This window comes from Mauremys mutica, chromosome 9, assembly GCF_020497125.1.
Source record: "Mauremys mutica isolate MM-2020 ecotype Southern chromosome 9, ASM2049712v1, whole genome shotgun sequence".
Taxonomy (NCBI): Eukaryota; Metazoa; Chordata; order Testudines; family Geoemydidae; genus Mauremys; species Mauremys mutica.
Genome location: NC_059080.1, coordinates 93916317 through 94161483, shown reverse-complemented (window position 1 = coordinate 94161483; position 245167 = coordinate 93916317). Strand labels below are relative to the sequence as shown.

Genomic DNA, 245167 nt, shown 5'->3' with positions numbered 1-245167 from the left:
AAATAGCACTGCCTTCTCTCTAAAGTGAATATACTACTAAAGGCATCTCAAAAGTGCTACAGAGCAGACCTTAACTGCTGAAGTGCATCTTTTTGAAACAAAGATCCCTGCACTACAGTAATGATTAGAGCACCTAGTGCTTCACAAGCAAAGTCTGCTTTAAGTGACCATATTATCCCCAGTTTGAGAGGGGCAGTCTGGATTTAGGTAAGCAGAGTCTGTTTCCCTCTTAAACAGCACTACCTTCTGCTGCAATACCAGAAAGGGGAACTGAAGGGGCTTTGCAATCCATGCTATTAGAAGATGAGACCAGAATACCTTTACTAATAAAAGGGACAATCTTTTAAATATCTTGTGTAAACCCTGAGCTTGACTTCCTTTTATATGTAAAGGAATGCAGTTGCTTGTACAAATTGAGACAAAATGGCATTTTACATAGACAGTAGGACATGGTACAAGGGCAGCTGCTGTTCCCAGAAAGGAGGAGTTAAATGTTTGTTTTTCCCCCTGTTGAGTCTTATTTTAAAATAATGCAAGTAGTGGCAGAAAAGTGAACTTATTCTTTGGGAGCTGGATGGAGGTCTTAGCAGGAAATCCTCAGCCATACATAACCCCCCTTAAATGAGGGGGGCAGCTGTCGCATCAAGGAGCAGTCTCTCTTTTATAGGACATACTCTTCTGAAGAACCACACTAACACTTTACTTCCAATAGAAAGAATTCTGAATTTTATTTCCACCACTACCATCGTGGTCATTCACTTAACATCTTCCAACAAAACAAAAACTAAGTGACTGTCATGAAGTATCAGAATTTCCACAAAAGTGGAAACTAAAGCAACCTTGAATTACACAGGTCTCATGCTTTAGAACCGTTTCTATAATAAAAAATCTGGCTCTGAGCCATATACTACTGAAGGAGCCTTTTACTCAAAGTACAAGACGCAAATAAAACGGCACCTTCTGCTACACACCGCTTGTGAATGGGGTCAAGTTTAAAATGAGGACTAGTGCATCATCTAAGTTACCAACTCATCTGCCAAGCTAAATTCAATGAGGTAAAGGGGCAGCATTTCCCCACACAAATTCAACCGGTCTAGAAATGCTCTCAAAGAATAAACTTCTTATAAATACATTTGCAACTCTTCCCCTCACATAATTTCTGTACATCTAACCAGCTGGGCTGCAGCCTCTCTCATAACATCTTTAGCCTACTCAAACATCCACAACAATAAAGAAAATCATGACCCTGAAACACTTCAAATGGAGATAGTTAGCATGCAATATACCCAGCTTCTGAGTGATCGCTTCCTGCTTTTAAAATAAAGTATTGAGTAGGTCTTAAAAAACAAAGTGCATTTCATTAGCCCTTTTTTTGTAAATTAGTGAAAAATCCCAGCAAGTACTCAAGCAACAGTAAAAATGTGTTGCCTTAAGACACCATAGTCACTCGCGTTTGGTTTTAAATCTCACTTTGCAGCATTAAGCCCTTTCATAAAGGATATATAAATATTCTGAAAGGTTTCACCATATAAAATGTTTTAAAAGCCTGTTTGTAAAATACAGGTGAAATTGCACATGGTCTGCATCAGGAAGCACTTTGCTAACATTTATTGACAGTCCCTGGTCTACCACCACCCTTTAAAAGCTGATTGAGATGGAAACATTCACAAAGTTAGAACAGAGGGACCTAGTGGCCAAGATTAAAAAAACAAAAATACATGTCAGCAGCTAAATAATTCAGGAACTTAAGATAGTGCCTAAACAATTGGTCTGGGCAGGAAGGAAGCAATATGGAAAAGCATCCACAGGTAAATGCAATACTGTTTCCCAAATGTATGCAGTCTGAAGAGAAATTCAATTTCTCATGCTCACAGCAGAACATGGCAGGTATTCATCATGATGTGAGAAATATTTGAAGGCTAGGCTAAATCACTTGCCCAGGTGACTAGAATATAGCAAGCACCCAATAAAAACTTTGATACCTTATCTCAAACTGCAAAAAGTCAGCTGAGTGTAGACCAACTGTATAGCAGAAGTCCCCTGTTCGTTGGAGGTAGAGGCTTGCATGCTGCACATGACAGATTCACCTGAACTTTATACACATTAACTTACTTTGGTTTTCAATATTCCTGTTTGATGAACACTGCCATTCCATCACTGCAGCATGCTTGAATTTTTAAAGCTTTCCACAATACTTACAGGGAATCAAGTTTACTTGAAAGCATCATGTATACAAGTAAAAATGGCAGGTCTATCTATAACGGGTCAGCAACCTTTCAGAAGTGGTGTGCCAAGTCTTCATTTATTCACTTTAATTTAAGGTTTCGTGTGCCAGTAATACATTTGAACCTTTTTTAGAAGGTCTCTCTAAGTCTATATATTATATAACTAAACTACTGTTATATGTAAAGTAAACAAGGTTTTCAAAATGTTTAAGAAGCTTCATTTAAAATGCTGATCTTACACTGCCGGCCTGGGGTTCCGTTCACCTAGGCCAGCAGCGGGCTGAGCAGGGCCGGCAGCTGGGACCCCCGCTGGCAAGGGGCAGCCAGGACCCCAAACCAGCAGCAGGCTGAGCCAGGCCGGCAGCCAGGACCCCAGACCAGCAGCGGGCTGAGTGACGCTGCTGGTCTGCGGTTCCGTCTGCTGGCTCCTGCCAGGCAGGGTCCCGGCTGCCGGCCCGGCCCAGCCCGCTGCCAGTCTGGGGTTCTGGCTGCCGGCCCCTTGCCAGTTGGTGTCCCAAATGCCGGCCCCGTTCAGTCTGCTGCTGGTGTGGGGTCCGGGCCCAGCCCACAGAGAGTGGATACCTACCGTCTCCCTGGTTCTGGCCCATTCTCTTCCTCTCTGCACTGAGCACAGGGCTGGGAGTTGGAGAGATACGCCCTGATTCCACCCCTCTTCCACAAGGCCCCGCTCCTGCCTCTTCACCTCCTTCCCGGTCTGAGCAGCGAGGGCGCTGGGGCTCCTCTTCTCCCCTCCCTCGCAAGGGCCATCGGTGGCAGGGAGGGAGGGAGAGGAGGCGGGGCACGATGCAGCACACAGGGGAAGAGGTGGGGCAAGTGGAAGCTTGGCTGCCGGCAAAGCCTGCCATACAGCAGCAGCCGGCAGGACGAAGCTTGCTTCTGCCCCCACCAGAGAGAGCAGTAGGTGGGGAGCAGAGAAGAGCGGGTTTGGCAGCAGGCTGAGCGGGTCCAGTGGCGGCCGCAGCGTGCCATAGGTTGCAGATCCCTGCTCTCTAAACAAACAGAAGTAGGGTAACAGCCCAGCCCAATTGATTTTACCTGAATTCAAATAATCTAAGCACTTTTAGGCTGCTAGAGCTGTTCACCTAATATTTTCATTCATAAAACAAATATGAAAAAGCAGCATCTAGCACCACCAGCTATTTCTAGAGAACTGGGAGACATTAATACTGATGTGAGGGAGAGAAGAAATAATGGATTCTCTCCCTACATAACTCCCAGATCCCAGGAAGGAGGGATTTGCCACTGGTGAATACTAAAACAAAATATAGGGTTTATTTTTTTTATTTTAAGTCTCCAGAAGAATAAATTCAGTATTTGTCAGTAAATATAAATTATCGTTTTGCTCTTGCAAAATTTCTCCTTACCACAGCTTTTAGATACAGTTCATTGCAAAAATGTGAACTGGATGTTACAGTATCTGACAAGTATAATCAAGGTAATTTTAAAAATATAAATCATTTCATGTGACTCCACAGGGGAGCAATGTCTCATTCTATAATTTTGTCCTACAGGCAGTTACCCAAGGAAGCCAGCAATGAAGAGATTGGTCTATTTATTCTGCTGAAGAAAATGCTTTGTAAAAACATCCAGCTCATTTTCAAGGTGAAGGGCTTTGTTTCTGTAAAACAAACAAGAGAAAAGTGATTGATCCACACGTAGCACCAAAACACCCAATACCCCAGGCTTATTTGCATGCATCCAAACTCTCACAAGAGTCTTCAGCCTCTTTACATTTTAGCAATGAAATGCAGGACACAAGAAATCTTACTTAGACCACCTGAACGCAGAAGAGCACTGTAACAAGTGCTCCTGTGCTCTGCCCAGTTGGGGTCTGAGATTCAGAGTCCATCTACAATGCAAGCAAAACCAAACCAAACCAAACCAAACCACAGGCAAACACAGATCTCAAAGCCCAGATCAACTGACTTGGGCTCGCACTAGGGGTAGCAGTGTCGTTTCCCCTCAGGCTGGAGCCCAGTGAGGGGGGAGGAGTCTCAGAGCTCAGACTCTAGCATGAGCCCCGTGACCCTGCATCAGATGACTCAGGCTCTGAGACTTGCTGCAGTGTTGTGGTTTTTTTGCGGTGCAGACATATCCTTAAACCTCAGGCTGCTGGCTAATCTGAGCATGTAACACCTTAGCAAGGGGCTAGTTCCTAAGCATGTCACAACGGCCTGAGGAATCACTGTGCTAGAAGGGACCGTGGATTTCTTGTTGCTGGGAACAAGAAAAAACCCACCGTTCCTTGTAGCTCTGCCTCTCCCAGTTCCTGTCTACATTAGCAAATGTTTCACCATTGCTACCGCCCTCCAGCAGCTCTGCTGGCACCGCTGGGAGCCCTGGGATAGATGGACTGCTGGCAATGCTTTCAGTGCCATTCAATTAGAGAAGCCCATGTAGGGTTACACAACAAAGGGTTAAAAACCCATCTCAATTGTTTACACGAGGGCTCCTGTAGCTAATGCTGGTTGAGATAAACCCCTTTTAACTGACATTTTTAGAAAATGGCCCTAGCAGAGCAAGGGACTCAGCCTGAGGGCAGTGTGCAGCACACAATGGCAAGCCCAGGGTGGAGAGAAAACAGACACAAAGCCGAGTGTTGCCCCATTGGCCGCTAGGTGAGGAGACAACAGGTGCGCTGTCAGCCTGCTGGAAGGGGTTGGAGTCCACTAGCACTGGGAAGGCATCACCAAAAGAGAAAGGGGGGTCCTGCTTGGATGAGCGAGAAGAGGTGGGATGAAATACAGGAGCTGAATTTACCCTACTCCCAGCTAAAAGTATCCCTATGGAGAGAGCTTTGTACCAAAGACCTGCTTAGGAACTTCTGCCCCATCTCCAAGGGAAAAAACGCTGCTCAGGCAGGGAACTGACATGTATTGTTGGAGTTTGATAAAGTATTCTTGAGAAACCCATTTTACTGGGCAGAGAAAAGGAACCAGGCACAGAGGGAGAAGATCAACATGAGGATGGGTGATTTTTTTTTAAGACATTCCCCACATCCCCCAGAGAAAACACAACTGGCTAACATAACTTTAAAAGAACACAACCGCTGCTACCGGTGTACAAGCATAGGTGCAGGAACTAGGGATACGGAGGGATCCATGCCCCTACCCCAGCTGTGGCCCCAGCCTCGGCCCCCTTACCCCTGTCTGGGCCGCCCCAGAGACACGGCCCTGCTCCTGGCTCCAGCTTGGGGGCAGACAGGTGTAAGGGGGGCTGGCTTTCAGCACCCCACTATTAAAAGAGTTTCAGTGCCACTGTGTACGAGACAAGATATATATATATATATATATTACCATGCTTCACTCTGCACCACAGTTTCCAGGCACATGTCAGAATGATCATTAACAGCTGAAAGCAGCAGCAAACACACACATTTATTTTATGATACAGTACCACCATGACTACAGACATGGGGGTGAAATCTTGGTCCCACTGAAGTCAATGGCAAAACTCCCATCGACTTCAGTGGAGCCAGGATTTCAGTTTCTCTCCAGCTGGCTAGTTCAAGATTTCTCTCTCAAGCAACTGGCTGAGTCAATACAAAAGGATCATTACCTTAGATGCTTTGAGTTACTCTGTATTTTCTCTAACTGATCTATTTCTTTGGACAGCCTAGCAATTTCTTCTTCCAGGTTTTTCTGAGTAACGTCGACTTGCTGACACAGTCTAGCAAATGTAGTGGCCATTTCTCTAAAGGAAAACAAGTTTGTAATCACAGTTTACCATACGTTGTGTTACACTACACTTCAGAGTCCATGAGTAGAACAATGCAATAAGAACAGCCACCAACTGCTATACACAATTGCACAAAGAAAGACAGCACGAGGAAGAATGAGCAAAGGGACTCTCTCTTGAAAAAATCAATAGAACAGGGACATGGTGGTGGTGGCATTTTTAGGGTCATGAAAAAATAATACAAAATAGACCTAGTTTTAAATACATGCTGATGTTGCTACTGCCAGCTTCCGACTCCAAAGCTGGAGACTGTTCTCAGAGTAGTGGATTTTTGCTATTAACTTGGGGGTAGATTCACAAAGGGATGTAGGTGTTGCGAAGCCTGACTCCTAGGTGTCCTGCTGCTTAGTGGAATTCTTGGCTCCAAGTTAGGTGCCCAGGCTTCCCAAACAATGCATGAGAAGAGTTAGATGCCTAAGAAAGGGATTCTCAGAATCAAGTTGCTGAGTAGGGAGCCACCTAAATTAGGTAAGAATGAAATGCAGTAGACTGGGTTCGGGTTTAGGCCTAGATTCACAAGGGAATTTGGATGCCTGACAGGCTGAAGGGAGGTGCGTATCTATGCTTGGGATTCTCAGCTGTGATGCCTCTCCTGGAATTGGGCACCTAGGTCAAATCAGCGCTGGGGGTGGGCGCAGGAGGGCAGAAAGAAGGGGGCTCTATATCGGATATCCCAGTGATTACATTTATTTAACTTTTCTCATCACTTCAAACCGTGTTCACCACACTGAACGCTACTTCCACTAACTGAGGCCTGGTCTACACGGGGATGGAGGGGTGGGGTGTCTATGTAAGATACGCAACTTCAGCTACGGGAATAGCGTAGCTGAAGTTGACGTATCTTATTTCGACTTCCCTCCCGTCTTCGCGGCGCGGGATCGACGGCCGCAGCTCCCCCGTCGACTCCGCTACCGTCACTCGCCCTGGTGGAGTTCCGGAGTCGACGGAAGTGTCTTCGGGGATCGATATATCACGTCTAGACGAGACACGATATATCAATCCCCAATAGACTGATCGCTACCCGCCGATCCAGCGGGTAGTCTGGACGTACCATGACTGTTCCTGGTAAATACAGAGTCAGTTCTGCTTGGAACAACAATACCGAACAAACATTTTGATAGATTAAATGAAAAACCAGGACAATTCAAACTGGCTCAGAAGATGTTCCTGGGACAAAACCTCCAGGACTGTCCCAATAGAACGGAGATGTATGGTCACTTGAGGAGTGAGGGAAGCAGTCCTTTCAGAACACTGAATATAGTGAAACTGGTTAAGGTTCTAAAAGCCAAGCCATCATCCTGAGTCTTAAGTGATTCAGTGTTAGTGAAAAGGATGCGACTATGGGTGCCCATTAGAACAGAGCCATACTTTCATATTTATATCGTAAGCTGCTTGGCAAAGAAACTGCCTATAGAGATTGAGAATCATTCTAGATCCTCAGATGGATACAAGTTAGGGGTAAGAATTTCACATTCTGCTGTTTTGCGAAGCAAAGTTATCATCAGGCACAAACTAACTGTACGATTTCAAACAATTATGCTGTAACACCTATATGAGCTGTCTCTTTTGTTATTGTGTAAATCCCCCGTTTATCCAAAAGAAAACAGACCATTTAAAAGGGCATCTTAAACGCCAGACAAAAGGCTTAAATGTTATGGGCCAAGTTCATCCCTGGCATAACTTAATCGACTTCAGCCCGATTTAAATGGAATTACCCTAGGCATGAATCTGTCCCACCATCCTTTTTCCATAAGTGCTTTTTATAGTACAAGTCAAAAAGTCTCTGAATGATGGGAAAAGAAGGGCATTATTTTCATCTCTCAGCAACAGCACGAATATTTTTTGCTGCTAAGTGCTAACGAAAATTGCATAATGTAAGTGCTTAGGCACTAAGGAAGCTTGCTGGCGACTGCTCTTAAACGAGAACTGGACTAGTTTAAAGTCGAGTAAAGAGAGTAAGAATGCGCAAACCAAGGTTAACAAAACTACAGCTCCAGAAAAGTGATGCTTTTTCTGTGAAACAATAGCCATAAAATTCCTTCATTAAAAAAAAGCATTTTGTTAAAAGGGGCTCAATCAACTTAAAAGCCACACTACTCAGAAGTTCCCCTCCCCCCTTGTTCAACCACCACCTAAGGCTACTATAACTGAAAGAATATTTTTTCCCTCCACTTTGTGTATAGTCATTTTCTCTCTCCCCAGTTCAGTAAGAAAGGTAACCGTGGCTGTGTGAGGTCTTTACACTGACAGTGAAGTGCAAAACAGGACTGTAAAAGCATAAAAAATATGAAAGGGGGATTCTTTGCTACAATAGTAATCGACCCAACTTTACCTCATGTTTTGAAATTGAATAGATTTCAAGTTGACCTTTAAATCTTCTTACTTAGGCATCTTTTCAATTCTCTATTGCAACTGTCATTGATAAATACATGCACATAGATTATCCACTGAAATGTATTTCCTGCATTAGTGACTACAATGGTAAGTATAATACTCACTGTTGCACCTGATGGCTGCAATTTGCACTAGTAAAACTGACAATCAACTGCAATTTTTCAGTAGCATAGTTTACAAACTGCTGTTTAAAGGCTCTCTCTTTTGCTTTAGTTGTCCAGGTTAGTCTCTCATAGAGATACAATACTCCATACATGCTTAGGGAAAGACAGATGAGTTTCCAGCCTACAGTTCTCCAAACCTGAAAAAGAAGCATCTTTTCATGACCTGAGCTGAGTTATGTGACAGTAGCTCTATGGAATGTACTTTGTCAGAGTATGGTCATAATTAGAAGAGGATAGAAAAAAGTGTCAACCTCCTGTTTAAGGTTTTTGCTCTCTTTGTACCTTTCTGTCCGACTGGATTAACAAAACATGTTTTTTGCCCAGGTAGCACTGCAGAGCAACACAGCTACATAAGGAGCTAGAGCCTCTTCTGCTTTGTGCATCAGCTGCAGAACTGTTAGCTAGATTCAGATTACAGAATCTTTATTGCTAGTGATAAAGTAAGAGGCAGAAAGCAAAACTCTCAGCAATTCCAAATTCAGCCTGACAAAAAAATCAAATCATTTTATAATTTAGAAACTGAGCACATTTATACGGAATAAATATAGGCTCCAACATGACCCTACTCAGCCAGTTTTCTTATTACATACTTACTACGAGTATTTAATGCATCTTATACCCTTTACTGCAGTGCTATTTAGCCATGAAGATGTAAAGATTTTGCTGCATTAGACAAAAACTATTTATCCTAGATACCCCATCTAGTTTGCAAAGTGGCTCTGATGCCACAGATCTTGCATCCTTTACTCACGTAAGTAAGGGTTGCAGGACTGGAACCATGGTGTACAGTCATATAGGTTAGAGTACAGCATGACTGATTCCTGGAGCCTTTGCCTATGATGAGTAAATTTAAAAAAAACCACAATGGAGACCAAAGAAATTTAATAAACTGATCACTCAGTTTAAGTCTTTTAAATTAACTATTCTGTAGCCATTTACAAAGAAACCCTGGTTAAAGTGATTAGCAAACAATTCTTTACTATGCTAAATACTAATTTTTAGATTTCACCTGTGATTGCAAGGGGCTTATCAAGCACATGAAAGGAAAGTGCACCTATTGTTTAGTATCTGTTTAGTAAGACTAACTTAATGAGACATAGTTCTACTTAAGTCATGAGCTGAATGGAGCTATGCTAATTCATGCCATCTGAGGACAAGGCCCATTGCTAATTAGACTGATTCTAACAAGCAAGCATCAATTCTATGCAGCCGTGATGGCATCCCAAACAGTAAAAAGAGTACATTTGGAATAGTCTCTGCCATGCTTTCCATTTATAGAGGTGGTTGCTAATGCTACTTGCCACTCCTCCAACGATGATGATGCTCATAGATGTCCGCGATGTTAGTGAAGCTAAACTCGTTACCAAAGAAACCATAAGTTCCTCCTGTGATATGTTCTCTGGAGTTACAGCAGGAAGACAGGTGGCAGAGGGGGTGGAAGCTAAAGGACGAGGGATCTAGAAGAGCAGAATAAGGCAAACTGAGTGATAAGCATTATGGAACTCTAGAACAAACTGCTTGGTTTTATTCTTTAGTTTGCTTTCCCATAAGCAGGGTTAAAAATTGAATTTTTTTTTTAAGTGGATAAGATCGTCGGAGATTCAAAAATGCTCTTCATTTGTTTAACCCTGAACTGCAGTAATGGCGCATTAGTTGTTCAGCAAACTGATTAGTAACTTAACAAGAGATGGGCCTTTCCTGAAGAGCTCCTCATCAACCCAGACCGGGGTGGGTCAAGAAGCGAAGAGCTGCCCCAAATTCCTGAAATACAATTAAAGCTTCTAGAATGGACTGTAGTTAATTCTGTTTGATTATCACTCTGCCTCATCAATTCCTATCCACTCTCCACTATTCTAGCAGCCCTATGCCCACCTGGCAGTTCTTTCAACCCTTCAGTCCCCTACAAATGGACCCATCCACCCATGAATTTTTTTTTACTTTGAGGCTAAGGCAAAGTCCTAAGTGGACCCTAGATCCAAATTTCATGCTGACCTCATGATGGGCTGAACCAAAATCCCAGATCTGAACAGCCTCTCAAGCTTTATAAGGGGAGCAGGGAGGGATAGCAGCTACCGCTACATTTATCACAACAGCAGGAAACCATAGTTTCTTTCCACTTGTTAGTGTTGACATTTAAAAACTCCATTGCCCCAACTAGCCAGACAGTCCATAAGGTTGAGGGAAGTAGGACGGGCTTTGCTCCACTTTAATTATACAAAAACTGTAAATAAAGAGGTGACCACAAAGTTAGATACAGAGGTAAAACAAAAATCAGAGTCCCTAAGAACACACAGTAGCTGCAGGAAGTACTAGAAAGATGTTCTGGCTCCATTTCACCCCTGAATATAACCCAGTAATAACAACCCTCACCAAAACAAGTTTCAGACAAAGGGAACATGGTGAGCAGACAACATACCAAGTTGTTAATACACATGTAAATAATGTATAGAAAACATCAGATATCAACCCAATCCATCCTGAAAGACTTGGGAAGCACTCACCTGTGAGGGTGGATCTGCCAGCCCGAGTAGCACTCTATGAGCATTCTTTGGGCCTAGGAAGCGGTTTACAAGGGTGGTCCACCCCAGGGAAAAGCGGAACGTGATATCCTCTTGAAAATCTGAACACAGACTGTGACAGTTCAAATCGTAACTGAGGTCAAACTTCCTGCATGGAATTAGCAACTGAAGCTGATTCTGTACACCAGAAGGTAATAATGGCGTCAGATTTTCTAAAAACAAAGTGGATTAGCAAAATGTAATTATTATGCAAAACTGTACTCCATCTTGGGATGGTCATATGATGCACTAATTCTGAAATTAAAAAAGCAAACACCTAAGCAACAGTATTAACTGAGGCCTATCCTACCAGTTTGTCTACTTAGCAATTTCCATTATAATTAAGAGAGTGCTCAGCCCTTGTACTGCACAGTTTAAACATTGTTTGTCCCATTAGGATCAACTATTGATCATTCCAGAGAAACAAAATGGAAGAAGAAAAAGCCATCCATAAAGGCAGTGGTGACAAAAAGGGAAAAAATGGTCAGAGATTAACTGAACCAATCAGAAAGATCTCTAGCTAGAGTCCTGAAACCAGGACGGGCAAAGGACAGCTTGGCCAATCCCTATAGCCTTGGGTAGAAATAAGGAAGAGGTGACTTCTCAAAATCTCAGGAATAGGTCACTAACGGCTCCATATATTTCCTCAAGACCTGACTGTTTCATTAGCAGGAATCAGTTCAGACTGGGTGGTTGGACAGGCATTTAACAAAATGGAGTACAGAAACAGGCGACCGCACCAAAACGTGAGCTTCAGGATAGAATCCTAGTTGGCACTGAGTGAACTAGGGTAAGGCTTACACTGAAGAAATATCAGGTGTGGCCTACATTTTAACATTGCCACTGTTAATTCAAGTTATTTTACTCAGTTCCCTTCCCTAAGATAGCCATACCGAGGTTAAAAAGACACAGAAAGTGAAGAAAGGTAGCAGGTCTAGCGTCAGTGGGGAAGTCCGGTGTTCTAATCTCAGTTCTACCGCTAACTCAGTGTATCACCTCAGGCAAATAAATCACTTAATCTCTGTTTCACAGCTTCTCCAAATTGGGATAACAATTACTCCTACCCAATCCCCACAAGCCCTGTGGGAAATAACAATTGCATAGCACTTTGGATCTGTAAAGCGTTTTAAGATTATAACTCAGTAAATCCCAATCATAATACGTAATTGTGTAGACAGGAACAAGTAAAAGTAGGAATTTACTTGGATTAAACGTTGTTAGGAGAGGAACTGTTTCTCCATTATTCATGTGTACAGTGCTTAGCATATGAGCCTGTGATCTATGATTGCGACTTCTTGATACTGCCCCAATACAAATAACAACTCTAAGCAGACAATGTCCTTTTGGGGTTGAGCTGGAGTCTGCCCATGGTCAGACTCATATTTGTGTGAAAGTAACATTACTCTGTAGAAATATTACCAATCATTTCTTGCTGTGACTGATGCATTGACTGATTGACTTCAGCGGAGCAACGGTCAGCCAGGTTCTTTCCCAAACCATCTTCTATGTGCTTGTTGAGCTCCTAATGTTTCATGAAGAAAGCATGTACATAAGTTAATATCAACAAGCCAGCTATGTTAGAACAATTTTGAAATATGCTGAACGCAAGAAATCCCTATAATCTTTGAACATATTGTTATCCATGGTGGAGAGGAGAACAACTTGGAGAACGATCATGCACTCAAATTATAAATTCTCATGGTAAACTACCATATATACTCGTTCATAAGCCAAATTTTTTTTGAGTAAAAAAGGAACGCACCAGAGAAGGGGGCCGGCTTAAGAACGGGTATAGAGAGGGAGAGGTGGGACACAGTCCCTGCCCCCCAACAGAGGAAGCAAGGAGAGGCAGCACAGCCAGCAAATCCAGAAGGGAAGAGGCGGGGCCAGAGCATCTCCGTTTCTGGCCACACTTCTCTCCCCTCAGCCTCCGAAGCAGCTGCAGCTCTGGGGCTGGCAGGCTGCGGCTGTGCCACCCGGCCATGCTGCAGCTCCGGCCAGGCCAGAGACATCCTCACCTGGCCTGCCCCAGGTAAGGTGGGAAGGGATGGGATAGAGAGAGAGTTGGGGTCCCAGGCTAGGGGTGAAGTCATGTGGGAAGGGGTTACTCCCCTGTGCCCCAGCTTCTCTCCCCCCGCAAATTTCCCCACCAGTTGCTGTCCTGGCCCATCAGGGTAAGCCGCTGGCAGGCTGGGAGACTTTGTTTACCTAGGTTTACCTCCATGCCTGTGGACGCTCGAGGTAAACAAACTGTCTCGGCCCCCCAGCGGCTTATCCTGATGGCCCGGGAGCCAAAGTTTGCTGACCCCTGAATTCTAGGGTTGGGTTATGAATGGTTCATAAAAATTTTTCCATTTTTACTCATCCATCTTCGGGGGGCGTAGGGGGGGTGGCTTATAAACGAACTGGTGTATGATTGAGTATATACGGTAACTAGAATTTTTAAAAGGGCTGATATCTGTAACATTGCAATCATTAAAAAGGTAGCTGAAAAATAGGTCTCAGTTTTCAGTACAACTGTTTCAGAAAGAATAATGCAGGAGTGGGCAAACTACAGCCCACGGGCCTCATTTGGCCCATCAGACCTTTTAATTCAGCCCTCAAGCTCCATTGCCGTGCTCCTGCCAGGGAGCAGGGTCGCGGGGCTGCCCTGCTCCGCCCGGCGCTCCAGCATGTTCAGGACCTGCGTGACGGGCGTGAGGGCAGACATGTTACTCCAGCTTCACAACCATCAGAGCCTGGAATGTGCAAGTCAACATGCCGGCTACTTGTTGGCTTAGGTGACTCTGATGTTTTCGTAGTGTTAATTTTCCATTGTTAAGGGTGACCAGCTGCACTGTTCACATTAAATCAAAGAGGGTGTGGAAAGGGGGTAAGTTTGGTTTAATTATTGTAATACATTGTTATGATGGTATATTTATAATAGTAAGTAAGGTTTTATGTTTATTTCCACTAAAATGTATCTTTATTAAATAAAGTTTAGTTGAATATCTCTGAATTGTTAAATTCCATGAGCATTCGTGGCCCGCCATACAATTTCCATACCCAAATGTGGCCCTCGGGCCAAAAAGTTTGCCCACTCCTGGCATAATGCCACTATATTACTTTGGAAAGTCAGAATTGTCTTGGTCTGATGGCAACCACCTCACTGGCCTGAACAAAGAGAAACCAATCTCAATAATATTGGTGGAAGTCAAAGCATTAATGCTTTGGGAGCGGTGATGGTAGGTAGAATACTCATTCAATCCTAGAACTGTAGATTACTTGCTCAATAGGAGACTGATTCCGCACCAGTAAAGTCAATGGAAATTTTGACATACACTTTAATGGGAGCATGATCAGGGCCTACGAGTACCAGGCTCACGAGATGATCTCAGAATGTTTGCTCCTTTTAAAAGTTACTGTTAAAGTTGGTAGAAATTCAATCAACCAAAAATGGCTTTTTTGGAAAGTGAAAATTTCCATGAATTATTGACTCCGAAATATTTTGTCAAGTGAATTTTTGACTTTTTTAAATTGAAATTTATATCAAAAGTATTCTCAAAGTGGTTAGCAAAATGTTTCATCTACAAAAACCCAGTAAATATAAATCAAACTAAAAATTTTAGTGACCATTCCGATATAATTTTCAATTAAAAACCTTGAATTCCCTCTCCCCCTCAACGAACTCTAAAATGAAAACAATTCCAAAATCTTTTGCAACTTTCTCCCCATCATGTTTAGTTATTGCAATCTAATTTAACAACAGAAATACACAGATACATTGGATAATAAATCTGCTAAGAAAGAACACTACCTACACAATGCAATATACAGTTACTCTTGGGGGAATTCTGCACCAAAAATTAAAAATTCTGTAAAATTCTGTATCTTTTATTTGTCAAAACAATAATATAATCACACCAGTTTCAATTATTTTGGTAATTTATTTCAAAATACCTATCAGCAAGTATGTCTGTAACAATACAGACAACAAAAAAAGTCTCCCCCCGGAGCAGAGAGTTAAAGAAATCTTTGCGACAACCCACTTCCTGTTTCTCTGTTATGCTTTTGTGGGGTACCTCAATCTGGGTGTGTCACATGTGCCAACTGGGCACATACTGGGGGAAAGCTCTGCTGCTCCCATCTCAGACACCCCCCGCTCCCAGAGCCCAGCCATGGGACACCCTGGCCCAGACACCTGCACCCCCTAGTCCCCAGAGCCCAGCCGGGACACACACACACTCCTAGCACAGACATACACACCCTTACGCTCCCCCCACCCCACCCCAGACAACAACGCTCCCTATCCTCCCAGAGCCCAGTCACAGGGCACCATCCCAGCCCAGACACCTGTACTCCCTACCTCCCCATGGCTGGGCTCTGGGGGGTGCCCCCCACAGCCCAGACACCTGCTCCTAGTTCATAGCTTTTACTATGTTACTTTTAATAATTCATGTACTAACATTATACTCCTCAGGGAATTCTGCACCACTGCACAATGCAAAATTTGCAAGCTGAAGAGCTGGGCTCTGCTGGGTCCAGCAGCCCCTAATGGCAGCCAGTAGTTCTGCAGAACCAATTCGGGGGGGGGGGGGGGGGAGAATTAAATTCTCCACAGAACATTAGTTCTGCGCAAATTCTACATTGTGCAGTGGCACAGAATTCCCCCAAGAGTATACAGTGCGTGAATTATTAAAACTAACATACTAAAAAGTAGAACTAGGAGCCAAGGTGAATGACAAATTATTTTCATCAAACCACTCAGGTACTACTTACACTTTTATACAGCTTCAATACTTGTGAAGAAGGGTGAAAATCAGAATAAAATTCATCAACCAAAACAGAGAGTCGACAAATCTCATCAGTCATCGCAGAAGAAACCTGAAAATGTTAAAATGTAGACATGGCAATAGACGTTTTCAATTAAAACAAAACGAACGAACAAAAAACAGAGTGCAAAGGAGGAAATTATTAAAATGCTCAGTGCAATACTAGATATTTAGGTTAAAAACATTTTGCTCATTCTGATGGTTAATCAAAAAACGCGAAGTTAGCAGCCTGTTGTTAAAATCCTCCTGGAATGTAAAGAGCACCTCATGAATTAGCTAGTTCTGACAGATAAAGGGGGCCACCATCCGCCACCTCCGACCTTATTTTTCCAGACATCTCCATTAAAGAAGATTCCAGAAGTAATTTAAGAATGGCTACTTCTCCTCCTACAGTAACTGCGGTCTTTTGAGGTGCATTATCCACATGTATTCTACTTCTGGTGCACATTCACCCCATTCATGGGAGATCAGAATCTATTTAAATAGTAGTGGCCAATTGGGACATTGCCTTCTGGCACCTGACAGCTGAAGACCAAGGGTGAATCGAGTGAAACCTACCTTCAATTCCTTCACTGAAGCAGAATCTGGTTGATGTAGGATTCCATAGTAGCAGAGAAGGATGGCGGGTTGTGGAATACATGTGGACAACACATCTCAAAGAACTACAGTTATGTCTACGCTAAAAGCTATGTATGTGTGCAGGGGGAAATCACAGCCATGTACTCACGCTAGTACTCTTCCAGCTAGTGTGTATAAATGTAGCAGTGTGGCCGCACTAGCACAGGGAGCACAGCAGCAGAGGCAGGGCTTAGACTTGCTGAGGTTACATAGGGCTGCACAGGTGAACCACCCTCAGTTCCTTCTCTACTGCAAAGTCCCACAGAGGAAACTCCAAAGCAGAGGAGAAAGGATACATTTTGAAGAAGGCAGTTACTTCACAGGATGAGTAACCTTTCCTCCTTCTTCAAGTAGTGACCCTATTGGTGCTCCATTTCAGGGGACTTTGGAGCAGTATCCCCAGGAGGAGGAGGGCGCTTCGGAACAAAGTCCTGAACTGAAGACAGAACTGCACTGCTAACTGCTGCATCAGATCTAGAGGGCTGGACCAAGACAGTGTTTGGAGAAAGTATGTATTGAAGACAATGTGGTAGCTGTGCAGATCTCAATTACTGAAACATCCTTAAGTAGGACCAGCAACATTGATTGTGACCTTGTACAGTGGGCCAATACCCTAGCAGGAAGTTGGGCATTGGCAGCATCATAGCAAGTGAGAAGACACCCTGAAATCCACCTCAGTAGCCTCTGGATAGGAACAGTGGATCTCTTAGATCTGTTCACAATGGAGATAAATAGTCTAAGAGGCTTCCAAAATGGTTTGGTCCTATCTAGATAGAAGGCCAATGTTCATCTGATGTCTAAGGTTGTGTGTCCTGAGTAATGAGGTTGGAGGGTGGAGTGCGGGGAAAGTTAAACGAATAGGACTGGTTCAGATCAAACTCGAATGACACTTTACGTAGGAATTTACAGCGTGGACATAGGGGAAACCTTGTTTTTGAAGAACACTGTAAAAGGAGGATCCACCATCAAGACCCCAATTTCTCCACCTTTTCAAGCCAATATAATGGCTATTAAAAATGCCATCTTCATAGACTGGTTCAGAAAGGAACAGGTCATCATTAGTTCAAATGGGGGTCTTGTGAGACCTCTGAGAACTAGATTAAGATCTTGAACTGAAGTGGTGGCCTTTACTTGAGGGAAAGTTTCCACAGTACTTTAATGAACCTTACTGTTGGAAGGATTCTCAGCATTTTCTCACGTTACAACTAGAGAAAAGAAAGAGACTGTTATCGCAGCCAGATGAACCTTGATCGAGCAACCTGATACAACAGGTTGAACAGGTAATCCAGGATAAGCGAAAATGAGAAAGATTCAGGTGCACATCGCTGGTTCTCTCATCAATAGCTAAATCTTTTGCACTTCTGAGGGTAAGTACTATGGGTAGACTCTTTCCTGCTATATCTCTACAGAAAGGTAAGACTATCCCCATCAAGGACCCATGCCCTGAGGCAGAGAACTTTCAGGTTAGGATGAAACACTTGGCCAGCATCTTGCAAGAGAAGATGAGGGGTACAGAAAACTGATCACTGGACAAGATGATCAAAACAGGTAAGGGTACCATGCCTGTCCCAGTCATGTTTGGACTATTAGGATAATCCTGGCTTTGTCCCACTGGTCTGAGGCATTAAAGTAAACGCGTAATACAGGCCCTTGATCCAAGACAAGAGCAATGCATCCCCCAAGGATGGAGGCCTAAATCCCTTCTTGCACAAAACAGAAAATAGGTCGTGTTTGTGGTGGTGGCAATTAGGTCCACTTCTGGATGTCCCCACATGTGAAATAGGTCATCTAGCATTCATGGGTCAAATTCCCATTCATAATTCTGAGAGCAGTGCCTGTTGAAGACATTGCCCATGGTGTTTTGCATGCCATGAAGGTACACTGCTGAAATGGGAATGCGATGGACTCTGCACCAATTCCATAACTTTATGGGTACACACACAGAGCGATCTTGCTCTGCCTTGCCAGTTGATAAAAAACATGCAGGCTACCTTGTGCATCATGATCTTGATAGACTTCCTTCCAATGAGAGGCAGAAAATGGAGATAATCATTCCTGACTCCCTTTGTTATAACAAACTGATGTAGAGACTAGCCTCGAGGTGATCATCTGCCCTGGATTGTATGAACATCAAGATGTGCCCTGCATCTCAACAGTGATGCATCTGTGATCATTGGTGTCATCTGAAGAAATGAAATGCCGGTGCCAAAGTTGTAGTGCTCTTTCCACCAGCCCAAGGAATCTTTCACCTGGCGGGGAACAGAAACTTGTCTCTCTAAGCTGTCTGCTTGGTCAGTAGACTGTCCTGAGCCTACACCCCTCAAAGCAGCGAAGGTGTAATCTTGCATGATCTGTGATGAAGTGCAAGCCACCACATGACTCAGGAGCTGAAGACAGTTCTCTTCACTGAGGTTTGAGGGCTCATTTGAATTGTTCTGATGAGGTTTGATAAAGTTATGAATCTGTCCATGGGAACATAGACCCTGGCAGTCAGCAAATCCAAGGATTCCCAGATGAAATGTATTTTCTGTGTGGGGATCAGAGAGGACCGCAACAGGGGAGCTGGAGTCCTAACTGTAGAAACAAAGACAGGATCTTCTGGTCAGCTCACAGCACTTCCTCTAAAACCGACCCCTGAATAGCTAATCATTGAGGTCTGGGAATACTACAATGGCCTCCTGATGAAGGTAAGCAGCCAACACCACTAGAACTTTTGAGAATACACTTGAAGTTGAGGATAGTCCAAAAGGAAGCATCCGATATTAGAAGTGGTCTATCAGGAAATGTAAGTATATTCTGTGAGATGCATGTATCGCAATATGGAAATTGCTGAAAACCAATCCTGAGTCTAATGAAGAAATTATCGTTGCCAGAGTCACCACTCTGAATTTGAGACTTTATAAATGTGCTTAGTAGCCTCAGATCTAAAAATCATTCTCATATCTCCATTTTTCTTTGGTACAAGGAAATACCTCGAGTAGAATCCTTCCCCCTTTGTGCCGAGCAGGGACAGGCTGTATAAGCCCTAGACGAAGAAGGAAGTCTATTTCTTGTCTCAGTAGGAGCTCATAAGAAGAGACCCCAAAGAGGGAGGTGGGAAGGGGGAGATATGTAAAGTAGATGGCATAGATTGATGTAAATCTCCAAAACCCATCTGTCTGTAGTAATTTGCTCCCATGAATGTCAAAAATGGGGGAGAGAGTTTCCAAATGCAGGGAGGTGAGCAAACTTTTGCAGCTGGTAGGCTACCAAGTGGGCAGGAGTTGAACCCTCAACCACCTTATCAAAACTGGTGTTTTGATAATGAAGTTACTTGTGTATTTGAATCAGATGAATTTATGGTTCTCTTCCTTGGGAACCCGTGGTTCTTTCTAGGGAGCTCTGTGGGTCTCTGGAACCTAGGAAAACTCTATCGAACAGGATCTCTGAGCAGTGTGCAATCTATTAAAACTTTCTTTTTCTCTCAGGGATGTAAATCTCCAGAGAGGCTCCGAGGTCTTGGAGAGTACAGATGGACTCGTCCATGTTCTTGGAAACCAATTTTAGACTAGAGCTGTCAAACTATTAAAAAAATTATATCATGATTAATCGCAGTTTTAATTGCACTGTTAAACAATAGAATACTCTTTAAATATTTTGGATGTTTTCTACATTTTCAAATAGATCAATTTTCAATTACAACACAGAATACAAAGTGTACAGTGCTCATTTTATAATATATTACAAATATTTGCACTGTAAAAAAGAAAATAGGATTTTTCAATTCACCTCAGACAAGTACTGTAGTGCAATCTCAATAATGAAAATGCAACTTACAAATGTAGATTTTTTCCCCCCACATAACTGCACTCAAAAACAAAACAATGTAAAACTTTCGAGCCTACAAGTCCACTCTGTCCTACTTCTTGTTCAGGCAATCGCTAAAACAAACAAGTTTGTTTATATTTATGGGAGATAATGCTGCTTGCGTCTTATTTACAATGTCACCTGAAAGTGAGAACAGGCGTTCACATGGCACTGTTGTAACTGGGGTTGTAAGGTATTTACGTGCCAGATATGCTAAACATTCGTATATCCCTTCACGCTTCAACCACCATTCCAGACACAGAAGGGTCTCATTGATCAGGAGAGCGACCCTGGTTGGTCCTGCTGACTGGAGGATGGCCAATAACTTGTGTTGCGATTCCTTGGCCTCTTCAAGTGGTATCTGAATGGAGTCTGAAGGAATCGCCACGTTTAATAAGGTCTTGCAACTGCTTAAAATCATCGACCATAGACCGTGGAGGAGACATTACCACTTTGTCTAGTGATGATGAGGAGATGGTAGTTTGAGGAGTAGCCTCCTCATCTGCCCTAGTTTCCTGTTCCTCAAGTGTCTCTTCCTGCTGGGGAGTGATCTGAGGTGTCTCTCCCTATTGTCCCTGCAAACTAGGCTCCAAGTCTTAGAAAACTGCTGTCAGTCAACAGTCTAGGGATCTCAGTATGACCACTGGGGTATCCATAACAGAGGGATAGTGGCATTTAAGGTTGTTCCCACCACTTGTGATTTCTTCCCTGGAGTTCCTCCTTGTCTCTGCAACTAACATAGAAAAGGTTCCTATAAGGATGGGTTAGGAGAGCCCTATGCTGAACAGCTGAAAATGTTGGCGAGTTAGTCTGTACCAGTGATAGATGAGAATCCACTGACTGAGTGAGTTTTGGTACTAAGAGGCACTCGATGCCCATGATCAGCAGAGATTCTGGTTCTTCAGCCACAGATAAGTATTTCAAGTACCTAAATTCTTGAAGTCGTGAATGGAGTGTCAGAACCGACATGATGGTCTCTAGAAATAGATAGTACCAAGGATTTCAATTGCTCTGATGACAAGGGTGATGGAGGTGGATGTTTTGATTTATACAGTACTGGGGGACCTGTCCAGGGGGGGTACTAGTGGTAAAGTTGTTTCTGATGGTACCGGTCTGGAGAAACACCTCTCCTTGCCATCTCTGTCACGCCTGGATGGTAAAGAAGCTCGCTCAGAGCAGCATGTGCTCATAGAAGAGCTTCGAGTCTTCCCAGCCCCGTCAGTGCCGAAGGAAACTGTAGCCTTTACGGTACCAGGCACAGAGATCCATGATTCTGAGACCGTTGACCTAGTGGGAAACCAAGGTCTTTTCGGAGCAAACTTCCTGGGACCTCTGGAGGTCTCTGGAACTATTCACCTTTCTGTGGAGTATTGAGCCGAGGTCGAAGGGACACTAGATCTGCCCAGAGACTGAGGTACAAGGGATTCTCCCAATCTGGCTCTGAAGCAGGGCAAAGAGAGCTTGATCTCCTAATTCTTCCTTGCCCTGGATCTAAGGGCTGAACAGAAGTTACATTTCTGTGGGATGTGTGACTCTCCTAGCCAGCAAAAACACTTGAAATGGCCATTGCTAACTGGGATGGCCTCCCAGCAAGTAAGGCAACGTTGAAACCCAGAGAGCTTGGCGTACCCGCCCAAGGAAGGCAAGTCTCCCCAAAGAGAGAAGAGAGGAACAAAGGCACTCCTCTCACTAGTAAAACTAAACTAACAACTATATTAAGCTAAACTAGTACTTAAGAAAACAATTCTAATTGAATGAGGCACACTCAAGGTGAACATGCTAAGCTGCTCCCGCAGGCCAAGGCAATTGAGAAGGAACTGAAGGCAGTTCAACTGTTCAGATCTATATAGCCTTGGGGGGGTACATGAGGATGTGTGCATGGGCCACATGGGCACTGCTAGTAAAAGTCTCCAATTGAAGGCACATGGGATACATGCACATCTGAACTGGAGCACCCATAGGGACACTATTCAAAAAAAACCAAGGTGAGCCACCAAACTGAATTTAAAGATGGAAAATATTCTCTTCCTTGCTTGGATCTAAGACATTTGCTCTTTGTATGCAACCCACCTTGTTCTCTACTTCCTCAGTAACCTGTTTGATTTTTTTCTTAATATCCTCTGTTAAAATGTTCAGTTGGTTTCGAACAAATTCCAACCTATCTTTCTGGTCCTCTCGCTCTTCCATTGAATGAACTCTAAAGTAGCAGAAAAGAAATCACCATCACTAGCTGTTCTCCCAGAAACATAAGAGTACCAAGAAATGTAATAAATCCAGCATGGATGAATAATTAATACAGGAGGGTTTATTAAGCAGCCAAAAGAATTGGAAGTCATATTGGGCTGACAAAGCTATCAACTGACACAAGCAAATGTCCTACTTGTCAGAATGTAAGTATAATACACATTAAGTTTACAGCTATTTCTTAATGTAACTGATTACAGTTAGCTTTTCATACACGATCGCTGTTACAAAGAGTGCGTTTGGAATTCGGGTACCAATTGTGGTATGTATAATTACTAAAGAAAAAGAAAGGGCGGTAGGGAAAGAATCTTGTTTGTGACACTGGCCCTCTAAGTCTTAACTTATCTCTACAAATTAGTGGAGACAATTCCTCTGACCAGACTGCCCTATTACTGCTCACTGGCACCATTTGATTGCTGCTTAACAATGAAACTGTATTTCTCATCTTGAAGACCAGGAAAAATAAAAACACCCAAACTGCGCCACATATTACTCTCTCAAGTCATCCTGGGCCCATAGCTCAAATGAGGATGGTTTGAAGGCTGAAGTTACATAAGCTGATTCAAATGGTCTAGGGAGGGACAGAGCAGAGTTAGAGAACGAAGCAACGGATTCAAGAGAAGGACTTCAAGAGTGGCATTCTTAGAATTAATCTAAGATCTGACAAAATGCATCAGAGTAGGGATGTAAATGCACAACTCACAGAAGCTGGTGCATTCAGGAAAGGTATGAGATTTAGTGGGGGGATCATGTAGTCCACTGGAGGATACATTATTGAGGAGCACAGGTAGAAAGGAGGTAAACTGGAGAGGTTAGTATACAACAGCACATTAACTGGAGGTAAGAAAAGACCAGGCATCAAGGGTAGTTAGGATAAATTTCTTTACTCAAAGTGCGAAGAGTATGTGACAGTCTCAAAAGCAAAAAAAAACAATACAATTGTGAAAGTATTAGATAAGCAAAAAGAGGAAAGAAATATTACTAGGGGCAAAGGTGAGACAGACCAGATTGCTCACATGAACTCCGTCCATCCAAAGTGATATTTTAATCACCTGGCTGTCACTTTCCCTCACTCTCCCTTGCTCATTCACCCTCTTCCCTTTACAGTACGCTATAGATGAAATGGGCTTCACTATTGCTTCTAAAATGGTGGTTACAACATGAAAGACTCCTTACAGTTCTAAAATGAAGTCTCAAAAAACAAGCTCATACGATCAACTAGCCACCTTCGTAATCCATTAACAATGAAGAAAGCAACATGAACGCAGTGATCCTTGGACACACCTCAAAGCTGTTTTGCTTCTCCTCACCCAGAGCAATTAAACTTGAGGACATGGTGCGAGTGAGCAGTATTAAAACTGAACAGTGAGAGAAATTCTCTATCCACTTCTTGCCAGTAGGGATAAGTGAACTTTGAAGTCTAGACTAGTACAGGGAAATTAATGCAATGTAAATGGTTCTCTCTCTATGATCTGGATATACCAAAAACAAAAGACTCCTACCTTTTTTCTGCTGCTGCCACATTTATGGCGTCCATAATGTTTTTCACAGTATCTATTATCTGTTTAGCTCTGATAGTGTGCTGTTCAAACTTGGTTTTCACGGCTGACTGCGAGATACACTCCTGCGAGGGGCCCAAGCCACAACACATTACTGTAATTCCATTACAACGCTCTCAGGAATTTCAATGTCAGAAAGCACTTGCTGCTATTATCAAACTTAAACCCAAAGAAAAATAAAGAAAGGAGGAAGTGTAACGAAATCGAAGACACAGAACTGAAAATTCAAATGGCTCTATAGCAGCAAGACTGTATCTTCAGTCCACAGTGTCCACAGTAATGTGAATTGTTCTTGTAAATTAGTAGCATAAAAGAAACATCATAAAAGGAAAATCTGATGTACAAGTATGAAGATAAACCTGTTCCTTCCTCAATGGTATTAAGCATCTCAAAAATTTTCCACACTAACAACTCGTAGTGCTCAATGTTTAGCGCTGATTCTTACAGCATTAACTAGTTTGTGGTGGTTTTAACTGTCACATTAACTTTTCTGAAAGTTTCAGGGTTTAACTGTATTTACCCCAACAAGATTTTGCACAATTGCAAACTTAGGTTGATACTGGCACGCCTACCAGCCAAATGTGTTATTTGGCCAACCATATAGGGCATTCCAAAACAAGTATTAACTTAGAAGGCGGAACACCTGGCAAGCATTCTTTAAAATATTTTCACCTCCTGCTGAATATTCATGTGTTAAATCTAGTGGTACAGAATGGTTAGAAATAATAGAGTATAAGGCCAGAAGGACCACTGTGATTATGTAATCTAATCTCCTGCTCTGCACAGGTCACTGAATTTCCTGGAATTAAATTCCTGCTTGAACTAGAGTGCATCTTTTAGAAAAACACTGAATCTTGTTTTAAAAATGATGGAGAATCTATCACAACCCTGGGTAAGTGTTCCAATGGTTAACGACCATCACTGTTAAAAAATTATGCCTTGGTTTCCAGTCTGAATTCATCTAGCTTCAACTTCCAGCCACTTCATCTAGTTCTACTTTGTCAGTTAGACTGAGGAATTCATTATCAAATATTTGTTCCTCACGTAGTTTCTTATAAACTGTGAACAAGTCACTCCATAGCCATCTCTTTGTTAAACTAAACAGGTTGATAGACTGAAGGTCCTCATGAGAAGGCATGTTTTCCAATGCTTTATCATTCTTGTGTCTCTTCTCTGAACCCTCTCCAATTTAGCGACATTCTCCTTGAACTGTGGGCACCAGAACTGGAAACAGTATTCCAGTAGTGGTCACACCAGTGCCAAACACAGACTTAACATAATTTCCCTGCTTTTACTCATTATTACCCTGTTTATATATCCAAGGACCACACTAACGCTTTTGGCCACAGCATCACATTAGAATCATAGAAGATTAGGGTTGGAAGAGACCTCAGGAGGTCATCTAGAACAACCCCCTGCTCAAAGCAGGACCAACACCAACTAAATCATGCCAGCCAGGGCTTTGTCAAGCGAGGCCTTAAAAACCAATAAGGATGGAGATTCCACCACCTCCCTAGGTAACCCAGTCCAGTGCTTCACCACCCTCCTAGTTGAATAGTTTTTCCTAATATGTAACCTAGAGCTCCCCCACTGCAACTCGAGACCACTGCTCCTTGTTCTGTCACCTGCCACCACTGACAACAACTTAGCTCCCTCCTCTTTCGAACCTCCTTTTCAGATAGTTGAAGGCTGCTATCAAATGCCCCCCCATCCTTCTCTTCTCAAGACTAAACAAGACCAGTTTCCTCAGCCTCTCCTCATAAGTCATGTGCCCCAACCCCCTAATCATTTTCACTGCCCACCGCTAGACTCTCTCCAATTTGCCCAATTTGTCGGGGGCCCAAAACTGGATGCAATACTCCAGATGAGACCTCACATCTGGGAGCTCATGTTCAACTGATTATCCATCATGACCTCCCAGTTCTTTTCAGATTCACTGCTTCCCAGCATATAGTCCCCCATTCTGTACACAAGGCCTACGAGCTCGTTCCCAGAGGTCTGACTTTACATTTGGTTGTATTAAAACAGACGTTACTGAAACTCAAACTGAAAGAAGATACAGATGACCAGTTTTGGCAAACTGAATTTATGGCCACATGTAAGACTTTGAAATTAAGCCATTTCATACAGTGCAGACCATCTACTTAACTAACTGGTTTCACACTGTGCTAATGTTTAATTTACAGACTGAGCAAACACCATCAGTATCATACATGTGTTTTAGAAATACAACTAAGAGTTAAAGCATCTAGTTTCCTTTTATCGGATATAGCTAATTATAAAGGAGATTTTTAAAAGATACAACTGGCAGTTAAATGCCTAACTCCCATTGACTTTCAATAGTAGTTGGGCACCTAATTGCCATTTGTGCCTTTGAAAATTTTGCTCTCACCTACCCCTCAATAATAGTTTGTGACAAGATGTAAACAAAACACTAAACAAAAAGAAACAGAATGGGTAAAAGGTTTCCTTTGTTCCTCGATGAAGCAGATCTAGAAATCAGCAATGAAAAGCCAGAGGTTCATAGTTATCAGCACATTGTTAGAGCTAGACTAGACATGTAGGAAAGATGAGAATCTTTCAAATATTAGTAGGTAGTAGATAAAGGGCTTATAGTCGTTCACTACACAATCAGAAAATCCAGTTAAAGCACTAGGAAAAACACAAGCATTAGTTATATGTCTGGAAAGACGAGATCGAGAGAGAGAGGAATAAGTTTGCTTTTAAAGTTTATAAACAATGCATTTATCAAAAGGAAGGTAAAAGCTGCTGTGCTTCCATAATGTAACTCAGAACAGTTACCTCAAACTGCACTTCAAGTACAGCTGTTTAATTTGCCTGTAAGTGCACAGCTCAATACATTTACTGTCCATAACATCAGAGGGGCACTCTGCAATGGAGTATTAATTAAGGATGTGACAGTGTTTATAACTCAAACTCCCCCCTCCCCACCTACTTCATGAAGCAGCATGGTAAACAGTGACCCAAGAATGAGGGGTATCTTTTTGACATAGCACACTAAGTACTGATGCTCTATCATGTCAAAAATATAATTTCAAAGTAATCTATTATAAAAGTCTCAGAGGAAACAATTAAACTCTCTTCCACATTCCATGAGACTGAAAAAACACCCCACCCCACCCCTCCCACAGTTAGCCCACTGAAGGCTCAATGGATTAAAGACCACATCTACTAGCTTTTCTCTTGTCATGGTATGTGTATATATTTTAGGTGTGCACATATTACAAGTGAGGTGGGTAGTGTATAACCTCTAGGTTAAATTAGAGGTATAAAGGCAGTTTTTAAGTATAAGGATAAAATGTAGGTATAAGACAGCAGTTCAAGAATCCTACAGGCCCAAGCCTGTAAGACATTAGCTTAAGCATTTAGCATAAGATAGGCTTATTTAGCATTGGGAAGTTGATCAACAGTGTTCCTAAATCATAAGATGGCATAAGATAATTTTTGCAATAAACAATTCTGCTGAAATTCTGCATAAAATGCTGACAGATAACTGCAAGACATCAGTGGATGCCCCTTTTGGGTATTTTAGGACACGAACACTGATGCTTAACCACAGGATTTCTCCGGTAACTGATTGACAAATATATATAAGGCCCTTCATTTTCGGTTTTTATTTTATTTAATTTTTCCCAGGAATTTATCGGTGTTTATTACTACAACAACCAAAACAGTGAAAAGTTAGTGAAAAACTGTTAATTTTTCTGGGTAAATATGGAGGTTTATTTTGGTGGACAGAAAGACGGGGAAGAAGTATTCAGTAGATTAATGCTTTGATGAATGAAATTCAATGTGGTTTGCTGCAGAACTAAAACAGAACTCAAAACATGACATCTCTGAGTTTAAGAAAACAATAGATCTCTAATCCCCAAATAAAATTTTTCATTTGAATCAACAGTTTGCTGTTGTAGACTTAGAACTATTAGCCTATAAATATTTACATTTAATAATTGGGCCACACCATTTGCACTTGCAGTGCAGACCCTCAACTTAATCTTTTTCTCCTGTTTTGAGTTTTTTTTCAACTTTTGAATACTTCCTTGTGTTCTGAAACGTATTCTGATACAGATTTTTGTTTTCTTCCCATTTTAGTGTATCAGATCCTTAAACCATTATCTGCTAACAACTTGAAATGTGTACGTGGTGGGCATGAAATTCATCAGTACGTTCAATGTGCATGAACTTCAGAGCTTGCGTGTGTGCTTGTTTGTTTATTGTGTGTAACTTCTAGACTAATACATAGCTTTACTTCAAGAGGCAGCTTTGCATATACACAGACTAATGTATTATCGTAATACACATATCTCATGCAATGTATTATATTTTCTTAATAAAACAAGTTATTTTTATATATTTGAATGATACAAAAGTAGGGTGAAAAAAGAATACTTTTAGTAAAATCCAAGATTTTTTCAGTAAAAATCGGTTTAAATTGAAAACATAGGGGCTTACGCATATATGCTAATACATTTGAGATAGATAATTAGTATATTAACCTACAGAATAAGGACACACCAATATTATTAGGGTGAGGAAGTTAGTTACAGGCAAAGGAGGCCAAACATTTATGAATATTCATGGCAGCCACAGCAGAGCTAACCATAGCCTAGACCATTGAGACCCTGACCACTGGAATCATTTGGCATGCCCGAGATAGAATGGGATCCTCATCAATCACCATCTGTCTCCCTTATCTTAGGTCTTTGCAAGGATTGTGTGAGTATGCATATGAAATGACACGGGATGTAAAGTTAATATTGCATTACTGTTACATTCTTGTTTGGATCACAACATTTGTGTTTGCTAACCTTGTTAATAAAACTACTGAAAGCTCAGAACTTTTTTCTTAATTGTGACTGTTGCAAACACGCACATTGGTGTTTCCAATTTAACCATACTTCTAACAACTGTTGGCCTTGTCTTGGAACTGGAACCTGATCAAACTTCAGAGTGTTAATTTGCTAAACTGGGAATTCTTAAATAATCAATACACAGTGACTAGATCAGGCAACAAATGCTGCCTATTATTAAAAATGTCTTATAATGGGAATGTTGGGCTATGTTTTCAACTACTTATAACTATATAAGACTAATTGTTCAGGTTGAATTTTCTCATGCTCGGTGTCTGCCTCAGGCTGAATTTTCTGGGAAAAATTCAGCCAAAACAGTTCACTTATTTCCAAGAATAAGGTCTGAGGAAAATATATTGTTCTGCCCATGCTAAAAAAATCATACCAACTTTTTTTTTTTTTTTAAGACGTTCTAGCATCCCCATGCTTTGGAGTAGGTACTAGATATTTGTCAGTGGGGTGAACTTTGTGTCTGAGACGTGCCTTTCAGCATCCTTGTGAAAATCCCCCCAAATCAGGTAAGTGATAACCCTTTGAAAAAAAACCTGCAGTTCGCACATGCTCATTAAACACTAGCTAGAGCGTCACAGCTGAATTCTCCACAGATTTTGTCTGCATGGAACCGCTTTCCCTGCAATTGCATCTCTGGGTTCTCGTGTGCTGGGGCTAGGCACCAGCCCTGAAAGCAGGGTGACTGTCTTGCATGTGCTCTCAATGCCTCCCCTGCTGAGCCAAGGCAGTGTGGAGAAGAAATCTGTTCTGCATTCAGATCAGGCAGCTAAGAGCTGGATCTAGGGGGCAGGGAGTAGAGTGAGACAAAGAGCCTGGGAGATGGGAGAACTGAACTGGCTGGGTAAAGAAACTGGGACAAAGAACCTGGTAGTCAGTGGGGACAGGGTATGTGGGTGAGTGACTGGAAGCCAGGGGAAGAGATGCAAAGCAGATGACGAGCCATGGGAATGGGGGGCAGGGGGGGGCGGAGAAGAAGGAATGCCTGGGAGTTAATGGGGGAGACTGGGATTGAGAGTCCAGAAGAGGAGACTCGGACTGACTGGGCAAGGAGACTGGATGAAAAGACTGAGGTGCGGAGACTGGGAGTGACTAGGTGAGGAGAATAGGACTGAAACAAGGAATCAGGGATGGGGAAGAGACAGAACAGGGACAGGGTAGAAGGGATCGAGTTTGAGGGGAACATACAGAAGAGTCTGTGCCCACTAGAGTACACAACCCTCCAAAGCCTGGAATGGAATATAAGATTCTCAAGTTTCATTATTCTTCAACAAATATCTATGAAACTGTCACATTCCCATCTAGATGCTGGTCCACAGAGAGGATGACAACCTACTACTGCTATGAGTTACTCACTCCCTTAGCTCACGTAGCACAGGTTTTGCAGTGGGTGTAAAGGTTCCACCCCTGCTTCAATATGGGGGCATCAGTATGATTCCACACGGTGGAATTTATTTTTTCCAAAATATGTTTTTCCAAAAGCAAAGAAATTGCATGCACACGCACACAAACACACAAAACTATGTTAAAAGAACATTAAGGTTACTAAGTTAAGAAATGCCAGTTCCCCAGCTTCCTGGAAGTCCAAATTAGACCTTAGAGACACATGGAACGTGTTAACATTGAATGGCATGGATACAAGACAGCTCTCGTCAAAGAACTCATCTGCTACAAGATTGTAATCACCAGCATCAAAAGCATCACCTGTCACAAAATCATCAAGGTACTGTGGAAGGAGCAACCTGCCTCCTCTCTGGTAGTCCACACTGAACTCAAGGTGTGGCACTTGTTATTAGACAACTTCTAGCACAGATTTTAACCACATGGCACATCGTATCTCCATGCTTGGCTCCGACATCATTATGGATACTTATCCGTTGTTGTGCCCTACATACCAACAGAAGATGCATCACCTATGAAAAATGACGCATTCTATCAACAGCTAGCAGCAAAAATCCAGTCAACTCTGCCACGTGACACGCTACTAGCACTTAGAAATTTTGATGCTGTGACTGGGTGCGATCAAACTGGTATGAAACTGCAAGAGGATCCTTCAGTTCAGGTTTCTCAAATGATATCATCACCCAGCTTTCTGGCATTTTATGCCACTGAGAGCTTATCTGTTATGGATTCTTAGTGGAGGCACCTTATAAACCATCTCTGGGCATACCATGAGAGAAACTGACCACATCCTCATCAGAAATCGCTCCATAATGAAATTTCACTGAGACTTCATTGGTGCTAGAACACCATAAACCTCAGACCATAGACTAGCTGTCACTGCGCTCACTGCATTTTCCAACTCCTCGCAAGCCAGATGTCCACCAACAGTACAACATCTAGTGTCTATCTGAAGATCCTGTTGAGGCTGTGAAATAAACACAGGCTGTCATTGATCACATATGTAACCTCGGTACCTTCTCAGAAGATGTGGAGATCACCTGGAGTAGCAAAGAATCCTGTGGCACCTTATAGACTAACAGACGTTTTGGAGCATGAGCTTTCGTGGGTGAATACCCACTTCGTCATATTCACCCACGAAAGCTCATGCTCCAAAACGTCTGTTAGTCTATAAGGTGCCACAGGATTCTTTGCTGCTTTTACAGACCCAGACTAACACGGCTACCCCTCTGATACTTGACACCTGGAGTAGTATATGTAATGCTAGATCAGATGCTTTCACAGACACAATCAGCTTCAGACGGTTCACAAGAAACCTTGTATTTCTGAAGAGGCCTTTGATATATTATCAAAAAAGGCAGAAGAAGAGGCAAGTAGGGAAATGTCTAAGGATGTAAATGACTGAAAGGCATTTTCTGGGCCACTGAAAAACATGAACGTGACAGCTACAGCTCCCTGGCTGACAAATCAGATGATGGCTTAAAGTACAACAACCTGCATCCTGCCTACAGAGCCATCACACACTTGGCTGGCAGCCATAAATAGCCTTCTAAAATCCTCATCACAAAGTCAGATGCCTCTCCTTCTAAGCCATATTTTGAACCTTGGATCTGCTAATGATTGTCCACAGCTACACAACCTGGTAAACCACATAGCTGCAGACCTGGGGATAAACACTCATCTTCTGTTAATCAGGAAGAAAGAAAGGCCATCCCAAAATTACAGAATGGATAAGCTGCTGGACCTGAGGGTATTCCACCTGGGCTGCTCAGTGAGCATCAACCTGCATAAATTGTTATTAAAAGCATGTGCGTCAGGCAAAGTACCAACAGAATGGAAAGAGCATCATATTGTCCCTGTGCAAGGGCAAAAGATCTCACAGAGCGTGGCAACTACAGGCCAATCTCATTGTTATCAGGCTCTGGAAAGGTTTTCACTTGTTCTGTTTAGTAGGATGCAGCTGCTCCTTAACAGACATCGTAATCCACAGCAATCAGGTTTCACTGTTGGGCAGTCAACAACAGATAAGGTCCTTACCCTCTGGCTGAGCTGCACTGAAAATTTAACTGCCTGTTTCATGTGGCATATAATCGATATCAAAGCAGCTTTTGATTTGGTCAACAGGTCAGCACTTTGACTCACATTGAAAAGAATTGGCATTTCAGATGTTTGTGGACAATACCAAGCTGGGAGGGATTGCAAGTGCTTCGGAGGACAGGATTAAATTCAAAATGATCTGGACAAACTGGAGAAATGGTCTGAAGTAAATAGGATGAAATTCAATAAGAACAAATGCAAAGTACTCCACTTAGGAAGGAACAACCAGCTGCACATATACAAAATGGGAAATGACTGCCTAGGAAGGAGTCCTGCAGAAAGTGATCTATGGGTCAGAGTAGATCAAAGCTAAATATGAGTCAATAGTGTAACACTGCTGCAGAAAAAGCAAACATTCTGGGACAAATTAGCAGGAGTGTTGTAAGTAAGACACAAGAAGTAATTCTTCTGCTCTACTTTGCACTGATTAGGCCTCAACTGGAGTACTGTGTTCAGTTCTGGGCACCATATTTCAGGAAAAATGTGGAGAAACTGGAGAAAGTCCAGAGAACAGCAACAAAAATGATTAAAGGTCTAGAAAACATGACCTATGAGGGAAGACTGAAAAAACTGGGATTGTTTAGTCTGGAGAAGAGAAGACTGAGAGGGGACATAACAGTTTTCAAGAACATAAGAGGTTGTTACAAGGAGGAGGCAGAAAAATTGTTTTCCTTAACTTCTGAGGAGGATAGGACAATAAGCAATGGGCTTAAATTGCAGCAAGGGCGGTTTAGGTTAGACATTAGGAAAAACTTCCTAACTGTCAGGGTGGTTAAACACTGGAATAAATTGCCTAGGGAGGCTGTGGAATCTCCATTGGAGATTTTTAGGAGCAGGTTAGACAAACACCTGTCAGGAATGGTCTAGATATTTAGTCCTGTCATGAGCGTAGGGGACTGGACTAGATGAGCTCTTGAGGTCCCTTCCAGTCCTACGATTAGAGTCCTACAAAATTCACAGCCCATTCTGGTCAATTTCACAGCCATAAAATTTGAAAATTAGTCAATTTCACATTTTCAGATGTGAACATCTGAAATTTCAGGGTATTCTAACTGTGGGTGGGTTGCAAACCTGTTGTGGCAGGGGCTGGCTTGCGGGATTGCCACCCTCACTTCTGTGCTGCCTTCAGAGGTAGGCTCTGAAGGTGGCAGCCACGGAGCTTCCTGCAGACACAGGAGGTTCCTGGAGGTGGGTCTGATCTCCCCCCAAGAGTGGACATGCAGGGGAAGAACAAATCCTGTCCTTCCCCAGCCCAGCCAGTACTAGCAGCTAGGAGCTCCCAGCAGCAGGGGCGGGGGAGGGGGGAAATCAGATTTCAAAGAGGAGGGCTTATTTCATGATCCGTGACACATTTTCATGGCCGTGAAATCAGTAGGGCCCTATCTATGATTCAGTTCTGCTAAATCTGATATGCGATCCTCACACTGATAGTGTGCGCATTGATACACTGCTTTTATCACGTTTCTATACAATCTTAGGTGTACAGCACAGATATACTCTCTCCCCAGCACTATTCTGTTGATCTTATCCACTGGATATTAGGATTTGCTGCTCCACAATTCAGAATCAAGGTTGGTCAAAAAGTGTTCACTGACCAAGAAAATGTTGAAGACACTGCCTTACTTATATACATGTCAGAGAATTTTTAGTCCTGCCCTTCAGGGTCTCCAAGATGCCACCTGCAATATGAGGGTTAAATGTCTCAAAGCAGAAGAACCTTGGAGCTGGGCCACCAAAATCCATGGTGCAGGTGGAGTCCAGTATCATGAAGCACATCTACATAGGCTGCAAAGTTTAAACTGAACATTCTTTGACAAAGAAGTCTTGCCACCTCTACCATGAAGTTCATGTTTTGCTTATGGATGCAAAAATGTCTGTGCCGAAACAAAGTTCAGACTCTATCAAACCTATGTAGTATCTGAATTACTCTATGGGTCAGAAATCTGGACCCTCTTTAAGGGCAGACTAGGAGTGGTTACGGGGATTCCATCTGAGCTATCAGCACCAAATCCTGAGCATAAAGTGGTTTGAATTTGGGCTGTCAATCTCACAGTGATCTGGCCTTCCTTCAATCGCTCATATTAAAAAACAGTGTTGCACACTCTTTGTCCATGTCATCAGGATGGACAAAAACACCCCGGCATACCATGCTATCAAACTCTCTATTGACGGGGAAAGGAGTTTACACCCTGACCTGACGCCGTCCATTCAGTTGCCCTAGAGATTTGCAGGATTGAGACAGACCTGGGAACTTCACTATATGATGCCTGGTGCAACGCCACCATCCCTGGTCACTCTGGCTGGCTCAATGGTCCTCAGTAGACTATGCATGCTTAATGATGTGCAACCTTTAATTCTAGCATTTCCTAACTTCTGCCTACCTTTGCAACCTTAATGTTCTTTTAACATAGTGTGTGTTATATATTAAAATTTTCAAAAGCTCTTAAATGGTTTAGGGGCCTAAGTCCCATTATGAGCCAATAGGACTTAGGCACTTCTGAAAACTTTACTCATATATAGAGAACACAAGCTATGTTGTGGAGTGCATAGGTAGATTCATAGTATTTGCTGAATCTAATTACATCCATATCATTCTAAGCTTATGATGTTACCTGAACACAATGAGGTGCTAACATGCACCATTTAAAATAAGAAGTGATCCTGGTGATCCAACAGATTGAAATCTCTAGGAATGGCATTTTAACGTAAGAATTGTCCAAGTTCAGTAGCACAGATAGATATCGTCATATTGGAACCAGCCAATGGTTCTCTAGTTCAGAATCCTGCTTCTGAAGAGAGCGTCAACCTCGAGAATGGATAGAGCTGAACGGATAAGGTGTATTTCTCTGGGAGCAGCCAGTACACAACAATATTGCTACTGCTAAAAAATGTACAATCAAGGGCTCAAAACTGCTTAGAAGTCACCAGCTTCAGAATAACTTCCTTTTTTCCCCCTACTTTAAATGAAAAAAGGTCTGCCGTCACAAGAGAGTAAGTCTGGAATGTCAAGGTTGAGAGGACAAAATATAGAAAGCAGGGTATATTGGCTCTAAAATATTGAAAGCTTAACTATACTGTTTGCATATTTTCACATCATGTAAGATTTTGGTACAGTAACTGATGAGTAATACCTATTGGTGTCTTTATATATTATAGGTTGTACTGGTGTTAAGTTCTTATATAAAAACAAAAAGCCTGATTCTGCCACCCTTCCTCAGAGTAATACCTATTCAAGGAAGTACACACTACTCAACGTGAGCAAGGATGACTGGGACCCTAAATTAGCTCAAGACTGGCACTGTGTGCATGTATTTACAATATGCAATGAAATGATGCCAAGAAGGGAAAAAAGTCACCTTGGCACCACAACGTTCTGAAAACATACGGTTTTTAAAAGCCCATGACATCTACCTCAAATATTTGCTCAAAACTCTGGAATTCCTGAAATCTTGTCTGAAATCCTTCAGCTAGTGCACCACCTGCAAAGCATAATATAGATTTAAGGTAGATCATAAAATCTCACAGTAAATTACTGTATTTTAACTCCTAAACTAAACTCAGACATTTTATATACACATGAAGGGGAAGTAGGGTTCAATACATACCACTCTCTGGCATCCCTTGGGCCTTCTGCTTTCTAGCACTAAGAACTTCCTTGGCTGAAACAAAAAAGATGCGGTTCTGTGCTTCTGAGAGATCAACAACTTTGAGCTCATCAACTAGGAAGGTCAGACAGCGCTCCATGTGCTGCCTGCGCACCTGTTAGAGGAGGCAGAAAAGCAGATACAAAAAGCCAGTCAAATGGAAAATAAACATTTCTGAGAAAAAAAATCAAAATCTTAGAGCAATAAATAATCCCACTGATCCCAGAAACCCTGAAAAACCCTCATGTAATAAGATGCCCTCTAGTTCTAAAGAGGCAGCAGCTGCTCCTAATTAGCTATTTTGGATTTCCCCTCTTGCCAAGAAGAATTTTTTGAGTACTCAACCAAAAGCTGATGCACTCAGAGGTACTGAAATAAGAATTCCATGTGTAACTTGCATGCACTATATCATACTCTGTGTTTGACTAATAATAACAATATTACCCAAACACAGAGTATGATATAGTGCATGCAAGTTACACGTAGAAATGAGGATTTTAAATAAATAAATAAATAAAAAATCTTGAAAGTCATTTTAAAAAGCCATCATTAAATGAAGGTTTTAGTTTGGTAATTACATTTGAACCAGGTGGCAAAACACTTTTGCATTCTGATCACATATCCTCCCTCCATTTTTTTTTTTTTTTTAAAACAACACTGAACACACTCCATCCCCCGATTTGTTTTATATATTATAATATGCCCATTCCCATAGTATCTAGATATATTTACGTTTGGCAATATTTTCTCCTATAGTTTAAACAAGCCGTTGTTTCTGCTATAGTTATCTGACATTTGTTATTACCAAAGGATGAAAAAGTAACTCACATCTTCCATATATTCAGGCTCTGATGCAGACGCATCCCAGCGATTATTCAGGATGAAGATGTTCGGCTTGGAAAGTCGTTCATTTACTTTGTGAAAAAAGTGCTTTTCCTAAGAATTGAGGAAAGGAAGAAAAAAAAAGAAGAAAGAATAATGCCATCTTTTGAAGATGATGGGGAGGGATAGCTCAGTGGTTTGAGCATTAGCCTGCTAAACCCAAGATTGTGAGTTCAATCCTTGAGAGGGCCACTTAGGGATCTGGGGCAAAAGTCTGCCTGGGCATTGGTCCTGCTTTGAGCAGGGGATTGGGACTAGATGACCTCCTGAGGGCCCTTCCAACCCTGATATTCTTGATTATCAATTTATTACTTTTTTGGTCTAAAAAACACTTTGGTGCTTTCTATTTCTTTAAAATTTAGCACTGTATATTAGTCCAAAGATCATGAATTACATTAAGATGTTACCAACAATAAAATCTAATCCAAGAGTTTCACAAGCTATAAAAAGCAGCACTAATTCTTCTCTGAAAAACAGACATAAGGTAAAACTACTTCATAATTTAAAAAGGTAATGTCTCCCTTATTTGAACTGTCCTTTTACTCTTGCACATCCAGCAAAATTCCGATGCTACATCCAGAACTACTGTTCATATCAAACTATATTCTCCAGTGGAATACAAATAAGCAACACTTTGTTCAGGGGGCATACCGAACCACTGAAAACTTAACTTGAAACTCTTGAATAAGTGTTGAATTTTCCATGGGAAACTGAATATGTGCATGCATCTGAAAACATTTTCAAGTTATCTTGCAAGCCCCTGCTACTTTTCAACAGTCATAATGAATTAATCAAAACCCAGTGACCACCATCAGTTAGCACAGCTGAAGAGTGAAAGATCACCTGGCCATTTTCAGCTTCTCTGGACTTAAACAGAACACTGTCTACACTATTAAGCCGTGTCTATGGCCCCGCAGTTATGTGACTGTCATGCCATAGCATAAATGCTTCCTACTGCAATGGAAAGGATTCTTCATCTCTATATGAACTTCACCAACTTGAGTGATGGTAGCTTGTTTGACAGAAGCATTTCTCTGTCAACCTCGCTGCATCTACACTGGGTGTTAGGCTTACATAGCTCGTAAGCACCGTAGCTATGCCAACCTAGCCCCAGTGTAGACCAGGCCTTAGATAAAACATTTGAAATACTTAAATTGCTATGTTCCAATAAGAAATTGTAAATTTGCAAATAAGGCACTATTACAACAATAAGAACTCCTTCCAACAGAATCCAGTGGCCTCCTATTTCATAGAATCATAGAAGATTAGGGTTGGAAGAGACCTCAGGAGGTCATCTAGTGCAACCCCCTGCTCAAAGCAGGACCAACCCCAAATAAATCATCCCAGCTAGGGCTTTGTCAAGCGAGGCCTTAAAAACCAGTAAGGATGGAGATTTCACCACGTCCCTAGGTAATCCATTCCAGTGCTTCACCACCCTCCTCGTTAAATAGTTTTTCCTAATCAACCTAGACCTCCCCCACTGTAACTTGAAACCACTGCTCTTTGTTCTGTCATCTGCCACCATTGAGAACAGCTGAGCTCCATCCTCTTTGGAACCCCCTTCAGGTAGTTGAAGGTTGCTATCAAATGCCCCCTCATCCTTCTCTCCTCAAGGCTAAATAAGCCCAGTTCCCTCAGCCTCTCCACATAAGTCATGTGCCCCAGCCCCCTAATCATTTTCATTGCCCTCCGCTGGACTCTAATTTGTCCAAATCCTTTCTGTAGTGGGGGGGGGGGGGTAAAACTGGACCCAATACTCCATATGTGGCCTCACCAGTGCTGAATAGAGGGGAATAATCACTTCCTTCCATCTGCTGGCAATGCTCCTACTAATGCAGACCAATATGCCGTTAGCATTCTTGGCAAAAAATGGTACACTGTCAATTTATATCCAGATTTTCATCCACTGTAATCCCCAGGTCCTTTTCTGCAGAACTGCCGCTTAGCCACTTGGGCCCCAGCCTGTAGCAGTGCACGGGATTTTTCTGTCCTAAGTGCAGGACTGCACTTGTCCTTGTTGAACCTCACAAGATTTCTTTTGGCCCAATCCTCCAATTTGTCTAGGTCACTCCAGACCCTATCCCTAGCCTCCAGCATATCTACCTCTCCCCACAGCTTAGTGTCATCTGCAAACTTGCTGAGGGTGCAAATCCATCCCATCATCGAGATCATTAATGAAGATCAAGACCAGCCCCAGGACCGACCCCCTGGAGCACTCGCTTGATACTGGCTGCTAATTAGACATCGAGCCGTTGATCACTACCCGTTGAGCCCAACAATCTAGCCAGCTTTCTATCCACCTTACAGTCAATTCATTCAATCCATACTTCTTTAACTTGCTGGCAAGAATACTGTGGGAGACCGTATCAAAACTTTGCTAAAGTCAAGCTATATCACGTCCACCGCTTTCCCCATATCCACAGAGTCAGTTATCTCATCATAGAAAGCAACTAGGTTGGTCAGGCATGACTTGCCCTATAATTGTATACAGTGAAGATAATGCACACACACAAGGACAGGAATATCATGTAACTTCATTCTCTACTTGAACAGGAGGGTGTGCAAGTGGGGGGCAAAAAAAGTCAGCATTTGCCGAGGCAAGATATTGGATCGCATTAGAACAATCAAAATTTAACAAAGTCTTTCATCTCATTGCACCTGCCACACTAACAAAAATGTAAACAGGACAGGAGATTTTATTCCTAAAGAAGATGGAACATAAACCAAGATTTTATGAAGACTTTGTATTGGGATAAAAATCTCTAGATCACTACTATATATATATATATATATATATAATTTTTTTTAAAATTGCCTCTTCCAACTGAAATAAGATTCCGCTAGTAATTATCTTCAGACCCAATTACCTATGTGCTGCGCTCATTAATAAACAAGGAATTCGGTGTATGGTAACGCAAAGATTACATGACTTTTACACTCTGACAAGTTGTAGGACAATGACCCAATTTTAGGTTTAATATTTTTCTTCTGTACCTGGCTGAAAAAAAATCATTCAGCAACATCATATTAAATAAGCATAAAACTGCTTATTAGCCCAGGATGCTAAAAATCAAACACAAAATTAACAAGAATTTTCCTGCAGATTTACAGCCCACACATGGTTCCGGCATGGTTACAATCCAAGTCTGACCACTAAAAAAATAAGCTATTTTCCTGAATTAATGAGAACACCAAATCAACTTTGGCCTTTGTTACTTCATTACCATTCCCAGGCACACAGGTCCTCATTGTTTCCATATTTCTAAGTGGCAATGGATTCTTGACAAAAATCCAACAACTTTTTTAAACCAACAGAACATTCAAGTTAATGATTTCTAGTCTCCCTCCACACAAAAAGCCAACATGTCCTGCAAGAGGATGGGATAGTGAAGCCACAATTCTACCAAATCCTCTCTCTCTGCTTTAGATGATGTCAGAAGATACCTCTTTTGTCAGAAAAACTCATTTGTAAAGGAGTCTCCATGGCTGGAACTCAAAAAATAGTATGCAGTGTTTTAAGATCAGCTTTTGCTCTCTTCAGATTCCCATTCAGCTATACCAACCTACTGGAATGCTGGGGAAGATTTTCTTTTTGAATTCATTTCTTTATTTTATTAATAGCTGCTAGGGTAGTAATAAGGAGAAGAGAAATCTTACCTTCCTAGCACTGTCCTTCAGAAAGACAGATTAGATAAACTGATGACATGTATTTTTAAGAGAGAAATTTACCCTCTTCAGTGCTGGGAACATACAGAAGAATTGAACAGAGATGCAGATTTACTCCACACCTCTTTCGGTTAGGTTTAGTGTATGGGTGCTGCATGGTGTTGGTGGCCTGTGACATACAGAAGGTCACACTACATGATCTGGTTGTCCCTTCTGTCCTTAAATGCCATGATCTTTTATATCTTCTTTCAATTCTGTGTATAAAATATTTAGTGCAATCTGTTTCCTTGATGATAACACTCTTACTGTTAGTCTTTTTCATCAGAGAATCCTGAGTCTCCTATAAAGTTGGAAAAGTATTACTGCCATTTTATAGATGGGGGAAATGGAGGCAGAAAGCGCAAATGACTTTGCCTAGAGTATGAGCAAATAAGCAATAAAGCTCAGAACATGATGCTGATGCTTTAACCATTATACCACACTGTGCCCTTAGACCCCAATAATCATGGAAAATTCACTGTATAAATTCTAGGAGGAAAGCAGAAGCTCCCACATACCAACAGACCTTGGGAAGTCATCTTACTGGATCCTTGTGCATTTAAGTGAAGACCTAACCATTTTAATTAATAAGAGAATGTCCTACCGTATTCATAAGAGTTGATTCTGAATTAGCAACCAAGACAAAGACATCAGCATCTAAACAAAATTTGTCAATCCAGGTGTCTAGCTCTGTAGTGACATCTGTACCAGGGCTGTTGGAGAAAGACATATTTATCAATATAGAGAAAAATAAAGTTTTTCATTTTTAGAAACTGAACAAGAGGACTGGATGGTTCTGGGGCTTGGTATTGGGATGTGAAACCCTGATGACATGCAGCACAAGCTGGTCATGACAGAAAGTATCAATCATCTGACAGCTGTTCAGTAAGTTATGTAAAACCAGTTGGTTGTCTTCATTCAGTTTCTAACAGACAGATATCCCATCATTAAAGCCACCAACAAATGAAAGACTGTTGCAAATCTCAGCAGAGAAGCCAAGCGATGAATGGGCTAGAAGCATCAATTATTCTTTCATCCCTATGAACAGTCCCTCCAAGGGCAAGTTGAGGTGCACTGGTAAGAGAATATTGAGAGAGTTTTGTAAACACATGGAATCTTTAGAGTTGCCAAAATAGCTTAAAAAAATTAGCATTAATCTCACTTACAAATTTTAAAAAAATTGATTTTTACTCCCACATTCCAGCCAAAATTAAACCCATCTGCCTGACATTTTACAGGTAAATTCCACCCTACCCTTGAGATTATATCTGGTAAGTGTGAAATTATATAAGACATTGTATTTGATGGATGAAAGTTCAAAAAGTAGGTCAATCTTATTTCTTGAACATTTTCTGAACATTATTTTTTGGTTTATCAGAACTACTACATGTATTGGCCAAGAGAAATGGAAAGTTTCTGAACCCTGTCAAGTAATTAAATATGTAAAAAGCCCTACTTAATTTGTAATATTGCAGGATCCTGCAATATTAGGCTTCCACCGCAATTTTCACAGCAGGAGACCACGCTCCCAGCCCCGTGGAAATTGCAGGAAAGTAATAAGGGACCATATTATCACAAATAATATGATCCATTATTACTTTTACATGATTGTCCATGGCTTATCCGCAACTCAGCTGCAATTTTTAGACAATCATCCCGCGATTAAAGTAGGACCTTAATTATTTAGTTATTAGAAGTAGCTTTTGCACACAGAAAGGGCTCTGCAGAGGCCTTAACTTGACCTGATGCAAATGGTCCAGGGAAGGATGAAGAATTGTATGTATGTGTAGGATTCAGGGCTGAGCAATCCATAAGCTCCATGGACCAGCATGGTTTGCAAGTAAAGCAGGTTTCATTAAAAAAATTTGAAAAATTTCTTTACAATTGAAAAAAAATTCCCCCCAAAATTTCTCCCCTGCATAAAATTTATCACATTTTTCAAACAGTTATAGTACTGGTGGAAAATTCCAAAGTTTCAACAACAAAAATTGTTGATACTGTATTTCAGATTTCAACCAAAAAAATAGGGCCTGTTTTTTGCTAAATATTTTTCTACTTTTTCAACCAGCTACACTTCCAAGTTCTGGAATCTCTTTGTAGCTTGCAAATGCCATACTGACTTGTGTGTAAGCATTCCTTCTACTCTGGAGAGAAAAAAAAACAAAACCTAAACAGTTCCCAGGCAAAAACCTTCATTAAACACAAGTTAAGATAGTCAATTTCTAGCAGTTTCTTAAAAAGGAAGAACACTTAAAGCACAATTCTACTGTACAATGTAACTGGAAATAGCATTGTGAAGTTCCTTGTTTGTTATCTCTCAATCATTTCCCATTCAAATTTGTTCAATTTACTAATAAAAAGATTCCCCACCCACCCTCAGAAGCTTTGCAAATTCAATCTGGAATCTGAGAAACAAACTAAATTCTCCTTCTCACGCTTCCTCAACTAGCTACAAGGATTCTGATAGGCAATCATAACCCAAATTACCCCCATGCAACCCTATAGTCTTCAAATTGTGTCTTTAAAGACCACTGTGTACTCCCAGTATGCTCAGTGGGGTTGCACAGGCATCACTGAGGGCATAATACAGAGCTGCCACTTAATTACAATTCCATTGATGATGTGCAAGAAAAACAGAAGCCAGCTCACTCTGCCAACTGGGTTGGCTCTATATTCCTTACATGTGGACAGATCCGGCATTCGAGGAAGAAAATAACAATGCTCCCACTGATTTCAAGGATATAAGATCAGAAGCACAATAATTAGTAGTAGTACTTTTTTTCCCCATGGGTAGTGAGCAATGTGTACTCTGAATACACTCAAGTCTGGCCTGTACTAAAGAGTTAGGTCAACCCAGCTATGTCACTGTGAGGGGTAGGGAGGGCGTGAAAAATCCATACCCCTAAGCAACATAGTTAAACTGACCTAATCCCCAGTGTAGACAGTGCTAGGCTGACAGAAGAATTTTTGCATTGACCTACCTACCACCTCCCAGGCAGGTGGATTACCTATGCCAATGGGAGAACCTGTTACCACTGCAGCTGTGTTGCAGTAGCATTTCAAGTGGAGACAAGTTGTCAGCTGCTGAGTAATAAAGTGCCTTTGGTACAAAATCACTCAGAGCAGAACCACATTGTAGTTTCTATGTGCCACTTAAGAGGTGGGAAAAAAAATAGGTAGCTTATATCCAGGATGGCAGGGAAAACCTTATGTACTCAACATGTTTGTAGAAAAAACAGGCAATACAGTCCAGAATTCTTTGATTCCACAAATAAACCACATAATGTGAATTTAACAGATCCACAGCCACAGATTGGGGACTTCAAAAAAAGTCTTTTTAGGCATTTCTAGAATGCCATCACTGTATTATCTCAGCACTGAAGTCCTTATCAAAAATCTTTTCCACCAAAAGGCCAGATTGTCTATATTTTACAAAAGCATGAGGGGTTCACAGGATGACCAGGCTCCTGGGGGTCAGGGAAAGAGTTACAGTTGGTAGGAGACCGTAACTGTAAAAAACAAAATAATATGGTGATAAAGTATAAGCTTAACTCAGCCAAAAGCTCGAGAAGTTCTGAGCAAAATGATGGGACACACTCTTGTTACAACTGAGACTTGGTCAAAATATGGTGGTTTGATGAGGACAGACCAGAGTGTCTACACAAAGGAACAAACTTCAAGCACTTAAAATTGTTCTCGTTAACTTATGACATATCTAAAGACCACAACATTAAATCAACAATACTAAAACCTAAGTTAAATGTAACACAATTAGTGTGAATCAGATAATGAGGAAGACTCTTTAGATAACTGGTTTAATAAAATAATACTTATACCTGTCCACCAAAACCAAGTCATCTCTCAGGAGAGCACACTTTGCCTTGGGCCAAAAGACATGGACAAGACAGCCAGCTTCCAAGTCTTTATCCATATGAAGCGCATGGGCAAGTTGATTAACAGTCTGTGAAGAATGCAAAACAACAGAAAAAGAAAGATACTTAGGTCTGCAATAACAGCCTTAAAAAAATAAAACTAGAGCCAAGACTTTTTGAAACCTTTTATCAATGGTCTATTCATCTTATAGCTTAAATATTGTGAATCATTTTTTCAATGCCTTCTTTCCATCCAGAGCCTTTAACATCCCTTAGTGTCTAAACAGTCATTTTTCTACACTTTGAGAAAAAGACAGGACTCTCTTTGGAGTGGTGGAATTCCTTATATGGCTAGAGGGTTACCACTGAGTGTTAATGTACTTCTTCAAATGCTAGGAGGCCAGCACACTACCTCTCACTGTATATATAAAGGGTAATTATTTTAAATACATTTAAATACGGATTAAAATGGGCATTCCTGAACCTCATGCCGAACAAATCAGATTGGTTTAAAAACAAACAACAGTTGGTAATAACTGAAGTATAGGAACCCAATGCGAGATTATAATTAGCTCTCCATCATCCTTTAACAGGGGTTTAACAAATCAAAATAAATGTTTAAGTACGCAAAATGTTTAAAAAGTAAACCAGAGGCATACTTTTTTGGAATTTACATTGTATGTTTTTGGAAGAAAATGTGTATTTTTCAAACGTGAGCCTTCCAGAGCTTTGAAAAGAAGTTATAGAACTTACTGGTGGTCCTACATACACAAACCATTAGATAGAGTAAGATACAAATGAGCTGTTTACATGCAAGGCCTAAGAAAGTGCTAAGGACTTAGTTTTAGTTTTATTTTGTTATTTCAGTGCTGGAAGAATGACTTAGCAATACTAAATAAATTTGGTTTATGTTCCCCATACTTAAAAATGGTAAGTGTTAAATATTGCACCTAACAAAATGGTTCTTTAAATACTAGGTTTCCAAGCACCTGCTTCTTAACCACTGAAAAACTATACCTTGACACTCTTCTTTTCATCTGATCCTTCAGTCATGAGATAAGCCTTATCACCATCTGTTCCTTCTACACTGAGAAAGCAATTCGTTGTGTGGCCAATCCCACTAGGAAGGACCTTATCCCACAGCATTGCATTAATGACAGAACTCTTTCCACTGCTTGTTCTAGAGGAAGAGAGAATATAAAAGTATTTAAAGCAGGGCATACAGAAAACCAAACACACCTTTGCTTTAGATTGTATTCTCCCTACTTAATTAGGCTGAGATTCTTCAAGTTGGTCCTCATGGCATACCCTTGTGTCCATAGATTCTAGTACTGGAAGGGACCTCGAGAGGTCATTGAGTCCAGTCCCCTGCCCTCATGGCAGGACCGAATACGGTCTAGACCATCCCTGATAGACATTTATCTAACCTACTCTTAAACATCTCCAGAGATGGAGATTCTACAACCTCCCTAGGCAATTTATTCCAGTGTTTAACCACATACAGAACAACTTGCAGGAATAGGGCCTAAGGCCAGGTCTACACTAAAAAAAAAAAAAAAGAAGTTTCCCCAGTATAGCTATACTGGCAAACCCTCCTAGTGTAGATATGGCTTATACCAACAAAAAAGCCCCTTTGACAGTATTGCGTATACTGGTGTGGCACGCAAAATAAGCTACATTGGCAAAAGCACTTTTATTTTGGTATAACTGAATCTACAGTAGAACTTTCGTCAGAAAAAAAAAGACATCCCTCACCAGTTGTTTCACGTGGCTGGGAGGGACAGGGGAGGAGGGAGAATGCAGTGTGCTCGGGGAAGAGGTGGGGTGGGGATTTGGCGATTTGTCAATAAGGACAAATGCAAAGTGCTACAATTAGGAAGGACCATTCAACTGTACAAATACAAAATGGGAAATGAGTGCCTAGGAAGGAGTACTGCAGAAAAGGATCTAGGGGTTATATTGGATCACAAACTAAATAAGTCAAGAATATAATACTATGGCCAAAAAAGCAATCATCATTTTGGGATGTTATAAGCAAGACATGAAAAGTAATTCTTTCACTCTACTTAGCACTTAGAAGGCCTCAGCTGGAACACTGTACCCAGTTCTAGGCTCCACATTTCAGGAAAGATGTGAACAAACAGGAGAAAGTCCAGAGAAGAGCAATAAAAATGATTAAAGGTCTAGAAAACATGATCTACAAGGAAAGATTGAAAAAACAAAACCAGTTTAACCTGGAGAAGAGAAGAAGGAGGGGGGAACATGATAACAGTCTTCCAGTGTGTTATAAAAAGAGGCAGGTGATAAATTGTTCTCCTTAACCAATAAGGACAGGGCAAGAAGAAATGGGCTTAACTTGCAATAAGGAGATTTAGGTTAGACATCAGGAAAATAAATTCCTAACTGTAAAGGTAGTTAAGCAGTGGAACAAAATTACCTATGGAGGTTGTGGAATCTGTGTTACTTGAGTTAGACAAACAGATGTTAGGGATGATCAAGTTATTAATTAGTCCTGCCTCAGTGCAGGGGACTCACTAGATGACCTATCAATGCTCCTTCCAGTCCTACATTTTTGTGATTGTAATGATTTGTTCCCAATATAAGGTGTTATGCAAAATCCAACAGATAAACACTAAACCTTGAAATAGAAAATTCAATTTATTTTGGTAATTAAGTTCATTACCTGCCAAAAAATGCAACTTTCATGTGTCTCCGTGAAAGCACCTCACCGATATCTGCCAATTTGTTTTTATATGCCTGTATTTTCATCAGTTCTTCTTTAGTTGCTACATATTCAAGTTCTGGGTTCCTGTATGTTGCTATATATAAGAAAAGATTATTAGAAAAGAAATCACGAGACCAATTTATGTTGTAAGGCATTAGCTGTGGATCAACACTATGTTATTTAATATATGCCATCACAGAGCTATCTACAAACTCTGATATTAGTCATTGTCATTTAACAGGTTGAGACAGGCATTAATAAAACACAAAGTTGCTAATTGCATGTCATACACCTGCAGTATATCTGTAGAATTTTAAATCTACTATCTCTTAACTAAAACATAAGAATTTTGGAATTGGAATAAGCCACAGCAACACGCTGGACTAAATTTGCTAAGTCATTGGTATCACTTGTCTCCTGCTTTTTTGACCCCCTTGTCATTCCCTCTCCTTCAGGTGGGGAGGGGGAGAGAGAGAGAGAGGCAGGGGATGAGGAGGAATCAACCTCATTCCATAAACACTATTGATTTTAGAGCAGGGGTCCCGAATGCGGTGCCCGCGGGCGCCATGGCGCCCGGGAGGGCATCTAAATGCGCCCGCGTCCTGGCCAGTGGTCGAGCATCCGCCAAAATGCCACTGAATTTTGGTGGCATTGCCTCTCGCTGACGCCGCTTGCCACCGATAAACTACGTCATTGAGAGGCGTCGCCGCCGAAATGCCGCAGAAATTCGGCGGCATTTTGGCGGATGCTCCACCGCCGCCACGGTACTTCATCTGGCACCCGCCAGACGAAAAGGTTGGGGACCACTGTTTTAGAGCATATCTTCAGTACAGAGTTAACTTGGGTGCTTGGCACTCAGAATAGCCTAGCCCAGTTCTGAGTAGCCACCCTTACTAGGTGCACGCTGGTGCTACATGCACTCCTATGTGTTGCTAGGACTTTTGGGGGCATATCCCATAGTTCTTTGTGCTGCAGCAGGTTGAGCTGTTCAATGATTCTTTCCCAGTGAATTGTGGGAGAACTAGTTACTCTTTCTGGGGATAAGGGGGGAAACTGTTACAGCAGTGGAAGACTATAAGCACTTCAAGTGGTTTGCCATGCATCCTCACTGCCAACTGACTGGATACAATACCGAGTGAAAGCCTCACTTGGGCTTTTCCCTAGAGCCCCAGAACAGCAAGCTATCCTGGACTGAAAGCATCACCAAAGTCTGCTCAGAGGTTCGTAGGTGGGAACAGGTGGGCGGTTAGGGGAAACACTTGAGTAAAAACCCAGATTAACTCTACAGTGATGACATACCCTTATTGTTGGCTAGGACAAGTAGTTTCATTAAAGTCAATGGAAGCCACAGGTGCTTAGCAGTTCTGAAAATCAGCTTTTATTTAGGTGCGTCTTTAGGCATCCAAGTTTGAAAGTGTAGGTTTAAGTGACTTTCCCAAGATTATACAACAAATCAAGCTGAGCAGAGAATAAACTCTAGGTTTCCCAACTCGCTGCACCATACCGCCTCCCCTTGCAATACCTGTATATATCCTAAGACTCTGGCATTGAAGAATATACAATTACAATTAATGTATGTGTTACCATAGTACCCAAAGACCCAATAAGGATCAGGGACCCATTGTGCTAATTTCTATACATGTACAAAGATGCAAGGTCCCTTCCCCAAAGATGAAAACTAACCTTCTACAAAACTTGCTCCTTCAGTGACATAGTCCAGCAGTTGGTTAAAGATAGTAGTAATTGTCTTTTTAGCCAGCACAAAGTGTTTCAGGGGGGAGGCAGTAGTTTCTGCCATTATGCAACTGTAAGAGAAATTATGTACAAATGACTGAAACTCTCTCTAGAAATTACAAGTAGGAAACAACACATCAAGTTCCCTCTCAATGAAAGTAATTGAAACTTAATTTTTAAAAACAAATACACCAACTTCAATGTTAGTTAAAATTGGTTTTACTGTTCTTTAAACTTTCTAATCTAGCAGCAATAGAAATAGCATATTTAGTCAGCTCAACAAATAATTATTTCAGGATGTCGGCTGGAATACGCTTTTTTAAACACGTGTTTTGGTTCCATCCTCAGCGACCAAGTTATTTAGAAACAGGTTTAGCTTGAACTGCATTTAAATATGGTACCTTAACTTTGTTCTGAGGCCTTGTAGCTAGAGCCCTACAAATGAAAGACTCACTATCTCATCACCAAGCCATCTAGCCTCCTAGGTGCATGTACGCCAGAATATCTTGTACCCTTTTCCCTCCAGCAATGTAGCTGCAGGAGCAAAGAGCTGAAAAAAGTCAGGCCACATCTTCAAGACATTTCCCCAGCTCCTTTCTTCCTTATGTTCAAAAATATCAATTCATTCATGAGCCAATAACTGATATTATCTCGCTCTCACCTTGTCTCTTTAATGGGCCAGGGTCAGGCAATTTAAAAACCAATAGTGACATTTTAAGATTAAAAAAAAAGGAGAAAGGTTTTACAAAGCTTCAAACTCACGTTTCTCCTGCTTTGTTATCAGCTATGTAGACTTAAACCTTCCTCTGCGGGGTTTGCTGCTCTGTGCAAAGGGCAGGCCAGCCACTTGATGAAAATGACTAGAAACAGCAGGGTGAGTAACCAGCGTCTCCCGTCTGCCCGTGGAGGGGGAATGCACAGCGGGACAAGCCGGGGCGCGAACACTCCGCTCGCTGCTGGCCCCGAAAGAGGGGCTAGGAGCGAGTCACACCAGGCTACGAGCCCGGGGCAGGGCGCCACGGACGCAGCCGACCCCAGTACCGGGAGAGCGGAAAAAGGTGGGTGACGGGGGGCCGGGCTCCCAAGCCCCCCGACAGGAAAGTGACTGACTGGCTGGGGGGGTGTCCTAAGGCGCAGCCCCCATGGGCTCCCTGGCGGTTCGCGCGGGGCCCGGCGCCTGGACAGAGCCGCTCACTGCCTCGCGGGGGCATGAGGGGAGGTCGCGCTGCCCCGTGTCCCTACCACCTCCTGCTCCCTCAAGCCCACTTACAGCGCCCCAGGTTCCCTCGCTCCCCCGTTACCCAGCAACCGCGGCGGCTGGGGGGCCCGCCGCACCTCCTTCCTCCTCGCCCCGTGCGCGGGGGCGGCGACGGCGGACATCACTTCCGCTTCCTCTGCCCTTAGCGTGCCCCCGCCGTAGGCAAGGGCCGCCATCTTTAACAAGGGCAGCCGTCTGAGGGCGACAGGAAGTGACGCCAAGGCAGTCGCCATCTTTATTGAAGGCAAACAGCCCGCTAGAAAGAGTAATACGTGCGACGAGGCAGCCGCTGTCGTCACTGAGGGCACGTGAAAAAAAACCCCCGGCCAGAACGCTCGGCCTCAGCACCATCTTTACTAAGGGTCACCGCAGGAGATGGAGGCGCCCTTCTTTATTTAAAATGGAGGCTAGTTACCCCACCCCCCCACCTAGCTCCCCCCCCAGGGGAGGAGGTTTTAGACCCATAACACCCCTGCCACCCTCCCACATCCCCACCCATCCCCTGGGCTGTGTCACGCCAGCCTTCTCCCCTGCCACCCTAGCTCTCCCCCAGGGCTGTATTGCCCAGCCAGAATGACAGAGGGTGGTTGTGGGGCTGAAGGGCCCCTGCTCCATCCCTCCCCCAGCCATGGCCCTGCACCCCAAGCCACCCCCTGCTGACCAGATCCAGGATGATCGCTGCATGCTGGACCCAGCAGGCCATGCACATGGCTCCGTTTAGACCACTCAGTCCCACGCAAAAAGACGTGGTCTTTGATTCTAGACCAGTGGTTCTCAAACTTTTTTTTCCATGGACCACTTGAAAATTGCTGAGAGTCTTTGTGGACGATGTATTAATCTTGCAAATGTTATTTGTACCATTAGCTAACTATTGTAAAGTGCTTTGGATAAGAGCGCTATATAAAAAAAATCTTATCTTTTTTCCCTACAAATAAAAGCACACAACTCATTTTAATATCAGTAGTCTTACCTTTCTAATGTGATGGATGTGTCCTCTCTCCCTCGTCACAACAGCCCCCGAGCTGGGGCTGGGAAGGAGAGGGGGTGGTCTCTTCCCCACCACAGCAGCCACAGCCCTGGGGAAAATTGCGTCTTTGTCTGCCTCAGCCCTGCACATCCCAAATTCCTCCCACCACCTCATCTCACCCTACTGCTCCCTTCCACCTACTCCTTATTCCTTCCAAGGCCACCACCTCACCTGACATGTGTGTCTTCTCCAAGGACCAGGCCCCTAATTAGTAGAGCCATGCCTGTGCAGCTCCACTAATTAAGCGGGTGGCCCTTCATTCCCTCACATGCAGCCACCCAGGTACACACCTTAGAGAGAACTATCTGTGGACCACTGTTCTAGACCATCAGTTGTCTGCATCACTGCAATATTGGCAGCCCCACAAGTTCAACACTCATCAGTCAGACTCCAAAAAACACAAAAAGCCCATGTTTGTTTGTTTTTTTAATTGTCATTTTAGGTCTCTCTTGAATTTTTGAACCCTGAGTTTATGTGACAGCATTGCCAATCTTTGCAAATGTATTGAGCCAGGCAATTCTCGCACTCGCTGGCTGCCTGACAGCTCAAAGCTTCCAGCTTCTTCCCAAACATTCTGATTAATTAATCTGCTTCTCTTCCCCACTTCCAAGTCCCTCTGCCAAGCAATTATGTAATCCCCCATTTAAATTCTGCCTCAGCCTCACCTCATGCAGCACCTAGGGTTCTGTCTCCTTGCCCCCCACCCCCAAGGCCTGCAGAAGCATCCTCTTCTCTCCCTTCATAGGCCTTTGGAGTGGGTGCATAACTCCATGGAGTTCTTCATCCTTCCCCACTTCCCAGGCCAGGCACTGCAGAGATGGAGAAGGCAGTAAAGGAGAGAGCAGAGCATGGTGGAAAGAGAGGAGAACATGGCTGCCCCCTGCCCTGGAGATATTGGGTTTCTTCTGCTCCCTCCCCCCTCCATTCCTTTGAGAATGTTGTCAGTTGCTCCCTGTCCCTGCTGCCCTTCCCAAGTATTTCCTTGACTTCCCTAGGACAATGACAAATGGGGACTGGGGAAGACAGCCGGAGGGGACTTCCCACAGGCAGAACTGAACTCCAGGAGAGGGCTGGACCTTCTGGTGTCATCAGATTAGCTCCAGACCCAGAAGAAATCATTTTACTTGAAGAAATTATGGGAGCTGGTAACACTATTCATAGAGTTTAAGGCAAGAAGAGATCACTAATTAGATGACCTAATCTGATCACCTATATATCACAGGCCATTACATTTCACCCAGTTACCACTGTACTGAGACCAATAACTTGTCTGAATAAAGCACATCTTCCAGAAAGGCGTCTGAAGATATCAAGAAGATTACAAAGGGAAATGGTGGATTTGCCATTTGTTTCAATCATTAATCACCTCCTCACTATTAAAAAAGTGTCTAATTTCTAATATAAATGTGTCTGGCTTCAGCTTCCAGCCATTGGTTCTGGTGCTGCTTTTCTCTGCTAGATTAAAGATCCTGGAGATCTTTCTCCCCCTGAAGATACTTATACACTAATCAAGTCACCTCAATCTTCTTTTTGATCAATTAAACTGATTGAGCTCTTTAAATCTCCCACTTATTTTTTCCAGCCTTCAAGTAATTTTTGTGGCTCTTTTCTATTTTGAGCCTCTCCATTTTTTCAACATCCTTTTAAAAATATGGATACCAAAACTGGATGCAGTATTCCACTATCAACCATACCAATGCCATATGCAGAGGTAAAATCTTCCTGCTTATTACTCCCCTGATTTTACATCCAATGATCACATTAGCCCTTTTTGCCACAGCATCTCACTAGCTCATGATAAGATGCTTCCTCCACTATGATCCCTAAATCCTTTTCAGTCCCTGCCTACCAAAATACAGTCCCCCATTCTGTAGGTATGGTCTGCATTCCTTGTTCCTAGAGGTATAAATTTGTATTTGGCTGCATTAAAATGCATTTTGTTTGAATGAGCCCAAATTACTATGCAATCCAAGCAACTGTGTTTATAACAATGTTGTTTGGGGTGGTGGGGTGTTATTTATAATGCAAGACAGCACTCAAAAGCCCACTGGGTGCGTTGAGACCATTGCTTACCACAGGGGTGGGAAAACTATGGCCCGTGGGCCACATCTAGCCTGCGGGACCGTCCTGCCCGGCCCCCGAGCCCCCGGCCCCTCCCCTGCAGCCTCAGCTCACTGTACCACCAGTGCAATGCTCTGGGCAGTGGGGCTGTGAGCTCCTGGGGCAGCGCAGATGCAGAGCCCAGCCTGACCCCATGCTCTGAGCTGTGTGGTGGCGGCGGCAGCAGCATGGCCCGGCTCCAGCCAGACAGCGCGGCTGTAGCACCGCCAGCCACCAGTGCTCCAGGCAGCGCAGTAAGGGGGCAGGAAGCAGGTGGGTTGGATAGAGCGCAGGGGAGCTCGGGGTGGTGGTCAGGGGTGTGGATAGGGGTTGGGGGGGAGCAGGGATCCCAGGGGGGCAGTCAGAAAGGAGCGGGGGTTGGATGGGGTGGCAGTCAGGGGACAGGGAGAAGGAGTGATTGGATGGGGCAGGGGTCTGGGGGTGGGGAGGGAACTGTCAGGGAATGGGGGGGGTGGATGGGGCAGAAGTCCCGGGGGAGGGGGGCAGATAGGAGGTGGGGGCTGGGCCACAACTCCCTCCCCTAACCGGCCCTCCATACAATTTACAAAACCCAATGCAGCCCTCAGGCCAAAAAGTTTGCCCGTCCCTGGCCTACCATATCAACCAATATTGTCTCATTGAGTCCTTGTACTCCCCAGTCTGCCTGTCTGTATCCACTTGTTGTCTCTCGATTAATACTTACGATTGTAAACTCTTTGGGGGCAGGGACCATCTTTTTGTTCTCTTTGTATAGTGCCTAGCACAGTGGGTTACTGGTCCATAACTAGGGCTCCTAGGTGCCATGGTAATACAAATATTTTTTTTCATCATAAAAAGTAAAAGGCAAAATTACTTCATTAAGTGTTTACTTCATGTGGCACAGGATTGCTTACTTCATGTATTTTCAATAACTGACATTTAGCTTTGTTATTTCCTACAATTCTGAGAAGAGGGAAACCTGTATTCAGTAATGTTGGTTAGGAGTGTACGTGTGTGTGTGTGGAGGGGAAATCCTGTGAGATTTCTATATCAGCAAAAGCTATAGTGCAGTCACAGTTACACTGGGATAAAAATCCTTTTCCCAGTATACCTTATTTTGCTCAGGAAAATGGTATAAGCAATACCAGCAAAGCACTCTTTTATCTGTATACACTGCATCTACACTAGGAAGGTTTGCCAGTATAGCTAGAATGTTATAGTAATATCAGCAATCCTTTTCTAATGTAGATTAGGCCTCAGTTTTTATACTCTAGTATTATCATACAACTAATGTAAACAAATTATTTTCAAAAAATTACACCACTGTGCATCTTTCTTAGCATACTGGTTTCATTTGTTCTGTATCTGTCGTGCTAACAATATGACAATCCCTTTAAAGTTGCTATTTTCTACCTTTCAAATGGACTTGTATCAATGACAAACTGTATATCCTAACTAGGCCTCTTCATTCAAGTATCACTGAATTTTGTACTGTTTAGATTTCATTTCACCTACTCCTACTCTCCTAAACTCTCAGTCCTGGAAATCTTACAGAGAGAGCTAAACAGAGCTATAATACAACATGTAAAACAAGCCACCACTTTGGAATTCTACATACTATCAGCACCAGCCATAACCTAATCAAAGTCAGCCATACACATGAATGACAAATACCAAAAACAATTTTCTCAAAGACTCAAGAACACTGACAGGTCTTTACATTCTATACATCATCTCACAGACGGTAACGCAAACAACCAGCACTGAGGGTGTTCATGGAGAACATACACTGTTTACTGCAATATTGCCAACAGGGATGTATTTTATTGAGAGTCTTGTAATAATTAGTGTTTTTCTTAAAGCCTCAGTCCTGGAGTTATGAGCTTTCATTTAAACAAAAAAAATAAAGTCTAGTCCTTATAGCTGAGGAGTTGGAATACATGACTCGTATGTAACCAGAAGGAAGGGGATAAGAATCAGATATGTATTATTTTTAAGCCAATCTCAATTTTGGGGAGCTTTACTGAGGGTTTTTGAATGTTTTGGTTTGGCAATACCATTACTCACAGACACAAACACATCCTAGAGGTTTCACTCTAGTAGACAGGTGACCACATTAAAAGAAAAATCCTAACTGCATTTGGCACTCTGGTTTGCAGTCTCAAAAACACCAAAAACTAACGGGAACTTAATTCTCGTCTCACTCCTAGAGATGGTTTCTCTCAACCAGGGTTGAGGTAAACTGTGGGTAACGAGGACTATCAGTCTCCAGTACCACTAAGCTAGCCGCTTTCATGAGCACTAACGTCACTTAACACACTAAATTTATTCACTTCTGCAAAACTCCACTTCTTAATGCACTTCACATTTGATATATCAAACAGCTCCTTTTCAATCCGTAATTATCTTGTCATAACAAAACAGCTACAGATATATTATTCCCCTTCAGTTAGAAACTAGAATACTTTCCTTAACAGCTGCAAACATACCTACTTAGCCTTTTGATTTCCCTGCAGATTCTAGTCTATTTATCTTACTATCTTCAAAGTGGGTTCTAGTCCACGAAAGCTTATGCCCAAATAAATTTGTTAGTCTCTAAGGTGCCACAAGGACTCCTCGTTGTTTTTGCTAATACAGACTAACACGGCTACCCCTCTGAAACTTATTCTCCCTGCAGCCCAGTAAATCCACTCACTCATTTCTGCTTGCTGAGTCAGCAGGAAGCAACTATCCTAGTTTCTGCCCCTGTTGACCTAATAGCACATCACTTGTTTGTGTTAACTTCCTTTCATCTTCTGAAAAATATTGAGATCAGAGTCAAATCTTTTACCTCTATTTTATTCCCTTGCTTATAAAATTTCCACCTAACAGGAGCTTGGATCTACCTATCTAGTATGCATATGATCCTCATCAGCAGTATCCAAGAGCTTCATGGCCATTAACACCTCTGTGAGGCAGGTAAATTTTATCCCCATTTTACAAATGGGAAACTGATGCACAGAGCAGATCAGGTAACTTGCCAAAGATCATCCAGGAGTCAGGAATTATTGAATCCAGGTCTCCCATGTCCCACTACAGTGCTCCATCCACTAGAGCAGGGGTAGGCAACCTATGGCACATGTGCCAAAGGCAGCACGCGAGCTGATTTTCAGTGGCACTCACACTGCCAGGGTCCTGGCCACTGGGGGCCTCTGCATTTTAATCTAATTTTAAATGAAGCTTTTAAAACATTTTAAAAACCTTATTTACTTTATATAAAGCAATAATTTAGTTATATATTACAGACTTATAGAAAAAGACCTTCTAAAAACGTTAAAATGTATTGCTGGCACGCAAAACCTTAAATTAGAATGAATAAATGAAGACTCAGCACATCACTTCTGAAAGGTTGCCAACACCTGCACTAGACTATCTTTCTTGGGTGATACAATGTTGCTCTGTACAAATGCACCCATTTCTCCCCCATCCCAGCAATCCTATGCACCTCCTCTCTCACACACACACACACACACACCCCTTCCCCCATTCCCTCAAAGGTCCTACATCACAGTGGCTTCTCCTCAAGAGTTTATCAATGCCATTCTTTGGGTCAGTAAGATGAAGTCAAAGAAAGTGACAGGCTTTCTCTCTTCCCAGCTCCACTTCCAAGGATGAAACTGGTTTCCCAAATCTGAACCAGGCAAATTCTTATCTCCACTTTATGCTACTAGCAAGATGAATGGTATCCAAAATACCTCAATAGTCCATAAAAATATCACTTGTACTGAAACGGATTTAAGCAAGCCTATTAAAACATGAAATGGGTTTTCTGTCATACACTAATAAAACCATGTTAATACAATAAAGTCAGCACAGGTCCAATTTATTCTTAACAGAGAGATTGTAGGGGCAAGTTAGGCACCTGATTTTAAAATAAATAAAAAAACACCCAAAAACCCCAGTGTCCTGATTTAAAACCTGTTAAAGAATTTGATACAAAAAATAAAGATCTGTGATCACAGACAAAGCCAATGTTATAAACTACATGGACACCCTGACTATTTACTAATGTCTATCTCTACTCAAGTTACCAAGCACTTTCCTTCTAGGTATGCCAACTCCCTGCCACTAACAGGATATCTGAAAAGAAGTTGCATTCTCAAGCATATTTTGTAATTTATAGTTGAAACAATTGTATATAAGGGGAAATTTATTATGGAGTACGTTTTTTCCAGAGTATCCAATCATAAATGTATAATAGAAATCAATATTATTTTAACAAATTCTGAATGCAAATTTAAGGTATTCAGTGTCTAAATACATGCAAATATACCTTCTGAATAGCTAGCTGGTGTTTGTTTTTTAGGAATGATACCTAGTTAAAGAAAAACTTCTAGAAATATTTATCTCAAATACATGGTCATTCCAGAAATAAGTTCCGTAGGTTGAAGAGAGCCAATTTTGATCTTTTAACTGTATGAATTCAGCACGTAAATCTTGCACAACTTTGTGCAGAACTAGTAACAAGGATCTCATTCTTACCACTGCAAAGACATTTTTTTACACATGGACTGTATTTATACAAACTTACATTGGACAATTTCTTACGTTACAAATTTACAATCAATACAGACAGAAACGTAAAGTCAACCACTTAGTTGCTGGCTCTTTTATCCTTATAGCTTTCACAGTCTAAGCTCTCTCTCCTCTCATGCTACGTCTAAATATTGTTCAGGTCAGAAATATGACTATGGACTTAAAGAATCGGAATGAATTTATAAGGAAGATAACATGAGGATGGCAGTGTATGTTTGTGAAGTTTTCAAAATGACTGTATTTATAAAGTACCATAATAAAGATTTTGATACACACATGGGAGGGGAATTTTAGAATTTCTGGAATTAGAGTACATTCCCTCAACCCTATCAGCAGTGTAAAGCTAACTATAAATCTATGGTTCTGTCTTGCTGTAACTGAAATCAATGGCATACCCCATTTTAATAGGAGCTTAATTAGCGCCACAGTACCTCCAAACAAATCACTCCTTTGGGTATATGCTTAGGTGGATCCCTAAGCAGCTTCCTTTGTCACTATCCCTTAGAATGTGATATAATCTCGATAGGCAACATTTGTCAGCTGCGTGCTTCATAAGTAATAGATAGATGGGATGGCAGAGTGGCAGATAGATGGGAAAGAGACAGGAAAAAAGTGGGAGATCTGTGGCAGTTATGGGGAAAATGTGACACTTGTCAGGGAAAGGGCTAGCTGTGGGTCAGTTCCACAGCTAAAAGCAGGCTAGGACCAAACAGTTGACTGAGAAAGGACAGCACAGTGTGAATGTGGGGCTAGGGCAAGAACACTGGCCAAGAGAGGTGGAGGAAGTGGGAGGGCTTGTCAGTGTAGCAGGAGGAATATATGGTTGGAGGCTTGTTAAGGGAAGGGCTAGATGTATGCTCTAAAAAGTGGCCTCTCTGCAAGCACCCATGTCTTCAGTAGCCCAGTGAACTTGACTGAGGATGAGTATAACCTCCGCTGAGGAGGTTAATGTGAGTTGGGGAATCCAGTTGAGAACAAACAGCCCTGTTTGCTAAAGTATAACAGTAAATTAACTACAGATTTAAAAGAAATTTGTTTTCTCTTCCATTTTTCTTATCCAGAAAGAGCTGCCTTCCTGTTCTTCATGTCAAAACACACATACCACTACATGCTGGCAGACGGAATGACCTTTAAAATGGCTACTCTAACATGGAACTCCTGCCATGTGACTGAACAATCATCTTTTAAATATAATTGTTCCCTGCCCACCCAACCTCTAACGCCAGGAAATACCCAAAAACAAACATACCAGTCATTAAACGTGTTTTGTTGATTAAAAAAAAAAAATCAGTCAACTGGCATTACAATTATCCACTGTAGAATCCCTATTACAACTGTATTTAATATTACCATGACACATTGGAAAATACATTTTAATTCTAATAAATTGACTACAGAAGAAAAAAACATCAAGCTGTCTCATGTATCTGAAGGTGACTTATAAGATCTTTTTCATTTCCAAACCTCATTAAACAATTGGTACACTTATGAGGCAAGTCTGCTGAATGCCTGAAATCCAAATGAGTTTTAAGGTCTTCAATCTGTCCTGTTGAATATTCACAATACTGACACAAATAAATCCCTTCAGATAAATGAGAATTTAAATGCTTGCAATATTCCAACATACCTGAAAAGCCTTTCCCACAGTCATCACAAACATGGGGGAATATTTTGGTGTGTTCAATAGCTACATGTCTGTTGACATTCGTATGCAGCCTACTCCTAAAGCCACACACTTGGCATACAAAGAAGTTTTTGCATTTGTCAAAACTAATTTTGTTTACGAGGCTGTACTGTCCACGCTCCTTGTTGCTATAGCTATCACTTAATTCTATTAATCTACATGCATGCTCATTCACCACATGGCTATGCAAGTCTTCTGGATCATTGGTCTCATGCTCACAAAACTGACACAGATACTGTTCATCACAGCTGTGTTCCTGGAAGTGTAGGTACAGCTCGCTGCTCGAGGAGAACTGCACGTCACACTGCTCACACCAATAAAGATGGTCATTGAAATGAGTATCTGCTATATGCTGACTGAGGTTCTCAAATATCACTGTTTTATAGTCACAGTATTTACAGATGTAGGGATCTTCCTCGTGTATTTTTACATGTTCAATCAGCAGAACTTTGCTGGAGAAACTCTCTTTACATACTCTGCAGACATTGGTATCTGTACATGTCTTATGCTTCAGGATCATATGCTGCTTTAAATCAGAGAAGTACTTGCTATTAAACTCGCACAGCTCACACTTGTATAGGCCACTACTGTTGGCTCTCAGCAAAGGCCACTTCTGCTGAGCAGTGATATTCAAAGCCTGGTTCTTCTCAAAAAGTTTACAGCTTTCAACAGGCATTTCTTCAATGTCTTCGACTTCTAGCTTTTCAGGTGAAACAGTTTGCGTCTCTATATCATGAACTTCTACAGCATTAACTTCTGTAGTCGAAATTTCTATGGTTTGAATATCTATGGGTTTCTCCTCTTCAGTTGGACTGTCACCGAATATAGGAGACTCGCACATGTCTTTATAAATTCCATTATTAGCACTTTTCTCTACAAGAGAAAATAGAAGATACGAGCAACAGTTTTAAAAAAAACAACCCAAAACTAAGTTGCAGATGGATCAATATATTGCTTTTCATCACCTACAGCAGTTCACAAAAGTAAAGCACTAATATTTTCCTCAAGCCACCAAAATCAAATTTCTTTTCAATAAGGAGACCAGCTAAATGAAACACCCGTACACATTTACATCAATCTATAATTTTTCTTCAGGATCAACATTATCTATCATAGTTACATTAAAAGACAACACACACACTTCCCCAACTTCAAAGAAAGTTTTTCAATACCCAAGCATGCATGATTTCTGCAAATATACCTTTACAATTACCTTTCTTTTTTGGGTCTGTAAAGTGCAACCCCATGACATTCGACTGTGCCCCACTCCAATGAGATGTCCCGGCATGCACTGGGCTGCCATCATCATCAGTATCTAGGGTCTGTGCAGGAGCATGGAATCTACCTATGAGGATAAGGGAAGTCTTGTTTTCTTCTCAATATCCCAACGTTCTCTAAAAAGTTCTTTGTAATAACCTCAGATGTGATGGCACTGAGGTCACAATGTAACCCACCAAATTCTACAATCAAAATACCCACCACTACAACACTATGGCCTTCATCTTCTATGTGCACAGGTAGCTAGACATGCAATGCTTTATCCTGATTCTGATGTAAGGCTGCTGAAAGCAAGATAAAGCATGTTGGACTGGGGCCTGGTAATCTCTGTAGGCTGCTTCCTCACATTCAGGAGAAGGACAGCTACAATCAACTCTATGTCAACCCTGATCAAACTATACTCACATTATTTTTGTTTTTTGTCACTCGGATCAGTCCTTAGTGTCCAAAAATAATACAAGTGCACCCAGTGTTAATATTATCCAATAATGAAAAACAGCATAGAGTCCTCTAGGTTTGAAAATTGAATCTTGATTTGCCAGCACAATTCAAAAAAAGAAAACCAGACATTTAAACATTTTAAAATTTCCTAATGTTTAACCTGCATTTACATTTCATGTTTGTTAATCTTAATAGAGTGGATGCTCACTCTTCTCCCCAGTAGGTAAAAACAGCACACCTGGCTTCCAATTAAAGTGCAAAATTAATTGTCCTCCTCTAACAGGGTAACTTTTGTCAGCTGGTAAAAACCATTCTAAAATAGCTGGGTACCAAGGAAGTTGAACTTTTTATACATTTTAAAAAGTGAGTCTACTTCACATTAAAAATAGTCACCTCAACATTCGAGACTGTGCCATATACTGTAGTCTGTATAATCTGGATTGAGTTAAATACCATTAATACATAATTTTACTGAGGTTTTCCTGTACTGTGGTATAAACTGAATTGTTTGCGCTACACTACACAGCTTTCCACTAGATGTCTGATAATGGAGTTTCTAATTATTTATTCCAGAGTTCCATTGTTCTCTCTTTATATGAAATATGTACAAAGACCTATGCAAGAGCTATAAAAATTATTTATGCCCAGATTAAAGTTGACCAATGGATTCAAAAGCTGATAAGTTTCTCTCTCTGTAAACAAGTTTTAGCAGTAAATAGCGATAGCTGATTATGCTGAAAAATCTTTTACAATCCTTAGAGGAAATTTTAAATTTCTAAAGAGGCAGAACAAAAGTTATTCCATAAATGCTTCCAACTGCACAGTCCTTCCTATTCCAATACTTTAATTATAATGCTGGAGAGTGTTAATTTTATTGGAGAGAGAAAGGAAGTGTATCCTTACATTCACTCCATCCCATACTTCAAGGGTAACACTAAGCAGTGGGTCTTTAGAAGCCCAAATCAAATAGTTAAAAGGAAATTTCTGATAAAGTACCCTGTTTCATCTGACACCAATCTTTGTTTACATTATTTTGACACCATTCAACAAATGTTTTAAATTATGAAGTCCGACAGTTGTTGTAAATACCGGGAACTGCCGGGCCTCCAATATTTCTACATTTTTATTAAACCGTTATACCTTATTGAGAAACAGAATTTCAAATAAAATTATTTAATAGCCTTCTGCCAGTCTTGGATAGTGGAAAATTAAATGTACTTACACAATGAAGTTGGGGTTTTTTGGCATTATGTTGCTGCTTTTCTGGACAGAACTTTGATACGCCTAGATAAATGGTTGTCAGAGAGGAGATTAATAATATAATAGGAAGGTAATCTTACCTCTGTTTTCAGAAATTTTTATGTCTGGCTGTTTCATAGAACAGACACTATAGCAGTGGTCAGAAAATATTCCATTGTTGTCTATATATTTGCTTACACCTGAAGAATCTAGACAGAAAAAGAAAAGAAGTGTTTAAACCACAAGTTGATATAGCAACACATCTCTTTAAAATACACGCACATTTACCTCAGTGGTAACATCTTTGTTTTTTAGACAGCATCCAAATTTAAAAGACCATGTATGGCCTGACACTAAAAATATTTAGCATTTATAAAATGATTTACATCTTTAATGTACTGTATAGACATTAATGGTTTTCAAAACCACTCAACATTAGTCTAACTCTGCTCCCACTGAAATCAACAGTAAAACTCCCTCTGACTTTAATGGGAACAGAGATAGACCAACACTTTTGATAATCTCCCCTAAACCTCAAAACACCTATGTTAGTAGTTTTGTCTCCATTTTACAGATGGGGAAACAGAAGTTAAGTAGCTTTCCCAATGCCACAGAGGAAAGGGGGAACAGCAAATGATTAGAGAAACATTAACAATGGCTGGCTTAAATGGAACTGTTTTAAAATTGTTTAACAGTGGAGCACTCAAAGGGGACAGCGTATGTTCACATGAATGTGTTTGAATTTGCTTCTTAGTTTATGAGTCCTTCATAAATTCTTGCATTTTAGTTTTCCAGGAAATGAGAGGTTTATTTCAAGTTACAGTAATTTACACACTGAAGTGTCAACAGTTCAAGCTCTAGACTCACCTGAGTAACGTGAAGGATGTAAAGTCTTCCTTTTCCTCTTTTTAGGATGTTCATTCATTTTGCTTCAGCCTAAATCAATTAAAAATGACAACATCCAAGAACTGGTTACACCTATTTTCTGCTGGTTTGCAATCATGGATCAGTGCTTAAAGATTATTAATCTCAGTACACCAGCAAAGCACAGAACTAGACTCTCCTAAAAAGTAAATTCCTCACTACAAAAATGAAACTAACGTCCAATTCTGTGACACTAATCCGCAAGATAAAACCTCATGTTCTGTCCCTATTTTTTTTTTTGGTTTAAGTTGAATGAGCATGGAGACTGAACTACCCTCTCATCTGTAAAGGTGGATGAATCCAATCAAGGCACAGACACACCAGTACAGCAGAGTGAAGAAGCCTGTACTGCAGCTTCCCAATCTATACCTGGCTCTGAGATCAGAGCAGAGTTTACCATTTTGTGGGTTCAGACACCCAGGTATGACCAGAGGGCTTGGCTTCAGTGAGGCTCCATATGGGTACTGACATCTGCCCATATGGAGCTACCAAAAAGGTGAGGGCCATAGTTTTCTTTTTAGATATATTCACTGGTACTCTTACATGGTGTTGCCTTCTGTAAGTGGCAGTCACGTATATCAACCAAGGGTGACTACATTAAACTTAATGGGTTTCAAAAGTGCCTAAGTGACTTAGGCCACATCTACACTAGTGAGCTTACAGTGGCACAGCTGCGCCACTCCAAGATCGCTCATGTAGCCGCTCTATGCCAATGGAAGAGAGTTCTCTGGTCAACATAATAAAACCACCTCCACGAGCAGCAGTAGCTATGTTGGTGGGAAGCTCTCCTGCTGACATTGCACTGTCCACACTGGTGCTTCTGTTGGTGTAATTTATGTCACTCAGAGGTGGTTTTTTTTCACACATCCCTGAGCGACATAAGTTATACCAACAAGAGTAGTAGTGTAGATAAGCCTGAAGCACTAGGTCCCATTGACTTGTGCTTCTTAATGACAAGGCATTTTTGAAATCCCCAATGTCTCTTAAGTTACCATTTTCTGCCTCCCACCATCCTGAATAGTTTTCTAATATTGTGATGGAAACAACTGCTAAGCACACACAAACACTACACTCTGGTTTCATACCTCATTCCTTGGGATAGAAGAGTAATGGAGTTCACCCCATAAGGAGGGACGATCAGCACTTTGAGTCACTGTCAAGTGGTCGACATGACACAGGAAGTGGTATTTCTAGAGCCAAATCCTGCCATCTTTTGTTGGAGATTACCCCTGAAGTGGGCTTTTTAGGGGAGACTCTGGAGGACTTCTCCCCAAAATGCATAAAATGTTTACATGTTGAAAATACTAGAAAGAGCCCTGGCCCACCCAACTTACTAGAGGTAATCTTCAATATCAGCAAGAGGACTAATAGCTAAGAAATTGATTGCTATACAACATCCAAATGTGGAGAAAGTATCTGCAAGAGAAAAACGTAAGTTATGCAGCTGTAACATTTTAAAATCCTGTAAGCACTGAGTGCAAAATATCAGAGTAAGAAGTATCACAAATACCGACAAAGGCTTCTGGGGAAATCAGAGATCAATTAGAAAGCAATATAAAAAGTTGGGAGTCATACAAGATATGTTTATCAAAGGAACTTATTTCAACTTCTGCAGAAACTTGTTGCCTTTTGCTGCCCCATATTAGCCTATAACAGACAAACAGATGGAGGTGATTCTAGAAATAGCTGTGACACATTGGCCATCAATGAAACACCTTCCTTTGAGGTGAAATCTCAGAATACATCATATTCTGGCTCTTCCTCAGCCTCAACATACATATAAAAGGCCTGACTAAAAATACAATTTTCCCCCTTCTAAGCAGTGACACTAACTGTGGCCTCACCAGTCAGGAGGAAGAGGAGAGCACACAGAAGTAGATTCTGAGAAAAGATGGGGGAAAGAAACAAACAGCTCCTCATATTCTACCCCCAAAAGTTGGGATCAGGAGAGCTAACCGCTCCAGATGTAAATGGGAGGGAACAGGTAGGATACTATAATGAAAACCCACTTCGTGTCAAACTCCACTCTGCTGGCCTGACACAGCCAGCGTCTGCGGGCCCCCAAGGGCCTATTTCCGCAGGGTTCGGGGAAAGGTGGCTGGAGAGGGGAGGACAAGGCTTTTTTGGGGCGTTGGGAGTCTAAGCCTTCACTGGCATTGTGAAGTTGTTACCTGATGAGAGATTTTCCTTGGCGTGACTGTACCGACACGCAGAGCGCTTCGCTAGGAGCCTTTCCCCAGAGCTGCCCGCCACCCTGTGAACACGCACCGGGCACAGCCCCCCCAGCGAGCGGGGATTTTGGGAGGGGACAAGCTTGCCACGGGGCCGCGAGGCTGCGAACGGGACCTGAAAGTCACCGAGGCCGGAGGCTCCCCCTTTCCCAAGTCTGCAGGGGCGCCACGGCCCCAGCCTGGGCCGCCGGGGATGGCGGGCGCGCTGCCCTGTGCGGTTCAGCGGGACCTTCAGCGCAAACTCGGCCTGGCGGGCCGGGAACGGGGCCCCGCGGGGGGGGGGGCAGGGCGGCGTTGGGGCCAGACGCTGAGAAGAGGGGCTGGAAGGGGGGAGCCCAGGCGTGGCGGGGGAGACCGCGGTTACTCCAGGCGGGCCGGGCCGGGCCGGGCCGGGCCGGGCCGGGCCGGCAGCCCAGCCCGCACCCCCCGTGCTCACCTTCCGCTCCGCGCCCTGCTGCAGGCCCCAGCCGCCGCCGGAACCGACAGTGGCCGCGGGGGAAGGGGCGGGCCAGGGCCGGGCCCGGGCCCAGGCGCAGCCACCCTGTAGGTGAGCCGCCTGCGCCCCCTGCCGGCACCGCCGCCTCATCGCATCCGGCCGGAGGAAAGCCGCGCGGGCTGCTGTGGAGTGTAACCACCAGCCCCAACGCCAGCCCCGCCCTGAGGCACAGCCCTGTAGCCACTCCCCTCCCCCCGGGGCCCTAACCCCATTGCCACGTGCCCCCCGGGGGCCCAGCCCTAGTGCCATGCTGCCCCATTGCCATACATCCAGGGCCCTAGCCCCATACCTATACCCAGTGGTGAGCTGGAGCCGGTTCTCAAGAACCGGTTGCTAAAATTAGACCTCCGTGGAGAACCGGTTGTTAAAGGGCCAGGAGGTGGGTAAAGAACTCCGGTCCGTGGGCCGGACCTTCCTGTTGCTCCCAGGATTCCCAGCTGGGGAGGCTGAGGCTCCCCTGGCCTCTCCCCCGCTTCCCCCAGCTGCAGCGTGGCCAACCACCGACACCACCTGGGCAGCTCAGCTGAGCTCCGGAGTCATCCTGCTGCTGCTTTTTGAGAGGCCTGGCAAGGTGTGTGTGTGGGGGGTCCTGCTGCAAGCTCCAGGGCTGGCCAGAGGGGAGGGGACAAGTGGGGCAATTGGTCCAGGCCCTGCAGGGGCCCCTGGCCCCACGAGGAAATCTCCCCCGGGCCCTCCCATGCTTCCCCCACCACGAAGAGCCATAGCATGGCCAGCAGCTGGGCAGCTCAGCTGAGCTCTGGCAAGGTAAGGGGGCTGCAAGCTCTGGGGCTGCGGGGGGGAGGCCAAGTGGGGCAATTTGCCCTGGGCCCCTGGCCCCAGGAGGATGTCTCCCCCCAGCCTCCCCCGCAGAACTGCAGCATGGCCAGCAGCTGGGCAGCTCAGCTGAGCTCCTGACTTGTCCTGCTGCTTTGAGCTGTCGGCAAGGTAAGGGGGGGAGGGGGCTGCAAGCTCTATGGCTGCTGGGGGGAGAAGTGGGGCAATTTGCCCCAGGCCCTGCAGGGGCCCCCGGCCCTACGGATGTGTGTACCCCCATCCCGGCCACTCCCCCCCCTTAAATCAGAACTTTTTATAGGGAACCGGTTGTTAAGATTTTGGCAGCTTGGGGACCTGGCCCCATAGCATACCCTCACTGGGGACCCAGTGCAGTCACATAGCCATACTCCTTCCCCTCCCCCCAGAAAACCACCCTTATAACCATTGACACACAGCCCAGAGGACCCACCCCTCGGAGAACCACCCCCACAGCCATGCCACTAACCCCAGGTAACTACCACCCCCCCCACCCCGAGAACCACCCTCTCCAGGTAAACTGAAGGAACCTATACCCACAGCCATACCATCATCCCCACACGGGAATAAAGGAACCCAACCCCATATCTTCTTGGGGGGAATAACCCAAGAAGGAAATTAAGGGAGCCCTGTCCCCATAGCGCTCTTAAATATGGACTCCTCAGGAGAACTAAGGGACACCGCCCAAGGGAGCTGTTCCCCCACATAGCCCTTACAGATGGACCCTGTGGTTGAGGAACCCAACCAAACTCCCATCCCCAGCCTAGTAACTCATGGATTTACTTTTCCCACTGAGGCTGCATTTTATTTTCTCTTCTTTTTAAATTCTCATCCTATTCACTTTTGATCTTTTTTATTTATTTTTTTAAATCTTCCCCAAAACTGATTGCTTCTTAAAGGTGCTGTCACAGGTGGTGTTGTGAGTCACACAGTTGGTGCTATTCTTCTGTCTGGGTCAATGCTGAGCCAAGGCCCCAGCACACCATTGGGGGGCACTAAACTGCTAGAAGTGCCTCCTTTCACTTCACAGAATAGTATATTTATGTGTGTTCATTTGTATGGCTGTGTCTTATATTTTTATGTGCCAGGGTTAAGGAAAGGATTGTTACTTTAAGCAGCAGTGTCCCCACTGGAATGTTACTAGCACTAGAATGTTGCTATGGGAGCTCACTTAGAACCAAACCAAGGTTTATTGGGGTGGGATTCCATGGTAGCAAGTCTTGTGCAGTCTGAGGGATACCTTGAAAACAATGGCTATGTAATAATGATGTTGAGAGAGTAACTGTCAAGAAGCCAACATGTAGATATTAAAGATGTTAACAGTGCTATGAGAGAATATTTGTCTTGTCCTAATTCTCATTTCACATTGATTTTACACCTATGTCATGTCTTCGCTTTCCTTCTGTAAATCTGCAAGTGTTGTCTATTCTTTAGGCCTATTCCTGTGTCAAGTGCAGTCAGTGTCAAAAATCTCATTTACTTCAATAGTGCAAGTAAAGTGTGTATGTTGTGTGTGTTTGCAGTTTGCTTTTAAGTACTAATTTAAGTGTATACTATAATGTTCATTCAGAGATCTGGATGGGATTCTTACATTCGCGTTTGATGAATAAACCAGGATGTATGTTTATACCTTCATAATCTAATCAATCTATTTTGGATATTTCTGATGCTCCTTTCTTCATAGTATCAATGTTGGCTACTGACTGACTGTAGAGAAAATCTGTCATTCAAGAGCACATGAAATGAGAACAGGAGATGGAGAAACAAACAGTTGGGACTAGCCTGTAGCAGAAAATTGAGGAGAAAACATTTGTCCCAGTCAAACCATTGGATTAGCTGACGGTTTGTTCTGGGACAATCTGTTTGATATTCACATTGTGTTATTCCTACATTCTCTCCTGGTGATAAGACACAGGTTCCTGCTTACACACCCATTCCCAACATATCCCGTTTGAACACACACAGCAGCTGCCTATTATGAAATGCTAATCAACATCAATTACATTGTTTGTATGTGATGGTATAAGGTGTAGCCAAAATTAATCAAGATGGATCTTAGACTACACGTGCCCATTTTTTAATGCTATCTATTTCTGATTTGGTAACAAGATGGAGGCCAGATATTGTGAGGCTGTACTGGAGTCTGTTTCCTTTCTCCAAAAGTATTTTCCTTGTTTTCTTTTTCTTGTTCTCTCAGATATCACATTGGCAGGACTGTGTGTCAAGGTGGATCCTTCAGTTCCTTTTTGTAGAATGGGCCTATTTCTTTTTTTTTAATCCAAAGGGTGTAACTGATTTTTTGGTCAAGGAAAAGTTTCACATTATCTACCTTTGCCTATTTATTGATCTGAAAAAGGCTTTTGGGAACAAGCCAATGTAAGGCTATGAAGGAGAATGAGAATGTGTAACTTCAGCCTCACTGGAGGAGTGAGTCAGGTGGGTGTGTATTGTGACACAAAAGGGTCCACATGGCTAGCAACAAGTAATCAAGAGTCAGAGGTGGGAGGACATGGAGAAATGGAGAGAGGAGAAAGGGAGACAGAAGAAAGCAGAACAGGAGGGAAGAGCCCGAGTGGACATTATGGAGACGAATGGAGGAACTCAGGAGAGGTGTATGGAGCAAGAAGGGGGAGCTTGGGAGGAGGCCATGCAGCAGGCTGGGGGAACCCGAGGACAGATCATGGAGCTGGATGGAAGACTCCAGGAGGAAATCACAGAGTCAGCTATGGGAGCTCAAGGGAAGATCATGGAGCTGGATGGAAGAGCCTGGGAGGAAGTCACAGAACAGGCTGGGGGAACCCGAGGGAAGATCATGGAGCTGGATGGAAGAGCCCAGGAAGTGGTCAGAGAGCAGATTGTGGGGGCCCAAGGGAAGATCATGGAGTTGGATGGCAGAATGTGGGTGGAGGTCATGGAGCAGGCTGGAGGAGACAAAGGAAAGATGATGGAGCTGGATGGAGGAGCCCAGGTGGAAGTCACAGAGCTGGATGGAGGAGCCCAGGCAGAGGTCACTGAGCAGGCTCGGGAAGGCCAGGAAGTGGGCATGAAGTTAGTGAAGGACCTGTTGGCAGTGGTTGCCACTTCTGCTCTTCCCCAAAATGAGAAGACAGAATTGGAGTTTGTGACCCTACAGTTTATGATAGGGGGTAATGTACACCTGGTCGGGGAATTGCTGAGCCAACACACAGTGGAAGAGTTCCAACAGGAAGTGTTTGCTAGGTTCCCCATACCAGCATTCCGCGTGACTAGCACAGTGGCCTGTAATCAAGCGACCAGCCGCAGGGCTGAGAGAGGCCTCTCACTCCATGAACTTGGCTATTCCGGGCAACAGGACAGAATCTACTCACAGCTTATCTTCTTCCTGTGCAGAGCCTCCTCTTTGACAGGCTGGGTGGGGCTAGACCGATTGCTGGAGATGCTACAACAGCTGAAGCACTGTATCTACTATATCCCAGTGGCCCTGGTTGGGGTGATTGTGCAAGAAGACTCAGAGCTGGATCTGGAGCAGGAGGTGAAGGCACTGCAGTGGCTGAAGTGCCTGCTAGATGGAGTCTTCTGTTGTGATTTGTTGCCAGGCCATGAGGGGACAGAGCAAGAGGTACAGGTTCAGGTGGCTGTCTACCAGTCAGGCTGGCCTCAGCGGGCTCTAGAGGTCAAAAGAGCAGCCTGCCAGGCAATACGAGTGGCCCTGAAGTTCTGAACAGACAACATGTGAGGGTGCATCAGGATTACCATGGGTAAGTCTAAGCATGGAGCACATAAGCGGCATGGGTCACAAGAGCTACGTAAGGGAGTTGGCTGAAGAGGAGAAGAGTTGGGTGCAGGAGGCATGGGAACAGAACAGAGGTGGAAGAATAGAAATATGGCATTCTGGATCTGGGTAAGTGTGACACACTTACAATACACAGGAGTTGGAATTGGGGGAAAAAGACATGGGAGCAGAGTATGGGCAGGTGAGGAAGAGTACATGGGAATTGGGGAGCGGACAGTGTTGCTGCACATGGACAAGGCAGGCTCTGCAGAAGATGGAGCATGAATGCTTGTGACATCCTCACTCCTTGCTCCCTTCATCCAAGAGCTGGGTAGGGAGAATGGGAAACACTCATGGCACTTGGAATTGGGCCCAAAATGAAATAGAAGCCAGGCAAAGGTTATTTTGAATATTTTGAGGGGAAACTTGACATTAATACTTTAATATTAATGGAGCTCCCCGCCTCAGTGCCCCCCCCCAAAATAAACAAACTATCCTGCCAGTTTGATGACAAAGCATGCAACGGCTTCACTGCATTATATTTTGCATATTTTAGTCTACTGAGAGGATAAATGTATGTTGTTATTTATAACTAGAGTACTTCAGGATGGCTTCCATATCTAACATCATGTCTTTTGTGGATAAAATGTAACTGCCTGAAATCTGCCATTAACTCCTTTCTTTAGTTGCAAAGCACAATTTATCAGCTGAACATTTCACTTTACCATCTTCTGTAGCTTGGCTCATATATTTTCACACCTTTCAGAAAAAGCACAGAAAAGACCCAGCAAATTCAGACAGTTCATCCTGTTTTTCGCAGCTTTGAGACTTATGACCCAATTGTGGTTTGCCTGTGGCCGGAGCTTCTCTCTATTCTAAATAGGCTCCTGTTTAGCTCTTTTAAAACAGTGAAAACTATATATATATCAATACGTGTGTCTAATGTGAAATGAAATTTCATGGCAATGCACTGAACAGTACAATGTTTGCTTAACTAGCAGAAAGGCCATGCTATTTGTATGGGTGTAATTTGTAAAGTCATGTGTGACTGACTGCTGCAAGAAAATATTAAACAGAGAATGAGTACAAATCCAAAACATGCACATTGCAGTTTGACAATGTATGCTCATGTGACAACTTTGGCTTATACCACCTAACTCAAACATACCCATCTCCTTCCCATTGGTAAAATTACTTAGGATATTTATCCATGTTTTCATACAATTTTAAACAACACGTTTCATTACTGTTGAAAGCATGTACCCGTTTTCATTGTGTCAGACAAATGGTTGCTCACTTGAGTGCCATATCGATTTGAATATGAAACTTATTACCAAGGTATGTTTCACCAATCTCAGTATACTACTTTACCAATTTATTCATTGCTGAAGTATGTGTTCACTATAGTCTGGCTTTGGACTTTTAAACTCCCTTTATTCATCTGTGAATGTGAGGAAGATAATTTCAGGTTGAAAAGTCAACCTTTAATACACACATCTCCTTAGCTGCTCAGAGGGAGATTCCAGTTACCCTCATCTCACCCCTAAGAGAGGAAATGGAAGGCAGTTCCCCATGTACTGTCTCACCCTAGCAGCAACACTATTTCCCTGACTCCTCCTTCCCACTGCTCTGGGACTTTTTCTCTGCACTAGGGCCAACTGTGAAGTCAGCCCACAGGCTCTCACTCATAGCTTCCCCATGTGCACAGCCTGAAAAAATCACAAGATTGGAGGAAAAAGAATGAAGAGTACTTGTAGCACCTTAGAGACTAACACATTTATTTGGACATAAGCTTTCGTGGGCTAAAACCCACTTTATCAGGTGGAGGAGTTGCTCTTATCATGACAGCTTCTCCTGTATGTGCCAAAATCCTGCAGCACTTGCAATCAATTCATGAGAGTTTAGCAGGGGGAAGCTGCCATCCAATACCTCCATAACTGTTTTGCACCCCACTCACTCCCTGCCTTCCTCTGGCTCTCACATCCCCTTGCACCTCTAAAGCCGCCTCTTGCTCCACCCACGGCCCTGCTCCTCCTCACTTACCCCATTCACAGTGGGTCTGATAAGTCCTTTTGGTCCCTGGGTCCTGTCTAGCCCCTTGAACCATAGAGCCGTGGTTAATTTGCCTGTGGACATAGCTTCCATTCAGTTAAACAGTGGGAGGTGGTAGCCAATTTTATTAAGGGCCTCACTTTCACCTGCACAGTGAGTGTAGGGAAATGGTGGCCATCTTGCAGACTTCAGGCCCACTGACAGTAATAGGAAATGGTGGCCATTTTGTTTAAGGGGAAATTTACAAGTTTAAAAAATGGCTGATGATTTTTGGGGGTGATATTCTAAACAAAAAGAGCTATCAGCCAGGCTTGCTGTGGTTTCCCTTGCTGCACACTGACAACAGATATTCTAGGCTTCCAAGTGGTAATCCTGAAGTCTTATTATATAGATACTAAGGTTAGATTGCAACCAGTCTAAAAATTGCTACAATATCCAGTGGACGGAAAGAGTGAAATAAGATGGGGAGGTGTTCCTCCAACTGCCAAGGAGCTATGGAAAGCACTACTTATCCATGCCAGGGAGAAGAGCAGTAGCTGCCCTGCTGTTAGCAAAACAGGCCTAATTTCAGTTGAGTCCTATAAGTGCTACTTTAATATAAATAATTAGGGCTGTCACTTAATCACCAGTAACTCACACGCTTAACTCAAAATTAACTGTCATTAATCAGTTTTAATCGCATTGTTTAACAATACCAATTGAAATTTATTAAATATTTTTGGATGTTTTTCTACATTTTCAAATATATTGATTTCAGTTACAACACCAAATACGAAGTGTACACTGCTCACTTTATATTTTTTGTTTCAAATGTTTGTACTGTAAAAATGAAACAAAAAAGAAAGTATTTTTCAATTCACCTCATACATCTACTGTAGTTCAATCTCTTTATCAGGAAAGTGCAACTTACAAATGTAGACTTTTTTGTTATATAACTGCACTCAAAAACAAAACAATGCAAAACTTTAGAGCCTAGACATCCACACAGTCCTACTTCTCATTCAGCCGATCGCTAAGACAAAAAAGTTTGTTTACATTTACGGGAGATAATGCTGCCCTCTTCTTATTTACGTCACCAGAAAGTGAGAACAGGCATTTGCATAGGACTTTTGTAGCTGGCATTGCAAGGTATTTATGTGCCAGATATTCTAAACATTCGAATGCCCCTTCATGCATCAACCACCATTCCAGAGGACATTTCCATGCTGATGATGCTCATTAAAAAAAAAAAAATCCATTAATTAAATTTGTGACTGAATTCCTTAGGGGAGAATTGTAGGTCTCCGGCTTTACTTTACCCACATTCTGCCATATATTTCATGTTCTAGCAGTCTCGGATGATGACTCAGCACATGTTCATTTTAAGAACACTTTTGCTGCAGATTTGACAAAACGCAAAGAAGGTACCAATATGAGATTTCTAAAGATAGCTACAGCACTTGACCCAAGGTTTAAGAATCTGAAGTGCCTTCTAAAATCTGAGAGGGATGAGGTGTGGGGCATGCTTTCAGAAATCTTAAGAGTGACACTCCGATGTGGAAACTACAGAATCTGAACCATGAAAAAAGAAAATTAACCTTCTGCTGGTGGCATCTGACTCAGATGATGAAAATGAACATGCATCGGTCCACACTGCTTTGGATTGTTATAGAGCAGAACCCATCATCAGCATGGACGCATGTCCTCTGTAATGGTGGTTGAAGCATGAAGGGATATATGAATCTTTAGTGCATCTGGCATGTAAATATCTTGCAACGCCGGCTACAACAGTGCCATGAGAACACCTGTTCTCACTTTCAGGTGATACTGTGAACAAGAAGCAGGCAGCATTATCTCCTGCAAATGTAAACTTGTTCGTCTGAGTGATTGGCTGAACAAGAAATAGGACTGAGTGGGTTTGTAGTCTCTAAAGTTTTACATTGTTTTATTTTTGATTGCAGTTATTTTTTTGTACATAATTCTACATTTGTAAATTCAACTTTCACGATAAAGAGATTGCACCACAGTACTTGTACTAGGGGAATTGAAAACTTATTACAAATATTTGCACTGTAAAAAAAACAAATTAAGTGAGCACTGTACACGTTGTATTGTGTTATAACTGAAATCTATACCTGAGAATGTAGAAAACATCCAAAAATATTGAAATATGGTATTCTATTATTATTTAACAGTGTGATTAATTGCTTGACAGCCCTACAAATAATATTTCTGCAAAGTGCTGTACAAATACATAGGAAGAACCATTCCCTGCTCTGAGAGCTTACAGTCTAACTAGATGAGACAGACAAAGGTGGGAGAGGAAAACAGGCACTCAGGGGTGAAGGGATTTACACATGATTATACAAAAGGTCAGAAGCAGAACCAGAAATAGAATTTAGGTTTGAGCCCCAGTCTAGTGTCCTACCCCTAGACACTGTCCTGGTACTCCCCCCTCTAGTTTACCCTTTAGAATAGTTCTTGTTTCTCAATAATTAAATGTTATTGGTGGTCCATCAGCACCAATACCCTAGACATATGTGTTTTTTTTTCCCCCAGGGCTAGGCACTTGGGGAATCTGTGTGAGAGAGCCTGGGGGGGTGGGGCTGAGAACATAGACTTTCCCTGCCACTGAGCCCTGACTTCATCTATGGCCCTAGTGCAGGGAGAGGGTCTGGGAGCGGTGGGTGCGGAGTGTCAGGGAAACTAGTGCTGCTGGGTGTCAGGAAGAGAAAGCTGGGGACAAGAGGAGGTGGAGAAATTTTGCTGCTGGGTCAAGACAGTGGTAGGAGAACTGCCTTCTATTTCCTATCTTAGGGGGTGATGTGAGGGGATGGATGGACAGACTCTCTCATTTTGTATTTGAGCATACAAGGAGAACCATATTGTTAAATCTGTGGTGTTATCTATGTTGTTGATGAACAACAAAGTTTGGGCCTAATAACAAAGCTGAAATCCTGGTCCTATTTAAATCAATGGGAAAACTCCCAGCTTGCTAAGATCAACAGAGACTTTCACCAAGTTTCTGATATATTTTTTTACAAAAACAAAAAAACCCACCAGAGCAAACAATCCACCCAGGACATGTCTGTTTCTCATTTAAAAAAAAGTTTAAACTTTGATCGTGTACTATACTAATAAAACAAACACTTTGTGAACAAAACAGTCTATTACTGTATTTAATGATCTAGGCCAGGGTCAGGCAAACTTTTTGGCCTGAGGGCTGCATCGGGTTTCGTAAATTGTATTGAGGGCTGGTTAGGGGACGGGGTTGTGGCCCGGCCCCCACCTCCTATCTGCACCATCCAACCCCCCTGTTCCCTGATGGCCCCCCTGGAACCACTGCCTCATCCACACACACTCCGCTCCCTGTCCCCTGACTGTGCTCGGACTCCTGCTGCCCCATCCAACCCCTCCTTTCATTCCTGATGGCCCCCTGCCCCATCCAACAAACCCTTCTCCCTATCCCCTGATTGCCCCTGGAACCCCTGCCCCTGACTGTCCCCCGCTGCCCCATCCAACCCCGCTCCTTCCTGACTGCCCCGCTTCAACCTTCTGTTCTCCCCCGACCGCCCCAACCCCTATCCACACTCCCGTCCCCTAACTACCACCCCAAACTCCCCTGCCCTCTATCCAACCCCTACTGCTCCATGACCCCTTACCGCACTGCCTGGAGCACTGGTGGCTGGCGGCGCTACAGCTACACTGCCTGGCTGGAGCCGGACCACACCGCCACCACGCAGCACAGAGACCAGGTCAGGCCAGGCTCTGCAGCTGCGCTGCCCCAGAAGCTCACAGTCCCGCCGCCCACAGCACTGCACCGGCGGTGGAGCGAGCGAGCTGAGGCTGTAGGGGATGATGGACAGCAGGAGAGGCACCGGGGGCTAGTCTCCCAGGCCAGGAGCTTGGGGGCCAGGCAGGACAGTCCCGCGGGCCAGATGTGGACCTCGGGCCGTAGTTTGCCCATGTCTGATCTAGGCACTTTTATCTGCCATTTACCAGGGTATAATTTAGAACCCAATTATTTCAGGTGCTCTGCACCATCTGAGAGTTGCTAAGTGCCATCGCCTCCCATTAAGTTGATAACTGAAACTCAAGGTGCTCAATACATCTCAGGATTAGCCCTCCAAAATGGTCCGGAAACAGCCCCACCTAGGGTGAAATCCTAGCCCTATTTAAGTAAAGGGGAGTTTTGCTATTGATTTCATTTTTAACTTTAGAATTTTGGAGCAAATTGTGTAGTGGTTTCTGGATTAAGTCTGATTCATTACAGTTTTGTTATAAACTTGTTACTTTTATTAACTTGTAGATATCTCCTTTAAGATGCTGTCTCTTTTCTTTACAGCTCCTGTATTACGACTGAAGATCTCAATTATCAATGGAAAATCAATTCAGATTTTGTCCCAGTTATCTGTGTGCTTCTTTTAATTTTGCAATTAGTTATTGCTTAATATTTGTTGCAAACCAAAGCCACTTTAGATATCTGCATTGTGACATCATAAATCTCTAAGAGCCACAGTGTGCTGTAGCAATATATGAAGAGCTGGATGGCTCAATGTACAGATAATGGTTATAGAATATTATGTTTTGAATTCTAGCAACTAAGCAGCAACAGTTGGAAGATTTCCAAGTACCATAGCTTTCTCCTGGCCTGTAAATTGTGCAATAAGCCCGATTTGCAATATTTATGTCTTAGATGAGTTTTTTTCACCACAGCACTATCCCTATAGTTGTTGGACTTGCCTTTGCAACTGAAACGGATTGTAGGCTCATATGATCATTTTCACCACTTTAGGATGCAGGCCCCAGCTTTCAAGAAAGCTTTATTCCATTCTTGTTTGCTTGATTTTTATACACAGAAATTTCCCGAGATGATGAAAATACCAAGAGCATAAATGAATGGAATATTTTCTTTTTTGGTTCAATTTTTATTGGGAATCCTCTATTAAGAGCAGCCATACTGGTCAGACCAATGGTCCATCTAGCCCAGTATCCTGTCTTTCAACAAGCTGCTTCAGAGGGAATTAAAAGAAGAGGGCAATTATTGAGTAATCCATCCCCTGTCATTCACTCCCAGCTTCAGGCAGTTAGAGGCTAGGGATGCCCAGAGCATAGGGTTGCATCCCTGTCCATCTTGGCTAATAGCCAGTGCTGGACCTCTCTTCTCCAATACACTGGGGAAGTGGCTGGGACTTACCCTTCTAGGTCTCTATTGAGGGTCAGAGAACATAGTAGATGGTACTGCTTAACTACTCCACAGAGTTTACAGGTTCTTGACTAAATTATGAGTGCCTGAGTAATCATTTAATTTATGCACCCCTGATTTGGGCTGGATTCAGCTGCCATTGAAATCAATGGAAAGACTCCATAGGGACTGGAGCAGACACTTAGCAAGAATGCGAGTTATGGCAGAGATTATAAAACTGGGAAAAACTATATACAGAAATCTTTAAAAAAAGGTAATCAGCTTTTTCTCAGAGTATTAACATACTTCTTGTCTGCACAGATTAGTTACCAGACCCAAATGGAGTGTCTTTGACCCTTTAAATTGCTGGTTGGGTAAGCAAAACCAGATGCCACTAATTTATATGCATCAATAACGGAGCAGTTAAAACTTCCTTTACTCTTTGGTATAAAACCAACTCATGAACAATTTTAGCCTATTTAGCCCAGGTCAAAAAGCACATTTATAAATTATTCACAAGCCACTTGGTCTTAGGTGGGTGGAAGAGAGACTAGTAGGTAATTTACAAGGAGACACAAATTCCAGCTACCCAGGGTGCAAAAAAGATGATCATGCATCTATCCAATCAGTCTGAAAGAAAGGGTCTTCCTTTGTTTGTACCCTTGCGTGAACTTACCAGAAAATTAATATAAAAAGTGTGATCAAATAATAAATGTTCCATTTCTAAATGTTTTATAAAGGGTAATAAATGATTAATAGATGCTATAGACATGTATGTGTACATCTGTGCAAAGTGTTATATTTGATTATAAAATAACCTGTGACAGATACTGCAACTGCATACAATATTTTTGGGGACTATACTGTATTAAGTTTATGTATCATTGTGGGTCCAGGATGGTATGTAACTTGGGGGAGGGGAGGAGGGAGGAAATCATAGCTGCTCCAGGAGTTAACAGTGGGGGCTGTTAGACTAATAATGATTAACCCTTTACTAAAATATTAATAATTTACTAACAGTTTATAAATGGAACCTTACTATGAAGTATGACCACTATTTGTATTCCCATAGTTCCTAGAGGTGCTAACCAAAATGGGTACCGTTGTGTCAGGCATTGGGAGGTTAAAGTATTTTATGGATTTATGTTTTAAAGCTTTAGCTTACTTCTCATGAGCAGAAGCTACAGCTGACGGACAGCCTCTCTCTTATGGAAAATGTTAGTCTATTGGGTGGTCACTGAATATCCAATGGCACTTTTCACAAGCGACAGGATGTTAACTACAGGATCCCGGCCAAATCCTTATTTTGATAAATGCATTCTATCTACATTCCAGCAACTGAATAGGATATTCTGCACCTCTTCTCAAATATCATGCATCGTCACACTAGGATGAAAAATAGCTGCCAGGTTTCAACCCACAGGTGGCTGTATATGTATTTAAGTATTCCATATTTTAGCTACATGATAAGTTACTTATCCTATGTATTTTAAAAGTTGAATAATTTATGGCTGAGCTCTTCAAAGACACCCAGGGGATTTGAACACCCTGGTCCTATTAATTTTAATAGGAAATGGATAGCCAAATCCCTTGTTTTTCAAAGATACATAATCTCATTAACTCAAGGCAGCTTTCTCCCCCTGCAAGGCCCCAAAAGGGTCCTGGCCAATGGAACTGTTTTCCACTCAGGGGCAGCACCAGTGAAGGAAGCAGGTTCCTGGGGTGGCCAATAGAAAGGGGCAGCACTCCATATGTTACTGAGGCAGCATGTCCCGGTCTGCGGTGGCAATTCGGCAGCAGGTCCTTCAGGTCCCTCTCCTTCTTTGGCGGCAACTCAATCACTCCACTTGTAGTCCTCGGCAGCACTTCGGCAGCAGGTCAATCAGCTTCCCCCACCCCTTTTCTTTTTTCCGCTGCTTGGGGCAGCAAAAAAGCTGGAGCCGGCCCTGTTTCCGCTGGGCATGACAAGGGCTGTAAATAGAGGGAAAACGCTCATTCTCTATAGAGCTCCGTTCTACCTGAGCTCTGAGCAACAAGATAAAAAATTGAAGCTAGGCTGAGAGCATCATATGATAAAGAACGCAGTAATACTGCTAAAGCTATTCTGGGACTTCCCCAGCCCTCCCTTCATGCCTAGCTTCCTGCTGTAGGTTAAAGAAAATAATACATAATCTCACATCTTTGCCCTCTTATTTTTCTTTACAAGATGTTTTAAACAAATTAAACAGCAAATTATATATCCAGATGGGTCAGTGGGTTCACCACTTGTTAAGGTCTGGTCATGTGACCTGAAGTAGGGTCTTGTCCAGTTGTTTCACTTAGATTATCAAATTCCTCCAGGTCTAGATTACCGTTTAATAGGTGTAACATCTTAACAGGAATATTTCCCTTCACAAAGGCCATGATGTGAGCATTTTGTTACTAGGGTCATGCAGCAACTCAAACAAGCATGGAGATAGGAAAGAAGCAGCATTGTCAGCTTTGTACAGAATTCCTTGAGTCTGAACCTTGTTATAGGTTAGGCTGTGATCTCCCTTCAACCCTCCCCCCCTTTTTAAAAAAAAAGTCCTTTTAATAGATCTCCCTTTGAAATATAAAGCAGCTGCTATCACCGCAAAGAAAAGGCTTTTTAAAAAAAAAATGAAACTCTACCTTTACAAGAGCCCTCAGTAGGACTGGAGCCTAAGGAGCCTTTCTGATGTTCTTACTTCATCAGTAAATAACTTCTCAAATTTGCTTTTCCTGTTCTCACAACTGGTCTTGCAGACATCCCCAAGACCTTTCAAATAAGCCTCACTTGATGTTGCTAGGACATGCCTTTTTTGTGGTAGTTGTAGCAAAGCATTAGGAGAATTTTCAGAACATAAATCAACACCTAAACATCTAAAGCCCTCTCAGAAGATTTGGTTGAAACGCCTCAAAATTGGGCAAACATCTGTCCCGTTCTTACAGATAACACATACATTTGAAGTACAAGTGACCTATTTTGAGAATAAAAATCAGACAAATGGGAATCAAGTCTCAACTTTAACTATGAGCGACTATTGTTCTTGGATTTAGGAACAGACAATGTAATTCTTATTTCTAAGAATTTTTTTTTCTTTTGAATGAACAGGTGTACACATTTTCTCTGTAGCTCCTTTCTTCTTACCGTTTGGAATGCGTCAAAGATGAAACACAAAATGTGCTCTAAATCAGCAGAAATTCCTTCAGTTCTACAGCACTAACTCCTCCATGAATATGCATGTTTCAGAATACAAAACTGTGCCAACCATATTATTTTAAATTTACTTTTTAGTATATACATTAACACTCAAAAATGTGATGAAAAACAAATACACGTCATGATGAGATACAGACTGCAAAGTTAAATAAAAAGCAGACTTTTTACAGTTTCAGATGAACATAAACTACAATAAGTGCATAGGCCAAACATTTCTTGCTATTTGAGTAGCACAGCAAAAAGAAAAAAAATGAACATTTTAAAATGATACTGCAAGACTATATTCTCAGTACAACAACACATGCATCTTGCTGTGTCTTAAATACTCTTTTGGCCCAATACTAAAATCCCCTCCCACCCCCGCATGTTGAACAATGTATTATACCACAGAACCTTTATCCATAGACTGACAAACTAATTACAGGGCCATATTTTTTCTCTAGCTAATAGTTATTTCAAAGGATAGGAATTGTCTCCATTTTAAGAGATTTCAAGTAAACACTTCGGGGTATTTCTATGTTCTCCTCTTGATGCAGGCACATAATTGCCATTAGTTTTAAGGGAATAACATGTGGGCACCAAGAGCACAATACACCCTCTTGGGCTCTATTCATCCAAAATTATTGCAGCTGTGAGTACCGGTTATGAGGACAACATGAAATCGACTTTCAAAATTCCAAGCACAAGAGCGTTGGAAGTCAGTTTGTGGTCAAGTGTTCCATTCTTTACCAAAGATGGAGGCATAGAATTCTTCCCCCTGTTGATGGGCACATAGGAAATATCCATCTCTTAAGTCAGTGGACTTTGACAGTCATGCTCTGGATATTGAGTTATCACTAGTATAAAGAGGAAGGGGAAACTTTACAAGAAATTAAAGCAGTTTTGAGACCATGGTGGCCTTAAGGCAGAAAAAGAAGATTAGACCTTTCCCACTAAAAATACAACATTAAGACAATTTTGGCCAGTTGATAATCTCAAGGGATCCAAGAAAATTAAAATCAAGCCTAGAGATGGATTAAATGTATTTGCAGCTATGAAGAATCAGGTTCGGGCCCTCATGAACTAGAAGAACAGGATAGGCATAGAAAGATTATTAAAGATCAAGTCTTGCCCAACTTGTCTCTCCACAGCCTGATTTATTCAATAAAACAGGGCTGCTGGGTATGACCACGGATTAGATAATTTCAGATAGCGGGACAGATTCTCAGATACTGTAAATCAGCATTGCTCCACTGAAATAAATGGTGCTACCATAATTTACATCAGATGGGGATCTGGGCCAGATTATTTAATAAGATCCATATGGCATGTGAATTATTATTTTACTTATTACCTCTAACGAACACCACATCACACAGAGTGAAAATAAGGACACTTAAAATGTAAGGTGTATGTATTTTGACGCATGTTTCAGCATCAAGTTTTGTGAGCATTGGCACAAGTGGTTGTGTTATAAAAACAAAATGAACTATCCCAACTAATGTTCCCCTGGAGGTACCTCTTCTATCAAGATTTTGCCTACTTTAAATTTGTAAACTATGGTATTTTAAAAAAAATTGTTTTGTATATGCTCTTATTTTTGGCCACAAGGGCTAAATGACATATCTCATGCCTTTAGAATTTTGTGCCCCAGGATACTAAGAAGTCAGATGAATGTTCTACTCCCAGTACCTGAGCACAGCCGTCTTTTCTGATATCAGATTTCATAAAGCACCCCACTGTCATCATGCTGTAGGGGGAGACACTCTTCTTAAGAAGACAGAGCTTTCTTTAAAACTAGTGAGCTGCAGAGATTCTTGAAATCTTAAAAACAGAAGTAAAAAAAAAATAAGCAAGGCCATAGCACTCCTGAAAATTGAGAAGTGAATAAAGCTGTTTAATGGAAAACAAGTATTTAGAATTATAGGTGTTTTACCAGCCAGTTAGTGTCACCAGCTTGCAATCAGGAACGTTCACAGGATTTGTCTACACTTGGAATGCTAGAGAGGCACAGTTGCGCCACTGTAGAGCTTCAGTGTAGACATTACCTATGCTGACAGGAGGGATTCTCCTGTCAGTGTAGGCACTCCATCTCCCCGAGAGGCGGTGCCTAAGTCAACAAAATAATTCTTCCGTTGACCTAGTGCTGTCTATGCTGGGGTTAGGTTGACTTAACTATGCTGCTCAGGTGTGTGGATTTTTCACATCCCTGAATGATACAGTTAAGACTCAATTTTCTAGAGCAGACCAGGCCTCAGCAAGAGAATAAATTAATTTTCATGGGTCACATGGACAGGCAAACAAAAGACTAAAGAATCTTTTTCAGATGAAGGGCCTAATTCTGATAGCTCATATACTGCTGTGAATTAAGAGTAACTCCACTGAAATCAGAGTTATACCAGTGTAAAGGGACATCAGAATTACTGGAAGCCTGAAGTCTCTACTAGGTCTGGCTCTTGCACACAAACAAAAGGTTTCTACACGTAGGCTCAATTTCTGATTAGTTCGTCTCATCAGTGGAGACCTAAAAACATGGTATCTGCAGCATGGCAGAGTGCAAAACATTTTGGACAGATAGAGCCTTATATAAACTGAGACAAATTTGACCAAAGAAAAAATAAATACAAATTCACTACTGGTATGAAATATATTGCAACATTAATTGGGCTTCAATCATCTGCCACACAGTGTCCACAGCTGTATAGTATTTGTATAAAAAGTGTGGTTCTTCATTCAAGTAAAACCTTTAAAAAATGAAATATGGAAGTTGTATTTTTAAACAAAAAACCTTAGAAGCAGCATATCACAATCCTCTCCAATACCACATAGTTTTCTTTAAATTGATGCATTTAAAAGATGTCTGACCTCACAATACATCATAATTTCAAGTGGCTTTTCTGTTTTTAAACTGGTCCAGCCTAGGTCTGTAACCTGTACAGACATGGAAAAACAGGAGGAAATCACAATTATTGTTCAGCGCAAATATTGAGCATGTCAGTTATAAAATGACAAAGCAAATAAAATATCCCCAAAATTAACAAACATGGGCTACTGACCACTATGGGGCTTAGATGACTTTACATTAAAAAAAAATTGAGAGAAAAAATAACCACAGAGGTCATCAAATACAAAGTTCTTTACATGCTGCATAATTCTGACAGTGCCCTTAATATTTAAGCTTTTTATATTTTTCCACAAGATGCCAAACCACTTACAATTTGGGTTTTGTTTAAATGCTTTTTATAAAATTAAATTATACTGATAGACGGTATTTTACCCATGAAGAAACTACTGATGCACTCAAGAACAGAAAAAGTATGCATATGTAAGTCAGTACAAGAGTTTCTTCTGCAACTTTTTGGAAAAGAAATATATTTAAAAAAAAAAAATCAGCAGCAGCCTGTTTTGTCATTAAAACAAATGTAGTTTCACAGTTGAAAAAAAATTAGTTACATTATTTTACAATTCAGTACATATTCCCTAAGTCACTTTTTTCTAATGGCTTTGTAATAAAATGCAAGGACAAATCCCGGGCTTCTTGCTCTGATGACTCCTACTACAATAGGCTTCTATGGGAGTTTTGCTGGAGCAAGATGCTTAGATTCAGTCCAAGCACAAAATCAACTATTTTAGTGTTTGCACAGCTGGTATTCAGAACAAAGGGAACATTTTCAAACCTCTATTCAGGTTAAATGTCAACTGTAAAAAACCCTATTTATAAAACAAAAAACGAATTCCAAACAGTCTCTAACAAAATCTACAGCTCAGTCACCTATGAATTCATGATCCTTTTCCTGTAGCTGAGATAGTGGGTTTAATTCTCTCACACACACACAGTCTAAGTTAGGAGTAACCCATTAAAGTCCATGGATTCATATCAAGATAAAGCTGGTGTAACTGAGAGGAGAATAGGGCTTAGTATATTTAGGGTCAACTTTTTTCCTTTAAATATACTTTCTTGTTATTGTGAACAACTGTTTCAAGCTCCATACCTCCATCCATTATCTTCCCATGCTTCCATTTTCTTTGTTTAATTCTAAAGTTACCCCACACCCTATTATACTTGGGTTGGCTATTCAGTTTGCTTTCTTCTAGCATTAAGAACTTTATTTTATAGCTTGTGCAGTGTTGGTTGCAGTAACTCTTGAAGATACTGGGACCGATTCTTCACAGCTCTGCAACAGGTGCAAAGTGGGTGCAAACACTACCATTCTAATATGGCAGCATTTGACACAAGGTGCAAAATATGGAGAATCAGGCCCATAAGATCCAATAAGCTTGAGTGGACCTTTTAATTCGGGTCCTAAAAGGCATCTCTTTACAGAGCAATATGTTGTCTCAATACAAGAGGAATCATAAGGATAATTAATGTAGCACTTAATGTGGCACTTGAGTAACACACATCTCTCTGTTAAATCATGAATTACAGCCCTCAGGGTTTCAGATTTGTATCATTTGTATCATGATTTTCTTGCTGTAACTAATCCCCAATTTAAAAAACTCTAGAACATTACAGTGGGTTCACTGTAGACAAATAATAAATACACATAAGGGTCGTTATGTTCTAGTAACTACAACTGAGTGAAAGCACTCACATCTGAGCAAAGGGACATATGAATTCTGCTGGCTTGTTCTAAAATGTTCAGTAGAGATAAGACTAGCCATATTTCCCCATTCAAATCTTAGTATTTCTTTGTATTTTTCATGAAGTGTTTTACCACATGATTTAGTACCTGTGTGTTTAATAACTGTAGGAATCAAATGATTACAAAATTGTCTTAAAAGACCAAATAAAAGCCTTGGCTGTACAATCCCCAATTTACTGCTATCCATGCCTTCTATAATATAATTGATTGCACATTTTGAACAATTTGCTAAATGAATGTGTAACAATTTGCTAAATGAATCCAACCACTCAATACTTTATAAATAAACTGTACTTTGTACAGGCTGTATTTATGAAGTTATACTCTAATACCAATTGACAGCACATTTATATTACATCTAGTATTGCACTTCTTTTGAGTGGCACCTACACACACACACACGTGTGTCTGTCTGCGTGCATGCATGTGAATAAACCCATCCACCTCAAACTTCTGGATTTTTGGAATTCACTTCAAATGCTGTGAATCTAACAAGTTTAAAACACTGGAGTAAATGTCATCCGCAGAATCCTGGGTTTAGCAAGTTATTGTCAAAAATATTTAAGAGTTTATAAAAAAGTGTTTCAGAATCCCAAGTTCTGCCTGCAGCTGTGCATAAGGACAATCTAAAAACCTCTGGTAGTCTTGATACTTGCAAAACTGGTGCCCAACAATTAGATTTTTCTCTCACATTCTCACACAGAGCACATGAAAATGCCAGAGCGCGTGTGCAAGAGCATGCATGCTATAAAATGTTTGTTTGGCAGCTCTATATGCTGTGAGCTTTCCAAAGTGTTTGCTGTAAGTAGCTGGTGATCATTTTGAAAATCCAAATTTATTTCTCATGCGTTGGTTATAGGGATTAAGCAGCTACTTTCAAAGGAGCAGGAAGGAACAGAAAGAGAGAAAAGGTGGACCCAGAGGCTGAGAGTTTAACCATACATTCCTTGAACAGCCAGCATATCACTTAGGCCATGTCTACACTTACTGGTAGAGCCACAATGCTGCAATTGATGCAGCGGCGCTGATTTAGTGGGTCTGGTGAAGACCCACTAAGTTGATGGCAGAGCACTCTCCCATTGATTCCTGTATTCCAGCTCCCTGAGAAGAGCAAGGTACGTCGGCGGGAGGGCATCTCCCATCAACACAGCGTGGTGTAGACACTGCAGTAAGTCAGCCTAAGCTATGTCACTTCAGTTACATTATTCATGTAACTAAAGTAGCGTAACGTGGGTCAACTTACCATGGTATTATAGACCAGCCCAAAGTAACATTAAGAATATTGCCTGAGATTCTTTGAAGAGACTTTGGCCAAGTTCACCTCTGGCACAAGTGGGTATATCTCCCACTGATTTCAGTGGTACTTGTACACTCTTTCACCAGGGTTGAATTTGGTCCTATGAGTATAGCTGAACACCATCAGTCACATGATGGACAATGAGAGTCTTGGACAGAGAGAACTTGCTTGCAAAATTAAGTGAGTGAATATGGGACAAATCATGTAAATAAAGAATATATATTAATAGTTCCTATTATATAAATAGCCTTTATAAAAATAATCTTTCAATAATTTTAATAACTAACCCTTCGCTAGGCTCTGGAAAACATGTGTGAAAAAATCTATTGTGTTCAAGTTAGATTAAATCAAACCCCAAAGTGAACATTATAATGTTTTGTTGCACTGAACCCTATCTTGCCCATTCAATTTCTAAGCCAGTCATTTGGGATGGTGGGGACCAGAGTTTCTTTGTGAAGCTACAAATTTCATCTCTACAAATATTGTCCAGGAGAATACCATACACAGTAGGCTTATTTCCTACTTCTTTCAAAATAGCACAGATGACAGACCCAGAAGTCAAAGGTTCAATTAAAACCAAAATATATTATGCCTCTGACTAAATTTATGCCTCTGACTAAATTTAAAAGGAACGGTTCCCTCACTTTAATCTTTTAAATCTTTGAGCTGAAAATGCCTTCAATTTCAACACTATACCTACTATTTTAATAACCATGAAAACACTAAGTTTTCTTCCTTTTCAACTCTTTGAAACCCTACATAATCTTTAAAGTGATACTAGACCTATTGTAATATAGGATGGACTATTTTTGATGATAGCATGATTTTCCTTTCCCCAAATTATCCAAATTAAAAGCAAACAAAAAAAACCCTGCCAATCTTCCAAGTTTACCTTTTTGGGTTTAAGGCATAATATGAAATTGCACATCACACGAAAGCTTAATTTTGAAGGGAACAGTTTTAGTGCTATCTGAAACCCCCCCCCCCCCTTTTTTTTTTTATTCTGAACGTCTGGATATTTCATCTCTGCTCTTGCTGTAAATTCTAATGCCGTCTGTGGTTTGTGCAATTCCTATGCAACCAGTCTTTGCTGCTGACAAGTATTAACAGTGCAGTGTAGCACCCATAAGTGGGCTATCAGTTTTTTAAATTCTTCACTTTCATTTCAGTTCAAGGCATGCTGCTTTATTGTGTGGAAGATCCAGTCCATTTTCGTTGTCCAGCCACCATGATGAGCGTCATTCATCTGCTTCATGAAATATTCTAGAGCTTCTTGTTCACTTTTGTCCAGTGCAAGTGTCTTTCGAATGTACGCAATATCATCAAAAGACTGTAATTCTGGCATTCCTGAGCCAAGCATCATGGAGAAGAGATTTATGAAGAGATTGGCATGCTGCCGAATTGCTAAGTAAGCCTTATAACACATCTCCTGAAACCTTGAAAAGAAAGACAAGAGTTGGTTGGTTCAAGATAGGTGCTACTGGATCCACAACTTTCATTTTTTGGAGGCAACAGAAGGTGAGAGGCACGTGGGCCATTATAAAAGTTTGAGAGGCCAACTCTGTGAGGTGTTTTTTGTTTTTTTTTTAAATATAAATGTAAATGCCACAATAGCACTGGAAACATTTCTTCATTGTATCATCTTCCTAAATGTCCTCCACTTAGGAAAAGTTTATGCTACTGGTTAAGTTGAGCTAACTTACATTGCTCAGGGGTGTGAAAAAGCACCTCCACCCCAGAAACGCAAGTTTTGCACTGTCCACACCAGTGCTATGCCGACGGGAGAGTCGCTATAGTGGTTCATCTATATCGGTGCAGCTGTAGATTTGCCCTTAGATTAGGTTAGTTTTCAAGTTATTTTTCAGTGACTAATTGATACCAGGTAAATTGGAGACAGGCCTTCGCGTCTAAATCCCTATTTTAGGTTCATAAGCTTTCTCAAAAAAGTGAATTATTTAGGGATGTTTAAGGAAATCCACTGAGCCATTTGAGTTACGCAAGTCTAAGAAGAATACATATTTTAAGCATTAAAACAAAATTGCTCACCACCAGTAAAATTTACCAAGGACAGTTGTAGTTCTAACACTTGAGTAAAATTACATTTTTAAATCAAGTAATCTTAAGTGGTTATGTATGTGTCTGATCCAGCAAAGTCAGTGGCAATTGTGGATCAGCACCTTGAAGGATCAGGCCCACAGGACTTGAGTGCTGAGAACCATACAAAGATCTATCCCTGGGTGGACAATTTGAAAGAGATTTGTGTCCCACAACTGAATTAATGTAAAATTGGATGCCTGCATTATGTTTCTTAGGTACATTAAGCTCTACATGTACCTATACAGGGTCTTATAGCACATAGCTTGATTCAGGTAATAGGCCAAAGTATTAAAGATCATTGGTTCTTTATTATAGCTAAAAGATATTTTGCTACAAGATATACCCAAATATATACAAAAACTGATTAAATATTTTCATTTATGTGAAATAATTGCTCAATTGAAAAATGGCTTACCTTTCAAATTCCCTTGTTTTGGTACATTCTTGGGCTCCTTTACTAATCACTATTAAGAAATCTTGCGTTAAGACAAATGGCACACGCTCTCGTTTGTAACCAAATTTTTTCTTCTTGTGATCCAGGAAGTGTCCAAAATCAATGTGAAACAGCTTTAAAGAGGGAGAAAATGGTTACACATTTTAAAATTATTTTGCTTATTTAAATAGCTTTCATAACAACATCAGTTCATCTAGTTTTTGCGTGGATTTTGTGATCCAAAACACCAATATGCCATACAATTAGTGTCTATACATCAGACAAATGGAAGATGACATATTACATAAGTGAATATTTTTAGGCAGAGGTTTTTGAAAAATAGTATCTTACTTGTCCGTCATCTTTCACCATGATGTTACTATTGTGACGATCACCAATTCCCAATATGAAGGTAGCAACACAATAGCCAGCGCAAGAGCGTGTAAACAAATCAATAGCTGCATCATACCTGTTGAAAACAAACACTGGAGGCATTATTCTTCTGAAGTTCTAACACCACAGAAGTGCAGAAATAACATGCATGTAATAAAGAATGTGTGTATACTAGCTTAACGAAGCCATGCTAATCAAGACTACTTGGATTTTATAATTGAACTGAATCAAAAAGCTAGGTAGAGATTCAGCTTTCTTGGAATACAACAATACCTGCAGTAAGATCAAAAAATAATAATAAACTTACCATTAGAGCAACTTTTTTAAAGACAGAGAAAAGAAATTTTCACTCTGATAAGCTACCAATGCAAATTCAGATTTAAACCATATATTTGTGCAAGTGTATATCTTAAATTGCCAATTTTTTGCCAACTGCTGCATTGTTACAATATCACACTATGCCTTAACCTCAAGAGGAGAACTATGGATAGCAAAAATACCAGGTGTAGAGTATCGCTGTATGACTTAGTTTCCCACTTCAAGAAGGGGGGTATGAAATATTTCTGTTTTGGGGCCTCCATCAAAAAAACCAAAAACAAACAGGTAAATTAAAAAGGAGAATAAGTAAATGAAAAGTAAAACCTCACATTTCTCCTTTGTTTTTGTCCTTGAGCCACTGATGTAATGTGTGGCTGTTGAACTGCAATGCGCCCTTTAGACCACCTTTACACTGAATCTGCATAATTGTGTGAGAGCTTCTCACCACCTCAATAAGTCCCACACAATCACCAATAGACAAACAGCCATAAGGCAACATCCTGGAGGGAAAAATTTTTTTTTTTTTAATAAAAAGCAAGTTTTCAGACAGAAAGCATTTTAAACAGTACAAAATATACATGTTCTGGTTAGTAACCTTAATCAGATCAATATTATCTATTATTGGATTTACTTCATAGGGTTCTGCTGAAAATACATTTGAAAACCCTACAGCTGTATTATCAGAAGTGTTGAGAAAAAAGTGTGCAAGAATGTTAGAGTTCAATAATGTGCCTGACTCTGCGGCCACTACATCTGGCAATTTATTTCCTAGTTTTATACTGGGAAAAGATTTAAGCTGAAAATTACTAATGGTTTCCCCAATACCTCTGAATATTATCAATAATCATTAATGGAACTTTCAGAATGTAGGTGGATTTATCTAGACAGATCTCTGTACAGATCTTCAGACTTTAATACTAAGGGCAGGACAGTCTTCAGACTTTCAGAAAAGGAACATTCAGCACAACTTGAGTGCTACCAGAAACGCATAATACAAAATAATGCTTAAGTAAAGCCTACTTTAAGAAACCCCCCACATGCAATTCTAAAAATACATTTTGAGAGCTATTACCTGACAATATTATAAAATTGTAATGGAAACCCATGAACCGCAGCAATGCTGGTCTTAAGCTAGTCTTACTGATGGCCATTCCCTGGAACTGGACTGAGGCCACCAAAATAAATTTTCACATAAGGCACTGATCAGTTTATAGACCCCAATATTTTACATATCTTGAAACTATAAAAGTTACAGCATAACATACAGAAACATGCTTACAAATCATTTTAAGTATTACAATTGTTTTTCATGAAAAAGGAAGGGAACTGTCCATAGTAAATAAGTTAAACAGAAAACATTAAGAATGGCACTTGAGAATATTCTGTTGCTTACCGAAGATCAAGACCCTGATTTTGCCAGATGTTTTCCATAATTCGAATGATCTGAAGTGTCAGCATATCCTGACGTAAATCTGAAATATTCAAGTACATACAGATGATGTGGATTTTATAAGATCAGAACAAAAGCTTTTTGTAACATGCCATTTTATTTAGTTTTTTCCAATATATTTTAGACTTGGACAGTAGGTTGTGTATTTCACTAAAGTTATGTTCTCTAACATGTATTATCATTATGCACAAGTCAAAAGCAACCTTTAACGTTTAAGAATTAATGTAAAAGAGTTGGGGTAGTGTCAAGATTGATTATTAAGATACAACTTTAAAATCTGCCTGGATTAATGAGATAGATATCAAACATGGCTTTACAAATTAGAGCAAATAGTCTAAAGCATTTTAAAATTTGAATAGTATTAAGTTAAATAATACTGTGGTAAGCGTATGAAAATATTAGACAAATCAGTTTCAATACTACGGAAAGTACAGTGCATACATGAGTCATGTTCTAAGAGGAAAAAACAGTTCAAAATATTGTTATGAGAGAATGGGTGTTTGAAAAAGAAGAGCCTAGGAGAAAAGCTACAAAAATACTGTGCATGTGTTTGTTTGTTCATTTTTTACATGTCTATTTCTTTAGAAACTCTAATTAGCAAAGCCAAACAAGGTATGATTATTTCTTTAACATGTATTCTACAAATTACTTAGAAAATTTTTTAAAGTCAACAGGCAAGGTATGAGAAGAGAAGTTTATGTATAAACACACAACTCTCTGGAATATGTTAACCAGAATATGTATGTATTTTGTGCCCTTACCATCTCCATTTTTAAAGATGATCTCATTGTTTTGAAACAACAGTTCAGACATAATATCTGGGTTTTCCCAGTTCAACCACAGTGGCCTTTTTGCAGAGGACATAATCCTGCACTCCTCAAGCCTACAAAAAGATAAGATTTCTTCTAAATAAGTGTATTGTTGACATTAGTGAATGGTGTTTTTGTAATATTCCTGCTCTCTTCACCTTTCCTTCCCCCAACACTTATGGCTGATATGACACTGATGGGCCAAGATGGACAGTTAACAACCAATTTTCATTCATGAGCCTTAAACTTAAAGCAAGAAGTGCACTAGCTTGTGCTGCCTGAGAAGGGAACTGGCTGTATATAATCTTCAGCAGCATCACTTCTGGCCAAATAATAAGGTTCCTCACAAAAACTGCAAGCATTATTCTGTGGTCATTTAAAGTTGTTTTATTGATGATACTGGCTTAAGGTTAAAAAAGTATCCACTATACAATTTTCTTAGTACAGTTGCAAATTTTAAAATCTTTTCCAAGATGCACTCATTTCAGAAAAATGGTCTACTTAAATATTTTGATAAATTCCAAAAGTGAAGAACATACCTGAGATTTCCCAGCTGATGAGCAGGGTTAAGAGGAGAAATAAAGCCTTGTAAAGCATCCATGAAATCTGGCCGCCTCATTTGTTCAACAAGAAACTTCATCTGTACCTGAAGGGTAATCACATTTAATTTGAGAGCTTTTTGATTATATGAGAAAGATGTACATACATGCTGGGTTTTAATTTTGATTTAAGCTGTAATTTTGTGTAATGCAAGTGTTAAAAAAAACAAAATCCTACATTAGCCACATATCACCAGAACTGAAGCATTATTTTTATATTACCTGAAAATAGTTGTATGACATAACTTCTATTTAAATGACCTACTCAACTGGCCAACAACAGTGGGTACAGTAAAAATATCTCCAACACCTGGTAAGGAATTTTATTATTTACTGGAGTAAATAATACACACTGTTTTAACTAACCAAATAAAGACCCAATTATTATTAAACTACTTTTAAACATTCTTAATTCTTGTATTCTGATAACAGTAATACCTTTTGTGTCTCATCCTTCTTCTCCTGCTTGAGAATATCTGTGAGGTTTATCAGTTTCTCCATAGCCTCCACCTGCCTGCTCAAATGTTTTAGGTACATCCCACATGCTCGACAGTAGGACTCCAACAGTAAACCAAATCTCTGGCTTACATTTTTATTGTGCATTTCAGACCTATCAAAAGAGAACATTTTCAGGTAAAAAGAACATTTACAAGTATTACTGTTTAGGGCTGATGCTGTCCCTGTGCCCTTTCTCTCAGTGGGCACCATTTCCAAGGGACAGGCCTACAGTTGCACTTCTCTCAGAATGGAATTCCACAATTCAGCCCACTTTTAGACTGAACAGACCAGGCAACAGCGCCTCCTGCTTACCCCCCATATTACCTCAGCAGGTCCAACTGGTTTTGGTCTCTGCTGTAGACCCCACCCTGGGAGCTGTGATCCCCTGGTAAACACAGGGACAGAACAGCTTGTTCTAAACAGTATGATTTATCCATCCACAGGAACATAACAAACAAAGAGAAAATGTTTAAAAACCAATAAAAGCATACAGCCTTGCCCAAACATAGCATTTACCTCATGCAACTAGGTAGGCCTAATTTAGCCTTGACGCCCTTCCTGTTTTCCCAGCGAGTTACTGCCTGCTTCTCTGCAGACCCTCTATCCCAGGGGTCTCAAACATGCGGCCCGCGGAGCTCTTCCCTGCGGCCCGCGGAGCTCCCCAGGGGAGCTCCGCAGGGGCCCCCAAGAGAAAAGCGGAGGCTCCCGCCTCCGCCCCTCTCCTGGAGCCTCGGTGCATAGAGCGCCGAGTCTCCGTCCGAGCGCCTGAGCCCCGCCCCGATCCGAGCCGCGTGGGGAGGGGGCGGGGCTGGGAGCTCTGGGCTGAGCGCTGCGCTCGGCGTGGAGCTCCCAGCCCCGCCCCCTCACCACGCGGCTCTGAGCGGGACCGCCGGAGACGCGCTCGGGTAAGGGGGGGGGAAGCGGGACCCGCCGGGGCCGGGCCGGGGGAAGGGAAGCGGGACCCGCCGGGGCCGGGCTGGGGAAGCGCTCAGGGCTGGGGCAGAGGATTAGGGTGCGGGGGGATGAGGGGTTCATGATGTGGGGGCGCTCAGGGCTGGGGCAGAGGATTTGGGTGTGGGGGGATGAGGGCTCTGGCTGGGGATGAGGATTAGGGTGCAGGGTCCTAGTGCCTGCCCTCCGCCAGTACTGGCAAGGCAGGCTTCCCTTACCCTGAGCCTCTCCAACCCCAAACCCTCAGCCCCAGCCAGAGCCCTCATTCCCCCCGCACCCTAATCCTCAGCCCCAGCCCTGAGCACCCCCACATCATGAACCCCTCATCCCCCTGCACCCTAATCCTCAGCCCCAGCCAGAGCCCTCATCCCCCCACACCCTAATCCTCTGCCCCAGCCCTGAGCGCCCCCACATCATGAACCCCTCATCCACAGCCCTCACCCCACACTCCAAACCTCTTCCCTAGCCCTGAGCCCCCTCGCATCATGAACCCCTCATCCACAGCCCTCACCCCACAGCCCAACCCTCTTCCCTAGCCCTGAGCCCCCTCGCATCATGAACCCCTCATCCACAGCCCTCACCCCACAGCCCAACCCTCTTCCCTAGCCCTGAGCCCCCTCGCATCATGAACCCCTCATCCACAGCCCTCACCCCACAGCCCAACCCTCTTCCCTAGCCCTGAGCCCCCTCCTGCATCATGTACCCCTCGCCCTCAGCCCCACAGCCCTCACCCCTGCACTCCCTCCTATCCCCAAACTCCGTCCCAAAGCCTGCACCCCCACCCCCTGCCGCAGCCTGGAGCCTGCATCGAGCACAGAGCCTGCATCCAGACCCCCTCCCCCACCCAAACTCCCTCCCAGAGCCTTAGGCAGTAAATCTAAGTGCGTGTTTTGTCCTTTGAGTGAGGTGCATTACTGAGTGTATATATTTATTAAAACTGCACGCGCTTAGGGGAGGAGGTGGAGAAGAGACAGGGCAGGGGCGGGGCCTCATGGAAGGGGTGGATTGGGGGTGGGGCCAGGGGCAGCAAGGGGGCGTGTCAGTGATGCGCCCCTCGGGCCAATGCACTAGTCCTCATGCGGCCCTCGGGGTCATTTGAGTTTGAGACCCCTGCTCTATCCCTAAGACTCAGAAGCTCAGCTTTTCAATTATATTCAATCTCTCTGTTTGAAAGTTCCTGCGTAGAAACTCTAAGGGTGTCAAGTGGAGCTCTTGTACTCCCCTGCAATGGGGCCTGTCAACCCAATTCCACATTAGTGGAGGTAAACCTCCAAGGAATTATCCGCTCCACTGTCCATCGGGATTGTCTACACTCAACCATTAACTTTTGGTTCCTAGAGAAGTTAGTTAACTATGGCTGATTTAACGTAGTTACTCTTTCGCCAGCAGCACAGTAACTCAAAACCCACATGGTGTGTATATGTATATAAAAATATTCATAAAATTCATTTAATTCCTACATTCTTCACAACAGGCAATTTTAAAAGGCTTTGGCATATAAAAATAATTTGAAATATCTTAAATTTAGAAAGCAAGCAATGGATATGAGCTAATTATCTACAGTGGCTATGTTCATGTGGAATTTGCTGATAATCACCCTGTACATACCCAGTTACTGACTCCTCAGCAATCTTAACTTAAATTTCAACATCATTCACCACCTATTTTTTTAAACTTTTCATTATACTTTCGGCAGTGATTTAAGTAGAAAGACAAAGTGGAACAATGATCACGACATAGCATCATAGGACTGGAAGGGACCTTGAGAGTCATCTAGTTCAGTCCTCTACACTCATGGCAGGACTATGATATAATGCAACAAAGATCTAACCATAGGAATAGAATAAGTATACAGTAAAGCCAGAGTGGCTGCTTCAGTAAATATTAACTAGAGGACAGGAAAGATTGAAAGAAACAGAAGAGAGGCTAAAGGAGGAAGACCAATGAAGAATGGTGATCTTAAGGGGGAGCATACTTTCTTAGTGATACTAAATGCAGTAATGAGGTCCTGAACAAATAAATAATAATTAAAAGTTATTGATCTTTGTGTAAACCTTCCACTGAGAACAGTAGGAGATCTATTGTGGATTGAGGGAGTATGGGGCCCTAAATTTATACCCTTAGCCCATCAGAGAAGGAATTCAGTTCTCTTCAGTGACTGAGCATGACATTTCTACCTTAGATACAACGCTGGCTACTACTACAAAAAAACAAACAAAAACAAACAAAAAAAAGTAGTTTACCATCTTCTGTATCTTTCCAAACTTCGACACCTAAACTGACTACAGATTTGAGAACTAATTTTGTTTGGGGAATCATGCCGCTTATATTGAAAAAAAAACAAAAACAAACAAACAAAAAACTTATAGTAGGTAATAGCTTAAGAAAAAAGGACATTTTAGTCTGACATTTCATACCTCTAACTACTGTGATATAGCTTGGTGGAAACTCACCATTACCCAAAAAACTTCCCAAACAAACTTACTTTAAGTGCCAAAAGAAAAAGTGTCCTATCCTTTGATTGGTCAGTGCCTTCTTGAGTAAAAATCTCACCAGCAGATTATCCAAATATTGCTCATATTTCAGAACCTATTTATGGGCAAGAAGAAATGAGAATTTGGAACTGTAGCTTTCATTTTACAAATATTCCCATGGATAATACACATCCAGACACATACTACATAAAAGAAGAGCCACATTCTGGAAAAGGATTTTATAACTCAAGAATGTCTGGCCCTCATATTTTAGAGTTTGTAAATTTTAGCAGGTATTATTCCAACCCTGCCTAACAGTACACACACTGGATAAGGTCCAAACTTACCACCTATCCGACATTTCCTTTATTGTTAACTTAACTGACACCAAGCAAATTTTAGCCTCATTTTGCTAAGGTTTCTAGAATTGCCTCTTCAGGGAACCTGCCCAGTCCATGCTACAGAAAGACAAATGGTCTGGCTGCAAATGTGAATCAGCAGAACAGCTCTGTATCTCCTTACAGGATCCTAACATCTCATATCCTATTTACAGTAAAATAAACCAGGTTTGATGTTTCAAGGTTGCAACTACTGTATTTATTATCTATTTCCCAGAATCACTAGGGAATTACTGTTTGTCAAGATTTCTTCTTTCTTCTTGCTACATCAGATTTAAGAAGCAACAATTAAAAACAATTGCCACAAATATACATAACCTCTAATTTAACAGAACAAGCTAGGGTACCTGTACTAGCTGGATTAAGTACTGAGACAATTTATCATCTGTCAAATACTTCTCCAGACAGCGAACTGCGAACGCTCGCACCATTGGGTCAGGGTAATTACAGTCCAAAAGCTCCATTGCCTGTTCTGGCTTGATTGGAGGCCAGTCTTTTACCAAGCAGTACATCTGTGTGGAACAAAAACAACCACCCAACATAATCCAGACATTTTAAGCAGTTGCATGGACAAAACAATAATTGTGAAATAGACCCATGTAAGACCAGTGATCATTTTCCTGTTTAAAAATTGAATTTACTCTTTGCTCTCACAAATTACAAATGATGTAAACTACAACCTGCTAAACATTTTATCCACTATTAAAAAAAGCTATAGTAAGAATTACAACCTCAGTCATTCCATGGTCAGTAATGTCAACCCAGTGTAACTCACTGGTCAGAAATACATCAGGGATTGAGCCAGGGACCTCTAGAGGTAAAAGCATAAAAGTCTCTTGAACTAAACAGCCAGGTTCTGAAGCCACTAGCTGTAACAGACCCATATCATCTGTGGATCAGGCACAGAGGGGGAAAGAACACACACCAACCAATGGATTGCATGAGCAGAACATATTCTAACTAACGATTGCTCACTTTCATGCAAATTGAAGGAAAATAGTTTTTAAAAATCAAAATACTGTGTTTAAAATGATGTCTTTTAGCCAAGTTTCTTGAATGCAGTATATTACCTGGGCTACTTCATCTCTAGAGTTCCATTTAACAGACAAAAGTAGTTTTGGTAGAATTTCTGGGGTATTTACACAATAGTGTCTGTAAGAAAGAAAAAAATTTAAACTTGCATATACAAACTAGAGGTAAACAGTAAGTAGATTTACTCTGATCACAGCAGACTATGGCCCTCAATCCTGAAATATTATCTATCTTTATGCCTGCAGAGTCCCCCTGAAATCAGCAGGGCTCTGCATGGCACAGGTATCTGTCCAGGCATGTAAGTTTGCAGAATTGAGGCACATAATGATTACTTCTATCATCAGCTTTCCTCCATAGACGTATAAAACTGTAATATATGCTTTCCTAAAATGCTAAACACAGCAAGGCGGAACACAGTGAACAACAAGTCAGAATTCAAGTCAATCATGTGTTTTATGAAGTTACAGAATTCCAGAACCCCATCTTTATGATTCTTTATACCTGTGGCTCCAAAGGAAGTCCTTCTCTTGCTCAGTAATTTCAGACAGAGGGTCTCGTGTACAAATTGCACGGAGTTGCTCTTTGTCACTTTCTCTTAATTCATTATCTCTAGCTAGCCTGTTACTCTGTAAAAGAAAATGGTACATTATCCTTCCACACTTTTTTCTGCTCTCATGCAAGCTACATACCTGATGTATATAATGTAGCATCATTTCTACTCTATTATTAAAAATCTGTTGGTTGTTTCTTTCAATCCGAGTGAAGCTCTGTATTATATATTTTTAAAAACGATGAAATAGTGCTAGCTTTATAGTGTTTTGATTTTTGTAACTGCTTACCACCACGGGCAGGGATATCATTCCAAAGAAATTAGTTGGATGGAGGGACAATAGCAGTTGGCACACTACCATCAAATGAGATTCTAGCAAGAGCCCCATAAACCATAAGATGAAAGCGACAACCCCATCCCCATTTATCAAACTATCCAGGAAATCTGCTGCAAGGGGCAGAGAAAAAGCTAAGACTGGAGAAGCAGAATGTGGGGGAAAAAATAGGTGAATATGAGGTCTGAAAGGAAGTGTGGAACATGTCCAGGAAGCTTTGAAAATCAGCAGGAGAGTTTCAAAATTGATTTCCAATGTGACTGTAAAGCCAGTGTTCGTTAATGCTGAACAGATTCCCCAAAGGGGTAGGGACACTCAAAGTAACCCCTAGGGGAGCTGGGTGTATCCAGCGATTGAGTTCATTTAGTGTTATTTCGTGTGCTCAGAGCCTGTTACATAGATCCATTTTATAGATACAAAATAAAATAAACCAGCTTGGTCACTCATGACTCCTTGGCCCCTTCTTTCTTTCTCCCATAATTTAGTAACTTTTAGTCTATGGTTGGTGTAAAACTTCTTCGTTTTACATCATGATGCCAGAGTGATGGCGCTTCTGATATTTTGTTTGTGGAATGGTTTGCAGTGTAAAAAGACAGAATTCTTAAGGGGTTTCAGTGATGTAGAGCCACAATTCACACAGCATAGTGAAATTTTTCATCTTAAACTTGTTTCCACCAAAAACTACAGATCTGACTGTGTTAAATTTGCTGAATTGTTTCAGATGAAAAAAAAATCCAAAAAATTTAACATATGTTTTATGACATTTTAAAAATAAAAGATTTTGGATTGATTGATTTTTGGATTCAAAACAACTGATTACATAAACCTCAATGAAGTTTAACAGAAAAAAAGCCATTTTTTTTATTTTGAACTTTGTCTAAAAAAGTTTTGGGTCAACTCAAAACAAAATTCCTCCCATTTTTTGGGTACAACCAGCAAACTGAAAAATCAGTTATTCATCCAGCTCTATTTCTAAGTGCTATCATTTTTGCCATTTATTTGTTGGAAGCTGAAATGCTCCAGAAACATCTAATTTTATTCAGCTGCACACATCTTTAAATCTTTCACATTTTGAGATCTTCAGGATGCATAGTTGTTATAAAATATGACAAAAGGAAAAGCCTCTTTGCCATGTGAACCGTGCATTAAAAACTAAATTTTGTCTAAAGTTCCCATTTTGTTGTCAGAAACCCTCTTTCAGAGCTCGATTACTGGGTAACATCATTGTGGAACTACCTAGAACATCTTGGTATGAAGATTTTTCTGTAAGTGTGGCTGGTTCTCATTTGAGAAACAAGCCAAACTAGAATCATCCAGAGACAGACGGACATATTGTTTTGTCTTTTAAAGAGTATTATGTCTTAAAGTGTACATAAAATATTTTAATGTAGAGGAGCTGACAGATTATAGCCTACTGCTACCTACTGCCTGTTTAAAAAAAGGTACATAATAGATACTTAAGACTGGAAGTACTATGCTTTGCCTTCAGTTTTAGTTATGTCATTTTTTTGTTTACTGTATTATTATAGTAACTCACACAAGGCATGGATCATGGTGTTATATGGGGACATTTAAAAATGGCTTAAATTAAGTCATGAGCATTTCCAAAGGGAATGAACATACCACACTCCCTTGCAGCACATATCTACTGAAAATCCCTCCTTGACTTGTTCCCCACCCATCTCCCACCTGATTAGTAATCCAGCCACTCTAGCCTGTGCACTTTAATGCGAGCAGCTTCTGAAGCAAGTGAATTGGAGTCAGATATGAGAAGAGGCAAATTCTTTAGAACTACCACCAGTGGAAATTTTTTTTAAAAGAACATGTAATAGATAAAGCACAATAATGTCTATTCCAAATGTCTCGGAGACATCAAAAACTGGGATATATACTTGATGTTATGGCAAGAGATGCTATGAAAAAAACAAAAACAAAAAAACCTAAGGCAAGAGAGAATTATGGGAAGTAAGTTAGTGGATAAAGGATTCATGCCAGGAGTGGGGAAGCTATATATTCCATCCTATAAAAAAAGTCACACATTTATGTACTATTTATAAAATATGATTAAAAACTTTCTAAAAGCATGCATTTATCTAGCTTCTAGTAGAGGCTCGTTGCAAGTAGAACAAAGCCAAATTAAAAATAAGGAAACAGAACTAGCATACATGCTACTGTCTAGAGTTAAAGCATCAACTAAAAGACAAACCACACTTCTGAAACTCCTTTTATAGCTGCAGCTGTTATAAACAATGAAGATTACTGTAACAAAGTGATTACAGAAAAATGATTTTTCAGTTTGTTTCTTTAGTTCACTCTTTTTCCTATACAAGTTATTCAGTTTTCCTTCTTGTTTGTGTGGGTATTTGTTGAAAAGTAATCAGGCAGGGAAAAAAGAAAATTTCTTTGCATACTATACACATTGGTAAGTGGATTTTAGGGGATCAAGGGTGGCACTGGAAACTCATTTTTCAAAACTGACTAGATTTCAAGTTGACAGTTCCCCCTGTAAATTCAATGTAGCATAAAAGTTTCAGAAAGTGACCAGGAATCAGGAAGCTCAGTTCAAATCTAGATTTGCTTTTAATTCATTATAAATTTGGAAAGATCCCTACATTTTCTTGACCTTCACTTAATACCACTGTAAAATAAGATTATTTAAAGCTACACCTCTACCTCGATATAACGCCACCCAATATAACACAAATTCGGATATAACGTGGTAAAGCAGTGCTCGGGGGGGGGGGGGGCTGTGCACTCCGGTAGATCAAAGCAAGTTCAATATAACACGGTTTCACCTGTAACGTGGTAAGATTTTTTTGGCTCCCAAGGAAAGCGTTATATCAAGGTAGAGGTGTATTTGCACATGTTGGATCATAAGACAAAATGTACCTGTATATTAGGTCAGAAAGTTCATGGTTTAGGTCAAGCCCAGTGGGAAAATGCATTTATCCTGTTGAGGCCAACATCAAAAACTTGAAATTCTATGAAGTGTGGGACAGTAAAGTAGATAATATATACATTTAATATTTGAGAAAGCTTCTGAAATATTTGACGTAACAATGGATCTATAAATGCTCCATTATAACAGTATCTATGCCTGATCTTAAATATTTCTACTAATTTATTGGTTAAAAATGCAATGTAGTGCATTTCAAAATTAAACAAAAACACGTTTATTGTTTTGTATGTTAACAGAAGATGTTTTATAGAACACCACTAAGGTAACTTGGCCTGGTGATTTCCACAGCATCTGCGACTAAACTTATTTAAAATTTTTGACAAGTATATTGGTAATTGGTAAACTCTAAGTCTGTGTCGGATCTTGAATGTGTAGCATGCATTGTCTTGTCCAAAGTTTTATTTTCACGTTACTTGGTGTTATTACTATTATACAGCCATAAACACACGCGGTACTTTACAGAACACACAGCTCCTGCCCCAAAGAGCTTATAAGATAAAAACAGGTAAGACAATATAAGGAACAACAGGTATGATGTGGAAATATCAATAGTGATGAAACAAATTTAGGAAGATTTTATGAAAAATGTTTTAAAGAGGGATTAGAAGGAGCAGCAAGAGGATACTTGGCAGACAAAGTAGGAGATTATTAGAGTTTTAGTAGGTAGCAGTGTTAAAAAAAAGAAAAAGGAGAGAGTATGAGTAGCACTATGCATTACTGAATTGACATGGAAATGGATGCTAATACACCTTTCTCCACCTCTAACTGCTATGATCTCGCTCCTGAGTATTATAGGGATGAGCAAGCTGGTTCAATAGGAAATAAACACCCACCTAACCTTGAAAAACAAACTCTGAATATTTCTGAAGTTCAAAAAATATCACATCATCTTTGTTGTGCCTTTAAAAACTATTAGAATTTATACCTCTCTGCATTTTCTAGTTTCAGCTAAGTATAGAAGAAACAGTACTGAGGTGGCTATATTTGAGCCTTAAAGAAACCAGAAAGCCTCTAAAAAATTAAAAAGCATCTGTTCTTTCAAGATTTATAGTCAATCAAGAAGATACAAATATGCACTCCCAACTTCTAGATTCTCACATGACCATCCTGCAAGTCTGCCTCGTTCCTACTTTAAAGCAGCTTCTGCAATTGAGGTGAATTGGACTAGTAATTAATGAGCAGATTTGTGTCTATCTGTGATAATCAGAGGAACCCCACTACTAATCTGTCCCATAGATGGGAGAAAACTACAGCATTCTGGAATTACAACTCTCACCTATTGCATACTATTACTTTCACGTTGAAGAAAGAGAAATGGGGACAGTCAGGAGAGTGCTTTGTAATTTTTAAAGGTACCACAGTCATGGGCTCAAAGTAAGAACCTAGACAGGTTTCAGCTACTGTAGAGATGAATATTTTAGAAACTACTAATTTACAAACCCTCACTATAGTCACTACTGATCTCTCCCTTGCCAATCCTAAGGACATTCTCTTCAGTCTTTGCTACCTTTAATACTGTTGACCACCCAGCTCTCAAAACTATCTTCATCTTATGTGGACTTACAGCCCTTTCTTTCCTGGTTCTTCACCTGCATGTAATCTCCTTCAGTGTTGCCTTTGATTTATCATCACACTTCAAGTTTGTTGAGGTTTTTCAGAGTCTTTCTCAGTCCCCCTTCTCTTTTCCTGTGCAACTTCTTACATAAGGATGATCTCTTATCACCTCTATGCCAGTGACTCTCAGATCTACTCCTCATCTATCAAGGACTGCATTTCTTCAGTATCTTCTGCTTCCTCAATCTTAGGCTGTCAAACGTATAAACTGTCTTTCCTTCTTCACCCTTCCCCAGTTTCAGACAACTCCACTATCCATTGGGTACTCACTCAAGCTCACAACTTTGGTATTATCTTAAAGTTGTCCCTTTCCTTCTCCTTTCACATGCAGGCCCTTATCAAACCTTGTCACATCTCCTCCTATGTTACCACCAAAATCTGCCTCTTGTTCCCACTGCTATGCCTTTTGGTTCATAAAGTAACATCAATCATGTTACCTTAATTTTCTGTCAACTTTGTCCCTCCTTTCTCTTTCACATTTCTCTTTCTGATCACAATTTAAAAACAGGAGGCTCTTCAAGGAAGGGACTGTGTCTTTATTTCTTTGTATACTTATTTCTTTCACACTTTTGATCATGTAAGTTACAACAGTGATGATGATAGCCAATACTGTAAAGTTAGGCAACTAAATTCACATTTAGGCACCTAATAAAATGAACTGACTCAGAGGTACTGAGCACCCACTGCTCTAATCAGATTCAAACTTCTCAACCTCTCTGAAAATCAGGCCACTTAGGGTTAGATCATGCCTAGCACTAACATGGCCGCACAAAGGAATTGGGGCAGGGTGGGGGGGGGGGAGAAATCGATCTAAGTTACGCAACTTCAGCTACAAGTAGATGTACTTAGATCGACTTACCGTGGTGTCTTCACTACGGTGAGTCGACTGCTGCCGCTCCCCCGTCGACTCTGCCTGCGCCTCTCACCGAGCTGGAGTACAGGAGTCGACGGGAGAGCGCTCGGGGATCAATTTATCGCATCTAGACTAGACGCGATAAATCGATCCCTGCTGGATCAATCGCTGCCCACCGATCCAGCCGGTAGTGAAGACATACCCTCAGCTTCAGTGACACCTGAGCAGGGTGGAATGATTTAAATCAAGGCAATTTAAATAATCAATTTTAATCAGCTTTTCCATTTGTACTTCAACTGTTTTCTAAAGAAAGGTGCATTCTCATTGGTTGATATAACCATTAAAACATGCTGATTTACAACTAAATAGAACTAGATTTGGTACATTATAACAGTTACTTAAGCAATTATATATAGCTTAATATTTTCAGTTTTATTAATTGGACATGTTTAGCATGTTAGAAAATGGTGAATGATATATTGCCTATTTACTAGATAATTTTTTGCTCATGATTTGTGTCAAGCTGTATTAGGATAGCAACTAGAATTTAATTAAACACAACAGCATATGCAATTTATTTTTATTATACAAAACAAGCCCTTAATACAGTACATGACCTACTGTGCCATACTCAAAGCTTGATCTCAAAAGTTAAGGTTTTTTTCCCATTTTCATTCTTTATAAAAAAGCAGCCTTTAACTCAGTTTTTGGTAGAGGCTCATGGATTCAGCATATTTATTTCTCATTTAAAATGTTTTAAGAGATAATAAGAAGTTTAGGATTTAACATATTTTGTATTACATTCAGATTTCATTTTAAAGAGTTATTTTTAAAAAACAATTTAATAAAAAATATCTAATTTAAATAAAAATTATGTTTTAGTTTTTCAAAAGAAATCACTGATTTCTATTCACTCTGCACCTGATGCTCCCACGGGCAGTGTGCCTAAATTACCCTTTCCCCTCTTATTCAGGACTGCATCTTAAAGACACAATTTATTCCTTATTTATCTTCAAAATATGACACCCAAGTCTGAATTCTGTGTGCTTGTTTTAAAGAAGGTGAAGCGCACATAACTCTAGCCACCTATGTTTGAAACTTTGACCAATAATGGTAATAGAAGGAGCCTGCAATATGTAGACAACACAGAGCCCTACTTATCATTCACCACACATGGCCATGCCACTAGGGCAGCCCAGTGCTTGGATAAGATCAGCTCAAAGACAAAGAACAGCTGGCTGAAGCTGAACCCAAGCAAGCCGAGGTTGCGCTCATGGGCAGGGAAAAGCATTTTGAAGAGTTTGCAGACATGGTGCAGTCCATGCTGACCAACATTTTCAAATTAATTTCAGGGAGATGTGTGGAGGCAGCCAGGCCAAATTTGACTGAGTGGCATTGCGACCTGGCTCTTGGGGTGGCAGCACCACTCATGTTTGGCCCAGCCAGAACAAAACAGATGTACAAAATAAAACAGTCTGAATGGTTTGGAAAAGCACTTAGCATCAGTCTTCTAAGGTCATACCATATACTCATGGCCCAATGGGATTCTGAAGTAAACTGGACCTAAACTACCATTTTTAGGTTTCAGTGCCAACAGTCTTTTGACATGACTGAGTTTACATATAAGAGCTATTGTTTCAGGAAGAAACCACTGAATTGGTTTTCATTCACATTTTTGAGGTTTTCAACTTAATCATATTGTGTGCAGTTCTGGTCTCCCATGTTTAAGAAGGATGGGACAGGTACAGAGAAGGGCTACTAGGATGATCCGAGGAATGGAAAACCTATCTTATGAAAGGAGACTCAAAAAGCTTGGCTTGTTTAGCCTAACCAAAATAAGGCTGAGGGGAGATATGATTGCTCTTTATAAATGTATCAGAGGGATAAATATCAGGGAGGGAGAGGAATTATTTAAGCGTAGTACCAATGTGGACACAAGAACAAATGGATATAAACTGCATATCAGGAAGTTTAAACTTGAAATTAGATGAAGGTTTCTAACCATTAGAGGAACGAAGTTCTGGAACAGCCTTCCAAGGGGAGTAGCGGGGGCAAAAGACATATCTGGCTTCAAAACTAAGCTTGATAAGTTTATGGAAGGGATGGTATGGTGGGATAGCCTAATTTTGGCAATTAATTCATCTTTGATTATTAGCAGGTAAATATGCCCAGTGGTCTGATGGGATGCTAGATGGGGTGGAATCTGAGTTACTACAGAGAATTCTTTCCTGAGTGCTGGCTGGTGAGTCTTGCCCACATGCTCAGGGTTTAACTGATCACCATATTTGGGGTCAGGAAGGAATTTTCCTCTAGGGCAGATTGGCAGAGGCCCTGGAGGTTTTTCGCCTTTCTCTGCAGCGTGGGGCACAGGTCACTTGCTGGAGGATTCTCTGCACCTTGAGGTTTTTAAACCACAATTTGAGGACTTCAATAACTCAGACATAGGTTAGGGGGTTGTTACAGGAGTGGGTGGGTGAGATTCTGTGGCCTGCGTTGTGCAGGAGGTCAGACTAGATGATCATAATGGTCCCTTCTGACCTTAAAGTCTATGAGTCTATCAGGGCTAGAAATATAATTTAATTTAAAAAAAAAAAAAAAGGACACAGCATTTGAAGCAAGAGATAGATTTGATGGTAAATTTCAAGGCCACCGAATCGCAGAATGCATGGGACTCAGCTCAAGACACTGTATCTCTGACTGCTAATAAAGTTAACTTTTGGCAGTTTGGTAGAACATAGAACTTAGAGATCAGCATTGCCAAAGAAGTTACGAGCATATTACAGATTATAAAAAAGATTTTTCAAAGATAAAACCTATATACACAACAGACAAGAAATTGTGGGAGGGAGTGGAAATAGGGAAAAATTAGAAGAAATAGTGCCGCTGATGGAGAATCTAACCCTATTACATTTTTTCAAAATTAACATAACGTTCTGACATCCAGACAAATTGTTTATATAAGCTGGAAAAAAAGTCCAGGACTGTTTGCACAGTAAGACAGTTATATCCTTAAAAGATTTTGGTTGATCAGTGAAGCATCAATATGTTTTACTGCATGAGACAGAACCTGTTGGCCACTTTTTGTCTGGTATTTATCAAAAAAAATTTGGCTTCATGTATTTTGATATAAAATATATTTCCCCCCACAAATAAAGCACTTCAAAATGTGCAAATATTTTAAAGTTTTAGTAACTAATCCTGGAAAGTAAATTCCCCTTACCAGCCCCGCATGGCTGTAGTTAAACCCTAGTTCTCGAGATATAGTCCAATTGGCATGTTCTTCAATCACTGTCATGTCTGGAAACTTTACAGGGCTGCTAAACCAATCAAATTCCAGCTCTAAACATGGAGTTTCCTGAGGAAAAAAGAATTGTCATGATTGTTCTGAAACAAATTATAAATTAGAAATCACTATAATCTGAACAAGTAGATGTGTTACACTAAGGCTGAAATGAGAATATAAGCATCAATTTACCTTATTTGGATTTGACCCAGTAACGCCAATAGGATTTAGCAGATCTTCCAGCCCATGAGGCACAGGCCACAGATTCAAAGCCATTTTCCCAGACACAAGAGTGTCTGTATAATCAAACATGTTTATATTTCCCCAAGCCAATGGGCAGTGTTCCTTAAAAAGATCAAATGATCATTAATAAATGAGAGTGAAGAGTGATCAAGTTGTAGTACAATATTGGATTTCAAGGAATAACGGGAGGAGGAAAAAGATTTTTGAAAAACTGAACTATGGAATCACACAATCATAAAGTAGATCAAAACACTATTTGTATTGTAGTGCATTGACACTATGGGAAGCCAGAAATAATATAATTTATCAAAATGAAAGCCAGCATAGTTAACAGCCACTATTTTGCCTACATTTTTGACTTGCTTGTTTGTTATATCTTGATTTCTAAGTTTTCTAACCAAGAAAACAACAACACATGCTCATGAAAGTCATGTGCATGCAAGCTGAATCAGATATTTCTCAATACTTTTTTCAGGCAATCTTGTTTGGATATCAGGTGTCAGCTGGATTCAGGAAAATAGTGTGTAGAACCTTGCTATTAATAAATAAATAATGTATTACCATAATTAATCAATTTTTTAAATTAGCAAAAAGAGCAAAGCAAACAATTAAAAGGCAAGAATTACATTTCAAGTTGTACTCTGTTTATTTTGACAAATCTAGTTTTAATTAATTGTGATAATACTTAATTTACACAATATATTACAGATCATATTACAAGATTTGTTATGAGACATCATTACAGCACTATGTCTCTGCTATTAAACCCTTACTGTCAAATGTGGAGAGACAGTGTGTGAGAAAGTATGGATTATCAAATATGTAGGTTAGCAGAGAGCAAATTATGACAGTTGTAGCATACTTCCCTGTGAGACTTCAAACCTCTTGTCTTGTCAGCTGCTGTGACAATCATTTCAAAGAACACAATCTAAACAGTTACAACTGCCTACCAGGATTTTTTCCTCAAGTCAGTCTTTCAAGGATTTTAAACTGCACAAAATTGCAAAGTCTTATACACTCACGAACATATAAAAAATGGATGGTACATCAGAACACACCTACACATATACTTAAGACCAAACTTTTTGAGCCTGGATGCTTAAAGTTAGGATCCAAAAACCTACATTTTAGGCACCCTCAGAAAAGCTTGCTGGTTTTTTTTTTTCCAAATTGCTTAGCAACCCCAACTCCCATTTAAGTCAAAAGGAGATACAAGTGCTCAGCACCTTCTCTCTCTCTCTCTCTCTCTCTCTCACACACACACACACACACACACACACCTGTATTTTTTAGGCGCCTAAGAATGGCTTGAGGAACCTAACTTTAGGCACCCACGTTTGAAAATTTTGGCCTAACCCTTTCTGTTCAACAATACAGACCACAATTAATACTGCATGGATAATACACAACAAATATATCAGGTAACAAAAAAAATAATTTGTAGTCAATAAAGTTAAGAGAAGTTTCTATACATCTTAGGTGATATTTTAATCAAATAAAAATTCAAGAAGATAAAAGATTTTGGTAAGACCAACTTCTACTGAAGTGTTGACCAACTGTTCTTCCCAAATTTGGCTGCCTGGAGTTTTATCTTACAACACATTAGAACTATTAAAATTATTAATTATTTTACCTCCTTAGCCCCCTTTCTTCCCTTAACAGAGCAGATGGAAAGGCAAAGCCGAGCAGCACGTGGGAGATCAGGAATGTACATGTCATATGACAGCCATTCATTCCATCTGTGGAATTTTAAAAGTAAAATAAAAACCAGGTTAAAACAGATAAAACTCAGTACACTTTAGTTAGTAAATAGCCACAAATTGATATGGAAAAATCAGAGTTTGTTCCTCCTCCAAGGATATTAAATATATATTTCTACTCTAGAAGAGCAACATCATCAAAATGGCTCTGATTAAGCAGATCAGCCTCCTGCCACGTCTACTGTTTTTAGTCACCAAAGTCCTTACTGCTTTTTACTCTGGTTAGCCCTGCAGAACCAATGTTGCTCAGAGAAAGTGAGCTGGATTTTATTCCTTCTTGGGCATCTCATCAATAGAATTGTTTACCAAATTTAATCAACACTTGCGCAGACTCCCTGACTGTAATTGTCAATGTAGGCCTAGTCTGAAGACATGGGTTTGCATGGTTGTTATTGAGGATTTAATTTGGCCTGCAAAATCTTTAACTATTCATGAAGATGCATACGAAGTAAAGAAGTTGGCTTGACTTTCAGAGCCCAGTTTGAATTACAAGAGCTAGTTAGAAGAAAATGTGTGTTTCTACTTGTAAACTCAGTATTGGGATCATTCGGAAACAATGCCATATTTATAGTTACATTACAATATAGAGCCACGTACTTTTAAGCACTTTAGTAGGCTTAAGTCGAGCAAAAAATCTAAGCACGTCAGAACATGATATAACTAATATGTAAGGCTGCGGGTTTGTCATGGAGGTCACGGATTCTGTGACTTTCTGAGACTTCTGCAGCAGCCAGCACGCCTGGCTCAGGGGCAGCTCAGGCAGCCCGTGCTGCTGCTGGGCCAGTCTTGGACCGCCGCGCCCCTGCCAGCAGCAGAGTTTGGGTGTGGGAGGGGGCAGGCGGCTGGGGCTAGGCGGGCTCTGGGTGGCACTTACCTGGGAGGCCCTTCGGCAGTAGCGACATCCCCCTTGCTCAGCTGCTAGGTAGAGGCGTGTCCAGGCAGCTCTGCATGCTGCCTCTGCCCAGAGCTCTGCTTTGCAGCTCCTATTGGCCAGGAATCACAGCCAATGGGAGCTGTGGGGAAAGTGCCTGGCCACGCCTCTGCCTAGCAGCTGAGCGAGGGGGGTGTCGTCGCTTCCAGGGAGCCCTCCCAGGTAAACGCCACCCAGAGCCTGCCTCACCCCGTCTTGTGCCTCAACCCCCTTCCCCCTCCCACACCCAAACTCTGCTGTTGCTCAGGGGGCGGGAGGAGGCATGGAGCCACGTAGGGAGCCTGCTAACCCCCATGCCCCAACACTAGCAGGGGTCCCAGCCTGTGCGCCACCACTTATGCCCCCCGCAACAGCCAGGCTGCCCTTCCCCAGCACCCACAGGGCCCCCAGGCACCACCCCTCCACTCCCCAAGTTTTATTCACTGGTATTTTTAGTAAAAAAGTATGGACAGGTCACGGGCCATGAATTTTTGTTTACTGCCCATGACTTACCTGTGACTTTTACTGAAAATACCCATGACTAAAACGTAGCCATATTAATATGTAAATAGACGCTCTCTGAAGAAACTCCCTCCCCTCCCAAGTTGTAGAGGAAGTATTATCACAGACAAGTGGAAGAAAAAAAAATTCAATTCTGAGGATATAAATCATAAGAGGAAATGAATGAAAAACTGTCTCACACTACTGGTCAGTTTTACATTTAGTAAAAACCAGTGTTTCATCACTCTTCTCCCTGCTGTACACTTCCTTTTCCCGGGTATGATAAAATACTGTGTTTTCTTCTCAAGGTTAAGTTTCGCTACAAATTTGGTATTTGTATTTACTAAATGCCAACAATCTACAGCAGTGGTTTTCAACCTGTGGTCTGTGGATCCTTGGGAGTCTGTAGACTATGTCTAAGATTTCCAAAGGGGTCAGCCTCTCCATTTGAAATTTTTTTAACAGTCCGCAAATGAAAAAAGGTTGAATATCACTGATTTACAGCAATACTTCCTGTACAACAGTGTAATACAAAGAATAATTTCCTAGCTAGCTAATGGATACTTTCCAAATATTTGCATAGCTATATTAATTATGATTCTGTTGAATTGTACAGTAGTAAACTGCACAGGAAACAATTAATACTGGAGAAGAATACTTGAATTTAGTACAGGATGTCTGTTAGCCAATGAAAGTCAGAGAAGCCTGAAGAACAGTGAGTGCAACCTGTTTCAATTACTGCACTGTAACTAATAAAATAAGGCTGTAAAGACTTATAATTACAAACGAGAGAAAAGGTTTCTTCAAATACTTCATTTTACAGAACAGCTGGATTGAAATTTTACAGTCTTTCATAAGTGACAGTAGGGGTTTTCATCTCAATAACTCCCCAGCATTACATACTCTGTACATGAAGGCAATTTCTGGAGTTCCATCACCTTTTAACCTCCATATAAATAATAAACGGGCACATACTCTGCTCTCTGCTGCAAACACTAATTCTGGGGTTACTCCACTGAAGTTAATGGAGTTACTTCAAATTTACACTTGGGTGTCAAAGAGCAGAGTTTGGCTCTACAGAACTACCAAGTATTATCATTATTATTGTTGTTATAGACTTCTTAAAACATGTTGAATATATCAACTGATATGTTTGGCTATTGCCCTACAAAAGCAAAGATGCATAATTATATTTTCTTTGTTGGGTTGCCAAGTTAGATTTCCTCTGTTCGAAGAGGGCATCAGCTTTTAAAAATTGACTATGCTCATGGAAGAATTGAAAAGCTAACACAAAATGCTAAAAAGCAGCATTTTCAAAGCAAACATTAAGTTCTTAAAAGTTGCAAGTGTACCAATAATGCTCCCTTAGTCCTACATAGACCTTACTCTTTGGATTTCTGCTTAAAAGGAGACTGATATTATTTAAGAACATAAGAACGGCCATACTGGATCAGACTAAAGATCCATCTAGCCCAGTATCCTGTCTTCTGACAGTGGCCAATGCCAGGTGCCCCAGAGGGAATGAATAGAACAGGTAATCATCAAGTGATCCATCCCGTTGCCCATTCCCAGCTTCTAGCAAACAGAGGCTAGGGATAACATCCCTGCCCATCTTAGCTAATAGCCATTGATGGACCTATCCTCCATGAATTCATCTAGTTCTTTTTTGAACCTTGTTATAGTCTTGGCCTTCACAACATCCTCTGGCAAGGAGCTCCGCAGCTTGACTGTGCGTTGGGTGAAAAATACACTTCCTTGTGTTTGTTTGAAACCTGCTGCCTATTAATTTCATTTGGTGCCCCCTAGTTCTTGTGTTACCTGTATTATCGTAGCACCTTGGAGCCTGAAGTCATGGATCAGGAACTCACTGTGCTAAGTGGAAGGACAGTTCCTTCCACAAACAGCTTGTAATCTAAGTATAAAACCAAGAGACAAAACAGATGGCTACAGATAGATGGGGGAATATAAGGACACAATGAGACAGCAATGGTCAGAATGACAGGCTGTGGCGTCTGTGCACAAGTGGCCTAGTTTTTGTCCAGTTTTTTGGAGCCATCACAGAAAAGGAGAGAGTTTGAAGGAGGATATTGATGTAGCTTTGCAACTATTTACTCAGAACTCCTTTAATGTGTCAGGGTCAGCATGGGAGAAAGCACAAAGGTGTTTGAAAACTTAACAGTTAGAGGATGGATGCTGTCATCATTGACCAATCGGAGGCAAGAGTCAACATCTTGGTAGTGAATGAGAGATGATAGGTAGTGCAGGCTGTAAGGGGCTCTGAAAGTGAAGATGAGTAACAGGTTTGATGCAAGAGAGAAGGGGGAAGTCAGTGGAGAGCCATAAAGAAAGGGGTGACATGGTTAAAGCGACAGGCTTTCGTAGCAGCATTCTGAATGGTAAGACTGAATTTACCAAGGCCAGAAAAAAGGATATTGCAGTATTTGAGATATGCATTGATGAAAGGCTGGACAAGAGTTTTAGTTGTGTGAATAGATGGGCAAGGTTATATCTTGGAGTTGTCATGCAGAAAGAATCAAGAAGACTTTGATGTAGGTTGGATGTGAGGCTCTAGAGAGAGGTCTGAGTCAAAGATTATGCGTATGAGCAACAGGCAGGCAAGTGGGGTTGTTCACAGGAAAAAGAAAAGAGGCAGCTGGGAGGCCTTCAAGGGGAAGATAAAGAGCTCTCTTGTAGCCATGTTGCACCTGGGCTGACAGCAAGACAGCCAAAAGGAGATTTCAGAGAGAAACGCTAAGATATTAGTTTGGACAGAAGGAGACAGAGTAGAGAGGTCTGTGAGTTGGCCCCATAGAGTTGAATTTGTGTTTGTGGAGGAGATTACCCAGAGAAAGAGGTGCAGAGGGAGAAGAGAAGGGGACCAGGGACAGAGCCCTGCAGAATCCCCCACAAAATTGGGAGACAGCATGATGAAGATCCTCCAAAGGACACGCTGAAGGAGCAATGAGAGAGTTAGGAGGAGAACTAGGAGAAGGAGAAAACAGTTATGGAAGCTAAGGGAGGATAAGATTTCAAGAAGAAGAGAATGGTCAACTATCAGGTCAACGAGGATGAGGATGGAGTACTAGTTCTGAGATATGGCTAAGAAGAGACCATTGGCAAGAGCAGTTTCAGTTGAGAGCAAGAGACAGAAGCTGGACTGGAGAGGGTCTAAGATGGAACTAGAAAGGAGGAACTCCAGACAGCAATTGTAAACAACGTGTTCAATAACCTTAGAAATGAAAGGGAAAAGGGAGATAAGGTGGTTGTTGAGATGTAATTAAGTTGGAGAAGTAGAGTTGTTTAGCTAGGAAGATGGCAGAACTTAGAGAGGAAAGAACAAATCTGTAGTGGAGGAAGGTCAGCCTGGTCACAGAATTTCTGCCAGAGATGCTCCATGGCAGGGGAGCAGGAACAGAGGAAGCAGCTATTGAGAGTGAGCCAGGACTGGGGAGATGGTAGGGCGGACCTTGCAAATGGAGAGAGGAGCAAAAGGGTAAGGATGGAGGAGAGGCGAAACAGAGAATCAACCACCATAACAGTAGAAGAGAGGGCTGAAAGCAGACAAGTTGTTAGCATTGGATTGGAAATAAGAATGTCAGAATGGCCATACCGGGATGTACCAAGGGTCCATCTAGGCCAGTATTCTGTTTTATGACAGCAGCTGGTGCCAGATGCTTCAGCAGGAGTGAACAGAACAGGGCAATTGTTGAGTGATCCATCCCCTGCCATCCAGTCCCAGCTCCTGGAAGCCAGAGGCTTAGGGACACTCAGAGCATGGGATTGCATCCCTGATCATCTTGGCCAATGGCCATTGATGGACCTATCCTCCATGAACTTATCTAATTCTTTTTTGAACCTAGTTTGCCCTTCATAACATCTTCTGGCAATGAGTTCCAAAGGCTGACTGTGCGTTGTGTGAAGAAGTGCTTCCTTTTCTTTGTTTTAAACTTGCTGCCTTTTAATTTTATCCTGTGACCTCAGGTTCTTGTGTTAAATGAAGGGACAAATAACACCCTCTTACTCATTTCCTCCACACCATTCATGATTTTATAGACTTCTATCCTATCCCCATTTGGTCGTCTCTTTCTCCAAGTTGAACAGTCCCAGTCCTTTTCTCTCTCCTCATATGGAAGCTGTTTCATACCCCTAATCATTTTTGTTGCCCTTCTCTGTACCCTTTTCATTTATAATATATCTTTTTTGAGATGGGGCAACAAAAATTCAAAGTATGGGCATACCATGGCTTTATATAGTGGCATTATGATATATTCTGCCTTATTATCTAACCCTTTTCTAATGGTTCCTAACATTGTTAACTTTTTTGACTGCAGCTGCACATTAAGCATATATTTGCAGAGAACTATCCACAATGACGCCAAGATCTCTTTCTTGAGTGATAACTAATTTAGACCCCATCAGTTTGTATATAGAGTTAGGATTATATTTTCCAGCGTGTATTACTTTGCATTTATCAACACTGAATATCATCTGCGATTTTGCTGTCCAGTTACAAAAGGATCTCACAAAACTGGGTAATTCTTCAAAGTCTGCTTTGGACCTAGCTATCTTGAGTAATTTTGTACTTTTCTACTTCACTGTTTACCCTTTTCTCCAGATCATTTAGGAATATGTTGAACATCACTGGTCCCAGTATGAACTCTTGAGGAACACCACTATTTACTCTCTCCATTGTGAAAACTGACCTCTTGTTTTCTTTTTACCAGTTACTGATCCATGAGAGAACCTTCCTTCTTATCCCAGGACTGTTTACTGTGCTTAAGAGCCTTTGGTGAGGGACCTTGTCAAAGGCTTTCTGAAAGTCCAAGTACACTATATGCACTGGATGACCCTTGCCCAGATGCTTGTTGACCCCCTCAAAATAATTCTAATAGATTCTTTCCAGTCAAAATATGGAAAGGTCAAGTGACAGGGGGAGTGTGCCAATAAGCGATACTGAAAAAGACCAAGTGATGGTCTGAGAGGGGGAACTCAGCAACAGAGAGATCAGAGCTTGGTGAATTTCCACATCAACAGCTCTTTTGGTGAGTGGGAGAGTTGAACCAAGGCTAACAAGATCATTCATTTTCCTATTAACAATACGTAGGACACATTAGATTTTATTTTTTGTTACCATTTGTATTGTTTACTCAGCATGGATAGTGAAACTAGACCAGTCTGCTTATAGTCAATTCACTTTCTGGTCCTCATGAACCAGTATAGTGCTGCTATGTTTGGTTTCTTGTCTTGGGTGGATGAAGCCCCCCTGCAAGAGGCTAATGCAAAAGGGATACGGATGCAGATTCTGGAATACAAATGAGCTATATCAAGTGTTATAATCCTCCACCAAGAGAAAAGGTTGGCCTGTCATGAAGCTTATGAGTGTAAACTTCAGAGGCAGTGGCTGTCAGTATAAGCCACCTTCGTTTCCATCCACATGACCACCTCAGGGATGGAAAAACAAAAGTGCGCATAGCCTCTCACATAGTAGGGAGCTAAAGTACAGCATGGTTGAAAAGATTCCCTTTAAGTGGATTCATGCTGCAGTCACTACAGAACTACACAATTCAGAACCCCCGATACAGCCGCAATCCCTGTTGTTGGCTGCTAGTTCCTGCTACCAGAAGACTAGGGATATGGAGGGACAACTTTTCCTGAAAGTTCCTTCCCCTGAAATTACAATACAGGGGGAAAATGGCTATCTTGCAGCCTCAAGAGTTTTGGAGAAGAGCCAGTGGCTGAAGACAAAGAATGGAAAAACTTTTTTGATGAATATGATAATGTTCTGGACTAACACCTTTCATCATTTTTTCCCTAAAGAGACTTCCTCCCCAAATATCCATACACTATATTAACACTGCAGATAAACTGAACCATAGCTACTGGGAGAGAGAAATTATTTTTTAATAGCCATATATTATATAATTAACAGGCCTAGTAGAATATCTATTCATTCCCTTGGAGAGAAGTAGTGTTTGCAAACACAATTTAAGTACCAGCTAATAAACTTTTCTAAAGATATGCAAGGTCAATCAGACAGAAAATGTGAATTTGGAATTATTTTTCAATACACTCTGGGTCTGATCCAGGCAGATACTGAGTCCCCACAAATATCATTATAGCCAGAGAACGAGCATTGAAGAAATTGCAAAGTACTTTTTAGAGATTAAAACCTTTGTTTTAAATTCACTTGCATACATTTGTACCACGCACATTTTGTATTTACATCACCACTATTTGAAATTCCACATTTCGTTGTTAGACACAAATGAAAATAGATCTAATTTATTTAGGTTTTCAAATCAATTAATTTCCATTCTAGTGAATTGCTCTCTGATCTTCTCTTTGCCTAGTAGCTCTTCTTTACATGGGCCACACTGTATGTCAATTCCACCTTTTCCTCTGTATTTTTATTTATGCACTTTTCTCTTCTCACTTACAAAACTTTTCCCTAACAGTATCTATTCCTATATTTTGTAAAGCTCTTTCTGTTCCCTGTCCTGCCATATTTCAGGGGCATCCTAATTCCAGACTTCCAGTTGCCCTGAAGCCCTCACAGCATTTTCCCCTCCCCAGTGGCTTGTGTTGGGTTGGTGGACATTGATTAATCACAATCCAACATGTTGATAGTGAAAAAGGTTTCCACTTAAAGCAGGGATCTCAAACTCAAATCACCACGAGGGCCACATGAGGACTAGTACGTTGGCCCAAGGGCCACAACACTGAAACCCTTTTCATACAACGATACAAAAGTATAGTAAAAAATGAAACACACACACACACAATAAATATATACTATGCTATTAGAAGTCAATTTAACAACTTTTTAAAAACTGTAATGCAAAAAGGGGTTTTAATAAAATATAAACACCTGTAACTATTCCTTATGTGGTCAGTAACACTGATGATGATCTACACTAACAGTCTATCAACATAGCTGTAATGGCAGGAACTTTTTAAAGTAATTATTCTTACAAAATACGTTGCCACTTTAACAAATATTCTTCCCAACTACTCACAGCAAAGAATCATACATGCTGAACTTCATACCTCAGACTGCTCATCTAGTCCATGAGGCCCCACCCCCGCCCTGCCTCTTCCCACCCTTTCCCAACCCCCATTCCAACCCCTTCCCCAAAGTCCCTTTCCCCTCCCTGCCCCTATTCCAACTCCTTCCCCAAATCCCTGCCCCGGCCCTGCCTCTTCTCCACCTCCTCCCGAGCATACTGTGTCCCTGCTCCTCCCCCCCTCCCTCCTGGAAAGTCCTAAGTGCCGCCAAACAGCTGTTTGGCAGCAGGAAGTGCTAGGAAGTAGGCGGAGGAGCAGGGACGCGGCGTGCTCAGGGGGGAAGGATGAGGGGGGTGGGGGGTGAGGGGATCTTGGCTGCCGGTGGAGTGGGTGCCCATGGCAGGCTGCAGGAAATAACTCCACGGGCCACACTGTGTTTGAGACCCCTGGCAAAGTGTGGTTTTATTTTGAGAAGTGATTCTATTAAACTGCATTGTGAGGTTCCCTGTTTATTATGCCTCACTCATTGAAAAACAATTGCCCAAACAGACTGTTTGTATTATGATATTGCCTAGGAACCCCAGTCATGTACCCAGATTCTAGCATGAGATCAACAGAACAAGTGATAGAAAACAATATGTTAAGCAGCCAGCTCTGCAAACACACCTTGGGATCTCAAAGTCAAGCTATGTTTGTCTTTTTGTCATAGTGATAGATTCTGCAGGGCAAACACTTGTGCAACCCTCTGAAAAGAACTGTTGCATGTCACAAACAGAATTTGAACTTGCAACTGGAGCTTTGCTAACAAGTCACAAGCCAGAACAGAATCCAGCTCAATTTCCAGTAGCTATGCTGGTTCTGTATTGTAAAACAAAAAGGGGAAATGTAGCAAATTTTTGGGTCACAGACAAAACTGAATACATGTAGAGAATAGACCTGTTGAGTAAAAGGTTGCTGCTTTTACATAACATTTTACAAGACAAAATGAAGATCTGCAAAGCCTAAATTAATCCAATTAAACAAATTTGGAAAAGGAAATGAGTGATCAATTTAAAAGGAAAACTCCAGTGATTAATTATAATTCTTAGACAGCTATACACATGCTAAATAAGAACGGTTTTCATTTATGATAAATGATTTTCAGTACTTCCTTTTAGAAAATAAGGCTGCTTTTTTTCCCTCGATGGGGCCTACTATCTTAATGATACTCCCCAGCCAGGGACCCTGCTTGATGGTAAAAACTGGTACTGACAGAATCTATTTCTGCTTTAGAAAACTCTGGAAATCAGATTTCCCTGAATTGTTACAGTAACATTATTTACCTGGGATTGGAACAAGGTACCCTTTGAGTATTCACATTGTCACATAACGGTTCTCCTCCATGGTAGATACCAGTTCGGACATAGATCTGAAAATAACGTGTTTAAGCATTAGCACCTGAATTCATTTGAATGCCAGACCCTAGTCTGAACAAAGGTTTTACTGTAAATACCAACACTAGTAGATGCTGATTAAAACCATGTGTCACACTTTAATTTCTATCAATTTGAGAAAAAAAGCTATATGGCATAAATGAGTTCACATACTATAAAGTATTCTTACTGTGCTTCTGGAAGAAAATTTTAGTTTACTATCTCTGCATCACCATTTCAAAGTTAGTTATGACTGCATTTCAAATAATAACTTTAAGAAGTAACATAACTGGAATTTATCCTTGATTACCAGGGCAAGCCATGGGGATGGAAGGATAAACTGAGCAACTTCCAAGCACACAAAAGAGCTAGGGTGGTAAGAGTTTATGCTGAACACAATTATCCCCCCTTCTTTTTTCTCTTTCAAGTAAGGGTAGTAAACTTGTCCTCAGAACTGTTCAAACAAAAACTTGTCCCAGTTCTTACAGTAATGGCTCGTTAAGCATAGTATTTGTTGTTTTAAGATACACAAGAAACATCCTTACTTAGTTTTTCCTGCTTCTCCCCAAGTTTATTTTAGATAAATCACCAAATTAAGACCTGATACTACAAAATTGCTAAGCATTCAACTCAGAACCTCAATGCTTTGGGTTTCATAGACAGTAAGCTACAATAGTATGTAAAAAGGGAACATTTTAGAAGTTTTATGATGCTTCTTATTAAATGAATAAGACCAAAATTCTCAGATTTGGGTGTCTAAAACAAGTGGCCTAATTTTCTAATATGTCATGTAATTCCTAGTACCCACTGAAATCAATGTCAGCTGAGGGTGCTAAAAAACTCTGAAAAAATCAGGTAATGTATTTGGATACCTAAAGAAAGATTTAGGTATTTCAGGCAGCCAAGTTTGAAAGCATGGGCCTGAATTTAAGGTGGCATTGAGAGCAGCGTGTGTGCACACTACTTTCAACTTCCCGAAGATACTTTCTATTTTGTTTTGTTTCCTAAAGAGGCGTTTATGTGGACTTTTCAAATACACTGCAGCTTAACCATGATTTTTTCCTTATTTGATAGTCTATCACAGGGGTGGGCAAACTTTTTGGCCCGAGGGCCACATCTGTGAATAGAAATTGTATGGCGGACCATGCTGGCTTTGCGAATAGGGGCTGCAGCTTTGCGAACAGGGGTTGCTAACAGGGAAGTTTTGCAAAAAAGAGTTCTCCAGGTGAAGGAGGAGAAAATACAGCACCCTTAGGGTAAGTGGCTGTCTGCAGTGTGTTTGTTTGTGTTTGGGGGTTACTTGCTGTGTGCTGAGTTTGTTTGTCTGTCTGGTTGTTTGAAGGACTATGTGCTGTGGCTGACAGTTGGAAGCTGTGAGCTTCAAAGTAAGGTTTGAAAGCTAGAAGCCTCTGTTAATTGGCAGAGCCTTAGTCAGTGGGTGGGGCTATCAAGAAGGCCAGGGCTTTATAAAGCAATGCGCAAGCAACCAGGGAGCTTTGCGACCAGGGGCTGCTAACAGGGAGTTTCATAAGGGAGTTTGGAATGGGAAGGCGGCAAGGTTCACTTGCTGTTCTTTAAAACGTGTAAACTAAACGACATTCAAAACTTCTTGATTTAAACAAAACCCTTTCATTAACTAGGTAGCTGCAGGAGACAATGCAGGCAGAAGCCCAGCAGTGGGGGGGGGAAGCTTTATCCAATTTATTGCGCTGAGTGCAGCATGTATGATTACCTGCCCTGTGGATGGGTGGCCTATGTGTGCATTTGGTGCAAGGAGCTCCTGGCCCTCAGAGACCACATACAGGCTTTGGAGGCCAGGGTGGCAGAACTGGAGGAGCTAAGGGAGGCAGAGAGGTATGCTGATGAGGCTTTCCGGGACACTGTAGAATTGTCCCACCTCCGGTCAGACAGCCCTTGCGCTATTGAGGAGGATGAAAGGCCCAGGGAAGCAGAGCAGTCAATGGGAGCAGAGGAAAACCTTTCCATAGTTGGGACCCTCCTTCCAGATGGTGCTGGGATTGCCTCTCGCACTGAGGTTACCTCTCTGGGTGAGGGAACTCCAGTCATTCGGAAAAGGCAGGTGTTAGTAATGGGAGAGTCGATCATTAGAAACATAGATAGCTGGGTTTGTGATGGAGAACCGTGTGGTGACTTGCCTGCCTGGTGCGAACGTTGCGGATATCTCAAGGCATCTGGACAGACTTATGGGTAGTGCTGGGGAGGAGCCAGTGGTCATGGTACATGTAGGTACCAATGACATAGGGAAGGGCAGGAGAGATGTCCTGGAGGCCAAATTTAGGGACCAATGACATAGGGAAGAGACTGAAATCCAGGATCTCTATGGTGGCATTCTTAGAAATGCTCCCAATTCCATGCGCAGGGCCAGGTAGGCAGGCAGACCTTCAGAGTCTCAATGCGTGGATGAGACGATGGTGTAGAGAGGAGAGGTTCAGATTCATTAGGAACTGGGGAAACTTTTGGGATGGGGGAAGCCTATACAGGAGAGATGGGCTCCACCTAAATCAAAGTGGAACCAGACTGCTGGCACTTAACATTGAAAAGGTTGCAGAGCAGTTTTTAAACTAGGAGATGGGTGAAAGCCGACTGCTGCAGAGGAGCACGTGGATAGGACAGAGACTTCTCTTAGAGGAGAGTCTACTGATAGAGATGCTCTAGGTAATAGTCAGGAGCAGAGGATGGAAGAGGATAATGTAAGGGACAGATCAGACGGGAAACATTCACAAAGAATCGGACATATCAGAAAAGGGTAGACAAATAAACAGTGACAAGTTTTTCAAGTGTTTGTACACAAATGCTAGAAGTCTAAATAATAAGATGGGTGAACTAGAGTGCCTCAGGATAAAGGAGGGTATTGATATAATAGGCATTAGAGAAACCTGGTAGACTGAGGACAATCAATGGGACATAATAATTCCGAGGTACAAAATATATCGGAAGGACAGAACAGGTTGTGCGGGGGGGAGTGGCACTATATGTGAAAGAAAATGTAGAATCAAGATTTTTACTTCATTTAAGTGAATCCACATGTTCTATAGAATCTCTATGGATAGTAATTTCATGCTCTAATAAGAATATAACATTAGGGATCTATTATCGACCACCTGACCAGGACAGTGATAGCATTTCATCATCACTATCACTAAGGGAAATTAGAGAGGCTATCAAAATTAAGAACTCAATAATAGTGAGGGATTTCAATTATCCCCATATTGACTGGGAACATGTCACCTCAGGACGAAATGCAGAGACAAAATTTCTCAATACTTTAAATGATTGCTTCTTGGAGCAGCTGGTATGGGAACCCACAAAGGGAGAGAACTCTCGATTTAGTCCTAAGTGGAGCGCAGGAGCTGGTCCAAGAGGTAACTATAACAGGACCGCTTGGAAATAGTGATCATAATATAACAACATTTAACATCCCTGTGGTGGGAAGAACATCTAATCAGCCCAACACTGTGGCATTTAATTTCAAAAAGGGGGACTATGCAAAAATGAGGGGGTTAAGTAAACAGAAATTAAAAGGTACAGTGACTAAAGTGAAATCCCTGCAAGCTGCATGGACGTTTTTTAAAGACACCATAATAGAGGCCCAACTTAAATGTATACCCCAAATTAAGAAAAACAGTAAAAGAACTAAAAAAGAGCCACCGTGGCTTAACAACCATGTAAAAGAAGCAGTGAGAGATAAAAAGGTATCTTTTAAAAAGTGGAAGTAAAATACTAGTGAGGTAAATAGAAAGGAGCATAAACACTGCCAAATTAAGTGTAAAAATGTAATAAGATAAGCCAAAGAGGAGTTTGAAGAACAGCTAGCCAAAAACTCAAAAGGTAATAAAATGTTTTTTAAGTACATTAGGAAGCCTGCTAAACAACCAGTGGGGCCCCTGGATGATCTAGATACAAAAGGAGCACTTAAAGACAATAAAGCCATTGAAGAGAAACTAAATGGATTCTTTGCTTCAGTCTTCACAGCTGAGGATGTTAGGGAGATTCCCAAACCTGAGCCGGCTTTTGTAGGTGACAAATCTGAGGAACTGTCACAGACTGAAGTGTCACTAGAGACGGTTTTGGAATTAATTGATAAACTTAACAGTAACAAGACACCGGGACCAGATGGCATTCACCCAAGAGTTCTGAAAGAACTCAAATGTGAAGTTGCAGAACTATTAACTATGGTTTGTAACCTGTCCTTTAAATTGGCTTCTGTACTCAATGACTGGAAGATAGCTAATATAACGCCAATATTGAAAAAGGGCTCTAGAGGTGATCCTGGCAATTACAGACCGGTAAGTCTAATGTCAGTCCGGGCAAATTAGTTGAAACAATAGTAAAGAATAAAATTGTCAGACACATAGAAGAACATAAATTGTTGGGCAAAAGCCAACATAGTTTCTGTAAAGGGAAATTGTGTCTTACTAATCTATTAGAATTCTATGAAGGGGTCAAAAAACATGTGGACAAGGGGGATCCAGTGGACACAGTATACTTAGATTTCCAGAAAGCCTTTGACAAGGTCCCTCACCAAAGGCACTTACGTAAATTAAGTTGTCATGGGATAAAAGGGAAGGTCCTTTCATGGACAGAGAACTGGTTAAAAGACAGGGAACAAAGGGTAGGAATAAATGATTAATTCCCAGAATAGAGAGGGGTAACTAGTGGTGTTCCCCAAGGGTCAGTCCTAAAACCAATCCTATTCAACTTATTCATAAATAATCTGGAGAAAGGGGTAAACAGTGAGGTGGCAAAGTTTGATGATGATACTAAAGTGCTCAAGATAGTTAAGACCAAAGCAGATTGTGAAGAACTTCAAAAAGATCTCACAAAACTAAGTGATTGGGCAACAAAATGGCAAATGAAATTTAATGTGGATAAATGTAAAGTAATGCACGTTGGAAAAAATAACCCCAACTATCCATACAATATGATGGGGGCTAATTTAGCTACAACAAATCAGGAAGAAGATCTTCGAGTCATCGTGGATAGTTCTCTGAAGACGTCCACGCAGTGTGCAGAGGCAGTCAAAAAAGCAAATAGGATATTAGGAATAATTAAAAAAGGGATAGAGAATAAGACTGAGAATACATTATTGCCCTTATATAAAAATCGATGGTATGCCCACATCTTGAATACTGCGTACAGATGTGGTCTCCTCATCTCAAAAAAGATATACTGGCAGTAGAAAAGGTTCAGAGAAGGGCAATTAAAATGATTAGGGGTTTGGAACGGGTCCCATATGAGGAGAGATTAAAGAGGCTAGGACTTTTCAGCTTGGAAAAGAGGAGACTAAGGGGATGATATGACAGAGGTATATAAAATCATGAGTGATGTGGAGAAAGTAGATAAGGAAAAAAGTTATTTACTTATTCCCATAATACAAGAACTAGGGGTCACCAAGTGAAATTAATGAGCAGCAGGTTTAAAACAAATAAAAGGAAGTTCTTCACACAGCGCACAGTCAACTTGTGGAACTCCTTCCCTGAGGAGGTTGTGAAGGCTAGGACTATAACGGCATTTAGAAGAGAACTGGATAAATTCATGGAGGTTAAGTCCATTAATGGCTATTAGCCAGGATGGGTAAAGAATGGTGTCCCTAGCCTCTGTTTGTCAGCGTTTGGAGATGGATGGCCGGAGAGAGATCACTTGATCATTACCTGTTAGGTTCACTACTTCTGGGGCACCTGGCATTGGCCACTGTCAGCAGACAGGATACTGGGCTAGATGGACCTTTGGTCTGACCCAGTACGGCTGTTCTTATGTTCTTATGAATGATCACAAAATTGGGGTTGGGGTGCAGGAGTGGGTGAGGGCTCTGTTTAGGGGTGTGGACTCTGGGGTGGGGCCAGAAAAGAGAATTTCAGGGTGCAGGGGGTGGAGTGGGGACTCTGGCTGGGGCTGCGGGCTCTGGGGTGGGGCTCGGGATGAGGAGTTTTGGGGTTCAAGAGGGTGCTCCAGGCTGGGATCGAGGGGTTCAGAGGGCAGAAGGGGGATTAGGGCTGGGGTAGGGGCATGGGGAGAGGCTCAGGGGTGCAGGCTCCGGGCGGTGCTTACCTCAAGTGGCTCCCAGAAGCAGCAGCAGCAGCACGTCCCTCCTCTGGCTCCTATGCTGAGGCGCAGCCAGGTGGCTCTGCATGCTGCCCCGTCCGCAGCCACCACCCCTGCAGCTCCCAATGGAGTACCGGAGCGGGCCACTGGACTGTGTAGGAGCCGAAGTGGGACATGGCTCTGCTTCTGGGAGAGGGAGCTCGAGGGCTGGCTTAAAACAGCCTGTAGTTTGCCCTGCCCTGGTCTATCATGTACTTTGAAAATATATCAGAGGGGTAGCCATGTTAGTCTGGTTCTGTAGAAGCAGCAAAGAATCCTGTGGCACCTTATAGACTAACAGACGTTTTGCTGCAAAACGTCATGCTGCAAAACGTCTGTTAGTCTATAAGGTGCCACAGGATTCTTTGCTGCTTCTTTGAAAAGATAAACTTTGCTGGTCGTCTGTGTGCTCTGTATGCGCCAAGGCCCTGTCCAATACTCACTGGTCAGTGGGAGTCCTTCCACTGACTTAATTAGTCCCCTAATTAACACTAGTAGCGGGTTTCAACATATACTGTTGACCAACTGATTCCCTAATTTGGTTAGAGAGGCCCACTGAGTGTGGCTCAGTGTTTTCATTCTGATTCTAGGCAATAATTTAACATCCATGCATTCAGAATTTCACTTACCTTGTCAATGTCTCGAATGTTTACATTTACATAGGTGGCACAAAGAATTCTTATCCTGAGAGCACTGTTTATGACCCAGAGAGATTTGGCTGAAGCTTCGCCATTCATGTATGGTGTAGCTGTAGAGATTCGCCTGGAATAAGATGGCATTGTAAAGGTATCCAGTGGCAGCTGGGTATAAAGGCTTTCCTTAGCCATCAGCATCAGGTTGGGCATTCGGCCAAGCATTATACAACTTCTTATGTACTGCAATAGTTGGAAGGAAAAAAAGAAAAAAAGAGAAAAAAAGACTGTTTTGCTGTATTTTCTTTGTAATCAACACTTAAGTATTAAAGGAAAGCGTATATAAAATCCAGAAGGCTAAGAAAATTACATTTAATGAGCTCTTGTAGGAGTTCTCTTTATAGCATCCTTTACATTGTTTTCAGTTACAACACCCATGTTTTTAACTAGCTTATTGCACATGACCAAGCAGGCAGCATGATATACAAATTTTAAGGAAAAAAATAATATCTGCAGCAGTAGGGACATTCTATCTGAATTCCATGTTTCCAGCTAGTGGTAAAGAGCTGGAGGTGTCGTGTTACAATAGTGGTACAGTCTCTAAAGAGAAAGCATCAGAGGGGTAGCCGTGTTAGTCTGGATCTGTAAAAGCAGCAAAGAATCCTGTGGCACCTTACAGACTGTGGGTATTCACCCACGAAAGCTCATGCTCCAAAACGTCTGTTAGTCTGTAAGGTGCCAAAGGATTCTTTGCTGCTCTTAAAGAGAAAGCAACACAATTCAGGTCAGTCTCTGTCACCAGGTCTATTGAGTAACACTGATGTCTGCTCCACAGGGAGCAGCTCACCCACTCTTCCATCCAGTGGTTCCCTGTCAAAGTGATTGCTATTACTTAAGACAAACCACAAGGCTGGGAGAAAAAAGATAAACCCAGGGACAAAGAACAATTAAAAACGACTTACCTATAATTTCTGCAGTGGAGGGATACTCCGTATCCCTCAATAACCACAAAGCAAAATCGGAGTTAGAATATCTATTTCTAAATAAAAATGTCATTTACAGTAGTAATGTCTATTTTGTAATTTAGCATTCTCTCTCTTGGAAATACCACCCTAAATTTCTGAAAGTGCTCAGCACTGGCCTTTATTTAATCAGAATAAATTCCCACTTACTTCAATGGCAGCCTGGATAGGCCAAAGCTGAGCACTTCCGTTGCATTTTTATTTATATGGCAATTAACTTTACACAGTAAAGTCAATTGCACAAAAATTTGAGCTAGTTGTCAGAAAAAGAAAATTCATATTAGCCTTCTGAATTAGTTCAAGAAATGAAACTTAAGTCAGTCACAGAATCTTAATACATTATTCCCTTACTGCCCTCCCAATTTTAATTCTTCTAGTGTATTTTTAAATAAATCCATTAATTTACAACAACTCACCTTATACTGGCTCAGAGGATATTTTTCTAGCAAGTATTCATCACAGCCGCACACTTTTAAAATATACTTGCCCTGGTATTCTAAAACGCAGAGTTTTAGTTGTTCAGATGACAGCAACATACTTCGTGTTTTTTTCCTGATTGCTTCAGCAATAACTTGCTCAGGAACACAGTCATGGTTGATTTTTAAGGTATATTTCTGCTTGTCATTGTTCGGGGACACTATTACCCATATCACCACTATTATTTGCCCTGGAATAATGTGAAATAACATCAGATTCTATTATTGCCCATACATAGTCTTCTAAAGAAATTGGTCAGACTCGGAATTGCTTGTCATAATCCTTACTGAAAGAACATGCAGGCACAATTCACAGCCCAAAGTGCAGAGAACCTTCTGTAAAAGTGCTCAGAGGACTCTACTTACATTGGCTTTTTCAGAAGTCATTCTGGTCTTACTGTCCAAGTACATGTACATTCAAACGGTCATTTAACTACAAAACTATTTCTAAACAACTAGTACTTATTGAGCCAATCTTTTTCCACTGACAATATGACTATTCTGTAATTAAGGACTAAAAAAGATAATTTATGTTTCCAGGATCATTTAATTCTACATGTTCTAAATATTATTAGAGACACTTCTGAACTCAGACAAAAATGCTAATAGCAGCTGGCAAATCACATAATTACTGAAACAGTTGCATCAATCAGTGCAATAACTGGATAACTCAAGCTGTAAATGTTTTGCTAGTTCAATGTTCTATATTCTATGTGCTTGATCAAATGTGGCATTTCTTTTGAGTTCAACTCCTAAGCAGGTTATCCTGACGAAGACAAAAGCGTGTAACCAAATTGTAAGATGTTGCTACAGTGTATTAAATATACTACATAAATAATGATTCACCTGTCTGCCATCACGAATTGCACTAACTGAAATTTTTGTTAATAGAAATAAGTACCATTATAGCGAACATTTGTTTTACCTTTATCTAGTTTACTGTATATGTGCTTGGGCAGTTCAGGTGAAGATTCAACATTTGGCGGACAGACATATAATGCTCTACTATGGGGTGCATTCACATCTCGAAGATCCACTGCTTCTTTACAAACATTAAGAATATTTCTTCTGAAGTCCTGTACTTCTGGATCCTTAACCATATCAAATTCACAGACAGGCATGCCAATGGCAAAACCTAAGATATTGAAAAAATATTTAAATAGTCAGTGACAAATAAATATATCGTAGTACATTTTTCATAGAAATACTATTTTTCTATTGCTGACAGAATAAACATCCTGTATTTAAGCAGCTTATAAAAGCAATTCAAAATATTTGTTCACACTTTATATTAGCCACTAGTCTTCCACTCCTGTAGCTATGCTGTATAATGAAATCAACCTTATACTGTAACAGCGTACCTGGTAAATCTGGCAGCACTGCACCAGATGAAAGCACATGAAAGGGTTAGAACGGCATACGCTCACTGAAGTAACCTGGGGAGTTTCTGGGTCACTACTGGATGCCTTCCCCTGTCCTCATCACCGCCAACATCCTCGACAGGAACAGGACTAATGAGACTTCCTCTGAAGTCAGTTAATGAAACTCCTTAAATTAGGCAGAGGAGTTGCTGTTACAGGACTCTCCCCAGACCTTGACTGGGTTTCACTGATGAGGGCTCTGAGCCCTCATCAGCTTCCTTCTATACTTCCAGATCTACTTTACTGCACATCAACTTTTCAATATTCTAGAATAGCTTCAAGATTTAAGCTTTGACTGTCACATTAGGCACTTAACTTAGCTCTGGAAGATTCAGCAAGGGACCAATCCTGCAAATTCTTACTCAGACACATAGTCCCATTTATCTCAGCTGGACTATCCACAGAAGTAAATGTTTACAGGATGGAACCCTCTGATTCTGGGCGTCACTTCAGAAACATGCTATGGGGATTGAGTAGGCATGCAAAGTTGTATCAGCATCCCCATTCCCGCCTCCTGCTGAGGCCACAGTTGCTTGTGAGGGGTTATTCAGCCACTCCTATCCGAGGGGCTGGAGGGGAAGGAGTAGGGGTAGGGGAGAGGGTGTCTTCACTGATGGCTAGCCGAGGGCAGGTATTGAGCCTGATTTGCTCCAGACTCAGCTTTGGCCCAGGCTGCCACCTGAGGAGCAGTGCTGACAATGCGGTCAGTAGGAGCGCCAGCCTGACCCAATACCCCAACAGGTCCAGGGGAGACACCACAGTGCTAGTTGGTGAGGAGCTATGACAAGTCTGGGCAGAGGGCCAAACCAACTGCCCCCCCACCCCATAGCAAATGACACCTCTGCTCAGACTGTACTGATAAGTGATTAATAGAACCTATTCAGGACCACTACTGTATTTTTCAACTTTCCTGAACTTGGAAAAAAGTCTATAGGGGTTCTCAAACTGGGGGTTACTATGTGGGGGTCGTAAGCTGTCAGTCTCTACCCCAAACCCCACTTTGCCTCCAGCATTTATAATAGTGTTAAATATAAAAAAAGCATTTTTAATTTATGGCCGGGGGTCACACCCAGGGGCTCGCAGTGTGAAAGGAGTCACTAATACAAAAATTTGACAACCATTGGTCTATACTAACCACATAGTTTATCTTAAGTAACATTTTGGGGTACCCTGGAGGAAAAAAAGTTCTCACTTGATATGTCCCTATTACAATAAATTTAAGATGCATCTGTTAGAGGCTTTAAGATTGGCTCATAAAACTTATTTTTAGCATGAATATTTACTGTAGTGCCACATTCAAGTGAGCAGTAAAGTTGCAAACTCAATGCAAAAAGTGAAGATTATTATCACCATGTTTTATCTACAAGATTTTATTTTACAAAATATAGTTATCTAATTTTTCAGACTGATAGACTGGAACAGGATAAGAAAAAAGCATTTAAACAAAACTGGTTTGCTGTAGTGATTATTCCGAACAGTTCTTAGGCAATCAAATACACCAAGTAGTGAGAAAACTCACACAACATTATAAAAGAAAAGAAGGGGTGAGCCAACTGGTTTTGTAGTGTGATGTGGTTATAATTGTAAAATACATTGGTGATCAGTGCAGGATAGATCAATATAAAAGCATATTACCATAATTTGCATTATTAAACCAAACATTTCCACCCAGGTTTGAAAAAGTTCTGCCCCCTCCTCCCCCATCTCATTCTCTCTGTGAAGTCTTCTTTTCTAAGCATGCTTTAAAAAAGCAAAAAACAAAAAAACCCAAGACTATTTAAAATCATTATTTAAATCTTTTTAAACAACTGACTTAAATCAGATTGAGGCTATGTAAAACCAATTAGACACTGTGTTAACACATTACATTAAAATTTATAATGAACTAGCTTATTTGAATTTTACAAAATTGCTATATATAGGCAAAAGACAAATATCAAAAATTAAGGCTCTGATCTTGTAAACATGTAAGCAGGTACATAACTATGCTCACAGGAATAATGTCACAAACTTCAACAGGATTACTCATTTGCTAAAAATTAAGTGCATGCATAAGTGTTTGCAGCAATGGGGGCTAAAATTGTATTTTATTAAAAATTTCTCTGTCATTTCAAAACAAAACTGCTTCAGTGTTAAGAAAATTATTTCAATACATTAAACAAAGTTATTGCAAACTTTATTAAAAAAACAAACGAACAAAAAAAACCCACAAAAAAATCACTCTAGCCAAAGTTTTCAGAAGCAGGAACCTAAAAGTTAGGCTCTTAAGACACACAGTATGGATGTTAATGAAATCCTGGACTTGTCTTTTTCATGTTGTGTGAAACTTTTTAGCAAAAAAACCTAATAATCTGAAATTCTACTACCAAGCAGGAAACTAATTGAAGAAACAAGCAGAAGATATCCACTTTAGCCATATAAGAATATAAAATAGGGAGAGAAAGAATTAGAAACATATAAATAAAAAAAATCTGATTTGAATGATAAAATATTACTTGATATTTTAAAATCATGATTTTTTATCCACTGTCTTGTTTCCTCCACTTTCCTCCCTTCCTTCCACTCTCATTCACACCCACACTCACCCTACCTACTCATACCCACCCCTTTATAGACCTTTCAAGCCCTAATAGCCAGCAAACTAAACAAACAGCACCAAAGATATGAAGCCAGAGACAATGCTTTGTTGAGAACCCAAGGCCCTCTCACCCCCTTTGAACAATCTGCTAGGAAAGAGCGGAGTAGACTTAGACCAGATCACAACTATTTGCCACATTAGTATTTTTCCCCAGTGACTGCATCAGAATTTAAGTGCTTCAGAATTTAAGATTTTTTAAATCTCTAATCAGTCTCTAATCTTTAAGAATTCAAAAGTAGTTACAATGAGTTTAATTTTATACTGCTATTACATGTGGGCAGAACCTGGGAAAATTTACCATTTACTCTTTCCCCCAGACTCACTTTAGGATAAAGAGGAAGGTTCTGGATTCCTGACAGGGTGCTGTCCACAGACCCTACACCCAGGGACTCATCTTTTGTAACCATCAGCTATCAAGTGCCTAAAATGTGAATTCCCCAAACACACTGGATGGAGGCACTCTTTCTTGGCACTGCACCCTGATTCTCCTAACTGCTGCAAAAATAGCGGTTGTCTGCACTGATCAACCCTTTCCCAGCCTCCATCCGTTAGCTCTTCAATCATTACTGTTTCACTGAAGATCTCAAATTGTTTCTGACTGTAAGGTAATAAACCAAATGCAATCGGTATCCAGTTACAGTGTGCTCTTCCTTGGCATTCAGCACAAGGATGTCACTGCTCATGCTTGGGACCATATGGCAAAATTACCATGGAAAGCAAATGAAAGGAACGATGATGAAATTTTCCAAAGCAACTAAATCTGTGTCTACGCACAAAAGTTGTATTGCTTTCACTTACTGAGAGCGATAAAACGGTACAATCCCACAAGTGCACCACAGTTATATTAGTATGGCTTATACCCATACAGGAAGGTGAAGAAATCATTCTGGTACAAGGTACATTTATAACTGTGTCCACACTAGGGATTGTACTGATATAACTATTTCACTTAAAAAAAATAAACATCCCTAACAAAAATAGTTATACCAGTACAAAAACTGCATATAAACCAGGCAAAAAGAAAGACATTGCATCTGACTGACTTATACTTGGTTCATGGCTGGAAATTTATCTTCTAGCCTTAATGGCTACATACTTTTCCTTTTAAAACAAAAGTTTTGAGTCTGCAAAAGTTGATGACTTATTAGGGACAACTTCACATACAACATAGTTAGTGGATTTTTCAAGCCCCTTCTCCACCCCACAGTAGGAAATATCTGTTTCATATTTTGACACTTTGGGTACGTCTATACTACCTGCCGGATTGGTGGGTAATGTTCGATGCACTGGGGATCATCTCATCTGGACACGATAAATCAATCCGCAAATCGACGCCCGTACTCCACCTCAGCAGGAGGAGTAAGTGGAGTCAACGGGGGAGCTGCGGCAGTCAACTTGCTGCCATGAGAACGGCTAGGTAAGTCAAACTAAGATACTTCGACTTCAGCTACACGAATAGCATAGCTGAAGTTGCGTATCTTAGTTCAACACCCCCTGCTACTCGCTCTCCAAAATAAGAATTGCAGCAGTTAAAATCCCAACTTTTTATTTGCACAACACAATAAAGGAGTGCTGGTTTTATTGTGATCACTGTCTTCGCTATATAGCTCATAACACCACCCTTAATCTCTGCCAGACAGCTGCAATTTTTGCAAGATGGCAGCAAATTGCAATTGATGAGAATCACATGCTTATTTCAACTCCTCTTTCAGTATTTTGAAGAGGACAAACTGATCAAGTTTATTAACTAGGTAAATCAGGAAGCTTTAACACACAGAACATCTTACCAATTTCCCGATTAAGAATCTTTTCTTCTCTGTTGCCTACTGGTTCAATTACTTTTAAAAAAGGCTGAAAGAGCCGCAGGTCGCAAAGTCGCCGTGTTTCATCAAAAAATTCTTCTCTTTCTGCTTCTTGTGTAACACTTACGAAAATGTAAGAAGATTCATCTTGAAGGAGCTGATAAAGAGGGTATTTTCTTGCTTCTTTAAAGAGTTCATGCTTGATAGTCAGTAGTGTGGCCTCACGGAGGCATTCTAGAGTCACTATCATTCCATTAGGTAGAAGACACTCTACAAGGATCCTTGGTGGCATCAAATGGATGCCCCATAGTTCACCAGATGATGGTCTTGGAGGCATCTTCTTAATCTTTTGGTAAACTTACAACAGAAACCAGTTTAAGCATAGATTCCTACAGGAGAGACCTAAATAAATGTAAAACATTAAAACATATTAGAATGAAAAATATAAACCTCACAAATTAGAACTGATAGAGCAGCTTTATATAGACTCTTATATAACCCCAACTGACATAGTATCTGAGCACTTCTGACATGAAATTGGGGTAGGACATACAAATTATTGCATTTTACCAAGGAGGGTGGGGAGAGGCAAACCCAAAGTCTTATGTCAAAGGAAGTTCTGGGGAAAATCCACATTTTTAATATGGATTAAATCTCTCAAATGGTACAATTACTAGCAACACAGATGTTATTCATACTTGTTGCAAACTTATAACAGTATACATATAGTGATTTGCAAAAAAAATAAAGTGGATTAATTTTTCTATTAAAAATGATTTGCACACTTATGCTTGAAACACATTTAAACAATTCTCTTCATTCCCCACTACATTACCCCCAATAATTAAAACACTCACCTGTAAGTTATAAATAGCTTAACCTCACAGATGACTATGCTTTACACTTTCAATTTGTATTAAAAATAGTAACTTGGAAGATATGCAATTGTGCTAAGTAATCACTTCCAGGCTACACACTGAATCTGTACAGTAATTTGCTACTGAAACATTTCCCAAATTCTCATCAGTGGTCTTGCCAACCCACATACACATCTATCCATCTCCAATCACTGACGCACAAGGCTTTGAAGTTCTTCTATCTAAAAGGTAAAAGCTAGGTTTTATCTTCTGCTAGGGAAAGACTAATTTGAAAGATAGGAGCTCCTTTTTCCACATGCAACACTCAATTAAGTCAACAGTCCCCATCCCAAATGTTCTGAAAGTAATGAGCTGGGATGCCTGTCAGGGTGCTGTCCCTCCATTCTGCTTGGTGTTAGTGTTTGGTTAATATGTGTCTGACAACCCCTCCATCTTAAATTCTGCATGGTTGCCGTAAGGGAGAATGTACTGTTCGTTCTTTTTTTACTCAGACCTCCTCTCTTCCACCCCAAAGCCTCCTGGCTGCTGTGAGAGTTGGTTAGAAAGTTTCTGCTATCCTATATCTCTCTCAGCTTTCCAGCTGCTGCAAGGAGCACATTTCCACTACTCTGCCCTCTTTTCTGTGTGTGTTGAAAACTGCCTCTGTTCAGTTTTCTCAAGAAGCAGCAGAGTGAAAGTGACAATTATTTTCAGTTTCACTGCAGTCCACAAAATTCTGAAATAGCAATAAGATTGTGATCAGCCTTCTCTGCTGCAGCTTTGGAAATTCTACAAATAGCAACATAGGCAATGGAACTCTCCATTGCAGTTTTAGTAAAATGCTACACTGATTTACACTCTATTCATGTTTAGAAGGTTCTTTATCACCATAAAGGCTAGTTTTTCTTTTGTTTTTTGTGTGTTTTTTTAAAAAACTTAGATTCTGCAGACATTAAAAAAAATTCTCTATTTGACCCATAGGAAGGCAATGTAGATTTGGATATTTTAAGTTCTATGTAGATACACTCAGACCTATTAACTGCTCAACTAGATCATAAATAAGATTTTAATTTGAGATTTAAATTAAAACCATCTTCTATATGTGGTGTTAATAACAAAAAAGTAGGAATGGAACTCTGAAATTATATAATCGTTTAATCTGAGTATTTCAAAGGTCTAAAGTAGGTAAAATGGGGATTCTTACAGATGGGGGAAATAAGGTGCACATGGTTAAACAACTTGCCAACGATATCAAAAACAGGTCTTTGGTGGAGAGAGAGACCCCATGACTCAGTCAGTCCTTTGCTCTACTGACTATATAGCATCTATGTTTTCTTTATTGTTTACATTATCACCACCATTACCATTCCACTGATTATTAAAACAAAACTAAATGAGGCAAGAAAAGGAAAATAACCCACAATTGTTTCTACTACTATGTTAATAAACCCACGCAGGGGCGGCTCTAGACATTTTGCCGCCCCAAGCAGGGCGGCATGCCGCGGGAGGTGCTCTGCCGGTCGCCGGTCCCACGGCTCTAGTGGACCTCCTGCAGGCGTGCCTACGGAGGGTCCGCTGGTCCCGCGGCTCCACCAAAGCCACACGGGACCAGCGGACCCTCTGCAGGCACGCCTGCGGGAGGTCCACCGGAGCCGCCTGCCGCCCTCCTGGCGACCGGCAGAGCGCCCCCCGCGGCATGCCGCCCCAAGCATGCGCTTGGCGTGCTGGGGTCTGGAGCTGCCCCATAACCCACGTATTAATACACAATTACTGTAAATCTATTTAAACAAGCCTGATCTTGTAATTTACTAGAAATCATATGCAGAAGTCAAATTTTCTATATATTTTATTTTTTCATACACGTCACAACTGCATTTATTATATCCATGTCTCCCTCTCTCTCATTCTTCAATGTCAAAAGCCATTTTATAGAATGTATTTCAGTCTCTTATGACAAGAGATGATGCAGAAATTCTGATGTCTCAAAAGGATGGTGGAAAAATATATTATCAGAAAACTCAAGCCAAAAAAAAAAAAAAGTTGTACTTATTAACAGAAGGATACAAGCCAATCGCTTCTGGAAGAGTTTGTCATACAACCAATGAAGAAATGACAGGCTGGCAATATTTTCCCCTTCACTGTTTTTGTTCCTAGTTAACCAAGACAAGGACAAGACTCCAATCTACACTACCAAAATTATGGTGGTCTAACAAATTTATAGTTAAATCATATTACAAAAAGTGTGTGTTTTTTTATTTTTTATTTTTACCACCACCAGTATGGTCAGGAGAGATAGATAGGGGAACCATGTTACAAACCTAGATATCTACCAGTGTTAAAATTTGGGTCTCATGTTCAGAACATGTTTTCTGTCCACATATGCAAAACAAGTAATAAACATGGCTGTGTCCAAATCAGCCTAACCTCCATGACTAAGCCTGTTAATTTTTGTAGTGCAGACTGTGGCCTGGTTCTGTAACATTAGGCTGCTGAAAAGTGTATGCATTTTTTAAAAACTATTTAATTTTAGATTACATTATCAAACAATTCAGCAAGTCTTAGCAGACCCAAAATAATTTTTCAAAATAAAAAAAGCCAATGATGTTTATGAAGTACAAATCTTAAAATAGTCAATGTGTTTGTTTTCTAAGAGAGTGTGTTGGCTGCAAGTAGGCCAATGGGCAAGTCACTATTTTAGAACAATCACACTAAAACAGCAGCGTGTTTCCTCTTCTGACAGAGCAAGGGCTAGACGCGTATGCTGGAACTGTGCACACATTAATTCTATGTGCACATTCACTCCACTTGTGCATGTAAGGATACCATCATGGTTTGTATTTGGAAAGTAAAAGGATTTCTGTTTACATTTTCAAAGTATAATTAGTGTTTTTGTCTTGTTTTTGAGAAAACTGGAAGGCTGCCTGGAATAAAGTGAATCAATACTGTTCTTAAGTATCAGAGGGGTAGCCGTGTTAGTCTGGTTCTGTAGAAGCAGCAAAGAATCCTGTGGCACGTCTGTTAGTCTATAAGGTGCCACAGGATTCTTTGCTGCTTCTACTGTTCTTAAACAGCTCAAGGAATATTACTGTAACAAAATTATTTTGGAATAGATATTATAGACACAAATAAGGGTAGGGATGAGCACTTCTAAATCATGGTTACAATCACCCCTCCAACCACCAGAATTTTGAGACACCATAAGTAGCCAGCAAGACCAAACTCTCAGCCCCCTCATTGACCAAACTACCAACTCTTTGGGCTGGTTACAGCGTCTTCCTGAACCACCATGTAATTGCATTCTCCTTTCCCAACCCCACAAACCACCTGTTGCAATTATTGCTAATGCACAACTATATTTTAGATTGTGCCAAAAATTATTAAAGTACTTTGAGTATGCATGTAACATATTTAATGTCTATCTTTATTCCTCTGCATAAGGAGTAGTTAAAGGAAAAAAAAAAAAGCTTTGCAGACCACTTTCCTATTTGGTTTGGTACATACATTTTTCCAGTACTAAGAGCTATGCTGTCCGAAGACATACAGTATTTGTCTAAATCAGTCATCTGTATCACCCACTTTCTGGTGAACGAAAAATGACCATAAAGAAGGCCCAAGATAAAGAGCGAAGCATTCTAGCTTTTGCTGTCATACAGTAGAACCTCAGAGTTACAAACTGACTGGTCAACCACACATCTCATTTGGAACTGGAAGTACGTAATCAGGCAGCAGTAGAGACAAAAAAAAGCATATACAATACAGTATTGTATTAAACGTAAACTACTAAAAAAGTAAAAAGAGAAAGTTTAAAAAAAGATTTGATGAGGTTAGGAAGCTTTCTGTGCTTGTTTCATTTACATTAAGATGGTTAAAAGCAGCATTTTTATTCTGCATAGTAAAGTTTCAAAGCTGTATTAAGTTACTGTTCAGCAGTAAACTTTTGAAAGGAAAAATCATAGTGCTTTGTTCAGAGTTATGAACATTTCAGAGTTCTTAGGAACTTCCATTCCCGAGGTGTTCATAACTCTGAGATTCTACTGTATAAAACTAACCCTGTTCTGGATAGATAAGGTAGTCTCATTTTCTCATGGCATTGCAATGAGGGCAGAATTAAGGTAGTTTGGCTACCTTAACTGAACTTCCATTCAATAAAATGTTTCGTTTTAAGGAAAGCTGGATGAAATGTTTCAACTGAAACTTTTTTGGGGTGAAAATTGCAGATTTGGCAACACCAAAACATGTTAATTCCTGTCAATTTTGCTGAACTGTTTTTGTTGGGGGAGGGTTTTTTTTTTGTTTGGGGGGGGGGGGGAAGACACCTAACCTCCCACCCGCCTAAACATTTCATTTAGATACTTTTGATTTTTCTATTCTGAACAACCTTTCATTTAGAAATTTACTTCAGTCTTTTTATAAAAAGTAAACATTAAAAAATGCTCAACATCTAAATGAAACATTTTCATCTGACCAGAAAAAATATTTTTTTGACTTTTCAGAATTGTCAGCAAATAGAAAAATCAGGTATTTGCCTGGCTTTAATCATAAACTGCTGTATACAATTAGTCAAGGCTACTGGGCACACTTTTGTCATGAACATTCATCTGAGGCCTTTACAAAGTTTAATGTTATTTCTTCCTCAACCGCTTCTTTCCTGAAAGTAAGAATTCCTGTAGCAACCCACTCCAACTGACATCATTCAGGAGAAGTGATCATCTGATCAGAAGAATCCAGAACAACTTTCTGAATCTTGCAGTAATCTCTGCCAAAAGATAAAATGCAGATAATATACCGGCTACCCGATTGCCACAGAACATTTAAACAAGCAATGGGGAACAAGATCAATAATGGAGCTAGACAAATGTTGTCCAATTAACCAGGGGGGAAGGGAGGGATAGCTCAGGGGTTTGAGCATTGGCCTGCTAAACCCAGGGTTGAGAGTTCAATCCTTGAGGGGGCCATTTAGGGATCTGGGGCAAAAATCTGTCTGGGAATTGGTCCTACTTTGAGCAGGGGGTTGGACTAGATGACCTCCTGAGGTCCCTTCCAACCCTGATATTCTATGATTGTTTCATCAGAAAATCCTGATTTGATGAAGAAAGATGTTTTGGTGAACCTATTACAGATTTGACCTAACTTTTGTCAATGGAAACATGCCAGGGGGCCTGTGTTCCAGGATCCACAACACCATGGTAAAGAACCTGCTGGGGCTCTTACTGCTAGGCTCTCCACTACGCAGCAGTGCTACCAGCCTCCCTGGCACAGAGCTGGGAGCCTAAAACTCAGAGCCCAGGCTCTGGCTGAGGCTCTGGGGCAGCCCTGCTACATAAGGGCTTCTAGACTCCTTGCTACTAGGTATAAGCTTGAAAAACCCAGGTGCCCTGGCTCCAGCTGCAGTTTGGCTCTCAGATCTGTAGCAGGAACCTGGAAGTCCTGAGAATCCCAGCTCAAACCAAGGCTCTCAGGCTCTCTGTTATGGAGTTGAGAATCTGAATCCTCGGACCAGTTCCCAGGGTCTGCTGCACCAGAGACTACTATCTATTAATCTGTCTTTTGACTGTGCCACCAAGACAAAATGGTTCTAAAGAATGGATGCAGCCTTAATCCCAGAGATAAACATGCTCTTCCATGAATCTGCCCGAGGGAACAGCACACTTGTTCTCAATGGCATATTTCCTTTTGCAGATACAGCAGATCCATAGATTCAACCCACCCTACATCAAGATTACTCATGAAAATTCTCTTCTCTGCATGATCTGTAGTATAAAGTTGTTAGTGTTGGTAATCAAGGAATATCATTACTGTTAGCAGTTAGATTAACTGGAATTTTTTCAACTCTGGATGTTATCAAAGTAGCGGACTCTTTATTGGCAGGAGCTAAACTTACATCTAGAATCAACATATTAGTGTCTCCCCAAAAGCAGGCTGAAGACCCATTGACAAGCTGGGGGAGGGGAGGGGGGAAGAGAACTGTATCCTCCCTAACAGCCTTCTTTTATCCTGAGGGTTGCTTGTCATCAGTGCAAAAAAAAGCTCCACTCCTGTGCAGGCTTTGTAATGATGAAGTTCTACAATGTTCACTATTATTCACTGATCAGCATACTACCTTATAGGTACAAAAGTTCAGCTAACATCCTTCCTTTAAGTTTTTCCCTCTTGCAAAAGGAAACAATCAGTAGGAACTAACCAGGAAAGACAAAAGCAGCTCCATATATTAACTGCTGATGTACTGAACCACTAAATTAAACAAACAGTATTTCTGTTTGTAAGATCATAATGCATACACCTTAATAATTATAAATAAAACTGAATAAATCTGCAACATCACTGAAAAATAAGTGAAGTTTCCTAATCCTCTGCAATTCAATGCATAAACTGTAATCACTCATTTCACTTCCATTAGCTTATCCTTACAACTGACTGAGCCATTCAATAAACATACTACCTTTTATTTCCAAATATAAAGTCAGTTAGCTTGTCTTATTGCAAGAAAAAAATCTCATTAAATTGCTTTGACACACAGGATATATAAGCTTCCTGTAACCATTATTCTGTTTCATATGCATCCCTCTAGGACTTTTGTACACATTTGATTAGTCTTCCCAGTTAGAAATTCACTCCACAATCTACACAAAAAAAATCTCCTAGATTCATAACTGAGTGACCCTCACACCCCACATGAAATATACTCCAAAAATGTATACACTGTTCTCAGGCTTAAACCACCATATTGACTTTATTTCTCATTATCCCACTCTCAGCACTAACTGATTTTTTCCAACATAAGATTTTTATGACTTCAATTGATTCCCCAAAAGCAAAATTTTCTGGGAGGATCAGAAGTCGCTTTCCCAGGGGAAAAATATTTCTCTCTCTCTTCAGAACGTAAAGCTTTTATCCACTGGTGCCAGTATGTCAGCCTAGAAATTTCAAACTCCATAGACTAGAGAACAAAATAGCAACAGAGAGTACCGTGGCACCTTATAGACTAACAGACATATTGGAGCATAAGCTTTTGTGGGTGAATACCCACTTCGTCAGACGCATGTCACATGTGTCTGACGAAGTGGGTATTCACCCACGAAAGCTTATGCTCCAATATGTCTGTTAGTCTATAAGGTGCCACAGGACTCATTGTTGCTATTTACTGATCCAGACTAACACGGCTACCCCTCTGACACTAGAGAACAAAATGTTGTCTTCCCTCTTAAAGGTACATCAGTCACTCCAAAACCCAGCACACGGAAAGTTGGCAGGGTTGACAGTGTGTTTGCTTTCGCTGCTGTCCAAATCTGCTGCGTGGTGACAGTAAAACTGCCTTCAGTCTAGATATTTTCAGTGATATTTTTTTGTTCTGGCCTGCCTTCAGGCATTTTTCTAGAATACAGCTACAGACCAAGCATCTAATACAAAGACTTGAAATTGTCCTCTGCTATAACATTGCTGATGTTAGAAAAAAAATTTGTTGCACTGTATGTAAAGAGCTTCCTCGTGTCTTTGTATTTTTCTATCCTATTTCATCCATTTAACAAATTATGCAAACAGTGTTTTCGCATGCATTCTTGTATGGCTGCAAACAGCATAGTAAAAGGAAACGGTTAGGAGGGAATATAGCCCTTTTTGAAACATTGTATTGCTAAGGTTTTTGTTTGTTTTACAAAATGCCTCCTTGTCCGCACTACAAAATGTACCCATTGCTGACAATTGCTCTAGTTGAACCAATTATGTTTAAATCAGTTTCTGAAACAGTGGTCTCAGCACTTGTTTAGCTGCACCCATTACCGGTGATGGGTAAATTTTGTCATTTAGACAAGGCTTTAGAGAGCTCTCTCTCCAGGATGAAATCATAAGTGAATATTATAACAATTACCACTAAAACCCAAACAGCACTAGTATCAGACACAGTGTAAGACACTACATAATTAAATAGCTCCATTTAAACCCATTTTGTTAATAGGATATGATAGAACCATGTTCTAAAATTCATATTATAAATTCTAAAGCAGCATTGTTGTAAAGCGTTTTCTTCAGAGAGGCCTGGCCACAAAAATAGCCCTGTAGCAGGGTGTAACTGTTTTTACCACCATGTAGTCTAGTCCTGCTCTGAGCAGCGTCTGAATAAAAAACAGAAAAAACACACAAACCCCAAGCCTCCCAATATTGATACCAGTGGTAGAGCTGCAACAATGGAGAATTACAAGTCCCTTTTTTGCCAATCCATATGTAGCCTTGCTGTCAAAGCACAATACAAGTCAGATAAGCTGAAGACATGTTTAAACAGAGGCTAAACACTGTTCCTCAATTCTGCCTGAAGTCCAGTGTACCTGGAGCCTGAAACTATGAAAAAAGGTACAAAAACACACAGTAAGGTATGGAAATCTGTGGCTCTAGGGCAGTGCAGTCTGCTCAAGTGTTTTGGGGTGGTTGTCTTTTTTAAAGGCACTTACATTTTTGTCACTATGCACTCACTGTTTCAGGGACAGAAGGAGGAGGATCCTGGGAAAGAGGCACTTCGAATTTTAGATGACATCACAACCACCTCTGTAACCATGCTTCTCCTTAAAGGACCCTAAGGAGTAAGAACATGGAGAAGGTGGGAACTCCTGTTCTTTTTCCACGGACATTTTCTTCTAGTTTACAATTTTGCTCTCCTTTCCACCATGCTGTGTGCATGCGTAATACAAGGGTGAGAATTCCAGTGATGCAGTGTTTCTCAACTAGTAGCCTCTTCAGATGAGATAGAATGTGTTGGGATTTTTTTGTTTTCAAGCAGTGACATACTGTTAAACGCTAAAATTGCATTCTGAGGCCTCTGAATGCCAGTGTGCCTTCCTTCCTTGAACTTCCACATATCTGCTAAATCCTACTATTCCAGTCAGGACTTCTGGCCTCTATATGGAAAAAAGTTTCCCATGCACAGTTCAAGAGCCCTGCTCCATAGTGGCTTTACATTGGCTGAAGGTGCCCTGCTACACCTACAAATATGTTGTGAAGTGGGGTGAGCAAACACTGGAGTTTTTTCAAGCTGTTAAGGCAGGTCTGTGGTGCTGAAGAAACCCAGGGGAAACAATAGCAACCACCTTTGCAGATGTAAAAATAAAACTGTCAGGTTTCCTGCCTGCTTATGGGTCTCAGAGTTTTTACACTAAGTGTATCATATATTAGTGACATGAACATTTAATAAGAGAGCACAGAAGAGACCTCAGTGATAAAGCAGAGAGCTTTAATTTCATTTTTGTATACAGAAAATAAAAAAAATCTTCTGCCCTTTTTGAAACAGTAAGACAAAGTGATGGGAATGAGGGTTTATTTTTGAGTTTCTTTTGTATAAAACTAATTGGATTGGTAGCCAAAAATCTAACTAAAATATAATCTCCAGCTATGATTATGTTGTTTGCTTAAATTTTTCCTTCTACATTTATTTCCAATTCTCTACTCTTCCTGAGATTTTGGAACCCAGACAGTAAACAGAATCTTTCAAAACAGGAAATGCTGGTGCGCGCACACACACACACAAGTCAGAATAGAAAGAAAGTTCAGATATAGGCGTTTTGTGGATTTTATTCCATTCTGCACCTTTATGTAGTATCTATAAACAGGAGCACTCTAAATTTAAGTTGGGAAAAACACTAACCCAGGCATTTTTGTCCCATGTGTATGCACTGGGAGGGTACGCATGAACTGCAGTTAGCTTGGTGGTCAGCACCCAGGTTAACTTAGCCTGGGTGTGAGTAGCCATGCTGCAAAGCCAAATTCTTGTGTCCTCCCTGGTGCTGCACTGGTGTTCTTAGGACATTTGGGGGCACAGACCTCAATATTTTGTGCTGCAGCGGGAGGGGAGTGCTTGCTGACCTTTCTCCCTCAGCAGAGTGTTAGTAGTTACTGCCACTTTTACCTACTCACTGCAGGGTTCTTTGTCATGGGGAGTTCAGAGACAGAAGCTCTCAGCAGGCCCCTGGCTCTTGAGAATCATAGAATCGTGGGACTAGAAGAGACTTCAAGAGGTTATCTAGTCCAGTCCCCTGCACTCAAGGTGGGACTAAGTATTATCTAGACCATCCCTGACAAGTGTTTGTGTAATCTCCATCATTAGAGTTTTTAAGAGCAGGTTAGACAACCTCCCTAGGCAATTTATTCCAGTGCTTAACTGCCAGTTAGGAAGTTCTTCCTAATGTCCAACCTAAACCGCCCTTGCTGCAATTTAAGCCCATTGCTTCTTGTCTTATCCTCAGAGGTTAAGGAGAACAATTTTTCTCCTTCCTCCTTGTAACAACCTTTTATGTACTTGAAAACTTATGTCCCCTCTCAGTCTTCTCGTCTCCAGATTAAACAAACCCAAGTTTTTCAATCTTTCCTCATAGGTTATGTTTTTTTAGAACTTTAATCATTTTTGTTTCTCTCCTCTGAACTTTCTGCAATTTGTCCACATCTTTCCTGAAACTGTGGCACCCAGAACTGGACATATTCCAGATGAGGCCTAATCAGCGCAAAGTAGAGGGAAAGAACTACTTCTCCTGCTAATACATCCTAGAATGAGGTTTGCTTTTTTTTTCCCAAGTGCTACACTGTTCACTCATATTTAGCTTGTAATCCACTCTAACCCCCAATCCGTTTCCACAGTACTCCTTCCTAGGCAGTCATTTCCCATTTTGTATGTGTGCAACTGATTGTTCCTTCCTAAGGGGAGCACTTTGCAATTATCATTATTGAATTTCATCCTATTTACTTCAGATCATTTCTCCAGTTTGTCCAGATCATTTTGAATTTTAATCTTATCTTCCAAAACACTTGCATACAATACCAAGCTGGGACAGGTTGCAAACTTTATAAGTGTACTCTCTATGCCATTATCTAAATCATTGATGAAGATACTGAACAGAAGATTGGTAGCTGCACACCCAGTCTAAAGCCCTCACATGAGCTTGGTGACTTCTCATTAAATGCCTGCCCCAGGCACTGACAGAACTAAGATCCAGTCCCCAACCTTAATTGCAAAAGAAGAAGATTTAACATGGATAAAAAGCTGTAAGAAGGGGAAGAGGTAATAAAAAATAGCAAAAACTTAACTAGCAGTGTTTTGGCTTTCCCCAAATTGGCATATACTGACCCGCTGTTGGTGCGCAACCCTCACAAGCCTGCACTGGGAGGTACTGTAATCACTGAATAAAAAGCAATCTGTATCCGGATTATTTTTATTAATGATAGCATTACTGTAGCATGTCAGAGACCCTGCCATGGAGCAAAACCCCATTGTGCTAGGTGCTGTACAAAAACAGAACAAGAAGGTCCCTGACCCAAAAAGCTCACAATTTAAGTATAAAACAAAAGACAACAGGTGGTTACAGACATGAGAGTAAAAGACAGATAGACAACATTGGCCAACATGATAGGCAGTGGTATCAGCACAATGGTGAACAACAGTTGTCAAGTTCTTGTTGTCGGCATCACAGAAAAGGGGATAATGTTAAGAAGGGATTCGAAGGAGGATAAAGTAGCTCTAAGATTGGAAGAGTTCCTCATAAACAAAGTGTGAGGGCAGCATAGGAGAAAAGCATAAAAGTGCTTGTTTGAAAAACTTAACAAGTGGACGATGGAGGCTGTGGCACCTTATAGACTAACAGACGTATTGGAGCATGAGCTTTCGTGGGTGAATACCCACTTCGTCGGATGCATGTAGTTTTGTCGTTCAGTTGCCAGTGTAGACAAAGCCTCAGGGGGGGGGTAAGGCGCAACACCTGAATAAGAGCCTACATTAACTCTGCATGGATGATAAACCCTGAGACATCTTCCCTCTCATTACATAACCAAACCAAAGCCAAAAAGCTAACCAATATTTGAGACTTATTGAATTGGACTTTATCTACCTCCCTGCCCTACACTTCATACAATTACGTTTGAGACAGACAATAGGATAAATGTATTTTCCCAAGGGGAAAAGTGCTCCCCAAGGTTCTGGATCCATTATAAAGGGATGCTATCTTCGAAACTGACATACGCAAATTGTTTAATATTTCGGGGTGGAGAGAGACGATTATTTAAAACCATACATAAAAACAAGAACTTTGACAGAACAGTACAAGAAGATGTAGTTAATATTCTGTCCTTTAGTCCAATTATTGCTAATAACCTTCCACAAACCCCTCCAACACTACTTTACGGAAGCATCAAATACCATTTGTTAAAGTTGAGGACTAGCTGGCTACCCCTAAGAGAATTCAGTGGGTTCACAAGTGTTATTTACTGGCATAAGATGGAGGTATGATCCCATGCAACTCCACACAACCTCGTTTGTGCATGTGCATTCCTGGGCAGTGCCTCAGCAATACATGCTGAAGCACTGAATTTTAGAGGCTTTCAACATAGCCAATACTGTGCTGACAAATGTCTAGCGGTCTGGACATCAATCACACAATATATGTCATTTTCAATGTCAATGCTTCTACGGAGGAGCCATTTACCCTAATTTATACCAAACACTTTGAAAGAAGAGCGTTGTTGACAGTGAAGCAGCAGAGATGTTATCTATCATAGATGGCACTTACAGCTACCTGTTTAACCAGCAGGATCTAAATGTTGAGACTCCCCTATATACAAACAAGACCTATGACCAGATGAAGTTCAGAGTTTTGAACCAATTTTACTTTACATTTGTGAAATGGGACAGTAAATGAACAAGACTACTTTTCTTTGTGAGGAGCTTGGCCCATTATCACAGTAATTGTCTACATGTATGTGGACTGCAATCACTATGGACAAGTGCTATTGCTTTGTGGAAACTGGCTAAAAATAGAGTATTACTCATTGGAACATGTGGTTGGTGTGGTTAAGTCAACAGCTGGCACTTAAAAAAATCTGATTAGAAGAGGTCATTGGTATTAGGGTCCCAGAGATAATGGAAGGAGCATGAAGGGGGATTTAACATCTGTGGTGGAGCTATAGACCTGACATGTCCACCTTGTGATGCGGTTATTCTGCAATACAGACAGTATTGATCACCCAAAAGCCAGTTTCCTGGTGTCAAAGGCTGTTGGCTGGGCAGAAGTCATGACAGAAGTAGTCAGATTTGCATACAAAGGGTAGAATGTCAGAGTCACCCCCATATGCCAAAGAACTGAATTGTACTTCTGCTCTGTCAAAGCAGGTGACTCAGCAGGGGCCCTGCTTAATAGAACTACTTTTCCTTCACACACAAGCACTGAGAAACAAGCTGTGCTTTAGCTATTATCTCAAAACAAGTCAGAAGATGGTAGAATGTGCCATTGAAAGGGAAAGTTGGAGATGGCACTTGCACAAGAGTGCCGATTAATATGAAGGCCTGTGAAGTCTGTAGCAAGTAGGACTTAAATTCCATTCCTCTGTCACAGACAGACTTAGTGTTCTTCAGCATGGTCAGGTAAGTTTTGGGTTTTTTTTTAAAAAGTCACTGAACAAGTCACTGAAAAGTATTGTTATTTTACATGAAGTTCAGTTTAATAGTGCCCACACCTATCAAAATGCAGGAGCTGCCACTGCTGGAGGGGGGAGGTGGCCCTGGACTGACGCTGCTCATGGGGTGGGGGATAGCCCGGGACCACTGCTGTTGTGCGTGCGGGTGTGTGAGGGGTGGATGAGGCTGGTCCCGGGGCCGCCTGGGGTCAGTCACACCTGCCAACTGCAGAAGTCATGGAGGTCCCAGAAAGACACAGAACTCATGCCTTCCATGATCTCTGTGACAAACTCGCAGCCTTAGTGATTACCTGTTCTTCTCATTCTCTCTAGGGCATCTGGCATTGGCCACTGTCGGAAGACAGGATACTAAGCTAAATAGGCCTTTGCTCTGACCCAGTGTGGCTATTCTTATGATAATGCGTAACTATAAATGTAGGAGTTTTCAGCAAAAGCTACACATCTGGGCAGCTAGCTAAAGAAGGGTAGTGTTTTCTGCCTTTGCAGTTGAGGCTTTTAGCATGTAAGCAGGACAGGTACATTTTCTTTCCATACCTTAAAGAGGGGAAACTTAAAATGGGATAGGAGCTTAAAATCATAATGCTCCACTGTATCCAACCAAAGTTCAAACTAGTATAGGTAGCATTCAAATTTCAAGTGGCACTAGGCTTTCTAGTGAAAAGAAATTGGGAGCCAGGGGAAGGTGATGGTCATTTAGAGCTATACACCAATTTTACACTGGTTTAGGTGAACGTAAGCTTCCATGTCTGGAAGGTATGATTCACAATCAATGGATAAAATTCTTAGGCTGTGCTGCATAATCTACTAGCATGTTCCCCAGAACAACAACAACTAGGGTGCTATCATTAAAGATGCTTCCCCTCATAAATTTGCCTTTTCACAGAAAATATGGGTACTCAAAAAAAAAAAAAAGAATGCCTTGCAATAGGCAACCATTGCTATTAAGGGACTTTTACAAGTCTTCAAGTACAAGGAAGCCTCAATCCTTTGCCAGCAGTTTGTTACAAAAATCTTTAAAAAATAAAAACAAATAAAATAAAAAATAGAAGACTAAAGGTAAAATAAGAAACCACTGACAATTCCCAACTGAGTAAAATTTAACACACTCACGGAGTACTTAGGAAAACTATGAAAATCAAATTCTACTAGTCCCGTGGACTTATGGAAGAGTCCCATTGTGACCAAGTCTCACCACAACGTGTTTAAAAAAACACCCATGTACACGTACTCAGGGCCGCCCAGAGGATTCCGGGGGCCCGGGGTCTTCAGCGGCGGGGGGCCCTTCCGTTCCGGGACCTGCCGCCCAAGTGCCCCGAAGACCCGCGGCAGGAGCCCCCCGCCGCCGAATTACCACCGAAGCGGGACCCGCCGCTGAAGTGCAGCCCGGTCTTCGGCGGGCGGGGGGGGGGGCTCCCCGCCGCGGGTCTTCAGGGCACTTCGGCGGCGGGTCCCAGAACGGAAGGGGCCCCCCGCCGCCGAAGACCGGGCTGCGCTTCGGCGGCGGGTCCCGCTTCCCCCCCGCCCCGGCCCCAGCCTCTTACCCCCGGCTCCCTCCTCGCCCAGAGTCTCAGCGCCTCGCCGGAACAGCCGCAGCGTGTGGCCGGCGGGGCCTGAGCTCCGTCCCGCTCAGAGCCGCGTGGTGAGGGGGCAGGGCTGGGAGCTCCACGCCGAGTCGTGAGCGGGGCGGGGCTCAGGGGCCCCGGCGGAGACTCGGCGCTTGATGCGCTGAGGCTCTAGGAGAGGGGCGGAGGCAGGAGCCTCCGCTGTTCTCTTGGGGGCCCCTGCGGAGCCTGGGGCAAATTGCCCCCTTTGCCCCCCCCTCTGGGCGGCCCTGCACGTACTAGAACAGCAAGGAAGGGAGGAAAGATTAAGACTGTGTATTGGAGGAGATCCACACTCTAACCACTTTCAGTTGTACATTAGTAACACATAAGATGGTACGAAGAAGGGCATGCAAAGTAGATGTGGTGAAAGATGAGTTGAGTCACAGTTGTGCCAAATCATTTGACAATACATTTAAGCAGGTATCTGCTGGTAAGGCATTCCCATCTATTGGTAGTTTATTTAGATAGCAGCAGTGAAACACTCCAGGGTTAAAAGAACAGGAGTACTTGTGGCACCTTAAAGACTAACAAATTTATTATAGCATGAGCTTCATGGCTCATGCATGAGGAAAACGAGAATAATCTCATTTTCTACTAGTTCTCATTTTCATCCATCCTTGTCTCCTGCTGGAAGTTATGCTGCCTGTCTGTAGGTCAAAGTGCTTCACGGTTGACCTCTTGATTTACCTAGACAAAGGCTTAATGGGAGAGGATAGCTACACTAGTACTTTATCCACCATTTCAATCCATGTTTAAGAGAAAAACAAACATTATTAGAATAATTTTACTACATCACAGAGGAGCATGGATCACCATTCACGATGTACTCCCCGTCAATATCTGGCCTGGGGAACTAATGATCCAACCAGCAGACCAAATTCAGTGATGAATCCTGGTCACATGCCACCTGAGGCACGTTGCACACACGCTAAGAAGAAGCTGCATCACAAGACAAACTAAACTTTTATGCAAGCTATGACTTTTCATTTAGAGTTTGTGTTTTGTTTTTTGAAACACAGAAGTGGAACTACTTTAAGAAAGCTAAATCTATTCTCTTAAAAAACAAATTCACCTAGCAGCTTAGTTTTAGGCATTTGTGAATGCACGTATCACTGGGTTCTTTGACCGTTACAAATATGTGTAACACCTCAATTCTAAATATTACTGTTTTATAACAATACGTACTAAAAAAAATTACACACTAATCTTTGTAATTATGCCATTGCAAGTGGCATCACAGCTCTAGCAGATATTTCACTTGAACATATGCCCTCTCTGAGCTCCAGAATTAATTTCTGAGCAAGCCCAAGGCCTATCCAATAGCTGTAATTATTTGATTGATACTCTCATTCAGTGGAAAAGGTTGGTATGTTCCCTTGGTACAAATAGAATGGATGAGCATTTTCCTATTTGGTGGCAAAACTGGAAGAGATTTTATTAAGGTGACAGCAAGTGACTACAGAAAGGATGAAATACAAGAGATCAACCATTTAAAGAATTTGTTTTGCATACTCTATTAATGGGAACTTTCTCAATACACCAATTAGTTTTATTAGTGCCTGGGCCATGCATATATGTCAGTGAAACCTATTATACTCAGTTTAAGTATTTTTTTAGTGTCTCATTTAAAAGCTTGACAGATTCAGAGAGAAGCTTCCAGCCTCACTAGCAACCATTCACACTTTCATGAGGACTACAGTTGTGGCACCTGGCTTTGAGGTTCCCAACTGAACTGAGAATTTGCTTATAGAAACAGTTTGTAGATCATAAATAGGGTTGTATGTTTTGCATTATAGCAATTTAATGACCACGTAAAGCAGACTTAAAAATTCATATTTTCATCAGGGAATTTCCACATTCAGCAATAATGGCATAAATAGAAATCTGTTATAAAAAAGTTTGTGGTCAAGAGTGGGGTTAGTGCTTTGCAAACTTAACATTGTTTAATGACAATCAAAAATCACGAACACACTAATAATAACGGTATAGGCTCTAAGTTAAATGCTGATTTACCTCACCATAAAAGCCTATGCAATAATTTTCACAAGAACAAACAGTGCTGTTTAATACCTTACAAAGAAGGCTCCTCATCTCCAATCATGTTTGATAATCAACATTTATCCACTACTTATTGTTGCTCTTCTTGTGCCTGAAGCTTCATGTCCTCAATCTTTAGTTCATTTTCATCTTTGTAGTAGCTGGCCTCATTCTTGTAGCAAGGTGAAGGTGAATTGCTTTCAAAAAGCATCAGAAACTTCAGTGTTTTGACATGCCAACATTAGATTAAATTAATCATAGAAGTGACAGGCCTTTCCACCCATGACCACAGTTCCCCTCAGACTATCATGCCAAACCTTCATTGCTTCCATCTTCTCTCAACACTGCTAGATGCTTCTTGATGTTGTGCACAGTCTACTGATTGCCAACTGCTGAAAGAGGGAATCAAGTTCAGACTGAATTCACTTTTGTTCCTGATGTGCAAAGAGAATCCTCAGCTGCTTGGACCAAGGCACATATGATCAATTAAGGCATTCACCATGGCTATAAATACTGGCACAGAACTTCCCATTATAAAGAACTAGTTGTTATACCGAGCAGGTACCTGTGTTTTATGGATGCATAATTCTAATTTATGATATACTGCACTGCAGGACTACTAGTCGCAGGAAAAATGGAAGTTGGGAAACGAGCTAAGTAGATTGGTGCTAAAATCAGTTTATTGTATACTTTTCTCCCTAGAATGGATGGAAAGCTTGAACTACATCAGCTCAATCTTTATCAATGCCTTGACATTTGTAGTCAAGCTGACTTTGAAAAGCCTCTGCATGGAGAAAGACAATTCTATCTCAAAGGAAGTCTGAATTAGATTAGTGTTTCCTCCCAATGTCTCTTGTGTGGAGGGAGCAGTCCAGAGCTATTACAGGCTAGTTCTGAGCATTAGATTAATTAAGACTTCTAAAGCATCTTAATGCTGCGACTGTTGCAAATACATTATTTGAGCACTAAGAGATAAAGCAGACTGGCTTGTCTTGCCCAAACTGATGCTATAGTACAAAAGACACTATTAGGAACAATTATGAAAAAAAGTCAGTTTTAAGATGTGTAAACATTAGAATACGAAACATATAAAACACTCAATATTTCTTCATTCTGGAGAGTGACAATGGAAGCATCCGTTGGACATTACTTTGTAGAAGAAATCTTTCTTCTCCCTGGAAGAAGAATCATTCTATTGGCTAAATATTACAACCAATTAACTCAATGTTCCAGGGTGTTTTACGGTGAGGCTTTGTCTAAACTGGAACCTGAATGACAAAACTGTCGTTCAGAGGCGTGAATAAAAAATCACACCAGCACTTTTCATCAGCAAAACTTTCGTTGGGGGGGGGGGGGAGAAGGGCAGGGGGGCAGCGCTTTGTCAGCAGGAGAGCTCTCCTGTTGACAAAGCTACCACTGCTCGTTAGGGATGAAAGTTGTCAGCGGGAGAGCTCTTCCCCACCGACAAACAGTGGCTACACTGCATGCCTTTTAGCAGCGTGGCTGTAGCAGCACAGCTGTGTCACTAAAAGGTGCGTAGTGTAGACATAGCCTAAGTCTTAGTCAATTCATCAAGCCTTCTGTATTTGAAAGAAGTGTTAACAAGAGTTTTGATTTTACAAAGTCACCAGTGATAATTACAGCCCCTCATTAAAAGAACGCCTTCACGCATAGAAAAGGAAAAATGCCAGAGTATGTTTTCTTCTGCATATAAGTTGTCTTTAGACAACTGTTTTGTACAAGTGTCTGTTTTTCCTGTGTAAGTGCTTGCTTTGACACAGTGTATTCCTGTTGTATCTAAGATTAAGCAGTTCAAAATATGCATCTGTATTTCTGCCTGACTTCACTGAGCTGGCTCCAACTTTGTGGTAGCATAAGGAACGTGGACATGAAAAAAAATAGATGAATCCATAGCCAGTGCTTGACCCAGCTGTTCTTACCTGAATGTCTTTGGTAGAGGTTCTCCTTCTCTCTAGATGCTAAATCATCTCTGTGGCAAATGAGACAGGAGCAAGTTTTGGAGAGAGAGGATTATACCAAATTAATGTATTTTCAAAGAGCTTCCTAGGTAGGGCGACCAGATGTCCCGATTTTATAGGGACAGTCCCAGTATTTGGGGCTTTTTCTTATATAGGCTCCTATTACCCCCCCCACCCCTCCCCACCTCCGTCCTGATTTTTCACACTTTCTGTCTGGTCACACTATTCCTAGGGAAGGTTACCTACAAAGATACTCATCATGCCCCATTTTGAATTATATGATTTGAACACTCTCATAGGATCTGGATATACTGAGTATAAACATTTCCAACAAATACACTTAAAACAAGTTTACCCGTCAAGTGGTTTTGCTCCTTCCTGGACTAGGAAAATGAGAATGCACATGGAGGGGGAAGGGAAAAAAAAATGCAGCAGGGCTGTGGTGGAGCAAGTTTTCTGAAAGTGGCAATGTTAAAAACAATGGAACAGAGCAATAATCTTCTAAATCAGTGTTTCCCAAACTTGGGACACCGCTTGTTCAGGGAAAGCCCCTGGCGGGCCGGGCCGGTTTGTTTACCGGCCTCGTCCGCGGGTTCGGCTGATTGCGGCTCCCACTGGCTGCGGTTCGCCGCTCCAGGCAGCCCCCATTGGCCTGGAGTGGTGAACTTCGGCCAATGGGAGCCGCAATCAGCCGAACCCGCGGACGAGGCCGGTAAACAAACCGGCCCGGCCCGCCAGGGGCTTTCCCTGAACAAGCGGCGTCCCAAGTTTGGGAAACACTGTTCTAGATTAACATGTGCTCTGCCCACAAGAAACCACACATCACTACAAGTAATGAAAGCTCTTTGTAATCAGCATGACAGAAGGTTGTTTTTTTTAAAAAATGAGCTTATATGGATTTTACTATATCCTAAAATACCCTGAATCTGTATGTTTTGATTGCTCCTATTTATCTATTAACTCCCATTTTACTGACAATTTTGGTTTTATAGAAGCTGTTCAAAATTTAACACAATAGACTTATAGCAGCTGTTTTAGGCTCTTTGTAAAGCATCATAAAGAGATTAAAAACAGAAATACAAACAAAATTTCAGAAAGCTATATTCTGAGTTCATCTAACATTCGTAACATCCAGGAGTACTTCACATACTTTAAAACAGAGTGCACACATCACTATCTTCTATACCAGAAAACATACTGGAGGAAGCAGAGGCATTAGTCTGTTTTCCCCCATTTTTAAAATACGACACTGTCTTCTTATGCTTTTTTGTGAAGTTTTTTTTTTTCCTTACTTACTCACAACTTAAGGGATAGAGGAGAAGAAAAGTGATCTCCCACCAGTTTTTTTTTCCCCTTCTTCAGAGAAAGTATTTCTATCATCTCTTCTGGTCATTACCAAAACTTCAACCTGCAATCTGGTGCATTTGTATTGTCTGTGGCTATATTAGATTCGACTCCTACAAGCATGGACATTGTTATGTCAAATGCTAACTTTATTTTATTCTGGTCAAGAACTCATATTGCTTACACAAAATACACATTCAGCACATGACTGACCTCATACACCATACTGGCTTTTTTCTACCAACTACTGAACACAGCCATCCCCTCCACCACAATAAAAGTTTGTGAGCTATGCACATCCTTGTATCAAAGGGAAGATAAACCTCCTGAATCTCAAAACACATTAATAGTACTATCAGTCTGAACTTTGACTTTTTATTTCCCAAATGTTCAAAGTTACTATTTAAACAAAACTTTCAAATTAAATAATGATGAGATAAAAGCTGGAGGTTTATGTTTAATGCTGCTGATGTCTTTAACTTATGCCTTTGAAGTGTTTTTCCTCCCCAATAAGTTCAGGAGCATGTAGTAATTATGAAATTTAGTTTTTACCAGCCCTTTTTTCTAGAACTATGTAGTCAATACTTAGGACACTGATATAAAGCCTATTAGTTGTCCAGAATGAAGGAATGCCTTACAGTTAAGGTACTAAATTAGACAGAGCAAATCTACATTTGATCCCCAGCTCTCTCACAGACTTCTTGTGTGACCTTAGGCTAGTTACTTCATCTTTTTGTGCCTCAGATCTCCATCCACAAAGTTGTGGTAATTTTCTCTTCCTTTCAGTTGTGTTGTGAAGATAAGTTTGAGGTTTATAAAGTGTTTAATTATAGGACCTATGTTATAGTAATAAGTACCAGACAGAAAACTGGAAGAAGCTGAACTGATTATTTCTGTGAGAATTATTTGGGGAAAAATGTGAGTCTTGCACAGGGCCAGCTCCAGGCACCAGCTTATCAAGCAGGTGCTTGAGGCAGCAACTCCGGAGCAGGGCAGCACTCTAAGGTATTCGGTGGCAATTCAGCGGAGGGTCCCTCACTCCCGCTCGGAGTGAAGGACCTCCCACTGAATTGCCGCAGATTGCAATCACGGCTTTATTTTTTTTCCGGCTGCTTGGGGTGGCAAAACCCCTGGAGCCGGCCCTGGTCTTGCATGCAAAGTACCAGTTTAATTAATGAAAAAATGAAGCAAGTTATCTGATAGATGTATAAAACCTCTGAAAATAGGGTTTAAAACAAACATTAACAGATAACTACAGCAATAGTATTAGAAGCTGTATTATTATAGCACAGACTTCATTAGACTACACATTTGAGTTTGTGGAGGAGTTATCAGGAAAGAAGTCCAATCCCCCCATCCCACCCCAAAAAGGTGATTTTCTTCAGTTAAATAGAACAAAAAGCTGATGAGTTGGATGACCCTGCAAGAGAGACATTTGACAGCACCGTCAACATTAAAACATAGCCAGAATGGTTTATATTCCTATGTTTGGCCTTCCAGCAACTTTTCAGCATCATGTTCATCCAGGAAGAGTCTGTTTCTCTTCAACATCCAAAAAATGACAACGATTAATCTAGGCCTAAATCATGGAGACAACCATAACATTTTAAAACAAGTCTTAAGTTATCATCACCTTCAATATAGCACAACTGAGCAATTTAAGAAGCAGATACAGCTTTCTCCTAAATACACTGGACAGATTCAAATTCACAGATCCACTATTAGATACAGAAGTGAACAGGAAAAATGAAATGAAATAATATTGACACTAATGCACTATCCTGAATTAAACAAGAGAACTGACAATGACTAGAAGCATCTGCAAAGGGACAAATGTATTCTACTTAATGCTACTGATTCTAATCTGAAAAATGCTGCATGTAAGTTGCTAAGAATGCAGAGGTGAGCAGATCTTTGCTAACTGCACAGACAACTAAAATAAAGACTAGAGAACATCTCATGTCCATTCATCCTGAACTTGCCATATAGTGTTTGGCACACTATTTAAGCCTTATTGAGAAAGCAAAATACCTAGTGGCCCTAAGACATATTGCATAATTTCAAAAATTCTTCCATAGCCACCATCAACTTCACAGTTGGTTGTATTAGGGCTTGTTCACATGGAAACATTGACCAGAATATCTATTGCAAAATAAGCTATGCCACAACAGCTCCCATATTTTGGCACTATTCTCAAATAAAAATCACTTTTATTCCAGAATAATTACCCCAGTTTGGAAGCATCCTAATTATTCCACAATAAAGTGATTTATTTTATTCTGGTCAATTTCCCCATGTAGATAAACCCTTCGAACTGATAGCTCATTTTCCCAGAGACAGTCTGCATACTCTCAGGAAGTGTACATCCAACTGATGAAATCTGCACTGAGCCAGAGGACTTTGATCAAACATCACCTTACATGCAAAGATTCTAAAAGAACACACTAAGTTTACAAAAGCAACTGAAGGAGTTTCAGATCAGAGGCTAGTGACACTGACAGTCTCAGTGGAAATTTAGCTTGATCTAATGAACAAACTAGAACCATACAAGGACACACACACACACACAAAGAATTTCTCCATTATTTAGTCAGGATGGCTCCTTCTACAGCAAGAGAGAGACCCTTGTGCACATCTAAGTGGTGCTCATCAGGCTGCAGCCCTTTTTCTGACTCTTCCAGGGCCTGGCTGTATTCCCCCCATCCCATCTTCTCATATTTGAACACCCCATCTGTGGTCCCACAAAGTTGCAAGACTTCCTCCTGGCATCAGCCATGATTGCTATCTGCCAGACAAGGAGAAGGAAGCTCAACAGAGGTGCTCTCACTGTGGAGCCGGTTTTCGCTCCCATGTTGCTTCATGTCTCCAGGCAGAGTTCCTCTGGGCAGCGTTCATTGACTCCTTTGAAGCAGGGCTTTGGAGTACAGCCCAGAGCTGGAGCGCGGAGCAGCTCCGGAGCAGTTTTTTTGCAGGTTTTTGCCTGGAGCTGGAGCAGAGCCGGAGCACAACTCCAAAGCCCTGCTTTGAAGAGCCAGGACTGTCCAGGGTTCTTTGCTCGGTGTCCCCATCTGGAACCCGCCTACAACTCCTACTGGTTGAACCCAGAATAGAAAGTTGAAAAGCAGCTATTCTCTTTGATTTTAAATGCTAAGAAATCCAGATTTGTACCCAAATCTGTTTCGAAGGAACATGTATCAAAACAGTGGGGAAAAATGTGGAACTAAACCACAGCCAGGGCCGTTAATCTAGTGTCTGTTTTTAAGAGATCTGCATTCTCATTTAGACAGTTCAGAATGTTTTTAAGCTCATTTGGACTGGTTTAATCCAAGTTTCATAACAGAGTAGATGCTGAAAAACTAAGTACATTGGTCTCTAAAAGCAGATACGAGAGTGTTATTAACAGTAATACCTAGCTCTTATATAGTGCTTTTCATCAGTAGACTTCAAAGCACATTACAAAGGAGGTAAGTATCATTACCCCAATTTTACAAGTGATGAAACTGAGGCATCATTACTTGCATTGTAGTAGCACCTAGGAGCCTCTGTTACAGACCAGGAGCCCAGCGCTAGACATCATGCATAACCAAAAGACATTTCCTGCCCTGATTAGGCTTATCTAGTTAACAGACTAAGAATTCAGTTGCACTCTACTACCAAAACTAGAAGCACATCATCGTGGATAATGTATGCATTTTTATGTTTGAAGAATAAATACATTTTATAAAGCAAACACCACAGTATGGGCTTTGTGTTTCATTTAATAAACTCTGTGTTTTTCCCACTGTTTTTTTTCTTTCCGGTTGGAGAAGAGCCATTGCCACCTTGTTAGCCACCAACCTTTGCCATGAGGTACATAAAAACACTACACATTAGTCAACGCATTAACAAAATATCTGAGGGGACTATTAGCTCAGCAATTGCCCTATTTATTGTTCAGGCCCTATGTGTATACACGGAAAGGCATAAGAGTTAAAATGAGAAAGCTGATTGAATTTATTTGTGCGTAGCTTAGAAACAACACACAAGACACTTTTCAAAGAGCAATCTAACCTGAGCTCACCAGACTCAAGTGCCACCCAGTGTAGCATCAGCCGGTGATGATGTTTTATTTCTCAAATTCTCCTATAAAGCAGAAAGTGATATTTTCACACTGGGATTATTTTTTTTTTAATTAGCTTGTAAAAACTCTTCAGAGCAGGGACTGGGTCTATGTTTCACAACAGAGCCCGCTGCTGACTGAAAGCTCTGGGCACCATGGCGTTAATACCGGCACCACAGGAGCAGCCATCAGAAAATCAAGAGGCACCGTGTGGTGGCAAGAAAAAACAGCATTATTAGGAACACTCAGAATTAGCGACCAAGTAAACCCCCGTTTCTTCATTTCCTAGCGCAGGAGCCGGACCCGTTTCCCAGCCCCTGGGCGAGGAGGCGGATCTACCCCCACCCTGTGGGGTTGTCGGCGGGTGGGGGGGCAGGACAGCAGCCCTGCCTCGTTCCGGGGAAGCTGCGGGGACTCCCGCGTGGCTCGGGGTCCCTTCTCCCCCGCCCAGCCCCGGGTGACTCACCTCTCGCTCCCGGGTGCGTTCGGTTCCAGCGCCGAGGCCCAAGGCGGGGCCGGCGGGAGAGGCAGCCCCGCACCGGGGGAGGCGGCCAAGACCGGGAGCCGAGGGGGAACGAACAACGCGCCCCCCCCGCCCGGAGCCTCCGCCTCCCCGACGGGCAGCGCCCCCCGACGCCCCGTCAAGCCACCAGAGCCCGTGCTCGGGTCTCCGGAGCCCGGCGCTTCAAGGGCGCAGCGGAAAGCGAGCCGCCGGCCCCAGCGCTTCCCCGGGCCCCTCCGCGCCTGGGAGAGCCGCTTCCCCACACAGGGAATAACAGGAAGGGAGCGGGGGTGACCCCGGGCGCGCACGGACTCACCGGAAGTGATTAGCGAGAGCGGTGGGGGGGGGAGGGAAGGAGCGAGCGAGGGCCGTTCAGTGCGCATGCGCCGAAGGGGGCACAGGGGGTGGTGCCGCGGCTCGTTCCTCCCGCGGTCTCTAGTCAAGGGCCGAGCGCGCACCTGGCGGAGACACGACGCTCCCCTGCCATTGACTTTGTGCCAGCGTCTTCTTTGTCTGACTCCTGGCGGGAGGGCAGAGACACAGAGCATGACGTCAACCGGGGGTTCTCCATTGGGGGGCGCCAGGTTATTACATGGGGGGGGGTCGGGAGCTGTCAGCCTCCACCCCCAAACCCTGCTTCACCTCCAGCATTTATAATGGGGTTAAATATAAAACATGTGTTTTTAATTCCTAAGGGGAGTCGCACTCACAAGCTTGCTGTGTCAAAGGGGGGGGGGTCACCAGGACAAAAGTTGGAGACCCACTGAGCTAAACCCGGTAACACCTCACTGCATCATCAGCCCTCAGAGTGATGTCCTAGCCTCGTTAGCAGAGGAAATGGGATTACTCACATGGCTGTGCTGTAGCTGGACATCATTGCTGGTAGGGGCTTCTCCCTGCTGACTTTGTCCTAGTGAATGCCACATTGTATGCATCTGCCACATGATAAACTGATTGGTCTAATAGGTCTTTTCAGCCTCTGAGCTATATGATAGATTTTATCAGTTTGCCTAATGTGATTATTTCCATTATACAAAAAGAATCTTCACTATCTCTTGAGATGTATAGTCCTGGCCACTTCAAAGTAGTGGTGACCTCATGAATCACCATTTGCTATGCTGTTCATGTATAAAAGGCTTGTGGTAAAATCACAAGGTCCTCACTGCTTAAAAGTCATTTCTCCCTCTTGAGTAATTTATAACATCTCACTTGTATTTTGCTTTTTGATTTATAACCTAACAAAAACGACATCTACTTTGCTAAGAATGTTGTCAACCCACATATCTTTTCTGCACTTGGAAAGAAATGCTTTGAAATTGTTTTGATATTTTGAAGTTTCTTCTTTTGTGGTTCTGATTGCTTGCTGCCATCTAGTGCAATCATGCTTACACTGTATGATATTTATTTTTGTCATGATATTACAGGCATATATATTTTCAGTGTGAACTTTAGAAGAAATGGTACTGGGAGAATGAAAACCAGAAGGAACAAAATAGATTAACGATGATTAAGGCTACGTTTTAGAGACGGGTATTTTTAGTAAAAGACACAGGCTGTAAACAAAAATTAACGGCCTCTGACCTGTCCATAACTTTTACAATATACCCTTGACTAAAACTTGAGGGCCGGGGGAGGGCGGCAGCGCGGCCTGGAACCCTGGCTGCTGTTGGAGCGGGGTGTTGGTGGGGCCATCAGGCTCCCTACCTGGCTCTGTGCCCTCCCCACCCCCCAGCAGCAGCAGAGTTTGGGTCCGTGTGTGTGTGGGGGGGGCGCAATGGGAGCTGCAAAGCCAGCGCTTTGGGCGGAGGCAGTGCGCAGAGCTGCCTGGCTATGCCTCTGCCTAGCAGCTGAAGGAGGGGGATGTCGCCACTTCTGGGGAGCCCCCCAGGTAAGCGTCAGCCAGAGCCCACCTCCCCATCCTGTGTCCAGCCCCCTTACCCCCTCCCACATCCAAACTCTGCTGCTGTGGGGGAGGGGAGGAGTGGCCCAAGACTGCCTCAGCAGCGTCCGGTGTGACTGGCACAGGGGCTGCCTGAGCTGCCCCAAGCCAGGCACACCGGCTGCTGCAGAAATCACGGAGCTCACGGAAAGTCACAGAATCTGTGACCTCCGTGAGGACCGTGACCGACTCGCAGCCTTAATGATGATTTACATAGAATACTGATGGTTTGTTTTCTACACCATGCTATCCCAGTGAAGTCAAACAATCCTTCAGTTACTGAAGTCACACTGTATATTTTAATTCATGACATTCTTTGGCCCATGATATAATTAGGATCCCCAGTCCACTGCTGTCAGAGCTTCAATAGTGGAAACAAAAGTGAAGACTGTAGCATGCACAGAATTCAATTGTTTTTACCATCTCAGAATAGGTTAGACCACACAGTGGTAAAAAATACCCTGAGTCTTGTTGACAGAGTAGTCTCCCTGGTTGCTACCACCAATGGTGGTGAATCATGAAAGAAACACTGCATAGCTAAGGTTGATATCTCATTTGGGGATTTCAAGCTAAGTATATGTTACAGAAAAAAAATGGTTCTCAGTGCTGTGATTCTGTAGGTAGCCACTGAGCGAGAAGTGCTTCCTGTCCACTTGATGGTGGATGCACTTATAGATTCCCACTGAAGGAGCCTGTACTCCAAGGTTTCCTCCTCTGGACAGGGTCCAATTTTCTTCCCCCCCACTGAATCAAGAGGAACGCCACCGAAGTGAGTGGAGTTGACAGATGTATGGCCAGTGTAAATGAGAGTAGAATCAGTCCCCAAATTAAAATGGTCATTCTCTTCAATAGCAAGCAGACTTAGGGTAAGTAAGGAGGGGAAGGATACCTACTAAAATTGATCTAGTAGTTGCTTCTCGGGCCTGCCAATCCTCCTTGCCCATAGAGGACAACATTTCTTTGAGGCACTATTTATAAGAACATTTATGAAGAATTAATAAAGACTTTTGAATTTTCTGCCTCATGAATGACTGTTGCCATTTCCTGCCTCTGCCCAAGCAGAGCCCTGCTCAAATGAGTCATAGACTCATAGGAAGGTCAATTACTTATTGTTATTATTTATGTTTCACTTTTCAGAATCCAGATATTGTACTATTGGATTTCCTCCGAGACCTTTTCCACTCGGCTTCTCCACAATACCTTGTCCAGTTATGGGAGAACACTTCACTCAGTTCTCTGGGATCCAAAAAACTCAGTGCGACTCCAGATTTCATCATTCAGCTTCCTTTATTTGGGATACAGCAAAGCTACGCTGAATTGATCAGACTCAAGCACAGGGCGTGGGCATAGGATGTACCACAAATCCAAAGTTACACAGAAACCCTCTCCCTTCATATACATTTCTCATTGCATTTACTATACATTACATCACACATTTTTGGATTAGCTTGGTCACTTTGCAGGAATCAACCCTTGTGCAGCATGCTCTGTCCATGCTCAACGTTTTCCTCCCTAGTATATGGTTCTCTGGGAGTTCTCCTTCTTATCTTAGCTGACTCAAGACATTGTCTTTTTCAACCTCCTGTAGAAAGTGCACCACCACCCACAGTGCCATCTAGTGGTCAGACAGGGGTCAGCAAGACACTATTCTATTAGAAATTCAGTCCTGCCCTTCGGCGTCCCCCACCCAAAGGCTTTCCAGTCCTCCTCTCCTGAACAGGCATAGCAGGGGCTGGGTCTTTGAGTAGTCAAGGCTTATTCCATCAGGCCTCTCGACTTAGGTGAAGGGTCCTGGTGTTGCACTGTTTCCTGGGAGCGGATAGGGGAGCGTAGGCCCACTCTCTCCACTGAGCTCTGGTTCAGGACCCTACAGTGGGTGTTACACTTTGACTCTAGGGGTGCTAAGTCGCCACCTTCCCTGGGCCACTTCCTACCCTCATCTCTTTCAATTGCATAGAATAAGCCACTTCTCTCAAGTCTATAACCTGCAATGCTCAGTCACTTAGGGTACGTCCATACTACCCGCCCGGGTCGGCGGGTAGCGATCGACTTCTCGGAGTTCGATACATCGCGTCTCATCTAGACGCGATATATCGAACTCCGAACGCGCTCCCGTCAACTCCGGAACTCCACCACCGCGAACGGCGGTGGCGGAGTCGACGGGGGAGCCACGGACTTTGATCCCGCACCGTGAGGACGGGTAAGTACTTCGAACTAAGGTACTTCGAGTTCAGCTACGCTATTCACGTAGCTGAACTTGCGTACCTTAGTTCGAGCCCCCCCCCAGTGTAGACCAGGCCTTAGAATCATAGGGTGAGAAGGGACTGCAAGGGTCATCTCATGTAACTCCCTGCTGAGATGCAGGATTTGTTGTGTCTTTTCTCTCTTTTGTAGGTTCTTCACTAGTCTGTGTAGTGAGACCTCAGGCAAGAAGCTCCTGGGCAGACTATGAGTCAAAAGTGTGCCCTTGTTGCCAAGAAGGCTAACGGCATTTTGGGCTGTATAAGTAGAGGCACTGCCAGCAGATCGAGGGACGTGATCATTCCCCTCTATTCGACATTGGTGAGGCCTCATCTGGAGTACTGTGCCCAGTTTTGGGTCCCACACTACAAGAAGGATGTGGAAAAATTGGAAAGAGTCCAGCGGAGGGCAACAAAAATGATTAGGGGGCTGGAGCACATGACTTATGAGGAGAGGCTGAGGGAACTGGGATTGTTTAGTCTGCAGAAGAGAAGAATGAGGGGGGATTTGATAGCTGCTTTCAACTACTTGAAAGAGGGTTCCAAAGAGGATGGATCTAGACTGTTCTCAGTGGTAGCAGATGATAGAACAAGGAGTAATGGTCTCAAGTTGCAGTGGGGGAGGTTTAAGTTGGATATTAGGAAAAACTTTTTCACTAGGAGGGTGGTGAAGCACTGGAATGGATTACCTAGGGAGGTGGTCGAATCTCCTTCCTTAAGAGTTTTTTAAGGTCAGGCTTGACAAAGCCCTGGCTGAGATGATTTAGTTGGGAATTGGTCCTGCTTTGAGCAGGGGGTTGGACTATTGAGGTCCCTTCCAACCCTGATATTCTGTGATTCTATGATTCCCCTCAGAGTTCAGAACAGCCATCTGCTCGCTTTCAATACCTGCCTCCCTCTGAGCTGCTCTGCTCCCCCTTTTAAAGCCCTGCCTCCAGCTTGTGCAAGGCCTGCAAGTGTGGCTGGGTATGCCGCCTGGGCCCAGAGCTGCTCTGTACTCCTTGCTCTCCAGTGTGGGGTTTGTAAACCCCAACACGCCTCCCTAATTCCATATTCCAAGAGATGAGGCATCCCTCCACGTGTTAATTTCTCATGTCAGGTCAGGCCTATACTAGGCACAATTCATCAAACATCTAAGGAGATGAGCCCTGCCCTGACAGGTGTCTAATTCAACATTATTGTCAATTATTATTTTGTCACAAGTCTCACAATATTTGGCGTTTTTCTTACAGCACTAGCTGCTGTAATCAGCAATTTCACGAGAATCTCATCTTTAATTTAAAAAATAGTACGTTTCTAGCTCTAATGGTTGCCAAGAAAACTTGAAAATATGAAGCGAGTGCCCCCTGAATGCCAAGAAACCAGCAGATAAAGAATCCAAATTGTGTTAGTTAAAAAACCCTCATCTTTTAAAGCCAACCCCATGACTTTTGGCGGGGCCTGACTCATGACTTTTGAATGCCTGGGGTTGGCAATACTGTCAACAAGACACAACAAGTGAGAGACATAAACTGACAAGAGTAGGATGAAACTGACAGAAAAATATCACATGATTATGCATAAGGTATGTATGTTTACATCTTGATGAGTCACTTCCTTTTGTTGTTGTTGATACCTTTCCTCCTCTTCACAGGCATGCTAGCAGAAGCAAGGTTTTAAGTGAGGTTTGAATGTGGTGAGGGAGATAACTCCCATCAAAGAATTTTCTCTCTCTCCTTGGTAAAGATCCTTCCTCAGTGCTAGTTAGTTAGGTGTTTTATAAACACTGTGATCAGTGTGCTACAAGATGAATTCCATCAAGAAGGCACGCACAATCGCCAAATGAGTTCCAGTCACGGTTACATGGATAGCACAAATTCTAACCTCCCTCCTGCCCCCAAATTAGTATCTTCTTTCCCATTGCCTCAAGGACCTCAGAAGTGATAGGAAATCTATTCCACTATTCACACTAAAAATCCATTGGAGCTGTGGGTCCTGTCCTTAGAAGGCTTTGCTTTGTCATCCCCAAAGGCTCCAAGGGAAATTAGGCCATCTTGGATCTGAAGTGGTTTGGGTAAGGCAGATAAGTGTATTTCTACACTGACGAAATATTAATAATTTCTACTGTTGGAAAAAAGGAGGAACAACTGTAAAACAGATGCAATTAACAGTTCAGCATCACAACTGAGGATCTGAATGAACAGGTAAGTAAAAAGAATCAGTGCCAATTTAGAATAAGAGTAAAGAAAGAGAAGCTGAGTGTAATAGTTCAATAATAATTAATAATAATTTTGGCAAGCACATCTGAAAAGCAGAGTATAAAGTGATCACTACTGGAGTTGGAGAGAAATTTCTCCTTATGGCATAATATTGCACAATTAGGTGTATTATAGGTATGTTATGCCTTCCTCTGAAGCAATATAGCATTGGAGACAGCTGAGTGCACTAGATGGACTATTGGCTTGTTTTAGTATGTTCCTACAATTAACAGGAAGAAAAAAACACTGAAAAGTTCAATGACTGATAATTTTGTTTTTAGCTATGATAGAAGAAGATAAGATAAAAAGGAAGACATCTGTTAGGTAGACAAGCCAAAGAAAAACAGAAGACTAACCAAGAGAAACTGAGATGTGAGTTGGAGAACTGCTAGGATCAGGGCAGTAGAAGACATGATAGGAAAAGTTACTGGGAAGTTTTTCTATGTAAGGGAACAAGTTTTTCTATGTATCAAGAAGCTGATAAGTGATAATGGCAAGGGCAGTGTACTCTGTGAACTAAGAATAGATTAGTTTTAACAGCAGTTTTACAAGTTTTAAAAGAAACAATATGGGGTCAGATCCTCTACTAGTGTAAATCAAAATAGCTCTGTTAACTTTAGTGGAACTCTCCCAGGTTACACTAGCTGAGGTTCTGGACCTATGGCATCTTATAAATACATGGAAGAGAAGAATAAACTCACTCCCCAGTCCCTAGAGAAAAGACAAGGTGAATTATCAGCAAGGTAAAGAAGACGACACCAGGGAAGATGACATTGTGGGTTACTTTACAAAGAATATGAGCAGGAATCAAGAGAACTAGCAGATGGCAAAATAGCCATATTAAATAGATAAAAAGATTCCAGAAAACTGGCATAACACTTCCCCCACATGGATCCCTCATAATCTGATTTTCTACACAGTTTGTAAAAGGTGCAAAACAGATCTGAGGATTAATCCTCTTTCAGTCTACAAAACTCTCCTTTATGGTACTGAACAATCATCTTCTTGTAAACTCCAGCTTTCATCTACTTCTGGCTGGCTAAGAATTGCACATGCTATAATTGCACCACACCCTGACTCACTTGTTTGTCTCATTCACCTGATATATCTTGCTTTTTTAGCTTCTTAGCTCTTTGGGGCAGGAACGGTCATTTACCATATGTTTATACAGTACATAGCACAATAATTAATAATTATTTATTATTATTATTATCTTATTGTCATAATGCCTAGGAGCCCCAGTCATGGACTAGGACCTCATTGTGCTAGGGGCTGTACAAACAGAGAACAAAAAGGCAGTCTCTGCCTTAAAAGGCTTACAACCTAAGAAAAGAGAGAGGAGCCTGACCAGGTCAGCCTATAGGTGCTTCTGCAATAGAATTAGATAAGTTCATGGAGGACAGGTCTATCAGTGACTATTTGCTAAGATGGTCAGGGATGCAGCTCCATGCTCTGAGTGTCCCTAAACCTCTGGATGACGGGATAGATTTTGTGATAAATTGCCCTGTTCTGTTCACTCCCTCTAAGGCATCTGACACTGGCCCTTGTTGGAAGATAGGATACTGGGCTAGCTGAACCATAGGCACCAACTCTGGGGGTGCCCCAGGGCTGGAGCACCCGGGGAAAAAATTAGTGCCTGCTCTGCACCCACTGGCAGCCAAGCTCCCCTCACCTACCATCCCACCTCCTCCCTCTCCCCTGAGCACGCAGTGCGTCCCCGCTCCCCTGCCTACTTCCCAACACTTCCCGCTGCCAAACAACTGTTTGGTGGCACTTAGGACTTTCCAGGAGGGAGGGGGGAGGAGCAGGGATGTGGCATGCTCAGGGGAGGAGGCGGAGAAGAGGTGGGGCAGAGGCGGGGACTTGGGGAAGAGGGTGAAATGGGGGCAAGAAGGGGCGGAGACATTGGGGAAGGGGTGGAATGGGGGCAGGATGAGGGTGGTGTGGGGTTGGGGGGATCGAGTAACCACCGGGAACAGTGGAAGTTGATGCCTATGACCTGGACCATTGGTCTGATCCAGTATGGCTGTTCTTATGTTCTTAAAAATGTTCAATAAAAATAACTGCAGCCTGGACGAGAATAAGAATGCTCTGAATCCTCCATTTGCAGAGGAGAAGTGAACAGTTGGAAAATCAACATGTATTTTCCTCTCTTGGTTTTAAAAATTATATTTTACTTGAAAAAAAAAAGAGTACACAATAAAATGAATTCTGTAAAATGACACAAAATAAACAAGGCTGTAGGGCACAATCCATATCGTTTCCCCTACGTGACTGTGGAGAAAGCTTTCCAATGTCATGAAAACCATCTCTCTGTTTTCTTCTGCAGGCATCCTGCAGCAATAGCTCTCAGAGAGGCAAACTGCCCAGTCCAGCTCAATGGGCTGTGGACGCTGAAACCGGAAAGTGGCATTTAAAATAGCAACATTTTCTTGTTGTTGCTCTTAACCCGCATCCCAAACCCCCTCCCTCCTCTCCATCTCCTCCGCCTCTCCATCCCCGCACCAATGACTCCTCCTCACTCCATCCTCTCCCCCACATTAGTTACTCCCCACTCGTATCCTCATTTTCATCCCCTCCCCTTGGTAATGGCTCCTCTCACTCACGCTTTCCCCAGCCCCTCCTCTCGCTAGTTACTCGCCTCCTACGAATTCAGTTCAAATCCATAGCACTTTATTGACATCCTGGCAAAGCGTAAGGAAGCGACCCCTTAGTGTCTGTCACAGATCTGTCTTCACTGGGCTTTCCGCTGAGCCTGGGGGTTTAGCGGCAGCATCGCTTGGTATACAGTATATTTGCTCCTCTCCGGAGCTCCGAGGCTCATGCGCCCTGGCAGAGATACTAGAGGCAGTTTTCCCGAGTCTCCTCCCCTATTCCTCCCCCCTGTTCTGCAGTCACTTCCTGCAGCTGTTTCCCTGTGTGTCCGGTTCTACTGACTTTTCTGACTGACGGCCCCTCAGATCTAGTGGGGGAGCAACCCGACTTAAGTTGTCATGAAAAAGGAAGACAGGAGGAGGTGAAGATCTCAGCTGGGGATGTGCAGGGCTGGCCAGCTCCAGGTACAAGGGATTGCCTGCAGATTGCTTCTCTGAGTCCCTCCTCTCAGAATCAGGAGAGTCTAGTAAGTGTATTATACTTGGGTGTATGCATTTATTAGAGTAGTTAGGACACTGGCAATAATAAGGAGGTAAATCGCACCACAAGCAGTGTTATGTACATATTCCACTTGTTAGTTTGTGGGATTTTACATGTTTGTTTTGCATGTGGGTAGTTATGTTGCATGTATGTTTTGAATGTCTACATATTGCATCAGTTTTTGGATGCTATGTTTTGCTTGTATGTTTCCCAAATTGCATCTTGGCATCTTGAATTCTCTCTTGAATTGCAACCATTTCAAGATAAGAACAGATGCATCCAATTTTAATTAGAATCTAAATCATGGGGATTGTAAAGCTTCCAATTTTGCATAAATAAATTTGCTAAAATATCAGTTTTTGCATCATGCTGTATAGTCCCATAATGATGTATTAGGTAACAAAATGTTCCCTTGCCCTTTGCGTTACCTGTTTTGCATCTACAATAGTCTAGAGTCAGTGTCAGTGACCACTGTCATGAAAGTTGTTTCCATTCTAATGCCCTGCGTTCAATCACTTAGTACTGTATGAAGCCTTCATCTTTCAGGCTGAAATTTGTCAGGCTTGGTCTCTGACCAAAGGTGAATGTATCGGGAAAGTTTCAGTAAAAACAAGTACTGTACATTCATTCTAGAGTATGAGGAGCCTGGAGGAAAAAAATACACTTTCTGATTTAAAAAATAAATAAATAGTGACTGTTTGAATAACTCCATCGCTGAAACAGCTGGAAACAGGCAGGAAAACTCAGCACAGAAATTAGATTTGACTGAGCTATGACCTTTTAAAAAATTGCACTCTGCCTTTGAATTTTCCTACTATGTTCATAAAATCTGCTGCTAAGGAAGGCTGTACTGTGTGTGCATGCTTGACGAACTTAGTTGTGCAGTGAAAAGCTTTTGGGCCTAGATTGTGCCTGACATTTCTCCCAGGGTTGCATATGGTAGTGAAAGTATAGAACCTTCCTCCCCTCTAGTATGGCACACACAAAGGCCAGGTACAATTGTGGTCTCTGTGTTCAGGGAAGTGCAGGATCAGCTCCTTCCTTACTCTCCCCGAGGCACACAGCGCTCCAAAGGGGTAGGAAGTAGATACCCGGCTGAATCCCTGTGCATTGTCCTGTGGAACACACAGGAGGAAGTATGTTGTAGCCCATAACGATGTGTAGCAGTGGGAATCACAGTGAGACCCAGGAGGCATCCTGTCTTCCTGAGGCAGAATGCCTCCTGGAACTCACCCTGGGGAACTGCTGCTCCAGGCTCTCCGCTCCAGGCTGTGTTAAAGGCACAACTGAGCCTTTACTGAAGTTGGGCAGAGAATAATGCAGAGATCATTGGTCATCTTGCAAGGTAAAAATGGCATGGTTTCTAAAGTGCACAGAGAGAGGGAATCTCTCTTGCTAACTTCCTACAGTGTGGAGATTGATGGAGTCCATTGTGGACCTAGTAAGGTAAATGGGATGGGGTGTTACAGTGGGGCCTAGACAAATAGTTCTAGATTATGGATCTTCTTTTTCTTACATATTTCTCTAAACCAACCAACTAAAAACATCCTAGCACGGCCTTTAAAGAAAAATCAACATTCCTGTCAAAAGTCAGGAAATGGTAACGTTAAGATTGCCTATGTAACCTTAATCCTGCCTCTGTACCCTTAATCCACTGCAAAAAGTCTTCAGTTACAAACCGTTTCTCAAATATAATTTTATCCCCTACACGTTGTAGTGCTGTATACTGCACTATGTATGATAGCCAGAGTTCATGGAAGTAATAGCAAACACTTCTTAGACAAGATACAGCAGATTGGGCCTGGTTCTCATTTACGCTAACACTACTTTAGACTGTGCTTGCTTTGTAAAGTAGGCTTAAAGTGAGAGTAAACTATATTTACATCTAATTTAAGGCTGCTTTCCATTGCTGGAATGGTGCTTTTACTGCAAATGAAAACCACTCCATTATGTATATTAGAGTAATAATACAAATTTGCTGGCATGTCTAGGTCACCTAAATGTGTAGCTAAATTAACTGTATGGGTCCAAATTATGATACCCATGATCATAAATGTATAACTCTTTCTTCCACCTGTTATTCCATTGAAATTAATGAGACTACCTGCAGAGTATAGTACTACTCAATGGGAGTAAGGGGGGCTGAATCTGTCTCAGAGTTAACAGTTATGCCCTGAGCTGAACCCATGGTAAACTAAACTGGTGGTTAGAAAAAATATTATATAGTACATAGTTGTTGACTCAATGATTAAGATACTTATAGAGAGAAGAGAATTTATTTATAAAAAGTGAAAGAGCATTATCCCATGGACTTTAATGGGACATCTCACATGCTTAAAGTGAGATGCACACTTAAGTTCTTTGCTGGATCAGAACCACAGTGTGCAACACTTTGCAGGACTGTACCCTAAAACAATAAAGATTGTTCTAATAATTGAGCTAATGAAAAGAGTAAGTATAAACAAATTTAAAAAATGAGAAGAGGCGACACATGTACATGCGATTACTCGTGTGAGTTACAGCTTAATAGTGTGAATAAAGGGGTCACAATCTGCTCCTAAGATTGTACAGAAAAATTGTATGGTAGTATATTGTAGGATTGAGAAACATTATGAAAGCACGTCATTAAAGATTGTGCTGTAAAAGGATACAAGCCAAAGGGCAATGTTAAGGCTGCGAAAGCAACCTTAACTATGTCATTTCCTGGCTTTGAGTGCTTACTGTTCTCTTAACATAGTTTTAGGTGCAATTATATTAAAATCCAGACACTGTGCTGAGAAGGGAAGAAATGTTAATGAATCTTCAGCTCTGTGAGCTTTGAGCAATCTTTATTCCTGGATAAAAAGCATTCCTGAGCAGAGGCTTCAAAGCTTGATGCATTTATGGTTTTCACCGGCTTACAGTGATATGATTTCCTTTCATTTCCTAAAGTCATTGCTGTTACAGACATTTAATATGATCTGATGTTGTTCTAAGGCATTCATAGACTTGTACTGACATTGTTTTACCAATCACATTGTAAAACTATAATCTAATTATTATTGTCTTGCAGTGTTAATATGACAATATAAAAAAATGGTCAGTTTCTTAAGATAGTCCATTTTCAAATGCTCTATTGAGCGTAAGTGAAAGGATTCCCTGGGAGAAATGCTGGCCTAATTAAAATCAATTGAAGTTTTGCCTTTGACTTTAATGGGACAAGGATTTCACCTTCTGGGTTTTACCCTGAAGGTCAAAGAGAACACCCACAGATGGTAGACTACATCTTCATATTGGGTAGGTCAATCATCACCTTATCTATATCAGTGCAGACACCATACCAGTGCTACAGATTCATAGCCTTGGAAGCTATTGAATTCTGTGGCTTTTCTGAGATCTCCATATTGGTGCTGGGTCATACCTTGACTCCCTTTCCCTCTGCTGTAGCATCACAATTTGCTGAATATGGAGACCATGGTGATTTAATGGTGATCTCCAGGTGCTGAAGCACCTGGAGCATATGTTGGCAATAAGGTCACTGGGATAATTACCTGGTGTCTGGTCTTCTTCTGTGAAAGGATTTTATGCAGGCATATAGAATCACTGACAGTGAGGTTAGGAGATGTTACTTGTCCTCAGGCTTAGACCTTCTGTAATGAACATTCCAGCTGAACTCTTTTGGATAGTGTGCAGTCAGATTGCTTCAGATGGCCTTATCCAATTAGCAGTTCCTTCAACTGATTATAATGGTGAGCTAGTTACCTTTTTACACAGATGAGACAATGTGGTTCTAGGCTGGTCTCTGTATCTTTTGACTAGTAAAGCCATGGGTCACAATAGATTATTTCACCTGATCTCTGATTTCCTTGTCCTCTGGAATTCCCTGTGGCACATGGTCTTCAGTTTTGACTTCTGTCCATCTTGACAATGATGTGACTGTGCCACCATCATTGAGCAATGTCATCAAAGCCTCACTTAACAAGAGAAAGATGTTAATTATCCTCAGACATGCAGATGTCCACCCCCCTCCTTAAGAAGCCATCTCTTGACACTGAAGTGCTTGCCAGCTGTCAAATCCCCCATTTTCAGGGAACAAGATTGAGAAGCTGTGGCTATTCCAGTCCAGGAGCACTTGGACATTAGTGGCATCCCAGATAGTTCCCATTTTAGGACTAGCATTTTTTGGATTTGAGATCGCACTTGTCAGGCTCACGGATGACCTCTCGCTGGTTTTAAATCAGGGTCAGCTTGTCATTTTGGTCATGGTGGATTTCTTAACGTCTTTTAATATGAGTGACCATGGTTACTGCTTTGACAGCTAAGGAACATAGCTAGTGTGTCTGGAGCTGCTCTGAAGTCTTACCTAGAAGAGAGGAGTCAGTCCATGGTGGTAATATGAGATTTGAAACGCTGTGTCCTTCAAAGGTCCCTTTATCACCCATGTTGGTCAATGTATATACTGAGCTCTTTTAGCCAGATAATTTCTTACTATGGGATGTGGGCACAGCTGTACATCTGTTGCCCTGTGGACAATACAGTTCAAGTCTCTGGCCTGGAGGGATGTTTGAACTATCTTGTCTGGACACATTAAAACTTCTGTGTTCCCAGGATTGGTTATGAAGTCTTGCTACTGGATAGAGTTAGTTACTACAAGAAGGCTCATTCTAGTTGAGAGGGTGTGATTAGAAGCAGTGAGTCAGCCATGCCCTCTCTAGGAAGTCCCACCCCCACCCTCCATGTGTTCCATGTGATAGGAACCTTTTTTGCACGTGCACTTCACAATTTGCACAGGTGATGCACAAGTGATTTATCTCAGGGTAACCTCACAACAGCAATCCCTGCCTTTGTGTCTCATACACTCAGCTGATGAAATTCCCTCTTGTTAGGGCTAACAGCAGAGTTGCTATTAGCCACTATTAGCCACTTGTTCAGAATCCAGCATCCCTTTTCTCACTGATCTAACAGTCACATTCACGTTATGCCCACTTTGCATTCTTTGCACTGGCTGCCTGTGCAGTGGCACATTAACTGTTAGCTGGTACTGCTGGTTTTTAAAGGCTGCAACAAGGTAGGCTCCCTGACTATATTTGAAACGTCTTCCTTGGAATTCATCTTGAAGAGGATCTTTGGTATGACATGATCATAGAATCATAGAATATCAGGGTTGGAAGGGACCTCAGATCCCTTTAGGAATCCCACCATCATACTCAGAAAAAGGAATTAGTGTCTTTGTCATGGTGGGCCCTAGGGTGTGGAATTCACTTAACCATATAATCCAGTAGTCCATCTCTCGGCCCACCATTAAACACTCCTCCTTCCCCGGTGTTTTTTAGAACAACCACTTCCCTCTAATATACTTTTCTATCCATTCCCTTCTTTCCTCTTTAGATACTGCATTGAACATCCTCAAATTTGTTTCAGTTGTTAATTTTAGTGAGGTTCTTTAGGGGTTTTTTGAATTGCATTTGAATTAATATTTAGAAATTGATTTTAGTAGGGAGCACAGCACCTTGACAAGGGAGCTGCACTACAGAAATAAAACTCAAAGGCTTTATTGTCCGCCCATTTCCAAAGGCGTGTATATGTGTGCTTTATTTTTTGTGGGTTCCCCCCCGTTAGTCCCTAGAAATACTCAGAAAACTTTAAAGCAATATTGTTGCCTGGAACTTGAGCTTCTGTTCTGCAGCTGGTCCTGTATAGGTCTAGGGATTTGCTCACAAGAAGCCAGTTGCAGAACTGGGGGTCCGTGTGTGCAAAAACAACAACAACAGATTCATTTGGGTAAAATTTTCAAAAGTGCCCAAGTGGCTTAGGCTCCTAAATCCCATTTTCAAAAGTAACTTAGGCTTCCAAGTACCTAAGGCCCATTCACTTAGGTTCTCACAGGCCAGAATTTGAAAGGTATTTAGGCACCTAAAGATGTAGATAAGTGCCTCATGAGATTTTCAGAAGTGCCTAATTAGGTTATTGATTTCATATTGATTTCAATGGGAGTTAGGTGCCTAATCTGTTTAGGTGCTTTTGGAAATCCCAGGAGGCACCTATGTGCATCTTTAGGTGCCTAAATACCTTTGAAATCTGGCCCTCAGGCCAGGATCCTCAAAGGCCTAAACATCTCTGAGGATCTGGGCCTAAGAACCAAAGTCACTTTTGAAAATGGGACTTAGGCACCTAAGATACTTCTGAAAATGTTACCTGCAATCTAAATTAAGGATTCCTATTTAGAAAAGTAAAGGTAGGTCCCTGTATTTAAAACACTTCTGCTTAAAGATAGTACAAATCTGGCACCCCAGAATGCAATTTTAGCTTGACGTGATTTGAAATGGCCAAGATATCAAATCCTGTTTATTGGTAAGCGGGGCTATGATGAGAAGCTAATATAATCTTGAAGAAAGTGGTTCTGTCTTGATTTACACTAATACTTCCACTTTGCATTAACCTAGCAATGTTCATCCCAGGGTTTCAACAGAACTTGGAAACATAAATCAATTAAGCCTCTCAAAGCTTTTTGTTGGAAATTTAAGGGGGTTCCTAAGAACTTGAACTGATTGAGAAATAAACGGAATAAGTGCTAATATGAGATAATCTTCCAAACCTAAGAAAATATGAAATAGTTTTTAATTTTGCATTGTACTTAGTAAAATCTGCCAGAAGTAGAGGCAGATATCCAAATGCTTTCAATAGCAAATGCCTCAGGAAAATGGTAGGTATTAAATGGAATGAAGTTGTAACAAATGAGGAGATTTGTCAGAGTTCCACAACTTTTAAATTCCAAAGTTATCCAGAGAAGACAATGTAAATATCTGGGATGTATGAAGAATGTAACCAGAGCATCTGCCATGGCAGATGTACCATTGGGCAACTGGAGGACATGTAAGAGAGGCGGAATGAAATAATCTCTCCATTGAACACTAGAGAGGGAAGACTATTGGACTTAACATTGAGGACATGCAAAGAGCAGCCCAGGATAGACAGGGATGGCAGAGTCTTATTCAGGCTCTAAGTGATGTTTGATAGTGTGAGAAGGATTCAAACACTTAGTAAGTGAAGGCATGGAGAAGTGGAATGGAACCCAGAAGTAATGGCTCCTGGTACTTCGTTCTAACCAATAGACAACAGTGTCTCCCTCAGTGCTTTTATTTACTGGAGAAAAATTAATTTTGATGTATTTTCCTGAAGTTGATATTTATGAAGGCTTTGTATGGGGTTTACAATTCACAGCATACACAATTACTTCCAAATGATTGACAAGGTACCAAGCAACAACACATATTGCAGTATTAATTTATTTCTTAGATTGTGAACTCGTTGGCACAGAGCCCACCCCTTCTTGGATTTGGGAAAGGGCCTAAGGCCCCAATACTCCACTTGTTTACCCTTGGGAGCGCTGCTTCAATGGGCCTCTGCATGAGCTCAGCAGTGAGTCACTGCACTAACAAATGTAGGCTCCGGGCCTCCTAGGGTAACACAAACATGGCAGAATGATATTTTCTTGCATCTGGAAGCTTATGCCTGGTGAGTTCTCATTTTCTTTGTTGTCCAGATAATATAAGTTCTTAGTAGTCCACTTAAATTTACAGGAGGATGTGATAGCCTTTATTAATAGCTAAACTCAGATTTTAATCCGTGTCGTCTTGCCTAAAAAAACATCTGGGGCTGGATTAACAGGCTGACTGCAGCAGCGTTGCCCTGCTCCAGTGAAGCAGAAGCTATAAACTCATCTTAACTGGCTGGTTAAACTGGGTTTATGGCTGCTTTGCATTGTTGGAGGGACACAGAGCAGCTGGAGTGAAACTGGCAAAGTTGGCCCCAGTCTTGGACGTTCACATTGTGAAAAGGATGCCGTTTATTTGAGCCTCTGTCTTTTTTCTGGTTCAGAGCTGAAGAAGAGTCTTCCTCCTTCAATAGTAACATGCCAGCAGTCCTCCCAGCCAATGATTCTTTTGCAGCAGGCAGGACTTCCTCCTCATCCTCGTCCTGAGAAGCCTTCATCTCCTCCTATGTCAGTGGCCACAAGGCCAAGAGCCAACTCACCACTGTCCCCACAGAAACCGTTTGGACTGGGGCCTTCCTTGCAGCACTCACAAGAAGAGGAGCTTGCAAAGGATCCTGTGCTGGAGGAACTATGTAAGCCTCTGTGTTGTAAACTTTGCAATGTCACTCTGAATTCAGCACAGCAAGCCCAGGCGCATTACCAGGTAAGGAGAAGCAAAAGAAGAAAGATGTTCAGATTAGTTGTTCCTGTGAGGTGCCTACCACTCTTTCAGTAGGGCAAGACTTATGAATTAGGAAGACTCCCAACCTGCCATAAGTGAGGGAGTCATGTGCCAGGAGCTTCCTCTCCTTCTGGTCCCACTGCCAGAGGCAGGTGGGGTAGGAGGGCAGATGAAGCCCCCCTTTTTGCTCCCACGCCTGAAGGAGGGTTACTGAGGCTACACAGGGTTTAAGAGTGGGGCCCTAATGAGTTGCTTGTCCTCTTTGTGCTTTAGGCTGGAGTTCATCACAATTTTTTCATCAAAACTTTTCTTCCGTCATGAAAAACGTTGCCCTTTCGACCAAAATAATGGAAAATTTATTTAAGTCAAAGTTTTTCATTCCTCCCCCGCCACAGGAGAATGAGAAAGCAAAACCCCGTGCGCTTTGGTCCTTAGTTGAACTGGGGAATCTGGTCCTAGACTCCCCCTTTAAAATAAAGGGGGAGAGGCAGTGGGAATTTAAGCAGATTCCCCAGTTCAACTAAGGCCAACAGAAAGTTCTGATTTTCCTTCCAGTTCTAATTTAAAAACATATTTAAAAAATGTTGATTACCCATCTTTTCTCCCAGCTTTGCTGCTTTTATCAGTGGATGCCAGTTTAGCAGGTTTATGTCCCCTGGGGGACGGATTGAGCAGGCTCCGTTGAGACTGAGGAGTATGCTCTTTATAACTCAGACAGCAGGTGCTATAACAGAGGTGGGCAAACTACGGCCCGCGGGACCGTCCTGCCCAGCCCCTGATCTCCTGGCCCGGGAGGCTAGTCCCGGGCCCCTCCCCTGCAGCCTGAGCTCACTGCGCTGCTGGCGCAATGCTCTGGGCGGTGGGGCTGCGAGCTCTTGCCGGGCAGCGCAGCTGCAGAGCCGAAGCCTGACCCGGTGCTCTGTGCTGTGCGGTGGCGTGGCTGGGTCCAGCCGGGTGGCGCGGCTGCCTGTCTTGGTGCTCTGGGCAGCGCGGCGGTAGCGCCGCCAGCCACCGGTGCTCCGGGTAGCACAGTAAGGAGGCAGGGAGCAGGGTGGGTTGGATAGAGGGCAGGGGAGTTTGGGGGTGGTGGTCAGGGGGCAGGGGTGTGGATGGGGTCACGGCGGTGAGAGGGCGGGGAACAGGGGGGTGGAATGGGGGCAGGGATCCTGGAGGGGCAGTCAGGAAGGAGGGGGGGTTGGATGGGGCAGTGGGGGGCAGTCAGGGGCAGGGATTCTGGGGGCGGGTCAGGGAGAAAGTGTAGTTGGATGGTGCAGGGGTCCTGGGGGGGGAGTCAGGAATGAGAGGAGGGGTTGGATGGGGCGATGGGGGGCAGTCAGGGGACAGGGAACACGGGGGTTGGATGGGGCAGGAGTCCCGGGGGGACCGTCAGGGGCCGAGAAGCAGGAGGGGTCGGATAGAGGGCAGGGGCCGGGCCATGCCTGGCTGTTTGGGGAGGCACAGCCTCCTCTAACCGGCCCTCCATACAATATCGGAAACCCGACGTGGCCCTCTGGCCCAAAAGTTTGCCCGCCCTTGTGCTATAAGAATTAAGTTACTACCTTTGCTCTTAGACCAAACACCATTCATATGGTTCACTTGAACTGGTCTTGTCTCTGAGCGGCGCTTCATCACACAAACAGGGGTGTAGTATATGACAGACACCCTTGGATTAGCCAGCTTCTCTACCGCAATGTACATTTCTTTTGATATGGTTCACAATATGGATCCCCAGAGATTATCTCTCACTTTGTGCTTCTACCTGGTAAGAACACCATCTTATTGGACTCTCAACTTCTGACAACTTCTAGATATGATCATCTGGGGTGGGTGGTCTAAGAGTCTTCAATTCACTCCCCCTTCCCAAGTACATCAGAGTGCCAGTTTGCTGACCTTCTGGGTATGTCGCAATAGTTTTCACTTTGGTTTTTCCAGAGGAGTGTACTGAACAGGGAGGGCTTTAGTGAGATGAGGAGACCTGGGTGTCTTTCTATATTATTGGGATGGATTTTCAAAAAAGCTTCTAATTTTTGCAGGCAGAATTTTGTAGGTTCATCCCTTAGGTTTGCTGGCTGGCCTGGAAAGCATGTCCCATGCTATCTCCCTGGAGCCTCTCTTTTCCCAGGTCTGCTTCAAGAGTCTCCTCCCCAGCTACCCTCTCCCTTCAGGGATAGTCCCAAGGTGCAGGCCCCTCTGAGTTTTCTTTCCCAGAGAGGAAACACCCAATTACCTCTCCCCTAGGTCTCCTCTCCCTATTGCCTTGCAGCCTTTCTTTATAGAAGCCACCCAGGTTGGTTCTTCACAGCTGGGTCTAATCCTCAATTACCTGTCTTTGAGGTGCCACAGAATGGGCTAATTGGGCTCCCCTTCACCCTTTCACTGCTAGTGTGGGGGGTACATACCCCATCCCAAGACCCAGCCCTGCCAGATACTGAGCATCTCATGAGGAATGTCAAGCATTCTAATCTCCCATTGCAATCAATGGGAGTTGAGATTGCTCAGCCCCTCTCAGGATCGGAGCCTGTATCTGAGCTGCTTTTGTCATGACTACGTTTATATTTCAGCGTCTTAGCTGAGTCCTCTGGCTGCTAGATACAGGTGGGACTCTTCCATCTGGACAGTGATTAATTCAAGTTTTGTTTCCAGGGTAAAAACCATAGTAAGAAACTTCGGAATTACTATGCTGCAAATAGTTGCCCAGCTCCTGCCAGAATGAGCAATTCAGTGGAGCCTGCCGTGCCTCAGATTGTCTCCCATCCAGCTCAGGTAAGGCCTGGGGAGGTGACGGAGGCTTTGCTGCTTACATGTGCAGTACCTCCTATGACAAGGGTAACTAGGTCTCATGCTTTGGGGTGGGATTGCTGCAGGGGTCAGAGGAATTTTCCTCATTATGTCCAGCATGGTGCAATTGGCCCGGTGTGTGCCTTTACATTCTTCTGAAGCATCAGGTATTGACCACTCCTGGATACAGGGGACTTGACTCACTGAGCCACTGATATAATCCTGTGTGGCAAATCCTATGATAGCTGTGTGAATCAGATGCTCTGCTGATTATGGCTGTTTGAAGCCATGGAAATCACTCATTGTCATGTCCTTCCTTTGTGTGTGTGTGTGTGGTATATCCTCCCCTTGCCTAGCCATCTCCTGTGCATCCAAGTGAGGCTGCACCTGGGTGCCTATGTAGAAAAGGTGTTTAGAGTCTAGCACTAACGGCACTGAGCCATCATTTCCCTCTCTAAATAGCTACTCTTGTGGCACTCATTCTCCAATCACTGCATGAGTGAATGGCCCCCTTTGTGATCCAGATTACTGCTGTCCCATGAACTGCCCAATGGCAGGCACGTGTAGAGCAGAGTGCATGCCCCATTAGCTCAAGGGGTAAATCAAATGTTCTCCACACCCAACACTTGCATGTCATTGCATGTTGGTCAGCAGGGATCAAAGCTGGGGCCTTCAGCACCACAAGCTCGGGCCTCTACTACTTGAACTAAAGGAGACCGAACCCCTTAGCTGTGAGTAAGTAGCAGGTTGTTATATGGTTGCTGGGGCCAGCCTCTATGGGGGAGACCTGTTGACATACAAAAAGAACCTAATCCAAAGCTTACTGAAGTGAATGGGAGTCTTTCCATTCGCTTCAGTGGGCATTAGAGCAGGCCTTTCCCTAAGCCATTGTATGTTACAAGTGCACTATGCTGATTCCCAACAGCTGGGGTGGCTGCTCTGCCTTGTTTGAGGAACTAATTCTCAGAAAAAAGAAAGCCAAGTTTGAGCCTGCTACATAGAACATGTTCATATTGTACCATGCACGCCAGAATTCTAGGGGGTTTTTTTGGGAGGAGCATATGAATTATCAAAATGGGGGCCAAAGAAACTGCACCTTAGAAAGTGTAGCACTGGCAAGGCCAATGAGTAAATCATTGTTATTCACACTGTTTGGGAAATACGGTTCCTTGGTGATGTACAAAACACCAAAAAGACTCAGTCACTGCCCCAATCAGCTTACATTCTAAATAGCCAGACAAGATCATGCCCCATAATGCACTGGGAGATCCCGAGGACTGAGCTTACTCAGGACTGGCTCATTCCTCTAAAATCTGCATATGGAACTCCCGCTGTCCATAGGCAAGGTGTGGGGAGGGGTCAGTTGTTTCTCTGCAACCTGTGGAAGGTTCTTTGCTGGGTTGGAGATGGGGGCGGGTAGTCTGGACGCAGACTTCCCTCCGTGCTGTGGAATCTCCTTTCAGGGGGCTCCTAGGGGCAGTGGTAGGCCGAGGAGTCCAGCCTGCGAGGAAGCTGGAAGTGGAAGCAGGAGGCACGAGAGCCAGTGCAGAGGTACAGGGCCTCTGCACAGATAGTTCTGATCTCCATCTGATCCTCAGGGATCTTCCATCTGATCTGCAGAGATCGGTGTGGATCTTAGGGGATGTGCAGGTTCAGGGGGGCAGACTCCCAGCTGCAGCCAAGGAGAGGCAAACGCTCCTCCCACAAGGGAAAGAATTTGGGGAACCCAGTGCAGAGAACCCGGAGTTCTAATCCCCACTTTTACCACCAGCTTGCTGAGAAGGGTCCACTTCATTGAGCATGGCTCAGTGATTTCAAAGAATGAACTCCACTATGTTTGTACGTGATCCTTTCCCTCCCTTTTGCTGCTAGATGGGCGCCTCTAAACCAGGAGGCCGAGTGATCATGGCCACAGAGAATGATTACTGCAAGCTTTGTGATGCCTCATTTAGTTCCCCGGCTGTGGCCCAGGCTCACTACCAAGGAAAGAATCATGCCAAGAGGCTACGCCTGGCAGAAGCACAGAACAACTCATTCTCGTAGGTATTGTTCAACCTTTACATTAAGGGCTGGCCTGAATGTGTGCAGCCATGCCTCCAGCGGTCTCTGTTAATGTATCTCAGAGAGCTTTAAAACAGAGCTGTATGTGTTTATTTAACCTTCAGGGATACATCAGAACTGGGCAAACGGAGGGCACGGAAAGAAGGGAACGACTATAAGATGATGCAGAATAGAAGAAATGTGTATGCGGTTCAGAACAATACAGGTACTTGAGTGCTTGTGTCACCACTTACATGCTCCGTAGGTCGCACAGTGACTATTGCTTAACGGGTTCTGTTTGACACAGAAGGGTGCATTAGGGAGCTCTTGTTCTGTGAGCTGGTCTGCCCTGGTTCTGACTCCAGCATGAGGGATTGTAACAGGGTGGCTGCCTCCAGGGTGGCATGGTGTAGCTCGGCAGCAGCCCTGCCTCATTTTGCCCCCTTCTCACAGCTCTTCAAAACTCCACGGCCTCCTTTGGCTGCTGCAGTGCCTTGCTGCTATGCCTTGGTCCTCCAGCTAAGCCCTTAACAAAAGTACAACTATCCAGGGAATCGGAGTTCCACTTCCAAGTTAAAGCCAAACAAAACAGCGCCTTTGCCCCAGTCTCAAACTAGGCCCAATCCCTTCTTCCTAAGGGGCCTCTCTTCTGTCCTCTAATTTTTCTGCTCACCCTCTGGGCTCAGCTTTCAGCCCTTCCCAGGTTCCTTTCCATCACTCCCCTGGGTTCCTTTGGGTTGCTCCCTGGTCTTTCCCAAGCAGGCACTCCTTGGCCTTCCTACCGGGAGTCATCCACAGGTCTCTGCCAGCCTTGTGCTCTCCTCTGGCTCCTCACAGCCTTCCTGCAGCATCAAGTGCCACCACTTCCCCTTTCTTCCCAAACCTACGGTTAGATAAGGCAGAGGCCTGATTGGGTCACATGAACTTCATTTTCCCCACCTTGGGAGGCAAAGCTAATTGTGTCACTGGAGGGGCTGGGCCCATCTCCCCTTAAAGTGGCTAGCCACACTGTGTCAGGAACCACATGCCACTGGAGGATTGATGCTCCACCCAACCCTGATCTTCTGACACCCCCTCACCTCCCAACACACCACCTCCTACCTTGGAATGCCCTCTGTGCTGGGATTGTGGTGGAGGCTGCTAGATCAAGAGGTCTCTCCACTGGGGAAGTTCTCAGTTAGCCACTTACAGCCAGCATCTGGCTCCTTCGCACCACCTGAGTGACACTAAGGGGCCTGGTTGGACTGAGGAATCTATTCCGGAGTCTATACAGCTCTTTGAAGGTTTAAGGAGCAAGTAGGAGTATTAGCAGGCCATAGGGCCCATCCTGATCATCTCACTCAACCAAACCTGCCATTGACTTCAACAAGTGGGGGCTGGATTGACAGCTGAGGGCTGGATTGTCCCACATGTATCTGCATGCAGAGGGGACCTTCTACACATGGACCTGTCCCTGCCCATGCAGAGAGGGTGTTATCACCTCCTGTGCAGCACCTTCCCTAGCATGCCTGGGATTCTCTTGCATGGTTTCTCCTCCTGAAAATGTCTCCACAGGAGCTTGGGAGCAGGTCTGGAAGTATGAGGGGCCAGAGCAGGTCTGGCACTATCCCCTCCTAACCAAATATTGCAGCAGGGGCTAACATTGTTGAAGGAGCTTTAACTCCTTCTGGGTCCTCTTCTTCGTTGCTGCTTGTGTGGGGGCCACGCTTCTTGGGGAAGGGGAGCGGAGGAGGCAGCAGCTGCCCTTGCAGCTGGATATCAGACTCCCCTTCCCATGGATCCCCAAACTCCACAGCGTTGGCAAGGGGCCAAGGCCACCAAGACAGTCCGGCTGAGAGGACTTTTCCAGGAAAGCTATGAGGGGAACCTCTTTAAGTCTTCCTCCCCAGCCTCCTTCCATGCATCTTTATTCGTCACTGGAGGGGAGGCATCCTCTGGGGAAACACTCCAGCAGGTCCATGGGGGGTGTGTGTGTGTCAGGTGCTGGGTTCTAGGCAGTCAGCCCTGGTGGTTGGTGCAGTGGTGGAGAGCAGGTACCAAGGGTCGAAGCCAGCTGTAGAGTTGTGACCAGGCTGAGGGCAGCGCTGACACCGGGGTCCTAGGAGAGGCTGCTGCAGCATGCCTGAGGGTTGAGTCACTGCAGGCTCCGTTGGAGGGGCGAGTCATAGCACCTATTGAACATCTGCACCCGCCCACATCTAAACGACCCTCCCCCAGCCTAAAGGGAACAGCCACTGAGCTGAGGGCTCAAGTAAATTCAGGGGACAATGAATGAAAAGCGGGGATGGGAGTGAGGGGTAAGACCAGGGAGCCAGAGAGGGACACTGAGCAGAGAACCCCAGACAGCGCCCACTGCTCCTCAAAGGTGTCCAGGGAGCCAGTGGATGTGGCCCAGAGGAACTGTGCCCAGATATGTGACCGGAGGGAGGAGTGAATATAGGCCCCACTGTCACAGAGCACCTCCCATCCAGCATCCTTCTCCTGGCATGATGGATGGCCACCTTGGCCAGCGCCACTAGGCTGACAAGGAGGTCTCGTGACTTCGTGGGGCCACAGATGGGGTGAATGTAGATCAGGAGGTGCGGAAAAAGTGCAGCCAGCCCTGAAGGAGAAGGTTCTGGAGGAGCCGGAAAAGGGGCTGCAACCTGGTGCACTCGATGTAAATGTGTGCCAGGGTCTATCTCACACTGCAAAAAGGGCACGTGTCAGGGAGGGGAATGGGTGAACCATGCCAGGAATCGCCAACTAATATCCCTGGTAGGCCAGGGTCCAGGGTAGAATATAGACTGGCCAACCGGGGCTCCTCATCCTCCACATGTGGTAGAAGATCTTGCCACTTGGCGTCAGGGTGAGACATGAGGGTGAGGAAGTGAAGGGTATGGAGTATGAGAACGTACAGCTGCTTCCTAGGCTTGATTCAGAAACAAAGCGAGTGTAGGTCATGCAGCTGGTTTCGGTGGTGCGGAGGGGGGGGCTTGCGGGCAGGGGCCTGATGGCGAGGTCTGGAGGACCAGAGGTGAGGGGCAGGCAGGGAGCACCCTCCAGCAGGGCCTGCTCGAGAAAGGCCTGAGAGGCAGGCAATAAGGCTTCCCTCACCTCCTGGAGTACACACCGGGGGACACGAGGGGTGGAGAGCCCAATGTGCCAACCAAGTGCCAGGGGATCCACCTTGTCCTCCCGGTCATAATCCAGGAGGTCTTCACTGAGCTGGGGGTTGGGGTCAGTCATGGCATCTGAGTGAGCAGCCCTATCCTGGCTGTGTGTGCACCTCACAGGGGGCATCTGAAGACAGTCAGTGGGTCTATGATTATGCAGTCCCACTGGCCAAAGCCTCTGTCTAGGAGCGATACAGCAAGCTGCGATACCACACCCGTATTGCTGCAGCCTCAGAGGCTGTGCAGGGTCTGCACGGGTGCTCCATGCCCAAGTTGGGAGCATTCCATTCCCCACTCCTTTGTCCCCGCACAGTCTGTTTACCCAAGATTTGTGCAGGTGCTGAGAGAGCCCCTCAGTAAAGGAAGCTTTGCAAAGAAAGAAGCTATTTGTGGTGCCAAGGCTTTGTCTGGATCTTGTTGACTCCACCCATCTGTCCGTCTTGATCCTCTCCGCAGTTAAAGTTACTTCACTTTGTCAGCCTCTTTGTTTGTTTCATTTCTCATCTCATAACTTAATTTCCCATCTGCCTTTCTCTATAGCTACTGTAAGTGGTGGCTATTTCCTGGTGTTTTCTTGGCAAGGGGCCTGAGCTTTTGACTCCGACTGTACCACATCAACCCAGGCTCGCATTCTTGCTGTCCAGAATGATAAAGCAGGTTTGCCACCCTCCAAAGCCATCTGTTCCCTGAATCAGTTTCTCTGGTGTTTCAGACTCTGACTCTGCCACCCTTTGAACAAACCCAATACGGGAAAGACAGAGTCTGTTCTCTTATTTTGGCAGTGGGGAGGGAGAGAAAAGCACTTTGATTTACTATAAAATCCTTTAAAAAGAACTTTGATCTAGGAATAAGCAGAGAAAAACGCAGGGGGGAAATTCACCCCTGAGTGACAGTCCCTTTGCTCTTGTTGCCCAGCCCCATGTCCAGCAGAAGCTGGGAGCATTCTAGGGCAGGTCAGAATGACGAGGAGGAGTGGTGGGTTGGAACATGGTGGGGACGGGGGTGGGTGTTGAAGCTTGACAGACTGGAGGAGGGAAGGGGTGGATCGGGAGCAGGAGGAGGTGTGGCTAGGGTGGAGCTCTGTGCTGATGACTCCCATTGGTTATGTCTGCACTGCAGCCAGGAGCAAGCCTCCTAGCCTGGATAGACAGACTCATGCTAGCGGGGCTTGAGCTAGCGTACTAAATGTAGCAGCCTGGATGTTGTGGCTCAGACTGGAGCTGAGCTCAAGCCCACCCAATCCCCTGGGTTTGAGAGTCCGAGCACCAGCGAGAGCCACAGTGTCCACTCTGCTCTTTTCAGTATGCTAGCTCAGGCACCACTAGCGAGAGTCTGTCTATCCAGGCTTGCTCCTAGCTGCAATATAGACAAACTCAGCAGCCTATAGCAGCAGAAAAAAGGAGTCCTCTAGATTGCACCTTGGCTCTGAGCAGCAGCAGAAGAGGAGAGGTGAAGTTAGTATTCTCTCTGTCCCTGTGCTGGCACTAGCGCAGGAATGAATCTGGCCTCATTCTGGTCTCATTTGCTGCAATGTTATATCTGTGTAACTCCACAGAGCACACCAGAGGTAGGGTGACCAGATGTCCCGATTTTTATAGGGACAGTCCCGATTTTTGGATCTTTTTCTTATATAGGCTCCTATTACCCCCCATCTCCGTCCCAATTTTTCACACTTGCTGTCTGGTCACCCTAACCAGAGGTATTCTGAGGGGTATTTTGAGGGGGAAGGATAGCTCAGTGGTTTGAGCATTGGCTTGCTAAACCCAGGGTTGTGAGTTCACTTAGGGATCTGGGGCAAAATCAGTATTTGGTCCTGCTAGTGAAGGCAGGGGGCTGGACTCAATGACCTTTCAGAGTCCCTTCCAGCTCTATGAGATTGGTATATCTCCATATATATTCCTGATTTGCAGCTTCCTGTCCAAGTGCTTAATTCTATACCATTTAATTTGAAGTATATTTAATAAGTATCTGGATCAGCAGTTTTATTTTTTTCTTTGCAAGTCTTGTAATGAGTGCTCATTAGCACAGACAGCCCTCTGACGAGTGTTAGTTTAATTTTGTGTTTTCAGCATGGTGTTAATATAACTGTTCTTCTAAAATGATATTAAATATGATCTTATCATAACTATTTTTAATTAAGCGAGCAATAAACTAACTCTGATCAGAAAGTGGATTCTAATTCTGAAATAGGGGGAACAGTGATACAGGGTCAGATTTTCAAAAACTCCTAAGTGACTTAGGCGCCAAACTCCCATTTTCAAAAGTGACTTAAGCACTTAGGAGCCTAAAGCCTGGTGTACAATACACTGTTAGGCAGCTTACATCGACCTAACTCTGTAGGGGTCTACAGTAAAATGTAGCTCTCGCTGATGTAACTTGTCCACTACACCGACTTAATAACTCCTTCTCCACAAGAGGTGTAGCACTTAAGTCGATGTAGTTAGGGCAACACAGTGTCAGCATAGATGCTGCATTGCTTACATGGACTGTTGCTGCCTTTCAGAAACTGTCCCACAATGTCCCGCATTGGCAGTTAAATCAGTGCAAACTCTTCTGGTGAGGATGCGCATTGCCGACACAAGGAGCATAGTGTGGACACGCAAAAGCGATTCAGTTACTGCGGTACCTCTAGATTGACGTAACTTAGGGCAAGTCTGCACTACAAAATTAAATTGACCCAAGTCCCATTGACTTCAGGGAGAGTTCAGGGCTGCCCACAGGATTCCGGGGGCCTGGGATCTTTGGCGGCGGAAGGACCCCCTGCCGGCGAAGACCGGGAGCGTAAGAAGCTCCTGGGCCCGGCCCCGCAAGAGTTTTCCAGGCCCCCCCGGAGCGAGTGAAGGACCCCTCTCCAGGGGCCCCGAAAAACTCTTGTGGGGGCCCCTGTGGGGCCTGGGGCAAATTGCGCCCCCCCCCCCCTTCTGGGCGGCCCTGGGAGAGTTAAGCATCAAAGCCGGTTAGGTTCCTTTGAAAATTCTATTAGGTGCCTATCTGTGTCTGTAGGTGCCTAAATACCTTTGTAAATCTAGGCCTAAGTGCTTAAGTCACTTTTGAAAGTAGGATTTAGGCTGCCAAGTCACTTAGGTGCTTTTGAACATTTTACTCATAGACCTTAGCGATTGTGAAGTGAGGCTCGAAACACTGCAGGGCTCCTCTTGCTTACAGATAAATGGACTCTTTTATTTTCTCTGCAGGTCCCTACTTCAATCCACGCTCCCGCCAGCGAATTCCTCGTGATCTCGCCATGTGTGTCACCCCAAGTGGCCAGTACTACTGTTCCATGTGCAATGCCGGGGCTAGCGAAGAGATGGAGTTCCGACAACATTTAGAAAGCAAACAGCACAAAAGCAAGGTGTCTGAACAGCGGTATAGGAATGAGATGGAAAATCTTGGCTATGTACAATGACACGCTATCCCTTGGTAGTAGTTTGCAGATAGAGCAGCTTGTCTCGCCTGCTGTTTGCCACATGCCCTGCTTTGTGCTCCATTTGATAGGAGTATGCTCTCTAGCTATACATGTAACACCTGCAAACTTAATGGTATGGTTAGGGTATTTTTATATCGCTGTTGGCAGGAATATGCGCTGCAGGATGTGAAGTGGTTTTAATGTTTGTTTGCTTGTTATCTAAAGCTCTTCATTGCATTTTGGGGGAGCCCTGTCCTCCCCCATGCCCTATTGCATGAATGTGCAAGGCCCAAGAAGCACTGGGACCACCACGGTTCTGCCACGCAGGCAGGGTATGTGGAGACGCAACACCCCTTTTGGCGTGTCCTGGAGTTGTGCTCCACAGCATCACTCCACAGCAGGGGGACTTTATGGGCAGGCTAGAGAAGAGGAGGGAACAGAGCCAGCGGACGTGTGAATGGCATTGCTGGCCACACATCCCTGCTAGCAGAAGCATCAGAAGCTATAGCCTCAAATACAACTTGCAGCAGGTGCCTCCTGCATTCCTGTCAGTACGGCACAGAAGCTAATATAATCTGATGGAGGCTCTGTACTGAGCCGTGGCCCTCTATAGGACAGCATGGATGGTGCAATGAGTGTGGGCTGGGAAGGAATCGTGGGTCCAAACACCCTATCAAATTGGTGCTGAGGGGGGTCAGGTGCTGTTCTCCAGCCTGTAACTGTAGAGGGGGTGGGTCTGTGATGTAGTAAAATTCCCTGGAAATTGGGGATTATTGGATTTCAACTGCCTCAACCTCCACTCCATTCAGCTGCACTAAGCCTGACAGGTGTTATATGTGCAAAGTGAAATTCACCCTCGGAGAAGAGCTGCTCGTGTTGGGCATATTTCCTCTCTTCCCTTTACTCTAAGTCTCAGACTGGGCTTTCCTTTATCTTGCCTCCCACTGAACATCAGCGTTTTAGTCTTTTGTTTTAGGGACGGGATAATGAGCGTGACTGTCATGTTCTCCCACGTATTATCTCCAGGCTAGGCTGCTGTGCTGCCCCTTATTAGGGTGACCAGACAGCAAGTGTGAAAGATCGGGACAGGGGGTGGGGGGTAATAGGATCCTATTTCAGAAAAAGCCCCAAATATCAGGACTGTCCCTATAAAATCGGGACATCTGGTCACCCTATCCATCATGCAATCTCCGGGCTGGGCTGCTGTGTTCTCCCCTGTGTGGTATTCAGGCTGAGCTACTATGCTGGTCTCCTACTGATCTCTGAGCAGGGCTGCTATGCTCTCCTCTGATCATTCACGCCGTTGTGGCGAATTTAATGATCCTGATCTTTTTTTTTAAGTAGGATCAGAACCAGGCGGGTGCTGTGGATATCTCCCTTCCAGGTCAGCTTTACTGTTCTGGTTTTCTGCTAGTGTAGCTCCTTTGTTTCTCGGGTGGGAGGTTACTAGAGGTGAAAAGGTGCTTTGTAGCTTGTGCCCTCCTCCTGGAGACAGCGAGTCAACGTCTGCCTCGGTGTAATCCCATTGACTTCAGTGGGGCCGCACCGGGGATGAATTTGGCCCAGTGCATATGTTGCAGACAGCTCTGTTTTTCCCCATCCTTCACTGGTCCCTGCTCCCTAGTTTCCTGCATTCCACCAGCCCTCTTCAGCCTTAAAAAACAGAGTTTCTGTTCATCTTCTCAGGCCACCACAGAAAGGCTTGTATCACTTGTGTGCTCTAAAGTAAAAGCTGTTCTTCAGACTTTGAGTAATCTGTATCATTGGCCACCTCTAGCGAGCACTGCACAACTGCCCTGTCTTTTATATAGCACTCCTATACTCCATGAGGTTAAACTGTGATGGAGGTCAGAGCAATCATCACATGCTCCCTGCTGATCCATGTTTATATGCATGGTAACAGACTTCAGTGTCTGTAGCGCCCAATGCTGGTCCTCTGCGCAAAGCCTGAGTATATAGGCTTTGCACAGAGGAACTCCATTGGGTGGAATGGGTGGGAGAACAGAATCCCGGGTTGCAGAGCACAAGCACAAGCACCTTCCCCTGTGCTCTCCTTGGCTGGCACCCTGGCCATGCCCACTGGCCTGCCCCATTCCCAACCTTCCTGTGCTGCCGTAGAGAGTGCAGTCCTTGGGTATGACCTGCTCCCCATTCCAGACAGTGGAACTGTGGCCTTTCCTCTATTTTCCTGGCTGTTCCCCGCCCCCCCGTGTAAGGACGGAGGATGGTGGACGATAGTTGTCCTGTGGTGTCTCCCCCCACGATAGCTGCATCGTGTTTAAATGTCCATTTGCCATAAACCACGGCATGGTGTTTCCATTGTTTCATGCAACACTGAATAAAATGAGAGCTGGGGAAAGCCCTGTTATATCTAGTGTCTAGCTTGGTGTCTAGCCAAGGAGGCATTTTCCCTCACAAAACAGTGTCTAGCTGAAATGCCCCAGCAATGGGGCTCCCACGGTTTTCCTTGAGAGGCTGCCCAACAGGCAGGTAGACTTCCCCCAGTTTGAACATCAGGGATGAGGGTTGTCACCTCCAGAATTCCATCTCTCCTCTGCCCTGGTGTGAAGCAGGGAGTGGGACTCCACAGCAACTGTTGACAGGTCTCCCAGGCAGGAGAAAAGGCATCCAGGGCTAGAAGAATGTGGGACATGCTGGGATTTGCTCTGTCCAGAAGTTCTGATGTGAGCACAAGGGAACCAAAGACTGCCCGTCCCATCACAGCACCCACAGTGGTTTCTCCTTGACCTAGAAAATGGCTAATCATGAAGGTGTGAAAAGAAACAACCTTAGACCTCATTAGTGTTCCTGCGATAGCAGGGGCCTGGACTCAATGACCCAGGAGGGCCCTTCCAGACCTATGCCCGTATGTTTTAAGGGTTAAAGCCAACCCAAGGGCCCTTCAGCAAGAGGAGAAGGTCAGAACTTGACTATATGCATATTAAAGTAATTCTGTACATAAGGATTCAGAATGCTTGGGGAAAACATATCCTGCTATAGTTACATTCAGAAATGGGGGGTGGAGTGGGAGCACGGCAGGGGGCAGAGAGGCACCATACCCAGTAAGAATACAGGTGTGGCACCTTTTTAGAGACACCCCTCCCCCCGAATAGTTTATTTTTTGACTGGAAAAATAAAATGGACTTTTGTGAAGCTATCACATTGGCCAGTAGATTAATGACCTTTGCTGCTAAAAAAAAAATCATTGCATTCATATTTATTTTATTATGCTGACCACTGACAGTCTTGTGAATATTTATGGCTTTATCCTATGGGTGGTTTTTGTTTAAATAGAAAAATCTTCAGCGCACTTTAATTTCGAATCAGACTAGATATTTATTATTTGTGAAAATGTGGCTCTTCCTCCTCTCCCCACGTATATGTATTTTTTCTTCACATAAAATAAAAATTGTTCCTTTATGTTTTCATGGCAAACAAATTCAGGGTTTGCCTCCAGATTTTTAGTTAGGTCACAATTTCAACCTTTGTCTAAATGGTGGACTCTGTAAATTTAGCACATGTTAATGTTAACTTTAAATACATATGCATTTCATTCCAGCTGTAGCTTTTATTTTAAGGCAATGAGACCAATACATGGGATCCATATAATTTATATGGAGTATGAAAGAGGTACTGTTTTGTTTGTATTAAGCATTAGATGTCATTACACATTAACAAATAAATGTGTTATATCATTAACTAACATGGGGCTCAGTTCTGCTTATAGTTATTCTGGTGCAAATCTGAAGAAACCCTTCTAACTTCAGTGGAGTTACTCTGGATTTACACCAGTGTTACCAAGAGCAAAATTTAGTCCAGGAGATTTTTTTTTCCCTTACTACATGAACGTTATAGGGAGAATCTATCTGTAAGCATTGATTCATATTTTGGCTTACTAACATGCTGTTAATAACATGAGCAAAATCCTGTCGTCACATTACTCAGGCAAGACTCCCATTGACTGCAGGGGGGTTATTGCCTCAGTACGAAGTGAATGACATGGCTGCACTGTATACTTACGTTGGCCATGCCAAAACAAAGCAGGGTGCTAAATGTTCTCTCAATCGTAGATTTTGTTACAACAATCTAGGCTGGCTTAGGCTTTTTAAAGAATTATTTCTCTTGCTCTGTAAGGGCATGAACTTGCTCCCACTGAAATTGGTGGTGAAGCTCCCATTGATTTCAGTGGAACAGGGTCAAGCCCTAAACCACTCCAGGAACTCTGTAGTGCTGATGCCTTGTCATGTACATGTTTTTATGTCTGTATCTACAAGGATTCTCTGGATGAGGAAGAAACCTTTTGCCCCTTAAGAAGAACAGATTTCAAGATGGATCCAAAAGGAACTATTTTTACAACTGGCAAAGTCCATGTTTTCCCAGGAATAAATTAGCATGTGGGATTGAACAACCGTGGACCTGATCCTGATTTCATTTAAGTCATGATGAACCTCCCATTGACTTCACTGGAGCAGGATCAGTTGCCACCTGCATCAAATTGGAAGTAAAAATAAAATCTGCTTTTAAATAAATTGTTAGACAGTAATAGCTGGAATCCTTTTCCCAGTGATGAGAAAAGGCCAGTGGAGTTATATAAAAAATGAATAAGGCATCTGCACTGAAAGGGAGGATTATGGATGTTTCTGAAACAAAACACAAAATAGTGAATGTGGATACAGAATTGGTTCAGTTCACTTTGGAAGGAACTGATTTAATTTCTATCCTGCATCTGTATAGTAGCATCATTTGCAAATGCTTTGAATGTACGTCATCTAGAGCCTTCTTGTCAGGTTCGTTTTGTACACTTGTCCCTCTTTTTATTGCATTGAACTCTGTAGGGGAATAATTGAGTTGATGAAAATGAACCTTTTCTCCACTCTACAATAAATTGTCTTGCTCTCACCGTTCCACAACTTCAGTGTTTTGGCTTTACTGCTGCTGGTGAGTGCATAGCACTAAACAGTTGTCCACTTAGCAGAAGAGTTACAGGTGATTGAGACTACCTGCCTAATATGTATTAGTGCACAGGTAAAGGGTCCAATCCTGTGTGGCACTGACTGCCTCCAACTCCTACTGAAGTCCATTTTAGACTTGAATCTCCCCACAAGATTCCTTGGCTTCACAAGAAGTTGAGGATGCTCAGCACCTTGCAGGATAGGAGCCGAAATCACTGTGAAGGGCTTTGCATCACATTGTATTTTCCTGCAGAATGGATACCACAAGCTCACTTGCATCTCCAGATTGAAGAAAGGTAGAGTGAAAAATCATACGGGCATTTAATTTCATAAAAGGTTTTTGAAAGGCTCAAGAGACTGGTGTCTATCTGGTTATCACATATGCCCTGGTATAACTCCAGGGAGCCAGATTCCCCTTTCATTTACATGACTTTATGGCCCTGATGCAGGAAAGCACTTATTAAAAGTTAAGCACGGACTTAAGAGATTTCCTGAATAGGGATGCTTTCCTGAACAGGGGCCTTTAAGTTGTTACAATGATGATGGCTGTTCAGTGCCTATATGAATTGCTGTTCTCAGTCCTGTTCCCAGTAACCTTTCTAAAATTGTCCTGAAGCTCTTACTTTTACTTACACACACACTTGAGAAAAGGGGGAAAATAATAATGCAATTAACGAGAGCCAAGCTGTCTTAATCAAGACACTTTACAAAGCTTTGCACTTACTGGCCTAAGGACCTGATCCTGTGGGGTGCTGAGTGCTCTCAATTCCCACTGCCTTTTGTGGAAGCTCTTTACGAGATCAGGTGTTTAGACTAGCAGACTTCTAATTCAGACAATTGTCTCAATATCATTGCTAGATATTAAAGAACAAATTCCCTGGTGGCCAGAACATTGAACGAAGGGGGAGAGTAAGACATAATAGTGGGTAACTTACAGAATGCAGTCAGTGGCACAGACCTTTAGAATTCAGATACAACTCTTCCATTCTAAGAGTGAAATGAACATCCCCTGAACAAAGCTTGGGTAAATGGGCTTGGTGTGGGGAACCAGTGAAGAGGGGCAGTGACTATGGGGAGCAGCTTACTTGACACAGTCTGCTGTGCACGTCTCCTTTACAAGGGGTTTGTGGCCAGTGGATTAGCATGGACCAATCAGTCATGACCCTGGACTGACAACAAGTCCACATGGTCCTGCCAAGAGGGCTGCTGTGAAGCCCAGCTCTGTAGCATGCATGTGACTGCAGAATGCCCCTGGGTGGCTTCTTGGCTTCCTGCTTTCCAGCTGCAGTGGGCAGTGGAACTGTGGTGGTGCTGCTGCACTTTGTCCCCTCTAGAGCCAGGAAGTTATGACTAAATGCATAGATCATCCTCTCATTAGAGAAGCCACCAAGCTAATAAAGTTATGAAGCCTTGCAAGTAGAGATTTATGTTACTGATTTAGCACAAATCCTACGGCAACCTGAGCTGAGGCAGGAATTGCTACCGTGATTCATCCGAGGCACCAGTTAGGACAAAGCTGAACAAAGAGTGGAAAGCCCTGATTACCTGATATCAGGGCCGGAATAACTCTCCTGTGGGCCTTGGGCTATTAAATTTTGTGGGGCCCCTGTATACAAGTCTTTTTCCTGGGAGGGAGTTTGGTGCAGGAGGGGAATTCTGATCTGGGGCAGGGGGTTGGGGTACAGGAGGGGGTGCGAGGTGCAGGCTCTGGCTGGGAGATGCTTACCACAGGCGGCTCCCGGCCGGCAGCACAGCAGGGCTCAGGCAGGCTGCCTGCATGCTGTGGCCCCATGCCGCTCCCGGAAGCAGCTGGCTGTTAGCATGTCTCTGTGGCCCCTGGGAGGAGGGGGACAGCGTGTCGCCGTGCGCTGCCCGCGCCCGCAAGTGCTGCCCCTGCTGTGGGGATGGTGTTGCGGGTGGGGGAAGCATGGGGAGCTGCCTCCCCACCCCAGCCAGGAGCCACAGAGACGTGCCAGCAGCCAGCTGCTTCCGGGAGTGGTGTGGGGCCACAGCATGCAGGCAGCCTTCCTGAGCACACCTTTTAGCGGCTCAGAGATCGCTGCCTGTGATTTATTTATGCGGGCCCCGCCTTGAGCCAGGGCCCTGGGCTGCAGCCCCTAAGGCCGCTGCCTTAATCGGGCACTGCCTGATACTACCAATCATGGCAGTCAAATGAATGACAGGGTGTTCTTCAGCATTCACATCGGCTAATGGCATTCTGTAGAAAGCCCACAGCAATTCAGCACAGTCAAATATCAGTAAATTGCACCTGAGAAACAATGGGGAAAAAACCCCCAAATGCTGACTTTGGTGAATTAGCAAGTAAATAAAAAATAAATGACTCAAAACCAGGGACTAATGCTATGTCTTAGGTACTTACATGGCTTCCATTAATTTATTCTCATATTTTACAGAGAGACTAAGGCCCAGATCCTTTCAGTGATTTCGATGGGAGTTAGGTGCCTAAATACCTTCAAGGCTTTTGCCCTAATTAACTCACCCAACGTCACATAGGAAGGCTGTGGCAGAGCCAGGAACTGAACCCAGGTGTTCAAAGTTTTCACCCAAATCACTGGGCTATGCTCCTTCCCAATTCACTGAATGCTAAATTATTTTAACAATTGTTTAATTTTCGTTACTTATATTAGTTCACAATGTTTTAGTATCTGGCCTGTAGCATGAGTTTTAAAAAGAATGAGGTCTTGGCAATGTCAAACCTCATCCTGGCAGTGTCTCTGCCGTTAAATCTTAGCTGAAAAGTGGTGAGAGACTGCCAATTTTTATGTTCGGATTAGCAAAATGCAGGCTATGGAGGGTCTTCTGAATTAGGTTATGTTCACTTCATATAAATTGTCCCTGCCCCTATTATTAGCTATTCCAAGGTGTTAGGTTGGCTACTTGTCTATTTTATGATAGTTATAAAACTATTCTAACAGTATCATGCAATGGGCCTAATCCTTCTTGGAATTACACCTCTTTTACAACAGCATAACTCCACTGGGCCCAATTCTCTTTCCATGCTGGTGTAAAGCAAGAGTAGATCTACTTAAAATGAATCTACACCAATATAAAGGGAGATGGGAGGACCGTCCCCAATAAATTACCTGGGACTACAAACTCTCTTTGGTAGGTATTTGGTGTACCTACAAAGGTGCTAAAAGTACTGTATTAATTTAAGTTCTGTTTCTTATGATCAGGGTCTCATTTTTCACAAAGGGATATTTTGAACAGAAGAACAAGATCTATGTTTGGATAAGATGATTTTTTTCAAAAAGAAAAACTAATATGACAGCATAATAAACTGGTTATGCTGCCTCTGCAGAATCAGTTTATGCGGGAATAATGTAAACAAATCAGATCATGGATTTAGCTAAATGAATCAGACCAACAGTATCCAAAATTGTTACATTAGCCTGTATTTACCCCTAGATTTAAAAAGGTGATGTATAGGGCTTTAGAATCCAGGGGAGGGCACATAGCAAAATCCCCAGGGACCCTGCTATGAAAATGCTATGAAAATCGCTGGTCTTTGGAGGTGGCTACAAAAATTATGAAGGTCATTGCTAATACAAATAAAATAATAATATTTAGCTTGTACACATTTCATCAGGAGGATGGCTCATTTTGATGCTGCTGTGTCTACAAACTTATGGACCAAATACTTCAGCAAAGCAAAAAAAAAAAATATATATATGTATTATGTTGCTATATAATAAAAGCATCTATATTGCCTGTCTCAATGTCTCAACAGCAGCATGTTGGGCTGTAACTTGGAAAGGGCGAAAGTATTGAATTCCGCCTGGGCTGTGGGTTAAAAGATAAGTGAGCTCTGCTGGGGCAAGTTGCTGAGCACCTTCAACTCGTGTTGCAATGAATGGTACTCAGAACCTTGCAGGATGAACCAGGGTTTATGATGGTCCAAACGTAAGAGGATGCAACACCATTCAGCTCAGTGATGCTGCACTCATTTATGCCAGGTTTGAGTTTGACCCCTTGTGCATTCTATCTATCTGATGCCTTGGTATCTAGGCATCAGGAACTGGGCATCTCACCTTTGACTAATCTGTGAATGTGCCTTTGAAGGTGTTACTTTACTTGTGCCTAAGGATTTCTTTTTTGCTTTACAGTAAGATTGGAAATGGTCAACTGACGCTCAGATAAATGTAATTAGTAGGACAGCTTTTATGATGTTGGTTTTAACGTCTTATTTGATTGATTTAAAGTCTGTTTACTTAGGAGAAACATGGTTATTATTACATTTAAAAACAAATCCTTTGTAATGAATGTTATTGAAAATTATGAGAGAAAAAAGGACCAAAATTTAGAAAAGAAGATGATGTCAGGCTGTTTCATTCTGAGTTCCAGCTAATGAGAGAAGAAATAAATAAATGAGAGAGAATGCAAGGCTCATCCAGTCTTATGTGGGTAGTTTGAATCCCGCAGCTAAATCCCCAAGCTAGATTTTGAAAGTTTACTCTGAAAAAATCAGTCTTAATTTTTGATTCTCTTGCCATCACATTATTAATCTGAATGTGGCCTTTTTGTAGTCACTTTTCTTAAAAATCTATTATACAGGGACCAGATTCTGCCCTGTTAATGCACATCATGACTGCATTGGGGAAAGGGGAAATCCAGTTCTGGGGATGGTATTCTTTTGGGAGAGGATAGTTTTACTGTCTATGCAGGTTTCCATAAATGCTACCCTGGCTAAATCAGCACATATCCCAGCTACCTCGAGCACACTCTCCAACTGGCCAGCACTGCCCTACTTTGGGCTGAGCTGCTGGAAATGCGCATCCTGGGGGCTAGGAAGCTTGCCCTTGTGCCACCATTATCCTTCTGGGAGGGCTTTCTGTCACTGGGATCCCTCCAGCAAGGTCTCTGCAGGCAAAAGGCAGCCCATTCTATAGAACATAATTTATCAGAAAGGGTGCTGTAAGCACAACTGGCCTGATCCTGAGTTCCTTGCACATTCCAGACCTCCATTGATTTCAATAGGAGTTTTGGTGTCACAAGGAGCATAGGACTGGACCCACAGTTTGAGATTCTAAAGGCGCATTGTAAACCTACATTAGCAGTAATATCTCCAGTAGCCATCTGGCATATTTAGATCCAGATCTTGCACTGAGCTCCACATGGGCACAGAGGTCTGCTGCCTGAGTGGAGCTCATCATTGCAGGATCAGGCCATAGGTATGTATATGTACATGGCAGGCACTTATTAAAATAAAGTTAGACCACAGCAACTTCTCAGATGCATTATAATCTGAGTGCAGAGCACAGTGTGGCAAAAAAAATTATGATACAGTAATGGCTTTGACACTTTGCATGCATGCCCCAAACCCCAGCTTCTGAATGCAACAACCAAGCCAGCTTTGCATTATGTTTTCTGCTTCCCACCAAATTCACAGGCCTTAGCCTAATTTAGGAAACCATGTCCTCAAACTGTTTGTTTTGAAAACTGAAGCTGGGTTACAGGGCGCTGTCAGGCTGTCTACTTAACAACCTGGCTGGGAAATGGATGAGTGACCAAGCTCACAGAAACAATTCACAGGAGACGATGGGTCGCATAAAATGCCAGCCAACATTTATTGTCAGTGGCATACAAAAAATCACAATAGTACCAATGAGTCCAAAGCTCAGGTCTCCAGAATATAAAGCTTACTTCAATGGGACCCAAAGAGAGATCCTAGGTCTGAATCGCAGGCCATAACACTTAAAAGAGAAAATAATCTTCACATCTCAGAGGTAAAATTGGCAGGTTCTCTAGTCCCTCTGTCTCTATTAAATTGCTTTTAACATCATAGCTATAAGACATTTTTCTCAAAAGGCTTTGCTGCCTCATTGTAGGAACATATTATTTCTATTGTACCCAAAAGCGTGCTAGAGGCTTCATGCTTCTAAAATATGGCAGATCTCCACCCTGGAAAGCTTACACCATCTAAAAACAGACACCCAGGAGTGGGAGAAGGAAAGGATCAACCTCCTCCATCACCCACAGGCCTCATTCTCCTCAACAGCCTCAGAAAGGTTTCCTTGCACCTTCAGATTAACAAGAGCCTTTTTGCAGCACCCTCTCTGGAAGCTCACCCAGTCTGAGCCAAAAAAAAAGAAAAAGAAAAAAAAACAGAGGGAAAAAAGAAGTCAATTGGAAATTGATTCTTATGGATCAATTCAGAGGTTGTGTCCTTGCCCATCCCCATGCCAGGGTGGAGAGTTGGTTTGCAACAACTGATTTTATGGTGTCTGCAGGGAGACCCAGCTTAACCGGTTGAAGTATGAATGATTATGGTGCATGTTACACATGGGTAAACTGAGGTACAGAGAGGCCAAGTGACTTTTCCAAGGTTACAGTGTGAGTCAGTGGCAGAGATGAGCGTAGCGCCCAAATGTTCCTATTTCCAGTGCCTTACTCTAGCCCCATTTCTCCCTTGGATATAAGCAATAATGTACACTGCATAGCTTAGGAAAATAGAACTCAAACAATTAAATATTTCCTCCCCCAGATTTGGGTACGTCCAGTATGAAGTGGCGTTTCAGCCAGGAACAACATCCTATACTACATACTAAAATAGCTGGGACTTGACTGGGCTTTATTATAAACATGGCAGTGGGGTTTATAATAAAAATGGAGGAAACACAATTTGAACTCCAGGGATGTGACAGTGTTGCTCTTCTAGACTATGGGTACAAATTTCACCATGTCAGATTGGCAGAGACCTTGGGTTTTTTTCATCTTCCTCTGCAGTGTGGGGCATAGGTCACTTGCTGGTTTGAACTAGAGTAAAATTCTCTGTAACATGAAGTCTTTAAATCAAGATTTGGGGACTTCAGTAACTCAGCCAGAGGTTATGGGCCTATTATAGGAATGAGTGGGTGAGGTTCTGAGACCTGTAATGTGCAGGATGGCAGACTAAATGATCACATATTGTCCCATCTGGCCTTAAAGTCTATAAATCTAACAGTGTATGTGACTTCGGAGATTAATTAAAGTGACTTAATTTAGTCACTTTGATGCCAATGGCACACTTGAAGTCAATGGAAATTAGGCACCTAGCTTGCTTAGAAGCTTTTGTAAATCTCACCAGGTGCCTATCTGCATCTTTAGGCACCTAAATACCTTTGTAAATCTGTCCCCAAGTGCCTAAATCACTTTAGACAATGGGGCTTAGGCTTCTAAATGACTTAGGTGCCTTTGAAAATTCTACCCTATGACTTCACTGCAAAAAAGGGGTGTGTTTTTGCAATGAGATAGCTAACTCGAAATGGTTATCTCCATGTAAGGTCCCAGTGCAGACAAGGCAAAGGTGATTTTTTTCCCCATACCTATATATCAACCCTATACCTCCACCTGGGATTGACCTTGATTAGTGACATAGAGGTAAAAACAACAGTCATTTGTCTCCACTTGGATTTAACATCAAGATAGATATATTGAGTTAGCTATTTCAATCTAAAAAAATACCTTTTTTGCAAAGAAGACAGAGCCATAAATTGTAAATAGCTGGGGCAGTGCTTGCTTTTTAAAAGGTCATTCGCCCTTGCTGTTTAAGTGAATGTGGGATGTGGCTGTTTGAAGCATGTCCCAGGGAGAGAATTTAGACATACCCCAGTTATGAGACTGTATCATACATGGGCATCAGTTATGTTTGACATTTGTGATAAAACAATTATAGCTTCAGATTTCTTCTTGCTGGCAGCAGTTCTGCCAGACAAGTACAGGACGTCTTTCCTACTGGGCTTCAATCTTTAATCTTTTTCTGGTGCCGGGGGCTCTTTCAATTCTTGTTTGCTAGAAATGACTTGTCTTCGGCCAATACTGTGTATCTAGTGCCAGTGCCATCTAGTGCACCACAGAAGCATCACAACCGCTGCCTTTCTCATTTGTGGACTTGCTGTATGCTGGAAGTAAACTGTTTCCTTTGAACAGCTAACCTTAGTTTATCCTTTTATCTACCTTGCCTCTAAGAGGCCTTCCAAATAGTATCCTTTCCACATCCCTCAAAGGGTTTAAATCCATTTCTGAGACTGCAAAACATATGTTGAAAGAGTCCTGACATCACAAACTGAATAATTGAATATGAGCCAACAATTTTGCAGTTGCAAAAAAGGTTTGTATCATTCTAGTATTAAGAGGAGTGTCACAGAGGTCAGGCATGGGAAGTAATTGTCCCATTCTACTTGGCACTGGTGAGGCCTCAGCTCAGGGCCGCTCAGAGGATTCAGGGGGCCTGGGGCAAAGCAGGGGAGCTGCAGCACTTGTACTCACCCGGCGGTGGTCTGGGTCTTTGGTGGAATTTCGACGGTGGGGGGCCCTTCAGTCATTCTGCGTCTTTGGTAGCACTGAAGGGCCCCCATCACTGAAATGCCGCTGAAGACCCGGAGTGACTGAAGGGCTCCCCACCACCGAAATGCCGCCAAAGTCCCAGACCGACGCCAGGCCAGGGCTCGCGGGGCATTTCGGCAGCGGGGAGGCCCTTCAGTCGCTCTGCGTCTTCGGCAGCACTGAAGGGCCACACGCCGCCGAAATGCTGCTGAAGACCCAGACCGCCGTCGGGCCAGGGCTTGCGGGGCCCCTGTGGAGCCTGAGGCAAATTGCACCACTTCTTCCCCGCCCCCACGCCCGGGCAGCCCTGCCTCAGCTGGATGACAGTGTCCCATTCTGGGGGGTCACACTTTAGGATAGATATGAATAAATTGGAGAGAGTCCAAAGAAGAACAACAAAATGATGACCTCTGAGGAAAAGTTAAAAAAATTGGGCATGTTTAGTCTTGAGAAACTGAGGAGGCATCTGATAAGAATCTTTAAGTATGTTAAGGGCTGTTAGAAAGAGGACAGGGATCAATTGTCTTCAATGTCCATTGAAGGTAGGACAAGATGTAATGGGGCTTATCTGCAGCAAGGGAGATTTAGGTTAGATAGTAGGAAAAACTTTCTAACTGTCAGGGTAGTTAAGCTCTGGAATAGGCTTCCAAGGGTGGTGATCGAATCCCCATGATTGGAGGGTTTTAAGGACTGGTCAGATAAACACCTGTCAGGGGTGGTCTAGGTTTACTTAATCCTGCCTCAGTGCAGTGGGCTGGACTTGGTGACCTCTTGAGGGCCCTTCCAACCCTAAATTTCTATGACTCTATCCTCACAGAGAGTTTAGTTTAAGAAAAAAGCCTCAGAAAGTTGTGAAGTGCTAGAGTTACACTATCAGGTCGAAAAGGGACCCTGGCAGCTCCAATCAGCACCGCTGACCGGGCCATTAAAAGTCTGGTCGGAGGCACAGTGGGGCTAAGGCAGGATCCCTGCCTGCCTTGGCTCCATGCGGCTCCCAGAAGCAGGCACATGTCCCTTCTCCGGCTCCTAGGCATAGGGGCAGCCAGGGGACTCCACACACTACCCCCGCCCCAAGTGCCAGCTTTGCAGCTCCCATTGGCTGGGAACCATGGCCACTGGGAGCTGCGGGACAGTGTGCAGAGCCTCCTGGTCATGCCTCTGTGTAGGAGCCAGAGTGGGGACATGCTGCTGCTTCTGGGAGCCACCTGAGGTAAGCACTGCCCAGAGCCTGCACCCCCTCCTGCACCCCAACTCCCTGCCCCAGCCCTGATCTCCCTCCCGCTCTATGACCCCCTCGATCCAAGCCCAGCGCACCCTCCTACACCCCAGGTCCCTCATCCCCAGCCTCACCCAGAGCCTGCACCCCCAGCCCTCACACCCCCTGCACCTCAACCCCCTGCCCCGGCCTGGAGCCCCCTTCTGCACTCTAAACCCCTCATCCCCAGCCCCAACCCAGAGCCTGCACCCCCAGCCAGAGCCCTCCCTCCCTCTTGCACCCCAACCCCCTGAGCCAGTCTGGTGAAAATAAGCGAGTGAGTGAGGGTGGGGAGAGCGAGCGGGGATGGAGTGAGTGGGAGTGGAGAGGGGGCAGGGCCTCAGAGAAGGGGCAGGGCAGGAGGCACAGCAATGGTGTTCGGTTTTGTGTGAGTATAAACTTGGTAACCCTATTGGGATCAGGTGTTCAAAAGAGCTCAGCTCCAAGAAGCTCCTATTGGGACACTTAGGGACAGATTTTTAAACAACTCAGCAGGAGCTGTTCTGAAAAGCTGGCCATTTACTTTGTCAGCAGTTGGAAATGGGCCCTCCTGATTATCACTACAAACGTTTTTTTCTTCTGTTGATAACAGCTCACCTTAATTAATTACCCTCATTACAGTTGGTATGGCAACACCCATTTTTTCATGTTCTCTGTGTATATATATTTTCCTACTGCATCTTCCACTGCATGCATCCGATGAGCTACCATAGAGGAGCTGCAGACTTTGGGTACAAGAGAAGTACCGTAGTGCATGCAAGTAGCAGAGGCCATGCCAAGTTTAGGCTGCAGAGGACCTAATATGTTCAAACACACATAGTTTCCCCTACCTTCTTATGGGATCTTGCAAGCAAGTTTTTAATATTTTTCAAAACCTTCTCAGTTCACCTTCAGCAGTGGGGCTGGAGAACACTGGCAGAATTTGGTTTCAGTCTGAATGAATGTCGCTCACAGAAAGAGACATGACCTTGCTGAGAATTTAATTTGCTAATAGAACTTGGCCCTCAGTCCCCTGCCCCCAAAACATTAATCATCATCATTCCATCTATGGCATTAATAAAACCGGTGTTTGATAGTGAAAGTAAATTACTGATCCCGGTTATAAGCTGAAGAAAAGTGTATTGCATAAGACAGATGAGTGCAGGAATAGGAGCTCTGAGTGCCTGTGTTCTAGCTCTGTCTCTGCCACTGGCTTGCTGACCTTGGCCAAATAATTTTACTTTGCCTCCGTCTACCTGACAGTACAATGGAAATAATCTTGCCTGTCTCTCATGGGAGAATGAGAGTGCTGTGCAGATAGGTTACTGTTTTACAGCAATTTGAATACATAAGGTGCAATATCAGTGTTAATCTTATTGATGCAAGGATTCATGTTAAGAAAAGGGATGCCTGACACTGCTTATAAAGACATTTACTCGAAAAGCTGGTTTTTTAAACTAGATTTTATGAGAGGGAGGCAATTTGACCATGACCTTGAAGGATCGCAAATCAGTCACCTGGAGCTTTTTAACGAATCAGCATTCCCCGTAGGAAAGGTTCCAAGGAACGAGAGGTCAAGTATAGAACAGAACTTGGGCCACTCTGAAAATAAATGGGAATCAACAATTAATTATTTCAAAATAAAAAAATATAGACTCACTCCTAACATATTGTTTATATCCAATTGGTATCATTATCTAGGTATAGTGCCACCCTCACCTAGATTTAAAGATGTTATTGAAAACAAAGGCAGAAGATTACACACTCATACGTTCTTGTAACTGTTTCAATAAAACCAGTTTTAAAAGTGCAATATGGCCTGATGCAAAACTTACTGAAGCCAAGGGGAATCTTTCAATTGACTCAAATGGGCTTTGATCAGGCCCTATAACTAAGGCTATGTTTTAGTCACGGGCATTTTTAGTAAAAGTCATGGACAGGTCACGGGCCATTTGTTTTTGTTTACTGGACCAGGGGCTGCCTGAGCTGCTCAGGTGGCTTCCAGGCCAGGCACACCAGCTGCTGCAGATGTCACGGAAAGTCACAGAATCTGTGGCCTCCATGACAAACACGGAGCCCTTGCCTGTAACCTGAAAAAAGCCAGCACACTGCTCTGCCTGCTATCAAGTTGCTCTTTCTCACTGGGGAAGTTCTGTGGTCTGTGATACACAGGAGGTCAGACTACATGATCACAGTAGTCCCTTCTGACCTGGAATCAATGAATTCTATGAAACACAAGCATGCTGTAGAATATTAATTGCAACAGTACAAGCTTTTGTCTATTCGCAGGTATTTCTAGCCAACAGAAACGTGGCAGCTTATGTGGACTCCAATTGTTCTCTTGCACACCTGTAAAACATTTCTGGATTCCTCTTTCTAATTATCATTATGTACAATTCATTAAGCATCGACAGTCTCAAACTTGTAAAAGACACTGATCCAAATTTTCAAACCTAGGTGCTTAAAATGAGGCTTCTAGGTAAAGTAAAAGGGCCGAAGTAACTTAAAAGCCTAAATTTTAAAAAATGCCTAAATCATTTAGGAGCCAAAGTCTCGTTGACCTTCAGTGGGATTTAGGGTCCTAAGTGACTTAGATATTTTTGAAAATTTTATCCCCAACTCCATATTGAGGCTCCAGAATCAAAGGAGGTGTTAAAAGAGGTGGTGGTGTTTTATTGACATGGGTTAGCTTTTGTGGAGTGGTATCTTATTTCTATTTCAATGCCGCAAATGCTAGAATTTCAAAAACTAGCAATATCCCTTTGGAAACAGAAGAGGGCAGCTGTTTTTGACAAGCAAACTGCAGCAACTGTATTTTTAAGAATGAAACTGCAGCAGCTCAAGTCTAGATAAAATGACTTTTTTTATGAATGAATAAAAATAACAGTATTCCAGGACCAGTGTTAGTTTAATTAGTGTATAAAATAAGGCTGGATAGACCCTGCCACTTTCCGCAGAGTTCCCAATTCTTCAGCTGGCAATATATGCTCCTTAAAAATTAGATTCATTGCAATTTCGCTGCAATACAATTACAAATTAGTTAAGGGAATTTGGCACCAGATCCTGTGAGGTGCTGAGCTTCAGCCGGAGTGGAGGATGCTCAGTACCTCACAGGATTCGGTCGTTAATGTTGAAACAGCTGCCAAATTGATGGTCCTGTAGACTGAAGTCCTCTCTTTAGCCATAGAACAGCCACAGCACAGGCAACAGCAGTACCAGCCTTCCATTCACTACCCTGCCAATGTACCTGTATTCTGTTTTATTCAGGTTTTTATATCATCTTGATCTCTGTATTATCTGAGTACCTTCCTGTAGCGTGTTAAGTAACGTGACTAACATCCGTCACTTGTGGTTTGCTTTCTCTCTCATCCCCTCCCCAGGGAGAGAATTGTGTGGGCAGAGGAGGGTTTTGTTTTGGTAGAGTTTTGCTTTCAGGTTTCAGTCTTCACCAAGAAAACTGTCCCCAGGGACAGGAGGCGCATTTACCTCCTGAGGGCCTCTCTGCTATGACAGACAACAAAGGTGTCCATGGTCCATCAGTGCCTGGTGGGGTGGTGGTGGTGTTCTTAGGATGTGGAAGAACTTCTGTAAGAACTAGAGACCATCCAAAGTCTCTTCCACACATAATGGCTTGTGTATAGTGATATGCAGGCAGTATATTACCCTGAGAACCGAACACTTATACTACAAATAATAATAATAATACTGTAGGCATAACACCTCTGATTAAGTTTGCTTTTCCAAATAGCAGCTGTTCAGCACTTAAAATTGGCAAAAAGTGCATATAATTGTAAAATGTTTTCAGAAAAACAAAGCTTGAGGTTTGGCATGAAAGGGAAGAATCCTGGGTAATCTGACAGGTTTTCTCCATTTGTAATGACAGTGGGCTGGATTGGGTTACCATTACTCACTTCATTTACTCCACGAGTAGCCCCATTGATGTCAATAGACCTACTTATGAAGTATGGTACTACTCAGGGTTATAGAATTTGGCCAGTGTCAGAGAGAATGTAAGTGGGTCCAAGAAAGTCTGGGGAGTCAATGGCTCTGTTTCTGCAATATTCTCCATGCTTGTGGACCAATATGCCTGCACAGGACCCTCTAAATCCAAGTACTGTAGGTCCCAATAGGTCCTTTCTTAGGGCCAAATTCAGAGGTGATGTGGAAAGGTGTGTGTGTGTGTGTAAATTGTGTGTTATTCAGTGGGTGTAAGTCTAAGTAATTCAAAAGAATATACCTGCACAGAGCTTAATCCAGGAGTGGGGCCTAACTTGATGTAGCTCACCTGTTCTTCCAATCCGGTATTCAGTCCCTTAGACACTTACAATTACGTCTTCTCTCACCCACTGACTAATATATGGTTTACATAGCACCCCCGTATATACCTCTGAATTTGGTCCGGCAAATCTGTGAAATGGGTGTGAGAAATTGCATTCTAGTATTTTAACTTGTTTAAATGGGATGAGGGAAATGTATTATCTATACAGAACATACAGGAAATGCAAATATAAACCACGGGTAAACAATGAAAATTGCTTCCATATAATCTGGGGTGCTGAAGTGTCCGATTACAGTAGAGTTAATCCTTAGGCTAAATTCTATTTGATTAATTTCAATGCAATCTCTGAAGTAATCTGACTCATTTTCACCTGGAAATTAAACAATGAGGGTAGAATTTTCAACAGTGTCTAAGTGATTTGGGAGCACAAGTCCCATGGAGACCTTCTCTTCTCTAGGAAAAAGATATATTGCTACCAGCATTAGAACTACAACCTGCCTTGTTCACACAAGGATTCTAACACACGTTAAAATATACATTTTTCCTAGTGTAGCCATAAGGCAACATTTTAAAAAAACCCATCCAAGTGACTTAGGAGCCAAAGTTAATGGGACATTGGCTCCTAAATCACTCAGGAACACTGGAACATTTAGGCACCAATGTCAATGGGATGTTGGCTCCTAAATTGCTTGGGAGCACCAAGAGTTGTAGACTATGAGTGAAAATTTCAAAAAACACTTACATCTTTCAGGCCTGGTCCATGCATAGAATTGCACCTGTATAACCATGTCAGGTAGGGGAGTGATTATTAATTATTATTATTATTATTATTATTTGCTGTTATAGTTATACCAGTAAAACTCCTCATGTGGATGCAGTTATACTGGCACAGAGGCACCATGTACTGATATAGCTAATTCACCTTTGTGTATTGGAAGCTCTACTGGTATAAGCACTTTTATACTGGCATCACTACATCCACACTGGGGGTGTTGTACGGTTTTAACTCTACTGGTATAGTTGTAATAGTGCAACTTGTGTGTGTAAACAAGGCCTGAGACGCTTTGGAAAACGGCATCCTGATTCCTTTCAGCTACTTCCCATAGTAGTCTTGCCACTGGGTTCCCAGGCATGAGTAATGACATGCTTATACCCCGCACCAAGGAAGGGCATGCTGAAAGTGAGCACTAGTTTTTTAGCCTGCTTTTAGAAACAGAGACCTTCACTGAAACAGTAACAATCGCAGGGCTAACCAAAAAGACATCTCCTCTACTACACAAAATAATGACGGTTGCCCCAAAAGTTTTAATCAAAACTCAGCGTTTCTTTGCAACTCTTGGCATTCCTTAATAACCTTCTTGACAATATAGCACTCCCTACATTAACGTAAGAGCAATGAGACTTTAATAGAAACGCTAATTACAGATGCTGGAATTATTCTACTGCAAAACCTGTGATCTGGAGAAACTCCCAGCAGGGATGAGTGGTCGTCTAATTTCTATGAAGCTTGCTGTGAAAAGGTGACCCTTGCTTTACATACAGATGCAGAGTTCATCCTGCAAGGTGCTAGGTACTTGAGCTCCCCCCCCGACCTCCAAAAATGCCGATTCATCAAAAAATTGTGGGGAAATTGTTGATTTCAATGACTTTGTCTGCATAAATATATGGAAAAAAGTTTCTAACATGGTCTAAACCTTTTTTTTTTGGCATCTTTGAAATGAAAAATTCCAGTTTTGCAGTTTTCAGAACAATGTTTTGTTGAAAAAGATTAAGCTAGTTGTTATAAAAAAATTGGTTGAATTGAAATGAGAGGTTTTGAAATTACTGAGAGGATCAGAACAAAACGTTTTGGTTTGCAAACATTTTGACTTTTCATCCCGAGTTGGGATGGAAACATTTTTTCGATATCGCACCTAGCTCTGAGGATGCGCCTCGTCTCCCATTGACTCCAGTGGGTATTGAGGTTGCTCAACATCTTACGAAAAATCGGGCCCTAAATGAGGATTTTCTCTTGCTCTGTAATCCTTCCACGGGGGAGGGTAACTCTACCCCGTCCCACTCCCCTTAGTTTCCTGATCACTAATGACTGGAACTGACTTGGGCTGTCAGGCTTGGAGCCAGGCTTTTCCAAGACTTGTGGGTTTTATGGAAAAGAGACTTGCCACTAACAGTGGTCTAGTTAATGCCCAGCCTCAGGATGGATACAACCAAGGATCATGCAAAGAGCCTCTCCTCACTGTGGGCCTGATGCAAAGCCCATTGAAGTCAATCGAAAAACTCCCCTTGATTTCAGTGGGGTAGGGATAAGGCACTTTGTGTCCCTAGGGAGCGGCCAAGCAAATTGCTGTCCTCACTGTGGCTCCACATGGACTTGAGGACCAGGGACTAAGGACATACTGGCACCAGTAAGTATAAAGGCATCCAAAGAGGGACCTATGTCTAAGGCTGCTAACTAGAGAGGGACTCGAGCCGCAAAGCTTGTATTTGAATCTGGATCTTCCCCAAAGTTCAAGGACATTCAGATCTGGGTTATTTTGTGCTGGCTGTTAAAAGGCCAGCTGTAAAGTTTGGAATCTGATCCAAATTCCCAATGTTAGTGGCATTCAGATCTGAGCTTTGGATCTGGCCCATCTCTTCGACTAACACGACAAATGATACTGTTTGCAAGCTTCCTCCTAGAGTAGGTCACAGATGTAAGGGACACAGAAACATCATTTGCTCCAGGCGTCCTTCTGTGATCCTGTATCTGTGCAGCTCTAGTGAATGAAGTTACAGTGATTCTGACCCTGCTCTCAGTTCTGTTTGAGATGGTACATAAAGCAGAAACCACCCAGTCTTGGTTCTCTGCCTCCCCCATAGGCTGCATCTATTTATTCTAAGGAAAAATGATGAAAGGAGGAAGCAGAGAAACAGTGAGCAGGTGAGATGGTTACTTTATGGTGTGCTAGTAGCCAAAAAGTCAATATAATAAAAACGACAACCCTCTTCTTTTGCACACTAACATTACAGATCTAAGTGTCAATCTCAGTGAGATGGCTGAAAAGTTCATTCAGACAACTAGGTGACTTGGAGATTTTCCATGTATCTGGTCAATGATTATAGATTCACATGCATAATGCTGAAAATGTTCCCCGGAAATATTTAAAAGGAATCAATGTGCTCCATGGCAATAATGACGGAAGGCTTTTTATTATTGTATACAGAGTGATACTGGGCATGCAATATTGATTTTGCAATGGAAAGATGATGACCCATTTGATATATGCTTTTGAGCACTTTCATTTCACTGTAACCTCCCATCACTTTGCTTTGTTATTGAGACAGCTGGGAAATTGATCTAACATGTTAATTATAGCAAAACCAAGACACCCAAATGGCACCCGGTGTCCTTAATTGTATGGGGAAGGCAACAAGCATTTCTGTTATGCTTAGTGCTCAGTTCCAAATATTATTTAAAAAAATTCTATTCTCTCCTCGCTTCCCACAAACCATAGATCACAATTTGTGAATGCTCTGGAGGAGCATGTTATAACAGGCAGTCTATGGCTTGCTGTACACCTAAAATGTAGGTTGACTTAGCTACATTGCTCAGGGCTGTGAAAAGTTTCATGCGTGTGCAATGTAATTAGGTTGACCTAATCTCCAATGTAGATGCAGCTAGGTCGAGAGAAGAATTCTTCCATCAACCTAGCTACCACCTCTCAAAGTGGTGGATTTACAACAGCACTGGAAAAACCTCTTCTGTTGCTGTAGTAGATGTCTATGCCATGGTTGCTGTAGTGCATGTAGTGTAGACATACCCTTATTCTGCCCTCAGCTACCCGCATCTGTTACACCCACTGGGGCTGATTCCCTGCATGCAGAGTGGTCATTTACACCAGTGCAAGGGTCCAGGGAGCAGCTGCCAAATCAGAAACACAGCATTTTACTCTTACTTTACGTGGGTATGAATGGCTACTTCAAGGCACAGGGCAACAGAGAATCAGGCCTGTTGACATTAGTGGGTTGGTCTCATTGTTTCTTTGTGCTGCCTTGTCTCTGTCTGTATCCTCCTATTGTTTCTTGTGTTATACTTAGATTGTAAACTCTTTGGAGCAGGGACAATCTTTTTGCTCTGTGTTCGTACAGCACTTATGTGACAGGGTTCAACTCACCGCTGTGGCGCCTCTGGTGATGTCTCACTGCCCTCACTTCTGCTCCAGGAAGTGAATTGTCCCAAAGAACACAGTGTCCTCTTCAGGACACAGCCCAGTGGCTGTGTCACACTCTGTTCTTCCCCCTTCCAGGGGAACCATAGTCCACTGTCCAGCCACTTCCTCGGTGGCGAATGGGGGTAGGAGGGGGGACCAGGGCCTGCCCACTACCCCTGGTTCTGGCCCAGGGACTCTGTAGATGGCAGCCACATGCTGCGTCCACTCCAACCCTGCGGTCTACTTCCCTGGGCCACTTCCCCGCAGCCCCAGCACCTTCTCTGCCCTTGTCTCAGGACTCCAGCAGTCAGCCAGGAGCTTGCGCTCCCTCCCCTGATCCTGCCTAGCACCGCTCTGTCCAAGGTGCTAGCTGCCCTCTGCCTGCAAAGCAGCCAGTCCTCCTCCCTCCTTGCGCTCACCTGCTCTGCCTTGCAGCTCTTCTTATATGGGCCTGCCCAGCCCTGATTGGCTGCTCCTCGCAGCCCCTCTCCAATTGGCTGCCTGTTGTGCAGCCTCCCTAGGGTCCTATTAACCCTTTATGGGCTAGTGTGGAGCAGATGCCTCATCACAGCCTAGCACAATGGGGTCCTGGCCCATGCCTTGGGCTCCTAAGTGCTACCACAATATACACTGTAGCCAGTCAATACCTGGTACAGGAGCAAGACATGATGTCAGAAATAAACTAGTGCCCGAGGAGAACAGAAACAGAAGGAAAACAGAAACAAAGGTTGCAAATTGAAGGAACAAAGCAACAAAGATTACAGGATCTCATCAACATGTCACTCTTCAATGCCCCAGAGAACTTCAACTTTGACAAACTTTCACAATGGACAAACTGGAAGCAGTACTTTGCAAGAGTTCAAATTGCTACAAAGCTGTCATTGACATGTTGCAGTGTTATCAAGCAGCCACTGCTGGGGCAATCTCGGAACCCCCCGCTCCCCAGCAGCAGGATTTGGGTGTGTGGGGGGGTATCAGGGCTGTGAGTTGGGGTGCGGGGTGGTGCTTACCTGGGGGGGATCCCCAGAAAGGCCACAGGAATTCCCCTCCCTCAGTTCCTAGCTCCACGTGCTGCCTCCACCCGCATGCACTGCCCCCGCAGCTCCCATTGGTCACAGTTCCCAGCCAATGGGAGCTGCAGAACCGGGGTTTGGGGCGGAGCAGAGGCAGCATGTGGAGCTAGGAGCTGGAGGTCGCTGTTTCCCAGGAGCTGGGCAGGGAGTCTTCTCCAGCCCTGCCACACCCCCTGCAGCACCCGGGGCACTCCCCAGCCACACACCCCCTGAACACCTGTGCCCCCCCCCACAGCTACTCACTCCCCCGCTCCCGAGCACCCATGTCCCTCCTCCAGGCCATGCCCCCCTAGCACCCATGGCACCCCCGGGCCACCCCCCTGCACAAGTTTTAGTCAGGGGTATATAGTAAAAGTCATGGACAAGTCATGGGCCATGAATTTTTGTTTACTGCCCGTGACCTGTCCATGACTTTTACTAAAAATACCCGTGACTAAAACGTAGCCTTATCGATCGCCATTAAAATCAATATGAGTCTCCCTTAATTAGAATTTAAATGACTATCAGTCTCTTAACATTATTATCAATTAGGGGTAGAGTGGAAACATTCTTGTACCACTATTCATTTTAATTCCTTGTTGTATTCCTTACCGAGGTAGGCCCAAGCTGCAGAAGGAATTGGGATCCAAACTTCCCCCAACTTTGGAGGTACCAGGTTTTGGTCTGGGCCCATCTCAAACTGTATGTCATTTCTTTCTGTTGGGTTTGTCTTTTATTTTGACTTATTATGTGGACACCCTTTTAAAAACAATCAAACTGAGCACAACTGTGCGGCACGGCCTAAGCTAAGTGAACCGGCTGCCAAGTACAGTTTTGCCACAGCCTCAGTCAGATGAATAACTTGAAAGCATCAGAAATATTGTTTTATCCACAGAAAGCAGGGAGGGACAGCTCAGAATGCCTTCCTTTAGAGTTCCATTGGCAATAGCTGTAGTGACCTTGGCAAGCCAGTCCCACTTGCCAAGCTCTGGATCGGGGCCCAAAAATTAAGATGCGGAGGTTCTAAGGCCAACAGCACACATGGGAGTGGCTCAAATGCCACAGCTTAGAAAGCTACAAGCTGGTGCATAATAGTGTTGGATTTACTCTTTCACATGTACAGTGCATCAAGAAATTGATGTCGAAACTGAGGCGGGAGGCTAGAGAATTTGACCTGTGCAATGATTGATGTGTCATCATTACTCCATCAAATTATCTGACATGCAGTACGCATAAGAGTGCAGTGCAGGTAGCTGGTGCTGTAGGCTGTGTTTGCTGTGCTGGATTATTGACTATGATTTTGACCTGATATTTGCAGTATTTTAGATTTAAAAAATAACCAAAACGTACTTTGATGAAGTTAAAGTATTAAAGCCACCATGCTCCCTTATGACTACATGAGAGGTTTGCTAAAGTTCACATGATAGGCACATACTGGTATTTACCAGCAAGATGGACTAAACTAAAGCCTTGGCATGTGGGGGCTGTTATAACCCTCCAGTACCTCAGTGAGGAGGATCATCTAAGTTCTCAGACCTTTTCCATAGAGAGATCATCTCATGGACACTTCCCTTCCCATTTATGGTAATACAGACCACCTCTTATCTATGATATTTATATGGCCACCATTACCATAGGAGTATCTGAGGGCACCTCACAGTCTTTAAAGTGCAACACCCCTGTGAGGTAGGGAAGTGCTATTATCCCCATGGGAAACCGAGGCACAGAGAACAAAGTGACTTGTCTAAGGTCACTCAAGCAGGCTGTGGTGGACCAGAGAATTGAACTTAGGTATCCCGTGTCACGGCCCTAACCACTGCACCATCCTTCCTCTCTTCTCATTTGCACTTACATAAGATCCCTGTGGCAAGTACCACCATTGCTTACATGGAAAATTATTCAGTATACATTTAGCTTCTTTTAATGCAAGTTAGTAGTTAGAGCAAAGATGACAGCCAGCTGTCTCTGCATACTAGCAAGTCTCTGGAGACCTGAGTTTGGAACCTCCGGTCTGGTATATTACCATTAAATTTGAAACCTTGGAAATTAAAATGGATTGGGGAGAGCTGTTCCTGCATTTTGGAGGTGATGCTCAACCTCACTTACTAAGTTGTCTACTGCCAAATACTACAGCAAAATTGAGGTTATGATGCTGCTGCTGGATGTCAATGTCAAATAAATGTAAATGTAGAACAAGGGCATTTCCTTGTGCCATAAAATATTACCTGCTCTATCATGACTTTTCATTAAATATTAGCAATATCTGGCATTCGTATGAGGTGATTGCTTTATCAACTAAAAATTCTGGAAACTCTTGTGCAGCAAAAAGCCAGATGGCACTAGCAACCTTCAACCTATCTTTGCTATCTCTTCACAAACGTGAGCTGAGATCATTTTGATTTCAACATGCCTTTCATGTTACTATGCAAGACCTGTGTTACTGTACCAGATTTCTCATCCAAACCTTGTAGCTGGGTTTAATTTATCTAGATGAGCCAGAATGCAGCGTTTTTTCGTAGCTTTTAAGATGATCTTTCACCACACTATTTTAAAAGCATTAGTATCGTCATAACTAAAATGGACCTTTTTGGATTTCAAATTTACACATCAGTTCTTTTACTGCAGCCACACCATAGCATACTTCAGAACTTCACCTCAGCATCTGAACTACAGATTTCAATTTACATTACTCTCACACACCAAAGACTGATTCCCTAATAACTGAGCATTGTTAACTGTCTAGTTTTTAGGTAAAGAATGAAAAAGAGTAAAATAAATCCATATATTGTATCTAATGACAATTTGCAGTGAAGCAAATACCCTTAATGACCAAATGAAAGTTCTTGTGACAAAAAGTAGACAGGTCCCACTCTTTGGCTGTTAATTCTTATTTCACACTTTTTTATCCGTTGACTTTTTCAATTTTCTGAGCAAAATGAGAAAATGAAATCTCTTTGCTTCATGCTCAGAAACAGAAGCAGTCTTACTTAGCAGAAAAGAGTTTTGTATCTAACCTTGTGTAATTCATACTGTCTGCCTCTCACAGGTATGGGGGGGGAAAACAGACCCAGATGTTGAATGTGGTTTTCCAGCTAATCAAAAGCTAAAATGTGATAAAACAGTTGCATCAGAAAGTGGGGTGGAAAGTATCTGAAGGAGAAGTTGAAAGAAGAGGTTTTTTGAAAATAAAATGATGATGTATCTTCTGACAAAAAATCATATTATAATGTGTTTGAGCTTGGAAAACTGAAAAATAGCTTAATTTAATAGCTTGGTACTTAGAGCCACTGAATGTAAATGAAGATTAATGCTCAGTCATGTTGAAAAGAACTTGGTTTGCAGCTACATGTTAGAGATATTTTAAATTAGCATATAGAGCATGCACAGTCAATTCATTTCCTCTGGGTTTGTCCACACTAGGAGTTAATTAATTTCCAGTTAAGTCAAGGTAGTTAACACATTTGTAAAGGCTAGTTTGTACACTTCGCAATGTAATTACATTGAGTTAACTAGGAATCAATTAATTTGAGGTAAAAAGGTCTAGTTTAGACATATCAGAGATATACCAAAGTGTAGATACTCAGAAGAGTGACTATGTCTTCACTGAAACCGTCTGCTCAATGTGCAGTAACAGTCAAAAAAACTAACACAATGTTAGGAACCATTAGGAAAAGAATAGCTAATAAGACAGAAAACATCATTATGCCACTAAATAAATCCATGGTATGCCCACAACTTGAACACCGCATGCAGTTTTGGTTACCCCATCTCAAAAAAGATATATTAGAATTGGAAAAAGTACAGAGAAGGGCAACAAAATAATTAAGGGTATGGAACAGCTTCCATATGAAGAGAGATTAAAAAGACTCGGACTGTTCATTTTAGAAAAGAGATGACTAAGAGATGATATGATGGAAGTCTATAAAATCATGAACAATATGGAGAAAATGAATAGGGAAGTGTTATTTACAAGATTTAATACAAGAACCTGGGGTCACCCAATGAAATTAATAGGCAGCAGGTTTAAAACAAACATAATGAAATACTCCTTCACACAATGCACCGTCAACCTGTGGAACCTGTTGCCAGGGGATGTTGTGAAGGCCAAAACTATAATAGGGTTCCAAAAAGAATTAGAGAAGTTCATGGAGTATAGGTCTATCAATGGCTGTTAGCCAGGATTACCAGGGATGCAACCCCATGCTCTTAAGCCTCTAACTGCCAGAAGCTAGGAGTGGATGACAGGGATGGATCTCTTGAAATTGCTCTGTTCTGTTCATTCCCTCTGAAGCACCTGGCATTGACCCTGTTGGAAAACAGGATACTGGGCTAAATGGACCATTGTTCTGATCCAGTTTGGCTGTTCTTATGTTAAAAAAGAGTGTGGTTTGTACATGGAGGTAACTAACTCCATGTAAATTCCTGGTGGAGACAAGGCACAGAGAGTTTTTGCCTCTGTATAGCTAGTCAGGGTCAAACCTGGGTGGGGGATGTGTAGGGTTGACCTTGGCCATGCCTACACTAGTGGGAATACAGCAGCATAGCTACAGGATAACACTGTAGCGTAGGCACTATCTCCCAACAGAAGGGGGTTTTCCATCGCTGTAGAAACACTACCTGAGTGACAGTAGGTAGGTCAACAGAAACATTCTTCTGTTGACCTAGCTGTGTCTACCCCAGGGGTTAGGTTGGTATCTACAGCATACAGGGATGTGGATTTTTCACATGCCATAGCTATGTCAACCTATGTTTTAAGCACAGACCACCCTTAAGTAGCTACAGTGAGGTTAAAAACTACCTTGTCTCCACTAGGATTTTACATAGAGTAGCCATCTTAGTGCCATACAGTGTGGCCTAGTAGACAGAGCACTGGACTGGGACACAGGGAATCTAGTTTTGTTCTTGGCTCTGCCACTGGCCTGATGTGTGACCTCAGTTTCCCCATCTATAAAAGGGGATAGCGATACTGACCTCCTTTGTAAAGCACTTTAAAATCTACTCGTGAAAAATGCTACACAAGAGCTAGATATTATCTTGATGTCAAAATGCACCTTTTGTAGTGAAGACATGGGGCCAGATTTCTAAACAGTTAGGCACCTAAATAGGATCTCAATGAGGTGAGAGGACCTTTTAATAGGGCTATGCAACATCAGGAGAAACACGTTTATCAGCTGAATACTTTGCGTCTTCTCCACAGGCTCAGCAGCTCCTTTTTCTTACGACTACAGTCCTCTTTAATTTCATAGTTCAACTTGTATTCAGTGCAACAGCTCATTCCATGATATACAGTGCTATAGTTTATTAAAGTTAATGGTATTAGATCCTCTGCTAATGATAGTGCAGATGGATAAGTGCATGCTGGGATGGAAACATCATAGTTGTCATTATTAGTTGCCATTGAAGGACCAGAGCCTGGAATGAATATATATAGCTTTACTGGCATGAGTCCACTTGATCTTACCTAATTTTCATATTTGACCGAGTCTCAGCCTGCTTAGCAATTGAATGATGAACTACTTGAGAATACTGGCTTTCTAAGCTTGTTAATCTTCTGTAATAGGAATGGCTGTTCTTAAAGATATTGGGTCAGATTCTCCCTTAACTTGCACAACGTGCAGCCATTTCCACCTGTGAAAAGTGGGTGTAAAATGCTTTGCAATCAGACTGCTAGTGCTTCGCTCATATGTAAATGACACACAAGTACAAGGCCATGGAGAATCAGGCCCATTGTTTGGAAAGATTGTGTACATTTGATACCCAGGTTGATGTTTTGCTTCTGTTCTGCAAAGTATTTCAACTCCTGCAGAAAGATCATAATCCCACTCTGCATTTGTTCTGTATTGTATGATGGCACATTTAGGTCTTTGAATGGAGCCATGTACCTTTATGGGGGCCATACAAATGATAGTAATGATAATGTTCCGCAGGTCTATTGAGGAGACAGGGCTTGGGGGCCTACTAGGTGCCTGTTATCTTATTGCTGAGAGCTTTGGTGAATAGAACAACAAAGCCACTAGCCTGCAGCTGTCTAGTGATAAGATATGATCTGGTCAGTTTTTATATAAGTTAGTAATTATGGTTGAGCTAGGTCAATACTTGAATGGAAAAGAGGCAGCCGTGCAATCTTTTGTTTTCCACTCATATTCTCTCCTTGGTCCCACAGTGGCAGGTGACTCACTCTCTTAGTAGCTTGAGCTTCGGGGCACTCAGGCTCTAACCACTCCCTCCCCTGATGAGCTGGCTACCTCCAGCTTGAAGTCCTGTTACCTCTAACCTGACTCCACACCACACCCCAGAATTTCTGGTTTGAAGTAACATTTGAGCTACGAATGCAGTGAAGACATACCTGTAGATCCTGAAGAACATTTCAGATGGCAAGTCACTGAGGGTATAATGATACCACCACTGTAGCGGAAGGTGTAATTTCCATCTTGGGTAGATGTATGCATGAGAGCTTTGATTGAGCTAGCGTGCTAAAAACAGCACTGTGGGTGGCATCTCAGGCTAGCTGGCCTGAGTACAACCCACCCAGAACCCTAGGTATGTATTCAGGACAGCTAGCCCGAGCCACCCCCCACATGGCCCTGGCTATATTGCTATTTGTAGTGCACTCGTTTGATCAACACTAGCGTGAGTATGCTTACTGTAGCTGGAAATTATACCTCCAGCTGCAGCGTAGACCTTAATGTTGCTGGCTAGACACATTAGTGAGAGATGCCTTAGAAATCTTAATAGAAGCGAAGCACTGAAGCCAGGAAATCTAAGTAGGTACTGTAGGATTATTAAACATTCTGCTTTTTTGGATTTTTACATTTAAATACTTTTGCTCTTCAGTGAATGGGTGTCCTGGGCCCATATTGATAGAAGAACACTGAATTCAGAGAAACTGCAGCAGAAGCAAAACATGAAGGCCTGTACTGCAGACAGAAAGCTGTTAGCTTTTAGGCTCCAACAGTGGACCAGATTTGAAATTGCTCATGTTTCCTAAGTTTGTGTGTATTGACATATGGGATGAGGGAGGGAGGCCTTTGGGTGGAGTACAATACAGGGTGCTGGCCCTCCCCAGTGCAGCAATCTGGAAGGTCTCTGAGGAAAACCAAAGTTATGTCAACTACCTTTGGAAAACAGGTGCAAAAATGGTTTCACACTATCTCTGTAAAGATTAATTTCAGTGGTGTGATTTTTTAAAAAGTCTCTACATAGCTGTAGAGGTCAGTATGGTTTAAGAAATAGAAACCACTGCCGAACTGAAAAGCCCACATACAAACATTTAAAATGGGTCTCTAATCAAGGTCAACAAGGAAAATGGGGCCACACTGAAATTAATTAATCACTGTGCGGGGGGAAAGGTTTTAATCAGGGTACCTGTTTTACTAATTGGGGAGAGGGATAGCTAGGTGGTTTGCGCATTGGCCTGCTAAACCCAGGGTTGTAAGCTCAATCCTTGAGGGGGCCACTTAGGGATCTGGCGCAAAAATAATCAGTACTTGGTCCTGCTAGTGAAGGCAGGGGGCTGGACTCAATGACCTTTCAAGGTCCCTTCCAGCTCTAGGAGATTGGTATATCTTCTATTATTATAATTTTTGCACTCAGGATTTTGCAATGAACCCCAAAAGCATCTTTGGTTGAAATGTTTTTGGAAATAAGTAAATGGACCAAATATTATGCACCTGCATTTAAACTTAGGTCTTTTGAGATAATTTTAGCTCCCTGAACTTGAAAATACTATTACAGAAGCACAAATGTCATGAATGCCAAGGGGAATAACGCTGGGCATCAAAAGAGAGTGGGAGAAGAAAGGGGCTTGGTTGAACCAGTCTCTCTGCTAAGCAATTTACATACTGAAACGTGAGGGGAAACAGATGTAGTCTAATGTTATTCTGCTTTTGAAATGTGTATCTTTGGGTCCTGCCAACAGACTAGTTTTCCACTTGACTCTTCAGGAATTGGGCCCTAAGTCTATCATGAAACTAAGGAAATTAACCAAAGTACAGAAAGAGCACTGCTCCTACCCTACACTATTCACTGTTTTGACCTTATGCCCAACCATATTCACTGCAGTATATATTCCAGCCAGTAAATTTTCTGTGTGCACTGTAGAATTCCAGAGTCCGTGGGGTCCCTGGTAAACAAGAGAAACAAAATTGGAATTCAAGCTGTGAGGAAGCCTGTTTGGAGCTGCAGCTGTTTATTTATTTAAAAGAAAAACCTCCTATTCAAGATGGACTGTGATTCCATATATCTTGACACCACAGGCTTCCCCATCCTATTCCCCTTTCTCTGGCTGTCTATGTGGCTTGGCTACCCAACAATGATGCAACAGGCTCATTTCATGCTTTTGCTACTTTAACACCTTCCTCTCCCTTGCTTTGTTCTTTTATCCATCAAAAATTATAACATCCCCAAATCTTCCACCGCTGCTGCTGCTGATACTGCCTTCTTTGGATCTCCTCACTGAGTTTCTCTTGTCTTTTGCAAATTAAGTTCAAGCTTCTCATCTTCTCCTTCAAGGCACTTCACAACTCAATAGGCACCTGAGTTCAGGTTGACTGAATACTGCATGTTCACATACGGAACCTGCCCCTCCTTCTAAATATTACTTGAACCATGACACCAGTAGGGATTGCAAGTACTCAGCAACACACAGGCCCTTTCAGTCAGGAAAGCATAAGATTTTCTTGCTAAATTATATGGGTTTGGTTTGCCTTTTAGGTATGTGGATCACTATCCACTCCTTGTATTTAATAATGGATTCATCCATTTCTACGTCCATTGCCAAAGATTAAGGACACAGGGCTCTAATACAGAAGGATCATCAATGATGTCCAAAAAGCACTTCACTTTGCTTGCAGGCACAATCTAAACCATTGAGAGTGCTTTGGGTGTGTCTTCTGCCAAGTCTGCAGACAGCTTGGAGCGTGGTGGCTGCATCAACGCACTGTCCCTATTTGAGTGAGGAAGCACCGAACAGACTAATTAGCGATTAATGTGACCTCTCTGGCCCAGTGGTATGTAGGAACCTAACTCCTTCAGCGGCTAGGGCACTCGCGGAGTCTGTTCTGGGCTGCGTTGCTGTGTGACCCTGGGCAAGTCACTGAGTATCTACATAGCAGCTGGGAAGTGTGATTCCCAGCTCGGGTAGATGTACACAGGCTAGCTCTGCTTGATCGGGCATGCTAAAGATAGCGATGTGCCCACAGCGGCATAGGCTAGTACCTGATCACAATGCTACCCAACCCCCCTGGGTATGTACTTGGGTGGCCAGCCTGTGCCACTGTGGCCACGCTGACGATTTTAGGTGCTGGCTTGAGCAGAGCTGGGAAATGTCTGCCGTGTAGCTGTACCCTCTGGGCCTCTGATTCCCCTCCCACCTACTCTGTCTTGTCTATTTGTATTGTAAGTTCTTTTGGTCTCTTGCTCTTTCTTTGTATGTGCCCACTATGATGGGGCTGTGCAGGCCCAATTAACCAATATGCATTTGGTGCACTTTCACAGAGCCCCCATCTCAGGGGAGCCCTGAGCACAGGGGGAACAGCCTCCTCTCCCCCCAGAACCCCAAGCCAGGGCCAGGAAGGGGGTTGGATGGCGTGTGGCAGAGGGAGGGCCAGCTTGCATGCTGTAGCGAGGGCCAGTGGGCCGGAGTGGGGAGCCAGGCCAGCCCCACAGGACAGGAGTCATTCAGAGGTGAGTGTAGGGAAGGTTCCGTCTCCAACAACACCCTGTCCCGGGGTCTCCCACCCCACAGGAACAGGACCTGATGCTCTCACTACTTTTTACAGAACCTTTTAAAAAAATTCCTTGCCCTTGCGCACACCCCCCCCCTCCACACATTTTACCTTGTAATTAAAGCCTCTTATCACTCCCAGCACCACTTTAAAAATAGCCCTCAATCCTCCACAGGCCGCAGAGAAGTTATAACCCTGCTTACACAACATTGGATGCCCTGCTTCTGAAACCCAGGCGGCGGGGCCTCGTATGAAAAGAGGAAAGAAAAGGAGTCTGAAGAGGAAGGGGGGCGGGGGGAGGGACTGAGAGTGAGAAAAAGGAAAAGGAAAAAACAAACAAACAACGTAAACATCCCCCCCCCCAAAACAGCATCTGGATCCTTTTACCCTCACCCAGCATTTAAGCTGGCTGTTGGGTGGGAAGACACCCGCAGCACAAGGGGAAAAGGAAGTGTGGATATAAAGAAGCACAGACAGTCAGTGTGAATGGGGAACAAAAATCTCATTTAGATTGCTAGTAGTAGCCCATTCCAAAGAGCTAGGAAAAAGAAAGCAGCATCTCCCATATCTGCAGGAGGAGGAAACCCTTGCATCCGTTAGGAAGAGACGGCTGATATTTTTCAAAAGCTCCTTTCCGGGAGGGCATGAAAGGGAGCAGGAGACCCTGCAACTGATAGCCTCAGATACCATTTTTAGCGAGGGGAAAGAAAAAAAGCCGTGCTGAAAGAGGAAACAAGACTGGATACAGTCAGAGGAGAAACTTGCCTTCTTCATTGTATTCCCCCAGTCTCTCTCCCTCCCCAATGGAACCAAGTGTTTCTCTCAGTGCTGGTGTGAACAGTGTCTGCTCATTCTCAGTGGCTGATAAGCATCAGCATCCTTTATGTTGGGTAACAATAATGCTGTGGTTAGAAATCCCAGTCCAAGCAGGTGATTAAGGAATAGAGATGGGTATTTATTTCTTCGCTCTCCAATTCATTCTGCTTGACAATATAATAAGGGAAAGGTCACCCCAGATTACGGCGATGTCAGGGTGATGCATGGCACAGAAGAACCGTGCTTCAGGAGGAGAGTTTCACCAACACCGATATAAAATTCCCCCTCCTACCCTTTCTGTGTTACACACAGTAAACATCACAGAAACTACATGCACAGCTGTTTCAGGGCCAATTAGTCATGTGAGCATTGAAACATCAAATATTCCTTCCCTGGTTATCAACACTGTAATTATTGCTTGTCAGGGTTTTATGCTCTTCTTAAAATAAGCATCCAGGCACTCAAGTTAACCCCTGAAGCACCTACTGATGCAACAGCACACAGCACTTTCTCACAACAGCCCATGGAGGAGGGAAGGAATGCAAGCCCCACTCTGCGAATGGGGAGATAGAGGAGTTAAGTGATTTGCCTGGGATCACAGGGGTTATGGGTGTCAAGGCTGGGATTAGAACTCAGCAGTTCTTGATGCTCAGCACCGTGCTCAAATTAATTGTTGTTTTGTGTTCTTTCACAATTAAAATCCTTTCCCAATCAGCTGTGAACCTGCAGCCATTTCAGGTGCTGGCCGACACCTGTTGTATGGGATTGAACACAGTATACTATGTGTTTCTGGTATGGACGGGGCCACCAGGACTTTACGCAGCTCATTTCTAATCATTTTGCTGGGAGCTGCTTTTGAAGCCAAATCTCTGATAGAGAGAACTTGAGCGGGGCACCATCTCCTTATCCACAGAGTGGCTCAGCATTAGCAGCATTGGTGCAACCTTCTCCACTTTGCCCATGTGGCTGAGCTCTGGCTTGTAGCTAGGAATGCGGGGGTAGTTCATTCAGTCTCTATACCCATTCGCCAGTGATCTGAGAGAGTTTCATCACTTTCCCTTTGGATGCCCTGAGCCAGTGTCCTTCCCTGGGTGTGTGGCTTGTTCATATGTCTTGTGGAGGGAGATCATCTAGCTGGCTCTGACTCCTTCTTACAGCCTTTGGGGTGCCCAGAAAGTGTGTACCCCTTCTCCGCAATTCAGGAGAAGTTATTTGGGGCAGGTAGGCTGCTTGCTGCCCGTCCCCACCCCTCGGTCCATTCAGTATCAATGGAACCCAAAAGGTTCCATGCAGACCTGCTGTTGCTCTTTCACTGTTGGTAACCTCATACTGAGGCCTTCTGCATCCCAGAATAGGAATCACTCTTTCTGCCCCCACCAAGAATCCCCTTTATTTGTATGGTCCCCATTACTGCAGCATTTGAACATCTCACAAAGTTTTATCCCTACAACACATCTCAGAGGCAGGGAAATGCTATTATTCTCAACATGCAGGTGGGAAACTGAAGCACTGAGAGACTAGCCCAAGGTCACACAGGAAGTCTGAGGCGGAGCAGGGGGATGGAGCCTTGGTTTCCCACTTCCCAAGCTGGCACCCTAACCACAGCACTATCTTTCCTCTTGGACACCCTAGCTGGGCATACCTGACAAACCTTGTCTGAATCTTGGGTTTCTAATGAAACTTGTCTGGTTTTGTGCTTTGTTGCAAAAGTATCATCCGTTAGTCACTTAGTTAGTCACTTAGGCTACCAGACCATATGGTGCTGAGGTGATGTTCAACCATCTACAGATCTGTTTTGGAAACCTAGAGGTTAAAATCTCTATCTCCTTACAGATCCTTGAGCAAACAAGCTCTCTAGGAAACAATTTATGATCTTTAACATGAAGGAAGAAAACAAATGATGTCACAGATGAGTTTGGAAGTTCTACAGATGACAGACAAATCTAGACCACAATGTACTGCAGCATCTTCTAAGTTCTTTCCTAGACAGAGAAGTAGAACTGGTTGAAAAATTTCAAAATGTTTTGACAAAGAAATGGGACAGATTGTTCCCATTTTCCAGCCAGCTGTACGGAGAAGCCAGGTTTGAGGGCTTTTATGGTGCGAAAGCTGTATAGATATTTAGCTGAAGACAAAACCTGGATAGTTAACAATGCTCCAGTAGCATTTAATTCTGTTCCCATTTAAAACAGGCATAGTTTTGCTATGGAGTTAAATAAGGGGTGAGGCAGTTCTTCAGTGTCACCATGACAAGGCAGCATGCTCTGGACGAATCAGTACAGAACTGATTCTGTGAACCACAATCTCCTGTGTTGTAATGGCATCACCTCTCTACATCTAAGTTTCTTCAGTTGTAACATGGGGGAAAATAACAATTACCTTTCACTCAGGAGTATTGTGAAGTGGTTTTTTACAGTTCTTTAGTGAGGCTTGGTATTATTAAAGAAGCCAAGGGTCTTCAAAGTGGATGACAGTGAATTAGTATGCTACCTTTTTACCGTTAAAGGCCTGGGTTTAAGTTACAAATGGAAATGAATGTGGTAGTCTCTTCAGATGGACTCCATTTATCTACAGTGATTGGCAACCTGTGGTGAAGAGAGACCCCAGGCTGCAGCAGGTCAAGACTGAGGTACATTGGCACAGCTATGTCTGGGAAGCTTGCCCAGCTCCCACCCAGCAGTTGTTCTGGCTCCATCCATTTATTAGGGCGTTGCATTCATGAGCACTAAATTCACCCATGATTTTTTGTTAAATTAATGAACACAGAAACTGATGCAGAGTTCCTGCATTCTCATTTGCTCTGAGGGACACATTTTAGCTCCTTGTTCTCCTCCTGCCTTCTCCGTGACCTTAGTAGGTTCACATTTTACACCTCAGTCAGCTTCCCTGTTTGCTATGCAGCTTTTCATTTGGAAACTAAAAACGATACAACATACTGCAGTTAATATGAATGACGTGAGATCTTGTTTTTCTCATTACTCTCTATTGCTGCTTAATGACCTAAACATCTTGAGCACTTTTGATAAGTTGGCTGAGGTGTATTGATTTAATTTCTCGAGTTTCTTTTGTGAAGGGCTCTTACTGATGAGCACTGACGCAAGTAATTTGCAGCTTTCGGTGCCTCAGATGCGCTGCAGCAGAACGGGGAACAAAATAAAGAACATTTCACCTGGAAGGAGTTTTGCTTCATGAACACTGCTGAGATTTCTTGTTTAATAGCTCGGTAGCACCCACTGCTTTAACGTCTGGGATAAATGTCAATATAAAGTGATGCAGAAAGACAACAGAGTGACTTGGATTAGCCAAAGGGATACCTGTAAAGATGAACCTTGCACCACACTGTCAGAGCTAACAAACTCTGGCTCAGACGGGCCCCCTGAGGAAGCAAGTTCCACAGTTAGGGACCCTGCACCAGGAACGCTCTGCTTCCAGCCTCATAATAACACTGCATGAGATTTGGTATCTCTTCGTTCCAATAAGTAGTGTCTTTCTAGGGTTTGAGCTAGATGTAAATGAGCTAAAAAGTGCATCAAAACTAACTCTTTCCCTTTTACTCTTTGTTTCTCTTTGCCTTCGCACTTAGGGTTGCCGGGTCTCCAGGATTATCCTGGAGTCTTTAATTAAAGATTATGTCATGTGATGAAACCTCCAGGAACACGTCCAACCAAATTTGGCAACTCTATTTTGCACTCTGTAAAATTTTTAAAATTACTTCCCCCCCCTCCGGATATTCACTGCTCACCTCTTTGTCTCAGGCTTTGAGTCAGAAGACATTGGAAGAGCAGCTTCTGCCTGGGACTAGGTTGGCACAGCTTTTATCTGATCAGCTGGGTGGAGGTTCCCTTTACAGCTCCCTTAGTGGTGCTGCAAGGATTCTGGTTAGTGCCTCAATTGCAGTAACATGCTGGATGCCCATACACTGCGTCCAGACCCCTGCTGGGGAATGCTGCTAACGACTGGAATTGGTTAATTCCAGTGTAATATCTAGTTGCTGGTTGGCAGATGCAGCAGCCCTAACAACTCAACCATTTTTAGAAACTGTTTCTCTAATACTAAAGTGTCCATGAAACAGTCGTGACCAAATCTGCAAAGTGGCTTTGGCCCAGCCTCTATTTGGCTTTAATATTCAGCCATGCTATTTTGGTCTTCCCCCGAAAAGCCAGATTTTTGTTTATGTGGCAATAACATATATGTGAGACCAAATGGGTACTTAGAGGGCTCACTACCTAAGCTGTGCACTGAAATGCCATTTGCACACTGCAGTTCACATTTTGGAACACTCATAAAACATGACTGTCCAAAGTTGCATAGGCAAGTTGACACATAATTTTGAGGTCACGTATTTAGAGGCTGCTTTTGGAAATTAGCCTCTGTACGAGTGATTTATGTCTCCTTCTTTGGACAGGTGTGGTCACTGCCTCACTTTCATAAGAACATAACAACGGCCATACCTGGTCTCACCAAAGGTCCATCCAGCCCAGTATCCTGTCTACCAACAGTGGCCAATGCCAGGTGTCCCAGAGGGAGTGAACCTAACAGGTAATGATCAAGTGACCTCTCTCCTACCATTCATCTCCACCCTCTGACAAACAGCGGCTAGGGACACCATTCCTTACCCATCCCGGCTAATAGCCATTAATGGACTTAACCTCCATGAATTTATCTAGTTTCCTCTTTTCGTATAGGTTAGTTTAGCCCTCTGGCCAAAACAAGTCAACTCTTGCTCTTCCAGAGAAACAAAAATTCAGTGTCATTCACCAAAACGCTCAGTCCAGAGCTCACAAGCAGTCCTTTACCCCTAGACTTCAACTCCTGTTGAGATCCACAAGCAACTCTAGGTGTCCCCCCCCAATCTCTGACTTTCAAGCCCAAAACATCACCCCTCCTTTGGGTACTTCCTCTATGTCTTCTTCCAGACTCTTCTAAACCCCATTCTGGGCCATTTGCTTGGATTAACCTTATTCCCTTCAAGTTTCTCACTGTTTCTGAGGAAAGGCTGCTCCTAATATTCCCCTAGTACCTTTCCCAGAATGCTTTGCTGTGTCTATAAAGTCTAGGGTCCCTCCAAGTTGCAACTCCTACATCCCATTATTCTGGCCCTTACAGGGCCAGTACATTCCTAGAGCCTTTAAATGTTGTATCAAAAGCCAACCAAAAAAACAGCTACAGGGATTTCTTAGACCTTGAGTTGAAGACTTCAAATGAAAATATTAAATGATCCTACTTCATAGGACAAGTCCACGCACTGGACAGTGTGAGCAGGTATCCCCTAATGCCTACATATTATGCTACAGAATTAAAAAAAATATTTAAAAGTCTCTAGCCCTTATTGGTGCACAGATAACTTTAAACAAAGTGAACCAAATGTAAATCAATGCTGCCTGCATCTGCAGGGAGACCAAAACTGTAGCTCTGAGCAGAGTTGGTTGAAACTCAGAATTTCTGTTCTGTGGGAAATTCTGACATTTTGAAATTTGCCACCAAATGAAATTGCATTTCAGGTCAATCGAAACTTTGTTTCAATAACATTGAAATGTTTCATTCCGATTTTTACATTTTACACATTTTATCATATACATTTCAAAATGAATCATTTCAAAACAAGAAATTGAAATGGTCCCATCTGATAAAAAGGTAAAAATAAAACATTTTCCTTATCAAAACACTTTTTTCCAATTTGTTTTTCAAAATGAAATTTCCTCAAAATTGACACATCCTTGTGGAAAATTTTGATTTTGATGAAGTGGCATTTTCCGATGGACTACCATTCCCTTGAAAAACTTTTTGATCAGCTCTGGCTCTGAGAGACATGTAAAATGCACTCATTCATCTTAAGGAGTGGGCGAACTCTGAAGCTTAATAATGATCGCACATTCGCTAACATTGCGAACAACGGACCTGCTGCTCAAAGCACACATGAAAAAAGGAGAAGCATCAAACTTGTAAAGATCTGCTCAATCCCAGTTTAGTGTCATGAGTAGGAGCAGCTTGGGTCAGTACCACCATTTGCCCCACCGCAGACAAGTCCTGGCCCCTAGATGAGTCTCAGTTATGCAGTATTATAAAACTAATTCCTTGGGCCTGAAAAACCTTTAAAATGCAGTCATAAAACATAAACAGAAAACCATTTCCTCTTCCAGTGCCAAAGCACTGCTCAGAAACACTAGATGGGTTTAAAGCTGTTTTTCTGCAGTCAGGCATGCAGGTTATAAATATGCAGGGGTTTTATTTAATCCAGTATAACAACACTCCAGTACTGCACTGGCACAAGTCTACTCTTGTTAATAGCGTTAACCTTAAAGTTCCCTCCTGTTTGACTTCACTAAGAGAGCAGCGTAGCCGTCTGTTACCTCTGAAGGCACAGGTGTGAATGACACTTAGGTCATTAATAAAATGAGTTGGCTGATCAGCTATGGACCGTTACCCTAATCAGAAATCCAAAATCCAACCTGGCAGAGCTAGTGCCTTTAGCTGCCTGCATGTGCTTTGGAGACACCCCAGGAGAGCAGAGATACTACCAGGCAGGGTTATTGTTGGAGCTTGTTAAGTACTGGGAACGGTGGAGGCAAATTCATTTGAGCAAATCAAACACAGGGGGTTGATATAAAATTTACCTTGCAAATCAGAAGCTCTCCTATGTGGGAACTGTACTGCTCCCCTTGGAATTAATTTTCTATTTCACACTGATGGGGGAGTCATAAAATATTTAAGTATGTGAATACCAATCAACCATATAATTGCAAATCTGAGTATAAGCGGCCAATTCTCAGCCAGTGTAAATCAGTGTCACTCCATGGAAGTCAGACTCCATTTGAAAATTTGACTTGATCTGGGATGCTGTTGGATTCCCAATTCCTCTTAGGGGAGAATGTGGAAAAAAGGAGTAGGGAAGAGACCAGGGAACAAATTCCAATGGCAAAAAAGTCAAATGAAAAATGGAGCAGAGAGAAAACTATAAATGAAAAAAATAAAACACCTTTTAGAGTCCTGAATGCTAGACACTTGATGCATCACTGATATCACGACATTATACATTCTGCTGCGTTATAGAGTAGGTTAATACTCTGTAGTGCAATGACTTGTGCCAGCCCAAGCGTACGTGATTTCTTCTATCCCAAATATAAGACTTACTTCCCTTTAGTTAGAGAAACATGGTTACAAAAGCCAGGACTTCAATTATACACATGCCAAAAACAAAGTTCATAAACTGGAAATAGTTTAGTGAACCCCATCAATAGGGACTGACCCTACAAGGTGCTCAGAGCCTCCTGGGCGTTGTTGAGCACTCTCACCCCCACTGTAATTATTAATTACTATTTCTAGACATGGACCTAGACCTTGTTGTGCTAGGTGCTGTACAAACACACAACAAAAAGAGAGTCCCAGACCCAAAAAACAGACACTCTAGGTTGCATGTTCATTTCCCATAAACTACTCAGCACCTTCTGGATCAAGACCTGAGTATGAGAGGTTTGCAAAAATCCAGAATTCTGAGACTTATCTCTAGTAAGAACAGTTTGCAGAGGGTGTACGCTTCATAGATTCCAAGCCCATTATTGAATATTTGTTCCCCATGTTCGGACTTTAGAGACTGTAATCAAGTCAACTTTTAAACTTCTTTTTGCTAAGCTAAATATATTGAGCTCCTTGCCTCTACCACTTTAGCCATGTTTTTTAATCCTTTAATCATTCTTGTGGTTCTTCCCTAAACCACCTCCAATTTATCAACATCCTTCTTGAATTGTAGAGACCAGACACAATATTCCAACAGTGGTCGCACCAGTGCCAAATACAGAGGTAAAATAACCTCTTTATTCCTGTTCAAAATTCCCCCATTTATGTATCCAAGGACTGCATTAGTCCTTTTGGATACATTGTTGCACAGGGAGCTCATGTGTAGCTGATTATCCATCAGAACCTCCAAGTCTTTTTCAGAGTTGCTAATTTCCAGGATAGAGTCCCTGCTATGTAAGTATGGTCTGCATTTTTTGTTTCTAGATATATACATTTAGTCATATTAAAATGCATATTGTTTGCTTGTGCCCAGCTTATCATGAGATCCAGATGGCTCTGTTTCAGTGACCCGTCCTCTTCTTTATTTACTTTTCCCCAATTTTTGTGTCATCTGCAACTTTATCGGTGACGATTTTATGTTTTCTTCCAGGTAATTAATAAAAACGTCAAAATAGCATGGAGCCAAAAATCAATCCCTGTGGGGCCCACTAGAAAAAAACCCTATTTGATGATGATTCCTCATTTACAGTGATATTTTGAGACCTGAAGTAGAGTTGGGCAAAATATTTTTGGTGAGTAGTGCTTTAGTAGAAAAAACCCCCATTTTTGGGGTACTAAAACTATTTGTGAATTTGGATCAAATTTGAAAAATGATTTCAGCTGAAAAAAGTGAAAAAAAACCCAACATAGAAAGAGTTGGAACATTTTGCTTTGACTATTTCAAAATGTTTCATTTTGATTTTTTCATCTTCAAATGTTCTGTTTGGAAAATTTTTAAATGTTTTGACTTTTTGTTTCAGTGGTAATACCTCCAATTATTTCCTTTGGCTTTCACAAACATTTCAGCAAGCGCTCAGTGGGAAGTGCTGTATAAAATCAGCACTCCTGCTAGCTAGGGTTTATTTTATTTAATTTTTTCCTAGATAAATCTCCTATTTTAAAAAAGCTTAGCAATCAATTAAAAGGCCATCCATTCAGTTCTAATGAGTGGCGTGCTATGCTGGTATTTCATCACTGACAAAAAGATGAACGTCATACAAATAAGTTATAGAGATAAGACACATACCAATTGAAATAAAAGCTGACATGTAAAACAGAAAAGAAAAATTAAAAAGAAATCCGTGGAAATATCCAACCCTTCTCTACCTGTTACTTCAGTCCAATTAAGCCTGACAAATAGTAATTTATATGCCTTTTCACCTGACACACCAGTCTTGTTAATATATTATAAAGAGGTTTCAAAACACAGTGCTCTGTGCAGTTTCCTACTCTGAAGGAATTCAGCCCTCAGTCAAAACCATCTAGAGGCCGAGCTTCAGGCTACCCATGGCAATAACTGCTTGCTCCTAGTTGGCGAAGCCGTTGCTTGCTAGAAAATTAACCATATAAGAACAAGTTGCAAGGACTACATAAATAGGTTAGTGGATGTAACAAACAGGCGTATTATATAAGAACATAAGAATGGCCATGCTGCGTCAGACCAAAATTCCATCTAGCCCAGTATCCTGTCTTCCAGCAGTGGCCAATGCCAGATGCTGCAGAAGGAATGAACAGAACAGGGTTGTCCTGGTCTTACCCTCACTTGAAACTGGGGGGTTTCAAGTTGAGGACCAGCATGTATTCCCCCACCCTAAAATCCTAGGGTAGGTCTCCTTCGCTGCCACCAGTCAGGTTAAAGTGTCTGACACACTGCCTGTCCCCCAAGCTTCCCCTGGGGAACCCAGATTCAAACCCCTTGAATCTCTACACACAGGGAAGCAGCCCACTTCCCCCCCCTCTCTCTCCTAGCCACTTTGGAGAGATATACACCGAGTCAAATCCTTGACTCAACACAGAGAGGGACTCACTTCCCCCCTCCCCTTCCCTAGTCCTGGAAAGAGATACCTGATTCAAACTGCTTGAATCAAACCCAGGAGGAACTGTCTCTTCCCCCCTCCCCTTCCCCTGAATTTCCACAAGAGAAGGAATTAACCAAGTCCAAAGAAAAGAAAAGAATTTATTAAGAGAACAAAAAGAAAATACAGAATCTCTATGAGCCTAAGCTGGACACTCATAGGGGATAACCTTATCAATCTCTGGAGAGAATTCCCCCTCCCCCTTTCTCAGTAAAAGCAATATCAGCAAACAGGAATAAAGCATTTCCTTTAGCAAACACCCAATTGCAAATATAGAAATCAAATCATAAGACTAATTCGCCTTTCTAATTAATACTTACTATTAATTAGTAGAAACTACCCCAGGAGAACTTGGAGACATGACTGTCCTCTCTTAGATCCAAAAAGAGTTCTCGAGACAAACAAAGAAAACACAGACAAAAGCTTCCCTCCACAGAGATTTGAAAAAAATCTTATCTCTGATTGGTCCTCTGGTCAGGTGGTCATCAGGTACTGCATGTTAACCCTTTACAGGTAAAAGAGACCTTAACCCTTAACTATCTGTTTATGACAAGGGTAATCATTGAGTGATCCAGCTCCTGTTACCCAGTCCCATCTTCTGGCAATCAGAGGTTTCGGGACAGCAAGAGCACGAGGGGGGTTGCATCTCTGATCATCTTGGCTACTAGACATTGGTGGACCTACGCTTCATGAACTTATCTACTTTTTTTTTTTTGGAACCCAATTATACTTTTGGCCTTCACAACACCCCCTGGCAACAAGTTCTGTGTGTCGTGTGAAGAAGTATGTCATGTTAGTTTTACACTTGCTGCCTATTAAATTCATAGGGTGATCCCTGGTTTGTGTGTTATGTGAAGGAATAAACATTTCCCTATTCACTGTCTCCGCACCATTCATGATTTTATAGACCTCTGTATAGTAGTGGTCAAAATTTATCCAGCAAAGCACTGATCTTTCCCTTTGCCCTTCGACTGTGTATTGGTTTGAAAGGGTAGAGAAAAGAAATAAAATGCTCCTGTGGGCTCCCTCATTACTAAAAAAAGAAACCTTTTTTTGCCTGGCTGTCCTTCTGGCTAAGGAAGACTAGGCATAACTTACTCCAGGGGTCGGCAACCTTTCAGAAGTGGTGTGCCGAGTCTTCATTTATTCACTCTAATTTAAGGTGTCGCATGCCAGTCATACATTTTAACATTTTTAGAAGGTCTCTTTCTAAGTCTATAATATAGAACTAAACTGTTGTTGTATGTAAAGTAAATAAGGTTTTTAAAATGTTTAAGAAGCTTCATGTAAAATTAAATTAAAATGCAGAGCCCCCCGACCGGTGACCAGGACCCGGGCAGTTTGAGTGCCACTGAAAATCAGCTCGCGTGCCACCTTCAGCACGTGTGTCATAGGTTGCCTACCCCTGGCTTACTCCATAGCCTCCAATGCTATGAGCACTGTGGGTGCTCCCCTCAATTTCCCCCCAATGCTTTAAAGAACTGACTCTATAACAATCCTAATCTGAAATGGCCCAACTGTTGTAAGAAGAGGCTGAATCTTCAGCTCCGATCCCAGTGCATGGTACTACTCTAGACCTGTGGGATCTGAGCACCGGTTGTGAAACCAGAAAAATCTTGAATGCTGCAATATCTTTGCCTTCCCTCCCCATGTTACTGGTTGCTAAAGTATATACTGCTAGCTGGTAGCTCTTAAAGCCTCACAGGTAGCCATGTTGTTCTGTGAATGCTCTGTCTCACAAGTGCTTTATGACTTGGGGGTTCTCATTCTCCCCCCCTTTCCTCTCTGCAGCTGGCCTCTAAACAGCTGGTCCAACGGGGGGATTTTTGCTGGAGATGGGCCTCAGCCAACATCCTGGATGTAATTACATATTAACTGTGGGGCTCAGGTCCAACTTGAAATTCACCAGCAGAGAAATGGAGAGGGCACTGGAAGACAAACCATTGTCTGAACCGTTTCCCATTGCTAGATTGTGCCTTATATGCTGAAGTTTGTACCTTTGTAAAACTTTTTGGTGTTTAGTAGGTAAATGTTATTCATGACTTTTTTTAATTCATTCATTCAAGTTTTGCATCTTGCATGTCTATTTTTCCCCACTGACAAACAGGAAATCCTCCTCAGTAACAATGTGTTATGCACTGAGATTTCACTAATTCCCTATTTTTCATATGCTCAATATATTTTTGAGTCACTGAGCAGGAAGTCTCCTGGCTTCAAACCATATGTTTTAAAAAAACTAGGTGAAGACACTCAAAACAAGAGCAAGAGTGAGAGAGACAGATGCATTTTCAGCTCCCGCAAAGTCACCAATGAGGAAAAAAAAACCCACCCCTTTTGAAATAATCTAGGTAAGTCAATTAGTTGTGCTTCATCTCCTCTTGATTGATGCTTCACCTTATCATGTTTTACCACATTTTGCTAGAATATGGAGGCTCAGATTAAGGTTACCGTCAGTTGAGAACTGGTTCTGTAAATCCCGGGTGGCCGTCTGTAGCTCGTTTTAAGGAATTTTCTGGAAATGACTTTCCTTGTCCAAAAGGGGTGGGGTGGGGAAGGAAAAATTTGGTTGTCAGTGCTCACGTCTGATTTAGTCAAATATGGCTTTTCCTAGTGCATATGAGCTTTGGTCTGTGTGATGCAGGAAGTCAGACTAGATGTTAATAAAATGTCCTTCCTGGCTTTGGATATTGATGAATCTCTGAGCTTACACTGTGTAGGGCTGGAGCTAGAATATCTATTTGGTGGCCTCAGCCTCTGCTCTTTGTTTATCTGTCACAAAACCAGCAGCACACAGCTAGGCAATCAGTTCTCGAGAGAGCTTCTGGACTGGAATGAAAAAGGGGTTGCTAGTCTGTCTATATTGCACCCATCGTTGAGGCATGTGGGGACGTATCTGAGCTAAGTCTCCTATGATGACCCTGCATCTGCCGACGACTCCATCTACATCAGAGAACTTCCCCACTGGGCTCTTCTGGTGGCTTTGTGGCACCCATCATTTGGGCTCAGTTCAGCATTGCGCCAACCTGGTTTGGCAGAGCTGTACAGGGAGCCTTGCCCTATGTCTGCCTGCCCCACACTCTACTTCGCCTGAACCAGCATTATGTTCACTCCCATATTAATGGATGTGTGCAGGGGGCCTGTGTCTCCATATCTCCCCTTTTATCTGCTCCTCAGCATCCTGGGACTGGGAACCAGTGCGGAAGGTTGGAGCAGGTGATGGGGGAGGGGAGGAAGAGCTGATGAGGAACCAGGGTGGGGGGTGGGAGTGGGAACAGACCAGGTGCTGGGGCGTCAGTGAGATTGGACAAGGAATCTGAGGAGGGAGATTGGGACCAGGAGCCAATGGAGATGGGGGAATGTGGGCAGCGGAGGGCATCTGGAGGCCTTGGTTGGAGAGAGTGACAGATCCCACGAGGAGCTTGGAGGGGGGCGTTTAGGACTGGCTGGGCAAAGAGACTGGGATGAGAAATCTGAGAAATGGAGATTGGGGCTGGCTAGGTGAGGAGCCTGGGACTGGGCCAAAGAGCCGAGGTGGAGAAAACACAGAATTGGGACAGGGTAGAGGGGATAGAGCGGAAAGGCTTGTGCTTGGGAGGAAATGGGCAAAAGAGTGTGTGTCACAGGACTCAGCCTCATTCTGTGCACAGGACGGACCTGGTCAGGGTTCTGGCATGAAGGAGGTTGTTACCTCTAAACCCCTGCTTCATTTGTTGCAGAAGTTGGATGGTGTAGAGTATCTGAGGCAGGGGGTTGAAGGAAGAGAGAGGAGGGTCTCATGGTTAAGTCAGCTGAATGCTGCCCCAGAGAACTGGATTCTTTCCTTGCCTCTCCCACAGAGTTCCTATGTGATGCTCAGCAAGTCGCTGAAACCAAACTTTTTCACTAATGGTTTGTTCCTCATCAGGTGTCCAATTTGAGACTCTGGGTCTGATTTGCAGAGGTGCTGAGCACGCACAGCGAGGACTGAAGACAATGGGAGCTGTGCTTTGAACATATGAAGTGCTATTTAATGTTAAGTACTCTGAAAAAATCAGGTTGTCCGAGCTCTCTAAAATTGGGGACCCCAAATTAGTGGATACTTTTAACCTTTATCCCTCTGCGCCTCAGTTCCCCATCTGTAAAGTGAGGGTAATACCCATTCATTTCACAAGTGTTGTGAAGATAAATTAATTAATATTTGAATAGCATGCAGATACCTTAATGATAAGTGTCATAGAAAAACCCAGGAGGAAATTGATAATTCTGTCTTCAGGGCAGGCTTTGAATAGTGTGCGGTAAATAAGTCATGGAGCCACTCACTGAACAATGAAATATTGAATAGCTGCTTGTTAAGTGAAGACTGCGCAATCTGTGCACTGAATGAGGCAAGGGTCCTATGGATAAAATGGTACGTGATCATGTAATTAAAGAGTGTATCAGAAAGCACATGAACAAGGGGGCCAAATTAAGACTGGCATTTCCTAACTTTTGAGTGCTTGACTTTGCAACCCTAATAATGTTCTTTTAACACAGTTTTTTTTTGGTCAGTAATTATAATCCTGCTCGACACCATTTAACGGCATCAGGGCAGTGGATTTTTATCCAAGGCTTGAAAGAGTTGTCAGAATAGCTTTGTCAGCAGCTGAAACAGCACAAAAAAAGAAGAATGGTCTCTGTGCACGTTTTCACACAGAGATCCAAAAGCTGGAGCAACACACACTCTGAGCCCCTGCAGTAAAAGGAAATGCTTGCAAACCCAGCATAACACTTCATGTTTGGTTGGAGATCCCACAACTTGAGCCAGCTGTCACATCACAAACTGGATTTGCCTATCGCAAACCAACCAGCCTTTCGATCAACTTGCTGGAGACAGAAGCAGGGAAGAGAACCCAGTCCATGTGCACCACTGTATGTGAGCTATAGTAGTGCCAGAGAGGGCTTTGAGCAAGAGATGCTGAAGTGTCCCAGGAGATAAATTTGGGACTGGAAAATCTAATAAAGAGGCAGTTCATTGAGGTTCATCCCCAGGAGCTGACCTAGTGCCCTTTATGTTGGATGAAAAGTGTTATCTAAATGTAAATTTCTGTCACTATATGGATCCCAGCAGGATTAGCGATGCGAGGAGCACCTTGCAAAAACAAAACCGTCTTCTCTCTTAAAGCCAACATTGCAAACCTTCACTGACAGCAGGGTTACCTACAGTATCCTCACCCTTCCTTGAAAACCAAGAAAGCCCTGGTTCCCTCTGGCGTTGCCGGCCGAGTGTGATTCGAACACTTGCCCATACAAGGGGGAATGCAGGCAGCCAAGAGACCAGATGAGGATCAAATATATTAACTGAGGGCACGAGTCACAGCCAGAGATGTTCAAACAGTCTGTCCCGAGGCCAGCTGTCTATGGTGACAGGGATATCCAATTAATATTCCAACTCTTGGCTACAGTCACCATCCAAAATACACTTTTAAAAATCTGATTTTATGGCTGTGAAATAAATATCTGGCCCTGTTGAATTGTGTTTAGTGTTTCCTGCTGGGCAGGTGGGTGTAGACAGAGCCTTCCATCTTATTCTCTGCATGAAGCTCCCATCCTATGGTTTAAAAGAGAAAGCCCATGTGGATGATCTTATGAGCAGGTCAGAGGCACATAGAGGCAAGTTGTGTGGGGTCCCTTAGCAGAGGGGCTAGTGGATGGCAACATTTTCACATCTGAGCCCTGAAGGGTTCCTTTGTCAAGCTGCACTTTGGAAACACTCCTGTAGATCACTGGTCTTATACTACTGGCAAGTTAACTACTGCGTAGACAAGCCCCCAGTGTCAGCCAGTGTAGCTCTAGTAACTTCATTAAGTCAATGGACCTACACTGGTGTAATGCAAGGCAGAATTAAAGCCCTGTTTGGCACTCCTTAGTCAGCCAAAACACCTGTGATGTTACCTTCACTTAAGCTGGCTCACAACTGATGCCTACATGCCCATGTAAGGCAGCAATAGGGTGTAAAGTACCCCATTACACCCTGTAGCAGTATGCTTCACCGCTCCTCTCAAAAACCAACCGGAGACCTCTCTGTGCAAACACCAGTGCCCTTTTATTTTCAGTGTTTGTTCCCACCACCTTTTATATACAGTTCAATTCAGTCCAGGTAGCCCCTTGGGGAACAGCTGGCTTCTGCAGCTACCTGAGAACTCCAGCCTAAGGCTCCTCCCTTTCCTGTTCCTGCCCCCTCTCCCCCTTTCCTTCCTGTGAGCTTTATACAGCCCCGGCCCATAAAACCCACAGGTGTTTCTTCTTTAGCCCAGCAATGAGCCACACCCTGCCAGCTCCAATTAATTCCCCTTAATGGGAGCAGGGGCTAACAGGGGCCTGGCCAGGTCTCCTGGCCAGCACCCTGTTACACACCCTTGCATGAGTAACCCACTTTGTGGGTTACAATGACTGGAGCAGCCATCACTCGGTTGCTCCTTCATCTCCTGTGCAGATGGATGGGGAGTTAGTATGTAGGAGCAGGAAGTGGGTGGAGCCTTGGAACCTGTCTCCCCTCCTCCCTTGTGCTGACCAGTGCAGCTGAGCCACCATGCTGGGAGAATCAGGGAATGAACTGTGATTCGGGGCAGATCGCAGGATGACCGTCTAGCCCTTAGTGCTTAATTTTGCAATTGTGGTCAGAACCTCATTTGCTTGAGATAAAGAACTTGCAAGCGGTGACCAGGCTTAAGCAACGTTGCCTTCAGAAGTCCATGGATTCAGACAGGCTCAAGAGTTTTGCCTCCTTAAGATAGACACTTGATAGCCTCAGATTAGTGGCAGGAAAATGGAGAATACCAATATATATGGAGATATACCTATTTCATAGAACCAGAAGCTGTGCAGCGGGGAGGGACAACTCAGTGGTTTGAGCATGGGCTTGCTAAACACAGGGTTGTGAGCTCAATCCTTGAGAGGGCTACTTAGGGATCAGGGGCAAAAATCAGTACTTGGTCCTACTAATGAAGGCAGGGGGCTGGACTCAATGACCTTTCAAGGTCCTTTCCAGTTCTAGGAGATAGGTATATTTCCAATTAAATAAAAAATCCCAGGCTCCACTCACAAATTGTGCTCTGCCTATTTGAAACACCCCCAAGAAGTGCTAGAATAAGACACCATTCACTGTCAATTGTACAGACCTTCAGAGCCATTAATCCTCCTCTTTCTTACACACTGTGCATGGGACATCAGCCTGACTTGTCTCTCTCATACATGTTCAAGCAGCAGTGAAGCAGTTCACTATATTGACATTTAAGTGGCCGTTGTTAGGGCACAGAGTTCACTATCAAAGTGAGCATGAGCAGGTCTCATCTCTCAGCACTGTTATGTCAGGCTATCTGCAGACTCAGCTGCATCAGTTTACACTGGTCTCATGTTTGGAAGGTCACCTTTGCAACCATGTCTATTTATTTATTTGTAATGAAAGCTTCCAGTGCACCAGATGACAGCTTCCCAATAAAAGTACCAGCTCTCTGGGATGCCAAGAGCCAGCCCACTTCAACCCCTGTACATTGAACTGCCTATGTGTCATTTCTATGTTTCTGTGCAACATGAGGTCTGCCAGTTCATGGAGATAGAAGCAGAGTGAACAAAAGCTATCCATCTCAATAAGCATGGCCTGACCACTGACAGATTGTGGATACAGTGTGTGATTTGCAAATGGAATGCTTTCTTCCCAGCAATGTCGCTCTGTCATATTATATCCTTCTCTCCCTGCCATGCCATGCATCAGCATCAGGTTCTGCCACTGCTCTCCCTGTGCCAAGACATAGTCACGGTAGAAATGACAAAAGGTAATGAGATTAGAGATGGGAAAACTAGTTTTAGTAAAATAAGAGACAGATAAGCCTGGGAACTGCCAAGTTCAGGTAGCATTCATACTACTACAGGGATGGGAATCATGCAAGTACCTAGATGACCGCTAGACTGATGATTTAAAATCACCACTGATAAAGTTTGCAGATGACACAAAAATTGGGCAAGTGGTAAATGATGAGGACAGGTCACTGCTACGGAACAATCTGGGTTGCATAGTAAGATGGGTCCAAGCAAACAATATGCATTTTAATATTGCTAGATGTAAAGGTATACATCTAGGAACAAAGAATGTAGACCATACTTACCTGATGGGGGACTCTCTCCTGGGAAGCAGGGACTCTGAAAGAGATTATGGGGTTGTGGTGGATAATCAGCTGAACATGTGCTCCCTGTGTGACACTGTGGCCAAAAGGACTAATAAAACAATTGAATTCATAAACAGGAGAATCTCAAGTAGTAGAGAGGTTATTTTACTTCTGTATTCGGCACTGGGGTGATCACCGCTGGAATACTGTGTCCAGTTCTGGAGTCCACAATTCAAGAAGGATGTTAATAAATTGGAAAGGATTCAGAGAAGAGCTATGGGAATGATTAAGGATTAGACAACATGGCTTATGTTGATAGATTCAAGTAGCTCAGTCTATTCAGTATAACAAAGGGATTAAGGGGTGACTTTACATACCTACATGGGGAACAAATATTTAATAATAGGCTCTTCAGTCTAGCAGAGAAAGGTCCAACATGATCCAATGGCTTGAAGTTGAAGTTAGACAAATTTAGACTGGAAAAAATGCACACTTGTTAACTGAGAGTAATTCACCACTGGAACAACTTACCCAGGGTCATGATGGATTCTCCATCACTGGAAATTTTAAAATCAAGATTGGATGCTTTTCTCAAAGATACGTTGTAGGAATAGTTTTGGGGAGGTTCTATGGCTTGTGTTACACAGGATGTCAGACTCGATGTTCACAGTGATCCCTTCTGGCCTGGACATCTATTACCCAACCATTTGTAATGGATTGTTATCCACACATAAGGCAAAATCCTATGGACTTTACTCCGATAGTGCTCCCTTTGACTTCAGTGGGAATTTTGACCCAGCAAAGACTTCTAGGATTTGAGAGAGGGTACTGAATTCCCTCTGGTGGCTGTACTAATTATAATACCCCCGTGGTTGATCATCATCTCTTACAGGATCCAGTGCAGTGGTGCTTTAGCCCTCTGGCTAAGGAACACTTGAGCCCCATCCCTTTCATAGTATTAAAGTCCAAAAATAAGAGAAAACCAAGAACTCAAAACAGATTCATCCAACTAGTCTTCAGCAAGACCCCACCCTTCTACTCAGGGCCTGTTTCCCACAGCCATTCCTTTGATCAGTCTCCCAGGACCCAGTCATCCCATCTACTGGGATAACTTATCCAGCCAGCCAGCAGTCTCAGATTCTTTGCTGAAGTGCGTAACCCTAGCTCAGTTATTTTGGTTCTAGGTATAAGATTCGCTGCTGTACAACTGGGATATCTAGAAAGAGAGTTTCCCAAAAGCAGCTGGATAATTCATGGACACAAAAAGACTGGCATGGAAATAGACAAACCTGGTCTCTTCCAAGTGAAGTTGAACAAATGTAACTTTCTGTCTTTTTCATTCTTTCTCTTTCCTAGGTGGGGGACATTTAAAACTCAGAAAACCCAGAGTAATAGGATTTCACAATGCTAGCTGACATGGCACGCGATCGCACATTTTACCAATGATTGGTGTCTCCCCCACCCTACTCGTACTGAAAATGGAGATAAGATTAATACTTTGAAAGGGAGACAAGCAGTCTCCACTGCTGCAGCAAATGCGAACGAAGGAGCAGTAAGAGCAGCCAGTGATGGGAAATGTTCTGTTGCTAACTTGCTTTCCCACCAGCCTTTAAGCATATGGTAAAGTGGTGCAGAGGAAGCGACATCAGATTACACCAGGGCCCCCTCTGTCTTGTGTTTTGCAGCATTCTGCAGTTTTAACTAATTCCCATTATACCGTACAGCTGTCTCAGCATATTAATGGCATTGAAGTCGTGTTTGTAGTGGGGCTGAATAGGAGTGAGCCTGCTTAGTCACCATATTTTGCTTCCTACACTTAATCTGTGATGAATATAAAGGAGTTTATGTGCAGTGCACAGTGATTACAATCATGAGTGCCTTCCACATGGAGATGCTGCGAAGGGCACTTCCTTCTGCACCACTCTATTTCAAGTCTGAAGTGGCCTTCCTGCCCTCAGATCAGCCTACATTTAGCTAGAGTAGGTTTTTCCTTTTGTGAAAGTAAAGGAAAGTATTTGCGTGGCTGGATATTGAAGCGTGCTTTATAATTTATTGAGCAGTACTTTGTAATGAAATGCAGTATACTTGTAATATTTGTAATTATTCATAAGGATAATCCAGTGTCATGCTTTGAGGTATAAACCGATTATACCTGCCATCTCCCCACATATACATTTCATGCATTATACTGCTAAATACGTTCTAGGAAATTCTCACTTTCCTTTAAAGATATGGGCTAGAGCTGGGTACGGTATGATTTTCCTGTCCTGCAAGAATTTCCATGATTTCAAAAATTTGTCCTGGCCCAAAACACGATGAAAAGTCAAAATCTTGAAAGTTTTTGAGAACTGAAAATCCCCAAAGATTTCTGATCAGGTCAAAGCAAAAGATTGTGTGTCAATAATTTCAAAATGTTTTGTTTCAATGTTGTATGCAGTGTTGTTGTAGCCATGTCAGGTGGTCCAATGCTTACTTTTTAAATTAAAAATTTCCCTAGAAATGTAACTTCAATTTTAAATAAAAAAAAGGAATTTTGAGCCAAAAACTGGAACTTTATTAAAACATCCTGTTTTGCCCTTTTCAGAACAATTTCAAAACAGAAAATTCACCCAAAGCGACCCTCTCCTAAGAACAGTTTTGGTTTTGACTAATCTGTATTTGCAGATGAAAAAAGTTGAATCAAAAAATTCTCAACCACTGCTGATATTGGCTACTGATTAAAACAGGATACCAGGCTGAATGGCCTAATGGCCCATCTGCCACTAGAAATTCCATTTTCCTATAAACACTTCATTGCTGGCTTATGGTTGTGTCAGCCTCTCTTGCGGATGAGCCCAGTTCTCATCTGTTTTCCATGTTTCTTCCTAAATGAGGATGTGATAAATATTTCCTGCTGACTGGATGAGGCCCCCCCCGTTGGGTTTTGTCTGTCTAGTTTCCCCACTCTGTGCTGTGGCGTGTGAGCTAACCACTGCTCTCCATTGCAGTGGTGATTGCATTTCAGAGGTGCTGTTGGGTGCGTATCATTTGCAAAGCATTTTGGGACGAAAAGCTTTATGGACGTTTAAAATATCATTACTAGCCAATCGTCACAGGGCATACTCGCTGCCAGAGTGCTCTCTCATGCCAAGACACGGCGTTGCTGGTCTGCTCTAGCACCCCCTGTCATCTGTTGTAGCAGTCTGCTGCTTCTGTGACCTGGGCCTCTGGACAGGCCACCGTTCAGTTCAGTCCCCTTCTGGGATAACAGAAAAAGTACAACCAGAAACCCAGAGTCTTCATGCCAGACCTTCAGCCCCCATTTGGGACTCATCTATCTTTGCCTCTTTAAGTCCTTAGACTTGTACTTCCACTCTTGCTGCAGGAGAGAGAAGGGAATGCAGGCCAGCCCTCTCCTCTTGGTTCCAGTCCAAGAACCCTGTTAGCCAGCCAGGGATCCAACCCCTTGCCCTGTCCTTGGGCTGCTCCTAACTTTTCCCTGTTTGTCAGTGTCCCTCCCAGGGCTGTGAACTCCACTAGTCCTGCTCTGAAGTTCTGTCTCCTCACGTGGCTTCTTCCCAACCAACTACGGAGAAGCTTCCCCAAGGCCCTTCCCAACCTTTTTGGCAGCAGCTGGG

General features: G+C 42.6%; 5 protein-coding genes across 14 annotated transcripts; 2 read left to right on the top strand and 3 right to left on the bottom strand.

The window, feature by feature from the left end:
• Positions 1 to 3492: 3492 nt before the first annotated feature.
• MFN1 (mitofusin 1) lies at positions 3493 to 50527 on the bottom strand. Of its 5 annotated transcripts, none has more exons than XM_045031353.1 (19): positions 50389 to 50511; positions 49881 to 49978; positions 49068 to 49189; positions 47343 to 47478; positions 45677 to 45839; positions 44624 to 44748; positions 41392 to 41500; positions 37029 to 37136; positions 36162 to 36315; positions 35968 to 36035; positions 24122 to 24243; positions 22446 to 22572; positions 15859 to 15963; positions 12520 to 12622; positions 11044 to 11273; positions 9844 to 9999; positions 8483 to 8679; positions 5805 to 5939; positions 3493 to 3864 (listed from the first exon to the last, which is right to left on the bottom strand). In XM_045031353.1, exons 3-19 carry the CDS (start codon positions 49180 to 49182, stop codon positions 3795 to 3797), a joined length of 2223 nt encoding a protein of 740 aa, XP_044887288.1. In that variant the 5' UTR covers positions 49183 to 49189; positions 49881 to 49978; positions 50389 to 50511; the 3' UTR covers positions 3493 to 3794. The 5 variants fall into 5 exon arrangements, with proteins under 5 accessions (XP_044887288.1, XP_044887289.1, XP_044887286.1 ...); XM_045031354.1 differs by having other exon boundaries at positions 50454 to 50472; XM_045031351.1 differs by lacking the exon at positions 49881 to 49978 and having other exon boundaries at positions 50389 to 50527.
• Positions 50528 to 59367: 8840 nt separating this feature from the next.
• ZNF639 (zinc finger protein 639) lies at positions 59368 to 66412 on the bottom strand. 5 transcript variants are annotated; one of them, XM_045031356.1, is made up of 6 exons: positions 66291 to 66412; positions 64709 to 65039; positions 63567 to 63635; positions 62801 to 62908; positions 60955 to 61086; positions 59368 to 60614 (listed from the first exon to the last, which is right to left on the bottom strand). In XM_045031356.1, exons 3-6 carry the CDS (start codon positions 63622 to 63624, stop codon positions 59467 to 59469), a joined length of 1446 nt encoding a protein of 481 aa, XP_044887291.1. In that variant the 5' UTR covers positions 63625 to 63635; positions 64709 to 65039; positions 66291 to 66412; the 3' UTR covers positions 59368 to 59466. The 5 variants fall into 5 exon arrangements, with proteins under 5 accessions (XP_044887291.1, XP_044887294.1, XP_044887295.1 ...); XM_045031359.1 differs by having other exon boundaries at positions 64958 to 65039; XM_045031360.1 differs by lacking the exon at positions 66291 to 66412 and adding an exon at positions 65795 to 65960 and having other exon boundaries at positions 64958 to 65039.
• A 3199-nt stretch (positions 66413 to 69611) lies between these two features.
• Positions 69612 to 79029, top strand: LOC123377954. Its single transcript, XM_045031362.1, has 2 exons — positions 69612 to 70897; positions 77288 to 79029. The coding sequence occupies exon 1, from the start codon at positions 69670 to 69672 to the stop codon at positions 70858 to 70860; it is 1191 nt and encodes a 396-aa protein (XP_044887297.1). The 5' UTR covers positions 69612 to 69669; the 3' UTR covers positions 70861 to 70897; positions 77288 to 79029.
• A 2372-nt stretch (positions 79030 to 81401) lies between these two features.
• Positions 81402 to 160330, bottom strand: PIK3CA (phosphatidylinositol-4,5-bisphosphate 3-kinase catalytic subunit alpha). 2 transcript variants are annotated; one of them, XM_045029945.1, is made up of 24 exons: positions 160068 to 160330; positions 154120 to 154169; positions 152497 to 153354; positions 152213 to 152376; positions 134227 to 134643; positions 129306 to 129515; positions 128321 to 128571; positions 126880 to 127125; positions 120059 to 120144; positions 110194 to 110299; positions 108510 to 108662; positions 108255 to 108389; positions 99226 to 99350; positions 98763 to 98844; positions 98040 to 98204; positions 97306 to 97409; positions 93810 to 93981; positions 93312 to 93418; positions 92725 to 92846; positions 91907 to 91985; positions 90843 to 91013; positions 90154 to 90271; positions 89785 to 89936; positions 81402 to 88708 (listed from the first exon to the last, which is right to left on the bottom strand). In XM_045029945.1, the coding sequence occupies exons 5-24, from the start codon at positions 134576 to 134578 to the stop codon at positions 88438 to 88440; spliced, it is 3207 nt and encodes a 1068-aa protein (XP_044885880.1). In that variant the 5' UTR covers positions 134579 to 134643; positions 152213 to 152376; positions 152497 to 153354; positions 154120 to 154169; positions 160068 to 160330; the 3' UTR covers positions 81402 to 88437. The 2 variants fall into 2 exon arrangements, with proteins under 2 accessions (XP_044885880.1, XP_044885881.1); XM_045029946.1 differs by lacking the exons at positions 152213 to 152376; positions 152497 to 153354; positions 154120 to 154169; positions 160068 to 160330 and adding an exon at positions 143540 to 143671.
• Positions 160331 to 169459: 9129 nt separating this feature from the next.
• Positions 169460 to 194138, top strand: ZMAT3 (zinc finger matrin-type 3). Its single transcript, XM_045031409.1, has 6 exons — positions 169460 to 169640; positions 177512 to 177831; positions 180493 to 180612; positions 182500 to 182666; positions 182793 to 182893; positions 189017 to 194138. Exons 2-6 carry the CDS (start codon positions 177568 to 177570, stop codon positions 189226 to 189228), a joined length of 864 nt encoding a protein of 287 aa, XP_044887344.1. The 5' UTR covers positions 169460 to 169640; positions 177512 to 177567; the 3' UTR covers positions 189229 to 194138.
• Positions 194139 to 245167: the final 51029 nt, after the last annotated feature.

Bases quoted from the DNA above. Each gene is read 5' to 3' on its own strand.
- MFN1 (XM_045031351.1), bottom strand. From the start codon at position 50,498: ATGTCCGCCGTCGCCGCCCCCGCGCACGGGGCGAGGAGGAAGGAGGTG. The intron at 44,749-45,676 runs GTATAGTTTTTC...CATTCTTCACAG, and splicing joins ATGAAAAGAAGAGTGTCAAG to ACTGTTAATCAACTTGCCCA. The intron at 5,940-8,482 runs GTGAGTATTATA...GTTTTCCTTTAG, and splicing joins TGCAGCCATCAGGTGCAACA to AGAAATGGCCACTACATTTG.
- ZNF639 (XM_045031356.1), bottom strand. From the start codon at position 63,624: ATGAATGAACATCCTAAAAAGAGGAAAAGGAAGACTTTACATCCTTCA. The intron at 62,909-63,566 runs GTGAGTCTAGAG...TTTTCTGTCTAG, and splicing joins ACATCCTTCACGTTACTCAG to ATTCTTCAGGTGTAAGCAAA. The intron at 60,615-60,954 runs GTAATTGTAAAG...TTTCTCTTGTAG, and splicing joins TACAGACCCAAAAAAGAAAG to AGAAAAGTGCTAATAATGGA.
- LOC123377954 (XM_045031362.1), top strand. From the start codon at position 69,670: ATGGAGAAATGGAGAGAGGAGAAAGGGAGACAGAAGAAAGCAGAACAG.
- PIK3CA (XM_045029945.1), bottom strand. From the start codon at position 134,578: ATGCCTCCAAGACCATCATCTGGTGAACTATGGGGCATCCATTTGATG. The intron at 127,126-128,320 runs GTGAGTTGTTGT...CAACTATTGCAG, and splicing joins ATCCTCTGAGCCAGTATAAG to TACATAAGAAGTTGTATAAT. The intron at 88,709-89,784 runs GTAAGCCATTTT...TTTCTTTTCAAG, and splicing joins AAAACAAGGGAATTTGAAAG to GTTTCAGGAGATGTGTTATA.
- ZMAT3 (XM_045031409.1), top strand. From the start codon at position 177,568: ATGATTCTTTTGCAGCAGGCAGGACTTCCTCCTCATCCTCGTCCTGAG. The intron at 182,667-182,792 runs GTAGGTATTGTT...TTTAACCTTCAG, and splicing joins GCACAGAACAACTCATTCTC to GGATACATCAGAACTGGGCA. The intron at 182,894-189,016 runs GTACTTGAGTGC...TTTTCTCTGCAG, and splicing joins TGCGGTTCAGAACAATACAG to GTCCCTACTTCAATCCACGC.